This window comes from Panthera tigris, chromosome B2 (genome assembly GCF_018350195.1).
Source record: "Panthera tigris isolate Pti1 chromosome B2, P.tigris_Pti1_mat1.1, whole genome shotgun sequence".
Lineage (NCBI taxonomy): Eukaryota > Metazoa > Chordata > Mammalia > Carnivora > Felidae > Panthera > Panthera tigris.
This window is the reverse complement of record NC_056664.1, coordinates 31,008,585-31,296,942: the sequence shown is the minus strand read 5'-3', so window position 1 is coordinate 31,296,942 and position 288,358 is coordinate 31,008,585. Positions and strand designations below refer to the sequence as shown.

Here is a 288,358-nt window from a genome sequence, read left to right as displayed (position 1 = left end):
GGTAATTGTATTCTAATAGTTAAAATATTTGCAAGATATTATACTGTGGAAATCATATGCTTTGTTTTATCCTGTCCCTTTAACTCTTTATTTTGTGTATCTTTCACATTTTCCTATGGCCTCTCTATATTGCAATTATCATGCTAGGAATGATTTACCTGTTTACCTTGATTAACTCCTAAAAAATCCTGTGATTCAGCTTTATTTTATCCATAAGAAATTTATGAGGGAGCAACAGCTTGCCTAACATGGTAGTGATGATTATGATAAACCCCTCAAAGAATGCCTGTCTTTGGTTTTGCATTTTTATCTTTTTGAGATTCCCAGTCTTCTGTGTACATCTCCTTTCAGATCAAAGAAGAACCCAATTTAGGAATGGTAAGTAACTCAGAAGTTCTTTCATGGCAGTTCTTAAATTCCACAAACAGTAAGACTCCTAACTCCTCTAAACCTCATTCCCAGAAAGAATCAGACATACTCTACCATTGCCTGTGTTCATTGTGTAGGAGCATAAATGGAAGAGAGTCTGTAAAAGTTAATTCACTTTTTCCCTAAGTTGTAATATCCTTTTTTTAATCTCCCTTTCTCAATTTTTATTCCTTCACTCTGTTTTTCCTAATTCCTTCTATTTCTTCTTCCTTTTCTTCTTCTTTTCTCTACTTTCCTTCCATTTTCCATCTTTCTTTCTTTCCTTTTTTTAATCTCAAACTATCCATCTTTCTGTCATCACTCCTTCATTTTCCGTTTCTATATTCCTTTCTTCTTTTTGTTTTTAGTTTGCCTTTTTTCTGACTTTTCACACATATACACAACTCAATCATTTTGTATTCAGGAAAGGAATGTCACATGTTTGTGAAGAAGGAAAGGGACAGAGAGATAAATATGTAACTGAATACTGAGAGAATGTCAGTGATGAGAAGAGAGAAAAAGAAGGACCATGAAAGGGTAAAAATATTTAATCATTTTGTTCACTCGCAGGCTGGCAGAAGGCATCATTGTACCCTGGTGAGTACATTGTCCTGACCATGATAATTTTCCCTGATTTTGAGGTAGATACTTAACCTCCTAAATTCTATAAGATATCATGCTACTAACTACCACTTGACATAGAAAAATGTATTGTATATAACTCTGTTCCATAGAAAACTTACCAAGAATGGTAACTTATAAATTACTTTTCTTTTTATCTTTTTCTTACCTGTGTTTCATGGGACACTTACAATTTAATTAAAGAAGATCTTAATTAATAAAAACAGTACCTTGTCAGTTTAAAAAATTTATTTTTTCCTTTTTCACAATTCTTTTTTTTTTTTTTTTTTTTTAATTTTTTATTTATTTTTGGGACAGAGAGAGACAGAGCATGAACGGGGGAGGGGCAGAGAGAGAGGGAGACACAGAATCGGAAACGGGCTCCAGGCTCCGAGCCATCAGCCCAGAGCCTGACGCGGGGCTCGAACTCACGGACCGCGAGATCGTGACCTGGCTGAAGTCCGACGCTTAACCGACTGCGCCACCCAGGCGCCCCCCTTTTTCACAATTCTAAGGAGGTTTTATATTAATGTGAATTACTTCTAGCTACTCTTTCAAATAAACATGAACACATCAAATAGTTTAGCAAGCTAGACTGTATTTCTAATGTATATACAAAGATTCCTGGTTAAGAAGCTCTACTTGGAAGATGTCCTCTAAGCAACGACTTTGATCTGGACTCTTTCCATTGTGTAACTTCTCAATGTTCTAGATGTCCTTCAATTCCTCAAAATTTTTTGAGAAAAAGAAATGTGAAGATGACCCAAGAATATAGTGTTTTGTAGCAGGGGTTGAAAAGCCATTCACCAGTTCTGCCTACATAGGCCAGTTCTCAGTCATGTGGTTTCACCTAGACACAATGGGAGCTAGGAAAGGTTGTTTAGCTGTTTACTCAGAAAACAGAAAAGCAATAAATATTGCTAGGGTTTTATCATCTCTACAAGCTATCTTTCAGGTAACCAAAGATCAATTTAGTGTTTCTTTCTCAGTATATAACTAACTTGTTCCTTTTTCAAAAAGAGAAGCCAAGGGTCCATGGGGTCACTGCAACTGATTTAAAGGCCGAGATCTCTGAGAGATGCTCTTCTTTCAGTTGATGTAACTCTTCTGGATCTTGTAATCTGTGTACTCAAAGACAGGAATCGTCTGCACCCTCCATTCCATGCTTAGACAAATGAGGATAAAACATGGAATAAAAATTTCTGTTTAGAATAAGGAGAAAGCACAGCAGGCATCATTTACCAATAGAGTACGGATTCCCACCAGGCCATATTTTGAAGGGCTCTATTCTAAAGGTGGAAGAATTTTCCTGATTATTTAGATCCTTATTTTGCTCTTGAGATGCAACTTGCTTTCTATTGTCCTTAGTGACCCTTGACTCTCCCTCACATCAAATGTATAGTGGCATAGCACACTTCTGGCTTGCAGAAATTTCCTATTACAAAATATGCTTTATACCTTTCACGCTTACAGAATTGTTTACTCTGAGCTCATTTTTTTGAAAGTGTTATTGGATATAATTTATATACCATACATTTAAGTGTTCACTCATTTTTTAAAAATCAATTCAATAATTTTTAAATTCATTTACAGAGTTGGGCAACCATCACCAAATCCAGTTTTATAAGGTTTCCATCATCTCCAAAGATCTTTTGTTTCCATTTTCTGCCAATCCTTTCCTAGGCTCAGGCAATCCCTACTCTTCTTACTCTCTACAGCTTTGCCTTTTGGACATGTATAATTGGAATCATGTAATATGTGGTCTTTTATTCTGTTCTTTTCATTTAGCATAAGGTTTTTGAGACTCTTGTTTTAGCATGTTTTAGTATTTTGTTCCTTTATATTGCCAGGTAGTATTCCATTGTATGCATATGCTACATTATGCTCACTCATTCTCCCAGATAATAGGCATTTAGAATACTTCCACTTTTTTTTGCAGTTATAAGTTTTTATTTAAATTCCAGTTAGTTAGCATATAGTGTAATATTAGTTTCAAGAGAAGAACTTAGAGATTCATCATTTATATAATACCTGGTACCCATCACAAGTAACCTCCTTAATTAATATCCATCACCCATTTAACCCATTCCCCCACCCACCTCCCCTCCAGCAACCCTCAGTTTGTTCTGTATAGTGAAAAGTCGGTTTTGTGGTTTGCCTCTTTTTTTCTCCCTATGTTCATCTGTTTCTTTCTTACATTTCACATATCAATGAAATCATATGGTATTTGTCTTTCTCTGACTGACTTACTTCACTTTGCATAATACATTCTATCTCCATCCATGTTGTTGCAAAATGGCAAGATTTCATTCTTTCTTTTGGCAGAGTAATATTGCTGTGTGTGTGTGTGTGTGTGTGTGTGTGTGTGTGTATACACATATATATACATATATATGCCACATCTTCTTTATCTTTCATTAGTCAATGGACATTTGGGCTCTTTCCATAGTTTAGCTGTTGTAGATAATGCTGCTATAGACATCAGGGTGCATGTATCCCTGTGAATCTGTATTTTTGTATCCTTTGGGTAAATACCTAGTAGTGCAATTGTTGGATTGTAAGGTAGTTTTTTTTTTAGTTTTCTGAGGAACCTCCATATATTCTCCAGAGTGGCTGCACCAGTTTCTTTGTAATTGTGAATGGAATAGTTTTAATTTCACTTCAGACTGTTCATTGTTAACATATGGTAACATGATTAATTTTTGTATTTTACTTTTTTTAATCCTGTGACCTTACTGAATTCATTAATTTGTTCTAGTTCTAGCAGACTTTTGTGGGCACTTGTATGATAATGCTACAGGAATGATGAGTCAACTGGGAATAAAAGGAGATTTGTTGGGGTGCCTAGGTGGCTCAGTCAGTTAAGCATCCAACTCTTGATCTCAGCTCAGGTCTTGATCTCAGGGTCATGAGTTCAATCCCCATGTTGGAGGTGGAGGCTACTTTAAAAAAAAAAAAAAGGAGATTTGCTTCTTTTTTAAAATTTTAATTTTTTTTTAACCTGACTGCATAGAATCTCCATTACAATGCTGAATAGAAATAGCAAAAACAGACGTGCTTGTCTTGATCCCTACTATGGTGTGAAAAATTCATTTATTTGCTATTAAGTATTTTGTTTGTTGTAAATTTTTCATAAATACACTTTATCAGGTTGAAAACTGCTCTTCTAATTTAATGATTTTTTGAAATCACAAATAGGTATTAGATTTTATCAAATGCTTTTTCTGTGCTTATTGAGATGATTATGCCATTTTACTGGTTGTTTTATTAGTATAACTTGCTACATTAATTGATTTTCACACATTAAGCTGATCTTGCATTCTGGGCACAAACCCCATTTGGCAGTGGTCTATAATCTTTTTTGTATGTGTTGTTACACTGTTAATTTTTATTGAGAGTTTTGCACTTCTATTCATGAAGGATATTTGTGTGTCTTTGTCTGGCTTTGGTATCAAGGTAATACTAACTTTTAGAATGAGTTGAGAAATATCTTACCCACTTTTATTTTCTACAAGATTGTGTTAAATATTGCTATTATTTACTTTTTAAATTTTTGATAAAATACACCAGTAAAGCCAACTGGGCCTGGGAATTTCTTTGTGGGAAGTTTATAATTAATAATTCAAATATCTTACTGTTAGAGATCTGTCTAGATTTTCTATTTCTTAAGTCATCTTCAGTAATTTGTATTTTAAAGAATTTGTGCATTTCATCTAAGGCTAATTTAGTGACACAGGGATTTTCACAGAAATCCCATTTTAGCCTTCTAATTTCTAAGAGCTCAATAATGATGTCCTCTCCTGCAAAACCCTCTTTTGTGTGTGTGTGTGTGTGTGTGTGTGTGTGTTGATTGTTGTGGCTTTATTTATTTACTTCTTTATTTTTGCCTTTTTCTTTAAAATTTTTTATTTAAATTCCAGTTTGTACACCTATGGTATAATGTTAGTTTTAGGTGTACAATTTAGTGATTCAACACTGATGTAAAATACTCAGTGCTCATCAAAACAAGTGCCTGGGGGCACCTGGGTGGCTCAGTTGGTTTGGTATCTGACTTCGGCTCAGGTCATGATCTTCTGGTTTGTGAGTTTGAGCCCCGCATTGGGCTCTGTGCTGACAGTGCAGACTCTGGAGCCTGCTTCAGATTCTGTGTCTCCCCTGTTCACGCTCTCTCTCAAAAATAATAAATAAACATTAAGAGATGGAAGCGCCTGTGTTTCTTATTGAGCAGTAAACTATGCTGACTTTTCTAAGAAGGAACATTTATTTAACTGAGAAGGTCAATATTAGACTTAGAGTTTTTTTCATTGATTTCTAATATAATTTTATTATTTTCTCACTTTCAATTGCTTCAAGCTCAGTTTACTCTTCACTTTTTAGTCTCTTCAAGAAGCTTAGTTTATTGGTTTAAGATAATTCTCCTTTTCTATATCAGACATTTAAAACTCTAAATTTCCCTCCAGGCACTGCTGTTAGCCACATCCAATAAGTTTTTGTATGTAGTGTTTTCATTTTCATTCAATTTAAAATATCTTCTAAACTCTCTTTTCATTTTTCTTTTTCTTCCATAGATTATTTATAAATATATTGTTTAATATCAAGGTTTTCTTTAGTTCTAAAATTTGCTCCTGTTTTGCTTATTTCCAACACAATTCCATTGTAATCAGAGAATATCCTTTTATGGACATTCTTTTATTAATCATTTTAAATACTTTTCCCTAAATGAGTGTTTCTCAATTTGCTATGTGCCTTTTTTGATTCCCTTTGCGAATTTCCAGAATTCAAAAATTCCAATTTGAGAACTTTTCCAGTCTTATTGCTACACTGGGGGAAAGGATTTATGAAGCCATTCATTCAGCCATTCCAGAGATCCTTTGTTTCATATTATTTTTGACATTTTCCTCCAAATATAGTAAGTTTCTTATACATTTCTCCCAATTAGTTTCATGTATCAATAACCATATCCAAAGTAACTATAGACATATCTGACCATCTAATTTATTTTCTTATATATCTCCCTTTATGTTGGCTCTCTTGAGGCTACTGAAACACCTGTGAAAAGTCCATCATCTTCATTTGTTCTTTTCCTTAATCACTTTGTTCAATAAAGAAATTGCACTATTCCTTTGTGCTAAAACTGTATTTAATTTCATCTCTTCTCTTGGGTGGTCTAGAAAAGTGATTGTCACATCTGTTCTGTGAAGGGCTATATTGTAAATATTTTAGGGTTCATGGGCTATATGGTCTTCTCACAATTACTCAATGGTGACTTGTAGCACAAAAAAGCCATAGACAATACATAATGAATTAGTATGGCTGTCTTCCAATAAAACTGTGTTTACAAAAAAGTTTGGTGGGCTGATTCTTGGCCTAGAAAATGTCACTTTTTAAAACTCTGATAATTGCCCATTTTGGGGAGTTTTTATTTATTTTGATTTATGCCAGAAAAAAAAAGGTGAACGATTATTTTGAAAATGAATAGTTTTTAATAGAATGTCAATAATAGATTCAATGAATGCTCTCTTCTCAAATCAATTCCTTAAGATCTACAGTCTGTTTAGGACATATGATATGCTTTGCAAATGATCATAAAGGCAACAGTTTTAGCAAATGTTTCTCTGCTTATTATCGATGTCCATATTTGTAGACAGTTTTATCTGTTTTGTCATGTCTATTACCTAATCTCTAAACCAAACCACACATTTTCTTGTTTACAGTACTTCATTTTCATTTTTAGGCAGTACTTTCTGCATTGAGAAGTGTAATTAACTTAGACTTTGATAAAAAGTGACTCCTACATCTCCATGGTTAGCAGAACTGCTTGGTATTCCTCACTCCTGCAAATGATAATATGAATATATCTGGTTCTGTGGCTCTCCTGGGCAACTCTCTTCAAAATAGTAACTCCGAGAGCCAGGACGTTCCTTCTCTTCTGTATTCTCCATTTTTAGGACTTCTACTCTTAGTTTTATAACCTGGGGAAGAAGTGTTATAGTGAAATTGAGAATGAAAAATAATATCATATGAGCTATTTTGTTGTCAAGCCCAGAAATGGTATGGTTCCTTCTGTGCACATTTTTATTGGCCATAACTCAGTCACATGAACTCACTTAAATGCAATGGAGTGGGGAGTAGAGACATGTAATTTCACTGCCTGTTCAAGAAGAGGATAACTATCTTGGGAACATCTCTAGTCTATACCACATAAAGTACAAGTTAGAGGAATTCATTCTTATGGGAATATTTAACAAGAAGAGCAGTAGAAATTTTGGGTCAAGCAAAAGTTACCAAATAAATTTGAAACATTAACAAAATAAGGATTAGAGGGAAGAAATTACCTCTTGTGCCAATAAATTCAAATATTAGTTCTGATAATGAATATTTATGTTTTTTTCAGACTGGAGGAAAGAATTTTTCCAGGCTGGTGAGTCATTCCCTGATGGTCTGGTCTAGGAGGGACTCTACTCATTATGCTCCAGCTCAGTCCCAGAAGTTGGAGGGCAAATGAAAAACTCCAATGAGAATATATACACCTTCCACAGCTACAAGATATCACAGGCTAACACAGCTATCTCTGCTTCCAGGATCATTCTACCCTTTCCAAGAATATTCTGTCTTTCAGAGAATATTATTGTCTTTGCAGTGAATGTTATTCTGGATCCAGCCACAGCCCATGCTGCCCTCGTCTTGTCTGAAGGCAACAAATGTGTAACCTGTGGAGAGGAATCTCAAGATCTACCTAAAGATCCACAGAGATTGAATTCCCTTCCCTGTGTTCTGGGTCACTCAGTATTCACCTCAGGGAGGTGGTACTGGGAAGTAGATGTCAGAGACAGTGGAGACTGGGACCTGGGAATATGCAGGTCTAATGCAATGAGGCAGGGGAAGATTTGTGTGAAACCTGAGAATGGTTTCTGGGCCATCAGGTCTTACAAGGATGAGTACTGGGTACTCACTTCTCCAGAAATGCAGCTTACTCTAAAAGAGCACCCTACCAGAGTGTGTATTTTCTTAGACTATGAAGGTGGATGTATCTCATTCTACAATATGACGGATAAATCCCACATTTACACCTTCTCTCAAGGTCCTTTTAATGTGTCTCTAAGGCCTTTTTTCAGGCTTTGGCTTGGTTATTCAAAAAGTTTGACCATCTGTCCAGTGCCCAATGCATAATCCTTACTGTGGTCCCTCTCCTGTATTAGGAGCATCCTACCTAGATTGAAGCATGAGGTCATGACATGAATTCTCCTATACCAAAAGCAAATTATTTTTTTTTTAATCTTCTTTCTGGTTCTCCCTAACATTTTATCTCCTTCATAAATGACTCCCCAAAGGCATGGGATGGCATGTTAAAGTATGTTACTTATGCTATGTTTAAAGAAAAAAAAATATTATATATATATATATATATATACATACATTCATATAATCATATTCATATAGGTATGTATATACAATATATATACACACTCATATAATCACATTATTAAACACATTATATACTCACATTATATAATCACATTATTACCATTATTACTATAAATATACACAAGGAACTAGTCTGTGTGATTGCCCATACAATGTTGCAATTTCTTTCATATCTGACAAAGGCAGGGATAGGAGAAGAGCCTTTTATTTTATACTCTTTTGTACCTGTTGGTTTTGTACTATGTTTATAAAGTGATATGCAAAAAAATAAAGTTAGTTTCAAATACATGAATAATTGAAGTGTTCTCATTTGTCTAGTCAGTAAGACATTCACAGGGAAGCAAATATTTTCTAGTTTATCCTTCAACTTATCCTTCTCTTTGCATGAACTTCATCCTTATACTTTTTATCCTCTTCATTCCCTTATGAGAGATTGATTTATTCTTGCCTTTCCTTACCACCATTTATATTTTTAGAGGACATTTTCTTAACTTATATGCAGTAAAACTGACTTTTTATAGACTCACGTGGCCACACTACATTCAGGAGATAAGACAATGACATAAGTTCCATTATCTCCATAAGTGCTTTTATGGTGTCTTTTTGTAGTCAAACCTTTCATAAATACCCAACCTGGAAAAAATTAATCAGGTTTCTGTCCCTATACTTTTGTATTTTCCAGGATGTCACAAAAATAAAATCATATAGTATGTTATCGTTTGAGATTGGCTTTTCATTCAGAATGAAGCTTTTGGTTATTCATCCGTATTAATAGGCATTAAGTACTTCATTCCTAATATTTGCTGAGGTAGTATTCTATTGAATAAACGCATCCCAATCTTTGTTCACCCACTGAATGCCACTTATGCTGTTTCCAGGTTAGGGTTGTTATAAACAAAGCTGCTATAAACACTCATGTATACTTTTTTGTGCAAACATTTTTCACTTTTTTATGGCAAATAGCTAAAAATGGAATTACTAGGTCATCTGGTAAGAGTAGTTTCAACCTTGTATAAAACTGCCAAACTCTTCCCAGAGGAGCTTTACCATTGTGAAGTCCCACTAGAAATGTATGAGAGCTCCAGCTGCTCCACATCATTACCAGCATCTGGTACTTTCATTTTATTACTTATTCTTATTTATGATAATAATTATATAGTGGTATTTCACTAAGTTTTAACTTCAATTTTTCTAATGGGTAATGACGTGCAACATCTTTTCATGCATTTATTTACCATTTAGGTATCTTCTAGATGAAGTGTCTTCAAATCTATAGTTCATTTTCTAAACATTTCAATAGATATTATTCGGAGAGCAGTTTTAGACTTACCAAAATACTGTGCAGAAAATACAAAAAGTTTACATGTACACAGTTTCACCTAGTAATATCTTGAAGTGGTGAATTTGTTACAATTGATGTTACAATTGATATTACAAATGAATGTGACCTTACTTGAAAGTAGTGCCTTCATGGACACTTGGGAAGAACATTAGATACATTATCATTATACAAAACTAATGACATTTTTATGTTCTACCAACAGGTAATTTAAAAATGAAATTAAATGCAAATTGATGAACCAATTTGATAGATTATTGTTAACTAAATCGCATCATTTACATTAGGCCCGCTCTTTGAGTTGTACCTTCTATGGGGGTTTTGACAAATGGGTAATGTCATGTATCCATCATTACAGTATCATACAGAATAGTTTTGCACTCCTAAATATGCCCGGTGCTCCACCCATCCACTCTTCCTCTCCTTCTTCTGACTTCTGACAGCTCCTGATCTTTTTACCATTCTTATAGCTTTGCCTTTTCCTGAATGTCACATAGTTGAAGTCGTACAGATCTGTCGCTTTTTTAGACTGGCTTCTTTCGTTGAGAAAAAAATGCATGTAAGGTTTCTCCATGTCTTTTTGTGGCCTGATAGCACATTTCTTCTTAGTGCTCAATAACATTTCATCATAAAAATCTACCACACTTAGTGTGTGTATCTATCCTCTTGGTGAAGGACATTCTGGATCCTGCCAACTTAAGGCAATTATGAACAAGGCTGATATAACTACTCAAGTGCAGGTCATTTTGTGGACATAAGTTTTCAACTCATTTGGGTAAATATGAGTAGGAGATCCCAGTGCGAGACTCTCAGCAAAGAATTAGAGCTCCCGTTGCTTCATATCCTTGACAGTATTCAGTTTTGGCTTCCAGCCATTCTGATAGGTGTACCATGGTATCTCACCTGTGTTTTAATTTGGAATTCCATAATGACATATGATGTTGGACCTTTTTTCATTCGCTTTATTAAAAATGTAACGTCTATATGTAGATTCATTTTTTTGTATATAGGTGTCCAGTTGTTCCAGCACCGTTTGTTGAGAAGACTCTCCTTTCTTCATTGAAATGCCTTTACACCTTTGTCAAAGTTCAGTTGACTATGTATGTGTGGATCTGTTTCTGGAAGTAGCCCATTTGAGAAGCATGTTCATTTCTCATTGTTGAGTTTTAAGACTTCTTTATACATTCTAGATACAAGTCCTTTGTTGCATACATAATTTGCAATTATTTTTTCATCAGCCTGAAGCTTGTCTTTTCATTCTCTTAACATTATATTTTGCAGAGAAAAGTTTTTAAGTTCAATTTTATGGATCATGCTTTTTGTGGTGGTTCAAAAACTTTTTTTTTAATCAAAGATTTTATCCTATAATTTTTTTAAAAGTTTAACCATTTAGGGGCGCCTGGATGGCTCAGTCGGTTAAGCGTCCAACTTCAGCTCAGGTCATGATCTCGCGGTCCGTGAGTTCGAGCCCCGCGTCGAGCTCTGGGCTGACGGCTCAGAGCCTGGAGCCTGTTTCAGATTCTGTGTCTCCCTCTCTCTGCCCCTCCCCCATTCATGCTCTGTCTCTCTCTGTCTCAAAAATAAATAAACGTTAAAAAAAATTTAAAAAAAAAGTTTAACCATTTAATATTTTATATTCAGATCTATAACCTATTTTGAATTAGATTTTTGTAAGGTGTAGAGTTTGAGTCAAGTTTAACTTTTTTGCATATGAATATCTGTTATGGATTGAGTTATGTCCCCAAAAAAGATATGTTAAAGTCCTAATCCTTGGTAATGATTGTGACCTTATTTGAAAGTAGTGTCTTCATGGACACTTGGAAAGAACATTAGACACATTATCATTATACAAAACTAATGAAATTTTTATGTTCTACCAACAGGTAATTTAAAAATGAAATTAAATGCAATATAAGTTAACATGATATGAAAAACATGCACTGCCAAAGAATACATAACAAAAGACATGTTATGCACACAAATGGTCAATAAACACATTTAAAAAGTGAGGGGTTTCTTTAGTTTTTATTTTAATCCCAGGTAGCTAACATACATGTTATATTAGTTTCAAGTGTACAATATAATGATTCAACACTTCCATACATCACCTGGTGCTCATCATGCCAAGTGCACTCCCTAATCCCCATCACCTGTTTCACACATCCCTCCACACCCTGCCCCTCCGGTAACCATCAGTTTGTTCTCTATAATTAAGAGTTTGTTTCTTGGTTTGTCTCTTTCTTTGATCATTTGTTTTGTTTCTTAAATTCCACATATGAGTGAAGTCACATGGTATTTGACCTTCTCTGTCATTTCACCTAACATTATACTCTCTAGCTCCATTCATGTCATTGTCAATGGCAAGATTTTATTCTTTTTTATGGCTGAGTAATAGTCTACTGTGGAATCTTCTTTATCCATTCATCAATTGATAGATGCTTGGGCTGCTTCCATTTCTTGGTAAATAATGTAAATAATGCTGTTATAAGTAACACTGCTATAAACATAAGAGTGTATGTATCCATTAAAAAAAAAAAGTGTTTAGTACGATGCAAATTAAAACCACACACTACCATAATGAGATGCCACTATCCACCCACCAGTACATGGAATTAAAAAGAGCGACAGCACCAAATGTTGAGAGACTATGAGGCAATGAGAACTTCCATACATTGATGATAGGAATGTATATAAATGATACAAGCACTTTGCACAATATCTGGTAGTTTCTTTAAAAATTGAATATATGCCTGGGAATGCAAGCTGGTGCAGCCACTCTGGAAAACAGTATGGAGGGTCCTCAAAAAACTAAAAATACAATTACCCTACGACCCAGCAATTGCACTACTAGGCATTTATCCAAGGGATACAGGTGTGCTGTTTCGAAGGGACACATGCACCCCCATGTTTATAGCAGCACTATCAACAATAGCCAAAGTATGGAAAGAGCCCAAATGTCCATCGATGGACGAATGGATAAAGAAGATGTGGTGTATATATACAATGGAGTCTTACTTGGCAATCAAAAAGAATGAAATCTTGCCATTTGCAACTATGTGGATGGAACTGGAGGGTATTATGCTAAGTGAAATTAGTCAGAGAAAGACAAAAATCATATGACTTCACTCATATGAGGACTTTAAGAGACAAAAACAGATGAACATAAGGGAAGGGAAACAAAAACAATATAAAAACAGGGAGGGGGAAAAAACAGAAGAGACATAAATATGGAGAACAAACCCATAAATATGGGTTACTGGAGGGGTTGTGGGAGGGGGGATAGGATAAACGGGTAAGGGGCACTAAAGAATCTACTCCTGAAATCATTGTTGTACTATATGCTAACTAATTTGGATGTAAATTTTAAAAAATTAAAAATAAAATTTAAAAAAATAATAAAATAAAAATAAATAAATTAAAAAATTGGATATATGCCTATCATCTGATCCATCAATATCACCATTAGGTATTTACTCCAAATATGAAAACATGTTCATGAAATGACTTGGCTAAATTATCCAGAATATGTTTACTTATCATTCAAGCTATAATAGAGAGACAAAACACAAAAACTAGGTTCAGAATTGCTCACCCATACCACTAATAAACAAAAACATTAGCTGTAGTTTAATAAATCTTTATACCTCCTCATCATTAGCCTGAGAGTATAAACTCAAAATAACTGTATTTAAAAGTTAATCAGATTAATTGTATTTCCTTTCAGCATGCTCATATCATTAATTAGAAATACAGTTAATTGTATTTGTTGCTGTCTGTATTTTAGGGTTATTTTCTCATCTTTGCTGATTTATTTTTAAGTCTATGAGGGAGTAATATGTTTCCAATCAGTTAGAACTGTACAAAATGGGGGCACCTGGGTGGCTCAGTCGGTTGAGCATTCAACTTTGGCTCAGGTCATGATCTCACAGTTTGTGAGTTCGAGCCCCACGTCAGGCTCTATGCTGACAGCTCGGAGCCTGGAGCCTGCTTCACATTGTGTCTCCCCATCTCTCGGCCCCTCCCCTGCTCATGCTCTGTCTCTGTCTCTCAATAATAAATAAACGTTAAAAAAAAATTTTAAAAAGAACTGTACAAATGTATATTATGAGGAGGTTCACACTCTTCCAATAATTCTATCTATATACAGCACTCTTCTTTCCACTCTGATCCCCATCCATCTCCACTAGGAATCCCCTTTGTTAGTTTCTAGTTTATCCTACTTTAAAAATAAAGCCACAAGCCCAAAATGGTGTCATTTAGGTTAAGGGTCCAAATCAGTAAATTAAGACTTAATACCTAACTTAACTGTGGTTTCAACACCCCAGAAATGCAACTTTCAACCAGTCAACATGCAGTTTTCTGGTCACCACTATCAAATTTACTGTTAGGCCCCTACTGTTCCCCTTAGGGGAATGATCTTATCTAAAACAATAGATTTTTTGCTAGTAATTTCCTTTTTTCACTCCCTATCTTTAAAAACTTTTCTTTTTTTTCATAGTCTTTTGAAGCTCTCCTCTACTTGCTAGATGTGATACTGCATGATTTAAAATTTACTTGATTGAATTTTTGTTATTTGACAGACTTGGGGTAGTGGTGGGATTTGAAGGGAACTTCCAGCAGCATTTGGAAGCAACAAAAAACACAGGCTTGCTACTTGCAAATCTGCTGAGTTCACTGTCTTTCTTGTGTTTCCGAGGGCTGTGGATAAATGCCCCTCAGTTCTGAGTTCTGCTCTTTTTTGCATTCACCACCCCAATCTAATTGGCTTTCCATTACAGGGCAGGTCCCCTTGAGCTGGCAGATGATTACACCTGGAGCCCAACTGTGCTGGCACACGGGTCTGCACAGAACCAAGTCCCTTCCTATTCAGGCCACAATTTCCCAGGTGGAAAACCTCAGGAAGTTTCCACAGGAATTGTCAATGTTACGCACAGGGCCTTCTTGTGGCCAGGACGCAGTCACCTCTCATGTACTACAGAATTGAGAGGCAGGAGGCAATAATTAAGGTACACATGTTTGTCTTGTGTTGTGTGGATAAAGACTATTGCCAGTAGGGACCTTGGAAACCAACAAGCCACAAAAATTTGTGAGCACAGGCTGAACATTTAAAGGCTGTTAGAATGCTTGCTGCCTTAAGAAGACTCTGTGATAGGATAAGTTGGTCACTGAATGGGTTAGATTGACACTAGGTCACCTGCCAACCACAAAAAATCTTTTGTGTAATGAGGTACAGTGTAAAACATGCATAATCCCAACCTTACAACATGTCCCTTTTTAGGTATTAGTGTGGCTCCTGTAAATCCAAAGGCTTTAGCTAACAGGATCCTTAAATTCTAAAGAGTCAAGTGTGTTACTTTCTAGCACATCTGCTTATTTTATGTCTAAGAACTGTAGTCCTAGAAGTTGCAAATATCTAACAAAATGACAAAATTTTACTAAGCTTATTTTGTGTCTTGAGGAATTTGGCTTGGTGTCTGTCAGGTTAAGGGTCCCAAAATACAGCTAGATAGAAATGTTAGTTGCATCCCATTTGCAGCTAGATATAGCTGATGAAGGAGCCAAAGGCAAGCTGAAGGCAAAGCCCACGCTAACATCCTTCGACCCATTCTCCCCTCAGGTGGGCTATGTGTGACATTCCTCTGCCCAAGAACAAAAGAAAGGGAAAAACAAATGGTTAACCAATAGAGATCACAGTCATGAAGGACATGAATCTCCATTACTTTGCAAAAGCCTTAGTGAATTATAAGGAAAAGGCAGTCTTATCAATAGCTTAATCTCTAGAAAACAATAGACTTAATTTCCTTGAGCCCTTAACATCACCCTCCCCTCCACAGTGATGTGGGGAACAAAGGCAAGAAGAAAATGTAGACGAAAATAAATTTCTTTAAAACCTGCAGCCCACTGACAAATACTTAAGATAGGCAGAGTAAAACATTCCTCCAAGAAACTCCCGACTGTCTTCTCTTAATGCCTTACTGGAGGGAAAAATAACTTCAGCTCAACAATAGCTAGACCTCTAGTATCTTATGCGTCTTCATCATAGGAAAATCCTACTGGAAACCTCCCTTTTCCTAACCCACCTCCCAATCCCGTAGTATATGATCTGTCACTCCTCACAACCCCAGTGTAGCTTTTTCTGTCCATGAGTCCTGTCCCCATGCTTTAATAAAATCTACTTTTTGCACCAAAGGTGTCTCAAGAATTCTTTCTTGGCTATTGACTCCAGACCCCACCATCACTACAAAACTACATCATAGCTACACAAAAATGTGGGTTAGTTCAGCTAGGTTCCTACAGGTGGGGTTTTGGAGTGGTGGTGGGGGCTGGAACTGACGGCCAAGAAAGAATTCTTAAGATGTCTTTGGTGATTTTATTAAAGCACAAGGACAGGATTCACGGGCAGGAAGAGCTGACCTGGGACCATGAGGAGAGACTGATTATATTCTTGGGAGGTGGGGGAGGTAAAGTCAAGGGGAAGTTTCCAAAGCGATTTTCATAGCTAAAGAAGACTCACAGGATACTGGAGGTCTAGCTATTGTCAAGCTAAGGTTGTTTTTCCCTCTAGAAAGCATTAACATTAAGACAGTAGAGTGTTCCTGGAGAAATGTTTTACTCTGCCTGCTTCAAGTATTTGTCAAGGGGCTGCAGGTTATAAGGAAACTTAATTTTATCTTCTATTTTTTTTTCTGCCTTTGTTTCCCACATCGTAGCAGGATTCTCACACAGAGAGTCTTGACACCGAGACTTTTCTTTCCAGGAAGGAACTTTATTCCTGCTGGCACCGCTAAGTTGGGTTCGTACCCAAAGAACTGAGCCCTGAATGCCACGTGGCGTAGTATTTTATATATTGTTTTCTTCTTTGTCTCCCATATATGGTAACACACAAACCTGCAGTCTGATGAAGTGTTCTCATGTTACAAGGTTATGAGGGATGTTGTCAAGTAAGTGAATAGCAAGGTTGCCTTGAGGTGTTTTTTTTCTCTTTCCTTAGAGAGGGTGAAAGAGCGGACATACGCCGGCCGACTCCATCTTGTTCTGTGTCCTCCACCTTGAGTGACTATGTCCCCAACGTAGCCCCTTTCCGGAAATGACTATGTCCCCAACGTAGCCCCTTTCCGGAAAAATCGCAGAAACCTCAGATCACGCCTCCTCCCCTTGAGTAACCTCCCGCTCACCCATTCAAACTTCCCGATCAAAACACGCCCAGCGACCTGCATAACAGGGCTCCGACCCTTCCCCAGCCAATCGGCCGAGGCCACGACCCTTCCCCAGCCAATCGGCTGAGGCCACAGCCATTACCTCACCAACTGCCCCTAGACCCCTATAAAACCTTTGTGCTTTTGAAACTCTCTCTCACGGCATCTCACTGCTGTGTCGGTGCAGGTAGGGGACTGAGCTCGAGCTAGCTCGAATAAAGGCTCTTTTGCTTTTGCATCAGACTCGGCTCCCTGGTGGTCTTTGGGGATCACGAATTCTGGGCATAACAAGGGGACCCTACCACAACATCACTACCAAACTGCTGCCAGCTCTCAGGGGAACTGCAACCCAGAAATACAATGGCCATTGCAGGGAATGGTCCAATTAGATAAGATGATTTAAGAAGTTCACTTGAAAGCAAGAGTTCCCAAATTAAACAAAATGTAATACATGTTTTAGTTGGCAAGCAGAAGCCTAAAAAGGACTCAAAATTTCAAAGCAGTTTCACTGAAAGATTCACTGCAAAAGGCAAATAAAAAATTAAAGATCTTAAGAGGTACCTAAAACAAAAGACTGCGAGACGGATGGAACTCCTATTGTTCTCCTCTTTTCTCCTCTGAGTGTTCATTCTGCCAATTCTCCTGAATTGTTTTCCACTCTGAAAAGACTACACAACTGTAACTAAAAACCCACCACATTAATGGTCTCTCAGACAACCTCATATCTACCTTCAAAGGGGGGCCCCTATCTAGGCCCCTCCCAGAGTTGAAGAAACAGAGATTTTCTGGTAAACTGCAATTTTATTCACTTAAACAGTCTGGTTTAACTCCCTTAAACAGACTGGTAAATGCCAGAGAAGACAGAAGATAGCCTGGAAAAACTGGCAGCCAGCAAAATGTGATAATTCTTAAAGTTTTTTCTGAATCTCTATCTGTAGTGCCCAGTAAAGATGAGGAGGGAGCATAAAGCAAGCTGAAGGCAAAGTACAAGCTAGCATACTCCCCCGACCCCCTACGTGGGTTATCCCTCAGGCACGCCTGGCTGCCCAAGAACAAAGGAAAGGAAAGAAAACAAATGGTTAACTGATAGAGATCACAGTCCTGCAGGACCTGAGTCTCCATCAGTTTACAAGTATCTTATTAAATTACAAGAAAAAAGCAATCTTATCAATAGCCTCATTACCAGAAGCTTGTAGACTCAGTTTCCTGGAACATCTAATACCACCCTCCTCTCCATAGTGGTGTGGGGAACAAAGGCAAGAAGGAAATGGCAGGTGAAATTAAATATCCTTATAACCTGCAGCCCATTGACAAATACTTGAGGCAAATACAGAGTTTAACACTTCTCCAGGAACTTCCTCCTGTCCTAATGTTAACGCCTTACTTGAAAAACAACCTTATCTTGACAATAGCAAGGCCTCAGGTATCTTAGGAGTCCTCTTTAGTATATCAAAGTTCTTCTGGAGGCCTCCCTTTTGCCTTTACCTGCCCAAATCCATAGTATATAATCAGTCACTCCTCACAACCCCCGTGCAGCTTTTTCTGTCCACAGGTCCTGTCCCTGTGCTTTAATAAAATCACCTTTCTGCACCAAAGATATCAAGAACCCCATGATCACTCCCAAAACACCATCAAAGAGAGGAACATAAAATTGACAATTGACACTTGACAATTCCTATTGTCTCTTCTTTTCCACATCAAGACCTATTGGTTATTTACCTTTTCTCTCCCCGAGATAGATATTGCCTTCTCACTTGTTTTCTCACTTGTCTTCTCACTTGTTTTGTGGAACTGAGCTTGGCTTTCTTCCTGCTCGGAACGTGCAGGTTGTTGGTTCCTTCTTTTGGCTGCCAATGGAAATGACTCTGGATTTGGGGATGGCAATGTCCTTCACGCCCTCTGGAGACTCTTCTTATACCCAACGGGGGTTACTCAATACTGCCAGAAATATTTAAAATTAAAACTATGACCCAGAGGGAAAGAAGCAGGTTGAGGATACTATAGTTGAATAGGTGGATCAGCCCATGATGCCATTTAAGTTACAACCATTGTTTGAAAAAATTGAAAGCAACTTTCCTTATCTTATGAATATTTACTAGAAAACTAGAAATACAACTCTGAAAGCGATTCTACTTATTTCTTTACCAATCCTAATAAGATTATATAATTATAAAATATTATAAAAGTTTCTTTACCCTTTAAATATTAAATTTCATAATAATCTGTGATCCTATTTAGACAAGTGGTTTCAAACCCATTTTGAGGGGCACCTGGGTGGCTCAGTCAGTTAAGCATCCTATTTTGGCTCAGATCTTGATCTCGCGGTTCATGAGTTCAAACCCCAAGTCTGGCTTTGTGGTGCCAGCTCAGAGCCTGGAGCCTGCATCTGATTCTGTGTCTCCCTCTCTCTCTGCCCCTCTCCACTGATGCTCTGTCTCCATCTCTCAAAGATAATTAAACGTAAAAAAATATATATATTAAAACCTGTTTTGATATTTTTGACAAACTTCCAAAAATCAAATTCTATATGAAGTTTTTTTGACCTGGGATATTCCAAAGGATTTGTTAAAGTAATTTGGTTTATTTGATATGTTAAATTACATTGCAAGCAAGTATTGTAAAATAAAAACAGAACCTTTTTTTAAAATGTATTTACAAGACTATGGCACATGTGGATAAAGTCCATTCTTCTTCTGCAAAACATGACTCCTCATTAACAGAGTTTAACCCTGATGTCCTTGTAGCATGACAATAGTTGACTCCTGAATCAGACACATTAAGGTGGATAAACAATGACTAGAAATTAAACTAATAGTCATGGCTATTAGAAAACCAAACACCTGTTTTATTCTTTCTGGCTCCCTGGCAAACCCAATTTTTTTGGTTTTTACATTCCTTCAACCACAACAGGGCATTCAAGATAACTCAAATTATAAGTAGGCAGTGGTGGAGAGACTTCTATAATATTGCAAAAGCAGTCTATCAGCAATATCTGAATTGTCAGGTCCATAATCCTTGAAAAACTGGTTTTGTTCCCAGAGGCTTTCCCCTGGATCCTCTGAATACCCGCAGCTGAATCTCATTCAATTGACACCTATTATGGACGATCAGTATGTTCTTCTTATTGTTTTTATGTCTTCTGGGTGCGTCGAAGCATTTCCCTGCTGCAAGCTTGATGCCCTCAAAGTAGCAAAGGAACTGTTAGAAAATAGATTTCCCACCTAGGGCATACCTTCTATAATCTCCAAGGATTGAGGCACCTTCTTCACTGGGCAAATCATACAAGCTTTAATGAAAGCTTTGCAAATTTCTTTTATCAGAAAAGATTGAAAGAACTAATGGGCTCCTCAAATTTATCTCTAAATGTGATGAAACTACTAGGCTCCCTTTGTCTAAGGTGTTGCCTCTGGCCTCGGTGACTATTCACAGTACTCCCTTTGTGAAACATTAACTCCACAAGAGACAGTCACTAGCAAATCAATGTGTACTGGTATACAACTTTCTGCTGATCCCGTATCTCATACTAATATATGACCAGCAAGTCCCTAAAGTCTTATGTTAAAGCCTATCATCATCAGGATAAAGAAGCCATCCTGATTCCAGTTCAAAGATCCTTTTGGTCAAGTCTAGAGTCTGGTGATTTGTCACAGACTCTGGGTCTGAAGTTGTCTCTTGTCCAGCAAGAGAGCAGATGCAGGATTAAAATGCGAGAGGGGCTAGTGTCCGGGAGGAGACAAGAGCCCCGACTAAGGGTCCTTGCTCCATTTTTATTAAGATCAGAAGTCTTACAAGCGTGATGGGCGTGCACAAAGAGACAATGAAACATGAACATTAACTCATGGGCGGGGGGAAAGGGGGGTTTTGGAGACATGCGGTGTTAGGGGTTTGGGTCGATACAAAACAAAATTCTGGTGCTGGGTGGAAGGTTATTTACTGCAAACATGAGGCATCACCTCTGTTTACCTAAACTAGTCTAGGGGACAAGAAAGAGCATGCTACCTCAGAGTCAACAAGGCTAATTGCCTTTCTTTTGCTAATTAGCTCTGCTCTGGGCAACTTCACCCTGCTGTGGTCTAAAGTCCTGTTTTCCTGTTTTTGTCCTTCCATACTGTGAAAGCAGCTTTCTGCTATTGTACTAAATTGGGGGGGGGGGGGAGCGTTTCTGCCCTGAATACCTAATCTTGTTTACCTCATTTTTGATGCTTTCATTCTGAGGTTTTTCTATTCCTATACCATTGTCCTATACTGAGGGCCTTTGCCCTGTTTATCTAATCTTGTTTACCCAAACTTGGGTGTGTTCATCCTGTGGATTTCTAATTCTTTAATGCCTTGTTAACCCATTAGTGCAAGCTCAGGGAATTCCTAAGCTTACTCCCCACAGTGATTGGGTATTCTGGAAATGTCATCAGAGAAAAATCTTTGAACCTTATTGAAAGGGACCATATCAAGTGTTCCTGATGACAGACACTGCTGCAAAAACAGAAGGTACTGAGCCTTGGGTACACATCACATACCCAAGAAGTCCCATACAGATGCTAGAGACTTCTAAATCAGATTGATGAGGAAGATAAAGTAGCTAACTTCATGGTAGACTGCTTCCATCCAAGACAATGAATCAAGACTTCATACTTTAAACATAAAACACTTTCTCCTTCTTTTCCTTTCCTTTACTCTGGCATTGGTCCAGAAAGATAATACCCTTATCTGTATCTCCCCGGTCACTGCTAAGGGAGAGTGGGTAACCTATGGAATCTGAAGCAACCTTTTGTTTCAGGCTATGAAAGAAATCTAACCATGCCTCTAAGTTTTTGCAAACAAAATTAAGATATCTCATTGATCAGCTCTACTAAATTTGCATCATGAGTTAGAAAGGACTTATCAGGAGGTTTTCATGATTCAGGATTCACCCCTTTTGGCAGGTTTCTGCTCCCCTGGTTAGGAATATGTAAATGAGTCTGTGATCAGGTACTTCTCCTTAATTCTTCAAGAATTTCAGAGTTTTTTGTGTGTCTCACGTCCATGAAATACAGCCAGACCAACACTAAACCATCCTACACACCTAGAAAACTGACTGCAGGATCAACACAATAATCTGCACTACCTGAACCACAGAATTCAGCAGGTATGCGGCGCGGAGAAGTGAACTTGGGGAGTGAGGAGGTGCAGGAAGGGAGGTGCTTTTGTGAGAGGAGACAGGACAGAGATGGGGGGTAGAATATGGGAAAAGCACCCCTCCCCAAAAGCAGCTGGAGAGAAAGTGGAAAATTGGAAACAGCTGCAGCGACTAAACTAAAAAGGGAGAAAGGAGAAAGGAGAGGGTTTAAATTCCATTAAGAGTGTAAACAAGGGGAGCACAAAGTCTGCAACTCTGCAGCTCAACACCTGGCGGTGCTCTGGTGGGAAGGGCGAATCCCCAGGAGCAGAGTGGGGTCTGGAAAAGCGGTTGCACTGCTGGAAGGACATTTGGTAGAGACTGTTGAAGCCACCTGGTCCCAGCAGACCCCAGAGAATGGCCACATTCGCTGGTGCTGGAACAAGGTCATTAAGGGTGAAGCCTGGTGCCAGATGTGTGTTGTGATTTTCCATAATCCCTGAAACGCTGCTGCTACACTATCTCACGAACTTTTTCTGGGGCCAGCTGACATCTGGCCATAGTCTCAGGGCACTGGCAGTAGCAGGGTCCAGCAAGCATTCCTGGGTGCAGCCAATATTCGGCCATTGCTCATTCAGCCAATGCTCGGTGAGATCCTCCCGCAGAAGGGCAGAACAGGGCAAAGCCGCAGTCCTTCAGAAGTAAGGGGCCAGGGAAAACAGCTGCAACTGAGAAAAAACTTGGGAGAGAGATACTGCCTGGGGCCTGGTCACGGAGGGTGAAAAAGCAGGGAGTGGATGAAAGCTGAAGACAGAAAACAGATGCGCGATTGCTGATTCAGGAGAACAGACTGTGCAGCTGGGGGGAGCCATTTTCATTGCTCCTGCACATGCGCATACACACCTACAAGTGCAGCAACAATCCACCCCAGTAGGCTAGCAGCGCCATCTAGCGGAGAACGCAAACGTTACACTGAGCCCTGCCCAACTGGGCCAACTTCGCTCTCAAGAACACAAGTCTCAAGGCCGGCTTGGTTAATGGACTATAAAGCGCTACATAGACTGACTTCTAGGGGAAAACGAAATAATTTCCGTGCTACTTCAATCTGTTAGCAGGTCCATCTATTCAATTTTCTTTTGTTCTTTTTTTTTTCTCTTTGACACTTCTTTTCTTTTTCTTGAATACAGAAAGAGAAAAAATTTATTTTTATTTTCAATTTTTATTAAAAATATTTTTCTTTCATTTTTATTACTATATTTTTTACTTTTGTGTAAACTTTTTCAAATTCTATTTTACTTCCATCATTCCATTTGAGTCTACTTCACTGTATTCACCTTTTCAAATTTTCAAATGATCCTTTTTTCTTCCTTTTTCTTTTTTTCTCTTTTTTGTTTCTTTTCTTTTTCTTGAATGCAGAAAGAGAAAAACTTCATTTTTACTTTCAATTTCTATTAAAATATTTTTCTTGAATTTTTTTACTATATTTTTTGCTTTTTTGTAAATTTTTTCAAATTCTATTTCCTTCCATCATTTTATTTTAGTCTACTACAGTGTATTCACTCTTTCAAATTTTCAAACGATTTCCTTTTTTCTCTCTTTTTAATCTTTTTTTCTCTATTTCATTTCTTTTTCTTGAATACAGAAAAAGTAAAGATTCATATTTACTTTTAATTTTTATTAATTTTCCTTAATTTTTTCTACTTTATTCTTTACTTTTGTGTAAAGTTTTTCAAATTCTATTTTACTACTCCTATCTTCTCATTTTAGTCTACTTCAGGGTGTTCATTTTTCAAATTCTCAATTTCCTTTTTTTAATTTTTTTAATTTTTTTCTTCCCGCCTTTTTTTTCTCTAATCTGTCAAACCACTTTCAACACCCAGACAAAACACACCTAGAATCTAGCATCATTTATTCAATTTGTGTGTGTGTGTTTAATTTTTTAATTTTAATATTTTTTTAATCTTAATTTTTTTACTTTAATTTTTCTACCTCATTAATTCCTTTTCTCCCTTCAAAATGACAAAACGAAGGAATTCACACCAAAAGAAAGAGCATGAAGAAACGACAGCCAGGGATTCAACCAACACAGATACAAGCAAGATGTCTAAACCAGAATTTAGAATCACGATAATAAGAATACTAACAGGAGTTGAAAATAGATTAGAATCCCTTTCTGCAGAGATAAAAGAAGTAAAAAATAGCCAGAATGAAATTAAAAATGCTATAAGTGAGCTGCAATCATGGATGGATGCCGCGGTAGCAAGGTTGGATGAGACAGAACAGAGAATCAGCGATATAGAGGACAAATGTATAGAGAATAATGAAGCAGAAAAAAAGATGGAGATGAAGGCAAAAGAGAACGATTTAAGAATTAGAGAAATCAGTGACTCATTAAAAAGGAACAACATCAGAATCATAGGGGTCCCAGAAGAGGAAGAGAGAGAAATAGGGGTAGACGGGTTACATGAGCAAATCATAGTGGAAAACTTTCCTAACCTGGGGAAAGACACAGACATCAAAATCCAGGGAGCACAGACGACCCCCATTAGATTCAACAAAAACCATCAACAAGGCATACCATAGTCAAATTCACAAAATACTCAGGCAAGGAGAGAATTATGAAAGCAGCAAGGGAAAAAAAGTCCCTAACCTACAAGGGAAGACAGATGAGGTTTGCAGCAGACCTATCCACAGAAACTTGGCAGGCTAGAAAGGAGTGGCAGGATATATTCAGTGTGCTGAATCAGAAAAATATGCAGCCAAGAATTCTTTATCCAGCAAGGCTGTCATTCAAAATACAAGGAGAGATAAAAAGTTTCCCAGACAAACAAAAATTAAAGGAGTTTGTGACCACTAAACCAGCCCTGCAAGAAATTTTAAGGGGGACTCTCTGAGGGAAGATGAAAATATATATGTATATATATAAATACCAAAAGCAACAAAGATTAGAAAGGACCAGAGAACACCAACAGAAATCCAACTCTACAAGCATCATAATAGCAATAAATTCATATCTTTCAGTACTCACTCTAAACGTCAATGGACTCAATGCTCTAATCAAAAGACATAGGGGAACAGAATGGATAAGAAAACAAGATCTGTAGATATGCTGTTTACAAGAGACCCACTTTAGACCTAAAGACACATTCAGATTGAAAATAAGAGGATGGAAAACCATCTATCATGCTAATGGTCAACAAAAGAAAGCCGGAGTAGCCATACTTGTATCAGACGATGTAGACTTTAAGATAAAGACTATATCAAGAGATGGAGAAGGGCATTATATCATAATCAAGGGGTCTATCCACCATGAAAACCTAACAATTGTAAACATTTATGTGTCAAATGTGGAAGCATGCAAATATATAAATCAATTAATCACAAACATAAAGAAACTCATTGATAATAATACCATAATAGTAGGAGACTTCAACACCCCACTCACAGCAATGGACAGATCATCTAATCAAAAAATCAACAAGGAAACAATGGCGTTGAATGACACACTGGACCAGATGGACTTAACAGATATGTTCACAACATTTCATCCTAAAGCAGCAGAATACACATTCTTCTTCAGTGCACATGTAATGTTCTCCAGAATAGACCATATACTGGGACACAAATCAGCCCTAAGTAAGTACAAAAATATCGAGATCATACCTTGCATATTTTCAGACCACAACGTTATGAAACTCAAAATCAATCACAAGAAAAAATTTGGAAAGGTAACAAATACTTGGAGACTGAAAAACATCCTACTGAAGAATGAATGGGCTAACCAAGAAGTTAAAGAGGAAATTAAAAAGTATATGGAAGTCAATGAAAATGATAGACCACAACCCAAAACCTCTGGGACGCAGCAAAGGCGGTCATAAGAGGAAAGTATATAGCAATCCAGGCTTTGCTAAGGAAGGAAGAAAAATCTCACATACACAACCTAACTTTACGCCTTAATGAGCTGGAAAAAGAACAGCAAATAAAACCCAAAACTAGCAGAAGATGGAAAATAACAAAGATTACAGCAGATATTAATGCTATCAAAACCAAAAAAAAAAAAAAAAAAAAAAAATAGGCCAGATCAATGAAACCAGAAGCTGGTTCTTTGAAAGAATTAACAAAATTGACAAACCACTAGTCAGTCTGATCAAAAAGAAAAAGGAAAGAACCCAAATAAATAAAATCAAGAGTGAAAGAGGAGAGATCACAACCAACACAGCAGAAATAAAAACAATAATAAGAGAATATTATGAGCAATTATATGCCAAAAAATGGGCAATCTGGAAGAAATGGACAAATTCCTAGAAACATATACACTACCAAAACTGAAACAGGAAGAAATAGAAAATTTGAACAAACCCATAACCAGTAAGGAAATCGAATTAGTAATCAAAAGTCTGTCAAAAAACAAGAGTCCAGGGCCAGATAGCTTTCCAGGGGAATTCTACCAAACATTTAAGGAAGAGTTAACACCTATTCTCTTAAAACTGTTCCAAAAAATAGAAATGGAAGGAAAACTTCCAAACTCTTTCTATGAAGCCAGTATTACCTTGATTCCAAAACCAGACAGAGACCCCACTAAAAAGGAGAGCTATAGACCAGTTTCCCTGATGAACACGGATGCAAAAATCTTCAACAAGATATTAGCCAACCGGATCCAACAATACATTAAAAAAATTATTCACCATGACCAAGTGGGATTTATACCTGGGATGCAGGGCTGGTTCAATATCTGCAAAACAATTAATGTGATTCATCACATCAATAAAAGAAAGGACAAGAACTATATTAGCCTCTCAATAGATGCAGAGAAAGCATTTGACAAAATACAGCATCCTTTCTTGATAAAAACCCTCAAGAAAGTAGGGATAGAAGGAGCATACCTCAAGATCATAAAATCCATATATGAACAACCCAATGCTAATATTATAACGGGGAAAAACTGAGAGCTTTTCCCCTAAGGTCATGAACAAGACAGGGATGTCCACTCTCACCACTGTTATTCAACATATTATTGGAAGTCTTAGCCTCTGCAATCAGACAACACAAAGAAATAAAAGGCATCCAAATCGGCCAGGAGGAGGTCAAACTTTCACTGTTCGCAGATGACCTGATACTCTATATGGAAAACCCTAAAGATTCCACAAAAAAACTGCTAGCACTGATTCATGAATTTAGCAAAGTTGCAGGATATAAAATCAACGCACAGAAAATAGTTGTATTCCTATACACCAACAACGAAGCGACAGAAAGAGAAATCAAGGAATTGATCCCATTTACAATTGCACTGCAAACCATAAAATACCTATGAATAAATCTAACAAAAGAGGTGAAAAATCTATACACTAAAAACTATAGAAAACCTATGAAAGAAATTGAAGAAGACACAAAGAAATGGAAAAAGATTCCATGCTCCTGGTAGGAAGAACAAATATTGTTAAAATGTCGATACTACCCAAAGTAATCTACATATTCAATGCAATCCCTATCAAAATAACACCAGCATCCTTCACAGAGCTAGAACAAATAATCCTAAAATTTGTATGGAACCAGAAAAGATCCCGAATAGCCAAAGCAATCTTGAAAAAGAAAGCCAAAGCAGGAGGCATCACAATCCCAGACTTCAAGCTATACTACAAAGCTGTAATCATCAAGACAGTATGGTACTGGCACAAGAACAGACACTCAGATCAATGGAACAGAATAGAGAAGCCAGAAATGGACCCACAAATGTATGGCCAACTCATCTTTGACAAAGCAGGAAAGAATATCCAATGGAATAAAGACAGTCTCTTCACCAAGTGGTGCTGGGAAACTGGATAGCACCATGCAGAAGAATGAACCTGGACCACTTTCTTACACCATACACAAAAATAAACTCAAAATGGATGAAAGACCTAAAGGTAAGACAGGAAACCATCAAAATCCTTGAGGAGAAAGCAGGCAAAAACCTCTTTGATCTTGGCCACAGCAACTTCTTATGCAACACGTCTCTGGAGGGAAGGGAAACAAAAGCAAAAATGAACACTGGGACCTCATCAAAATAAAAAGCTTCTGCACAGCAAAGGAAACCATCAGCAAAACTAAAAGGCAATCGACAGAATGGGAGAAGATATTTGCAAATGACATATCAGGTAAAGGGTTAGTATCCAAAATCTACAAAGAACTTATCAAACTCAATACCCAAAAAACAAATAATCCAGTGAAGAAATGGGCAAAAGACATGAATAGACACTTCTCCAAAGAAGACATCCAGACGGCCAACCGGCACATGAAAAAATGCTCAACATCACTCATCATGAGGGAAATACAAATCAAAACCACAATGAGATACTACCTCATACCTGTCAGAATGGCTCACATTAACAACTCAGGCAACAAAAGATGTTGGCGAGGATGCGGAGAAAGAAGATCTCTTCTGCATTGTTGGCAGGAATGCAAGCTGGTGCAGCCACTCTGGAAAACAGTATGGAGGTTCGTCAAAAAACTAAAAATAGAACTACACCCAGAAATTGCACTACTAGGCATTTATTCAAGGGATACAGGTGTGCTGTTTCAAAGGGACACATGCACCCCCATGTTTATAGCAGCACTATCAACAATAGCCAAAGTATGGAAAGAGCCCAAATGTCCATCGATGGATGAATGGATAAGGAAGATGTGGTATATATATACAATGGAGTCTTACTTGGCAATCAAAAAGAATGAAATCTTGCCATTTGCAATGACATGGATGGAATTGGAGAGTATCATGCTAAGTGAAATCAGTCAGTCAGAGAAAGACAAAAATCATGACTTCAGTCATGTGAGGACTTTAAGAAACAAAACAGATGGGACATAAGGGAAGTGTAACAAAAATAATATAAAAACAGGGAGGGGGACAAAACAGAAGAGACTCATAAATATGGAGAACAAACTGAGGGTTACAGGAGGGGTTGTGGGAGGGGGGATGGGATAAATGGGTAAGGGGCACTAAGGAATCTACTCCTGAAATCTTTGTGGCACTATATGCTAATTTGGATGTAAATTTAAAAAAGGAAAAAGAAAAAACAATTTCAGAGTGTTAGCCATTAGATGTGCTTAACGCCTTATATTTTCATCATTTCTCAGTTAAGATGAGAGTCTGATCAAGGTGGAGGGGGGTAGACAGCTGGGGAATGATGGCAGTAGAATAGGAGGACCCTAGGCTTGCCTGATCCCATGAATACATTTAGATAACTATCAAATCATTCTAAATAACACAGAAATCAACCTGAAGGCTGTCAGAATAAACTCCACAACTAAAGAGAGAAAAGGCCACATTAACGATGGTAGGAAAAGCAGAAATGTGGTTTAGGAGAGAAATGGATCATAGGTGCTTCAGAGAGGAGGGAGTCATGGTTGTGGAGAAGGGTGAGAGAGAGAGAAAGATGAGAGAAACAGAGAGAGAGAGAGAGACAGAAAGAGAGAGAGAGAGGAGCACACAGGAGAAGGCAGAAGAAGAACATTTCCCCAAAGCCATTGCCTGGAAAACAAGCCGAATTTCTTGAGTTCTTGTAGCCAGTGGGGCTTAAAGACTGAAGTTTTGGCTTCAACAGGTTTGGCTGGGATAGAGCCCTGAGGGTACAGGCCTGCTTCTGGAGAGAAAACAGGCAAACAACCCATGGGTTCTCAGTTAGTAAGTAATGGGTCTGAAGTCAGGTAACTAGTGAGGTAGTTAAGCCATGATTTGTGACTTCTAATTTCATTCTTCTTCTTCTTCTTCTTGCATAATAAAGTCCATCTTGTGGTAGATGCTGTGTGTGAAACGTGAAATCTGAACAGCAAAGAACAAACTGTAAACTCATGAATAATGGTTCTGCTTCTATTTCCATTTTCAAGGCCAATTGTTTTCAGAGATTATGCCTTGATTATAACAATAATAAATGCTTTATGTTTACATGAGTATTTTTTAATTCTATATCATCTATTTCACAACGTAGAAATGGGCCCGTCCGCACAATCGTGGGTTGACACCTATTTTGAAGGCATAATGTGGAAAGTTCCTGAGCACAAATGTAAATAGAGGAGTACTCAGTGAATTTGCTAACTAGCTATTCCTGCTGGAAGGATTTGCCTTAATGGCACCCTGTCCTGGACCTAATGGTTCCCAGGTCCATGCTCCCTTCTCCCCACCAAGAGGAACAGCAGCAGCAGCAATTGTTCTGCTTCTGTTGGGGTCCTGGAGAGGAGCTTATTGTTAGGGCTGGGTCATACTCAGTCCCCACAGCATCATAAGGAAGAATGGAACAAGTGGACACGAACCCATTGACTCAGATATATAGGAAGTCCTTGAGGTGATTGAAGTGGTTGCAGGAGGACTTCTCACATGTGGACTCCCTCCTTGTAGTCCCTACAAGCAGTCTTAAATTCTTTCTGAAATCAAGCAATGTTGTGTTGCTCCAGGAAGATTGCCTGCTGGTATATGTGACATTGAGGAGCTACTGCTCAGAGAACTTAATGTCATCCCTCCTGGAAAGCATCTGTGCTGATCTCTATGTGGTCTTGAGACAATTTACCTTTAGGGCCTGGACCCTTGAATCTTCAGCCAAGGGAGCTCTTGGGACATACTCACATCTCTTTCTTGTTTATTAAAAGCCCTTATGAGAGTACTACCTCTGGGAGAGTGTCAGAATGGTATTTTCCTCACCTGAATCAGAGGGAACCACACATCATAAACGATCCACCTAGAAAAGCACCACACTCTGGGAAACTGACAACCATCCCCCCAAAATCTCAGCTTTTGTGGAAGAGACAAAGCCAAACAGGTGAAGGGTCGGTGTGAATTCAGGACCAGATGGTAGTAAAGCCAGGAGTTTTAAAGGTCAGCATGATGTGGAGACCAAAGGCCAAAGTGGGGGTGATGATGCAGGGAGAAAAAAAAACTTCCTTACAACTTGCAGCCCAAGTACAGCCAAGTACTTACAAGTACTTGAGACAGGCAGAGTGATATTCCTCAAGATGCTTATTAGCCTTCACATTAACACTTTGCTAGAGGCAAAAGGCAACCTTAGCTTGATATTAGCCCCACCTCCAAGATCCTATAAAAATCCCTTTGGAAACTTCTTTTATCTCTACCCACCCCCACCCTCCAAGATATATGTTAGCAATCATCCTCCAATCATATGGCCGAATTGATATGCATGTGAAGCGTCTCATGACTAACCTTTTACTAGACAGTAGTAAGTGACCTTTTCCTAACAACAGCTAGCCCCTCAAGGTCCTGGAAACCTTGCTTCCTTAGAGACTTACACTATTCCTAATCCCCTTGCAACTTGAAAGTATATAATTAGTCACTCCTCACAACTCCAGTGCAGCTTTTTCTACCCACAGGTTTTGTACCCTTGCTTTAATAAAACCACACTTTTTGCAGCAAAGACATCTCAAGAATTCTTTCTTGACTGTTTGCTCCTGAACCCCAACATTTCACATCAAGCAGGCTTGGCTGAGATAGAGCCTGGAGGGCACTGTGCTGCTCTTAGAGAAGAGAAGGCAGGCAAACAATGTGGGGGGATAGACAGCATGGGAATAGCAAACTGAAAATCACCCGAGGCACACAGGGGAGAGATTATTTGGTTTTCTGGAAGCACTGCACTGAGAGCAAGTGTTCAGAGTCACCTCTCTGGGCATAAAGGATCTGACCGGCACCATTTCCTTCCCCCTCCCCCAACACAAACAAAAAGCCACTTGCAGGAAGCAGTGCAGCACTAACACTGGCTGCCTAACTTGATTACACAGAGTCCCCATGCCCCTGTGCTCTGGCAGGACCACACTACTCATTCAAGCTATCCTCAGTCCCAGTGCAGCAAGCCATTCCTTCAAAGGACCAGCACAAACCCCTGCCCCAATCACATCTGATCAGAGAGTCCTGCAGGGCCTCATTTCCTATGGAATTAGTATCAGGTGTCATTTGTCAAGCAGACCAGAGCGCACTTAATTAAAACTTAACACATTCAGGCCAGGAACCAAGCACTGCCCACCGCAGTTAAGGGAAGTCTCTGCAGACAACCGGCCTGAAGGATAGAGCAGACAAAACACAAGAGCAGAGCATGCACGGCATACAACAGAAATATTCCCTGAAGATCCAGGCCCTGGACCTCTTCTTCATAAAGCCGTTATTTTCAAGAGCAGGAAACATAACAGGCTTTTCTAACACAAAGAAGGCAGAGACATAGATAAAATGTCAAGGCAGAGGAATTTATCCCAAATGAAAGAACTAGGTAAGATCACTAGGTGAGAGGTGTAAGCGAAGCAGATATAAGTAACATGCCTGATGGAGAATTTAAAGCAATAATCATAAGGATACTCACTGGGCTTGAGAAAAGAATAGAAGACATCAAGGAGACTCTTACCACTGAGCTAAAAGAGAAGAAAAGAATCAATCTGAGATAAAGAATATAATAAATGACATTGAAAACAGGTTTGAGTCAATAAACAGCAGGTTGGAAGAAGCAGAGGAGCAAATTAGTGACATAGAAGACAAAATAATGGAGAGCTATGAAGCTGAACAAAAGAGAGAATAATAACCGAACATGAGAATGGACATAGGGAACTCAATAACTCCATCAAACATAACATATTGTAGGACCCAGAAGAAGAGAGATAAGGGAGCAGACAATTTATTTGAGGAAATAATAAGAGATTATTTCCCTAATCTGGTGAAGGAACAGAAATCCAGATCTCGGAGGCACAAAGAACTGAAAATCAACAAAAGCAGGCCAACACCAAGATATATTGTAACTAAATTTGCAAAATAGAGTGATAAAGAAAAAAAAAATCTTAATAGCAATAAGACAAAAGAAGTCCTTAACTTACAAAGAAGACCTTAAGGCTAGCTACAGGTTTCTGAACAGAAACATGGCAAGCCAGAAAGGAATGACATGCTATATTCAAAGTGCTGAATGGGAAAAAATGTGCTGCTAAAAATGCTCTATCCAGCAAAGCTATCCTTCAGAATAGAAGAGGTAAAGACTTTCCCATATAAACAGAAACATAAGGAGTTCATTACCACCAAACCAGTCCTACAAGAATTAAAGGGGAATCTTTGAGTGGAAAGGAAAGACCAAAAGTGACAAATACAAGAAAGAATCAGAGAAAATTTCCAGAAACAATGACAAAACAAGTAATAAAATGGCACTAACTACATATTTATCAATAATTACTCTGAATAGAAGTGGACTAAATGCTCCAAAGACATGGGGTGTCAAAATGGATTAAAAAAAAAAAGACCCATCTATAGACTCCCTATAAAAGACCCATTTTAGACCTAAAGACACCTGAAGATTGAAAGTGAAGGGATGGAGGGGCTCCTGGGTGGCTCAGTCAGCTGAGTGTCTGACTCTTGATTTTGGTTCAGGGCATGATCTCACAGTTCGTGGATTTGAGCCCCATGGTGGGCTCTGCACTGATGGTGCAGAGCCTGCCGGGGATTCTCTCTTCTCCTTCTCTCTCTACCCTGTTCTTTCTCTCTCTCTAAAAAATAAATAAACATGGGGCTCCTGGGTGGCTCAGTTGGTTAAGCGTTTGACTTTGGCTCAGGTCATGATCTCGTACTTCATGGGTTTGAGCCCCAGGTCAGGCTCTGTGCTGACAGCTTGGAGCCTGGAGCATTTTTCAGATTCTGTGTCTCCCCCTGTCTCTGCTCCTTCCCTACTCACTCTGTCTCTCTCTCAAAAATAAACATTACATTTTTTTAAATCAATAAACATTGAAAAAAAGAAAGTGAGGGGATGGAAAAACATTTATCATGCAAGGATGTCAAAAGAAAGTGGGAGTAGTGATATGTATATCAGAGAAACTAGACATTATTTTTTTAGACTTTGAAACAAAGATTGTAACAAGAGATAAAGAAGGATACTATATCATAATCACCCAGCATGGAAGCCCCCAAATATATAAAATAATTAAAAACAAACATAAAGAGGAGTGCCTGGGTGGCTCAGTCAGTTAAACATCTGACTCCTTAAATTTTTTTAAAGTTTATCTGTTTTTGAGAGACAGAGAGAGAGAGAAAACATGAGAGGGGGAGGGGCAGGAAGAGAGAGAGAGACACAGATTCTAAAGCAGGCTCCAGGTAAAGTAGGCTCCAGGCTGAGCTGAAAGCACAAAGCCTGATGCGGGGCTTAAACCCGCCAACCACGAGATCATGACCGGAGCACAAGTCAGAAGCTTAACTGACTGAGCCACCCAGGCATCCCTTCTTCCAACTCTTGATTTCAGCTTAGGTCATGATCTCATGGTTTGTGGGTCTGAGCCCCACATTGAACTCTGTGTTGACAGCATGGAGCCTGCTTGGGATTCCCTCTCTTCCCTCTCTCTCTGCTCCTACCCTGCTTGTGTGCTCTCTCTCTCAAAATAAATAAATAAACAAATTAACAAAAATAAAGAAACTTACTGATAATACAGTAAAGGTAGGGGACTTTAACACCCCACTTACATCAATGCACAGACAATATAAACCAAAAATAAACAAGGAAATAATGGCTTTGAATAACACACTAGACCAGATGTAATTAACAGATAAATTCAGAGCATTCCATCTCAAAACAGCAGAATACACATTATTTTCAATGGGCTATTCTTCAGAATAGATCACATAATTAGGTCACCAATCAGGCCTCAATAAATACAAGAAGACTGCAACCATACAATGCATTTTTTTCTGACCACAGCATTATGAAACTAGAAGTCAACCACAAGAAAAAATTCGGAAAGACCACAAATACATGGAGGTGAAACAACACACTACTAAATAATTAATTTGTCAACCAGGAAATGAAAGAAGAAATATAAAATTACAAGGAAACAAATGAAAATGAAAACACAACTGTCCAAAACCTTTGGGATTCAGCAAAAGCTGTTCTAAGAGGGAAGTATATAGCAATACAGGCTTATTTTAAGAAGCAAGGAAAGCCTCATATGAACAACCTAATTTTACACCTAAAAGAGCTAGTAGAAAAACAACAATTGAAGCCTAAAGCCAGTGGAAGGAAGGAAATAATAAATATTAGAGCAGAAAGAAATTATATAGAAACTTTTAAAAATGATAAAAATAAAATACATCAATGAAACCAGGAGCTGTTCTTTGAAAAAATTAGTAAAATTGATAAACCTCTAACCAGACTTATCAAAAAGAAAAAAGAAAGGATCCAGATAATTGAAATCACAAATGAGAGAGGAGAAATAAATACCAACACCACAGAAATACAAAACAGTTATAATACAATGTTACGGAAAACTATATGCCAACACAATGGACAACCTGGAAGAAATGGGCTAATTCCTAGAAACAGAACGTACCAAAACTGAAAAAGGAAAAAAATAAAAAAAAAAACTTGAACAGACCGATAACCAGCAAAGAAATTGAATCAGTAAGCAAAAATCTCCCAACAAACTAAGTCCAGGGCCAGATGGCTTCACAGGCATATTCTATCAAATATTTAAAGAAGAATTAATACCTATTCTTCTCAAACTAGTCCAAAATTATAGAAATGGAAGTAAAACTTTCAAATTCATTCCATGAGGCCAGCATTACCCTGATACCAAAACCAGATAAAGACTCCAGTAAAAAAGAGAACTATAGGCCAACATCACCAATGAACACGGATGCAAAAATTCTCAATAAAATGTAAGTACTGAATCCAACAATACATTAAAAAAATCATTTATTATGATCAAGTGGGATTTATTCCTTGGTTGTAAGGGAGGTTCAATGTTTGCAAATCAATCAACATGATGCATCACATTAATAAAAGAAAGGATAAGAACCATGTGATCATTTCAAGACATGCAGAAAAACCACTTGACAAAGTACAACATCCATTCATGAAAAAAAAATCTCAACAAAGTAGTTTTAGAGTGAACATACCTCAACATAATAAAGGCCATATATGAAAAACCCACAAGTAACATCATCCTCAATGGGGAAAAAGTAAGAGCTTTTCCTCTACATTCAGGAGAAAGACAGGGATGTTTACTCTCGCTGCTTTTATTCAATATAGTACTGGAAGTCCTACCCACAGCAGTCAGATGACAAAAAGAAATAAAAAGCATCCAATAGATAAGGGAGAAGTAAAACTTTCCCTATTTGCAGATGACATGGTACTCTATATAGAAAACCTGAAAAGCTCCATCAAAAATTTGTTCAACTGATACATGAATTCAGGAAAGTTGTAGGATACAAAATAAATGTAGAGGAATATGTTGCATTTCTATACATCAATAATGAAGCAGCAGAAAGAAATTAAGGAATTAATCCCATTTACAATTTCACCAAAACCAATAAGATACCTGAGAATAAACCAAACCTAAGAGGTGAAATACCTGTATTCCAAAAACTATATTCCAAAAACCTGTATTCCAAAAACCTTCTTTCTAGATATGTCTCTTGAGGCAAGGGAAACAAAAGCAAAAATGAACTTTTGGGACTTTGTCAAAATAAAAAGCTTCTGCACTGAAGGAACCATCAACAAAAGTAAAAGGCGACCTATGGAATGGGAGAAGGTATTTGCAATGACATATCTGATAAAGGGTTAGTATCCAAAATATATAGAGAACATATACAACTCAACAGTCCAAAACAAATAATCCCATGAAGAAATGGGCAGAAGACATGAATAGATAGATATTTTTCCAAGGAAGACATCCAAAGGGCCATCAGACAAATGAAAAGATGTTCGACATCAGTGACCATTAGGGAAATGTAAATCAAAACTACAATGAAATATCACCTCATACCTGCCAGAATGGCTGAAACCAAAAGCACAAGACAAAACAGATATTGGTGAGGAGGTGGAGAAGAGGAACCCTCTTATACTATTGGGGGGAATGGAAACTGGTGTAGTACTCTGGAAAACAGTATGGAGCTTCCTCAAAAAATTAAAAAGAGAACTACCCTGTGATCCAGCAATCACAGTACTGGGTATTTATCCAAAGAATAACAAGAACACTAATTCAAAGGCATAGCCAAATTATGGAAGCAATCCAAATGTCCATGGATGGATGAAAGGGTAAAGAAGGTATGGTATATATGCACAATGGAATATTATTCAGCCATAAAAAAGAATGAGATCTTGCCATTTGTAATGACATGAAATATAATGCTAGGTGAAATAGATCAGTCAGTGAAAGATAAGTATCATATGATTTCACTCATATGTGAAATCTAAGAAACAAACAAAATAAAACAAGCAATGGAAAAAAAAAATAAGGGAGAGAGGGAGACAAACCAAGAAACCAACTCTTAACTATAGAGAACAAACTGATGGTTACCAGTGGGGAAGTGGGTGGTGGGTGGGTTAACTGGTGATGGGGATTAAGGAGTGCACTTTGTGTCAGAAGCAGTGGGTGATATATGAATTGTTGAATCACTATATTGTATACCTGAAACTAATATAACACTGTATACTGGAATTAAAATCAAATTTAAAAATTAAAAAAAAGTTAAGAGGAAAAGAAAAACCTAAAAGAACATAAGCATGAATATTTACACCCTGCCTGGGAAATAGTGTACCTTTAAAACGTTGAAGAAATTATGCTTAAAGACAGAGATAGAGTTGTCCTTTTAAAAACTCAAGGTGACCTGGGCATTGTAAATCAAAACAAAAATGTTTTAAATGACAAACTGAGTGTTTATAAAAAGGGAGACAGGCTTTAGAAGGAAAACTGTAGGCCCAAAGTGGTGTCACTTAGTTTAAGGCTCTAAGTCAGTAAGCCATGACTTAATAGCTAACTTAACTGAGGATTCAGTCCCCCAGAAATGTAATCTTTAACCTGTTAGCATGAAATTTCCTGTTCAGCACTAGGAAGTTTACTGATAGACCCTTTCATTCCTACCAGGAGGGTAACCTAGCCTAAAACTGGATTCTTTGCTAATAATTTCCTTTTTTCCACTCCTTCTCTACCTTTAAAAATGTTTCTGGTAGCCCTTTGGACCTCCCCTCTTGTTTTTAGATGTGATGCTGCTTGATTCATGAATCAATTAATAAAACCAATTGTATCTTTTAAATTTACTTGTTTGAATTATTGTTATTTAACACTATTTTTCTTTTTTCAAAAACATATATATTTGCCTTCATTTTTTACACACAAAAAAATAGCATACTTTAGATAGACTAGCTTCTTTTCATGTAACCATATATCCTGGAAATCTCTCCATTATCAGTTCTGATACTTTCCTCATTTTTTTTTAAACTGCGGAGGGCTCTATTGTGTGGATGTTCCACAGTTCAGTGAACTATTCCAGTGTGTAGGCATTTAGGTTGATTGAATATTTTACCATTACAAAAGGCATTGCAGTAAATAACTGTACAAAATCATCTTTGTATTGCTGGAGATATAGTAAATTCATGGAAGGGGGATTGCTTGTTTGAAAGATAAATTTACATGCAATTTTGTTAGATATTGTAAAATTTCCTTCATTAGGGTTGTACCAATTAAATCCCCACTAGCATTGATGTTGTCACATATATTGTCACATATTTTAATTTTTTCAATGTGGAATGATAAGAAAATATATCTCACTATAGTTTGTTTACATACATGTTATGAGTCAGCTTGTATATGTTGTCAAATGTAGAGAAAATTTTATACATTATTGTGAATAGATCATTGATGTTCTGCTTATTTTTTTCTAGTGAGTCGTCATTTTAGTCTTTTTAAATTTTACTTTTTAAATCAGTTTTATAGAGGTTTAATTACAGCTCAAAAGAATGCTCTTTTAAGTGTATAATTCTAAGAATTTTGACAAATATGGTCTGTATATAAACACTGCCCAATCAACATACATACACCCATCATCTTAAAAGTTTTCCATGACCTTTGTTTGTGTCAATCCTCCATCCATGAACCCAGTCATCTACAAATCTGCTTTCTGTCACTAGAGATTCATTCTGTCAATTCCATAGTTTCATTGTGAATAGAATCACTCTCCTTTAGCCTGGCTTCCACCACCCCCACTTTTAATGCTTTTTTACACTGCTACCTATTATCAGTAAGTTATTCATTTTAATCGTGAGTAGTTTTTATAATGTCCAAAACCCATGCAATTTTACTGGAAGAAATTAATATAAATAATTATTAACTGGTAACAGGGAGTGAGCTACTAAGGGTTAAAGAAAGTTCCAAAGAAGATTCAAATAGTGTATCTGATGGTAGCCACTACCTCCAAGACTGAGCAGAATATCTAAAGAAAAAACAAATTTAGAAGAGTAGAGCTCCACCAAGTTCCCCAAACTTCACTGGAGATGGCATGACTGTGGCCCACTGGATAGAGAGAGGTTCACTGAGTTGCTGAAGGATCTGTCTGACAAGCAAGAAACTGTCGATAGGAGGGCTGAAATTCCCTGAAAAACCACTGCTGGATTGCCTTCAAGACTCCCTGTGAAGTCAGGGTGCCTGGGTGGCTCAGTTGGTTATGTGTCCAACTTCAGCTCAGGTCACAATCTCATGGTTTGTTAATTTGAGCCCCGCATGAGGCTCTGCATTGACAGCTCGGAGCCTGCTTGGGGTTCTCTCTCCCTCTCTGCCCCTCCCCAACTTGTGCCCGCGCGCCTCTCTCTCTCTCAAAAATAAATAAACAAAAAAAAAAAAAAAAGAAAGACTCTCTGTGAAGTCAACTGGAGTGATGGTGGAATTCACCAGGGTTCCACCTGTGGGGACGCCACTGAAACTCCCTGGCAAGTAAGCTCAACTAGCACTTCTGCATGCCACAGGAAAGCAAGGGGAAAAGCCTGGTGAGAAATAGGAAAAGACCTTCTTCTGTTATATGCATTACAGTGTCCCTCCACCACCTTCTACTAATAAAGCTTAACATTGTGTCTGCTGGAAAACAAGAAAGTTTATAAAATTACAAAGCAAGGCAAAGAAGGATGGATTTGGAAGTCAAAGGGAATAAACTGGTAGTGGATAGATGATAGATGATAGATAGATAGATAGATAGATAGATAGATTTACTTTGTATGAGACTGGGACTGCCAAACTATTTTCAAAAGTGCTCTATTTCCACTCCATCCAGCAATGTATGAGAGTTCTATTCTTTCCAATATTTGATGTTAAGTGTCTAGTTTTAGCCAATCTAGTGAATATATGGTATCTTAATGTGTTTTATTATGAACTTTATTTTATAGAAAAGTTTTAGATTTACAGAAAAATTGAGAAAAGAATATAGAGTTCCCATACATTCTGCACTGTTTCCCCTTTTATTAACATCTTTCAATAGTATTGTCGCAGACTTTGAGTCTGTAGTTCTCTCTTGTCAGCAAGAGAGCGGATGCAGAATTGATACAAGAGACGCTAATGTCCGGGAGAGGATAAGAGCCCCAAACACGGGTTTTGTCTCCCTATTTATTGAGCTCTCAAGGTTTTACATATGTGGTGAATGTACAGAAGAAAACAATAAGTTCTTGCCTAGAACACCTATTTGGAGTTCTAATTTAGTTTTGTGTGCTGACAGCATTTAACGCATGGGTATATCTTGGAGAAAACAAACTTGATGATTGTAAATATCTGAGGTAGCTTTTTGCATGGACAGGTTATAAACATTTATGGTGCTTGAGATGTAGAAGAAAAATCAACTACTCTCAACATCCAGGGTAGATTTTCCATAAACTGTAGGATTAATTATGTCAGACTGCAAAAAATTGTAGAGGTAGCAGATACACACAATCCTTATTCTAAAGAAGGTAAATATGTAACCTTGTGAAGCTGGTATGAGAATGTTTCATTTAAATCTCTACTATATGCTGTTATTTTGAAAATAACAATAAAAACAATAAAAGGAAGAAGAAAAGTAGTCTTTCTTCAGAGGGCTTTTAGGAGTGTGTGTGTGTGTGTGTGTGCCCTCATGCTCATATAAACATATAAATATCTGGATTAAATACTATCTTTACAGTCATGTGAGGTCTTTATTACTATCATATAAAAAGAGAAAAGCAACGTGCAGTCTAGAGTCCGCTCACTGCTGTCCCATGTCCTTATGTCACTCTCATATCCCTGTTGGTTGTAGTACAGGGAGGAAGACAACTGAATGGCCTGAATGAAGCTTCTAGGTAATAGGTTTAGGTATTTCAGAGGGGGCTCAAGAGGAGAAGAGAGATGTACAGAGTATCCTGAGAAACATATTTTTGGGTTGGTGATTAAGCCAGGTAAGTGAAAAGAAATTTTCATGGTAGGGAAGAAGGGCAGAGTCGGGGAAGGTCAATAGAGACAGCGAACAAATCCAGGGGAAATGGCCTCAATTTAATGTCTTTCACCCTCATGATTTGTTCATCTATGTTCTAATTAGTTCCTTCCTGTAGTTAGAACAATATTGAAGATTCTTCTACAAAGCTATAATCCTCTCCGATCTTAGGTACTAGGTGTTCATCTTTCTCTCGTCCTCAGAAATTATGCAGTTTTATCCTATTGGTTCTAAACCATTCCATGGTCCTTATATTATTCCTACATCCCTTAGTTTTCCTATCACTGCCTTTCCAACAGGAACATTTATTTTCTGTCAGATGAGAACACTCTGAGTCTCTTTTCTTACCTGTACTCCCTCCCCAATCTCAATCACTCACCCAAAACCTACTCAAGAATTCGTTCAGGAAAATTAGAATCTTCCCTATGTCTTCTAGCTTTTCATACTTCTTTCAGGAAGATGAGGGTGACAGAAGGCTTATAACTAGGCAGGGCTTCCTATACTCCCCTAAATTAGTGCTGCCAAATGATACTACCTTTCTCAAAGTGCACATCTGACAAAGAACAGAAGCTCCTTCCCACTCTAACTCTGTCCTCAATTTACCCAAAGAATACAAAAGCACTAATACTAAAGGATATATGCATTCCTATGTTTATAGCAGCATTATCTACAACAGCCAAATTATGGAAACAGCTCAAGTGTCCACTGACTGAAGAATGGACAAAGAAGATGTGGTGTGTGTGTGTGTGTGTGTGTGTGTGTAGCCCATTTTTAGTTGGATTATTCATTTTTTGGTTGTTGAGTTTTGTAAGTTCTTTATAGATTTTGGATATGACCTTAGCTGTGTGTGTGTGTGTGTGTGTGTGTGTGTGTGTGTGTGTGTGTTATTATATTGGAGTTGTATATATATATATATATGAATTATAATGGAATATTATATATTATTATATATGATATATGTATATATAATGGAATATTACTCAGTCATAAAAAAGAACGAAATTTTGCCACTTGCAATGACATGGATGAAGCTAGAGTATTATGCTAAGTGAAATAAGTGAGTCCAAAAAAGACAAATACTCATATGTGGAATTTAAGAAACAAATGAGCAAAGGTGGGGGGGGGGTGGGAGAGAGAGAGAGAGGCCAAGAAACAGACTATTAACTATCAAGAACAAATTGATGATTGTCAGAGGGGAGGTGAGTGGGGGGATGGATTTAATAGGTGACATTGATTAAGGATTGCACTTGTGATGAGCATCAAGTGTTGTATGGAAATGTGGAATCATTATGTTGTACACTTGAAACTAATATTACACTGTATTGAACTAACTGAAATTTAAATAAAAATTAAAATTAATATTTTATCCCAAACCCTATATTAGCTTTTTATTACCTTAACAATGTAATTTTTAAAAAATTTTTAATACTTATTTATTTGTGAGAGATAGAGAGAGAGAAGGAGTGCAAGTAGGGGGAGAGGCAGAGAGAGAGAGGAAGATACAGAATCCAAATCAGGCTCTGAGCTGTCAGTAGAGTCTGACGCGGGGCTCACATTTGTGAACCATGAGCTCATGACCTGAGCTGAAGTCCGACGCTTAACCGACCGAGCCACCCAGGCACCCCTACAATGTATTGTTGAGAGCAGGATTTCATTTAAAAAATTAATCCTGGAAAAATCTATTAAAAAACAGTTCTTCCATGTATTATCATTTTAGTTTCTTTTGCTTTGCTTTTATGTTAAGTTTATGTTTTCCTATAAATAAATGTACATGGTATGAAATGAGGACAAGGTTGATACTTAAAATATATATTCAGGGGAGCCCGAGTAGCTTACCAACTCTTGATATCGGCTCAGGTAATGATCTCACTGTTCGTGGGATCAAGCCCCTCATTAGGCTCTGCACTGACAGTGTGGAGCCTGCTTGGGATTCTCTCTCTCCCTTTCTCTCTGCCCCTTCCCCTTCATGCTCTCTCTCTCAAAATAAATAAACACTTAAATATATATATAAATATTTTTAATAAATGACACCTAAATAACTGAATATTCAGTTATTCATTTATTAAAAATGTCATTTATTAAAAATGTCAGTGTCATTTATTAAAAATCTTAATTACCTTGACATCTTTGTAAAAATATCAATTGACTTGGCAAAACCTAATGCTGGTGGTAATGTGGAGTAACAGGAATGAGCATGCATGTCTGGTAAGAATGCAAAATGATACAGTCACTTTGGAAGACAGTTTGGCAGTTTCTTATAAAGCTAAACATCGTCTTACATATACTCCAACAATTGTGCTCTTAGTTATTTACCCAAATGAGTTGATAAGTTATGTCTATACAAAACCTACATATGAATGCTTGTAGCAGTTTTAAACATAATTTCCAAACACTGGAAGCAACCAAGTGCTTCAACAGGTGAATGAATAAACAATAATATATTCATAAAATGAAACATTATAAAGCAATACAAAGAAATTAGCCTTTTGCATCAATGTTCATCAGAGATATAGACCTGCAGTTTTCTCCTCTCATGATGTCATTGTCTGGTTTTGGCATCAGGATAATGCTGACCTCATAAAATTAATTTGGAAGTGTTCCCGCTCCTATTGTTTGGAAGAATTTAAGAGTAATTGGTATTCATTCTTTTTTGAATGTTTGGTAGAATTCACCTTTGAAACCATCTGGTCCTAGACCTTTCTTGGGAGGTTTTTGACTACTGCTTCAATCTCCTTATTTATTGGTTTGTTTAAACATTCCATTTCTTCTTGACTCCATCTTGGGAGATTGATGTTTCAGGAATTTATTAATTTCTGCTGCTGTATTATCCAATTTGTTGGCATGCAATTGTTTATAATAATATCTTAGGAAACTTTTTTGTTTCTGAGGCATTTGTTTTAATGTTTTCACTTTCACTTCAGATTTTATTTATTTGAGTCTTCTCTGTTTTCTTCTTAACTAATCTAGTCTAGCTTTGTGTTTATAAATTTTGTTTATCTTTTCAAAAAGCCACTCATTCTTTTGTTCATGTTTTCTATTGTTTATGTATTATTAATTTATCTCTGCTCTGATCTTTACTCTTTCCTTCCTTCTGCTAAGTTAGGCATAGTTTGTTCTTCTACTTCCTTGAGATGTAACATTAAACTGTTTGAGATCTTTCTTCTTTTTTAGTGTAGGTATTTATTTCCATAAAATATCCCGCTTAATATTTCCTGAACAGAAATGTAAAAATCCTCAATAAAATATGGCAAACTGAATTCAATAGCACATCAAAAACATTATTCATCAGTATCAAGTGGGATTTATCCCTGGGATACAAGTTTTAAAATACACAAATCAGTCCATGCAACACAACATATTAATCAAGTGGGGTAGGCAAAGCACATGAAGAACATTAAGAGGTATAAACTTTCAATTATAAAATAAATAAGTCATGGGAATAAAATCTAAAGCACAGGGAATATAGTAAATAATATTGTAATAACTTTGGTGATAGATGGTTAACTACACTTATTGTAGTTATTGTTGTATACATGAAACTAATATTATATGCCAATTGTACTTCCATTAAAAATTTTTTAAAAGCCTCTGCCAAAAAAACTTATAGAACTAACAAACAAATTCATCAAATTTGCAAGATACAAAACCAACACAAAAATCAGTAGCATTTATTTACACCAACAATGAAATATCCAAAAAGGAAATCAAGAGAACAATCTCATTTATAAAATCATCAAAAAGAAGAAAATACTTAGCAATAAATTTAACCAGGGAGGTGAAAGATCTGTACCCTGAAAACTATAAAATATTGATGAATGAAATTTAGGAAGACATAAATAGAAAGATACCCCATGTTCATGGATTGGAAGAATTATCAGTGCTAAAATGGCCACATCACCCACAGTGATCAGCAATTATAATACAATCCCTATCAAAGTTTCAATGGCATTTTCACGGAAATAGAAAAAAAATGCTAAAATCTAATTAAACCAAAAATGACCACAAATAGCCAAAGCAATCTTAGAATAATAAAGTTGGAAGTATCACATTCTTTTATTTCAAATTATACTAATCTAAACAGTATGACACTGGACTACAAGTAGACATATAGATCAATAGAATGAAGTAGAAAGCCCAGAAATAAACCCAAGCATATAGGGTCAACTAATTTTCAGGAAGGATGCCAAGAATACACAATGAGGAAAGAAAAATCTCTTTGACAGTGTTGGGAAAACTATATATTCACATGAAAAACAATGAAATTGGACCTTTATCTTACACAATGTACAAAGATAAACTCAAATGTGCTAAAGAACTAAATGGAAGTCCTGAAACTATAAAACTCACAGAAAAAAAAGCATAAGGAGAAAGCTCCTTAATAATGCTCTTGTCAACAACTTTTTTGGATATGACACCAAAAGCACAGACAACAAAAGCAAACATAAACCAAGTAAAGATATATCCAACTAAAAAGCTTTTATACAGTAAAGAAAATAATCAACAGAGTGAAGAGATAACTGACAGAATGAGGAAAAATATTTGCAAACCATGTCAAGGGGTTAATATCCAAAATATATAAAAGACTCAAATAACTCACACATGTTAGAATAGCTACTATCAAAAAGACAAGGGGCACCTTGGTGGCTCAGTTGGTTGAGTGTCCAACTCTTGATTTCAGCTCAGCTCACGAACCCAGGGTCATGAGATTGAGTCCCACATTGGGTTCCATGCCAGGTATGGAGCCTGCTTTAAATTCTCTCTTTCTCTTCCCTGCCCCTCCCCTGCTCTCTCTCTCCCTTTCTAAAATAATTTTTTTTAATTTTATGTATTTTTTAATTTTTTTAATGTTTATCTTTGAGAGCAAGAGAGAGCTCACACACGCACACATGAGTGGGGGGATGGGCAGAGAGAGCGAGAGAGCGAGAGAGAGCAAAAGAGAGAGAGAGAGAGAGAGAATCCAAAGCAGACTCCAGGCTCTGAGCTGTCTGCACAGAGCCTGATGCAGGGCTCGAACTCATGAACTGTGAGATCATGACCTGAGCTGAAGTAGGACACTTAACTGACTGAGCCACCCAGGTGCCCCTAAAATAAAAAAAAAAAATTTAAACACAAAAGATAAGTGTTGGAGAGGGTATGCAGGAAAGGGAACCCTTGTAAACTGTTGGTAGGAATGTAATTAGTAGAGTCATTATAGAAAACAAATAGAGGTTTTTCTTAAAAAATGAAAAACAGAATCACTATATGATTAAGCAATCCCACTTCTGGGTATATATTCAAAGGAAGTAAAATCAGCATGTTGAAGAGGTACCTCCATTTCCACATTCATTGCAGCATTATCCACAATATCCGGATTATGGAATCAACCTGTGTCCATCAAATGATAAATGAATAAAGTAAATATTACATATATGCATATATTCACACACACACACACACACACACACACACACACACACAATGGAATAGTATGAAGCCTTAAAAAAAAAGAAAAGAAAGAAAAAAAGAAAAGAAAAGAAAAGAAAAGAGAAGAAAAGAAAAAAAAGAAAAAGAAAAGAAAAAATCCTGCCACTTGTACCATGTTTGAATGTGAAGGGCATTATGCTGGATGAAATAAGCAAGATAGAGAAAGACAAACACAGATGGCATCACTTACATGTTGAATCTGGAAAAAAAAAAAAGTAAATTTATAGAAACAACAGAATGATAGTTGCCAGGGATTGGGAAGTGAGGGAAATGGGGAGATGTGAATCAAAGGATACAAGTCCTCAGATATAAATAATTTCTGAAGCTCTAATGTACAGCATGGGGACTATGGTTAATAATATTGTATTGCATACTTGAAATTTCCTAACAGAGCAGCTCATAAGCATTCTCATCAATAAATAAATAAATACCAATAATTATATGAACTGACAGATGTATTAATTTAACTTGATCATGATAATTATTTCATAATGTTTACATATGTAAAATCAAAACATTTTACACTTTAAATACATACAATTTTATTCGTAAATTATACCTCAATAAGGCTGAAGAAAGGGAAAAAATAGAAATTAGGTATTATTACACACCTATTGGAACATTTAAAATAAAATTTTTAAAAGTTAGAAATACCAAATGCTGGTAAGGATGTGGAACAAGAATTCCCATTCATTGATCATGGAAAAGAAAAATAGTACAGTATCTTTGGAAATCAGAATTATCAATGAATGATTCAATTGTACAAAATGAAATGGGGAAGAAAGGAGCTGACCTAAATGTATTTACTGTCATAAATATCTTCATAATGTATACTTACATGACTTTAGTATGAATAGAATTTGTAGTGATGTCACATATTAAATAATGAATATCAAATCCTGGTATTTGTAATTTGTACTTTTTTTTCTGATCTTTTCAACTAGAGATCTATTGATATTATTGCTAGAATATTGATTTAGTAAAAAAACAAACTGTGGTTCCTGTTACTTTTTCTATGATATAGTTTTCTATTTCATTGATTTCTGCTCTGATCTTCGTTTACTTTCTTTTACGTTAACGCTTAATTTTTAGTTTTTTTAATGTGGAAGATAAGGTCCTTAACTTGAGAACTCTCTGCTTTTTTAATATAGGTATTTAATGTTATAATTTTTCCTCTGAATACTACATTAGCTACAAGCCACAAATTTTAATATTCTGTATTTTCATTTTCATTCATTAAAATTATGTTTGATGTCATTTTTGCTGTCTGTTTTGGGTCATGGGTTTTTTTTAATGTAGTATTTGGTTTTCACATATAGAGTGATTATTAAAAAAAATTGACCCCAAATTTAATTAGCCTGTGGTAAGAGAACACACTAATTCAGTTATTTAAAATTTATTTGAACTCTGTTGTGTGCATGGTTATGACTTACCTTAATTAATGTGCTAAGTGTACTCTTTGTTCTGGTACTTTTGTTATTGTTGTTGCTGGATATAGTGTTTTATAGATATCTCTTATTTCAATTTGGTTGATAATGTTAGGATCTTTTATATTCTTACTGCTTTTCTTTTTACTTGTCCCATCAATTACAGACAGAAAAGTGTTCAAGTATTCAGCTATAATTGGGGATTTGTCTAATTCTCCTATTAGTTTGGTCAGTTTCTTTTAGTATTTTGAAAGTGTGTGATTAGGTATAAACACATTTCTGTTACATCTTCTGCAGATATGGATCCTTTATCACCATGAAGTGTCCCTTTTTTCTCTTATAATATTTCTTGTTCTGAAGACAATTTGTCAATGTTAATATAGCAAAGTTAATATTCATGTAAAAAAGCCATATAAAAGGCCACCACATATACTATATCTACATAATATATTTTCACCTCATTTCTTTTTATTCAAATGTATTCCTTGTAGAAAGCATACAGTTGCTAGCTTCTATATAAAGTAGGATCCTGATTACACTTGTCACTGATGTGTTTAAACAATTTGTAGTGAATATAACTATTGATATAATTGGATTTCAATTTGTAATCTAATAGGCCTAGAGAGAGTAGAATGATATGTTTAAAATACTGCCAAATAAGACAAACTGCCAAACAAGACTATTATACCCAGAATTCCTGTACTTCCAAAATAAAGGAGAGATCGAAACACATTCCCAGACAAACAACAGGCGTCCTTCATCACTAGACATGACTGACAGGAAATGCTCAAGGGAGTTCTTTGAGTTGAAATGAAAGGAAACTAATTAGCAGCATGAAAGTATATGAAAGTATAAAACTTTCATAAAAGTAAAAATATATAACCACTTTTAACTCTACTATAAAATTTGAAAGACAAAAAGATTAAAATAGTTATAACTACAAAAAGTAATTATAACTACAATAATTTATTAATGGATACATAATATAAAAAGATTAAGCTGTGACATCAATAATATACAGTGTAGGGAGGAGGAAAAGTATGTTTTCTAATACAATCAAAGTTAAAAGTTGCTCTTAGTTTAAAATAGACTTATAATTATAAGACATTTTAAGTCAGCCTCATATTTACATATACACAAATGAAAAACTGGTGGTAGATACACAAACTATAAGAGAAAGGAATGAAAGCATATCAGCACAAAGAATCATATTACAAAGGAAGACAGCAAGAGAAGAAGAAAAAAGGAAATAGAAACATTCAGAAAACAAATAACAAGATGGCAAAAATAAGTCCTCACCTATATATAATTGCTTTAAATGTAAATAGATTAAATTTGGCATTAAAAGACTAAAATCTAATTGGCTAAATGGATTTTTTAAAAGACTCAATTATATGCTCCTTACAAGAGACTCACTTTATTTTTTTTAAGTTTATTTATTTTGAGAGAGAAAGAATGGGCAGGGGAGGGGACAGGAGAGAGGAAAAATCCCAAGCAGTTTCCATGCTGACAGCGTGAGGAGCCTAACACAGGGCTCAAACCCACGACTGAAAGATCATGACCTGAGCTGATATCAAGAGTCACATGCTCAACCGACTGAGCCACTCAGGCACCCCAGCAGACTCACTTTAGATTTGAGGATACACACAGGCTGAATGTGAAGGGATGGGAAGAGATACTCCATAAAAACAGTAAGCAAACAGAGCAGGGTGGCTACACTTCTATCATACAAAATATACTGTAAGTCAAACTGTCAAATGAGACAAAGAAGGTCATTTATTATGATAAAAGGGTTGAATGATTAAGAAAATGTAACACTTTAAAAAATATATGCCCCGGGGCGCCTGGGTGGCGCAGTCGGTTGAGCGTCCGACTTCAGCCAGGTCACGATCTCGCGGTCCGTGAGTTCGAGCCCCGCGTCAGGCTCTGGGCTGAGTTCGAGCCCCGCGTCAGGCTCTGGGCTGATGGCTTGGAGCCTGGAGCCTGTTTCCGATTCTGTGTCTCCCTCTCTCTCTGCCCCTCCCCCGTTCATGCTCTGTCTCTCTCTGTCCCAAAAATAAATAAAAAACGTTGAAAAAAAAAAAATTTAAAAAATATATGCCCCAACTTTAGAGCCCCTAAATATACAAAGCACATATTAATCAATCTAAAGGGAGAAATAGATGGCAATACAATAATGGTAGGGAAAATCAGTACGCCACTTTCTATAATGGAGTGATCATCCACTTAGAAAATCATAAGGAAACAGAAGATTTGACAACACCATAGAATAAATGAATCCACAAACATAGAATATTCGATCTGGCAGTAGTAGAATACACATTATTCTCAAGTCACAAGGAAAAGTCTCTAGGATAGATAATCTGTTAGGTTGAAATAGAAACTAGAGAAACAGCAGGGACTATCAATGAAACTACAAGCTATTTAAAGATAAAATTGACAAATCTTTAGCTAGACTAAGAAAATAGAGAGACAACACTTTTCTATGAATTCTTGATAAGGTGGCCCAGTCAGATCACATCTTAATCTGGGGGTTTTTATTATTCAGAAATTTAAAAATCTTACACAACTAAATTTATTCTATTTTGTGTATTATTTTTTATTTTTTTAATATATGAAATTTATTGTCAAATTGGTTTCCATACAACACCCAGTGCTCATCCCAAAAGATGCCCTTTTCAATACCCATCACCCACCCTCCCCTCCCTCCCACCCCCCATCAGCCCTCAGTTTGTTCTCATTTTTTAAGAGTCTCTTATGCTTTGGCTCTCTCCCACTCTAACCTCTCTTTTTTTTTTCCTTCCCCTCCCCCATGGGTTCCTGTTAAGTTTCTCAGGATCCACATAAGAGTGAAAACATACGGTATCTGTCTTTCTCTGTATGGCTTATTTCACTTAGCATCACACTCTCCAGTTCCACCCACGTTGCTACAAACGGCCATATTTCGTTCTTTCTCATTGCCACATAGTACTCCATTGTGTATATAAACCACAATTTCTTTATCCATTCATCAGTTGATGGACATTTAGGCTCTTTCCATAATTTGGCTATCATTGAGAGTGCACTGCAGCTTTCTTTTGATGTCCATTTGCATGATAAATGTTTTACCATCCCCTTACTTTTAATCTGCAGGTATCCTTAGGTCTAAAATGAGTCGCTTATAGGAAGCATAGGAGGGGTCTTGCTTTTTTTTTTTCTTTAAGCCATTCTGACATCTATATTTATTTATTTTTTTAGTTTATTTATTTGTTGAGAGAGAGAAAGAGAGAGAGCTTGAGAGGGGGTAGAGGGGCAGAGAGAGAAAGAAAGAATCACAAGCAAATTCCACACTGTCAGTGCAGAGCAGGGCGGGGGCTTAAACTCACAAGCGGTGAGATCATGACCTGAGCTGAAACCTAGAGTTGGACACCAACTGAACCACCCAGGTGCCCTGACCCTATGACTTTGGATTGCAGCATTTCATTCATTTACATTCACAGTAATTACTGATAGATATGTATTTTGTGCCGTTTTATTACTTGTTTTGTCATTGTTTTACTCTGATAATTTCTTTGCTTTGTCACCTTTGACCTTTCAACTCAAAGATTCCCCTTTAATATTTCTTGTAGAACTGGTTTAGTGGTCACCAATTCTTTTAGCTTTTGTTTATCAGGAAAACTTTTTATCACTCATTCTATTCTGAAAGATGGCCTTGCTGATAAGAGTATTCTTAGCTGCAGATTTTTCCCATTCAGCCCATTGAATACATCATGCTCTTCTGGCTTGCTAAGTTTCTGTGGAGAGATCTGCAGCTAGCCTATAGGTCTTCTCTAGTAAGTTAAGGATTTCTTTTGTCTTGCAGCTTTTAGGATTTTTTTCTTTATCACCATATTTTGCAAATTTAATTACATTATGTTTTGGTTTTAACCATGGAAAGAGCTCAAATGTCCATCAACTGATGAATGGACAAAGAAGATGTGGTATATATGTTGTGGAATATTACTCTGTCATCAAAAATAATGAAATATTTCCATTTGCAATGACATGGATGGAACTAGAGTGTATTATGCTAAGCAAAATGAGTCAGTCAGAGAAAGAAAAATACCATATGATTTCACTCATATGTGGAATTTGCGAAACAAAACAGATGAACATATGGGAAAGGAAAAAAGAGAGAGAGAAGGAAGCAAACCATTGAAGACTCTTAACAATAGAGAACAAACCGGGTGGGGGATGGACTAGATGGGTAATGGGTTTTAAGAAGGGCACTTGTTATGGTGAGCACTGGGTGCTGTTTAGAATAATGAATCACTAAATTCTACTCCTGAAACCAATATTGCACTGTATGTTAACTAAAATTTAAATAAATATTTGAAAAATAAACACAACAAAAAACAAACAAAAACACAGGGTATCTTGGTGTTTGCCTGCTTTTATTGATTTTCATGGAAGTTCTCTGTGCCTCCTGGATTTGAATGTCTGTTTCCTTCCCCAGATTAGGGAAGTTTTCAGCTATTATTTCTTCAAACACATTTTCTGCCCCCTTTCTCTCTTCCTGTGGGACTCCTATAATACCAGTGTTGTTATGTTTGATGGAGTCACTAAGTTCCCTAAGTCAATTCTCATGTTGCATAATTGCTCCTTCTTGTTTTTTGTTCAGCTTCATCATTTTCCATTATTTCATCTTCTATATCACTTATTCATTCCTCTACTTCTCCTATCCTTGTGTTCACTGCATCCAGGCTCATTCAATTTTCAGGTATTGTATTTTTCATTTCTGATTAGTTGTTTTTTTAACTCTGTGTGGTAAGGACCTCGCTGAAGTCTGCCATTCTTTTCTCAAGCCCAGCAAGTATCCTTAGGATTGTTGCTTTAATTTTTCCATCAGTCATATTATTTATATCTGTTTTGATCAGACCTCTAGCTGTGGCCTTATCTTGTTGTTACATTTGGGAAGAATTTCACTGTCTTGCTATTTTTTTTTTCTAAATCTCTGTCTTCCTCCCTGTGTTACAAAAGCCTGTTATGTTTCCTACTTTTGAGAGTAATGGTTTTATGAAGAGGTCATATAGTGTCCATATAGAGTGTGGAGCTTCAGGAAGTGTCTCTGGTGTATGCTGCAAGCACTCTGTGGCTGTGTTTTGGCTCTATCCTTCAGAACGGATATCTGAAAAGGGTCTCAAAACCTGCAGTGGGCAGTGTTTGGACCTTGGCCACAGCATGGTGAGTTTTCACTAGCTGTGCAGTGGCCTGCTTGTTTAATGAGATCTGATGCTAATTCCACTAGAACTGAAGCTTTGCAGAACTCTCAGGATAGGATACGTGGTGTGGGTGGGGTTTTTTCTGGTCTTCAGGGAAGGTGTTTGCTCTCTTGGGACCGAGGCACACTTTACTGAGAAGGGTACTACCAGCAGAGCATCGGAGGGCATGACTTGTCAGCCAGTTAGACAGCCATTGTTGGTGCTGTGTTGTTTACTAAAGGTGGTTTGTCTGAAGGGCAGGGTAGGGAAATGGCACCAGCCAGCTACTTTGTCCCTGGATAGGGATCTCCATGCTTGCTGCACTCAGGCAAGCACTCTCAAGAAGAGCAAATACCTTCCCCTTTGAATCCCAGGTATTTCTCAGATCATTTCCACAGTCTGTGTCCAGACTGTTTGCTTACCTTCTCTCCGGGAGCAGTTCAGCGCCCTCTGGTCTCTATTCCAGTCAAGCTGGCTGATTTTTAAAACTCCAACAAACTTTAGGAATGTGGTATGGGTGGCAGCCTATGCTGGTCTTCTGGGGGAGGGTCTTGCTGAGCTGGTACTCAGAGAGGTTTGATCAAGAGGGCATTCAGGCTACAGCACAGGAAAATGACACATGGAGCAAGCAAGTTTGGCAGGGGGCTCTGCACCTATGCTGAGAACAGGGAGAAGGAAATGGCACCCAGTGGCTCTTTTGTCCTTAGGACAGGTTTCTGTGAACACCACTGTTCACAGATCACTCCAAGAAGAGTGAACAATCGTCCCCCTGTGTGCCTTTGGCATTCTTCAAAAGCACTATTTGACTCAGGGTCATTTGCCTGCCTTTTTTCCAGGAACAGGGCAGCATCCTCAGGCTTCTATCCCAGTCAAGCCTGTCAAAATACAAAACTGTAGTCTTCAAACTCTGCTGGTTTCAAATATTCAAAATAATCAGCCCTAGCCAATGGCTTTGGGGAAGTGTTCTCCTTGTGTGTTCCCCTGTGTGTGCTCCTCTCTGTCTCTCCTTCTTTGAGATGAGGACTTCCTTTCTTAGCACCTGTGATACATTTCTCCCCCAAACCACATGTCTGCACCTTCTACCTTCCCTGATGTGGCATCTTGTCTCCTTCTAGTTGTGGTGTTTGTTCTGTCAGTCCTCAGGTCAATTCCTTGGGTATTCAAAATGATTTGATAGTTATCTAGTTGTGTTCAAGAGATGAGACCAGCCCGGGCTCCTGCTACTATGCTGCCATCTTCCATACTCTATTTTACAGTGGTTTCACCAATTTACATTCTCAACAATGCATGAGGATCCCTATTTTCCACATCCTTGCCAGAATTGTTGTTTTGTGTGTGTTTGTTTTTAACCATTCTAACAAGTATGAGGTGATATCTCATTGTAGTTTTGACTTGCGTTTCCCTGATAATAAGTGATGTGGAAGATCTTTTCACGTATCTTTTGGCTATCTGTAGGACGTCTTTGAAAAAAAAAGTCTATTCAGGTCCCCTGCCCATTTTTTGAATCAAATTGTTGGTGTTGAATTCATTTGTAAATATCTTTTCCCATTCATTAGGTTACCTTTTTATTTTGTTAATGGTTTCCTTCAATGTACATAAGCTTTTTATTTGGTGTAGTCCCAATAGCTTATTTTTAATTTTGTTTCCCTTAACTCAGTAGACATATCAGAAAAATGTTGCTAAGGCAGGCCAATGTCAAAAAGATTACTGCCTATATTTTCTTCAAGGAGTTTTATGGTTTCAGTCTCCACATTTAGGTTTTTCATCCATTTTTAATTTATTTTTGCATATTGTATAAGCAAGTGGTCCATGTGATATAGAGTTTTCTGACCACCGTTTATTAAAGAGACTATCTATTCACCATTGGATATGCTTGCCTCCTTTGTAATAGGTTAATTGGCCATATAAGCATGGATTTATATTTAGGCTTTCTAATTCTGTTTCATTGATCTATGGATTTATTTTTGTGTCAGTTATACTCTCTTAATTACTACAGCTTTGTAGTATATCATGAAATCTGGGATTGTGGTGCCACCTGCTTGGTGCTCCTTTCTCAAGATTGTTTTGGGTATTCAAGGTCTTTTGTTGTTCCATAAAAATTGATATTAGTTGTTCTAGTTCTATAAAACATGATATTGGTGGATAAGACCTGGGGAAGATGGCGGCGTAGGAGGATGCTGGGCTCACCGCGTCCTGCTGATCACTTAGATTCCACCTACACCTGCCTAAATAACCCAGAAAACCAGCAGAAGACTAGCAGAATGGAGTCTCTGGAGCCAAGCACAGACAACAGACCCACGGAAGAGGTTAGGAAGGGCAGAGAGGCCGTGCGTGCTGCACGGACTGGTGGGAGAGAGCCAGGGCGGAGGGGCGGCCTGCCGGCCAAGCAGAGTCTGGCTTGCAAAAGCGGAGGGGCCGGACAGAGTGTGTTCTGACAGCAAGCGGGACTTAACATCTGGAAGGTTATAAGCTAACAGCTCTGCTCGGAGAGCGGGAGGGCTGGAAGACAACGGGAGGGAGAGTTGTTGAGCCCCCGACAACAGAGCTCAGTTTGGTGGGGAACAAAGGCGCTCACCAGCGCCATCTCCCTCGCCCATCCCCCAGCCAAAATCCCAAAGGGAACCAGTTCCTGCCAGGGAACTTGCTTGCACCACACAAACACCCAACGATGTGCTTCTGTGGATCCATCTCTCCAGCTGGTCTGACTCCCTCCCGGTGCCACAGGGCCCCTCCCGAAGCGGATCTCCGAAGGAAAAGCGAGCTGAGCCTGCCCCTCCCGCCCCTGTGCACCTTGCCGATTCACCCCAGCTAATACGCCAGATCCCCAGCACCACAAGCCTGGCGGTGTGCAAGTAGCCGAGTCGGGCCATGCCACCCCACAGTGAATCCTGCCCCTAGGAGAGGGGAAGAGAAGGCACATACCAGTCTGACTGTGGCCACAGCTGTGGGCTGGGGACAGACATCAGGTCTGACTGCAGCCCTGCCCACCAACTCAAGTTATTCAAGATAGCACAGGGGAAGTGCCCCGCAGTCCCGCACCACTCCAGGGACTATCCAAAATGACGAAACGGAAGAATTCCCCTCAAAAAAAAAACTCCAGGAAATAATGACACCTAATGAACTGATCAAAAACGATTTAAACAATATAACAGAAAGTGAATTTAGTATAATAGTCATAAAATTATTCGCTGGGCTTGAAAACAGTATAAAGGACAGCAGAGAATCAATTGCTACAGAGATCAAGGGACTAAGGAACAGCCAGGAGGAGCTAAAAAATGCAATCAATGAGCTGCAAAATAAAATGGAGACAACCACGGCTTGGATTGAAGAGGCAGAGGAGAGAACAGGTGAACTAGAAGATAAAATTATGGAAAAAGAAGAAGCTGAGAAACTGAGAGAGAAAAAAATCCAGGAGTATGAGGGGAAAATTAGAGAACTAAGTGATGCACTAAAGAGAAATAATCTACGCATAATTGGTATTCCAGAGGAGGAAGAGAGAGGGAAAGGTGCTGAAGGTGTACTTGAAGAAATCATAGCTGAGAACTTCTCTGATCTGGGGAAGGAAAAAGGCATTGAAATCCAAGAGACACAGAGAACTCCCTTCAGACGTAACTTGAATCGATCTGCACACCATATCATAGTGAAACTGGCAAAATACAAGGATAAAGACAAAATTCTGAAAGCAGCTAGGGATAAACACACTCTAACATATAAAGGGAGACCTATAAGACTCATGACCAATCTCTCTACTGAAACTTGGCAGGCCAGAAAGGAATGGCAGGAGATCTTCAATGTGTTGAACAGAAAAAAAAATATGCAACTGAGACTCCTTTATCCAGCAAGTCTGTCATTCAGAACAGAAGGAGAGATAAAGATCTTCCCAAACACACAAAACCTGAAGGAATTCGTCACCACTAAACCAGCCCTACAACAGATCCTAAGGGGGATCCTGTGAGACAAAGTACCAGAGACATCGCTACAAGCATGAAACCTACGGACATCACAATGCTCTAAACCCATATCTTTCTATAATAACACTGAATGTAAATGGACTAAATGCGCCAACCAAAAGACATAGGGTATCAGAATGGATAAAAAAACAAGACCCATTTATTTGCTGTCTACAAGAGACTCATTTTAGATCTGAGGACACCTTCAGATTGAGAGTGAGGGGATAGAGAACTATTTATCATGCCACTGGAAGTCAAAAGAAAGCTGGAGTAGCCATACTTGTATCAGACAAACTAGACTTTAAATTAAAGGCTGTAACAAGAGATGAAGAAGGGCATTATATAATAATTACAGGATCTATCCATCAGGAAGAGCTAACAATTATAAATGTCTATGCGCCGAATATGGGAGCCCCCAAATATATACAATTACTCACAAACATAAGCAACCTTATTGATAAGAATATGGTAATTGCAGGGAACTTTAACACTCCACTTACAGAAATGGATAGATCATCTAGACACACGGTCAATAAAGAAACAAGGGCCCTGAATGATACATTGGATCAGATGGACTTGACAGATATATTTAGAACTCTGCATCCCAAAGCAACAGAATAGACTTTCTTCTCAAGTGCACATGGAACATTCTCCAAGATAGATCACATACTGGGTCACAAAACAGCCCTTCATAAGTATACAAGAATTGAAATCATACCATGCATACTTTCAGACCACAATGCTATGAAGCTTGAAATCAACCACAGGAAAAAGTCTGGAAAGCCTCCAAAAGCATGGAGGTTAAAGAACACCCTACTAAAGAATGAGTGGGTCAACCAGGCAATTAGAGAAGAAATTTAAAAATATATGGAAACAAACGAAAATGAAAATACAACAATCCAAACGCTTTGGGATGCAGCAAAGGCAGTCCTGAGAGGAAAATACATTGCAATCCAGGCCTATCTCAAGAAACAAGAAAAATCCCAAATACAAAATCTAACAGTGCACCTAAAGGAAATAGAAGCAGAACAGCAAAGACACCCTAAGCCCAGCAGAAGAAGAGGAATAATAAAGATCAAAGCAGAAATAAACAATATAGAATCTAAAAAAAATTGTAGAGCAGATCAACGAAACCAAGAGTTGGTTTTTTGAGAAAATAAACAAAATTGATAAACCTCTAGCCAGGCTTCTCAAAAAGAAAAGGGAGATGACCCAAATAGATAAAATCATGAATGAAAATGGAATGATTACAACCAATCCCTCAGAGATACAAGCAATTATCAGGGAATACTATGAAAAATTATATGCCCACAAACTGGACAACCTGGAAGCAGTGGACAAATTCCTAAACACCCACACGCTTCCAAAACTCAATCAGGAGGAAATAGAAAGCTTGAACAGACCCCTAACCAGCGAAGAAATGGAATCGGTTATCAAAAATCTCCCAACAAATAAGAGTCCAGGACCAGATGGCTTCCCAGGGGAGTTCTACCAGACGTTTAAAGCAGAGATAATACCTACCCTTCTCAAGCTATTCCAAAAAATAGAAAGGGAAGGAAAACTTCCAGACTCATTCTATGAAGCCAGTATTACTTTGATTCCTAAACCAGACAGAGACCCAGTAAAAAAAGAGAACTACAGGCGAATATCCCTGATGAATATGGATGCAAAAATTCTCAATAAGATACTAGCAAATATAATTCAACAGCATATAAAAAGAATTATTCACCATGATCAAGTGGGATTCATTCCTGCGATGCAGGGCTGGTTCAACATTCACAAATCAATCACATTAATAAAAGAAATTAATGTATTAATCACATTAATAAAAGAAATTAATTAATTAAAAAGAAATTAATTAAAAGAAATTAATTAATAAAATAAAAGATACATCACATTAATAAAAGACAGGATAAGAACCATATGATCCTGTCAATCAATACAGAAAAGGCCTTTGACAAAATTCAGCAACCTTTCTTAATAAAAACCCTCGAGAAAGTCGGGATAGAAGGAACATACTTAAAGATCATAAAAGCCATTTATGAAAAGCCCACAGCTAACATCATCCTCAATGGGGAAAAACTGAGAGCTTTTTCCCTGAGATCAGGAACATGACAGGATGTCCACTCTCACCGCTGTTGTTTAACATAGTGTTGGAAGTGATAGCATCAGCAATCAGACAACAAAAGGAAATCCAAGGCATCAAAATTGGCAAAGATGAAGTTAAGCTTTCACTTTTTGCAGATGACATGATATTATACATGGAAAATCCGATAGACTCCACCAAAGTCTGCTAGAACTGATACATGAATTCAGCAAAGTTGCAGGATACAAAACCAATGTACAGAAATCAGTTGCATTCTTATACACTAACAATGAAGCAACAGAAAGACAAATAAAGAAACTGATCCCATTCATAATTGCACCAAGAAGCATAAAATACCTAGGAATAAATCTAACCAAAGATGTACAAGAGCTGTATGCTGAAAACTATAGAAAGCTTATGAAGGTAATGGAAGAAGATATAAAGAAATGGAAAGACATTCCCTGCTCATGGATTGGAAGAATAAATATTGTCAAAATGTCAATACTACCCAAAGCTATCTACACATTCAATGCAATCCCAATCAAAATTGCACCAGCATTCTTCTCGAAACTAGAACAAGCAATCCTAAAATTCATATGGAACCACAAAAGGCCCCGAATAGCCAAAGTAATTTTGAAGAAGACCAAAGCAGGAGGCATCACAATCCCAGACTTTAGCCTCTACTACAAAGCTGTCATCATCAAGACAGCATGGTATTGGCACAAAAACAGACACATAAACCAATGGAATAGAATAGAAACCCCAGAACTAGACCCACAAACGTATGGCCAACTCATCTTTGACAAAGCAGGAAAGAACATCCAATGGAAAAAAGACAGTCTCTTTAACAAATGGTGCTGGGAGAACTGGACAGCAACATGCAGAAGGTTGAAACTAGACCACTTGCTCACACCATTCACAAAAATAAACTCAAAATGGATAAAGGACCTGAATGTGAGACAGGAAACCATCAAAACCCTAGAGGAGAAAGCAGGAAAAGACCTCTCTGACCTCAGCTGTAGCAATCTCTTACTTGACACATCTCCAAAGACAAGGGAATTAAAAGCAAAAATGAACTACTGGGACCTTACTTAGATAAAAAGCTTCCGCACAGCAAAGGAAACAACCAACAAAACTAAAAGGCAACCAACGGAATGGGAAAAGATATTTGCAAATGACATATCGGACAAAGGGCTAGTATCCAAAATCTATAAAGAGCTCACCAAACTCCACACCCGAAAAACAAATAACCCAGTGAAGAAATGGGCAGAAACCATGAATAGACACTTCTCTAAAGAAGACATCCGGATGGCCAACAGGAACATGAAAAGATGCTCAACGTCGCTCCTCATCAGGGAAATACAAATCAAAACCACACTCAGATATCACCTCACGCCAGTCAGAGTGGCCAAAATGAACAAATCAGGAGACTATACATTCTGGAGAGGATGTGGAGAAATAGGAACCCTCTTGCACTGTCGGTGGGAATGCAAATTGTTGCAGCCACTCTGGAAAACACTGTGGAGGTTCCTCAAAAAATTAAAAATAGACCTACCCTATGACCCAGCAATAGCACTGCTAGGAATTTATCCAAGGGATACAGGAGTACTGATGCATAGGGGCACCTGTACCCCAATGTTTATAGCAGCACTCTCAACAATAGCCAAATTATGGAAAGAGCCTAAATGTCCATCAACTGATGAATGGATAAAGAAATTGTGGTTTATATACACAATGGAGTACTACGTGGCAATGAGAAAGAATGAAATATGGCACTTTGTAGCAATGTGGATGGAACTGGAGAGTGTGATGCTAAGTGAAATAAGCCATACAGAGAAATTCAGATACCATATGGTTTCACTCTTATGTGGATCCTGAGAAACTTAACAGAAACCCATGGGGGAGGGGAAGGAAAAAAAAAGAGGTTAGAGTGGGAGAGAGCCAAAGCATAAGAGACTGTTAAAAACTGAGAACAAACTGAGGGTTGATGGGGGGGGGGGGGGGGTGATGGGTATTGAGGAGGGCACCTTTTGGGATGAGCACTGGCTGTTGTATGGAAACCAATTTGAATACAAATTTCATATATTGAAAAAAACATGATATTGGTATTAAATAGGAATTGCATTGAATCTGTGGCTTGCTTGGGTAGTATGGACATTTTGAGCATATTTGTTCTTGCAATTCATAAGCACGGAATATTGTTGCATTTGTTTTGTGCTGTCTTCAATTTTTTTTTCATTATTTTCCTACTGTATATTTATTTTAAATATCTATTTATTTAATTTAAAGTTATACAATATATAGTGTAGTAATGGTTTCAGCAGCAAAATTTAGTGATTCATCACTTACATATAACATCTGGTGTTCATCCGAACAAGTGGCCTCCTTAATACCTATCACCCATCTAGTCCATCCCCCCCGCCACTTCCCTCCATCAACCCTCAGTTTGTGGTATTTAAGAATCTCTTATGGTTTGTCTTTATCTCTATTTTATTTTTCCTTCCCTTCTCCTTTGTTCAACTATTTTGTTTCTTAAATTTCCCATGCGAGTGAAATCATATATTTCTCTTTCTCTGACTTATTTTACTTAGCATAATATACTCTAGTTCCATCCATGTTGTTGCAAATGGCAAGATTTCATTCTTTTTGATCACTGAGTAATATTCCATTGTGTGTGTGTGTGTGTGTGTGTATATATATATATATATATGTATGTATATATATCACATCTTATTCATTCATCATTTGATGGACATTTGGGCTTCACATAATTTGGCTAGTGTTGATAGTGTTGCTGTAAACATTGGGATACATATACACCCTTTGAATCAGCATTTTGTATGCTTTGGATAAATACCTAGTAGTGCAATAGCTGGGTCATAGGGCAGCTGTATTTTTATTTTTCTGAGGAAACTCCATACTGTCTTCTAGAGTGGCTGCTTTAGTTTGCATTCCCACCAATACTGCAAAAGTGTTCCCCTTTCTCCACATCTTTGCCAACATCTGTTGTTCCTAAATTGTTAATTTCAGCCAATCTGATAACAGGTGTGAAGTGATATCTCATTGTGGTTTTATTTTTCATTTGTATTTCCCTGATGAGTGATGCTGAGCATCTTTTCATGTGTCTGTTAACCATCTGCATGTTGTCTTCGGAAAAGTGTCTATTCATGTCTTCTGCCAATTTCTTCACTGGATTATGTTTTTGGGGTGTTGAGTTTGGTAAATTCCTTATAGATTTGGGATACTAACCCTTTATCCAATATGTCATTTGCAAATATCTTCTCCCATCTCGTCAGTTGCCTTTTAGTTTCATTGATTGTTTCCATTGCTGTGCAGAAGCTTTTTATCTCAATGAAGTCACAATAGTTCATTTTTGCTTTTGTTTCCCTTGCCTCGGGAGATATGTCTAGGAAAAAGTTGCTGTGGCCACCAAGGTCAAAGAGGTTGTTGCCTGTTTACTCCTCTGGGATTTTGATAGTTTCATGTCTCACACTTAAGTCTTTCATCCATTTTGAATTTCTTTTTGTGATGGTGTAAAAAAAAATGTCCTATTTCATTCCTCTGCATGTTGCTCTCCAGTTTTCCCCATGCCATTTGAAGAGACTGTCTTTTTTCCATTGGACATTCTTTCCTTCTTTGTCAAAGACTAGTTAGCCATACATTTGTGGGTCCATTTCTGGGTTCTATTATGCTCCATTGATCTGTGTGTCTGTTTTTGTGCCAGTACCATACTGTCTTGATGATTGCAACTTTGTAGTACAGCTTGAATCCCAGAATTGTGATGCCTCCAGCCTTGGTTTTCTCTTTCAACACTACTTTGGCTATTCAGAGTTTTTTTTTCTGGTTCCATACAAATTTTAGGATTGTCTGTTCTAGCTCTGTGAAGAATGCTGGTGTTATTTTAATAGGGATTGCACTGAATGTGTAGATTGTTTTGGGTAGTATTAACATTTTAGCAATGTTTGTTCTTTCAATCCAGGAGCATGGAATGTTTTTCCATTTCTTTGTGTCTTCTTCAATTTCTTTCATAAGCTTTCTATAGTTTTCAGTGTACAGATCTTTTACCTCTTGTTTAGGTTTATTCCCAGGTATCGTAGTTTTTGCCACAGCTGCACACACACCAAAGGGCAGGGATTGCTCCCTGCATGGCCAGCTAAGAGGCTTGGCCGCAGGAAATGTGGGTGTGCTCATGTGCAAGGTTATCTTTTCCCTTCCCCAAGGCAACAGTCATTTTGGAGTGATGCTGGTCCTGGCAAGGGCTGCCTGCTTGATGTGGTAGGGTAGTAGCTGCTTTGGAGAGATGACTGGTGAAGTGTGTGGTTGGATGGTTGGGTCAGGATGGGAATGCTAGGAGGAGACTTACAGTGCTAGCAAAATACATACAGAGTATTAGCAAGAGCTCCCACAAGTGTCTGACTATCTAGGTTGAGGAAGGGTAGAAAATAGTACCCACTAGATCTTTGTTCCCTAAGTAATCCTCTGCAGACCCTGCCCCACTAGAACACATTATAAGGATAGTCAATAAATCTCCTTCAGATTTATCCCAGTTATCCCTCAAACTGCTGTGTCTGTGCTATATCCCTTTCTGAGTTATTTAGTATGCTTGCACTCTGAGGGCAGGAACTTGGTTTCTTACTGGCCTCCAGCTCTCCTGAGTTAAGCCTGCTGATTTCTAAAGCTCCAGGAGTTACACTTTGCTGGTTTTCAAAGCCAGATATTGTAGGGACTCATTTTCCCAGTGTGGGTCCCCATGGCCATGGGGGCCCAGTGTGGGGTCTGATCTCAGTTTTCTGTGCTTGTAATGTTTCTTTCATTTGTGATTAGTCAGGCTGGGGTTGTGGTTCCCAACCAGACCTCCACATTTTTTTTTACCCTTCTGGATGTGGCCTTCTCTCTACAATTGGCTGTGAACGATCTGTTCTGCCAGGTCATTCTCAAAGTCTTATAGATGTAGATGTCACCTTGGTGTGTCATGGGATGAGGTGAGCTCAGGATTCTCCTACTATGCCATCCTCCTTGGTTCCTATTTTAATCTTTTTAAGGAGCTTCTATACTATTTTTTATATGGCTATACCAATTTATAATATCACCAAAATAAGATAACTGCTGCTGGGAATATGGGGAAGAGAAGTTATCTTTTTAGTCTGTTGATTGTTTTCTTTACTGTGAAAAATCTTTTTAGTTGATGCAATGCCACTTGCCTATTTTTGCTGTTTTGCTTGTGCTTCCTTTGACGGTCATACCGAAAAAATCATTGCTAACACCAACACAAGAAGCTTTTCCTCTATGTTCTATTCCAGCAGTTTTATACTTCAGGTCTTCTATTTAAGTCTTTGTTCCACTTCAAGTTGGTTTCTGCATGTGATGTGAGGTACAGGTCAATTTTCATTCTTCTTCACAAAGATACACAGTTTTTGGAACAAAATTTATTGAGGACACTATCCTTCCCATATTGTATGTTTTGACACCTTAAAGATCAATTTATTATAAATGTGTGGATTTCTTTTTGGGCTTTCTATTCTCTTCCATTGGTCTATATGTCTGTTTTATGCCAGTATTATGCTGTTTTCATTACTATAGCTTTGGAATATATTTTGAAGTCTTGTGGTGTGATTTCCCCCCGTGTTATTTTTGCTCAACATATCCTTCGCTTCAGTGTTTTTGTGGTTCCAAATGAATTTTAGGATTTTTTTTCTATTTGTTAAGAAATTCATTGGAATTTTGATAGGGATTGCATTGTATCTGTAGATTGCTTTGGGTAATATGTACCTTTTAATAATATTAATTTTTCCAATCCATGACATTTGATATTTACTCATTTGTGTCTACTTAAATCTTTTCACTGATGTCTTTTAGTTTTCAGTATAATATCTTTCACCTCTTTGGTTAAATGATCTCCTAGGTATTTTTTTAATACTATTGTAAAGGGATAGTTTTCTTAATTTCTTTTTTAGATAGTTCATTGTTAATGTATAGAAACACAACAGATTTTTGTATGCTATTTTATATCTTGCAACTTTATTGAATTTATTAGTTCTACAGCTTTTAGTTGATCTTTGGGTTATTCTGCATGTACTATCAAGCCATCTGCAAACTGAGTATTTTATTTATTCATTCAGATTCAGATGACTTTTTTTCTTGCCTAATTGCTCTAGTTGAGACTTGTAGTACTATATTCAATAAAATGGTGACTATGGGCATCTTGTCTTGTTCTTGATCTCACAGGAAAAGCTTTTAGCTTTTCACTTGTGAGTATGATGTTAGCTGTGGGTTTCTCATATAAGGCCTTTATAACGTTGGGGCACCTTTTTACATAAATAACTTGTTGAGAGTTTTACCCTGAAGAGGTGTTGGATCTTGTCATATGCTTTTTTGTGTCTTTTGAAGTGTTCATGTGATTTTTAACCTGATTTCTGTTAATGTGGTGTATTATATTTCTTGATTTGCATATGCTAAATCATCCTTTCATCTCAGGGATAAAACCCACTAGATTATGATTTCTGATACTTTTAATATTCTGTTGAATTCAGATTAATTGCAGTTTGTTGCAGAGTTTTGTATCTATGCTTATCAGTGTATTGACCTATAATTTTCTTGTAGTGCACTGTTCTGCCTTTGTATGAAGATAATGCTGGCTTTAAAAAATAAGTTTGAAAATGTTCCCTCCTCTTAAACTTTGCAGAATAGTTGACAAGGATTGGCATTAATTTTTATCTTAATATTTAATAAAATTCACCTATGAAATTATTATGCCCTGGGCCTTTCTTTATGAGAGGGTTTTGAATACTGATGCAATCTCTTTAGTCCTTACTGGGCAGTCCAGATTTTCTATTTCTTCATGATTCAGTCTTCATAGGTTGTAAGTTTGTAGGAATTTATCCATTTCTTCTAAATTATCTAACTTTTTGGTGTTATTTGTTCATAGTGGCCTCATGATCTTTTGTATTTCTGTTGTATCAGTTGCAAGATCTTCTCTTTCATATATTTTTTACACCTTCTCCCATGTTTCTAAGGTAGTGTAACTAAAGATTTGTCAATTTTGTTAATCTTTCCAAAAACCAAGTCTTAGTTTCATTGACCTTTTCTATTGTTTTTCTAGCTTTTCTTTCATTCATTTCTGCTATGATCGTTAGTATTTCCTTCCTTTACTAATATTGGGTTTAGTTCCTTCTTCTTGTATTTCCATAGAGTGTCCATTTAGGTTGTTTATTTGAGATTTTTCTTCTTTATTTTATTATTTTTAATACTTAATTTTTTTTTGAGGGAGAGAGAGGACATGAGTGGGGAGGGGCAGAGAGAGACCCAGAATCCGAAGCAGTCTCCAGGCTCCAAGCTGTCAGCACACAGCCCAAACCGGGGCTTGAACTCACGAGCTGTGAGATCATGACTGAGCCGAAGTCAGACACTTAACCAACTGAGCCACCCAGGCGCCCCTTTCTTCTTTCTTAATGTAGGAATTTATTACTAAGAAATTTCTCTCTCAGAACTGTTTTTGCTATTTCCCTTTGGTTTCTGTATGTTGTGTTTCCATTTTCATATATCATATTTTTGATTTACCTTTTGTTTTCTTTTTTGACCAACTGGCTTCTCAGAATCATGTTGTTTAATCTCATTTGTCAATTTTTCACCTTGCCTCCGGTTATTGACCTCTAGTTTCATATCATTGTCATTGATGAACATTCTTGAGGATAGCAATTTTCTAAATTTGTCAACTTGTCTTGTGATCTAACATATGATTTATCCTGGAAAGTGTTCCTTCTTGAGCTCTGAGAAGAATATGCATTTTAGTGTGTTGAATGGGATGATCTATATATATCTGTTAGGTCCATTTGATATAAAATGTATTTCAAGTCCAATGTTTCCTTATTGACTCCAGGTCTGGGTGATCTATCCATTGAAGAAAGTTGGGCATTGATGTCCCCTACCATGATTGTATTGTTTATTTCTCCCTGGATTTTTGTTTGTAAATCTCCATAATGTGGATGGTTTCTTGGGGATTGAAAACAGCAGAGCTTTTACAAATATTTCCATTCCTTCAATTAACTTATTCCTGTCTTTTTTCTCTCTTCAGTCTCATTCCTGTCCTCTCAATTTACTTTCTTATTTTCTCTTTCTCAGTAGTTTACTTCAGTATGATAATGATTACCATCATGATAGGTGAAAGCAAAACTTGGAGACACAGGAATAATTGAGGATAAGTAATTTGAAGAACAGCAGAAAGAGAAAAAAGGAAGGATGCACTGAGGAAAGAAGGAACAAAATTATGACAATATTATTTACTTTTGAAAACTTTTCCAGTTAAGTATTCAAAATTATATAGTGATTGTTTCAATTAAATAATTTGTGAAGAATTAACTGACAACTCAATTGGATAGTGCTGCAGTATCTACCAATGTAAAAAAGTGAAAGTGACCAAGGCTGAAAAACGATTTGTATGCATCCATTGCAATTATTCACTTCCTAAGTTCTTATGATGAATTCCAGAACCCTCGGGGTGCTTGGGTGGCTCAGTTGGTTGGAAGTCCGATCATGACTTTGTCTCAGGTCATGATCTCACTGCTTGTGGGTTCGAGCCTCCCGTAGACCTCTGTGCTGACAGCTCACAGCCTGCGACTGCTTCGGATTCAGTGTCGCCGTCTCTCTCTGCCTCCAGCCCACTTGTGCTCTGTCTCTCTTTCTCTCAAAAATAAACATTAAAAACATTTAATAAAATCCTATGCCAACAGTTGACAAATGAATAATACTTGTGTGTATATATATTACACATACAGATATAACATGTATGTTTAACATATGCTTATATGAATAAACATGTAATTGGTGACTATATATATCATAAATATATATATATATATATATACACACACATATATATTCCATATATCTCCATATATCCCACATGCACACACACGCAGATCTGTATGTGTGTGTGTGGGTGGGGGGGTATATGGAGATAGAAGGATAGATATAGAAAAAGTTAAAGAACTTATTAGGGGAAGAAAGAATGAAAATGTTATAAAAAGATAAAATGTTAATAAAATGTAACCACAAGAACTAATAACCCACATTTATTCTCTAAATTCAGTAAAATCATCACTCTTCTCCCTTCCCTTTTCATTTCCTGGAGAGCATTACGTAAATCAAAGTGAGCTCACCTGCTTCCGTGTGTGTGTGTGTGTGTGTGTGTGTGTGTGCATGTGCGTGCAGCATCCTGGTTACTTTTGACTTTACATTCTTATTTTTCAACAAAGTCTAATTTTCTTCTTGTATGTTTACTTTGATATTTACATTAATATCACATTAATCCTTTTGTTTTGTTTTTCAGAAGAACTTCAGAAAAGAAATGTGAGACCTGAAACCATAAAAATCCTTGAAAAGGGCACAAGCAGCAATGTCTCTAACATCAGCCCTAACAACATCTTTCTAGATATCTCTTCTGAGGCAAGGGAAACAAAAGCAAAAATAAACTATTGGGACTACATCAAAGTAAAAACTTTCCATTCCATCCTATGGGATGGAAGAAGATATTTGCAAAGGACCCTATCCAATAAAGGGTAGTATCCAAAATATATAAAGAACTGATACAATTAATATCCAAAACATAATCCAATTACAAAGTCGTAGAAGACATGAACAGACATTTCTCCAAAGAAGACATACAAATGGCTAACAGACATGTGAAAAGATGCTCAACCTTACTCATCATCAGGGAAATGCAAATCAGAACTACAATGAATTATCACCTCACACCTGTCAGAGTAGCTAAAATCAACAAGACAAGAACAACACGTGTTGACGAGGATGTGGAGAAAAATGAACTCTCATTAGCTGTTGGTGGGAATGCAAACTGTGGAAAACAGTATGGAGGCCCCTCAAAAAATTAAAAATAGAACTACCCTATGATCCAGCAGTTGTACTATTTGTTATTACCCCCAAAATATACAAAAACACTAATTCAAAGGAATACATGCACCCTTATGTTCATTGCAGAATTAGTTACAATAGCCAAACTATGGAAGCAGCCCAAATGTCCATCCATGGATGAGTGGATAAAGATGTGGTATATATATACAATGCAATATTATTCAGCCATAAAAAAAATGAAATCTTGCTATTTGCAACAACATGGATGGACCCAGAGATTCTGATGCTAAGTGAAATCAGACAGAGAGACAAGTACCATATGATTTCACTCATATGTGGAATTTAAGAAACAAAACAAAGGAGCAAAGGAGAAAAAAGAAAGCAAAAGACAAACCAAGAAACAGCCTCTTCACTGCAGAGAACAAAATGATTATTGCCAGAGGGGAGGTGGGGGGGGGGGGGTGTAAAAGATAAATCAAAGTAGTCCAGAGCTACCCCAAACCTGGAGGGTGCAGCATCCTCAAAATGGAGGCCATCACTGTGCTCTTCCAGTGGCTGACTGCTTGGCCTATGACATACTACCACAAATAGCAGGCCCCCAAGATTGAAATGAAATGTGGCTTTGTGAATACAATGTGGGCTCTGGAGTCAGAGACTCTGCCATTTGTTGGCTGGGTGACTTCAGATGTCTCAGCCTTGAAGAGTTTCATTGTAAATGTTATTAAGGATTAAATAAATTGTACGTGTAAAGTATGTGTCTAATATAAAGCCTTAGAGTTCATATAATTTTATTACTCCCCTTGTTGTCTACAGTGGCTTGAAATCCTATTCACTGGCTCTTTGTTCCTAGCACCACAGACCTCTTGACTTTCCCGTACTATCTAATTCCAATGGCTTCCCTTCACCGGTTCACCCTCCATTTGTTTCAAGGCCCTCCTTTTTATAGATATAGGAATTTTTCTCACTTCCAATTATTAAACATTTATTAAGTGCCTATTCTATAGGAAGTTCTCTGCTTCAAAATGCCTGGAAGTTACAAGGATGAAGGAAACAATCTCTGGCCTCAAAATGTCTGGAAAATAAGAACTTATTCAAGAGCCCAAATAGAGTAAATCCCCCTTCAAAATCATAAAATCCCCCTCCAAAATATTCTGAAGTCTTCCCAGCCTCTTGGTCCTCAATTTCCTTTCTTCTTGTCTCTCTGAAGTTCTAGTTCTTTGTTATGACACAGATTCTGGAACTTTCACAGGCCACACTCCTTTAGTCTGCTTAGGTCTGATTAACCTGAGCCACATAGTTCCTCTGTAACCCTCTGCATGTTTGTCTACAAGGACCTCTGCCACATCCAAGTTCATACTGCTCAGAAACAGTGAGCTTGGGGTGTTCCTTTTATCTTGATCTCCCTTTGACAAAGAAGTCCAGATGACACAGAACCCTCTGAAGACAACACCTGAAAAATGGCAGTCTTGGGTATGGACCGACTCCTCTAAGGTCACCCAGACCTTACTGGCTCAGAACTCTTCTCTTCAAAGACTTTAACACACTCCTTATCTGTCTGCTTTCTTTCAAATTCAACATCCTTTCTTTCACTCTCATTGCTTCCTCTGGGAGCCTGAGGAAAATCACTCAGAGTCAGCTCAGCTCTAGAGTGAGGACCCTGATTTCTTCTTTGGTTTCAAGAGTTTGGACAACTAAAACAAAACAACCATCCTCTGGAACAATAGGAAAATTTTTTAGTCTGTTGTCTTACTTCTGCTAGTGTTGCTCACTTTATAATGTTTTAACTCTTCCTCTTATTTTCCTCAAAAATGGAGTGGATCATCTTTTGTCTAACAGCCAGAACATTTCAGACACCACTCAAAGGGAGTACTGCCTTCCAGAAGCTTGGTCCAGGTACACCACCTGGTTATCCCTTCTTCCTCTAAGGATTACTTCACATCAGTTATGAAATTCTGACTTGCCATGAAAGAGGCCAAACTATTTACTATTCATTTTAGTGGTCCATTAGGAGCAAATCTCTGAAGGTTGTTTTGTTGGGAAATTGTTCTCACGTGACCTAACAGCTGAAAGATTGTGTAGACATATGACTGATTTTCCCCAACTGGAGGTGTTTCATTACATCTTGAGGTGAATTCATCTACTGCTTTCTTGCAGCAGCTTAATCTTGGTGTAATTAATTTTTTTAGCCCTTCATAGTTCAGTTGTCTCAGCATTTATCACTGTCACAGGCAGATTTATGATTGGTTTATTCACTCATTTATTCATTTCTTCCTTCCGCCACCTTCCCTTCCTACATCTTTTTCTTTCTCTTTCTCTTTTTTCTCTTTCTTCCTTCCCTCCCTCCCTCTCTTCCTTTCTTCTCCCCAGAGCTCCTCAGTCTCAGTTATTCATAACCGTAGCAAGGTACCTACTTAAGATTTGTCTCTCCAGTTATACATAAACAGATACAGGCTAGCAGTCCCAGCATGGGACTTTGGGAGAAATTCTATTAGCCAAAGTAACAACTGTCACAAATATGTCTTATCATGAGAGGCTTTGTGGGTGATGACTGAAAGGTCTTTCCCAATGATAAGAAATTTCTGTCTTCTGTTGTGGTTTTCGTTAATACGATCATGTTCAGTCAGGGGCCTCTAAAATTTTTGATCGCCTACCCATGTAAAAGTATTTGTACTCACACTGCATACACTGCATACACACACACACACACACACACACACACACACACACACGTTGTAAACATACTACTGTACTAATACATGCTTCAAAACAGAAAATCTAGAATTTTAGTTATAATATAAAATTAGATAAAAATAGAACTAATATTTTTTCTCACACCCCAGTGAATTACTTTACTTTGTATCAATGATTCCCTCTAACCTTCTGCCTACATAGAGTAAGGGATTCAACTAAGGAGGAAATGTGTCACATTTTCCACTCTCTAAACCAAGGGTACATAGCATCTGAGGTTCTTAGTATCTGACCAATAGGACCAATATAAATAATGAGTAGGGGAAGGAATGTGGAGACAATAAGATAAGGAACATTAAGGAAGAAAGCAGAAAAGGGGGCAGAGGGGAGATGCCTATTTGGTGAAAACAGTTAAGAGGTGACCAGAAGCTGTCTCTGATCATGGCACAGTCTAAATAAGAAAGAGTACAGTTGAATTTTTGTTGCAGAAATAACTTTGGCTGTCATCCTGACTCTACTGGGACTTGTTATTCTGGCTATTTTATTAACAAGATGGACACGACGCAAACAAAATGGTGAGTAACAAGTCAAAATGGAAATTCCCTGTGAAAGTCACAGTGGAAGGAATGCCAAGGTTCAGTCTCAGTTTCTACTTAGTTGATAGCTAGAGACTTTGCCAATATTCTGGGAGCCCATGTCAATACATGAAGCACAGAATCTTTGACCTACTAGTGATTCCCCCTGCACTTTTAAACTCCCAAAGCTCACATTACCAATAAGGCCAACCCCCCCAAAAAGCAGACTGAATTTAACAACAGTAACAACAAGAATACTCTAAAATTATATGAGGAATAAAAATGTAAAAAAGAAGACACTGTGCTAGTATTATATAAAAAGAATTCAAGAATTTTAGTGACTTCATACAGAAAAGATGATAAGAGACAAGTATATAGTATTTGTCAATGAACCCGAGATGGGACTCATGTAGGCAATAACGTATTTCCATGCCACAACATCTCTCTTTCCAGGATTTTCCTTAGTATCCTCCCACCTCCCTTCTAGTCAGCTGCATCCCCTCCTTATTTCTCATCCTAGCACCTATGTGGAGAATTAGTGTGGAGGGATAGGTAGAACAGGGCTGGCTGGAGGTGCTTAAAAGAGGTAGGAACCAGTAATGCATCATATCTAGGGGGCCACCTTGGGAGCAAGAAGCACAGTTTAGAGTGAGGAGAGTTGAGTTAGGGGGAAAAACACCTCTTGCAAGTAGATAATTGTAATATTTTTCCTTGATTCTTCCACAGAAATTGATGTCTCAAGATACAGTTCAGAACAAAGTAAGTACTTAGATCCATGAGAAAAGGAAAAGTTAGAAAGCATAATGGCATTTCTATAAGTCAGGGACCAAATCTGTCTTGTTTATCATTGTATTCCCAGCACCTTGCATAATGCATCATTCCATGAACTGAACTTCTAATTTACTGGGAGAAACCCACCACCAGAGATTTCCATGCAACACTGAGTGTCAAACTGAAACTGGGCAGAATGAACTAATAGGGGGTAGGTCTGCATGATTCTGAGGCTCTCTTCAGATGCCTCCTGTGGTCCAAGAGCAGCAACAGAAATACCAAGCCATGAAAACAGCAGACTCCTCAGGCAATGGAACAGAAGGTCTCAATCTGGTAGTGAAGAGGGCCTCAGCAAGGTGGGTAGGTAGGCGAATGGAATGTAGCTAGGAATAGCAAGAGTGAATACAACTAAGATAATTATGATTGAAAAGAGAACCAAGTTCAAGATGTGAAGAGGTGAAGCAGATTTTCTACGGCAATGTCTAGTAAGATGCCAAAGCTGCTGAAAGACAGCCCAGGATTAGTAAGAGAAGAAAAACAGGAGTTAAGTGCTGGAGTACCAAGAAGGAAAAGTATTCTGAGGCCCTTCTGATTACTATGTAGCCCGGTGAAACTGATGACCGGCACGGTCACTTACCATCTGCTCCTGCTATGCACAGTCCTAGTTCCTGCAAAAAAAATTAATTCCTAGTATTATTCACTATCAGGAGTTCATGTCTACATTAGCTCTCAGTCTTAAAGCTCCACTCATTTTCAAGAGGCAAAACCATGGAGCACTCTCTCCTTTTTTCTCCAGGTGCTGGTCTTCTGGACTATGAAGATGGTAGAGGTAAATAGATTAGGAACTACCTCAGAATTAATGGAAGAATGTGTTCCTTAGAGCATAAAATGAACTCATCTCCCTTTGAGTATGATTTAAGTCAGCACATCTTTTCCTGTCATACTATCTAACTGCCAATCCATCTGTGTGTGTGCATGTATGTGTATATATGTATATAAATAAGATTTCAGCACTTTTCTCAGAAAAGACAAATAGGTCTCCCTCCTAAGACCATTAAAAAAATCCCTTCCAACTCCTGTTTATCCCAAAATCATGGAAAGGCTAAGAAACCTCTCTGAAACAATTTCCTGGATGGGTAAAATAGGGATAAAGTACATAAAATTCATGAGTTGTCATAAAGTCTGAATACTCTGCATAAAAAGATGCTTTGTAAAGCTATAAAGTACAATAGGTGAGCACAACTTATATTATCTTCATTTTAGAAGAGGAAATTGATACTCAAAAGGTTATGAGACTTACCCAAATTCACCTAGCAAAAGGAGTTGGATAGAAAATCCAGGTTTGTGGCCCTGAGTCCAGCACTCATATTCTCAATTACACTATCCCCACTTGGTTAAGACAAAAGGCTCATTTTATACTGAATTTCAGTATTTATTATTAATATTACTAATATTAATCAATATTAACCAAATCAGGACCTGTGGTCTAATGTAACTGAAAAATAACATAAAGCTTATTTGAAATAAAACATCCAGAAACCTAATGGTTCTAAGTAGATTCCAAGGCACTCTACTTTTTTGTAGCGACACACACATGCACGCATGCATACACATGCGCGCACACACACACGCACACACACACACACTACAAGTATACGGATTGGTATTTCCAAAAGGAGAGAGGAAGTAGCTTGATCACGCTGCTTGCTGTCATGCCCCACACTTGGCCTCTTGGTCCATGCCTCCTCCTCTTACTTCTATGATTCATCTGTCATGAACAACAGAGTGAGGAGCAAAGCATATGGCATCCTTCCTTTCTTTTCTGAAATGGAATCCAAAGAAAATGGGAATATCTGGGAAGGGAGAAAAATCTTCCTGGCTGGATTTAGACATACGATGAAACATTTCTTGATGTGCTGTTAGTAAATTTAATCTGTTTCTTTTCTCCAAAAGATTTTCCCTCTCAGAGATCTAAAAGAGGAAGAGGTAAACAGATTTTTACCTAATAAGAAAACGATGCAGACATAGTTGTCAAGGTAGAATCTCATTATGTTTTCATGTTGTCTTTCAGGATTCCGACATTTATATTCAACAGAAAGTGGTAAATAAATTATATGCTGAGTTGCTAAGAAATTAATATAGAAATCCATTTATGAGAAATTAAGAATCTTATGTTTTTCCTTCAACCCTCTAGACACTTCATATGATGATCGAGGTAAGTATATTTAGAGATTATGGTAAAATTATAAAGGAAAATCAATGCTTTTTAAACTGTTATAACAGGAGGTGCTTTAAAACCTAGGTAAAATAACAGGAAACCAAAGTAACAAATAGAGGATTCTGAGAAGTATTCATAAATGTTTCCCTTCACACTGTGCATTATTTTTACCCCTAGTACTATCCAATTCCTCTTTTATCCACCTACTAATAGGCTAAAAGTAATCTGAGAACTCAAGAAAAATTCAAATGCTAGCCACTCAGTGTGCCTTTATTCACATAAATGTTAAGAAATGGAGGAATAAACCCCTGAAAATTCGTCACATTACAGTTTGACCTGTGCACTGAAATTCCAAGAGCACAAAGAAGGGCTGCTCTTGTCTACTGTTGTCATTTACATCTCCTGTTTCTTGGGAAACCCCCTCAGAATAGTTTATCTTCATGACACCACATTAAATCAGTGCAAGAAGCTAATGTAAGGGTACACAGATAAGTAAAATGCAATATACAGTATAGGAGAGGAAGAGAATTAAGATGCACTCGGTACTTCCTATGTGCTAGCCACTCTTGTGGATGTTTTTCGTTTTATTTTAATATCTACAAGTGACCCTGTGAACCACACAAGGGTGAACTACCCCAAAAGCCCCTGTGTCCGTTCAGGGCCTCTTCAGGTTAGCCTACAGGTTGCTTTGGTACAAATTAAAGAGTGCTCCTTTCTCTAGGCAGATGCAGCCCCACTTAAGAATACTGCTGGGATTTCAGTCCCCAAATCCCTCTGTGCTCTGAACAACCTATACAACCATAATACAGTGGTCCTGAATATATAGGAGAGGTATCTCACTCTTAACATGTCCAAAACCTAAGGCTTGATCCTGCTACTTACAGATATGGACACCTGCATTCCCCCAGGTGCTCAGGCCATCTACCTCTTTAACTTCTTAATTTCACTTTCCTCATCCAATCCACCAGGAAATCACATCCCCACTACTTTCAAATTATATTCCAAATTAGACTTTTCACCATGATGGCAATCTTGGCCCAAGCATCAACATCTCTTCCTTGAACTACTTTAACTGACCCCTAACTGGTTTCTCTCTACTCTTGCCCTCTTATAGTCTGTTTTCCTTATAATAAAGATAATCCTTAATAAACAGTTCTTAAATCAATTAACTTGCTATGTATTGTTATCCCAAATTCACAGAAGAGAAATATATGCATGAAAAATCTTAGTGACTTGCCTAAAGCTATAGTGACTTGCAAGCCACTCAACCTGATAGAAATTCGAATTGTCTGACTCTAGATTTCATGTAGTTTATTTTTACACAATTTAATAATATCTTATTAATTTCTTGCTATGGATCTTTAGTGTAGAGTCTGTAATCTTAGCTTCTTTCTATTCCAGGCAAACCTTGTATTCTTAGGGAAAACCTGGATCAGTAAGCATTTTATTGTCCATTTTATTTGTGATCTGAAAAAGCCACAATTTAAAATTCATAAAGCCAAATGGCAACTTATTTCTTCAATTTCCTAATCACCTCTAAGGTGGCCCTATAAATCCCAGTCATCTTGTTTCTAAGTTTCCAAGCTCTACCACTCTTTCCTCTATCATCTCTGGACACAGAAATATAAATGTGGTGGTCAACTAGAGACTACAAAAATCTTCTGACAGGAAAATATTGGACAAGGTCATTGTATCAGTTTAAGTGCATGGAATTTAGTAAATTGTAAATTTTAAATTTTGGTATTTAAATATATCACATGTTATATCTATTTTTCAGTTTTTAAACAATTTTTTACAGTTTATATATTTATTTTGAGAGAGAGAGAGAGAGAGCATGTGAGCAGGGGCAGGGCAGAGAGAGAATCCAAAGCAGGCTGTGCACTGTCAGTACAGAACCCTAAGCAGGGCTTGAACTCACAAATTGCAACATCATGACCTGAGCTGAAACTAAGAGTCGGATGCTCAACTGACTGAGCCACCGAGGTGCCCCACATCTTATATGTTAAAGTTGCCATGATAATTCAAAAGTTTTGAAAGGCACTGAATTTATTTTTAATGTTACTAATTTTTACAGCAAGTGTAAGTGCAGCACATCAAAGTGTTCAGCACCTTAGTATTTTCTGTTTTTAAAATACCAGCAGAGGCCCCTGAGTGGCTCAGGTGGTTAAGCATCTGACTCTTGATTTTGGCTCAGCCCATGATCTCACGGTTTGTGAGTTTGAGGGCCCACCCCTTAGTTGGGCCCTGCGCTACAAGCACAGGGCCTACTTGGGATTCTCTCTGCCCCTCCCCCACTCACACAGGCATGCTCTGTCTCTAAAAATAAATAGATCAATCAATCAATCAATCAATCAAATACAAAACCAGGAGAAACAAGTAACATTAATGTAAACCAGAAGATTTTGTGTTTCTTGGACTTAATCACACTCAAGTATGTAAGGAAAGCACTCATTTTATTTTTTTTTAATTTTTTTCCAATATATGAAATTTATTGTCAAATTGGTTTCCATACAACACCCAGTGCTCATCCCAAAAGGTGCCCTCCTCACTACCCATCACCCACCCTCCCCTCCCTCCCACCCCCCATCAACCCTCAGTTTGTTCTCAGTTTTTAACAGTCTCTTATGCTTTGGCTCTCTCCCACTCTAACCTCTTTTTTCTTTCCTTCCCCTCCCCCATGGGTTTCTGTTAAGTTTCTCAGGATCCACATAAGAGAGAAAACATATGGTATCTGTCTTTCTCTGTATGGCTTATTTCACTTAGCATCACACTCTCCAGTTCCATCCACGTTGCTACAAACGGCCATATTTCGTTCTTTCTCATTGCCACGTAGTACTCCATTGTGTATATAAACCACAATTTCTTTCTCCACTCATCAGTTGATGGACATTTAGGCTCTTTCCATAATTTGGCTATTGTTGACAGTGCTGCTATAAACACTGGGGTACAAGTGCCCCTATGCATCAGCACTCCTGTATCCCTTGGGTAAATTCCTAGCAGTGCTATTGCTGGGTCATAGGGTAGGTCTATTTTTAATTTTCTGAGGAACCTCCACACTGTTTTCCAGAGTGGCTGCACCAATTTGCATTCCCACCAACAGTGCAAGAGGGTTCCCGTTTCTCCACATCCTCTCCAGCATCTATAGTCTCCTGATTTCTTCATTTTGGCCACTCTGACTGGCGTGAGGTGATATCTGAGTGTGGTTTGGAAAGCACTCATTTTAAGAAAGGGGATGAGAAAAAAAATACATGCTGTCTTTACATTTCTGGGTAGATCTTTACTTATACATTAGGAAAATATCAAATTAGACCATCATGCAACATAATTTAAGTCACTTCCAGCTTGTTGGTATTATTTATTTTTACACTTTTCATTAAAACAATAGCAACAATAGCATGACAACTTTTTGTGTAATTTGCTTTGTCTGTCTCCAGGTCTTTTAGAAAATGTTTCCATGACATCACTAAGAAATAAGTTTTAAGCTATAGGATGCACATCCAATCACAATAGATACGTGTGTGTGCGTGTGTGTGTGTGTGTATTCATTATAATTTCCCATCTCTTCATTAAACTTGAATTCTCAGTCAGCTGAGTCAATATTTTGCCATTTTTCTCTTACTTGGCCTCAACTTACTTTATAACTAATATATTCGTCTGCTTCAGTGTTTCTTTCCATGTATAGTTTGTTATTTCTTCTCACTACATATTTACCTTCATTAACCTTTGCCTGCTTTGTCTTGTCATTTGACTCATAAATTAAGCCATGAAAAGATTTTGCCTCTAGTTTCTTGACTATTTGACTCTTTGACGGTGTTGATTGGATAATCCTCTCTGATGATATCAAAACTACAGAAATAGAATATCCAAACTGATTTTTCTTGGTTTTACTTGTGTTTTCAGAGGGATCCAAAGGAGATTACAGTTAAGTATTGTCTTGTTTTTCAACAAAATTCAACAAAAATTTGCTTCCCATCAGTAATACTTCTCTAGATTGTAAACACTTTGAGGAAAGAGAGAAACCATCAGTTCATACGAATATTAAGCAACAGATAAAGTCTCCGAACGCTGGTTTAGAATAGTCTGACAATAATAAACTGTCAGTTTCCAAACTTGGTCTGTTAGTTTCCATACTGACTGAGAGGAAAGGGAAAAAAAATAGAGGAAATGATGAGTGAGAAAAAAGGAAAGAAATAGAAATAAAATAGAAGAAAAGAAAAGGGGATGGAAAGGAGGGAGGGAGAGAGAAGGACAGAGAAAAATGTAAGCCACAGAGTTTCATAGAAATAACATCTGTCTACTAAAAGTAGAAAAACCCTTATTAGAAACTGAAAGGATGAAGTTGGGAGTGGCCTCCAGTTCTCACCACCAGGTCAGTGGGTCTCCCTGGGCCTGGGCCTGGGCCTGGGCTTCAACTCCTAAGAGGGCATGATGACTGACACTGATATGGAAAGGTCAGGAATCAAAATTCTGATGATTCACCTCACGCTTCTGTATGTTTTAGCACCATCATTCAATTCCCTAGGTAAGTTCCTTGTGGCTTTTCCACTGTCATCTGGTTTGCACACCTTGTAGTTTTTGTATTTGTCTTTTTGTCTCTTGAAGAAATTTTTAAATTAAAGTGCAAAAATAATTGACACTTGTAAATCCACACCCTAGGTTTCACAACTGATATTTTGTCATATTTCTCAAGTGACAGATAATCTAGAAATCCTTTTTGTCCCCATCCCTATACCCATTCCACTCTCCCCACTTCCCAAACTCTATAACGTACCATAATCTTAAATTTATTTTCATCTGTTTATATAATCTCTATGTATGACTGAACAATATATAGTATTGTATGTATTTCTTTAAAATTTTTACTAAAATGACATCATTTTGAAAGTATCATTACAGCTTGCTTTTTTCCTCCAAAATATTGTAATACTGAAAATATATAGAAATCCAAGGTATGCATTTTAAGTGCTAAATAAATATTCCAACTTACAAATACGTTTTTTTCTATTCTGTCTCCTACTGAGGCATTCTCAATGTTTGCAATTTCTGCTATCATAAATATTGCTTGCGAAATGTCCTTAAGTAATTTGGAAAACAGTTTATCCAGAGTAGACACGCTGTAATGGGATTAATGAATTGTCATGTATATAACATTTATGTAACTTAAGCACATTTTTACTATACTATCTGTTGTTTAATTGAATTCCATGGTAGTTACATAGCAGGCACACCAAAATGTGTAAAAGTTTCCCACTTCCCTGAATTAATAACCCCAATTCCATCATACTTCTACAATATTGCCACTTTGATAGGTATAAAATTTTTAATTTGCATTTTCCTGCTCATTCCTGAAACTGAGAATTTTCTTGTATGTATGCTACCCACTTAGGCTTCACCTTACACAAACTATTCATTCACTGATTTATCCATTAGGTTATTGATTGCAGAAATTCTTTATAATTTTGAAAACTAATCTTTTATATTTTGTTAAATATTTAGAAATGTTTCCTCAAATTCTCTTACTTTTAAAATTTTGTGGTGTCTCTTGACATTTAGAAGGTTCCATTCTCCCTCCTCTCCAACCACACACACAATTTGTTGTAATAATATTTGTCAATCTTTTGTTTTCTTTTATATTTTGTGCTTTTTTTGGTCTTTCTTTCCTAGATATCACAAAGATGTTATACTATGCTTTTTCTTAATAGTTACAAAGTTTCTCTTTCTACATATAGAACCTTAATCCAAATGGAGGTTTCTGCATTTGGGATTTTTTTGTTTGTTTATAAATATAAAGGTCTAATTTTTCTAAAGAAAAATTTTCTTCTGGAAACCAACTATTCCAACTGAATTTATTAACTCACACATTCTTTCTCCACTGATTTGTAACACCTCTTTTATCTCATGCTTAGTTTTTCCCTGATTTTCTCTTCTGTTTCAGTGAACTTTTGTCTTTTGCTTAATAGATCTTAAATTTCTTCCATTACTAAAGCTTCAAGACATGTATTATGAGGAACAGCACATTCTCTTTGTTGTTCTTTTCAGAAATGTTTTGGCTATTCTTGGACCTTTATTTTTAAACAAATTTTAGAATCCATTTCTCAGGGCGCCTGGGTGGCTCAGTCGGTTAAGCACTGACTTCGGCTTGTGAGTTCACACTCACAAGCCCTGAGTTGGGCTCTGTGCTGACACCTCAGAGTCTGGAGCCTGCTTCGGATCCTGTGTCTCCCTCTCTTTCTGCCCCTCCCCCACACTTGTTCTCTGTCTCAATCTCTCTCTCTCTCTCTCAAAAATAAAATAAACATTAAAAAATTCTATTAAAAAAAAGAATCCATTTCTGAAGTTCATATGAGTCACACTAGGACTTCATTGGAATTTCACTGAGTCTATACATTTATAAAATCAGTTCTTCCCATGCATTAATACGATGATGTATCTATTATTCAAATCTTCTTATATGACCTTCAATAATGTTCTATAATTTTCTCTAAAGGGTCTGGAGCATCTATTGTTATATTAATTCCTATGCACATATTTGTTTTTGTTGTCAATGACATTTTTTTCTACTGGATTTTACAAATAATTATTGCCACTATATAAATAATTGTATGTTGTACTTTTGGAAGAGATTTTGGATCTAGCCAGCCTGCTGAGCTCTAGGAGTTTTAATAATTTAGAGTCTCTTGGATTTTGTATATAAAATCCTATCTCCAAAACTAACAATTTTGAGTTTTCTTTCCAGTTCTTAAAACTGTTTCCTTATTTTATTGTTTTGCCCAAAATATCCAACACAATGTTAATACCAGCAATGATCATAGGCATCCCTCTTGGTATCTGACTTTAGCAGGAATGCCTCTGGTTTCACCATTAAATGTGATGCTTGCTTCCATTTGGCAGCTCCCTTTTATTGGGTTAAGACAATTCCTTTCAATTTCTAGTTTGCTAACAAAAATCTTATTAGTAAGTTTGAATGTATTTTAATTAATTTTTTTTTATTTAATGTCATAAAATTATTTCATTATTCTAAAAATTGTTCACTCTATCTATGGACATGTCCTATTTTTGTTCCTAGCATCACTGGGCTTGTGCCTTCTTTCTTTGATCATTCATGCCAAAGATAGTTGTTCCTACCTATTAATCTATTAAAAGCTCAATGGTGGGGGCCCTGGGGTGGCTCAGTCAGTCAAGCATGCAACTCTTGGTTTCAGCTCAGGGCACAATCTCACGGTTCATGGGTTTGAGCTGCACGTTGGACTCCACACTGACAGCACGGAGCCTGCTTGAGATTTTTTCTTCCTCTCTGCTCCTCTACCTCCTCAAAATAAATAAATAAATAAAAACTTAAAAAAGCAAAAATAAATTTTGGTTTTGTTAAACATCTACTAATTATTTTTCCCTATTTTATTAGTTTCTGTTTTTATTTTTAGTATTTCCTTCTTTCTACTTTTTCTTCCTTTTCCTAGTTGAATATGTGAAACTCTGCATAAATTTTAAGACTTTCTTATTTTCTTATAAGCATTTAGATCCATTCTGATGCTACTAAAAGCTGTGATATATAGCATTGTCTTTGACTTTCAGTTTAAACATTTCATAATTTCCATAATTTTAACAAATAAGTTACATAAAAAGTGTTTTAGTTTAATCCATTTTAGCTTTATTATTGATTTAAAATTGTATTGTATTATGATACAAAAGTGGGATGTGTATAATTTAGATTCTCTGAAGTGTGTTGAGACTTTTGAGTATCTGTAAGTAAACTTTCAAAGAATATTTTTTATTGGTTTGGGCTCAGGATTTTACCTCAGGATTTTACACAGATGTACTATCAGCCCAAACTTATTAATATTCAAATGTTCTCTATTGTTATTCTTTTTCATGATATACTAGTTTCAAGATGTTTAAGACAACTACAACTGTCTCCTTTTGATGTCATTTTTCTTTTTAATACTTCCCATTTTTCCTTTACATATTTTGATTTTTGTTAGATGTATACAAGTTCATAATTGTTCTTTTTTATGAAATTTTGCTTTGTTCAATGATACCATGTCCATTCATAGACTCAGTAACACTTCTGGCTAAGTTCCACATTATCTGATACCAGTATTGCTCCAACATCTTTGTTGTAATATGTATCTGCCTGTTATTTATTTTTCTATCCTTTTATTTTCAACTTCACAGTTTGTTTTTGTCTCACTTGTATCTTTTTTAAATAGCATATTGCATGACTATGCATATTAACCATTATAAAATTTTTTCTCAAATAAATTTAGTCCATTTTACATTTATTGTAAATTGCTGATATATTTCATCTACGTTATGCCAGTTTTATTGCATTTTCTATTTACCAGGTTTTGTTCTTTTATTTTTTAAATCTTCTTTCCTACTTTCTATTAGATTGCTAGATTTTGTTCCTTTTGCTTTATCTGTTTGGTAGCTTTTGTTTGCTTCATCCTTACATTTGTAACATGCATACTTCTTGATTTTTGCAAAAAAACACAAAAAAAAACAAAAAACAAAAAACTAATCAGTATCTTTTTCTTCCTCCAAGAGTAGACAATAGCCTCTTCAGACTGTCTTCCCTTTCAACATCTTCCATATAGTATGATTTAAAAAAATTTTTTTTAATGTTTATTTTTGAAAGAGAGACAGAGTGTGAAAGGGAAGGGGCAGAGAGAGAAGGAGACACAGAATCTGAAGCAGGCTCCAGGCTCTGCTGTCAGCAGAGAACCCAATGTGGGGCTTGAACCCACGGATTGTAAGATCATGACCTGAGCCAAAGTCGGATGCTTAACTGACTGAGCCACACAGGTGCCCCTATAGTATGATTTTCAAAAACAAAATTTTATACAAAATTGACTCTTTTATAAATAGACTTTAAAAAAATGTCAGCATTTTCTCTGTTTATAATTGTTTGTCATAGCCTGTGCCTTCTTCTCCTTAATTCTTGCCCAAGTATAATCCTTTAGTCATTCTTAAGGTCCTATATGTGTGTGAAAATTTCTTTAAGCCCTTTATGAGTTAAAATACCTTTACTTCACCCTCAATCGTGAGAGTTTATCTAAGTATATAATTAACATTTCTTTTCTCTCAAGATTTTGAAGATTTGTTCCATTTCCTTCTGGCATTTCTTATTGTTGATAACAATCTGCTACTAGTTTGATGGTTCCTAAGTAAATATGGCTTTAAGATTTTCTCTTTATCCTTGTATTCTTCATTTTAATTATGATGTATCTGGGTTTGAGATTAACTTCGTTTATCTTGCTCACGACTCAAGATTTTCCATTCTGTGGACTCATATCTTTCTTTAATTATAGAAAATTCTTGACATTAACTGCTATGAATATATCCCATTTTTATAACTACCTCTATACTTATCTAACAAACTATAGTCTCTCCTTTTTTTATTTTCTATTTAAATTTTAGTTAACATACTGTGCAATATTGGTTTCAGGAGCAGAATTCAGTAATTCATCACTTACATACAACACCCGGTGCTTCTCACAAGTGCCCTACAGTCTCTCCTAAGATTACTATCAAATATATGTAAAGATTCTCCTCTCATCTTTCTGGCCTGTTAACTTCTCTTTTGTCTATCTCATCTTTATTAATTTAGTCTGTGACCTTGTAACAGATGAATCTTAAAATCTCAGTGGTTCTATTCATAAAATTCTTTTATTATGTAAAATCAGGGATGCCTGATTGGTAGTTGGCTCTCCTCTCAGCAATGACTTAAGCAAGCAAGTTCATCTTTTTTTTTAAGTTTATTTATTTTGAGAGAGAGAGATTGAGAGAGAGAGAGAGAGAGAGAGAGAGAGAGAGAGGAAGAGAACCCATGCAGGGCAGACAGAGAGGGAGAGAGAGAAAATCCCAAACAGGCCTCACTGTCAGCACAGAGCCGGATGCAGGGCTCAAACTCAAGAACCATGAGATCATGACCTGAGCTGAAATCAAAAGGCAGACCCTTAAGTGACTAAGCCACTCAGGTGCCCCCAAGAAAGTTCATCTTATCCTATCTATTTCCACCATTTTCAACTAACGGCTTCTAGGTTTATCACATCTATCTATCTTAAGTGAGCACAGGAGAAGAAGAGTAGACAGCATGAGTGGGAGGGTTTTATGGGGAAGCCTGGATGTTATTGTACATATCACTTTGACAATTACATTGGCTACAACTCAAAAGTATAGCCCCACCTAACTGCAAGAGAATCTGGGGGAAATAGTTTAACCATGTTGTATTAGTTTGCTTTTGCTACTGAAACAAATTACCACAAACTTAATGGCCTAAAACAATGCAAATTTATTATCTTAGTTCTACATGTTAGAAATGTGACACATGTCTCACTGGGCTAGGGTGTCAGCAGGGCTGCATTGCTTCTGAAATTCTAGGAGCAAACCTGTTTCTTTGCTTTTTCAGTTTCTAGATATTCCTTGCTTCATGGTCCCCCATTCCCCATCTTCAGAACTAGCAAAAATTAACCAACCCACACCCACACAACACTCTAGCCTTCTTCCATTGTCATGTCTTTTTATCTGACACCTTTTAATCCTCTGCTTCCAATTTCAAAGAGTCTCATGATTCCATTGAGCCCACACAGATAATCCAGGATAATATATATCCCTATTTAAGGTCAACTGATTAGCAGCCTCAATTCCATCTGTAGCCTTAAATCCCTTTTGCCATGTAGCCTAACATATTCAGGTTCCATGGACAGGGATTAGGACAGGGACAACTCGGGGGGCGGTGGGGATCCTATCCACCACATATGTGCCTTGGAGAAAAAGGAAATTACTTTGGTGAACAGCAAAGCAATCTCTATCACACTATCTCCTTATTTCTTGATACTCGTTCCTGGATAATTTCCCTCATATTCACCATTCATTAATTCTTTCTTCAGTTAAGTCTCTTTTTTGTTTTCTCACCTAATGATTTTATAATTTAATGACTGTATTTTCTATATCTGCTATTTCCATTTTGCCCTTTATCAAATGTATTTGCTCCTGATTAATGCTTTCTTAAAGTTTTATGGACTCCATTCCTTCTTTCACATCTCCAAATATACTAAACACACTTGGTTAAAAATTCCTTTTGAATTCCCCTTTTTATATGTGTTACCCCAACTGTTGTGGCTATCAGTCATGTCATTAAGTCTCTTCAAATGTATTTTAACTTTAGTCTGTGAGCTCATTAGTTACCACTTGTTTGAATTCCTCATAAACTTCCCATTGTGTAATAATCCTATTAATGCATAGATTTCATAGGTTAGTTTTTATGACTGTTTCTGCATTCATAGTTTCTTCCCTACATGAATGTAGGGAAACTACACGAATGGTTCAAATGTAAGCCTTATACCTGAACTTGGCTTACCCTGAGAGTTCTATGATTGCTAGAGACTCAATTTCCAGCCATAGCCTGGTGCAAACAGATCACTTCCTGACAAACCCTGACAAACAGATCTAGATTAATGGTGCCTTTTTCACAGATAGTGCTTATGTGAGCTTTAGATATACAAGATGGCTAGTTCCAGGTTCTTCCAAGGCATGAGGTCTGTGGCCTTAATTTTCACTCCTGATTATGTGTTGAAAACCCAACCTCTCAAAAAGATATATGGGTGATGAAACCTCTTACTCGCTATTGAAATTATGGGTTCCCTCTTGATATAGGACTTTTGGAGACTTCTCTTACTAGTTTTCAAGTTAAGCTTCATATTTTAAAACTTTAAAAAATACTGTGCCCAACTTTTCCAAGTGATTAGAGGAGAGGGTGAAATATCCATCTTGATAGCAAGCAATGCCATTTTCCCTACCCTGACTCTTTATCTTCTAATATCTAAGGATGTCCTGATTTTGTTTTCTTGGTATTAAACATCCCACAGGAAACAAATGATTTTTGAAAAAAGTAGAGACCCCTTGTTGAAGCTATTAAGTAGCAATAGTTTGCTGCAAAAGATCTTTCAAACAAAGGGGAAAAAAGAGAAAAAACTGAGATAGAAGAGGAGGAGAAAGATAGGTAGAGAAGGAAAACAGAACAAAAACAGCAGGATCTGGAAAGAAGAAAAACAAAGAGGCAGAAAAGTTTCCATGGACTAAGAAACTAGCAATCTCCCTAAACATTGTTATTCTCTTACTAGGAGAACTTAAAAGATAGGTTGAGGAGGTCTTGCAATCCTACCCTACCATAAGAGTATTACTGAGGAAATACACAAAAGCCTAAAATTTATACCCCAAAACGAATCCTTAAATGGATATCCATCTGCCCACAACACTGCATTGCACCTGATCATAGAAAACGGGATGTGACCCATGGCAGTCTTCTTTCCCACAACCTCTTCCTTATATAGTAGCTGTGGAATCTGAAGTTCTCCCTGAAACACAAAGATCTCATTCTTACTTTGTTTTCTTTTAGCACTGTCTCAATCAAGTATTGGTAAGTTCCTTTACTTTTCTCCAATTCAATTCAAGGTGCCCCCAGGTTTAAATGGCAACAATGAAGATATCTAATCCCCTACCTCCTTGAGCCACCACTGACACTCAGGGGTTGGTGCTCCCAGGGGTTCCCTATTCTGATACTCCCCAAATCAAAAACAGCAACAAAAAATGCCAAACAGCCAGGAGAACAAAGGGGTAAGTTCCTTTTCTGTTTCTCAATTCTATTCTCTTTGGTGTATCACAGACCTGGGGATCATGTCCTAACTGTGGTTAGCCTTGTCCCTCATCTTCTTTTCCTTCTCCATCATTGAGCATTTTACCTGAAATTAATGAGAGCTTTAGAAAATAAAAAGTCCATTGATTAAGAATGAAGAGAGAATTCAAATGGTTTTAGCTGCCTACAATGATTTCAGGAAAACAAAATATCTTCTTTCACTCAGAAGCAACAGGAAGGAAGGAGGTTGTTAAAAGGGCAGAGAATGGGAGAAAAGAGGAGAGTTGTAATTCAAAAAGCCATGTTTGTTGAGTCTATATTTACCGGTATTAGAGATGAGAAAAGTGAAGTTCAAGGACATTATCTAACCAAAAGGCACATAGCTCATAGAAAGTAAAATTGAAGTTCTAAACACTGACTTTTCGACTCTAAATCCCATGCTTGTCCAACTACCCCCAGGACACGATTGAAAATATTTAATTTTTCAGGGGCACTTGGATGACTCAGTTCAGTTGAGCATCCTACTCTTGATTTCGGCTCAGGTCATGATCCCAGGGTCATGGGATCAAGTCCTGCCTCAGACTCCATGCTGAGCATAAAGCTTGCTTAAGATTCTCTCTCTCCCTCTGCACCCCCTCCCAGTCCATGCTCTCTCTTAAAGAAAATTAATTTTTCAATTTAAAGTTATCTTCCTGAAACTGATCCCATTCACAATTGCACCAAGAAGCATAAAATACCTAGGAATAAATCTAACCAAAGATGTAAAAGATCTGTATGCTGAAAACTATAGAAAGCTTATGCAGGTAATTGAAGAAGATATAAAGAAATGGAAAGACATTCCCTGCTCATGGATTGGAAGAATAAATATTGTCAAAATGTCAATACTACCCAAAGCTATCTACACATTCAATGCAATCCCAATCAAAATTGCACCAGCATTCTTCTCGAAACTAGAACAAGCAATCCTAAAATTCATATGGAACCACAAAAGGCCCCGAATAGCCAAAGTAATTTTGAAGAAGAAGACCAAAGCAGGAGGCATCACAATCCCAGACTTTAGCCTCTACTACAAAGCTGTCATCATCAAGACAGCATGGTATTGGCACAAAAACAGACACATAGACCAATGGAATAGAATAGAAACCCCAGAACTAGACCCACAAACGTATGGCCAACTCATCTTTGACAAAGCAGGAAAGAACATCCAATGGAAAAAAGACAGTCTCTTTAACAAATGGTGCTGGGAGAACTGGACAGCAACATGCAGAAGGTTGAAACTAGACCACTTTCTCACGCCATTCACAAAAATAAACTCAAAATGGATAAAGGACCTGAATGTGAGACAGGAAACCATCAAAACCTTAGAGGAGAAAGCAGGAAAAGACCTCTCTGACCTCAGCCGTAGCAATCTCTTACTCGGCACATCCCCAAAGGCAAGGGAATTAAAAGCAAAAGTGAATTACTGGGACCTTATGAAGATAAAAAGCTTCTGCACAGCAAAGGAAACAACCAACAAAACTAAAAGGCAACCAACGGAATGGGAAAAGATATTTGCAAATGACATATCGGACAAAGGGCTAGTATCCAAAATCTATAAAGAGCTCACCAAACTCCACACCCGAAAAACAAATAACCCAGTGAAGAAATGGGCAGAAAACATGAATAGACACTTCTCTAAAGAAGACATCCGGATGGCCAACAGGAACATGAAAAGATGTTCAACGTCGCTCCTTATCAGGGAAATACAAATCAAAACCACACTCAGATATCACCTCACGCCAGTCAGAGTGGCCAAAATGAAGAAATCAGGAGACTATAGATGCTGGAGAGGATGTGGAGAAACGGGAACCCTCTTGCACTGTTGGTGGGAATGCAAATTGGTGCAGCCGCTCTGGAAAGCAGTGTGGAGGTTCCTCAGAAAATTAAAAATAGACCTACCCTATGACCCAGCAATAGCACTGCTAGGAATTTATCCAAGGGATACAGGAGTACTGATGCATAGGGGCACTTGTACCCCAATGTTTATAACAGCACTCTCAACAATAGCCAAATTATGGAAAGAGCCTAAATGTCCATCAACTGATGAATGGATAAAGAAATTGTGGTTTATATACACAATGGAATACTACGTGGCAATGAGAAAAAATGAAATATGGCCTTTTGTAGCAACGTGGATGGAACTGGAGAGTGTGATGCTAAGTGAAATAAGCCATACAGAGAAAGACAGATACCATATGGTTTCACTCTTATGTGGATCCTGAGAAACGTAACAGAAACCCATGGGGGAAGGGAAGGAAAAAAAAAAAAAAGAGGTTAGAGTGGGAGAGAGCCAAAGCATAAGAGACTGTTAAAAACTGAGAACAAACTGAGGGTTGATGGGGGGTGGGAGGGAGGGGAGGGTGGGTGATGGGTATTGAGGAGGGCACCTTTTGGGATGAGCACTGGGTGTTGTATGGAAACCAATTTGACAGTAAATTTCATATATTAAAAAATAAAAAATAAAAAATAAATAAAAAAATAAAAAAAAATAAATATAAAAAAAAAAAGTTATCTTCCTGAAATAAAAAGTCTCAAGAAATTTAGGATATTATGCATATATGAAAAAATTTTCCTTCAATTTTTAAAACATAATTCAAAATGCAAAAAATGTGAATTAATCTGAATCTCAAAATTATTTTGCTAGTCTACTACTGTGGCATAACTGCATCCCATGAATGAGGCTGTTTTATTACATATATATGTAATATGTATATATTTATATATATTACATATATATGTCATATATATATATACACATATATATATAGTATGGGATCAAAAAATAGACATTGTTCAGAGGGCTGCAAGAGACTCAATATTTTATTTTATTTTTTATTACTTTTTAAAAGTTTATTTATTTTGAGAGACAGAGACAGAACGCTAGTGGGGGAGGGGAAGAAAGAGCAGGAGACACAGAATCCGAAGCAGGCTCCAAGCAGTGTGATGGGATTTTAGACAGTAAGGAAGAAAATCAAATCAGGAGTTATACTAATGATTATGACAATATGCTTCTTAAGATGAGAATTATCCTCTGATGGTAAATAAGGTAAATAAATATGTGATACATATTGGGTTTAATCTCAGAGGAAGGGAGTAATTAGTTATTATAAATAGTATTTAGCTGAAAGATGCATGGGGCCATTCATCCCTGAAGTTCAATATGCTGTGTGGTTCTACAGGATGAATGAGGCCCTCCTGAGATGTACCTATACAAGTATACATAGATAAGGACTGCAATTCAAAACAATAATATAAAAATATGTACAGAGTTTATGTGCCAAGCTGTATCCTAAGCATAACAATCCTATGAAGTAGATATTATTATACATCTTGTATTTAAAATGAATAATCTTAGGCACAAAAACGTCAAGTAACTTGTGCAAGGTCACACAGCTATAAGGTAGAGCAACTAGGATTCAAATCCAAGTATTTTAGCATCTGATCTCCCACTGGACTTCATGGAAACTAATCAGAACCCCCTTTCTGTTAAATCAATTAATCCAGACTCCTGTGGATTTTTGTTATTATTCTTCAGTGTTGACTCCAGAAATGGTATTTAAGTCTCTTTCTATTTCTCAGTTCAGAAAGGAGAAATGTGAGTAAGCAGGAGGTCAAAAGAAAGGAGTATATAAGGCAGCTAATGAAGGTTTAACCAAGACCTAGGTCTTCTGAGTTCCCTTAAGAGTTTCAATCTTCACACAGGCTGAAAAGAAAGAGTAAATGGCCTCCCTGTTCATCACCAGTCCTACAAGTCTTTCTGGGCCTCCATCACAGCACCAAAACACAGTACCCTTACACTGTCCATGACTAAATCACACCGCAGGTGGCATAGAGGATTTGGTAATTCCTGGAGATGCCAATGTGAGAGCTTCTCTCTGAAGCTTCTCTTCAAAGGGTATTAATTCTGACGACTTTAAGCAGAAGACCTCAGGAATTTATCTGTGTGTCCATTTAGCAGTTTACTAGGGAACCGAGCACGTCCTGATTGCTTCTCTGTCATGAAACCTTGGTATCTGGAGGCTTTTTCCCTGTCTTCTCTCTCCTAGGCAGGCCCTAAATTTAGAATGTGAGCCCCATGGAGCACCTGAGTGGCTCAGTCAGTTAAGCCTCTGACTTTGACTCCAGTCATGATCTCACGGTTTGTGAGTTCCATCCCCGTGTCAGGCTCTGTGCTGACAGCTAGGAGCTTGGAGCCTGCTTCGGATTCTGTCTCCCTCTCTCTCTACTCCTCCCCCACTTGTGCTCTGTCTCTCAAAAATATATAAATGTAAAAAAAAAATTTAGAATGTCAGCCCTTTTGCTTCCCCATTATCCTAGATTTTATCAGCTGAGGCTGAAAGACCCAGGAATAACAAGACTACAGTGTGTGGATTTAGACTAATTGAATCATTAAAAGTTGAGCTGAACAGAGCATTGTTAAACCCTGTTGTTTTAGAGATTAGTTAAATAAGGTCCCCAAAAGATGATGGAAATGATCAAAGATCATACTTTAAATTGGAGAAATTTAACCTCCAACGTAAGACAAATAAGGCAAATGCTTCCTTCTTTCATTCTTTTTTTTCATCCTTCCTTCAATGAATATAGTGGGGTTCATTCAATAATAGTCTATATTTCTGTACTGTCATAATTTTTATTAAAAGTTACACAAATCTTCCCTATTATTTAGATCATTTTATAAGAGGAACACTCTAGAGATTAATAAAAAGAACAGAAAAAAATTGGGAGAGTTAATATGTAGGAAAGAAGTTAATTTACTTCATAAAGGAATATTCCAAAAGGAACAGAAAGAGAAAACTGTGTGAGGTACAGAGGAAAGTGCACTGAACCAAAGTCAGAAAAATTGGAGACTAAAACTGCATATAATTTTTATTTAAAAAAAATTTTCTGATGTTTATTTTTGAGAGAGAGACACACAGAGTGTGGGGGGGGGGGGCAAGGGGGCGGGCAGAGAGAGAGGGAGACACAGAATCTAAAGCAGGCTCCAGGCTCTGAGCTGTCAGCCCAGAGCCTGACACGGGGCTCAATCCCACGAACCATGAGATCATGACCTGAGCCAAAGTCGGACACTTAACTGAATGAGCCACCCAGGCACCCCATAAATGACTGCATATAATTTTTAGCACACTCGGCCACAGACCTTCTCTTCTCTCAGCCTCAGTTTTCTTTTTTTATAAAATTAGAAATTTTTTTTTTTAGAGTGAGAGAGCACATGCAAGTCAGGGCAGGAGAGGGCAGGAAGGGTGTGGGGGGAGAGAGAGAGAGAGAGAGAGAGAGAGAGAATCACAAGTAGGCTCCATGCTCAGCACAGAGCCTGATGCGATCTCCAGGCTGGATCTCATGACCCTGAGATCATGACCTGAGCTGAAATCATGTGTCAGATGCTTAACTGGCTGAGCCACCCAGAAGCCCCAAATTGGAACCTTTCTAACATTGCCTTTCTTTGGTTCTTGAAGCTATTACATTATGGAGAGGAGATTTTCCAAACTGAGAAAAGAAAGAATGAGGGAGAAATGGAAAATAGGGGAAAGAAAAGATGCTGAATGAAATCAGAATATTGAAAATATAGTAAACCTGGATTCTCTCCTGACCACTTTTACTCCTGGAATAGTGTCCAAGGGGGAAGAAGGTTCAAGACCTGCAAGCGTGGTAATAATCCATGTGCCTGTGGGGGAATGAAGGGTCTAAGGTGTCCTGAGGGTACAATTTCCAGAAAGACTCCTGGGAAATGGGTGGATTATTTAAACCATTAACTCTACTGATCTGAATATTTATTGTTCTTTAGCTTTGGTGCAAGGATCCATGAGTAAGTTTTTCTTTTCCTTTCAAAATCTGGTATTGTAGGGCTCCCACAGTAGGCAGAGGATGTCTCCCTGTCTTACTTGTTCCCTGCTATGTCAGAGTGGCAGGGCTTGAAGCTCATCATTCTCTGCCTTCTCCTTCATTAGGTATCTTACCTACGTCAGGCGTACCTGTCTCCCCTTCTTGTCTTGAAGCAAATTCCTCCACTTATGTCCAGTTATAGGACCTCATCTCCCAGCCCAACCTTCTCTTCAGCAGTCACAGCTTCTCCCTTCTATATCTTTGTATTTTCCTCTTCCAGTAACTCCCTCTCCTTAAAGTATAGAGCAGGTTTGGTTTTCTTCCACCCCAAACAGATCCTCCCTTGATTCTGTGTCCCTCTCTAACTACAAGCCCCCCAGGCCCACAAAGAAGGAAATTATACTGTTTACTTTGGCTGTGGGCTTGAGAATAAGTTACTGTTTCACCTCTACTATTGAAAAAAATGCATTATTTCTCCATGAATTGACAGTGGTACAATAAGACTTTTAAAAAACCACTTTAAAAATAAGCCTGCTTACTTATTAATGTATTATAAATAAACAGAGAGACCGTTACATAACTCAGGTTCTGGAGCCAGGCCGCCTGGAATTGCATTCCAGCTCCCTATTTACTGGTTCTTCGAACACAGGCAAGTTATTTAATCTTTCATTAAGCTTTTAAATTCAACAACCAATTGAAAAACTAACAGAACAGAACACAGACGTGAGTAAAAATAGAAGACATGAATACAGAAGGAAGAAAACTCAAGATAATGCTTAAATCAGTCTCCTGGAACTGATTTCCACTTATTGCCAAACTGAGATGAACACATTTTCTAAACAAATGAAGAGTGAGAGAGGAATGAGGTACAGAAAAGTAAGGCAATCAGAGAAGATCACACACACACACACACACACAAATTCAGAAGCGAGAAACAATCCTGGTTGGACAGATTTTTTTCTTCTAAGTTTATGTGCTTCTGATAAAATTTTTCATATTGAATATTTACTTTTGGTCATACTTACAGCAAGTAAAACTGTTTCTTGTTCAAAGATAATAATTTCATGATTTTCTCCAAAAAGTATCACAACTTCCAGGTGCTTCACAACCTCAATAGATTTGTCAATCACAGGTTTGAATTAAATGTGACCCGACCAATACCTGTGATTAAATTAATGGAAAAAAAGGGATTCATTTGGTCTATCTCAGCTCAGCCACAGCCTGTGGTGACACTGATCTCACACCACACTGTTGTGGAAGAATGTAGGGTGCGCACTTAAATCCCTTCCTTTTTCAAAGTAAAGCTCCCAAACTGGCAATCCATTGGTCCAATGCCACCTGTATATTGGCTGACCAATAAAGCATTATTTTAAATCTTGCATTTGAATGCTTCTAGATAGGGTATGCACTTTTCAAATGACCAACTTCTTTACTACCCTGTATAGCTGACAGATTCACAATTCAGGAGACTTGCTGAGGCAACAGAGCATACGACCCCCCACAAAGACAACCAGTATTTCCATTTAGTATGGAAATTTTGGTACTCTCTACAAGAACTAATTCTGATATTTTCATTCAGAAGATTATCCACAGAAGTGAGGTCCTTAATCTAAAATTATATAATACTTAGTATTTTGTCAGGATACTCAAATCTTATAATTAAGTTTTTTTTATCTGCTTCTTCACTCTGAAAGTAAGTGAAACCTTTCACTGTTGTGCCTGTTTTCAACCAGGCAAGGCCACAAACTTTCAGTTCAAAACTTCTTGAAAATATATGATATACATTCTACCTCTGCTTATGCCTTTGCCTGTGGCAGGTATCAGTAGGTAAGCGTACTTCTCTTTCCTGCTCAGCCTACATACAATCTAAAATTCTCACCTCCAGAGTGTTGCTACGAATTGATCAGACTTAGTACATTAACTCAAATATATTTGCCATTTCTGATATGGATTAATATCCTTAAATATTAAATATATGGGAGCTGTCTTTTATAAATTATCTCTGTTTAGTAGTGGGAATGGCTATATGCTACCTTAGTCTACAATACATAGAAAAGGTTGTATCTCTTCCCAAGTGCTGAGATCTTATCATTTCTGTGAAAAGCTATTAGTTTCTTCCAAACATAATAACAAACAAAATTGAGTCATAAATATACAAGAACTATATTTAATTATTTCAAGAGAAATAAATTACATTTTTCAACTCACTAAACGCTTTCTAAGTGTAATTTTTTTTAAATAATACTTTAGCATTTAAAGAATGCTCAACAAAGAGAAATAAAAGTACATAAAGAAAAGATCTGAATAGGTAAAAGAAGAAAGTGTGGGAAGGAAAGCAATAGGAAGGTAGAATTTCAGTGAAAATCTCCAGAACAGGAAAATGGAAGACCAAAATAGGTTCTAAAAGTCCAAATCATAGTTTCACACATAGAGAAAACCTTTGAAATTCCACGGGAAAATTAGCTCATCTCATAAACAAACTTGTTTCAGTAAAGAGGCTTTCAGCATCTTCAAATAAGATTGGTTACTCTCAAGGCAGAAGCAATGGTTCTCAACTGATGTCAAATCTCACTGCAATGTCAGCTTGCGTAACTACGGTACTGAGGTAACTAAGGAATACCAAAGTATATTTTTTTAAGAGTTGAATCACACAGATTAACAAATAAACAAAGAACACAGAGAAATACTCATGAAAATGCCCTGTCACCAGCATTCAAAACTTTCCAAATGACGGTAAGGAAAAGAGGGAAAAATAGAGAAAGTAGAAAGTAAACTAAAGCTTAATGCCTTAAACACAGTGAAACTTTCTACTTTGCAGAAGAGTTTCATTCCTTTGTAGTCCCTGAATTATTTCTTTCATAACAATTTTGATAGAACTTTTCAGCTTTCCTATCCATTATTACTCTTGATTTTTCACTGCAGCCATTTGATGTAAGAAAGGAGATATAATTTTCATTTTAAAGATTAGAAAAGTAACGTTCCAAAGGTTTAGTGACTTACCTAGTCATAGAGCTACAGAATAGTAAAGCTGATGAGACTCTAGTCTTGGATCTTTAACCTCAAGACTATTTGTACCTCACATGTGGGGAGGAGGGGATAGGACTGCCTACATTTCATGCTCTCTGAAAGTCTAAATCTAGATAAGATTATATTTGTCTTTTTTTTTTTTTTTTGCTTAAACAACAAACATTTATGTCTCATAGTTCTTCGCAATTTTCATTACAGGTAATACAAAAGCCTTCAAAGCAACTTCAGAACCTTTATGTAAGTTTCTCCTATTTCTCAACTCAGTTCTTTTTGATCTTCTACAAAGTGCCTACCATTGGGGGAGTTGGGTGGGGGCTAAGGAGGCACAAAAAAAAGGAAGAGGAAAGGAGAACAACCTACTATTTAACTGTTCTCCTTTGCCTTTACCAGTATGAGGAACTTGAGGCTGATTTCAGGACCCCCTTAAGTAACTGATGATTTTCTTATTTAGCAAAGTGGAAACTCTGCTAATAAAATTAATTAATAAGTGAAAGGAAAAATCCTGTGATTAGATGAAGGTGTTTGTCAAAAACAAATAGTTCTAGAAATATCTGACAACAGAAAGATAGCAAAAATTGAAAACAAGAAAAATAACTGCAGGAAATATGATCTTATGGGTCTCCTGGGTGGGGGGGTGGGGGGTGGAGGGGGGTGGGGAGGGAAAATACTGACTGACCTTCTTACAGCTTTTCATGTAAATGTAATATGTAGTAAATGCTTGACCTGAATCTCCCTGAAATGTACATCCTTCATGCATGCACTCTCCAGACTTACCTTTTTGTGTTTGTGTTTTAGCAGGCAGTGCAGGACCCATAAGTAAGTTTCTTTTCTGTGCTTTAATTCCCATGCGCTTTGCTTTACTACACTGTTAGAATATGTAATATGTAAGACACTCCTATTCATGGATGTTTTTATTTCCTACTGCAAAAATTGCCAATTCTTTTGTCCTTCTTTATTTCCTATTCTTTTTTTAAAGTTTATTTATTTTGAGAGAGATAGAGAAGGAGAGACAGAATCCCAAGCAGGCTCTGCACTGTCAGCACAGAGCCCAATGAGGGGCTCAAACTCACAAAACACGAGATCATGACCTGAGCCTAAGTCAAACACTTAACTGACTGAGCCACTTAGGCGCCCCAATGCTTCCTATTCTTATTCTAATAAGCTGGGAGCTTCCGTGAGGAAGTATTATCACTTTTAGTTTTCTCAAAATCTTGAGATTCAATAGCAAAGAGAAAAAGTGTTAACAACAAAAGTGTTAGAAAGGTAGGAAGGTCCCTTGCTAAAAATCCCAGTCACACCAAGAGGAAGGGAGCAGTGAGTCCCAGCTCACTGAGGGTCCCTAGGCTGCTGTGGATGGTGGTGTGGAATGTATATGCCCTGCTATTAGGCCCTGATGTTAACAAAGAATCAGTCTGGAAGAAGTGTCCAGATTGCATCTTAAAGGACATTACATCAAACATCTCTGGCAGAAGCACTGGTAGAGGACAAAGAATGAGGGATGGGTGAGAAGCAGTTGATTTAGAAAAGAAAAAAAATGATAAATGGACACAGTGATATATAAATGCTCTGACCTTTTACCCATCTGTTAATGGCCTTGCCGCTTAAAGTGGGTCCAAGGATCTGTATCAGCATCACCTTGAAGTTTGTTAGAAATGCAGAATCTCCACCTAATGCCTACCAAATCAGAATCTGCATTTTAACAAGATCTCCAGATGGTTTAGAACCATTACTTGGCAGAGTTTCAATCCTCTGTATGTAGAAAACAAATGTAAAGTTGAGTGTTCTTGATCTAAGTTTAACCAGCTCCTCCATTCCTTCAGATTCTCCACAGGAAGAGTAGCCTTAATGCCAGTGACAAGAAAAATGAAACTCACCAAGGTTTCGTTCATTTCTTAACATATTTCTGTCCATCGCCTCTAAGGACATTCAGACCTTGAGCTCCTGGGTCAGAGCCAACACTAAAGGAAGAGGAAGAATGATTTGAGGGTTAGAGCTCAAGGCAAATCACACTCTGTGTCTACACCTCCTGGAGCATTTATACACATGAAACATGATTTAAAAAATCAAAAGTCAATCAAGAGTAAACACTGAGCAAGTGTCACTAAAGCACATGTAGCCCAAGAGATACAGAGAGGTGTCTGTGCAAATGTGTTTGTAAAAGAGAAGGCTGTTATTGCTAAGCATGTGGGTCTAGTTAGTGCCTCAATCCCTTTACCCACTAACTTCACCTACAAAAGTCTTGAACCTACCCAAGAGTTTCTATTCCCTCTTATGCTAAGATATTGCAGGCCAAGTTACTCTGATGACTAAGGCAGTCAAAGGTCACCCACAGGAGACTGAAATTCCCACTGTCTCCTTCAGAAGATGAGGCTATAGATTCTGGCTACCCGAGTTCAAATTAGACCAGTTGAAAGAAAGGCAATTATCTATGGAATCTACTGAGTTACAAACAGTGACCCATCAAGACAGGAACCTTGACCACTGCATCCCTCCAGCTCCACCCATCAGATCCCAGTAGTTATGAGGGTCCTCCAAGGTGGGGAATGAAGAATAAAGCTTATTTGCTCCTCTGGTGAAATAGAAATATTGTTCCTTGTGTCTGTTTTTTATAATGTTTTCCCCAAAATAATTTCAACTCAAACTAAACTTTCTATGCCAAAGAACCATACTAATTAGTCTGTCTTGCTTTTCCCATATTTTAGCTGGAGCCATTGGACCCATAAGTGAGTTCCTTTTCTGTTTCCTAATTCTGACACTCTTTGGTCTTCTGTGAGGTATGGGACCTCTCCTCACCCAAGCTCTTTCCATTTCTAGGCCTTCCCACCCATGCTTCTTGAGTACATCTGAATTACTGACACCCCTAATGCCCAAACCTTCAGGGGGTGAAAAAAACCCCAGCCTGAACTGACACTAAGTTTAAGACAAAGGAAAACTAAATCATTCATATTTAAAATAACGCCCCAGAAAAAACATTCTCTCAACTATGATAAAAATGATTAAAACAATTATTGTGGACTTTTGCTAAACTGAAGGTAATGCTACAAGAAGAGCAAGTGGTTCTAGAAGGTGAAAGAATAAGCACCATAAAGACCAAAGAGGAGGGTGATGAAAAATGGCCAAAAGACATCCTAACTACCCCTGGAGTGTCAATCCTTTGAGACAGCTGAGTGTTGGGCAGGGCAAAGAAGGAAAGAGAGGAGAGATGAAAGTGAAGGAGACTAACAACCTTCAGCCCAGGTTCTATACGTTTCCCTCTGCCATTTAAGATGAACACTGAATGACTTGATCTGGTGGGAGGGGTATGGGGCTCCTTTGCTAAAATTACCTACCTATCTGCAGTAGTAATTCTCCCTCTGAGTTGCTTCACTGGGTTCTTTAAAAAAGAATATTGGTGGCATGAGCATTCTAATAATGTCAAACCACACTGATTTTCCTCTTCTTTGTATTTTAGTGCAATTCACAGCACCAATTCGTAAGTATCGAATTTGTTTCTCCACTCTGGTTCCTTTCACTTCTTACCTTCAAAGTCTTAAGTATTGACCTACCCTGTTTTCTTGATACCATGTTTCTCAACTTCCCTAGCATTCCTATTACACAGATTTCAAAGAAGCTATGCATGAAATAGACAGACTGCAAAGCCCACCGGCTAACATAAGAAAAGAAAAAAGGACCCTCTTAATAGCAGCCATAATGCCCTGGCAGTAGGGAAGGTTCACTTTTCAATTAACAGTAAGCCCCTAATGAAATGAGAAAGAGAGAGAGAGAGAGAGAGAGAGAGAGAGGAAATTTTTTAAAGGAGACATTATAAATTAGTATGAATGAGTCTATCCCAATCCTCTAAAGGTTTCAAACATCACTGAAAACAAGGCTGGTGGAGGGGGTGGTCTATTCCTATAAGTCCCTTATATTGTACAACAGGGAACCTATTCAAAGATTGCCAGGCAAACAACCCCATGATGTTCCTAGGGTTTCTACTTATGACACTCCCTCTAGAGTAAGTTTTGGGGAATGGCTATTTCCTTCACAGTGATGAAGCATACTGATTTTCTCCCTCTCTGTTTCTCAGCTGGCGGTACAGGACCTATCAGTAAGTTTACTGTCTGATTCTTCACTGTAAATAATTTTAATTTCCTGCAGTATCTTAGGGACCTTTCCTTGAATCCCATGTTGGGATTTCAGGGGTTTGTGGGTCCACATTTTCTTGGCCTTTTTTGTTTTCTTCTACCTAGCATTTCCATTAAGTCATTAATAATCATGTGAATGTACATTCCACCACTAAACACAAACTGTAAAGTGGAGGATGAACCCTTAAAGGTTTCCAGTGGCTTATCAACATCAGCAAGGGATTTTTAAAAACAGAGTGAAATGAAAAGAAGTGAAATAATAGGAGAGAGGAAGAAAATTAAGTTTAAACAGAGAAGGATTTTTCCAACCATCTACAGGGGTTTAAATGGGCCAAAGTGGGGTCCCCTACTTAGTACCTTTGCTACTTACCCTCTCAGTGGATGATTAGGTAAAGAGGCCCTTATATATATTAGATTGTCTTAGCATCTTAGCAAAAAAACAAACAACAAAAAAAAAACACCTCAACTTCCCTACTACCCCACTGCAGCTGAGCCCAAATTTAGTGGTACAGATTCTTACCAGGAAAAGCATATAAATGAGAACTATGGCCTCCAGAGCCCAAGAGCACCTACTAATTTATTCTCTCTTTTCTTTTATTTATTTATTTTTTAGAGCTGTCTCAAAAAACCATTGGTAAGTCACCTAAACCTCAATTACAATGCTTTTTGGTCCTTTACAATGTTTAGAATGTCAGTCAATTTCTATTTCAATGACTTGTGCTCACAAACCCCAGGATCAAGTGTTTCCACTGTCTCATTATCCCACTCAGAATTCCCAGAGGTTAGATTCAACCAGGTTCTTCAATAAAAAGATATTAACTATGAAGCTGAAATACAATATCAAAAAACAACCCCCTAGGAATGGTCTTTTCTAAATTATATAATCTAGGTTTACTACCAACCTGTAATAAAGATTTAGAACACAGTACCTAAACTTCTTGCTTTTCCTGCAAATAATTTGTTACTAGATTATGTTCAAAATAACGCAAATCTTAAGTTCTTTTTATTTCTAATTGCTCTGAAAAGTTCTCTCCAGGACACATGGATTTATTGTCACCAATTTTTAGCAACTTACCCTATTGCATTTTTCCATAGAAACATTATAAGTAACAGGTTCCAAGATATAGTCGTTCATAATTACATATTTTTAAACTAAGAGCAAATAGTTGTATCTTCACACACTGGATTACAGTATTCCTAATAAAAATTAGGAATTTTTGAAATTAGAAAAGTAAAGAAATATGACTTGAGGTTCCCCACATTCACCTGACAGAATGAATATAAGTCCTGTATAGGTACCTGGTCATTCTTTGCATGATTCCTTCAGGAATTTGTGAGTCATCCTTGCATAGGGGCCATGCTAATCTTCTCTGTATCACTCCAATTTTTGTATATGTGCTGCTGAAGTGAGCACTCTGTGATTCCTGTAATGGCTTACAGTTTTTCTACCCCTCACATGCATTATTTTGTTGGGCCTACCAACATTTCAATGGTGGTAGGTAAAGCAGATATTATACCCATCTTTAGAGATGGAAAAATTGTTTCCCATAAAAATTTGTTTACTCCCAAATAAGGGGAGGAGGACAATTAATAATGAAGTTAGGACTGAAGTTGTGCTGACTCTTAGTTGGGTTGTTTCCACTACTATTTTGAGTGCTCTAATAGGTTATTAGCAAGAGAAACCATGAACTTCTAATATTAGAAACCAGGGACACAAAGACTTATGGGGAGAGGAAGTGAGAGAAAATGCAACAAAAGTAACACACAGACAAGAAGATGTTAAAAAGACAAAAATCAAAAGAAATTTAAAAGAACAAAAGTAGGAAGAATACTGGAAGAAGAAAGATTAAGTGAGCTGGAGGCAGGAGAAGAGTAAATATAAATAAAACTGAAAAAGAGAGGAAAAGGAAAGCTACAAGGACTCACAAACTAAAAAAAAAAAGTAAGAAAATATAGGAAAACTGAAGAAACAAATAAAATTTGAAATGATTTTCTCTCCAAAGATTTTAGTGGCTTATACCAAAGGCAGGTGTCCTAGGAGTTTTATTCCAGGATCAAGGGCAATTTTTTTATAGATACCAGTCAAAGCCAACAAATTATTTTTGCAAAATAACCTAAATTTCTAGCTTGTCTACAACTCATAGCCCAGGATATCCATAACTGGTAAGACACCTAGCTTTTTCACATAGAAAAAAAATATATCAAAATTAAAGGTTTAGGGGTTTATGGGTCAGAACTGAGATATTTCCCATCATGAGTGCCATGAAGCTGTGGAGGAGAAAGACAATGAAACACCCACTGGGAAGACGGGTGGTCTATTTAGAAAAAATATTTAATCCTGCAATAAACCATGCAGACTCACAAGATGATCCCAGTCCTCACCTGGCACCAGGCTACTCAGCAGAACTTAAGGCAGGAAGCACAGCTTGCCACCAAGGCAGCATCAGCCATCCCTCTTTCGTGGCAGTAGTCCTCGAAGCTGTCTATGCAGGGGTCTACAGAGCCACCCAGCAACTATTCTCTTCGGTTGTCCATAGCTATGTACAGGAGCTGCCCTGACTTAGAAGCCCCGGGAGCTAAGATATCCTGTAAAAACTCCACATATATAAACTGCAGGGATCCTATAAGGAACATGCCCAAATACATGGTCACTACACTCAGGGAAGCCCAAAGATATGGCCTTCTAACAGGTATTTATAGTTTTCCCAGTTCACAAGCAGTTTACCAACCAAGGATCATTCTTAAAGAAAAGGAATGTTACAAGTAAGACAGTAGGTGTAATCAGAGCTGGAAAATCAACCGAAGGCCAAATTCTCATTGAAAAGTGAAGGTGTTGTTGACCCTTTCTTTGCCCAGAGACACTCAAGCTAATCAAAGCGATAGTCAATAAGCTGAAAGCTATCCACCTTCACACCTACCCTAGAGCATATTAGTTGGTCAGAAATATTTTAGTACAAGTATGGTGCAGTCCACTTAAAAAGTAGTATCTTCTGTTACTGACAAGAATGAAAAGTGTAAAGTTTCAAACTTTAATGTCTTGAACCTCTCCTAGGTTGACAAGGATTCTAGAGAGACCCTCATCTCAGGCAATATAGGCTAAATATCTCTTTTGTTGTATAGTTATCATAACCAGTTTAGTTCTCCCTAATGTTCTAATTCTGTTATCACTTCCTCTCCCTTACCTCCCAAAGCCCCATCCCTAGAATAAAATTAAAAATTTATTCTTAAAACACCCATACTAATATTTCAATTTGGATCTCTTTTTAGTGCAAACTCCAGGACCTATTGGTAAGTTGCCTATTTATATATAACAATTCATATATATCACTCAAATTCATAATACATAGCATAACATTTTTCTAGTAATGATTATAGTAGCTTGTCTATAATCATCAGAAGAATATTCCAAAGCAAAGGTGCAATAGAGAGAATCTGGGGGAGGATATAAGAAATGAGAAAGAAGACAAAAGAAGGATAGCCAAGAGAGTGGAAAAAAAGTGACATGAGAGAAAAAAGATGGGGAAAAGCAGAAGGAAAGGAATACAATAAAGATTTTACTTCAAACACCTGTAGTAGTCAAGGGCAAGAATGAAGTGGTTCTCCTTCCAACTAAAACAGGGTTACAAGTCTCCTAGAATAAGATCTGATTTTTATGGAGAGGATATAGTCCAATAAAAATATTTAATCCTGAAGACTGGGATTTAGTAATTCTGGGACATTATTTAACTGTCCCCTTTGGAAAACATCAATAGTATGTGTGTTTATCATGTTCAACAACCACAGTAATTTATGTTTGTTTCTATTTTTAGTGCAATATACTGGGCCCAATGGTAAGTCCCTTATCTATCTTTTTCCTCTGGTGTACTCTGATCTTCTACAGTGTATAGATGGCCTATCTCCAGTCCCAAATGTAACCATTACCATAAGGATAGTGTGTTTTTAGGCATGTTTCCATGCATCCCAGTTTCCACTTGCTGAGAATTCTCCAGGGTTATTTTTTTAAAGAAAAAAGTAAGAACATTTCCCCAGTAATGGTCAGAATGGCTTCCATAGCAATACAGAATTTTCTAAAGTAAGAGAAAGAATAAGGGTAGCTTTCCATTTCTGAAGTGCTTTGTAGTTCATAAAGGGCCTACTCAAACACAATAGAGATAATATAAAGAAAATGAAAAACGGAAAGCAAATTTTAAAAACAAATGTAAAAGACGGAAAAAACAAATTTAAATAAACTGAGGTCTGATCAGGTTTCCTCCTCGTTTCCTAGGAAAGGTATACCAGGGAATACTACTAAGGATCCAACGTACCCTGAGTTCTCCAACCTTCTCTCTCAATGCCATTTTCCTCATGTCCTATCCTGTCCACCTGCCCCAAATACCCAACACACACACACACACACACACACACACACACACACACACACACAGCTTCAGGGAACAGGATATGACAGGAGGTGGGCTGCCAACTACAGGAACTGGCAGATGCGTCAGGTATTCACAAACCATAAGTGAAAGACAGTGGAAGGTAAACTCATATTGTGACTAGCCAGGGCAAAAACAGTGTCAAATTCTAGAATATCAAAACAAACTTTGGTTCATTGGGAATTCTGAGTCTGGAAATTAAGTGATAACATTCCAGAGTGTAAGCTAAACAAGAACATTATCAGAAGGCAAGTCAGATGTACTCAAACATTCCTTCAACTAGGTGAGCTCTTGTATCAGAAACTGAGCTGAGGCCTGGAGACAAAGTCATGAATAAAAAAGAGAAAGATTTGGCTGATCTCTTGCGACATGGAGTTTACAGTCCTATAAGACACCTTAAGGAAAGGAACTCAAAACATGGAGAGGGCAGGCAGTCTCCCACACAACCACACTATGACCACTAAAACTGGATGCTGCCTGCTCTAAACACTGGTTCTAAATACCTTCCTGTTATAAATGAACATAAGCCATCATTTCTCAACTATTCTCCTAAATCAGGGTTTCCTTTCTCAGTACTCTTAATTATCACCAAGACTTACAGCCTTAGAAGTTCTCAAAGGGGCGCCTGGGTGGCTCAGTCAGTTAAGCATCTGACTTGGGCTCAGGTCATGATTTCACAGTCTGTGAGTTCAAGCCCCGTGTCAGGCTCTATGCTGTCAGTTCGGAGCCTGGAGCCTGCTTTGGATTCTGTATCTCCCTTTCTCTCTGCCCTTCCCCATTCATGCTCTGTCTCTCTCTGTCTCGCAAAAAATGAATAAATGTTAAAAAAATTTTTTAAAAAGTTCTCATAATTCTTATAAGGGAGAAACCATAAGCCAGCTCACCTCAGAGGACCTCACTGAGGCTAAAGGAAGGGTTTCATTTGGCCCAAAGTCCCCAAATAACTACCATGTGCCTGAGAATCTATATGGGTACATGGATTCCCTTTCCCTTTTCTTTCCTGCATAATCCCCTCTCCCCTATGTGTAAACACTTAAAACAAAGAGTAATATATAAATGAAAATTATACTTCTACATTTATTCATTCCTAGCTTTCCCTTAAATTACAGGTCATTTGGAGAAAATGAAAAATGCACTGATTATTTTTTTTAATGAACAAAAATGAGTGCTTCAGATGGGAGTAGTAAAAAAAGAAAGGAGTGGGAAGAAAACTTTTCAGATCAACTAAACAGTTAGGTGGGAAAAAGAGATAAATGAAAATGAAAAAGACAAAAGTGCACAGAAGTACAAATTTAAGACATTATGAACCCCTAGAAAGTTCAAGCATTTACCACCCCAGAAAGGAGTGGAATGGAAGGAGCACAGCCACTCTCCTGCCCCAGACCAGCAGAAGGAAGCCTGAGGATGCAAAGCACAGAGGTGGGAGCTTAAGTCCAGACATCACAATGAGCTAACAGGCAGGTTTTACAGCTCCCTGCATCCTCTCTACAGTTACCCTTTTTAAGCCCATCATAGGAGAACTGAGTTCACTTAGTTCTACACACACTAATTTCTCTCTTTTCTTTCCCTTCCATTTTTCCACCAGTGGAAACTTCAGAAATGACCAGTAAGTTCCATACCTGCTCCTATATAATAGTTTCCTTTGGCTTCCTACAGGGTCTACAATCCTTTACTTCTGTCTCGTAGGTAAAGACTTTCAGGTTTCTCCATCATTTGCTTATTCCACTACCTAGCTGCACCCCCACCCAAGGAATGAATGAATTAAGGGGAATACAGGGGCGCCTGGGTGGCTCAGTCGGTTAAGCATCCGACTTCGGCTCAGGTCATGATCTCGCGTTTCATGAGTTCAAGCCCCGCGTCAGGCTCTGTGCTGATGGCTCAGAGCCTGGATCCTGTTTCAGATTCTGTGTCTTCCTCTCTCTCTGACCCTCCCCCGTTCATGCTCTGTCTCTCTCTGCCTCAAAAATAAATAAACGTTAAAAAAAAATTTTTTTTAAAAAGAAGGGGAATACAAACCCCACTTAATAACCCAAACTACTGTGAATAATATATATTGTATAAATAAAAAAATCGGATGAAAACATCTGAAGTTTATTATGACTTGTCAACAAAGGAGGGAGGACATTTGTACGAGTGTGTGGATATGTGAAAGTTTACACAGGATAGCAGAAATAGGGAGAAGAAAAGTAAAAACAGCAGTTTAAATTACCAGTCCCCTGTAGGATTTTAAGCAGTTACCAGTCACTGCAAAGGGGAAGAGAAAAATCATCTCCCTTTCCTGAAGCCTCTCAGACTAAGCAGGAGGCAGAATCCCACAAGGCATGATGGCAGCTGTGTTCCCCAGCACTGTGCACTGCAATACCTATAAGGGTTTGATGCTCCCTCCGTGAGCATTTCTGATATTCCCTCTCAGAAAACTAGCAGAAAACTAATTTCAGCAGCCTTTCCTCACTAACATCTCTCTTTGTTTTTCAGCTACAGAATCCTCTCGTAAGTCTCCTTTCATGATGGAACTCAATTACCTCCAGCAGTGTCTAACAGACCTACTTGAACAAAAATGTGTCCATCCACATTGGGATCGCAATAGTTCAAAGCTCCTATTTCCTTGACCCCTATTTTTCCATTACTCAGAATTCCACTAGGTTATTAATAAGTTTCTAAAATGTTCACTGAGTCACATAACAATTAAAGAACAGAGAAAAAAGTTTCTCCATGGCTCTAAAGACTGTCAGGGACCCTCTCTATATAGAAGGAGAAAAAAATGAACAGGGAAAACAAAGATACAGATAATTTCTGTTTACCAGCTGGGTCACCTATTCAAGCAGTTAGTAAGTTGTATATTTGTTTCTTTGCTGTGCACTTATCAAAGTCCAGTGATATATATTAAAACTTGAGTTCAAGTATAGGAACTTTAAACTCATTTTCTTAGCTTTTGCTTCTCCATTAACCAGAATTCCACCAGCTGATTTTAAGTTTTCTGGAAAGTTCAGATACGCCTGATCAGAAAACCTTTTCAAGCAGTTACATCACTAGAAAATTTACCAATTTCTACATCACTAGAAAAAAATGAATAGGACAGTAAATGAGGAGGGTGCAATAAGAAATCTTTCTGCTTATTTTTCAGTGGAATCAACTCCTCACACAAACAGTAAGTCTTGTGTTTTCATTTAATTCTGTCACAGGGTTCAATTGGTTTCTAGTGAGGTCCAAGACCTCTTTATCTGGACATGATGGTATGCGAAGGGCTTGAGGTAACTCTTGGCCCCTTGCTTCTCTCATTGTCAAAGTCCCTCTGAGTTATTAATGATGTACTAGAAAGTTCTAACACTACTGATTTATATAAACATAAAGAGGAAAGAAAAAAAGTTTTGCTTCGTTATAAAGACCATCAATGAGAGGCGATCTACAGAAAAGGAAAAAATGATGTAAGAAGAACAGTTTTTCATTTGGAAATGAAAATTTTATGATTTACATACAAAATAAAGATCAGAGGGGAACATTTCCCAGAAGTTAAAAATGACATGTTATAAGGGACTTGACAAATTGAAAAACTGAATGAGGAAAAAAAGAAAAGGAGATAACAATTTTCTCTGTTCTGTTTTCCAGAGGGAGCAGTTCCACCTACCCTCAGTAAGTCTTTCCATGTTTTCTCCACTGTGGGGTCCTATAACTTCTTTCTCTGACAATGTTGGCATTTCTGGACATGGGTACATACTTCCTAAACTACTTGCCTTCCCGTCGCCAAATCCCATGGTTATTAATGCTTTTTGGAAAGTTCAAATCCTGCTGATTTATATTAAAAGTAAATGAAGACCAAAGGGTACATTGTCCCTATTGTTATAATGACCTAGTGAACAAGAACTCTCTACACAGAGAGGAAAAAAATAGTGAGAGAGAAAAGGCTTGTAAAGATACTTCTCTGTCTTTCAGCTGGTCCACCACCTTCAGTGCACAGTGGTAAGTTCAGTCTGTTCTTTTACTGTTTTCTGTTGTTGTTGTTGTTCTTTATGAGGCCTATGAACCTGTAATTACCCTACTCATTTCTCATCCCTGTGCAGCCACCTGAGACTCATAGTTCTCATCTTCCTTTGCTTTCTGCTTATCCTGTGAAGTAAACTTACATTTACTTAATATCAAGCATATGTTTACTTTCCATCTCCTCAGTGATAAGAACTACATAGGTGCTTTAACTATTACATGATATCCCATTTAATCCTTGGGGTAAATCAATTGATCTCTTTGTAATGGGTAAGAAACTGAAGCCACATACTTACCTAAGAACACGCTCACTGAACAACAGTTTGAACCAAGAGCTGTGTGACTACCAAACTTCTTCAACACACAAATATGCTTCCCTAGAAAGATACTTGTTCCTTTCAAACAATTATTCACTGATATCTAATTTGTTGTTTAAGGTTTGCCCTTGGCACCAATAAGTAAGTATTATATTTGTTTCTCTACTATAGTTCTCTGTGCAGTCTTCTTCAAAGTCTAAGGAACTTTGTTCTGTTAAAGTGATTTGAGTTTCTCACTGCTCTTGCATTCTGGGTAATAAGCTATTACCCAGCTTCCCCCTATTTAAGAAATTTAAGAAACAATTTAAGAAAATACTGATTAAAAGAAAAGGAGTAAAGTAGCATTGGTTGACAACAACAAAAACCTGAAAAATACTAAAAACCCTGAAAAAAATAGCAGGGGTAGGCAAAAAGTTTGAGACAGGAAGTCCAAAAGGATGTTTAAATGGAGAGAGATTTTTGAGTGTTCCCTGAAAGTATGCTTTCTCGTATGTCTACCCAAGTCCTCCCCTCAGAGACACCAGTGGAATGTATTAGATAATACTATGTTTTCTCTATTTAAGAAAAATTAATGGATATTTTTTTGCTTTTTTTTAGTGATTTCACAAAGAACCTCAAGTAAGTTCTTTACTTCTCAGCCTGTCAAATATGAGACCTTTTCTGAGCACAGATATTATATTTTTAAAGTGCACCAAGGATTGAGATTCATGTCTCCATACTTTTTGCTTTCACATTACCCACAGGCCTCCCAATTAGAACTGCAAGACAATCTTTTCGATTCATAACTGTAGGAGTTCCCATTACTTCAGTTATTAACTCAACTTCCCAGGAAACCGATACCAACAGTGACTCAATATTTAAACCAGATCAAGTACTGACAACAAGGTGGTATTTAACATAGAAGTCGCCTTTAACACTATGTCCTACATTCTATAATTCAAATCTGGTCCTCATATCTATGTTACAAATGATTTTTATATAATACCAATATCCCTTGGGGTTCCTCAGACTGGAATTAAGTCACATTAATATTAAAACCCCAAGATTTAATTCAGACTAATATTCAGATGCCAACAGAGCCCAGGCAGATAATGAAAATGAACAGGTGAAGAACACCACCTGGGAATAGTGGAAAGATCATGTACAGTCTAAAGAGGGTGGCTGCCACTCAGCTCCAGCCAGTTTCTCCACACAAGAACACATATCTAGAGCATTTGAAATTTTTCAATAACGTCAGGACACATTTGGAACTGTTAACATAGACATTCTACACATTCCTTCTGAGTCCTGAGCAAGGAAGATGACCAGCTAAACAGTCTCACTGACAGATGAAAATACTGAGCCCATGGAGTCAATGACGCAGACCCAAGGATGAGGTTGGAAACCTCAGATGTCCATGTTTGAGAACAGACCCTACAACTGTGAACACTTGAGTTCAGCAGAAGGGATTATTGGTTTCGCAGCCAGAAATTATAATCCAGAAGCTAAACTGAAATAATTTAGTGTCTTTTTTCAGTGGAGGCACCAGAAAGGGTAGAAGGAAAGAATTTTAAAATCCAAAACCCAAGGGATTGGGAGAGGGAAAACAGGTAGAACAAAGGCACTAAAGGATAGTGCCTTCTTTCAGGCTGTTTTGGTCTTGGCTGCTATGTATTTGTATCATTAAAAGTACACAGCACAGCTTAAGCATAAAAAGAGGTCCTATGGGGTAGAATGATTTCCAAGGGGGCAGAAAATGAATAGGAAAACATTGTAAGGAAAAACGAACATTAAGTTCTTGGCATTTTGTTGAGAAAATTTAAACAGGAAAAAAAGGAAAAACACAAATGTAGGAATAAAAAAGGAACTTACCTACATACACAGTAAAATTTTTTTAATCATAAAAGAATACACTAAAAAACTCTATGGGAATACATTAAAAACAAAATTACCAATTAAAAAAATACATGAATTACCAAAACTGACTCAAAGAAATATAAAACCCCCAAATTATCCATAATTAGAAAATAAAATGAACAGTGAGTCAAATAAACTTTCACCTAAAAAGCCCCAGAAAAGATAGTTTTACAGGGAAGGACTTTCAAGGAACAAATTTTCAAGGAACAAATCATTCCTATATTTGGAACTGTTCCAAAGAATACAAAAGAAATGAAACTCACTTCAACTCATTTTATGATGTTGTTATTCCTTAATTTCAAAGCAAGGCAAAGATTGTAAGAAAAAAATGCATAGACATATTTTACTTAGAAACACAGATACAAATTTCCTAAATAAACAGTGCAATGTTACACCGATCATAAACACAGTGATACAGAATTTATTTTTAATGACTCATAACTATGATAGAAATTATAGAAAATTTATCAATAAATTCACTAAATTCATGGATAAAAAAGAAAAGGTATGATCATTTATAAAAATAAAGAAAAATTATTGTATAAAATTCAACACAGAATCCTAACCAGAATTCTTTTTGGAAGAAATAAAAACTTTCTTAAAAGGGAATAGATAAGAACTTCTTTAATCTAATTAAGGAGATCTATTCCTTTATCATTCTTAAGAATTCTAAAAAACAAGGGGTGCCTAGGTGGCTCAGTTGGTTAAGCATCTGACTCTTGATTTGGCTCAGGTCATGATCTCCCGGTTTGTTGGATCAAGCCCCATGTCAGGCTCTGTGCTGTCAGCTTGGGATTCTTTCTCTCCCTATCTCTCTGCCCCATTCCTGCTCTTTCTCTCTCAAAATAAATAAATATATAACAAAAAAAATTCTAAGAAATAAAATTTTAGAAGCATTGCCACTCAAGTCAAAATCAATAACAAGATGACTACTACCAATTTATACCAGCCTGTGCAATAAAATAAAGGCAAAAGATATAAAGACACAAAGAGAAGGGAGAAATTCATCATTATTTTCAGATTATGATTATCTGCATAAAAACTACAAAAAATGAACAAACTACTAATACTTAATATGAAGTCAGCAAAGTTGCTACATAACAAAACAGCAAACAAAACTTAAAACATTGTTTATGCCAGCAACAGCAATTCAGAAAACAGAATTTAAAAACAAAATTATACCATTCACTAAAGAAGCAAAATATAAATCTCCTAAGAATAAACTTCTAAAAAATGTGTTGTCTTATAGAGAGAGCATGACAAATATTGAGAAAGCAAACTGAACCCCTTGTTTTTTAACCTAGCCAGGTCAGTCATTTTGCCTGAGCACTTGACATTACACAAGATGAAAAAATCTTATATCCTGAGATAAACTGAGAGAGAAATATGGGGAGGTAAGAAAAGTAGGCGAACGGAAGGAAGAAGGAAGTAAGGAAGAAGGAAAAAAGGGAGGGACAGAAGAGAAGCCATCCATCCAACTGGTCTTGTCTACTCTTAAATAGCTCAGTTTAGCACAAGGACCTAAAATAAAACTTTAAGCCCATTTGCTCTATACTGCTGCCTCCCTAATGGAAATAATTTTAGTGCTGACTTTAACAATGTCAATACATATAGATGGGTAGTGACCTTTGTCAATATATAATTATAATGCAGAATTCATTTATTTGCTAATGATAACAATGAGAAAGCTGACTACAACTTTGTAGATTGTTCCCCTTATATTCCTGCTGTATCTTTTATTTATGTGAGCAGTTCTTCTGAATCAAGTCTCCCTCCAAGCATTGCAACTTGAAAGAAAGAAAGAAGAGAAAGATATTTCTAGGCGTTCACTTTGCCTCTAGCTTTTGACAATACCTTTAAAAAACATAATATAAGACCTGAAAATAGATAAACTATTTTTAAAGACAGGGAAATTCAACAACATATAAATGTTAATTCTCCCCCAACTAATTTGTAATTCAATAAATTCAAATAAAATCACCAACAGGATTTTTTGTGGATCTTGACAAATCCATTCTATAATTCATATAAAAGAGAAAAACAATCCAAGAATAAATCACATATTTATAAACATGAAGTTCCCAAGAGGGAAGGCTCACCCTAGGTATTTCATTTGATTATCAAGTCATTTAAAACACTATAGTGATTGAATGCATCTGGTCTTAGCATAAGAAAAACTAATCAATGGAGGTATACTAACCAGTGGGGGTAAAGGAGAGTGACGTCAGCAAAATGGCAGCAATGAAATTTCTAGCACTTGTCTCTCCAGAAACAGCAATGTGAACAATTATCCACATATGAGAATACCTTCAAGAAGCCAAGGATTCCAGATGAGGGACTACAGCACCTGGGTAAAGTACAGAAATTAGACCCACTGAGGAAGGAAGGAGAGACAGATTCACATTACTCACATCACCCCTCTTTCATGCACAGGTGGCCCAGCAGAGAGGGAGACACTTAGGGGAGGAGAGTCCTCAGGTCCTCAGCTCACTCTGGCACACACCAACGAACTCCTATGGCATCAAGCTCCTGATAAACTCCCATGAATCAGACTCCCCACACACCCCAGCACTGGTGAGCTCCTGTGGCCTGAGACTCCAGGACAGCCTTATCACTGAGCCATTTCCCTTCGACCTCAGCTGCCACACCCAGTCCCATGAAACCAGGCTCCAAGCCCATTCCTGTACTGGACCAACATCCACAGACTAAGACGCTAGACATAACTCAATGGTTACCAATGCCTGATTGGTAGCTATGGACACAGGATCTAGATCTGCCCATGCTGACCCAGGTCACAGTCCCTTCATCACATTCAAGGACCAGGCCCAGGCTTGCTCCCACAGACCCAGGTACCTGGCTGGTCTCCATGTACCCAAAAACAGGCTTACCTATCTGCTGACCCATGAACCAGATCTGCTTTCTTGAAAACTCTAGCAGCAAGTCTGCTCATGGCATCACAAGCAGGCCTACCCAGAATCTCTTAATGGCCTGAATGGTGGAGTTTTGCTGCCAAATCCATTCTGTAAAGACTGGAAGTGGTGCCTACTCCCTCAAATACATAGACACCAAAACAAGGCCACAACAATCATTAATCAAGAAAACATGACTCCATCAAAGGAAACTAATAAAAATCCAATAACTGACCCTAAAGAAATGACAATCTATGTACTATTTGACAAAACATTCAGAACAACCATCTTAAAGAAATTCAGTGGACTATAGAATAGACAACTACTGAAAATAAGAAAACAATGCATAAACAAAGTGAGAAATTTAACAAAGTAATAGAAACCATTTTTAAAAAAACAACTTGGAGCTGAAGAAAAAATTGAACTGAAGAATTCAATACAGAGGCTCCGTAAGAATTCAGCCAAGTAGAAGGTAGAATAGTGAACTAAAAGACAGGTCATTTGAAATCATCCAGTCAGAAGAGCAAAAAAAAAAAAAAAAAAAAAAGAATGAAAACTAGTGAAGAAAGCCCACCTGAATTACTGACAGGACACAAAAGAAACAATCTGCACATTCTTGGAGTCTCAGAAAAAGAGGGGGGAAAAGAGCAGAAAGCTTATTTAGAGAAATAATGACATAAAACTTCCCAATCTGGGAAGAAATTTGGAAATCCAAATTCATGAAGCTAGTTAGTCACCTCAAAATTTCAACCCAAAACATTCTTGTCCAAGGCACATTATTTACAGATATGTAAAATCAATACTAAGAATTTTATTTAATTTTAAACTATGATGGCTTTATTTTTTTAAGTTTATTTATTTATTTTTGAGAGAGAGAGAGAGAGAGAGAGAAAGAAAGAGCAAGGGAGGGTCAGAGAGAGAGTAGAGGGAGAATCCCAAGCAGGATATGCATCACCAGCACAGAGCCCACTGTGGGGCTCAAACCCATGAACCATGAGCCTGTGCCAGTTGGATGTTCAACTGGCTGAGCCACCTAGGCACCCCAATACTAAGAATTTTAAAAGCAGCGAGAGAAAAAAACGGAATCCTCCTAAGGCTTTCAATTAATTTCTCAGCAGAAATCTTTCAGGCCAGGAAAGTAGATTGATATATTCAAAGTGCTAAAAGGAAAACACTGCAAACCAGAATACTTTACACAGCAAAGTTGCCTTTTAGGAATGAAGAAGAGAGAAAGACTCTCAAACAAACAAAAATGAAGGAGTTCATCACTACTATATCTGACTTACAAGAAATTCTGAAAGGAATCCTTCAGGGTGAAATGAAATGCTACTTATTAGTAATACTAAAATATAAGACACTCTGATAAAGTTAAGCATGTAGCCAAATTCAGAATATTCTATTACTAATACATTGTGGTGTGTTAATCACTTAAATCTAGTATAAAGTTTTAAAGGATAAAAGTATTAAAGTAACTGTAGCTACAATAATTCGTTATGGGTATGCAATATGAAGAAGTTAATTATGATATCAAAAACATAAACTATATGAGAAAATAAAAAGATAGAGTTTTGTACAGGATTGAAAATATCAGCTTAAAATAGAATGCTATAAAATGTTTTATGTAAGCCTCATGATAACCATAACGCAAAACCCTACAGTATATTCATAAAAGATAAAGAGAAGGGGGATCAAATCATACCACTTGGGAAAATTTTCCATTCACAAAGAAAGACAGCAAAAGAGGAATACAGAAATAAGGGGCTTAAAAATAAAACAGCCAAAAAACCAGTAAGATGGCATTAGTAAATCCTTACCTATCGATATTTACCCTAAATATAATTAGATTAAATTCCTCAGTAAAGAAGCAGAAATGATTAAGAAAGTAAGACCCAAGTATATGCTACTTATAAGAAACTCACTTCACCTTTAAGGATACACTTAGGCTTACAATGAAGGATGACAAAAGACATTACATGCATGAGGAAATCAAAAGAGAACAGAGAGGTAGCTGTACCTCTACCAGACAAAATAGACTTTAAACAAAGACTATAACAAGAGACAAAGAAGTTCATTATATAATTATAAAGTGATCAATTCTTCAAAAGGATATAACAATTATAAATATATATGCACCGAACTTTGGAGTAGCTAAATATATTCAGCAACTATTAACAGATATTAAGCAAATACTAAGAGGGAGAAATTGACAATAATACTATAATAGTAGGGGACTTCAACACCTCACTTTCAAAGTGGAAAGATCATACACAGACTGAAAATCAATAAGGAAACACTGGATTTGAAATAATATCTTAGACTAATGAACCCAACAAACATATACAAAACATTCCACCCAACAGCTGAATAAACATTCTTCTCAAGTGCACACATATATTCTCCAGATATATAGGTCACATCTTAGGTCACAATTTAAGGCTTAGCAAACACAGAACACTGAATCATATCAAATACCTTTTCCAGCCAAAATGCTGTGAAAGTAGAAATCAACACTAAGGGGAAAACAAGAAAATTCACAAATGTGTGGACATTAAACAACAGGCTGCTGAATAATCAATGGGTCACAGAAGAAATTGACAGGCAAACCAAAAAATATCATAAGACAAAAAGGAGAAAAACAACATATCAAAATTTATGAGATGCAGCAAAAGCAGTTCTCAGGGGGAAGTTTCATAATGAAAAACACCTATGTTAAGAAAACAACCCACAAACAACCTAACTTTCCACCTCAAAGAATTACAGAAAGAACAAACTAAGCCAAACTTAGCAGAAGGGAAGAAATACTAAAGATAAGATCAGAAATAAATAGAGACCAGAAAAACAATAGAGAAGACCAAGGAAACTAAGAGCTGTTTTTCTGAGAAAATAAACAAAATTGACAAACTATTGGCTAGAATAGTGAAAAAGACTCAAAATCAGAAATGAAACAGGAGCCATTACAACTGAAACCACAGAAACACAAAGATCAGAAAAGACTACTATGAATATTTATATGTCAACAACTGGATAACCTAGCAGAGGTGGATGCTACTAGAACCATACAACCCACCAAGACTGAAACAGGAAGTAATAACATTTGAACAGACCAATAATGTGTAAGGAAACTGAAGCAGTAATCAAAACCTCCCAACAAAGAAATGCCCAACACCTGATTGTTTCATTGGCCAATTACATCAAACACTTAAAAAGAGGTGACACTAATCTCTCTCAAATTCTTTCCCAAAAGATGAAGTGGAGGAACACTCAAATTTTATGAGGCCAGCATTAACCTCACAACAAAGCCAAATGAAGCCACTATAATAAAAGAAAACTACAAACCAATATCCCTGATAAAAAAGATGCAAAAAATCTAAACAAAATACTAGGAAACTAAATTCACCATCACATTTATAAGATCATACACCATGATAAGGTAGGATTTACCCCTAGGATATAAGGATGGCTCAACACATACAAACCAATAAATGTGATACATCTCATTAATAGAATGAAAGATAAAAATCATATGATCATCTCAAGAAATGCAAAATAAAGAAAAGCATTGGATGAAATTCACCATCCTTTCATAATAAAAATTCTCAGCAAATTAGATGTAGAAGAAATATACCTCAACATAATAAAGGCCATATAGGAAAAACAGCAAATAACAACATACTCCGTAGTAAAAGGTTGAAAGCTTTTCCTCTAATATCAGGAATAGGGCAAGAGTGCCTACTGTCACCACTCCTATTCAGTGTAGTGCTGGAAGTCCTGGCCAGAGTGATTAGCTAAGGATAAGAAATTGAAGGCATTCAAATTGGAAAGGAAGAAGCAAAACTGCTTGCATGTATAGGATATGATTTTATATACAGAAAACCTTAAAGACTCCACTGAAAATCTGTTAAAACTAATAAACTCAGTAAAGTTGCTGGATACAAAATAAACACACAAAATCAGTTGCATTTCTATACACTAACAATGAAACATCTGGAAAAAATGAAACAATCCCATTTACAATAGCATCAAAAACAATAAAATACTCAGGGATAAGTTTAAGCAAGAATGTCAAAGATCTGTTCTAAAAATTACAGGATGCTGATGAAAGAACTTGAAGAGGACATAAATATATGGAAAAATATCATGTGTTCACACACTAGAAGAATTAATATTGTTAAAAGTCCATACTACCCAAAGCCATTTATAGAGTCAATGCAATTCCTATCAATTTTCCAATGGCAATTTTCCCAAAAATAGAAAATACAATTCTAAAATTTGTATGGTACCACAAAAGACTGTGAATAACCAAAGCAATCCTGAGTAAGAAGAACAAAGCTGAAAGGCATCACATTTCCTGATTTGAAATACTGTTACAAAGCTATAGTAATCAAAACAGTATGTTGTGGCATAAAACACTGACCAGTGGAATAGAATTGAGAGCCCAGAAATAAACCCGGTCATATACAGCTATCTAATATTTGACAAGAGAGCCAAGAATATTCAAAAGCAAAAGGATAGTCTCTTCAATAAATGGTGCTGGGAAAACAACATATCCACATGCAAACTAGACTGCTACCTTACCCCATTTGCAAAAATAAACTCAAAATTGATAAGAACAAACACTGTAAAATTATTAGGAGAAAATCAAGGGAAAAACTCCTTAACATAGACAAAATAAAAAGGTGGAAATACACCAAATTAAAAGGCTACTGCATAGCAAAAGAAACAATCTGCAAAATGAAAAGGCAACTTATAGAATTAGAAAAAAATACCTGCAAACCCCCTAGTTGATAACAGATTCATTTCATTCATATATCTCATGTATTATATAGAAATCAACTCAATAGCAAAAATTCTGATTTAAAAATTAGTAGCAGAATTGAATTGAGATTTTTTCAGAGAAAACATACAATGGCTAGCAGGTACATGAAAAGATGTTCAACATCACTGAGATGCAAATCAAAAGTACAATGAGATATCACCTCACATCTGTTATAATGGCTATTATGGTAAAGAAAAGAAACAAGTGTTAGTGAGGTTATGGAGAAAAGGGAACCTTGTCCACTGTTGGTAGTTCACACTATGAGGTTCCTAGAAAATTAAAAACAGAACTACAATATGATCCAGCAATCCTATATCCAAATATATATCTGAAGGAAATAAAATCATTATCTCAAAGAGATATCTGTACCCTTATGTTCACTGCATGTGGTACTGTAAGGGTCATTTACAATAGCTAAGACATGGAAACAATCTCAGTGTCCATCAACAGATGAATGGGTACATATATATTACCATTTATGATACCATTATAAATTTTAGAATTGTGGTCTATGCACACGCACACACACACACACACACACACTGAAAATTTATTCAGCCATTAAAAAAGAATATCCTGCCTTTTGTGACATGGATGGACCTTGAGGGCATTATGCTAAGTGAGATAAGCAGACAGAAAAAGACAAATACTATATGTTCTCATTTATATGTGGAATCCAAAAAAGCTGAATTCAGAAGTAGAGAGTAGAATAATGGTTGCCAGAGGCTGGAGTGTGGTTGGAGAAATAGGGAGATGGTGGTCAAAGGGTACAAACTTCCAGCTGTAAGATGAATAAGTTCTGGAGATCTAATGTACAGCATGGTCACCAAAGTTAACATTACTGTACTGTATACTTGAAAATTGTTGAGCTCTTAAATGTTATCACCACACACACACACACACACACACACACACACACACACACAAAGGGTAATTATGTGAGGGACTAGAAGTGTTAACCTTATTGTGGTAATCTCACCACAATGTGTATGTGTATTAAGCCACCACATTGTACACCTTAAACCTACATGTTCATATGTCAATAATATCTCAGTGAAGCTGGAAAAAAAATCAGTGAGACAAAATCAAAAACCCAGAGATAGATCCTTATTGTATGAGAAAGTTGAGCTCATAACAGATGAAGAATTCAATAATTAGTCTCAGGTCAAAAGATGTTCTACCTCATACTTTCCTAAAGTAAATCCAGCTGAATTAAATACCTAAATATCTATTACCATTTAAGAAAACACAATAGAATTGATATATGACTCAGATAGGAAGGAGGCTTCCTTCTAAAATACCCAGAAAAAAAGGTAAAATAAATGTTGACTAACAAAAACTCAAAACTTCTTATGGACCAAACACAGTACAAACAAAGTTAAAAGACAAGAGGGAGTTGGTTGAGAGAAAATTTTTGCAGTGTGCATAGTTATCAATGTTATACAGCATTAAGAATATAAATGAAATCCCACAATCGGTAAGAAAAATAAATTACATGACTTAAGGACAAGAATAAACAGTTCACAAAATAGGGAAATTGAATGCCTAATAAACATAAATTGCCAAATCTCATTAATGATCAAAAATACAACATGAAAATGAGATATTGCTTTTCTCAAAATATACTGGCCAAAATTTTAAAGCTTGACAAGATCAAATATTTATTGAGATATGTGGTTAAGTGTCAACTCTCTCTGAACAGCAATTTGTCAATATCTAAATTAAATCTAAAGCATACTCTGAATTCTACTTCTGGGTATAAACACTAAAGTCATACATATGTACATAAAATGTCACGTACAAAGATGTTTGTTGTGACTTTTTAATAATCAAAAGTCAAAAATAAATTAACATATGTATGCTGATAGGATAATACACAGCAGCTTAAAATAAACTAACTACGTATCTATGTGTATATAAGCAACATCTCAAATCATACTGTTGAATGAAACAAACCAGATGCAAAATGACATCTCTTGATACAAAATGATACTAAAAGATGACACGCAAATTAAAGCAAAAATATTCAAACCCACCATATTCCTTAAGTATCCATATATATATGAAAGTACCTTTAAAAATAATTGGATATACATTGAACTCATAATTGAGGGAAGAAAATGAACCTGGGGTTGGTGATTCAAAGGAATTTTATCCATCCCTGTATTATTTTCTTTCTTAGAAGAAAAGTTGGGAACAAATATGACAAATGTTACATGATAGGTAGTATGATTATTGATTCCTGAGGTATTATTATTTTTTACAATATCTCAAAGAGAAGGCAGGTCATCATGAAAAAGCCACTGATCTTCAGAGTGCCTCAGGGTGCTGGGTCCAAGAAAAATAAAATTTTCATACTCTGCACTGATACTTATAACCTGAGCTCCAAAACGGCACAGATTGAGTTCAGTCTCATAACACTACTTCAGTGAAATTGCTGCTTACTCAACTGTAAACAAGAATACACACACACACACACACACACACACACATTCTTACACACTCAAGGAACAGTTTTCACCATTAGCACAATCCAAGTTCATACATAGAAAACAATAATCTAGAAGCGCCTGGGTGGCTCAATCGGTTAAGCGTCCTACTTCAGCTTAGGTCATGATCTCATGGCTTGTGGATTCGAGCCCCGCATCAGGCTCTGTGCTGACAGCTCAGAGCCTGGAGCCTGCTACAGATTCTGTGTATCCCTCTCTCTCTGTCCCTCTCCTGCTCATGCTCTCTCTCAAAAATAAACAAACATTAAAAAAATTTAAAAAAAGAAAGAAAAAAAACAATAATCTTTGTGGGTTTTCCATTCTTACACGTAGTTTGATTACTTGGAGTCATAGTGTATCAGATATCTCCTTTTCAAATCTCACTTTGTCATGTGATCTCTGCTTTGTTTTTTTCATACGTGGCCCTTTTAATGATTTCCTAGAAAAAAAGAACAAGCTGCTCCAAATGTGTATTAATTATTTCAACTCTTGCTAGATTTAAAACAAAAAACAAAAAAACAAAAACATAACTTGGAACTTATTGTTCCTGGTCTGATTAAGTTTTCAAAATCTTACAGCGGAAAACCTTCCAGGGCTTAGGCACAAAACGTCATATGATCACCCCTCTCCCAGCAGTCTCTTCTGCTCACCCTCATACATCTTATAGCAGAGATCACTGTGTGCCTTCAAATACCCCATACCTGTTTCACCCGCAAGGCACAGAACCTTCTTAATGGGTGCTTGAAGAGAACAGAGGGAAAGGGGGAGCAACCTGATGCTGGCTACAGTAGGGAGAATTTCTTCCTTGATTCAGCAAAGATTTGTTAAGTGTCTGCTCTCTCAGAGACCATGCTGAGTGTGGGGTTTGATGAAGAGAAGATAGAACCTGCTCTCATAGAAGGGAGTGACAGTATGGGCAAACCAAGTAAGGAACAATGGCGAGGACTGCAGAGATGGAGAATGTGGGTAGAGATTAGAAACGAAAAATGACAGAGGAGAAAGAAAGTAACTCAATTAAAATAGGTTGGGATATGACACATTTCCTGATTTCACACAATCAGAGACCTAGAGGGGAAAGGGAAAAGTGAGCTCCGTCACTGGCTCTGTATCCTTCCTTCCAGAACATTCCCAACGCAAATGCCCCTTGTCACTACTGTTCAGTGTGTGATGCTTCTACTGGAATGACGTCAGTGAAAATGTGTTTCTGTTTCATCAGACAACCACACTAATTTGTTTGTTTGTCTTTTTTTTATTAAAGCAAGACCTGAGAAATCTAAGAGTAAGTCCCATGTTTCTCTCAATTACATTACTATCATTGGTGTTTTATGGTATGTAGAGGCCCTTTTGTGTCCTGTTTTTAGTGTGAATCTACCGAAATTTAAGATTTCTATTCCTGCCTCTGGTTTTATTAATATTTCCAGCATTCTTTGCCTTCTAGCTTCTTGTTTTCTTATTCCTATTTCCGGTAACTTGTTCCATTTTCAACTACCCATGTCCATTTGGAGGCTATAATTAAAATTGGTACTTAATATGGTGGTAGTATAATAATAAATAATACTTATTCAGTAATTACAGTGTGTCAGGGACTTTATTCAGGGCCTTATATGTGCGTATACATTATATCAGGTAAGTATTGTTATTCCTATTACAAAGAGAAGAAAATAGTGAAACTAAGTAACTTGCCCATGATCCCACAATTAATGAGCAGCAGAGGCTGGGAATCTAATCTGGACTCGAAAAGTCTGGCAGTGCCTCCATCCCAGTGAGAAATATGGTCACCCAGCCCTAAGATACTTATGCTTACAGGGAAAAGAGAAACCTTTCTAAAATGAACATAATGAACAGTAATTAGCCAACAAGAATCACAGTAATGATCATGATAAACCAATACAATCATCCCAAAGAAATGATGGGAAGAGAGCAATAATAATAAGAAAACAAAGCGTAAGTGAGAAAAATCTTACCCGTCAATGGGTTTTTCAAAATACTTATTTAGGGGCGCCTGGGTGGCTCAGTCAGTTAAGAGTCCGACTTCGGCTCAGGTCATGATCTCACGATCCGTAGGTTCGAGCCCTGCATCGGGCTCTGTGCTGACCGCTCAGAGCCTGGAGCCTGTTTCAAATTCTGTGTCTCCCTCTCTCTCTGACCGTCCCCCATTCATGCTCTGTCTCTCTCTGTCTCAAAAATAAATAAACGTTAAAAAAAATATTTATTTTTTGAGGAGGGGAGGTTCAGAGAGGGAAAGAGAGAGAGAATCACAAGCAGGTTCCACACTGTCAGTGCAGAGCCTGAGGCGGGGGCTTGAACTCACGAACCATGAGATCAAGACCTGAGGTGAAAATCAGAGTCAGATGCTAAGCCGACAGAGCCACACAGGCACCCGCCCCATCAGTCAATGTTTTTTTGAGAGTCTGAATTAGCAGACAGAAACCAGAAGGAAGAAATAGCATCTCCCAATGATTCCATTCTTAACCTTTCTTTCCAAAAAGGCACTCAAATTAAGAAAGACTGGGGCAGAGTGATCTGAAAGATATTTATTCTTGCATCATAGTGAATTGATTCTAAATACAGATTTGGTAGTTTCTCAAAGTCCTATTTCTAAAACTTCCAGCATAAAGTTTAAGAAGTAACTCCATTGTTCATCCAGAAACCTTTCACTCATTTATTTATTTGATTTTTTTTTTCCACAGTAAGACAAGAATACCCAAGTAAGTTCTATATCTATTCATCAATTCTGGGGTTGGTTCCCATACCTGTTATATCCTTTTCTGGACATGAAAGACCCTGACATTCAAAATTCTGAAGTTTGTCTCTCCTGTTTTTGTATTAAATAACTTCCTCTAAAGTAAATGATGAATACTTTAGAAAGAAAAAAACCCATAGATGGCAGATCAAATAATGAAATGGCTAACGCTGACCTGGAATTAGAAATAATACTTCTGAACATTTTTTGTAAATTGTCACCAATAGAAAAATATGCTAGTTGTTACTACTTTCACTACTAGAGTCTTTAAATGCTTTTGGTAGAAAATTTAACGACAGAAATAAAATTGAGTTGGCAAAGTTAAATTGAGATCTTACTCATTCAAATATATATATATTTATTGAGGGCCTACCCTGTGCCAGGCACTGGGAATACAGCAGGGAGAAGAGAAGAGAATAACTGCCCTCCTGGAGTTTGCATATGAATTTAAACATTCCTGACATGCTTCTTATTCAGTGAAGTTGAGGAGAATATAAAGAAAAAGTAGTTCATTTCTCTCCACTTCCGAAAATGGAGCTCTTGCATCTGACAAATAATGCTTTGGTAATAAAAGAGAGTATATTTCTGTCTTCACCCATTGAACAGTATCAATGACAGCCATGTTCTCTGTATCCACTTTAAGACACTGCAATTCTAAGAAACTCCCTTTCTATTTGATATTTCTGTTATGCACTCACTGTGGGTATTTTTCCTAAACGTAGCTGTTTCCATTTCAAAAGAAAGATTGACATTTCTATTTCTCACACCCTCTCCTCAGAATTCTACTGGAATATTTATCATTTTTCACAAAACACAAACCACAGATTGGTGGAAAAAGCAATCATGTTGATTTTTTTTCCTAGTAAGCTAAAATGTCCTACCTAAAGCAAGACTTTACATGCTTAACACTCATGATAAGGACATAACAGAGATCATAAACTATTGCCTGAGGAAGGAGGCAGGAAAAGTAGGATTTATCCTCATTTCTGACTGGCTGGAGCTGCTCCTGTGCACTGATCTTTGCTTACACCTCAACCAACGTTTTGTCTCTTGGATTACTGAATAATATCTGGAAAATGAAACTGATAAAAAGAAATAATTAAGAGTGAGATGAAAATCTCTTCGGATTGACTCTACTTTTCAACAAAATACATTTTCAACTAAATATAAGGTATAAATGACGGAGAAAAGTGGGAAAACTCAGAGTAAGCAAATGAAAGAAGGGAGTAGAATGAAAATGAAAGCAAAAATATACAGAAAATAAGGCTTTTCCAGCTCTGTGGTATTCAATTTCCAAAAGAAACTGGATGATAAAAGGAAAACCAGTCAGTTCCTTGCCACTCTTTCAAAATGACTATGTTACTGGAAAAGAGAGACTAAGATAACTCATGTGAAAGGCTAGAGTTTGCTTTCCCTTTTTCATTCTAGAAATTCCCGTCTGGAAACAGTATCAGTAAGATTAATGTCAATGTAAATTTTGTTATCAATATCAACCTATCCTAAATCTGGTACAAGATGAGTTCCCAAAATAAGGAGAAAATTTTTTCTAACTCTGACCATTTCCATTCAATTCTTGTGTTTATAAATATTTCCTCTCCCTCTTGGCAACCTACTAGGTTATTACTCAATAGAAAGAATAAACATTTAACTAAGAGACTATAAAAGAAATTTTGTTTTCTAAAACCAATTTCAAATAGCTTTTAATAACAAATAAAAGGAAAGATACATAAGATGGAATATCACAAATGTGGAAATACCAACAAGGGACAGAGGAAAAATCAGGAAGATATCTTAGGTGTAAAAAGGAAAAAGAGTAACGATAATTAGCATTCAAATTTACAATTTAACAGTTCTCTGTGGGATTTAAATCCTCCATACGAGGTGATAAAGAAAAAGAATGACCTAAGGACATGTATTCTAGCCTACTCTGCCTTTCTACTAAAATGAAATATAAGAAAGCCAGTTACATGAGAATGAAACTATTCCTGTACCACAAAAGAAATACTAATCCTTCTTATTTCATTACGGATGTTTTTACTGGGGGGTTTGGCCGTCTTCCAAACATCTATTTGCTAATATCTTGGGAAAAGAAAAAAAGGAAACTATATTCTTGATCCAAAAACTCTGTTAGTATATTTTTGTTTCATATTATTCTGCCAGTTACTCCAATACCTATTGGTAAGTGATCATTCACCTATTTCTTAATTCCAGTGTCCTTTAGAAAAATTTCCTTTAAGTAAAGGATTTCACATTCACATTCTCAACCCCCTTTATATCCCCATTATGTAGTACTTCTTTAAGTTACAGATGAATTTAGAAACTATAGTATGCCCAATGTTTAGATAGATAGATAGATAGATAGATGAATATCAAAACACTGAGGTAGTATTTCTCAGCTAATAAAAAGAAAAATTTAAATATGATAAGCAATGACAGCAATGCTTTGGGAAAAATTATACATTCATCATACACCACTGACCCCATTTAAATTTCTGTAACCTTTTAGAAAGCAAACTTTCAGTATGTTGCAAGGTACAATGAAATACAGTATCCCTTAAACTCATAATTCCATTTAAAGAGAGATGCTCTAAGGAATAATTCTAAATATGGAATAAAACCATTTGCATGATATTATTTGGGGGGTTTTGCATGATATTAATTTGTAAAAATTATTTTTAAAAAAAATTATTTGCATGATATTAATCTGTAAAAAAAAATGCTAAGGTAATATACTGCAATGGTTAATCAGGTAATCAGATGGACCTAGGTTCAAATCCCAGCTAAAACATTTAACCAGATATGTGCTTTGGGTGAATTATTTAATTTCTCTAAAGCTTTAATTTGTGTTATCTCTAGTATCTTCTCTCAGCCAAAAGAGAAAGGGCATGAAAGTCGAAAGCTAAGTTCAAATGTGGCAACACCTGATTCCTTCCTCCTACTAGTGCTTCAAAGTGTCTACTTTAGCATATTTTCAGTGGATGATTTTCAAGAGAAACACTTTTTCAAAACTCACCCGCGAATGTGGAATTTTTTTCCCAATCTCCTAAGAATTGTGTATATTTCCCTATCCTTATCTATATCACCTAAAATAGACTTAAAGTTTTTATGTTCTAGTTACTGAAGGATGATGACCTCACTCAATTAGGCAGAGAGACTATATTACTTTTTGAAAAAAATTGTTTAATGTTTATCCATTTTTGAGAGAGAAAGAGAGAGACAGAGTGCAGGCGTGGGAGGGGCAGAGAGAAAGGGAGACACAGAATCCCAAGCAGGCTCCAGGCTCTGAGCTGTTAGCACCAGAGTCCTACGAGGGGCTCAAACTCATGAGCCATGAGATCATGACCTGAGCTGAAGTCGGACGCTTAACCGACTGAGCCACCCAGGCGCCCCATGTTACTCTTCTAAAATAATCCTTCCAAAGAGGACCTATAAGGTTTTTTTCTAAATTATCAACTTTTTATTTATTATTATTTTCTTATTTTATCTATTATTTATTTATACTATTATTTAAGTATTATTTATTAAGGTTTTTTTCTTTACTAATCTTTCCAAAGAGGACCTATTTTTTTTTCTCTATTAAGGTACATTGACACACAATGTTACATTAGTTTCAAGTATACAACACGGTGATTGGAAAACTCTATACATTATGCTACCATCTGTGACAATTATCATTGACTATGTTCCCTATGCTGTATATTTTTATGTGTTTGATGGAGGATTGTCAAGTACCTCTAGTAGTTTTAGCCCTTTATTTGGGAGTCATAAAGAGCCTCAAAGTTGAAATAAGCTAGTGCAATCACTTTAAGTATTGTGAAAGAGCTGGGTATTTTTATCAGATTATATAACATTTGCCCATTCTTACTATTTTTAAGAGCACTAGAATTAAGACAAATTCTGTTCAAGACACTAGGTGGAGGTATGACTTTGACTTGGATAAAACTTTCTGTATAAACTCACCAGCTGCCTATCTCTCAGCAGCTTTCCATATTCCCTCCACCTCAAAAAAAGCCAGCCATTTTTATCTAATGACTGTATTTCAACTCTTTTCTAAATGACCTATAAGCAAAGAATAAATTTTTAATTTATTGTAACAGTCTTTACAGTCACTATTAGCTTAAAACTCATAAGTAATGCTTATCATTATACAAAATTAATATTTGATACTAACTGGAAACTAATATCTATTAATAACTCCTAATAGCATAACAATAATAGTTACTGCATGCTATCCCCCACCACTCTGCTGCAGTTTATACAAAGTTGGGGATATACTGACGCCTCCAGCTTTGCCCTTTGGCCTAAAGCTACCGAACAAAACAATGGAAGAGCGGATTTACTGTATTTCTTGGCAGCTTCCTTCTTAGGAAGGAGGACAGTTTCAGGAATTCTTTTCCACATCTGCTATAAAGAATATGATTAGTTACTGAATTTTGGTGAGCTTAAATTTTGTGTTAGGTTGATTAGTTTTTTCCCCAAACCCACCAATACTGCTGCTTGGCAAGTCTAGCATCCTTTGGACTCCCACAGGGTTCAGGTTTCATGCCGTCATGGGCTGAAATTGCTTCTGTTAATGCAAACTTAAGTGGCATACTTTTCCATCTTCTCTTTGCTGTCAGATTTTTCTGCATTTCCTAAAATTACTGATTTTAAGTGAAAAATCTACTGATCCAAAGGATAAGGAGGACAGATATTATATGGACTTATTTAAAAAATAGAACAAATTTCCTAAAATAGTAAGACTTTACTTCAGGTATTTTTTAAGTATGACAAGGAATCAGTAAATAAAAGATGGACCTAGAATAATAATATTATGGAAAGTGAAGAACAGAACAAAGACATTATGAGATAAGAGATCGAAACAGGAAAGAAATAAATGAGTGAAATCTAAATAATCATTGCTAGCTCTTGTAGAGTTTTAAATTCGCATAAAAACTGATAATGAAGAGCAGCTAAACTCGACTCCATTTTGCTGACACTAAAGATAATTACCTTGAAAGATTTAGGACTGTTAAAGAGGATCAGGAAATTGAAGCTTTGGGGATTTCTCACTTATGATAATAGTTATAATCCTTACTGTATCCTATTCTACACTTACTGTCTAACTCATTCTACTTTTTACTGTCTACTTCTTACTGTCTACTTCTTACTGTCTAACTCATTCTACTTCTGTTTTTTCTTAATTTAAATTTTAGTTAGTTAATGTAGACTGCAATATTGGTTTCAGGAGTAGAATTCAACACCCAGTGCTCATCACATGTGCCCTTCTTAGTACCCATCACCCATCTAAGCCCATGCCCCACCCGCCTCCTTCCATCCTCCAGCCCCCTTCCACCCTCAGTTTTTTCTCTATTGTTAAGTCTCTTGTGGTTTGTTTCCCTCACTTTTCTTCCCCACCCCCTACTTCCCACAACTGTTTTGTTTCTTAAATTCCACATATGAATGAAATCATATGGCATTTGTCTCTGATTGACTTAGTTTGCTTAGCATAATACATTCAAGTTCCATCCACGTTGTTACAAATGGCAAGAATTCATTCTTTTGGATGGCTGAGTAATACTCCATTGTACATACATGCCACATCTTCTTTATCCGTTCATCAGTTGATGGACATTTGGGCTCTCTCCAGAGTTTGGCTATTATTGATAATGCTGCTATAAATATTGGGGAGCATGTACCTCTTTTAATATGTATTTTTGTATCCTTTGGATAAATACCTAATATTGCAATTGCTGGATTGTACGGTAGCTGTATTTTTAGGTTTTTGAGGAACCTCCATACTATTCTCCAAAGTAGCTGCACTAGTTTGTATTCCCACCAGCAGTGCAAGAGGGTTCCCCTTTCTCTGCATCTTGCAAACACCTGTTGTTTCCTGTATTGTTAATTTTAACCAATCTGACAGGTGTGAGGTGGTATCTCATTGTGGTTTTGATTTGTATTTCCCTGATGATAAGTCATGTTGAGCATCTTTTCATGTGTCTTGATGGCCATTTGTATGTCTTCTTTAGAAAAGTGTCTATTCATTTCTTCTACCTATTTCTTAACTAGATTGTCTGGTTTTTGGGTGTTGAGTTTGAGAAGGTCTTTAGAGATTTTGGATACTAACCCTTTATCAGATATGTGGTTTGCAAATATCTTCTATTCTGTAGGCTGCTTTTTAGTTTTATTGTTTCCTTTGCTGTGCAGAAGCATTTTAACTTGATGAAGTCCCAATAGTTCCATGTTTGCTTTTGTTTCCCTTGCTTTCAGCAACATGTCCAGTAAAAAGTTGCTCTGCTTGAGTTCAGACAGGGTGCTGTTTTTGTTCTCCTCTAAGATTTTGATGGTTTCCTGTCTCACATTTAGGTCTTTCATCCATTTTGAATTTATTTTTGTGTATGGTATAAGAGAATGGTCCAATCTCATTCTTCTGCATGTTGCTGTCCAGTTTTCCCAATGCCATTTGTTGAAGAGCCTGTTTCTTTTTCCATTGGATAAACTTTCCTGCTTTGTCAAAGATGAGTTGGCCACATAATTGTGGGTCCATTTCTGGGTTATCTATTCTGTTCCATTGAACTATATAGGTCTGCTTTTGTGCCAGTATCATACTGTCTTGATGACTACAGCTTTATAATAAAGTTTGAAACCTGGAATTGCGATGCCTCCAGTTTTGTTTTCCTTTTTCAGGACTGCTTTGGCTATTCAGGGTCTTTTGTGGTTCCATAAATTTTTGGATTGTTTGTTCTAGCTCTGCAAAAACTGCTGATGGTTTTTGTTAGGGATTGCATTAAATGTGTAGGTTGCTTTGGGTGATATAGACATTTTAACAATGTTTGTTCTTCCAATCCATGAGCATGGAAAGTTTTTCCATTTCTTTGTCTTCAATTTCTTTCATAAGCGTTCTATAGTTTTCAGAGTACAGATCTGATTTTACCTCTTTTGTTAGGTTTATTTCTCGGTATCTTATTATTTTGTTGCAATTGCAAATGGGATTGATTCCTTGATTTCTTTTTCTGCTGCCTCATTACTGGTGAATAGAAATGCAACAGATTTTTACATATTGATTTTTATATCCTATAACATTGCTGAATTTATGACTCATGCCACCTCTTAAAATGGATTTAGAATCTGGATTTAACCCTAGAGATTATCAGAAAGGAAAAAAAAACAGAGATGAATGATCATGAGAAAAGTTTTTAAATTGATAGTTAAAATAATCTTTCTATACTGCAAAACGGAATACAACGAAAGCTGACATGGTGATAGAGGTTTGCAAGGGAGATAAAATGTTGAAATACAGTGAAGAAGATGAAGAAGGAACTTTAGTAACCTTTAACTGGTAACCAGTCTCCTTCAAGGCTGTGACCCTTGGCATGGTTAAGGGTGTTTAAAAATATATTTCATTAAAAAAACTAAGTTTTACTCATATAATCCACCAAACAGGTCTTCCAAAAAATTCTACCTATTTACATTATTAAAGTGTAGCTAATATTGAATTAATAAGGGATAGCATATTTATATAAGATTTAATGTTTCCCAATAGTCCTTTTCCAATATTCCAAGTAGATTTTCAATAGGAACTGAGTACATAATTTTAAAAACTAATAATGTATTTTATTTTCTTTTTTAGTAATTGGTCCAGTATCAGCTGGTAAGTTCTAATTGTCTTTCTCAGTTTCCTCTGGTCCTCTGTAACATCTGGGTTGCTTTATTCACACTGATACTTTTGACACCTGGCCACTCTGAACCTGGAGAGTTAGATTATATTCCATCTCTTCTCCTCCATACTTTCTAATATTCCTTTAATTTACAAATAATTTGGGGGTAATTGGTGGTATAACAAAGTCCCAGAGAAGGGCAAGAACAAAGAAAAAAAGTTGTTAACCTGGTTACACTATTAAGTTACAGAAGAGGAACAAAGGGAAACAATGTTCATAAAATATGTTGGGGTCAGATCACAGGAAAGACCATGGAAATAGCACACTAAGAAATTTATATTTCAATCTGAAACTTTATGGTCACAAAACAAAATTCAAAAGATAAAAAGTGGAAAATATATAATGAGAAGATAATGAATGTAAGTGAGAGTTTTAGGAAGGACAGACTGCACATGGAAACAAAGAAAACACTAACTAGAATAGAGTTGAACACAAAAAGAAAGGCTTTTTCTTTGTCTTCTCCTTCATAAAGTACCTAAATCTGAACCACCACTGCTGTTCAGAGAAAAAGGGTAAAGAGCAGTACTTCGAAAGCCTTTTCTGACTTCTCCTTGAAAGAATCTTTTGGGACTTGCCATTCATACCAGTCAGGCAAACTACAAAAATTTGTGTTTCCATCAAAAAAAACCACAAATCTATTGGTCTAAATGTACCAATTAAAAAACAAAGACTAACAAAACTCTTATAAATAGAACCAAAGAAAAACCAAATAAATAGCTATTCCATGTTCATGAATAGGAAGACTCAATATTGTCACGATATCAATTCTTCACAACTTAATCTATAGATTCAGTGTAATGCCATCAAAATCCCAGCAAGATATTTTTTGGATATTGGCAAACTGATTGTAAAATTTATGTGAAAAATCCAAAGACCCAGAACAGCCAATACAATGTTGAAGGAGAACAAAGTTGGAGGACTGATACTACTCTCCCTCAAGATTTACCTGATAAAGCTACAGTAATCCAGATAGCGTGGTACTGTTGAACACATAGACAAAAAAACCAGTGGAACAGAACAGGCATCTCAGAAACAGTCCCACATAAATATAGTTAACTTAACTTTGACAAAGAAGCAAAGGCAATACTATGGAGCAAAGATATTATTTTCAACAAATGATGTTAGGACAACTGGACATTCACTTAAAGAAAACAAATATCTTCTCCCATACCTTACACGCTTCAAAAAAATTACCTCAAAATGGATCACAGACCTAAATGTAAAACTTAAAACTATAACACTCCTAGAAAATAACATCAGAGAAAAGCCAGATAACTTTGGGTATGGGTAATGGCTTTTCAGATATAATACCAAAAGCATGACTCACGAAAGAAATAATTGATAAGCTGTTACTCAATAAAATTAAGAACTTCTGGAGACAGACAATCTAATTTAAAAATGGGCAGAGAATTAACTAAATATTTTTCTAAGGAAGAGATACAGATGGCCAACAGATACATGAAAAGATGTTCAATGCCACTAATTATCAGGGAAACAAATCAAAACCACAATGAGATATCACCTTACACTTGTCAGAATGGCTAAAATCAAAACCACAAGAAATAACAAGTGTTGAGGATGTGGAAAAAAAGAAATCCTGCTGCACTATTGTAAATTGTTTTGAACCGTGAAAAACAGTATGGAGGTTCCTCAAAAAATTAAAAGAAATATCATGTGATCCAATAATCTACCCAAAGGAAACAAAACATTAACTTGAAAAGGTATATGCACCCCTGTTTATCGCAGAATCATTTACAATAGTCAAGATACAGAAGCAACCTAAGTGACGATCAATAGACAAATGAACAAGAAAAAGGTGATATACAGAGAGAATATTATACAGCCACAAAAAGGATGTGATCATGCCATGTGCAACACCACGGGTAAACCTAGAAGATACTATGTTGAGTACATAATTTTAAAAAATAACAATGTCAAGTAAGTCAAAGAAGACAAATACCATATTATTTCACTTATATGGAGATTCTAAAAAAACAGAACAAATGAATAAACAAACAAAAGCAGAATCAGGCCTATAAATACAGAGAACAAACTGATGGTTGCTAGAGAGAAGTGGGGCTGGGGGGTGAAAAAAATGAGTGAAAGGGGTATGGGAGATATAGTCTTCCAGTTATGAAATGAATAAGTCACAGAGATAAAAGGTACAGCACAGGGAATACAATCAATGTTTCTGTAATAGCATTGTATGCTGATACAATTTTAAAAATACAATTTAAAAAAAATACAATTTAAAAAAAAATTACAAACTTCTGTTACCAAACAATCCAGCAACCATGCTTCTTGGTATTTACCCAAAGAAGCTGAAAACCTATAACCACATGAAACCTACACACAGATGTTGACATCAACTTTATTCATAGTTGGTAAAAACTTGGAAGCACCAAAAGGTCCTTCAGTAGCTACATGGATAAATAAACTGTGGTACATCTGGAAAATGGAATGTTATTCAGTGCTAAAAAGAAAAGAGCTATCAAGTAATGAAAAGACACAGCAAAAACTTAAATGCATATTACCAGGTAAAAGAAGCCAATCTGAAAAAGCTACATACTATATGATTCCAATTACATGACATTCTGAAAAGGCAAAACTACTAGGACAATAAAAAGATCAGTGGTTGCCAGGTGGAGTAGAGGAATAAGGATGGATAAAGAGGCAGAGCACAGATTATTTTCAGGGCGGTAACAATACTCTGTATGATATTATAATGAGGTATACATGTTACTATATATTTATGCAAACACACAGAATGTACAACACCAAGAGTAAACCATAATGCAAACTATAGAGTTTGAATGATCACTATGTGTCAATATAGGTTGATTAATTGTGACAAATGTACCACTCTAGTGGGAGACAATAATGGGCAGGCTGTGCAATTGCATGTGGGCAGGGGGCATATGGGAAATCTCTATACCATCCTCTTAATATTGCTGTTAACCTAAAAGTGTTCTTAAAAAGTAATCGCTTTTAAAAAATTATCAGAGCAGATTTAAAACACTGACCCAACTCAACCCCCAAAAAAATGAATAATCCAATTAAAAAATGGACAGAAGACATAGACATTTTTCCAAAGACATACAGATGGCCAACAGACACATGAAAAGATGGTCAACATCACTCATCATCAGGGGAATGCAAATCAAAATCACAATGAGGTATCACCTCACACCTGTCAGAATGGCTATAATCAACAACACAAGAAACAATAGACGTTGGCAAAGATGTGGAGAAAGGGGAACCCTCTTGCACTGTTGGTGGGAATGCAAACTGGTGCAGCCACTCTGGAAAACTGTATGTTAAAGTTAAAAATTAACTTTAAATTAAAAACAGTTAAAAACAGAACTACCCTACAATCCAGCAATCACACTACTGGGTATTTATTCAAAGGATACAGAGACACTAATTCAAGTGGATATATGCACCTCTATGTTTATAGCAACACTATAATTATGGAAACAGCCCAAGTAACCATCAATTGATGAATGAATGGATAAAGAAGATATGTATGTTTACACACACACACACACACACACACACACACACACACACACACACTGGAATATTACTCAACCATAAAAAAGAATGAAATCTTGCTATTTGTAAGGACATGGATGCAGCTAGTGTATTATGCTAAACGAAATAAGTCACAGAAAGACAAATACCATATGATTTCACTGATATGCAGAATTTAAGAAACAAAACAAATGAGCAAAGGGACAAAAAAAAGAGACAGAGGCAAACCAAAAAACAGATTATTTTTAAAAAATATTTACTTATGTTTAAGAGAGCGCATGCAGGGCAGGGGCAGAGAGAGAGAGAGAGGGACAGAAGATCCAAAGGAAGCTCTGCACTGACAGGCTAACAGCTAATGAGCCCAACGTGGGGCTGGAACTCACAAACCGTGAGATCATGACCTGAGCTGAAGTCAGATGCTCAACCGACTGAGGTACCCAGGTGCCCCCAAAATACATTCTTAACTATAGAGAACAAACCGATGGTTACCAGAGGAGAAGTGGGTGGGGGCACTGGTTATATAGGTAATGGAGATTAAGGAGGGCACTTGGGGATTAAGGCACTTACATTACATTAAAACTTCTAAAAATAAGTAAAATAAATAAAATTTTAAAATTTAATAAAATAAATCAAAATTTAAAAATGACCCAGCTATATGCTATCTGTAAGAAACTCCAAATTTTACAAGAAAGAGAAAATGACAGAAAATGTATACAATGGAAGCATTAATTTTTTTAAAAGCAGGAGTAGCTAGGGGCACCTGGGTGGCGCAGTCGGTTAAGCGTCCGACTTCAGCCAGGTCACAATCTCACGGTCCGTGAGTTCGAGCCCCGCGTCAGGCTCTGGACTGATGGCTTGGAGCCTGGAGCCTGTTTCCGATTCTGTGTCTCCCTCTCTCTCTGCCCCTCCCCCGTTCATGCTCTGTCTCTCTCTGTCCCAAAAATAAATAAAAAAACGTTGAAAAAAAAAAAGCAGGAGTAGCTATATTAATATCACATAAAGTAGACCTCAGAGTAAAAATTTACCAGAAACAAGAAGGGATATTACATAATGATTTTAAAAAATCCAACAAGAAGACCTAGAAATCCCAAATGTGTATGCACAAAACAAGACAGCTTCAAAATATATGGAAGAAAAAACTGATAGAACTGAAAAGAGAAAGAGAAAAAACTCAGTTATAGCTGGGAAATTCAATACCCCATTCTCAGCAATTGATAAAACTACTATATAGAACATGAAAGAAGTGAGAGGATCAGCCATGTGGATATCTGAGTGGAGAATAATTTAGGCAGAGAGGACAAGGAGTAAACCAGTCTGGAGTAGGAATGTTTTTAGACTATTTGAGGGATAGCAAGAAAGCAAGGGTGGCTGGTACAGAATAAAATAATACAATGAAGATAAGCTATTAGTGAGTTATAGGGAACAGATCTTCCAGTATTTTCTTCTGAGAGGTGCTGTAATGGCTTTGACTGTAAATCAAGAAAGATGAAAAGTTATAAGTGAATCATAATCAGAGGGGTGACATGAATCTTAAAAGGATCCCTGTGGCTGCTATATTGGGACTCACTGGAAGGCAAGGGTGAAATCAAAGCAATCAGAGAGATGAAAGTAACTTGGATCACAATGAGAGTCATAAAGGTAGTGAGTAGTAGCAGGTTCTTACATCATACTGAGGGATCTGCTGTCCTACTAAAGCACTATATCCTGCTAGGAGTCTTGAATGGTACTTAGAACAAAGAATTAGGGAAATGGGAATACAGAACTGTGTTTCTAATCCAAAAACACTACCATTAATATACCTTCTTGTTTCGACTTTCAGAAATGCCTTAAGTACCTCGTAGTAAGTTCCTAATCTATTTCTAATACTTTAGTTTCTTTTAGGGCAGAGATGGGCAAACTTTTCTGTAGAGGGACAGATAATAAATATTTTAAGCCTTGCAAGCCATAAAGTTTCTGTCATAACTACTCAACTCTGCTGCCGTAGCACATAAGTAGTCATAGACAATATGTAAAAGAAAAAACATGGATGTGTCACAATAGAACATTATTTGTAGACAATGAAACTTGGATTTCATATAATTTTCTCATGTCACAAAATACCATTCTCATTTTTGCAACCATTTAAAAATGTAGATCCATCCTTAACCCATAAGACATACAAAAACAGGTAGCGAGCTGGATTTGTTCCATGGGTTATACCTTGGCAACCCCAGATCCTTGAGTTTAATACATACTTTTATCCCTGATAAACATAATCTTGGGGTTTCTGTTTCTCACAATGTTATGCTTTTTTTTAAATTACTTTGTGCTTTCTAATATTAGATGTAACCAAGTAACATGAACATAAGAGATACACACACATATCAGTACCTGGCAAAAAAGTACCTTAACGATTTCATAAATAGTGTCACCATTCATCATCTAAGTAAGACCATTAGTGCATCCCCTATTTTATAAATTTTAATTGTGCAACTCTAGACAAAATTGCTAATGATTAATTAAAAGTAAAGGCAATTTGGGGCACCTGGGTGGCTCAGTAGGTTAAGTGTCTGACTCTTGATTTTGGCTCAAGGCATGATATCATGGTTTGTGAGTACAAGCCCCGTGTAGGGTTCTGCACCATCAGTGTGAAGCTTGCTTGGGATTCTCTTTCCCTCTCTCTCTGCCCCTCCCCTGTTCATTCTTGCTCTCTCCCTCTCTCAAAAGAAATAAACTTAAAAAAAAAAGTAAAGGCAATTAAAGTAGCTAATCACAGTGACATCTGCATCAGGTCAGTTATTCCTTTTTCCCTTCCCCTTAGATTTACAACTAATTAGACATCCACAATGAACCTGAACTTCCTCTGGACAGTGTAACAATATCCAGGAGTTTCTACCCATCTGTACCTCCAAAAGTGGGCAGATAGGACCTCAGTGGGGACAGCGGATCCAAAAGAGTACATGAGCCTGCCCCACCGTAACTCCCCACACTCAACAATAAGGGAACCAGGAGAATACAAAACTGGGCAGATACCCACAGCCAATAGAGAATTTTTTGAGGTCAATTTTACCTCACCAGGGAATCTAGCACACCATCATAGTGGGATAGAGACAAGGCATGGGAAATGGAGGAAATCACCAAACTGGCCCCACTCCCTAGGGTGTCTGCAAGGCACTGGGCTTTCAATAGTATCAGAAGCAACTTCTGCACAGGAGATGGAAAGCAAAAGTAGTGATTGACCATCTGGCTACTCCAGTTGTGTGGGCTGCACCTAGAGGAAGGACCTCTATGACTGGGGAAATATCACAGGGCACTTGAAAGAATGCATTTCCTGCTCTCTGCTTTTAGATTTAAGCAGGAGGTCTGCCCATGGACTGCTGGTAGTGTCTTGCCTCACTAAGGATCCCCCTACTGGGCTAGCAGCAGGCACCCTCCAAAGTATCTATCCCTGTCCATTCCCACCCACCCACCTTCCCCATGAGGCCCCAGGTGCTAATCACAGCTCCTCCCACTCTGTTGACAGTTCTTTGTATGTGCTGCCAAGTGCAGCCCTGAGGAGAAACACCACCTTCTGGAATACAAAAGAAAGATTTTCTAATTGCCTGACCCCTGAATTGCAAGAAACAAAGTTACCATAAATTCTTAACTAAAGAAGGTGTCTGCTACTTCAAATGTGAACACAAAAACACATATTGTCAAATACTATGAAAAATCAAGGAAATAGGTATCATTTTAAAAAATGATAATTCTCTAGCAAACAAACTGTAAGGCATGGAATATTGTGTTTTAGCTGATAAAAGAATTCAAAATAGCTGTTATGATGAAATTCAATGAGTTACAAGAAAACTCAGAAAGGCAATTCACTAATTCATAAATAAAATTATTGAAGAGAATGAATTCTTTACCTAAGGAATTGAAATTATTTTTAAAAAACAAATTCTGAAGCTGAAGAATTCATAAGTGAAATGAAGATGCAACAGAGCTTAAGTAACAGGGCAGACCAGATGGAAGAAGGAATAGATGACTTGGAGAACAGGAATAGCGAAATATTTTAGTTACAGGAAAATAAAGGAGAAGAGAAGGAGAAGGAAATACAGAGTTTATTTAAAGAAATATTAACTGAGAACTTCCAAACCTTGAGAAGGAACTGGACATACAAGTCCACAAAGCTAACAGAACACCTATTACCTCAAAGCAAAAAGACCTCCAAGACACATGACAGTGGAACTGTCAAAATCAATGATAAAAAAAAGAATCTTAAAGTCAGGCAGAGAGTGGAAAAAAAGTAACCCCCATTAGGCTATCAGCAGATTTCTTGGCAGAAACTCTATAGGCCAGGATAGAATGAAATGATCTATTCAAAATATTGAAAGTTAAAAATTGCCAGCCAAGAATATTTTACCTGGCAAAGTTATTTTTCAGACATGATGGCGAAATAAAGGCTCTTCCAGAAAAACAAAAGCTGAAGGACTTCCCAGCACTAGATCTGCCTTGCAAGAAATACTGAAAGGAGTCCTTCATCTGAAGTGAAAAGACACTAAATAGCAACATAAAAACATATGAAAGTACACAACACCCTGGGAAAGGTGAGAAATAAACAGAATTAAAAGATGGTAATGCTATATTAGAATGGTGTGTTAAGCACTTAACTATAATGTAAAGGCTAAAGGAAAAATGTATTAAAAATAACTAAGCTACTTCAATTTGTTAATGAATTTGTTAGTAGAAAGACCTAAATTATGACATCAAAAATATAACAGAACAGAATAAAGCCTTTATAGGCAAATGAAAATAAGTTGTCATTAGTATAAAGTGGATTATTGTATCTATGAGATGCTTTATGTAAGCCTCATGGTAACCACAAAGCAAAAGTCTAGAGATTTACAAAAAATAAAAAAGAAGAGATTGAGCATGTCACCACTGTAAATCAGCAATTTACAAAAGTAAGCAGAAACAGGTGGAAAAAAACAATGGAGATACAAAAACAAAAACAAAAAAACAAACAAAAAACAATAAGATGGCAGTAAGTCCTTACATGTCAACAATCGCTCTAAATGTAAATGGATCAAATTCACCAATCAAAAGGCATAGAGTGGCTAAATAGATACAAAAACTAAACCCAACCATATGTTGTCCACAGGAGACTCGTTTCTGCTCTAAAGACACACATAGGCTCAAATTGAAGAGTTGGGAAGAGATATTCCATGCAAATGGTAACCAAAAGAAAATGGAAATAGCTATGTGTATATCACACAAAAGAGACTTTAAGCCCAAAACAGTAACAAAGACAAATAAAGTCATTATATAATGACAAAGGGGTCAATACATCAAGAAAATATAACAATCTTAAATATATACACTGCCAACACTGAAGTGCCTAAATATATTAAGCAAATACTAGCAGATCTGAAGGGAAAAATAGACAACAATACCACAAAAGTAGGGTATTTCAATACCCCACTGTCAGCAATGGATAGATCATGCAAAAAGAAATCAACAAGAAAACACTGAAATTGAACCCTACTTTAGATTAAACAGATTTAGAAAAAATATATAGAATATTCTATCCAACAAAAGCAGAATACACAGTCTTCACAACTGCTCATGGAACATTCTCACAAAATAAATCTTGGCAAATTTTGGAAGACTGAAATAATAACCAACAATGTTTTTTGATATAAATGGTATGAAACCAGAAATCAACAATAAAAGGAAAGCTGTAAAATCTACAACTCTGGAAACTAAATTCACTTCTGAACTACCAACAGGTTGAAGAAGAAGTCAAAGGGGAAATTTAAAAAATTATCTGAAAACATGTCAAAACTTATGGGATATGGCAAAAGCAGTTCTGAGAAAAAAATTATAGAATAAATGCATATATTAAGAAATTAGAAAGACCTCAAATAAACAAACTAACTTTATACCACAAAAAAACTAGAAAAAGAACTAATTAAGCCCAAACTTAGCAGAAGGAAGAAAATAATAAAGATCAGAGTGGAAATAAATGAAATAGAGAACAGAAAAACATACCACCAACAAAACTAAGAGATGGTTTTTTGAAAAGGTTAAAAAAATTGACAAACCAGGGGCACCTAAGTGGCTCATTCAGTTAAGCATCTGACTTTAGCTCAGGTCATGATCTCACCATGCATGAGTTCAAGCCCTGCATCAGGCTCTGTGCTGATAGCTCAGAGCCTGGAGCCCACTTCAGATTCTGTGTCTCCCTCCCTCTCTGCCCCTTCCCCACTCACACTGTCTTTCTCTCTGAAAAATAAATAAACATTAAAAAAAATTGACAAACCTTTAGCTAGATTAAGAAAAAAGAAAACTCAAAAAAATAAAACTAAAAATTAAACAGGAGACATTACAATGAATACTATTGAAATATATAGGATCATAAGAGACTACAATGAACAATTATATGCCAACAAATTATATAATCTGAAAAAAAATGAAAAAAAATCCTAGAAGCATGGAAAGAAATACAAAGAAAAAAAAATCTGAACAGACTAATGACAAGTACAGAGACTGAATCAGGCATCAAAAACCTCACAACACAGAAAACCACGACCAGATGGTTTGTTTCACCAGTAAATTCTACCAAATATTTAAAGAATCAATGCCAATCCCTCACAAACTCTTCCCAAAATTTGAAGAGGAAGGAACACTTTGGACCATTCTATGAGACCAGCATTACCCTCATAACAAAGCCAGGTAACACTACTACAAGAAAAGATCATCAATATCCCTAATAAATATACATGCAAAAATTCTAAACAAAATATTAGCAAATTGAATTTAAGAACACACTAAAATGATTATATACCATGACGAAGTGAGATTTTACGTGGAATGCATGTCTGATTCCATACACATAAATCAATAAATTTAATACATCACTTTCATAGAAAGATAAAAATCACATGATCATCTCAATACATGCAGAAAAAGCACTTGACAAAACACAACTTCTTTTCATGATAAAAACACTGCACAAATTGGATATACAAAGAATATACCTCAACATAATGAAGGCTACATATGACAAATCCACAGCTAAGATTATACTGAACAGTGAAAAACTTGAAGCTTTTCCTCTAAGATCAGAAACAAGACAATGATGCCTACTCTCACCATTCTCATTCAATAATAGTACTAGAAGCTGTGGCTAGATCAATTAGGCCAAAGAAATAAAGGCATCCAAACTGCAAAGGAACAAGAAATACTGTCACCATTTGCAGACGATATGATTTAATATATAGAAAATCCCAAAGACTAAAGCCAAAAACTGTTGGAACTAATCAACCATTTCAGTAAAGCTGCAGGATATGAAATCAGCATGCATTATTTCTACACACAAATAATGAAATATCTAAAAGTAATAAAAAAAAAAACTATCCCATTCACAACACATCAAAAACAATAAAATACCTAGGAATAAATTTAACCAAGGAAGTGAAAACTACAGGATTTAGCTGAAAGAAATCCAAACAGATACAAATGAAAAAATATCCTATGTTCATGGACTGGAAGAATTAATACTGCTAAAATGCTCATACTACCCAAAGCCATATATCGATTCAATGTAAGACCCACTTAAATACAAACAGCATTTAAGAAATAGACAAAACAGTCCTAAAATTTGTTTGGAACCACAGAAAAACCTGAATAGCCAAAGCAATCTGGGGGGAAGGTAGAGGGGGAGTGGAGGTATCACACTTCCTTAATTTAAACTATACTATAAATAGTAATAGTAATAAAAACTGTACATGAATGTAGACACATAACCAACAGAACAGAGAGTCCAGAATTAAACCCCCACATATAAAGTCAACTAATACTCAAGGAGCCAAAAACAATAGAAAAAGAATAGTCTCTTTAACAATGGTGCTGGGAAAACAAGATAAATACATGCAGAACAACAATAATAGTAGGAGATTTTAACACCCCACTTACATCCAAGGACAGATTATCTAACCAGAAAATCAACAAGGAAACAATGGCTTTGAATGACACACTGGACCAGATAGATTTAACAAATACATTCATGGCATGCCTGAGTGGCTCAGTCGGTTAAGTGTCCGACTGAGGCTCAGGTCATGATCTCACGGTTCGTGAGTTCGAGCCCCATGTCAGGCTCTGGGCTGACAGCTCAGAGCCTGGAGCCAACTTCAGATTCCATGTCAACCACAAGAAAAATCTGGAAAGACCACATATAGCTGGAGGCCAAATAATATGCTACTACACAATGAATGGGTCCACCAGAAAATAAAAGAAAATTTTAGAAGTACATGGAAACAAATGAAAGTGAAAACACAATGGTCCAAAACCTGTGGGATCTGGCAAAAGTGGTTACAAGAAGGAAGTTACTTCAAGAAACAAGAAAAATCTCAAATAAACAAAGTAAACTTACATCTAAAGGAGCAAGATAAAAACAACAACGAACAAAACCCCAAAGCAGCAGAAGGAAGGAAATTATAAAGATTACAACAGAAATAAATGACATAGAAACTAAAAAAAAAAAAAAATAGATCAATGAAACCAGGAGCTGGTTCTTTGAAAATAAAATCAGTAAGATTGATAAACCTCTGGCCATACTTATCAACAAAAAAAGAGAAAGGACTCAAATAAATAAAATCACAAAGAAGAGAGGAGAAAGAACCAACACCACAGAAATATAATCACAAGAGAATATTAAGAAAAACTATATGCCAAACTATATGCCAACAATTGGACAAACTAGAAGAAATGGATATAAATACCTAGAAACATATAACCTACCAAAACTGAAAGAAGAAATAGAATATCTGAGCAGACTAATATCCAGCAACAAAAATGAATCAGCAATTAAAAAAAAAAAAATAACAACAAACGAAAGCCCAGGGTCAGATGGCTTCACAGGCAAATGCTACTAAACATTTAAAGAAGATATATATTCTTCTCAAAATATTCCAAAAAAACAGAAAAGGAAGGAAATTCCAAATTCATTCAAATTCAAATTCATTCCAAATTCATTCAATGAGGCCAGCATTACCAAAACCAGTTAAGGACACCATGAAAAAAAGAGAACTACAGACCAATATTTCTGATAAGCATAGATGCAAAATTCCTCAACAAAATACTAGCAAACCAAATCCAAATCCATTAATAAAATCACTCACCATGACCAAGTGGGATTTATTCCTGGGCTGCAAGGGTGGTCCAATATTTGCAAATAAATCAGTGTGATACATCACATCAATAAGAGAAAGCATAAGAACCATATGACCATTTCAATAGACACAGAAAAAGCATTTGACAAAGTAAATGCTTTTCACGATAAATCAAACCTCAACAAAGTAAGTTTAGAGGAAATATACCTCAACATAATAAAGGGCATATATGAAAAACCCACAGCTAACATCATCCTCAATGGGGAAAAACTGAGAGCTTTTCCCCTAAGGTCAGGAACAAAATAAGGATGTCCACTCTCACTACTTTCATTCAACACACTACTGGAAGTCCTAGCCACAGCAATCAGACAATACAAAGAAATAAAAGACATCCAAATTGATAAGGAAGAAGTAACACTTTCACTATTTTCAGATGACATGATATGATATATAGAAAACCCTAAATATTCCACTAAAAAAAAACTACTAGAACTGAAAAATGAATTTAGTAACATCACAGGATACAAGATCAATGCACAGAAATGTGTTGCATTTCTCTAGACTGGGATAATGAAGAAGCAGAAAGAGAAATTAAGAGGGCAATCCCATTTACAATTGCACCCAAAATAATAAGATACCTAGGCATACATCTAACCAAAGAGGTGAAAGACCTCTATTCTGAAAACAATAAAACACTGATGAAAGAAATTGAAGATAAAACAAATGGAAAGACATTCCATGCTCATGAATTAGAAGAGTAAACATTGTTAAACTATCTATACTTCTCAAAGCAATCTACACATTTAATGCAATCTCCATCAAAATACCAACAGCATTTTTCACAGGGCTAGAATAAACAGTGCTAAAAACTGTACAGAACCACAAAAGACACTGAATAGCCAAAGAAATCTTGAAGAACCAAAGCTGGAGGCTTCGTTTCACAAATTCTGGACTTCAAGTTATATTACAAAGTTGTAGTCATCAAAATAGTATGGTACTGGCACAAAAACAGAAACATAGATCAACAGAACAGAACAGAAAACCCAGAAATAAACCCACAATTATCATCTTCGACAAAAGCAGAAAAGACCATCCAATGGAAAAAAAGACCGTCTCTTCAACAGAAAGTGTTGGGAAAAACTGGACAGCTACATGCAAAAGAATGAACCTGGACCACATTCTTACACCATACACAAAATAAATTCAAACTGGATCGAATTCCTAAATGTGAAACCCGAAACCATACAAATCCTAGAAGAGAACACAGGCAGTAACTTCTTTGACATCAGCTGTAGCAACATTTTTCTAGATACGTCTTCTGAGTCAAGGGAACCAAAGTAAATATAAACTATTGTAACGAAATCAAAATAAAAAGCTGCTACACAGCAAAGGAAACAAGCAACAAAACTAAAAGGCAACCTACAGAATGGGAGACAATATTTACAAATGATATATCTAATAAAGGGTTAGTGTCAAAAACATACAAAGAACTTATAAAATTCAAGGATCAAAAAACAAATACTCCAATTAAAAATGGGCAGAAGACATGAATAGACATTTTTTCCAAAGAAGACATCCAGATGGTCAACATATACGTGAAGAGATTTTCATCATCACTCATCATCAGGGAAATGCAAATCAAAACTACAATGAGATATCACCTCTCACCTGTCAGAATGGCTAAAATCAACAACACAAGAAACAAAAGATGTTAGTGAGGATGTGGAGAAAAAGGAGCACTCATGCACTGTTAGTGGAAAGGCAAACTGGTACAGCCACTGTGGAAAACAATATGGAGGTTACTCAGAAAGTTAAAAATAGAACTACTCTATGATCCAGCAATCTTGCTACTGGGTATTTATCTAAAGAATACAAAAATACTAATTCAACTGGATATATGCACCCCTATGTGTACAGCAGCATTATTTACAATAGCCCAATTATGGAAGTAACCCAAGTGTCCATCAATTGATGAATGGGTAAAAGAAGAAGTGAGACTAGAAAGATAGATGATAGACAGAGATAGAGATACCTAGATAAAGACAAAGTGATAACATTCCAATATATATATATATATAGGAATGTTATTCAAATATATATATATATATATATATATATATATATATATATAGGAATGTTATTCAACCATAAAAAGAATGAAATATTGCCATTTGCAACAATACGGATGGAGCTGGAGAGTACAATCTTAAGCAGAATAAGTCAGTCAGAGAAAGCTAAATACCATATGATTTCACTTATATGTGGAATTTAAGAAACAAAAGTGCAAAAGGGAAAAAAGAAAAGAGAGACAAACCAAGAAACAGACTTCATTACAGAGAACAAACTGATGCTTACCAGAGGGGAGGTTGGTGGGAAGATAGATTAACAGGCGATGGGGATTAAGGAATGCATTTGTCAGGATGAGTATCTGGTAATGTATGGAATTGCTGAATCACTATATTGTACACCTGGAATTAACATAACACTGTATATTAAGTAACTTGATTAAAAGTAAAAACTAAAAAAAAACATAAAGAACAATTAAATTAAGCCCCTGTCTTACACCACTGACAAAAATTAACTTGAAATGGACCACTGATTTTAACACAGACCCTGATACCATATAGCTCCTAGAAAAAACTGGAGGGAAGAAGCTCCTCAGTGCTGGTCTTGGCATTGATTTTTCTAGACATGACACCAGAAGCACAAACAACAAAAACAAAAACCAACAAGTTGCACTACATCAAACCTAAAGGTTTCCACACATCAACCGAAAAAATTTTAAAAAGGAAAAGACCACCCATGGAATGGGAAAAACTTTTTGCAAACCATATATTAGATAATGCGTTAATATCTAAAATATATAAAGAACTCTTACAACTCCATAACAAAGAAGAATCTGATTGCAAAATTGGCAGAGGAACTAAATAGAAATTTTTCCAAAGACATCCAAGTGGCCAACAGACACATGAAAGAATGGTCAGCAACACTAATCATCAAGAGAAATGCAATCAAAACCATAATGAGATATCAAGTCACACCTGCCAGAATGGCTCTCATCAAGAACACAAGAGGTTAAGTTTTGGCAAGGATACAGAGAAAAGGGAACCGTTGTATACTGTTAGCAGAAATTGGCTCAACCACTATGGAAAACAACATGAAGGTTCATCAAAAAGTTGGCACATATTCTAGGTATATATCCAAAGGAAATGATAACAAGATATCAATAAATACATATACTCTCATATTTACTGCATCATTATTCACAGTAGCCAAGATATGGAAACAATCTAACTGCCCACACCAATGGATGAATGGATAAAGAACATGTGAGATACACACACACACATACACACACACACACACACACACACACACACACACACACTGCAATAGTATTTGACCATGAGAAAGGACATCTTTCCATTTGCAACATCATAGACGGACCTTGAGCATATTATGCTGAATGAATAAGTCTGACAGAAGACAAGCACTGTATGGTATCATTTATATGTGGAATCTAACATAGCCAACCTTAGAAAGTAAAATGGCAGTTACCAGGGAATTGCAGGGGAGGGGGGGAAGGACGGGGTTGGACAGGTGTTGTTCAAAGGTACAAACTTGCAACACATAGTAAATAAGCCCTAGAAATCTAATGTATATTATAGTGAACATAGACAATAATATTGTATGATAATCATCAAGCTTGCTAAGAGACCACATCTTAATGATTCTAACCACAAGAAAGGATCATTATGTAATGTGATACAGGTTCTAATTATTGCTATAATGGCAGTTATCTTACTATATACAAATCCATCAAATTTACATGTTATACACTTTAAATTTGTACAATGTTATATGCCAAACATATTTTAATAAAAAATTTTTAAATAAAATAGCTAATCACAAGATCTTTCTAAAACTACAATAGGCTAAAAGAAGGGGGAGGGAAGATGGAGTTTCCCTATTAATTAAAAGGAACTTCATTGTTTACGACACAGATTCCATCCAGTGCAGAAGCTTGGGGGTTGGTGAAGAAGGAAAAGCCCAATATCTACTGATATTTTTTTCTTTGTCTCTTTCAGTGGACAGTTCTGGAAAAATCAGTAAGTTTGGGTCATTTCTTTGCTTTACCTATTTCTGTGTCCAGAACCTTTGAGTTTTTGTTACTCAATTGTTTTGTATTTCAAGTTCTTTTACCTTAGAAGAGTCAATATTTTAAATAAGTGATTTTCTCATACTTTGATTTCCCCTTTTCTATCTCCCTTTTGGAACAAAATACAATGGTCTTGTATTATATCTTGGTTATTTACTACCAAAGATTATTAGGAGCATATATTCCCAGCTAGTTTACTACAAGGCATCTGTTTTCTTTGTGGTATCATCTGGCAATGGATAATTTTTACTAAAAAAAGAAATTCACCAAAATTGACATATAAAGAATAAATGTCAGGACAAGATGGTGATTTTGATAAATAACCAACAATACACATTTATTTTCAAACTGATCTAAAAGAGAGTGGGTTAAAAAATGATTTGTGACAGAACAATGAAAGTAGGAAGTGCAATCATTTGAATTTTGATAAAATAGATATTCCCTACCTAAGTATTCAATGAATACTCTGTGAAGTAGGATGTGGAGCCTTTGCACTCCTGAGGGTGAAACAGAGGGATATTTTACAATGCCTGGAGGTCCTGCTTCTGCATTCACCTATATAGGGTATTCTTGGAAGTAGGGTTTTCCTTGAGTTAGAAAATTCACACTGATTAATTAATCTTTTGTGTTTTATTTTTTAGCACTAACTCCTATGGGTAAGTTCTTTATTCTCAACTGTGAAATTTTACATTGTTTATAGGTATTTTCTGGACTTGCTGTTTCTACTCCCAAAATAGAGACTTGTGTTTCTAAGGTTATTTTAAATGTTCCCATCCTCGAGAATCTTCCAATATTTTAAATTACTACTTTTAGAGATACTGCTGCAGAGGAGATGAAGTTCATAGAAAAGGATGCCATAATCTCTGGCCATCTTCTAGGCTCTGAAAAACAATCTCCTTTCTGACTCCCAGCAAAATATAATGAAAGAAAGATTGGTTCCTAAATTCTGTTGAGTTCTTTGCTGGTAACTGAGAACTCTTTTTTAGTTATAAGTGAAGGCTCACTGAATCATACTAATAGAAAAAGTAGTTAAGAACAAAACTTTATTTTTTCTTGGCTTCTAAGTAACTTTACTTTTGAGGAATAGTAGGCATTGAGCACCTACTATATACTGTATACTCTGCTAGGCATTTTCAAAAACAGTATCTCACTTTTACCATAGCCTGCCTGGTAGCTATTGTTATTCCCCACTTTACAGATCAGTAAATTGGCTCAGACACTTGACCAAGATTAAGGAGTTGGTAAGAAGCAGTGTCAGGATCTAAATCTAGGACTTCCCATCTCCAAAGTACATACTCTTCCCACACCAACACATTGCCTTCTTTACTGAACCACAAATGCCTTTTTGGTGATTAGTCCTGAAACCATATCTATAAATAAAATGTTTGTTAATATAAAGGTACTTCCACTAGTGAAGCTATATAATTAAATGTACACAGAAGAACCATTTTAAAAATAAAAGACATCCCATTTAAATCAATGTTGGGCTTTTAACTGTCTTCTAAATTCAGATTTCTTATTAGGATTGTGTAATGCCTCAGCTCTTCAAGACAATCATATGAAACAGAATAATAATTCTTAAAACTCTGTAAATATACAATCATAAGAAGCAAGTAAAACTTAAATTTAGTAAGATACAGTTCAAGAATCTCAAACACTGTAAATACCGACAAACACAAAATATGCCTTTATATTCAGTCTTTCTTCTTTTTCAGTTCACACTAGAAGGAGAGTGGGTTTGTGAGTGGCAGTGGGGAGTTGGAGGAGGTGAAGTTAAAAGGGACAATTGTTTTCTTTGGATTTATAGTACAAGAAACAATATGCATTCAAGCAATCATGACATATCTACATTCTTCATATGCCCTCCCCACATGGGGAAGGTGATAAGTGTATGTTTTCCTTATAAAACGAAAGAGGGCTTTTGAGAAGGGATCATAGGCCAAGTCCCTCCCTGGAGGTGAATTCATTTTTAATGAATATGCTTTTTTTTAATTGCCAGAACAAAAATCAGTTCAATCTTTTAAAATGCTTTCTTGTAAAAGATATATTCTTGTTGACAATATTTCAAACATATTCTTCTCAATTGATATTTTTAGCAAAAAGCGATTAAGGTTTAATTCATTGTTCAAAAAAGATTTAAGACAGAACAGTGCATCAAATTCACCACCCTCTCAAGTTAAGTCTCTTTATTTCTCACCTCCACAATCAGCTAATTAAGTATATGATTTTTTTTTTAATGCTAATTCATGGCCTGAGATCTATAATGAGTCATCTCCTTAATGCTGAACAGATCTTTATGGTCTAGACAGCTCCCTGATAGCCAGTGGATTAAGAACCTAATAGGATTAGTTTTGTTGTTTCCTTTGTGATACAGAAGCTTTTGATCTTGAGTTTAAATAAAAATAATAATAAATAAACATTAAGAAAATAAAAATTAAAAAATTTAATGTTTATTTATTTTTGAGAGAGAGAAAGACAGAGTGTGAGTGGGGGAGGGGCAGAGACAGAGGGAGACACACAATCTGATGCAGGCTCCAGGCTCTGAGCTGTCAGCACGGAGCCCGACACGGGGCTTGAACCCACAAACCGTGAGATCATGACCTGAGCTGAAGTTGGATGCTTAACCGACTGAGCCACCCAGGCGCCCCTAAAATAAAAGTTTTTTAAAAGAACCCAATAGGATTAGTTTCCTAATAAAGGCCATAGTCTAGTTGCTGCATTATTTTAAGTATTGCATAATTAGAATTATTACTATGATCGCTAATTCATCTTTCAGCTTTAACAAAAATTAATCCAGTTTAAAATCTTTAAGCAGCCTGAATACAATACAATGACCGCCAAGGTCTTGATTAAATCTTTCCCTTAAAATTAGAATTTTGCTGTACAGGTTACTATCTGCAGTAAATGGACTTTGAGCCAGGACTTACAAATATTTATACTATGGAGATTATGAGATCCAAAGGGAAAAAAAGATGTATGCACTATCTAAAAATTTAAAAGAAGGGAGAGAAGAACTTAGAATTTGGTGGACTAATGATTTGTGGCTTACTTCTGCAATGCTATTAAGTTCAAGATGGAAAATATACAGCAAAAACACTAAACCAAGGATATGAAGATACTATTAGAAATGACTAGAAGTACTTTTCAGTTTAGTGGGAAAAAGAATAAAATTCTTTAAAATTCTGTAAAATTAGGAAAAGTGTAGCTAGAATAGACATTGATTGTTTCATCAAACCCTAGAATATTTACCTTTGATTAACAAAATCCATACAATTTAGGAGATAAAGTTTGCTTAAAATGAGTCCTGCAGTAATATACACAGTACGAAACGTGAAACAAATACTCCCAAGAGATGGTATAAAATTAAAAATATTCCCATATTTGAAAAAACCCAGCTTGTTTAGGAGTACATTCCACAGAATTTGTCAGGTTGGAAGCATCAGTGGAAACACATACTCTTCTCCACACCACACACCACACACCACACCCCCCGCTTCAAAAATAAGTAGCCACTGGTGGTACTGTCAGGTATCAGAATATTGTGAACTCTTTCTCAGTACAAAAATGCTTAGGATATATTACCACTGATTTTCATTAGTAAATTGGAAATGAGTTTGTCTAGAATAAAATGTCGGTACTCATAGCTTATTAAATAAGCACTAGGGAGGAAAAAATACACAGAAGGTTCAGAAAGCATTGTTGCAAGATTCTTACTGTTTTTATTTTGGTGCCAGTTGAAAATATCAAACAGAAAGCACTAAACTGCAGCATCCCGTCGGATTTATAGTTACCTTATTACCTAACGTAGGAATGTCTCACTTTTTACAACTTGTTATTCAGTTGTGTGTGGATCAGTATTTCAGACGTCAAACCCTAAACATACCAAAAGGCTTTCTCTGTAACAAAAAAAAAAAAAAAAGAGTCAACTTTTAAGTAAGAAATCTTCCGGTGATGCAATTTACCATTCCCCTAAAGTATTTGGTTGGAACTAAGAATGCCTTATCTTGATAGATCAGAGAGAGTTTTTGCCTGTATTATCTCATTTGGTAGTAGTAATAGCCAATACTTACTGCACTACTCACCATGTTCCATGCACTGTACTGAGTGCTTTACTTAGATAATATTATTTAATCCTCATAACACTTCGGTGAAGTAGCTACTACTATTGCTCCCATTTTGCAGATACGAAAGTAAAGTTTGCCCAAGTTAGTTAGGTATGAAGCCAGGATTTGAAGCAGTCTGTCTGTAAAAGCCATGCTCCTTAAACATTTGTCTAGAATCTTTAAATTACTCTACAAAGTGGGCAGAGCAGTAAGTCTTTAGGGAGTAACTGATTACATTAGGGAGTAGCCCAAATAAACCCAGCTGGCAAGAATACTAAACCCAAGTGTTCTGATTCAGCTTTTAAATTCAGTATCCTTTCTACTGCATTAAATATTTAAATAGGTTTTCTTAAGGCAAGGCATCCCATTGCTTCACAGCAAGAACCCACAGAATTCTTCTTAGTAGCATAGATAATTTTTTTTCTTAATCCGGGGAACCAAATCACTAAAAAAAAGAAGAAAAAAAAAAAGCAGAAGCTAACAAATTCAAGTTTATTAGATCTCACAGAAATTGGAAACAGCAGAGCTAACTGACCTATACTTGGAAAAAGGGACCAGAAACTCGTGAGTTTGCAGGTATCATAAGAAGCAGTCTAAAGTATCGGTTAAGACTGAACTCTGGAGTCTGACTCTTCAGGCTCAAATCCCAGCTCCACCACTTACTAACTCTATGACCATATTCACATTCATTTAAGCTTTTTGTACCTCAAGTTTCTTCATCTGTAAAATGGGGATAATAAAATGCCCTATATGGTTGTTGTGAGGATTAAATGAGTTAATAGTTCATATAAAATGCTCAGAACACTGAGTGCCTGATGTACGGTGAGCACCCAATAATTATCAGCTAGTACTATTATTACTTTTGAATAATGAGATATCCTTATAGTCAATATGCAATGCATATTTAGAGTTTTTTTTTCTATTTTAAGAAACAATTATTGCTTATTTCCAAACTTTTTTCTACAAATAAATTCCATTTCTTTTCAGAATACATTCTCCTCTAGCTATTAAGCATTAATCATTAGCCATAATATACTGAACAAATGCCAGCCAGTTCATTTATAGTACATTTTAGCTCTTCTTTGATTAATATTCCAGTTTATTGAAGAGAGTCTGGAATATTACCAATACTTACACAATTTTAAGTGCAGAGTTCCACCATTTTCTACTTTCAGGAAATCTCAAGTTATCTCCGGTTTGTCATCTTTAAGACAAAAAATAAAGAAACGAATATCAGGGGGAAAGTAGGAATAAAGAGAAAGTACCTGATATCTGAAATGTGCACTTTTGTTGTGTGCTCAGTTATATTTCCAGGTTACACGGATGCACAAGTTGCAAAAAAATCAGATTTCAAGGCCCAGATTCTAAAAAATGAAGGCACTACAAAGACTGAGAACAGCCAAGAAGAAAACAAGAAAACATTAAAGAAGAAAATCTTATTTACAGATTCTGATGAATCCTTGACCTTAAGGCACAAAACAGAGTCAAAAAGCAAAGCAAAAGGCATTGAGTTGGAGGACGGTGAGATAGGTATGGAGGTTGAGAAAAAGGAAAGTGACACCACGATGCTGGGAGAAGAAGACCAAATAAAGGGGCGTGACATAGGAATAGCAATAGGAGAGGAAGCCCAAGTAAAGAGAAGTGAATCCAGAATACCACAAGAACAGGAAGCCCAAGTAAAGATGAATGACACTGGGACACCACAGGGACAGGGGTTTCAAATAAAGCAGAGTGAGTTAAGAACACAAGAAGGACAGGGGTCTCAAGTAGAGAAGAGTGAGTCCAAAATACCACAAGAGCAGGAGTCTCAAGTAGAGAAGAGTGAGTCTGAAATACCACAAACACAGGGCTCCCAAATAGAGAAGAGTGACACCAGAATACCACAAAGACAGGAGTCCCAAGTAAAGAAGAGTGAGTCTAGAATGCCACAAGCACAAGGGTCCCAAGTAAGAAAAGAGAGTTCTGAGAACAAAGGAAAGCAGGACAAAGACAAGGGAGATGCAAGGAAGAAGAAAGATACAGGAGAAAATGATACTATGAAGAAAAGTGATGAAGGAAAGCCCAAAGTTAAAGGAAAGAAAGAATTAGAAGTCAAGGGTAAAAAAACAGAAGGTTCAGTAAGGGGCAAAATCAACTGATTATTATGATTCCCATCCTCCAAATACAAGTCATAACCCAGTTATTGCCTAAATGGATCATAATTACAGAATCCCTTTAATTTATACATCCACAGAGTGTCTACTATAGTTCTTTCACCATTTTTAGTCCTCTCAGCCACAAATCTCAGCTTCCAATTGTTTGTTTTCTAAGTTGATAATTATGACTTAATCAAGAAAGACTGGATACTTTCTGAAATAAACATTTTGACTAAAGAAATGTATAATTTTCTTTGACAACTATTACATTAATTCAGCCTAACCAATCAACCAACCAGGGCTTCTCATAAAACACTTTTTTTTATTTTTTTAAAAAAATTTTTTATTAACATTTATTTATTTTTGAGACAGAGAGACAGAGCATGAACAGGGGAGGGGCAGAGAGAGAGAGAGAGACACAGAATGTGAAACGGGCTCCAGGCTCTGAGCTGTCAGCACAGAGCCTGACGCGGGGCTCGAACTCACGGACTGTGAGATCATGACCTGAGCCGAAGTCGAACGCCCAACCGACTGAGCCACCCAGGCGCCCCAAAACATTTTGATTAAAGAAATGTATAATCTCCTTTGACAACTACTACATTAACTTAGTGATAGACTAACCAATCAATGCTCCTGTTGGTAGGCTGAATGTTCACGAGCACTCTTCCAGCAGTAATGGGTACATAAAAATATAAGTCAAGCTCCTTTGCAATCAAGTAGGGTTTAACACATACAGTGATACAATATATGTATACATGCCAATTTTTTAAAAGTAAAATCTGAGTGTCGAAATGTAGTTTAGATGGATAGTATAATACAAGTTAGCAACCTGTTGGAATGAGAAGATTAAGGGGATAACAGCTTCATGGAGAAAGGAATGGTGGTAGATAGGTCTCAAAAGATGGATAAGATGTTGCTACACTGAGTGAGGTAGGAAGAGTACAAAAAAAGGCAAAGGGATTCAAAACTGCCACACCACACTCTAGGAGAAGTAGGCAATTATGTGACATAGGCTCATGAGAAGCATTCTAGAGTACTATTTTGAAAAGGAGGGTTAGAGAAGATACTGAAGAATATGAAAAACAAGCCAGGAATTTATATTTTACTCATCAGGCAACTGGAAGCCTTCTGGGGTATTTGGGAAGTACAGTTAGGTGAATAAGGTTGCATTACCAATGTGTTAATCTCGTGATTGCACAAAATACACTGAAGAGGAGCAATGCCATAGGTAGCAAATCTAGTAAAGAGGTGTTTGGAGTAATAAGTGATGGAAACAGAATAAATAGAAGGGGTAGATATGAACTGTTTTTCAAAGAAGAAATCATTACCTCATGATGACTAACCAAATATGAGCAAGGAAAAGAAATAAAAACAATCGATGACTCCCTAACTCTTGAAACTGGACGAGAGAAAATCAATAACTAGGACCTAGTGTGTGGCACAGGGAGGGAAAAACAAATTGCTGAGTTTAAGGGAACAAACTAACACTTGTCGTTTGATAGGGGATCTGAAGTCAATCCAGTAGAGATAATGTGAAGCCACAGAGTAAATGAGTTCCCCAAAAAAGAAAGTACAAAGCTAGCAAAAGCACAGGTCCAAGAACTGGGCCTGTTAGATATAATAGGTTGAAGAAAAAAATTAAGGTATGGGAAGATGTAAGGAATACCTGTAGAACAAATGTTCTGATAATTAAAGAAGATGAGAATTTAGAGAAAGGGTGTTTAAAGGATAGCCAAGATTTCAAGGAGAGAAAGGACAGAAAAAGACCACTGTGGCTGCTATCTGGAGGTGACTGATGAACTTCCAAAGAGAGGCAACCAGGGGAAGGAATGGAAGAAGGCAGAAAATAGAAACACAAGCAAGTAGCTGCAGGATATGCCTTTCAATAAAACCAATTTTAGTCTGCTTTTTAAGTATTGTTTTTAGGAATTTCATCTTTATAGTACTCTATTCTGTGCTAGTTGGCCCATAGTCTGAATATTACATTGAGTTCTGTCAGAGGATGTGGATCAAGTACAGGGCCTTCAGAAGAGAAGGGCTATGATGCAAAGGGATTCAAATCCTTTCAAGTGAGCAGTTTTACCTAGTGCAGAAAACACAGAAGAACACAATGAGAATTATCTTCATATACTAGATTATGATTATAGATTAGATTAGAATTTTTGTATGGCTCCCAAGAAAATAAGGAAATAAGAATAGAAGAAATAAGAAATTAAGGAAATAAGAAAATAAGGAAAATAAGAGTAGAAGGATCCAAGTAACAAATCTGTATCTCAGTATAAGGGCAAGTGGGATGCCTAAAAGTGCTGGAGGGAGAGCTTAAGATTGCAATAATCACTGGGTGGAAATGCTGCAGAGGAGATTTTTAGGAATCAGCTGGGTAGTTGGAGCAGGTAATCTTTATGGTTCCTTTAAAATATAAGCCCATAATTCAAAGTATAAAATTCTTTTGGACTAACTAGATGTCTTCCAATGAACCTTTCACACTAATCTAATATGCTAGGATTCTTTAAAGAGGTTTCCTCCTCTATCTCTCTCTCTCTCTCTCTCTCTCTCTCTCTCTCTCTCTCACACACACACACACACACACACACACACACACACAAAGAGAAATCAGACTTTAGTCCCTGCTGCCCAAAGTATAAAACATTTCATAAATATACCTAACCACAAGCTAAAGAAAGCAGTTCCATAACTTCTAGCACAATCCAAACCACTACACGGATCTCTACTGTGTGCCCAGAGTCCTGCCACAGGTCTAGAAGCCTAAGTCAATTTTAGAAGTCACAAAACCCTGAGGCCTTTGATGAACCACATAGATTTAGCAAAACTGAACTGAAAAAAAAAGGAGGGGAGAGACGGGAGGACAAATATGAACATGAGATTTTTATATTGTAAATTACTTCTATGTCTCTGGAATATACACATTACAGATTTTATCAGTATTAGTTGACATATCTCTTACATATATTATGCTGTTACCAGGGGAAAATGTGACCAGAAGGCTTTTCATATAGTTAAAAATATTTAGGTTTTCATGATCCTATATAATTTTCTACAGCTCTCTCTGGTCCATCTGGCAGCAAGCTATTAGGTTTTAGAGCTATAACAAAAGCAGCTTTTCTCAGATTTCTGCTAAAAAGCACAGATCCTATCAAGGCAACTACTGAAAAGCAGTAAGACTTTAGCGAACATGCTTATTAGCTGGCTACATATCTGAATGTATACCCCACTGAACAAAGGATTCAGAAGAGACGGATCCATTGAATCTTCCCTGTATCTTCTCCATAACATCTAACTTGCAGTCAAAACATTTTCATTCCCAGCAAGTCTTGAAGGCAAATAAGTCACATAATAGGAAACACCAACTATCATAACCATATATGCTATTCTCTAAAGGCCATCAAAAAGCAGGCCAGTTAAAAACAATTGCTAAATTTCCCTTAAAGAAACAGGCATGGAAATCTTAAAGGATCCCAGAAAAAGGAAGGGGAGCTATCAGAACAATACCATGTTTACCAAAATAATGCAAATACTAGGAAAATGAATAAAGATATGCAATTTTCAGAAATTTGGATATAAAGATAGTCAAGTGGGACTTAAAAAAATCAACGGTAAATTTTGTTTCACACATAAGCTAATATAAACATCACCTCCCCTGTTCACAGATGCCCTGTTTAGATCTTAAAAGTTCTCATCACAAGGAAAAAATCTTGAACTATCTAAGATGACAGATGTTAACTAAACTTATTCTTGTGATCATTTCACAATATGTACATATATCATTAGGTTGTACACCTTAAACGTACATAATGTTGTATGACAGTTACATCTCCACAAAACTGGGGGGAGGGCAAAGGAATCAAGTCTTACACCTCAAATATGTGCAGTTTTTATTGTCAGTTTTACCTGAATAAAGACAGAAAGAAAAAAGAATGAATGGAAGTCTTACCATAAGTCATTTTACGTGTGGGAAAAAGCATATGAAAAGCAGGAAAATGACTTTAGAGATAACAAAGCTGAAGAAATGCCAAGACAGGGGTGCCTGGGTGGCTGAGTCCATTGGGTGTCCAACTCTTGATTTCGGCTCATGTTCGTGGGAGCAAGCCCTTGGTTAGGCTCTGCACTAACAACATGAAGCCTGCCTAGGATTCTCTCTCCCTCTCTCTCTCCCCCACTCCTCTGCTCACACATGCTCTCTCTCAAAATAAAACAAACATTTAAAAACACCATAAAATTAGTCATAATTATATTTAATTACACTTAAATACATTTAATTATATTTATTTTGACTTATTCATATATTTACTCATCTATTTGCTCACTATTTCTCCTTGTATCTTAATCCTTGCTTTGTGGATTGATTTCCTTCTTCTAGACATGCATCCTTTATGTTTTTTATCCAGGTCTATGAATAATAAACTCCTTTGACTTTTTATGAAAAATTTTTCAACTTCACTTTCATTATCAAATAATATCTTTGCTGACTAAGGAATTCTGGGTTGGCAATTTATTTTCTCTAAGCTAATTGAAGTTACTATCCATTGTCTTTTGGCCTTTGTTTTTGCTCTTTACAAATCCTCTAAATACCCAGTTTGGAAGTTACTTTGGCATTTTCTGACTGCTGACATTTAGAATTTTCTCTTTGTTTCGGTGTTCCAGTTTCACTACTATGTATGCAGTACATTCTCATTATTCCTGCTTTGAAAGTACTCATCTGAAACCTTCAGAGTCATGTCTTTTATCAATTTTGAAAAATTCTTGGACATCGTCTCTTTGAACTTTTGTTTTCCTCCATGCTTTCTACATTCTCCTTCTGGAACCCATATTAAATGGATTTTGGACCTTCTCATTCAAATCTCTTTCTGTTAACCTTGCTCTCATATTTTAAAACTCTCTCCGTAATGAAATATAGGTCCTTTCCTCAGGTCTGCCTTGCAGTTCATTATTTGTCTCTTCAGTATCTATGTTCTGAGCAGCTCATTGAGTTTTTAGTCACTTAGTAACATTTATCATTTCTAGAAGTCCCATTTAATCCTCCTAATGGTTTATCCGTGTGTGTGTCTTGGACTTTTTTATGGTTTTTATTCTCTTAATTCTCTTCATGATTGTGCTATAGTAAATATTGGTAAACTTTTTCTGTAAATGGTTAGATAATAAATAATTTTCAGCTTTGCAAGCCGTACACTCTCTATCTCAACTACTAAACTTTATAGTTATAATGCAAACGTAGCTATAGGCAACATATAAACCACTGGGCATGGCTGGATTTTGCCTGTGGTGGGCTGCATTTGACCCATGGGCCAGAGTTTGCCAACTCTTACTCTATTATCTCAAATTCATAAAGTACTGATCATCCTTTCCAATCCTAGTTTGCTGTCAGCAACTTTGTCAAATGCTATTTCTACATCCTATTGAGTACCATAAAAATTTCCTTTTATTTTGTTGATATTAAGAATTACATTAGTTGATATGATTTTTAAATGTCACACCAACTTTGTATGACTGGCTCATAGTGTAGTAAACTCTTCATGTATTGCTGGATTCAAAAATATTTTATTAAGGAATTTTCCATCTACGTTCATAAAGGGATATTGGTCTAATTTACTTCTCTTATAATTAGTCTTTCTTTGGTGTTGGTAATGTTGACCTAGTAAAATTAGTAGGAAGATGTTCAGTCTTCTATTTTCTGATAAAGTTTTTATAGAATTGGTATTATTTCTTCTTCAAATATTTAACAGAATTCATAGTGAATCTATGTGGATCCAAAGTTTTCTTTGTTGGAAGGGAACGTTTTCAGTTGGGAATGCAATTTGAATCAGGACTACAGAAATACTCAAATTTGTGTCTTTCAAGGGACACGTCCATTTCATTTTAGTTGTCAGGTTTATTGGCCTAAAGTTATTCACAATACCTCCCTATCTAAAGGATCTGTAGTGACTGCCCCTTTTCATTCCTGATATTGGTAACTGTGTCATGTCTTTTCTCAATAATCTAACTCTAGAGGCTTATCAATTGAATTAATATTTTTAAATAGCTTTTGATTACATTAGTTTTGTTTCATTAATTTCTGCTCTTTTGTTAGTCCTTCTTTCTGCCTATTTTGGGTTTATTTACTAGTTTCATAAATTTGCTAGTTTCATAAATTTAAATCATTGGTTTTGACTTTATTCTTTGCTAAAGTAAAAAGTTAAGGTTATAAATGTCCCTCAACACTGCTTTAGCTGCATACCAAATATTTTGATATGTTGTATTTTCATTTCTATTTAAAATATTTTTTAATTTTTCTTTATTAATTTATTTTTAATTTCTTCTTTAACTTATGGGTTCCCAGTATTTGGGGGTTTTTTTTTTCCCAGATATATTTCTGTTATTGATTAGTAACTTAAAACTGTTGTTACATTTACAACATACACACAATTTCAGTCTTCTTAAATTTACTGAGACTTGTTTTATGGCCAATCTTATATAGTCGATCTTAGTGAATGCACTTAGTGAATCTTAGTGTTAAGTGGATTTTCTATAAATGTCAATTAGGACTCAGTTGACTGATAACATTGTTCTTCTATATCCTTACTAATTTTCTGCCTATTTATCAATTAATGTAAGAGGAGTGATGAAATACCCCATCTAAAATTTTAATTTGTTTATTTCTCCCTTTGATTTGTTAGTTTTGGATATACACACATCTGGTATTGGTATCTCTTCTTGATTTTTACCACTTTATCACTAGAAATTGTCCCTGTTTAACTCTGGTAATATTCCTTGTTGTGATTTCTACTTAGTTTGATATTAATGTAGCTACTCCAACTTTCTTATGATTAGTTTTTTCATGGTGTATCTTTTTCTGTCATTTTAATCTGTCTGTATCTTTATAATAAAGGATTATTTTCCTTAATGAGCATATAGTTGGTCTTACTTTTTTTTAACATACAGTCTCTGTCTTTCAAATGGAGTGTTTATGCCATTCGTATATAATGTGATTATTGATATGCTGGGATCATGTCTACCATTTCAGTATTTGCTTTCTATTTACCCATCTGCTCTTTGGGCCTTTGTCCTCTTTTCCTGCTTCATTCCAGATTAATTGGATACTACTTAATGTTTCCAGTGTGTCTCAACTATTTACCTACTATTAATCTTTTTCTTGGTGTATGCTACAGGATTTAATATATATGTGTGTGTATGTTTGTGTATTCATGTGTGTAAGTGTGTGTCTTTAATTTACTATGGTCTACCCTCAATGATATATCACTTTATATATAATGTAAGAACCTTAACTATATTTCCATTTCCCATTCCTATCTTTTGTGACATTTTTATTATATATTTCACTTCCACATGTATTTTAAACCGCATGATACATTATTACTATTTTGTTAGTCAATTATTTTATTTAAAAAATTTTTAAGAGAAAACAAGATATAGATATATAGAGAGATATGTATACACACACACACATATTAACCAATTCTGGAATTCCTCTTTCTGCTGTGTGGTTCTTTTTTCTTAGTTTTTTAAAATATTTATTCATTTTTGGGAGGGAGAAAGACACAGCACGAGGAGGGGAAAGGTAGAGAGAGAGGGAGACACAGAATCCCAAGCAGGCACCAGGCTCTGAGCTGTCAGCACAGAGCCCGACACAAGGCTCAAATTCATATAAGCCAAGAGATCATGACCTGAGCCGAAGTCAGACACAGCTGACTGAGCCACCCAGGTGCCCCATCTGCTGTGTGATTCTTAATTTAAATCTAGTATAAATTTTTGTTTTCACTTTGGAACTTCTTTATTATGTTCTACATGAAAGTTTGCTGTACACAAATTCACCTTTTACCAATTACAAAAAAATCCATTTCACCTTCAGATTTTGGTTTTTTTTTTAATTTTTAATGTTTATTTTTGAGAGAGAGAGACACAGCATGAGCAGGGGAGGGGAAATAGAGAGGGAGACACAGAATCTGAAGCAGGCTCCAGGCTCTGTGCTGACAGCTCAGACATGGGGCTTGAACTCACAAACTGTGAGATCATCACCTGAGTTGAAGTCGGACACTTAACCGACTGAGCCACCCAGGTGCCCCACACCTTCCGTTTTGAAAGATATTGTTTCTGAGTATAGAATTCTAAGTTGACTTCTTTCCCAGTACTTTAAAGATGCTATTCCACTGACTTTGGCTTTAGAAGATTCTGACAAGATATCTATGACAGTATTTATGTTTGTTCTTCTGTGTGCAATGTGACTTTTTTCCTCAGACTGCTTTAAAGATTTTGTCTTTATTGCTGAATTTATTACGTACCTTGGTGTAGCTTTCTTCATATCCTTCTCCTTGAGATTTATTGAGCATCATGGACCTATGAGTTTAGTTTTCTACAAATCTGAAAAATCTCTTGACCATTATTTCTTTAAGTATTTTTTTTCTGTCTCCACCTCCATTCCCTATCATTTCTGGAATTGTGGAATTACAAATCTAGAATAACACATAAATTAGACTGTTGAATACTGTCCCAAAGATCACTAAGACTGTTCAATTTTTTTCCTCTTTGTGCTTGTATTGCATATTATCTATTGTAATGTCTTCAAGTTCACTGACCTTTTCTGTTGTTCTGCCTAATTGCTATTAATCCTACCCATTACTTTTTACCTTATATATATACTTTTTTATCACTAAAAGTTGCATCGGGTTTTTTTTAACTTTTAATTTCTCTCCTCACAATGTTCACATTTTTCTTTAAATAATATATAATAGATGTTTTAATGTCTTCTTTGCTTACTTTCTTTGTTTCATTAAACTCCATGTTGCCTGTTGTCCAATGACTGATAACACTGATTTATTTTGTCCAGTTGACTAGTTGTTTACTGTGGAAAAGAAAATCCAATCTGTTACTCCATCATGGCTCAAAGCAGAAATCTTTCATTATCATTTTTATATGCATTTCTGTGACTGCTACATTTTCATGTTTATTAGCTATTTGGATAGGCTCTTTTAAAAATGGTTCAAGCATCTTGGCCATTATTAGTGGGCTGTCTCTTTTACTTACTGACGGTGAATATTGTTCATATAGCTAATTAAGTATCTTATTTCATTTATATGTGATGTATGTGTTTTCTCCAACTCTCTGGCTTACTTTTTCAATCATTTAATGATTTCCTTTGATAAATACAAATTCTTCATTTTAACATGATCCCTATCTTTTCTTATTATTAATGTTTTTTGTGTAATATTCAAGAAAGATATTCCTACCCTTAGTCCATGAAGATCTGCTCATACACTATTTTCAAGAAGCTATATTGTCTTATCTTCAATACATTTAGATCTATAATCCAACTAGAATTTTTTTTCTCCCAGATATCCAGTTAACCCAACATCATTTGAAAAGACTTTTCTAACCCATAGTTCTGTATTGCACCATTTGTTACAAATCAATTGTGGGTCTACTGCAGGGCTTTTCTGTTCCATTGATCAATAAATTTTTACCTTTGCACCAACATCACACTTTTTTTACAGCCGTTTTGAAATGTGCCCAGCCATTATGTGAAAGAGACTAATTTCTTAATTTTAAAGCATTGACCTAAAGTGCATGTGCCTGTTGGATATTCTCTGGGGATGGACACTGGTGACTACCATCTTCCTATTCTCCTCCCATCTTGCTAAAGTCAGTGGGTACCATCTTCTTCCCATTTTTTCCTTTTCTTTTTTTCTATTTCTTTCCTTTTTTTTTGTTTATTTGTTTTTGAGAGAGAGAGAGAGAGGCAGAGTGTGAGCAGGGGAGGAGCAGAGAGAGACGGAGACACAGAATCCAAAGCAGGCTCTAAGCTCTGAGCTGTCAGCACAAAGCCCAACGTGGGGCTCGGGGCTCGAACCCACAAACCGTGAGATCGTGACCTGAGCTGAAGTCGGACACTTAAATGACTGAGCCATCCAGGCGCCCCTCTTACTTCTTTTTTTAAAAATGTTTACTTGTTTATTTTGAGACAGAGAGCACTTGCACGGGAAAGGGAGGGGCAGAGAGAGACAGAGAGAGAGAGAGAGAGAGAGAGAGAGAGAGAGAGAGAAAGAGAATACCCAGCAGGCTCCAGGCTAACCGCTTGGAGCCCCACGTGAGGCTTGATATCAGGAATCATGAGATCATGACCTGAGACGAAATCAAGAGTCTGATGCTTACCAACTAAGCCACCCAGGAGCCCCTTTCTTCTTCTTTTTTTAATCTCTTTTTTCTTTTTTCTTTTTATGACCCTCCCTTGGTCCCTTTTAGCCAATGGACACCATCTTTGCACTCTCCCTCTGGCACACTACAGTGCCAGTATCTACCAGAGGGGAGTTTCTACACACATCTCGTGCTTCAGTTTGTTTTTTACCTAGTGACCCAGGTTTTGCAACTGCTGCCCAGAGGATGCCACCTGCTTGCCTGGCTCTGGAGACCATGGAGGCTTGCTTTCCTGGGTTCCATGAGACTTTAACAATTGGAGAAACAGCTTGAGGCAGACTACGAGGCCAAGGCACTGCAGAGACAGCAGACTGAAATAATACCCCCAGTCCTTCCGAGAAAGAGCCTTATTTGCTTGTTCAGGAGCTTTGGCCTCAGGGACGTGCTCTAGTTTGATATACTTTAGGAGCCTACAGAGGTGCTCTCAGGGAATGGAGGCCAGTGGATATAATCTTTGTGCTTTCCCTCTGCCTTGCTCCAGCTCACTGGTATCTTACAGAAAGGAGCCTATACCCTTCTCTGGTACCCGGATATTTGCGGCTACAAGGGAACACTTCTACATCACCTGGCTTTGGGGACCAGCAGGGCCCATTCACACAAGTCCCACAGGGTTGTAACCAATGAAGAAAGGGCTCTTAAACAGCTACTACCTCCAAGGCAGAGCAACAAACTCAGGAGCTTCATCTTTCTGTGACAGATTGAGAGGGACAGGATGCTAGTTAAACATGTATCTAAGAGCTGACTGTAAACCTTTCCTGAGACTTCAGCAGGTAAGCACTATCTTCAGAGTAGTAGCATCTCTCAGTGGGGAGCTCTTATATATGCCTAGTGTCCCTCTTTTTATATCTGGTGCCCTGGTTTTTGCATCCAGTGCCCAGGGGACACCTGTTTGTCACCTGGCTCTGAGGGCCAAGAGAGCTTGCCTTCCTAGGTCCCATTAGACTGTAACATTCAGAGATAGCTCTTGGTAGGCTATAACCCCAGTGTATTGCACGGACAGCACTGAAACACAACCCCAGCCTTTGTGGGAAAGAGGCCTATTTGCATGTCCTAGAGATTCAGACTTAGGGGTGGACATCACCTCTGGCACACATCTAGAGGCTACAGAGGCACTCTCAGGAAACTTAAGCCAGACAATACCATCTCTGCAGTCTCCTTCTACCTCACTACACCTAACCATTATCTCCTACAAGGGAGCTTATACACTCCTCTAGACCAGTGATTTTCACAACTGCTGTCCAGGGGACACCTCCAGATCACCTGGCTTTGGAAGTCTTGTAGTCCCACAAGACTGTACATAATTGCATTCATTAAAAGCTGCTCTGTGAGGGTCTGGCTTCCAATCAGCCTGACTCTAGGTGCTGACTGAGATCCTCCCCTTTGGGACACTGACTACTCTTGGCACACCCTCAATTACTGGGAGTTATTAAAAGTAAAATAGTCTGCTTGGACAATCATAAAGGCTTGAGAGACAACCAAGAGCCAAAGCAGGATGGAGTGATAAGGTTCATCTCCTGCACAAGAGGCAAACCTTTCAAGATTCTGAGAAGTAGCTAATGCCTAGAAACCAACACAGAGAGTCAAAGCAAAATGAAGAAAAAAAGAGGAATATGTTTCAAATGAAAGAAGAAAAAACCTCAGGGGGGAAAAAAGATAAAACCTCAGGAGAAAAAACAATGAAACAGAGACAGATAATTTACTTGATAAAGAGTTCAAAGTAATTCATAAAGATAGTCTCCAACCTTGAGAGAATGAATGAATAAAGTGAAAACTTCAGAGAGAAGGACAGAACTGAAGAACACAATAACTGAACTGAAAAATACACTAGAGGAGTTCAAAAGCAGGTCAGATGAAGCAGAAGAAAGGAGCAGTCAACTCAGAGACAGGGCAGTGGAATTCAACCAATCAGAATAGCAAAAAGAAAAATAAGAATGAAAAAATATATATATTTGGATTTTATTTCTTAATCTAGTCTGAAAATACTTCCATTTAATGGAAATAATCAGACCATTTGCATGCAGTTAAATAGTTAGACCATTTGTTCATATATTTGTACTTTTTAAATCATGTTGCTAACAGTTTACTAATGCTCTGTCTTGTTTCTTTTCTTTTTTGCCTTCTTTTGAAATGATTTGTTTTTATAATTCTATTTTCCTCATCTCATAGCATGTTAGCTACACACTATCTTATAATTCTTTTAGGGATTACCATAGAGATGACAACATTCATCCTTGTCTTATAAAACTTTAATATAAATTACTACATTTAACACTGCAATTTAACAAGATGATTTAAAAGCTATAAGAACCTTTGAGGGGGCGTCTGGGTGGCTCAGTCATTTAAACGTCCAACTTCGGCTCAGGTCACAATCTCGGGGTTCATGGGTTCAAGCCTTGTGCTGGGCTCTGTGCTGGCAGCTCAGAGGCTGGAGCCTGCTTTGGATTCTGTGTCTCCCTCTCTCTCTCTGTCCTTCCCACACTCGTGCTCTCTCTCTCTCTCTCTCTCTCTCTCTGTCTCTTCTCTCTCAAAAATAAGTAAACATTAAAAAGAAGAACATTTGAACATTCTTTTCTCTTACGTATCTACGTTCTCGTCATGCTCATTAAAACTGCATTTACTTTAACCCCTCGATATATCACCATCACCATCATCATCATTTTAGTCAGTCACTATCTGCTTAAGTTCAGCCACATATTACTTTTCTGTTACCTTCATTCCATTCTGTATTTCCATCCTTCCATCAGACATTTTTACTTTTATTACCTCAACATTTCCTTTAGTGTTTTCCCCAATATCACTCTCATCCTTCTATGACTAAAATTTCCTATTTGTTACATGACTTTGCCACACCCCATGTGTCTCCTATACTCTTTTCTGAGGTCTCTTGTGTCTTACACTTGTCACTTGCAGACACTCAGATCCCAGTGATACTTAGGTTCCCTGCCCCATAGCCCTCCCACATGTGATTCACAACCAGGCAGCTTCTCCAAAGCCAGAATCTATCATTCCAGTCAGTCAACAGTGAGTCTTAACAATGTAACATTATCAAGTGACTACACTGTTGCACTGTCCATGTTCTTTTGCCAGAAGCAAGTTCCAGGTTCTTCCCTCACTCAAGGGGAGGGCACTTAACAATGAATGGGTGACTGCTTAGGGGTCATCACAGAATTCTGCCTATCACAGGAAGGAAAAGGAGGTGAAGTATTAAGTGGAAGAATAGGAAGGCCTCATCTTTCAGAGTTTAAAGTTAGTAGATACGATATAAAACTACAGTCGGGGTGCCTGGATGACTCAGTCGATTGGGCATCTGACTTCAGCTCAGGTCATGATCTCACGTTCATGGGTTCAAGCCCTGCATCAGGCTCTGTGCTGACAGCTAGGAGCCTGGAGCCTGCTTCAGATTCTGTGTATCCCTCACTCTCTGCCCCTCCCCTGCTTGTACTCTGTCTCTCTCACTCTCAAAAATAAACATTTTAAAAAATAAAAAATCAAAAACCTAAAGTCAAGAAATCACATTTTAAAAAAGCTATTTACTGCAGAAAGAGCCTACATTTAAATATGAAATAGATATACTTCAGGAGAACAAATCTGATTGCAAATGGCTGAGGTGAGGAACAGATGTTTTTTGTTATAAGCATGCCACATTAGTGTTTTAAAATGTAGGTTTTATTATTATTCATGAATGGTAATGCCAATAGTAAAGACGAGAGATGACTGCATTGAAAACAGTTTGTTTCTCACAGCTTCTCAGTGCCCATGAAGAGAGGGCATGCCATGCCAGGCAGGGCCACATGGGGAAGCACCAGGGTCATTCAGGGGGCATAAGGAGTGACGGGGGAAGGTGGACAAGAGTCTTTACTATGGTTTTCAGGGGAGGAAATGAGCAAGATGTGGAAAGCAAGCTAAGCAGGTTTAGGAAAAATATAAAAGGCACAAACCTATAAAAAGTTGTGTAGGTTTGTTTGAATAATTTCAGCAGGCTGCAGGGTATAGTAGTTGACACTAATTGTCTAAGTCCTGGCCTCCGGGAGATTAGGGCACACAAATAGTGGGCCAGGGTGTAAGAGCCCAAAAAGGGAACAGGCTCTGGATTTGTCAGTTTGCAGATGAAAGTGTGCTGGCAGGAGAATTAATTTTAAGATCCTTAGGAATTGGCTAGACACAGAAGGGGCAGTTTTTCCACAGTCACCAAGTCCCCAGATGTCTAAGCATCAGAAATACAGAAAATAGAGAGGCATGATTAATACAATTAACCAGTTTTAAATTTTGAAAATATAGCACTTTGATTACAACAATTATTTAATGTATTAAATTAATTAATTAATTAATAATTAAATAAATGTATTAAATGTATTAATTAATAATACATCTGATTAAGTCAATGCTGCACTGTACTCACTATGAAAAGTCTATTGGAGAAACTAGTCTTTTTTTGCAGGATCAGATAACAATTTTGTGTTTGTTTTGTGTTTCAGTTAAGACTCCAGAATCCAGTGGTAAGCCAATTTTCAAACTTTCACATAGGCTTCAGTCTCCCAGATAGAAAGAAGCCTTCCCCCTTTGCAGGTTGTCAAACTAAATTTACAGTTTTTTCGTTCCTCTAGACTAGATTAGAGAATGAAAATGTTAATCTCCTCTCAGGCAAATTACACTTAGGTTATTATTTATATTCTAGGAAAGACCCTGGACCTATCAGGGTCTTTCTGTTTCTAATCTGTAGGCTCCCTTCTAGAGTTTGGTTAAATGGCTAAGAAAATTATAAGCAGCACAAACCTGTAAAACCGTCTAGGAAAACAAGAAATACTGCAAAAACTAACTGCAGAGAAAAGAAAAATTTACACAGAAAAGCTGGCATATAACACAGCTCTAAAGATTACTTACATGGGCATGATATTAATAACATATTAATATATTTTTTAAATGTGACATGTTCTATTTGTTGGAGAAATAGGAAAAGGAGAAAGAAGGGGGAAAAGGGTAGAAAAAGAAGTGAAACCTTGGTTCCCACAAGAGGAAACTAGTGTACCTTGTCCAAATTGGAGAAATCATAAAATATTAGGTAGGGATTCTAGAACTAAATATTTGTCAACAGCTTCCTCCCCTTAACACACAAATCATGAAAAGGAAACTGAGGATAAGATTTGATGGGCCAGAAGCCTAGTGTTTTAATTTATGTGAATTTAATTTACATAAAACAATTTGACTTTAAATATAAGTACATATATTGATACATTAAAAATTAAACTTAAATACAACTCATATAAATTTCACATTCTAGTGCATACCTTTATAAAGATATAAAGCAAAATTAATCTGCTTCTAATGAGCAAACACCACCTAACACTTATTTGCCATCCTGTTTCAGTTATGTCTTCCAAATGTGTCAATAAGTTGATTTTCAAATACTATGTGCATTTATTACCAACTTACATGGGGGTCTTGCATTCTCTGGCTGTCGTCATGTCTACCATTGTAAATTCTTATTTTAGAGAAACAAAGAAAATGGCAATCTCATCTCTAATTTAGCTAAATGTTTGTTGTGTTTGTTTTCCCGGAAACAGCTCAGAACAAAGCAGTAAGCTCCTTTTCTGTCCCTTATCTCTAGTACGCTTGGTTTCTTAGAAAGAGGTATTTTTTCTCCAGAAATTGAGTGTAACAGTCTTATCAAGACATTCATTAAAAAAATATAATTGTGAGATTGAAGTTACACATGAAAATTTGAAAAACTTAATTTTCCTTCCTGAATTCTGAAATCACTCTACATTGAGAGAAAGTATAGTTTTGAAAGGCAAAACTTAAAAGTCTAAAAAAGTGACATAAACCATAGGTAGATGAAAATTTAAAACAAATGTTAAAGCATTGGGATGCCTGGGTGGCTCAGTCGGTTGAGCGGCCAACTTCGGCTCAGGTCATGATCTCGCGGTTTATGAGTTCAAGCCCCGCATAGGGCTCTGTGCTGACAACTGGGAGCCTGGAGCCTGTTTCGGATTCTGTGTCTCCCCCATCTCTCTGCCCCTCCCCTGCTCATGCTCTGTCTCTCTGTCTCTCAATAATAAAAACGTTAAAAAAAATGTTAAAGCGTAAACAGCTAGATTAGTTATTACTTATATATGATACACAAAAAACTTATAGATGATATACAAAACACCAATCCTTAGTAAATTCAAGAGGCCTAATCATAAACAGCACAAACCAGACTGACCCAGGATTATCAGGTACCAGGTAAGATTTAAGCCAGAGATGTAAAGATGTGGCTAAGGAAAGGATAATTTTGAAAAAATTGTTTAAGTAGATCTATATAAATCATCTCCTCCACCAGGCTTCCACTCTGGTACCTATAACATACCAGAGTAGAAGAAAAGGGGTTAATCCTAAGGACAGGTTGAATCAAAGGAACTCTGGCTACAAGGCCTCTATGTACAGGTAAAAACAGAGAAACATCCTGATAACAGAAAACAAAATGTACTGAAAGAACTTTGACAGTTTTATTGTCCATACCTAAGGAGGATACATGACTCTTCAAAGGAGAAAGTGAACTACCCTAGAAGAAAGACCTACAGATTCTGATATTGGGGGTTACCCAGAGAAAGCCAACTGATTTGGGTGACAATCATTATCCATGCGCACATGATCAGCTATTTAGAATTAAATTCTTCAATATGAATGGACTTCCAATGATCACTAGATACTGCAGAACAGACTCTACCTTAAAAATGAAGAATGAATTATACAGAATATAGGTAATTAGAGGAAACCAAGAAAATTCAGCAAAACAGTGAAAAGATTTTTTAAAGCATTTTAGACACCTAAGCAGATACTGATCTTGGAAAAAGGGCAGGATGATATAAAAAAGTGACACTCAGAGAACAAAAATGAGCTACAGAATATTAAAAATAGAAGCAGGTGACTTAATAATATTCTGTAAAATGGTTGGAATATAATGTCAAAGAAACTTCCAGAAAACAAAATGAAGCAAAAAAATATTTTTTTAAAGCAGAAAATAGAAATAAAAAGAAAATTAAAAAAAAAATCAGTTCAAGAGGATGTACTGCACAATAATAGAAGTGCCAGACAAGAGATTTTTTTTTAATGGTGGGAAGAAAAAAGGAAAAACAGGTATGAGAAAATCACCTTGATTTTAATACCACAAGAATCAAAATTGAAAAAGCCCACTAAGGTCCCTGAACAATGAACAGTGAAAAAAAGGCACACATCAAATTACAGCATGTGTTCTCAAAATATGCTAGGAATGAAGAAAAATTGACACATATAAAAGAGCAATCACAATGGCATCATATTTCTCAAGAGTAACCACGAAATCTAGAAAACAATGGAGCAAATGCTTCTCAATTCTAAAAGACTCTCAACGGGTTAATCTGAACCCCCAAGAAATCTATCGAGCAAATGTAAACATTGAATGATTTACGGTCTCAAAATTTTCATCTTCCATGCATTCCTTCTCCAGGAAAAACTGGAGAATATACTCCATCAAAACAAACAATGTAAACCACGGAAGAAGAAATCAAGAAATCTAAAAACATGCAATTTAGTACAGAAGGTCAAAATGTGGATTCCCAATTGTTATGGTCTTTTGATGTCAAATAGGCTAGGGATAATCCCAGTTCTTCAAACACTACTCTAGGTGTTGCTGTAAAGATACTTTGCAGATATGATTAAAGTCTGTAATCGGGTTGGCTTTAAATAAGAGAGACTATTCTAGATAATCTGGGTGGCCCTGATTCAATCAGTTGGATGGCCTTTAAGAGCACAGCTGAATGACAGCCAAAGCAGGAATCAGAACAGTCTGACTCTCACAGATCTAAGACCTTGGCTAGTTGATAATGGTGTCCCTAGAAAAGAAATGGACAGTTTTCTGGATTCTTACTTTATCTATATTAACGTAAGAGTTCTAGGTCTAGCGAATAGAAGTCCAACTTGAATCACTAAAGTGCAAAGCTCCTCAATGAGTTCTCAGACAGGAGCCAGTTTGCAGATCTAGAATTCAGAGAATGAAGTGGAGACCAGATCCCCTTGAGGACAGACCTTGCTATATTGCCAAGTGTTTAATATTAATCTTTCCTCAAGCCTTTCACAAAGGGACCTAGGGCCAATTTCCAGAAATACTCTATATTAGGGAAAGGGAAATAATCACTTTTCAGGGATTACTGTCCACTAGCTCTGAACTGACGCTAATTCTTAAAGACCCAAAACATCACTATGGTCCATCAGTCAGAGTAGGGGCTTATGAAGGTAAGGGATTAATGGATTTTAGCTCAGGTCTATCTCACAGTGGGACCAATGGGTCCCCAAATCCATCCTATGGTTATTTATCCAATTTCAGAATGCACAATGAGAATAGATATATTTAAAAACTTGTCAGAATTACAATATTGGTTCCTGTGGAGTAAGGACTATTATGCTAGCAATGGCCAAGTGGAACCTACTAAAACTGGTCGCTGTACCTAGGAAAATGGTAAACCAAAGGCAGTACCACATTCCCAGAGGATAGCAGTCATTGTTGCCACTGCCAAAAACTTGATCCTCATTTAACTCACCTATTTGGCCTATGCAGAAAATTAACAGGTCTTGAAAAATGGAAGTAGATTATCATAAATTTAATCAAATAATGACTCAAACTGCAATGCTGTTCCAGTTATGGTTTCATTGCTTGAACAAACCAACACATCCCTGTTACCATGCGGCTACCAAACTGCCAGGTAATTCTTTTTCTCTGTACTTCTTAGTAAGGACCACCTGAGGCAGTTTGCTTTCAGTTGACAAGATAATCAGTATGCTTACACTGTCCTACTTCAGTTCATGTCAACTCTACAGCCCTGTATTATAATTTAGTCTGCAGGAACTGTCATCACTTTTCCCTTCTCTAATGGAGTTCGTTATATTGGTGACACCATGCTGACTAGACCTGGCAAATAAGGGGAAGGAACTACTGTAGATAAAACATAAGTAGGTCAGAAGTAGAAAATAAATCCAACAGTAATTCAGGGGCCTTCCATCTCAGTAAAATTTGATGGGGTGCAGCATTGTGGGCATGTCAAGATAGATCTTCCGTGGCAAGGGCTAAGTTGTTGCCTCTGGACCCTCCTACCAATGGGAAAAAAACAAACAAACAGAACACAATGCCTAGTGGCCCTCTTTGTATTTCAAAGGCAACCTGATATCCATTTGAGTGGGCTACTTCAGCTCACTTACAGAGTGATCTGAAAAGCTGCTAGTTTTGAGTGGGCCCCAGAACAAGTAAAGGCGAAGCGACAGATTCAGGCAACTTGCACAGGGAACATGCCATGCAAGTTGCTCAGCCACCTAGGCTGTATGATCCAGCAGATATGATGTGCTTGAAGTGGTAGTGGTAGTTAGTGGTAGAAAATGCTGTTTGGAGCCTTTGGCAAGCCCTTAGGATTTTAAAGTAAATATCTGCCATCCTCTGCAAGTACTATTCTCATTTTGAGAAAAAGCTTTTGGATTGCCACTAAATCTTGGTAGAGACCGAATATTTAACCAAGGGCTACCAAGGTGCCATGAGACCTGAGCTGCCAATCATGAACTGGCTGTTTGTTGTCTGAACCACCAAGCCATAAAGTTGGACATGCACAATGGCCCTATATCCCCTTTCTGAGACGTATTTGAAGGCACATGAAGGGAAGTCCTTCCAGTGGACAGAACTTCGAGCAGTACACCTGATTGTTTAATGTGTCTGAAAAGGGAAATAGCCAGATATAAGAGTCTATGTAAATTCGTAGGCTGTGGCCAATGGTTTGGCTGGATGATCAGGGATTTGGAAGGAACACTGGGAAACGGATAACAAAGAAGTGTGAGAAAGAAGTATGTGGATAGATGTCTCTGAATGGGAAAATAATATAAAAAGATTTATGGCCCATGTGAATGATCACAAGAGTAACCTCATCAGACAAGGATCTTAATAAAATGGATAGAGTGAACCATTCTGTGGATACCAGTTATCCTTTTTTGCCCAGTAGGATCATGAACAAAGGGATCATGATGGCAGGTTATGCATGGACTCAGCAACATGGATGTTTCCTCACCAAGGCCAACCTAGCTATAGCCACTGCCAGCTGCACAATTTGCCAGTAGGAGAAAATAGCACTGAGTCTATAATATGACAACATGCTATGGGGGGGTTAGCCAGCTACCTGGTGGCATGTTAAATGCACTGGACTGCTTACATCATGGAAGGAGTAGCACTTTGTTCTTACTGGAATAGATAACCACTCTGGATATGGTTTGTCCTTCTCTGCATGCAAAACACCAACAGTGGATTTTCAAAATGTCTTATCCACCACCATGGTTACCACACAGCATTGCTTCTGATCAAGAAACTCACTTTACAGCAAATGACGTCTAACAATGGGCCCCTTCTGAGGGAAGTCACATATCCTTTCATGTTTCCCATCATCTTAATGCAGCTGGCTTGACAGAGGAGTTTAAGGTATTTGAGGATTCAGTTACAGTGCCAACTAGATGACAATACCTGGTCTGGCTGAGGTACTGTCCTGTAGGATGTTATACATACTCTAAATCACTGTCCAATATACAGCGAGGAATTAAATGGAATTGGCTTCACTGACTATTAGTCCTAGTGATCCACGAGCAAAAAGTTTGCCTTCCATCACCATGAACTTGGGCTTTGTTAGTCTAGAGGTCATAGATCCAAAGGAAAAAAATGCTTCCACAAGGATACAACAATTCCACCGAACTGGAACTAGAGAATACTGGAACTAGAGAATACTGGAACTAGAGAGCTACTTTGGGTTCCTCATGCCTTTGAATCAAAAAGCAAACAAACGGATTATTTACTTTGGCTGGAGTGACCAATCCCAATTACCAAGGGGGAACCAGGCTGCTACAATGCAATGGTGGTAAAAAGATCTCTTAGGTATCTCTTAGTATTACTATACCCTCTGATTTAAGTCAGTGGAAAACTAAAACAACTCCATGGAAGCAGGACTGATAATGGCCCAGAACTCTCAAAATGAAAATTTGGGTCACCCGGCCAGGAAAAGAACAAAGACCATTTGAACTGTTTGCTGAAGGCAAAGAAAATATGGAATCAGTGGTGGAATAAGGTAGTTATCAATACCCACAATAACTACAACCACGTAACCAGTTGCAGAAACAAGGATTATGAGTATTTTTTCCTTATTTTTTATGTTTATTTATATACACATTAACCAAGTATTTTTATTTTTTATCTTATCCACTTAACATCTAATACAAGATAGATTAACAAAGTTAAGTTAATTTCACAGAATTTAATATCAAAGAAGAGTGAACTACACCCAAGGACCTTGCACACTCTTCTGGGAAAAACTGAGCATGTTTTTGGTTGTATGCAAGTTGTATCATGTGAACTGGAAATATATAACCTTGTTATTATCTTTAGTAGGAGATTAAGTATAGTTTAAGGTAATGTGTATTGGTGCTAAAATGACAAGGAATGGACTGCAATTGTCTTTTGAGGCTTCAGTCCCAAATTATTCAAACATGAAGCGAAGTATTGCTGGGAAAGTATTTTGTAGATGTGGTTCAAGTTCATAATCTAATTCCAAGTAAATCTGAGTGGGCCTGATTCAATCAGCTGAAAAGCCCTAAGAGAGCATCTGAGGCTTCCCTAATGAAAAAGAAATTCCCCAGTGGACAACAATCTCAGGCTGAGCTTAAGTATTTCAGCCACCCCCAGCAGATGGCCTAGCTTTAAATTTTCAGAATTGTCAAGCCAGCCCACACAATCACATAAACCAATGGCTTACAATAAGGCTCTAACACACACACACATATAAATACACACACAGGCACACACACTGCGGAATATTACTCAGCCATGAAAAAGAATGAAATCTTGCCATTTGCAACAAAATGGATGGATCTAGAGGGTAAAATGCTAAGCAAAGTAAGTCAGAGAAAGAAAGGCAAATACCATATGGTTTCACTCATATGGAATTTAAGAAGAAAAACAAACTAACAAACAAAAACAGAGAGACAAACCAAAACCAAAACCAAAACCAAAAACAAAAACAAAAACTCTTACATACAGAGAATGAACTGATGGTTGCCAGAAGGGAGGTGGGTGGGTGGGTGGAAGGCTGAAACAGACAAAGAGGATTAAACTACACTTAATAGCACTGAGAAATATACAGAATTGTTGAATCACTGTATTGTACACTTGAAACTAATGTAACACTGCATGTTAAGTGTATGTCACTAAAAGAAGAAAGAAAGAAAGTGGGCATTTTATTCTCTTTCCTTCAGAAATCCACTAAAATGACTGGCAAAGAATAATAAAAGGCATAAACATGAAAAAATGCTCAACAAAGTCTCCCAAAATGTCAAAAATCAACTGGAGAGAAAAGAAAACTTCGAGTAGGAAAGCTCTTATAATACATTACTCAATAATGAACATTATTTACATGGTCAACATTATGTACATAGTTATATTGCTAACACAATATACTGATTTACCATAAAAACTGAGCCAGGCTTATTGGATAAATAGGGAGAGGGGAAGTGAATTGAGAAAGGGTATAAAAGGAGGTAAATACTTACTGCCCATAGTTGAAATCCAACATCCATTATCCAAATTTGAGGAATCATGAAGTATCATACAGACATTGATTGTATCACTAAATATTAGTTCTAGAGCACCTCCCCCAGTTAAGTGTAAGTTAAAAGGAAACAGGAAGTAAGAAGGGATGGGTCAGAGAACTGTTGGTTTTATTTACATTAAGTAATTTGACTTTTAAAATAATTACATGTACTTTGATATAAAAGAAATTAAAAAATTCATGTAAATTTTGCATTCTACAGATTGATTTTAGAAAGATATTAAGGAAAGCTAATCTTCTAATAGACAATCAATGTATATTTTCATTTTCTATTTCAGTTGTGACTTCAAAACTTGTCAGTTAGTTCTTTCAAATCTCAGATATTCTATGCTGTCATAACATCCTACAAGAGATTCTTGTATACTTTGGCTATCATCCTTAATAGCTTTGTAAATTTGCTGTTTAGAGAATTAGAGAAAAACAGTAATAACATCTTTAAGTTAGCCCATATGTTTTTGTTTGTTTCTGTAGAGACGATCTCAGGACAAACAGGTAAGTTCCTTTTCTATCTCTTATTGCTAGTATACTTTGGTATCTAAGGAATGGAAAAAATATTTGTTCTGATAGCAACTGTCATAACAGTTTAAATCCCATCATTGTAAGTATTACTGGGGTACTGAAAAACTTCATTTTCCTCCATGCACTCTTGGAAACATATTCAATTGAAAGAAAATATTTTTTAAGGCAAAACTATGATATCTAAGAAATAGCAACAGAAACAAGCAGATGGAAATTTGAAACAAAACTATTACACCTGAAGAGCAGACAGATGAGTAATAATTAAACTATCCACAAAACATGAATCCTAAGCAAATTCAAGAGGGCTAATGGTAGACAGTAGAATGAGAAGGCTCAGGATTTCCTGGGACCAGGTAACATTTCAGTCAAGCATGTTAAGGTGGATATTAAGACTATCCACCTATTAAGAAGGTGGATGATCAGCTGGTAATATGTTAAAATAACTCTATAAAATCATCTCTTCCATTCCTCTCAATCAAGCTTCTACTTTGGTCCCACACTGCAGAGGAGAAGAAAAATGGTGTATGCTCAAGAGAGGTTAGATCAAAGGAACCCTGGATACAGGGAGTTTCCATACATTTAAAATCAGGATGATATCTGACAACAGAGGGACAAAGTAAGAGCCAGGTCCTACACCTGTTCCCAATGTACTCAGAAAACTCAGAAAGTATAGATAACCCATGTTTGGAGAAAATGAACTACCACAGGGAAAAGACTGATTCTTTTTTTTTAATGTTTGTTTATTTTTGAGAGAGATATAGCGTGAACGGGGGAGGGGCAGACAGAGAGGGGGACAGAGGATCTGAAGCTGTCAGCACAGAGCCAGATGCGGGTCTCAAACTCATAAACCATGAAATCGTGACCTGAGCCAAAGTCAGATGCTTAACCGACTGAGCCACCCAGGTGCCCCAAAACTGACTGATTCTTATATGAAGGGTTGTTCAGAGAAATCTAACTAGCCCAGGTGGTGATCTGCAGCCATGCGCACATTTAATATAAATGGACTCCCAAGGATCATAAGACTCTGTAAGACAGACTTTAAACCAAAAGACCAAAATTAAGCCATCATAAAATAAATAGGAAATCAGGGAAATCAAGAAAGTTTGGAGAAAAATGTTGACCTAAAAATATATTTAAGATACATGAGATAATTCGCTCATAAATCAAGAGTAAGGTGATATAAAGTACATTCAAGGAAAGAGAGAGGTAGGATATTAAAGGTAAAAGTGACACAATAATCTATAAAATGGCTGTAACATGATACACATATTTTTAAAAGAGCTTCTGGTGGGTTGGTGAACACAAGGAAGAAGCGCAGGAAGGGCAGTGGGCCCCTTCCCACATACCTTGCCCTGCATGTCTCTTTCATCCAGACATCATCTCCATTCAATGGGGACATGCACCAGCAGATACAATTTCATTACAGAGGATACTACAAGACTGGTAACTCCTTGAGGGGATAGATTTTTCTTCAATTCCAAGTGGCTACTAGTAAGGAGGAGAGTAGTGTGGATAAGATTTCTTAACATGTACCTGAAAAATCCTTTTAGCCAGCATTGTTATTAAGAGAAAAAAATCCGAAATTAACATTGCCTCTGCAAATCTGTGACATAACAAAGGAGCAGTCTTTGGTAACAAAACAAAACAAAACAACACAACACAAAACGTCCAGAGAGGCAAATGAAATAAAACACAGAAGATGGGAATAAAACAAAGTAATGGCTCCAAAAGATCTGTTCTTCTTTAACAGGAGAGCAGGACATTTGTGAATCAACAACAGAGTGGTATGAAAAGCATATTAGAAGAAAACAAGAGGTGTAGGATATTAAAAATATGAAAGAACTAAATAGTAATATTCCGTACAATGCTTGGAAAATGATGTCAGTAAAATTCTACAAAGTCAACTGAATAAAAAAAAAAAAACAGACAGAAAATAGGAATTAAGAGAAAAGAAAAGAACAATTTAGGAAGATTTACTCCACATTAACAAAAGTACCAGTCATAGAGCAAACATTTTTTTGATCAAAACAAACCATTTTTGTTGGGGGTTGGGGAGAGAACAGTCACCCAGATTTTCATACCATGAAAGTTAAAATTGAAAGAGTCCACCAGGGCTCTTCACAGTAAGTGGGGAAAGGCACACACCAAGACATCGCATCATGTATTCTTGGAACACTGAAAATAAAGAAAAGTTCACAAATACCAGGGATCAGGATTCAGAATGGCATCAGATTGCTCAATAGCAACAGTCAAAATTAGAAAACAAGGGACCACTGTTTTCAAATTCCAATGTAAATAATTCCAATGGAGAATTCTGTATCCCCCATAATCTTATCAAACAAATGTGGTCAAATGGTGTTATTTTCATAAATGCAAGGTCATAAAATTTTCATCTCCCATGGCCTCCTTATTCAGAAGAAACAGGTGAATGTACTCCATGAAAACAAAGATATAATCCAAGGAAGAGAAACTCAAGAGATCCAAAACACATGCAATTCAATACAAAGGTTAAATTGTGTCTTCCCAGCTCATTAGTGACAAAAATCCCAAAATGACTATTATTCTGCAAAAGATTGAACAGTCCTGTTGAAATACTGAGAAATTTATGGAAGATGTCTTTGAAAGACAAGAAACTGGACAGATGCTCAGATGTGTTTCAACAAATTAAAAGACTATACACTTCAGGCATTAATTTTGGAGCTACATTAGTGATTACTGCAAAGAAAATTAAATGAAAAAATAAAAGAATATAAATTCTCGGTAATGCTAAAACTTTTTGAAGAGCTGAAGTTCTTTACTGATAAGTTGGTGGCACTTTAATACTATTTATCTGGTTACAGTAAGCAAACACAGAACAATGATTTTTAGCAGAAGTTGTGATATGAAAATTAGAAAAGTGAAGCATATGGTGTGGTAGGTTCAAAAAACAGAGCTACACGGCATCATGTAGAACCTACTGAGATGTCTCATTTTTCACTCCTAATACTGGTAAATTTGTGTTCTCTTTTTAGCATTCTTGCCAGTGGGTTAATACCTTCTTTAGTCATCTTTCAAAGAACCAATTTTGGGCCAAAAGAAAATATTGAGAATAAATTAAAGCATATCAGAGTAATACCAGTTACAGAGAAAAGATCAAACATCTGCATAATTGATATGCCAGAGGAGAAAAGAGAAAGAACAGGGACCGGGGAATACTGTAAGAAGGAATTTCCCAATACCAGAAAGATACGCTACCGCATCTGGTAAAAATCACTATAAACTCCAAACTAGATAAATTTAAAAACAAAATAAGATCTAGGATACCAGAATAATACTGCTAAGAAAGTTAAAAAGCCGGTCTTAAAACCTTCAGAGTATACCTTCAGATTGATAAACCGTAAGATTGAGAGCTCTCTCCTCAACAGTAACCAGAATAAAAGAAAATGAAACCTTCAACACACTGAAAGAAAAAAACTGCCAACATTTAATTACATACAAAACCTAAATATTGTTAATATGAAGCTGAAATAAAAGCAATTCCAGGCCAAAAAAAAAACTAAAATTAATTACAAAATTCCTTCTAAATCTCCTAGATTAAAGTTCCAAAACTGCTGTAAGGCATATCAAACCTGAAAAGGTAAATACACAATCTGAATAACTACTGACTGCAAAACAATAACATCCTGAGGGTTTTTAACATAGATGCTAATGTTTATATTTGTGTGTAATTAAAATAAATGAGTAATAACATATAAGCAGAGACAAGGATAAATAAAGTGTGCTTGTTTTCTACAGAGATAAAAATACTAATTTTATCAGACTTTGATAAACCAAGGTTGCAGTTTGTACTCTCTATAGTAACAACTAGAAAAATACTACAGTAATATAAAATATAAAGCTAAAGAGGCAGAAAATGAAAAAATTAGACAGTCCACCAGTAAAAGAAGAGAAGACAGGAAAGAGGAGGAATTAACCAGTAAGGGAGGGAGGGAACAAAGCTGGGGAAGGAGAGAGAAATATTACAGGTATTATGGATGGAAAGCATGTAGTAAGATGGTTTTAAAGTCAATTATACCAATAATTCCTTGAATTACAAATGGATCAACTGATTCCATTTAAAACACAAGGATAATCAGACTGGATTAAAACACATATTTACAAGAGACAAATCTAAAATATGAGGATGGCAAAAGGTTAAATTTAAAAGATGGAAAATACCACAGAAACTCTAATCTAAAGAGAGTAGTTATTGATATATTAATTTCAGGAATCTAAGGCAAAAAGCATTAGCGATTAAGATAAACATTACACGATAATAGGTTCAACTGGCCAGAAAAATACAGCAATTCTAAACTTGTATACCAGGGGACCCTTGAACACCTGCAGACCCTGCGCGGCAGAAAATCTGGTTCTAACTTTTGACTCCCTAAAAACTCAATAACCTGTTGAGCTGCAGCCTCATCGATAACATAAATAATCAAACACATATTTTGTATACTCCATATTATATACTATATTCTTACAACAAAAGTAAGCTAGAGCAAAGAAAATGTTATTAAGTAAACCAGAAGGAAAAGAAAAACGTGTACAATACTGTACCCTAAAAAATCCGGAATAGAGCCACGGCAGGCGAGGAGCAGTGCCGCTGCCAAACCACGAGGCCAGAAACAGCCAACTCCGGGGCCTCCCTGGGAACCTCGCTCGGAGCCCCACCTACCAGGCGAGGGCAGAGCAGTGGCTCAGCGGGCGGTGTGGCAGCAGTAAACCAGCGGCGATGAAGGAACTCATGCCCCCCACCCCCCCCCCCCCCCCCCCCCCGCGCCCAGAAGGCCCGGCCTGCAGCCGGCGCCGAGCTGGCCCCGCCCCTCGCTGCGCCTCTCCCGCCACGGCAGCCCCAGCGACCCGGGTGACCCTGGTAGCCACGCTCCCAGGGAGAGGGCCGGGATAGGCGCCGCAAGCGGCCGAGGCTCAGCTTGGAGGGCGCCGCCACGCCGTCGCTGGACGTCTTGCATTACCGAGACTGGTGAAGCGCACAGGAGGCTACCACTACGGAGCCGTCCTCTGAAATTTTGGCCTCAGCGCACCTGCACACCTTCACTGCAACTGCAGGATTTGCGAGAAGCAGGATACACACTTCATTGTCCCAGCTCCTGAAGGGGAGCCCGGATAGTAACTACATACACAGTCGGCACTCTCAAAGCGCAGCACACCTTCTGTGTAACAGATGTGACGTTCAGAGCTTTTGCACTCACCACTCAGACCCTGGAGGTTTCCCAGTCGCCCCACAACGGCAGATGGGGGCACCACCCAGAGTGTGGTCATTGAGAAATTCAATAGTAGAAACTGGGAGAATACAGAAAGGGCCACAAGACCATGAAGCTCATGTCTAAACAATGAGCTCCTGCTTCTCCTTTACTGAAAAGGAGGAATAATTGGGACCAACAGCTTTGATGTCCACACGGCACCTCGGTGGTGCTCATCCATGTGGCTGACCCAGACTTCTGGTGCCATTGGCCCATTGCCGTCTCAATTTCTACACTTTGCTCCAGCTATCAGTTTCTTTAGGCAGCTCTTTGTCCTTCCTCGGCCCAAATTTTGACGGTAGGCTAGTTGACATACTTCTTTCTCTTCCCAACTTTTGTGTGATCTTTTAGAAAAATAAATATTTTTAACAATAGCAAAAAAAAAAAAATCCATGTGTAAGTGGACCCATTGTAGTTCAAACATGTGTTGTTCAAGACTCAACTGTATATATAATAGCTTAGTCTCATATATAAAGCAAATCATGAAAGCATAAAAAGAGAGCAATCCACAATCATTTGGGAGATTTATATGTTTTTCTTTCACTGACTGATAAAATGTGTACACCCAGGCACAAACAGAATAGGAAAGATTTTAACATGATTAACAGATTTGATACTGTAAGTGTATATAAAATCTTACATCCTACAACAGCAGAAGGTATATGATTTTCAAATAGAAACAGAACATTAAAAAAATGACCATACGCTACACCATAGATGAAGTCTCAACAATTTTCAGAGGAAAAATTACAAAGTATTTTTTCTCTTACATATGTCACCAACTTAGATTTATTCTAATAATCCAAGATTGCTTTATCATCCAATATCAATCAATGTGATTCACCACATATGTTAAATAGAATAATACTCCCCCTTACCCCAAACACATCCATGTCCTGATCTCTGGAACCCCTATGATACCTTGTATGGCAAAAAGGACTTTACAGATGTGATTCATTTGGGATCTTGAGATGGGAAGATTAGCCTGAGTTATCCAGCTGGGCCCAATGTAATCACAAGAATCCTTATAAGAGGGAGGCAGGAGGATCAGAGTCAGAGAAGAGGCACAGAATGATGCACTTTGAACATAGAAGGGGCCATGAGACAAGGAAAGCAAGTAGTCTCTAGAAGCTAGAGAAAGCAAGGAAACAGATTCTCCCCTAGAGTCCCCAGAAGAACACAGCCCTGTCAATGACATGATTGTGGCCCACTAAGCCTGACTTTGGAGTCAGAACCTCAGGGTTGTTAAGTCACTAAATTTGTGGCAATTTGTTACAGAAGCAGTAAGAAACCAATATAGCACAGATTGGTGTATTGGGGGAAAAAAAAACTTGTTTAGCAAACCAGAAATAGAAGAGGACTTCCTTAATCTGAAAAGGCTTTTTTAAAAACTTCAGGCAATCTCATATTTAATTTCAAAAACTTTTAAGTTCTTCTCAGAAATAAAAAACAAGGATGCCCAGTATTAGCTCTTCTAACCAAGTAGACCTGGAGGTCTGAACCATTCAATGAGATTTTTTTAATGAAATATAAAGCATTGACATTTGAAAGAAAAAAAAATCAACCTCATTTTTTCAGACAATATGATTATGCATATAAGAAATCCAAAAGACTCCACAGATAAATTTTTAGAATGAATAAGACAGTTTAACAATGTTGCTAAATACAAAGTCATTATCAACAAACTACTATTTTTATACACATGCAAAGAAAAATTAGAAAATGAAATTTTAAGAAATAATACCATGTATAGTAGCATCAAAGTAATAAATACCTAGATGTGAATCTAATAAAAGGTGTGCATAGCCTCTACATAGAAAACTACAACACTTCACTAAGAGAAATTAAAGAAGACTTAAATAAATAGTAGTCCTATTCATCAATTGGAAAACTCCGTATTATAAAAATGATAATATTTCAAAGCATAAACTCTAGATTCAAGGTAATGAAAAACCAAAGAAGTTTGGTTTTGTCAAAAATTACGGATTCTAAAACATACTTATCAAAAAGTATCAGTTAAGGGGAAGCAAAGAATCATGGAGTACAAGACTTAAAGAAAAGCAAGCAGGAAAACTTAGATTCTATCAGGTATTGTCTTATTATAAAGCAACTGTAATTAAAACAGACTAATATTGGGGTGAAGACAGACAAATGGATCAGGGGAACAGAAATGTGGATTCAGAAACAATTCCATGAATAACTGAAAACAATTTTATGAATAAGGTGTTGCCTCATAGTATTGAGACAAGGAAAGTCTTTTTTCAATAAATAGTACTGGATCAATTTAATATCAATAGGGAAAATAAACCTTGACTCCTCATTAATGTAACTAACTTGTCTCATTTGCTCTGAACTTTTCTGGTTTGGCACTGAAAGTTTTGCATCCTAGGAATTCCATTCAGTTCCTGGCTAACTGGGATGGTCACTCAATCTGTAAGTCACATCATACACAAAATCCATTCTAGCCAGATTAGCTCTAAATGTGAAAAGTGAAACAAAAATGCTTACAGAAGGATTACATAGAATAGCTTGATGACCTTAGGTTAGGTAAGAGCAGAAGACAAAAAGCAGTAACCCTAAAAAAGTGATGTTGATATATATTAAAAATAAGAACTATTCATCAAAAAGCACTTCCACAGTTAAAGGGGAAGACACAGAGTTGGAGAAAATATGTATAACCCATACACCTGAAAATGCACCAATATCCACAAAACAAAGGAGTCTATAAATCAGTATGAAAAGGATAAATAGCTCAATAGAAAAATCACCAAGAAGTTTGAAAATGTACTTTACTAAAAGGAATATGCAAATGGTCCCAAGAAAATGAATGAAAGAAAGCATATAAAAAGGAGAGGTGCTTAGTAGCTTAGCCATCAGGAAAATACAAATATTGATCACAATGAGATACCTTACACACTTACGAGGATGGCTACAATTAAAAAGATGAACAATTCCATGTGTTGCTGAGAATAGGAAGCAGTAGAAACTACTGCTAATGGGAGTATAACTGATATATTTATTTTGGGGGGAAAAAAGGTATGATACTATACACTAAAGTTAAACCACTTTATGACCAAGAAACTCTACTTCTAGATTTATCCAAAGCTTATTAGCTATATACATTGCACACCAAGATAAATGGGCAGAAATGATCAAAGTAGCATTGTTCTTAATAGTCAAGTACTAAAAATAACCCAGGATTGCCTGGGTGGCTGAGTGGGTTAAATCACCAACTCTTGATTTCGGCTCAGGTCATGATTTGCGGTTGGTGGGATCTAGCCCCACGTGGGGCTCCAGGCTGACAGCACTGAAACTGCTTGGGATTCTCTCTCTCCCTTTCTCTCTGCCCTTCCCCCGCTTGTTCACGTATGCTCTCTCTCTCTCCGAATAAATAAATAAACATTATATTTTATTATATATATATGACCCAAATGTCTACCAACAGTAGAAAGGATAAATAAATTGTGGTATATTCGTACAATGGAATATTATATCACAATGAAAATAAACTATACTAAAAAGCAATAGCAGGAGAATCTCATGAACCTAATGTCAAATGAAAGACACTAGATCAAAGGGGGAAAATGGGTACTCCATGATTGCAGTCATATAACGTTCAAAACCTATGGTTTTAGAAGTCAAACTATTATTACCTTTGGAGGAAGGAGAGTGGAGTCAGTGATTTGAAGATGCCTGAAAGATGAACTACCATTAATTGTTCTATTTCTAAGTATGGGTGGCGGTTACATAGGTATGCTCACACTGGGATACTTCATTGATAGAATAGGCACAGATATAGAAAGAATAGATATTTCTGATGTGGGCACTATTCTCTCTGTATTTATACTTAAATACAGAAGTTTTTAAATTTTTGTTTAACGTTTATTTATTTTTTTGAGACAGAGAGAGACAGAGCATGAACCAGGGAGGGTCAGAGAGAGAGGGAGACACAGAACCCGAAACAGGCTCCAGGCTCCGAGCTATCGGCACAGAGCCCGATGCAGGGCCCGAACTCACAGACCGTGAGATCATGACCTGACCTGAAGTCGGACGCTCAACTGACTAAGCCACCCAGGCGCCCCTATACAGAAGTTTTTTAAAAGATGGAATTACACGAGATGTTTACTACAAAACACATTTTAAAAACTTTTACACTTGTTACTATTACAGAAATAAAAGCTAAATAATTTAGAAATCCACGTAAAGTTTATAATGTACTTCATAATTTTTACCATAAATTATCATCAGAGAAAACTATATTCCATCCTTGGGAAACTTAAAATATTCTATTTATTTGTGTTTATGTTTTAGTTCAGAACATAGCCACATGTTCCTTATCTCTGATATTCTATAGATTTGTGTACATGAATTTTGAACTCTGATCATTACCAACTTCAGTCATAAAACTGGAAAAGTATTAAAGTGTTATTCAAGTTTACTTTAGCACTCTAAACATATATGTTTTCCTCTCCTCCATCCTGAAGCCTTGCTAAAATTATTATAGTAGAAGGATATAATGGGCCATAAATTCATACAGATAAACCAAGTAAAGAAAAAGAGAGAGAGTGAGAGAGAGAGAGAGAGAGAGAGACGCAGAGATAAACTTCACAAAAATTTTTAAAATTAGTAAAAGAAATAAGGAAATGTGACCAAGTATACTTTTTTTGGTTCAAGAGTGAAGGGTATTTACATAGACAAAAGAGCACTAACACTGACTATTGACTTAACCAAAAATTATGACTAGGTGACACCAGAAGAAAAAGAGAGAGGAGCACATGAGTGGCAGGTAGAGTAAGATTAAAGACACATCAATGCATAATAGTAAATCAATAAGTAATCTGTAAATTTGAAGAATCAAGAAATAGCAATTTAAGAATTTTAAAAAAGATGAAAGTGATATCAAAAAAACAAAACAACATCTAAAAGATTTGGAAGTGTTCTCCTCCAAGGGGAGGGAATTGGGGATATGAAATCATGGCCACGGGAAATGGGCCTAGGAAATAATGGGCCAAGGAAACTTTTAATTTTTAAAGCCTATATACATTTAGTATGAAAAATTCGATTTAAAATTTTTTTCATGTGGGGCACCTGAATGGGTAGGTCGGTTAAGCGTCCAACTTCGGCTCAGGTCATGATCTCACAGTTTGTGAGTTCAAGCCCCACAATGGGGTCTGTGCCGACAGCTCAGAACCTGGAGCCTGCTTCAGATTCTGTGTCTCCTTTTCTCTCTGCTCCTCCCCTGCTCACACTATCTGTCTCTCTCAAAAAATAAATAAACAGCAAAACACTTAAAAAAATTTTTTTCACGTGAATTTTATATTTTGCTGTAAAAAAGACTAGCAAGATACCTGTATTGTCCTCTTCATAGAATAACATTTATTTACCTTATTTGTATTTGTATTTCAGTTAAAACTAAAGAACCACTCATAAGTAAGTTCCTTTTCTGTTTCTCATATTATATTGGTCTCCTAGTTGTTTGAAAATCATTTTGCTCTCTCTGATCATTATTTCTGGTTTTAAAAATTACCCTGAAAATAATTCTTCAGAAGAAAAGAAAGTCTTCTTTCAATCAGACTATGTTTAGTCTTTTATTTTTGTCTGCACTTTAGTTAAGTCCCCACAATCCATTACTCAGTTCCTTTTTCAACTTTTATCTCTAATGTGCTTTAGTCTACTGATGATGGGAAAGGCTTTTTTTGCACCCTCAGGCTTTTACCATCTCCAACTGCAAAACCACAGAAGAGTAGAGTATTAAAGTGGGCTTCAGGAGGAAACAATTCAAGCACATTCATTTCATCCACTCCTAGGAGCACAGAAAGTGACAGCTAAGGCAATAAAATGGCATAAAACCCAAAGGACCAATTAAGCAGTCTGTTATAAAAAAAAAAAAAAAAAAAAGAAAAGATTAAGTATTGGCAATACAAAGAGTTGTACATTAAGCACAATATAACCACAATGCAGTATATTCCTTAGCTGTGGAGATATGCTGGTGATACATTATGACAATGTATCACTGGATATATTAATTTATCAAAAATCATGACAAACCATATTGGGAGGATTGGAGGAGGGAATGTGCATGGTAGGGGAAAGAGGAGACAGTAAGATTTAAAAAGTTGGTAAGAAAAGAATACAAACACTAACTCAAAAAGAGACATGCACCCTTATGTTTATTGTAGCATTATTTACAATAGCTTAATTATGGAATACATATATGCACACACACATACAATGAAATACTACTCAGCCATCAAAAGCAATGAAATATTGCCATTTACAACAACATGGGTGGACCTAGAGGCTATAATGCTAAGTGAAGAAAGTCAGAGAAAGACAAAATACCATATGATTTCATTCATATGTGGAATTTAGATATAAAACAAAAGAACGAAGAAAAAAGAGACAAACCAAGAGGCAAACACCAAACTATAGAGGACAAATTGATAATAACCAGAAGGGAGGTGGGTAGAGGGATGGGTGAAATAGGAGAAGGGGAATACAAGTACATTTATTGTGATGAGCACTGAGCAATGTATAGAATTGTTGACTCACTAGGTGGTACACCTGAAACTAATATACTACTGTATGTTAACTATACTGGAATTAAAATTTATTTTTATTTTTTAAATTTATTTATTTTGAGAAAAAGAGAGAGAGAGAGAGAGCAGGGGAGAGGCAGAGAGAGAGAAAGAGAGAGAGAGAGAGAGAGAGAGAGAGAGAGAGAGAGAATCCCAGGTAGGCTCTGCACTGTCATCACAGAATCCAACACAGGGCTCAGCCTCACCAACCATGAGATCATGACCTGAGCAGGTATCAAGAGTCTGAAGCTGAACCGATTGAGCCACCAAGACACCCCTGGAACTAAAATTATTTTAAAAATTTCAAGCCTGGTAAGAAGTCAAAAATTAAGACAGAATTTTATAAAGCAATGCAAAGCTCTATAAATATGTTATTTAGAAAAGCAGATGTAAAAACTCAAGAAAATAATAATAGAATGTTAAAAGTGGTTCCTTTCAAAGGTGAAAAATTGGAAAAAAAGGGGTGGGTCAGGATATTGCAGTATTTCTTATGTTTATAAAATGAAATGAAGTTTTAAAATATATATTACTTTCATAAAATTAAATTTTAGAATCAGGTGAAGTTTTAATCTATTGCATTTTTAAAGGATTTAGGAAAAAGTCTAATCTCCTCTTAGAACAAAAACACCTATATCTCTAAGTATTGTATTTCAGCAAATACAAAGGAACCCAGAGAAAGTTCCTTTCCAAGTATACTTTGATCTTCTACAGTGTCTGAGGGTTTTCATTTCTTGTTTTTTTTAATTAAAAAAATTTTTTTAATGTTTATTATTTTGAGGGAGAAACACACACAGAGCATGAATGGGGGAGGGGCAGAGAGAGAGGGAGACACAGATTCCCAAGCAGACTCCAGTCTCTAAGCTGTCAGCACAGAGCTGATGCGGGGCTCAAACCCACGAACTGTGAGATCATGACCTGAGCCGAAGTCAGATGCTCAACCAACTGAGCCACCCAGGTGCCCCAAGAGGCTTTCATTTCTAACCTTCCACATGTTTAATATTCACTCCTATCTCCTCATTCCTCAGAATTCTGCTGTATTGTTAATATTTTTAAATGTAATTATTTCTTACTTATAAAAACAGTGTGGAATAACATTGGTCTGTAAAAGGGATTCTTAAGAAAGTCAGTATAAACCAACACTTGCCATTTGGGAAACAAATGTGTGTAAATAGAAAAAAATCATAAAGGGGAAAAATTTTAGGGATATGAAAGAGACTACTAGGCAGATGGAGAAAAGTGAAGGCTTTTCTCCCCATGAAATGAACTCTAACCATTTATTCTTCCTGACTGTAGTTTTTCCAGGCTAAGGACCATGGAATCCCATAATGGGTTGGTTCAGAATTACATGGGGTACCAATCTCTTACGATGTCATGGTCACTCATGGAGAAGAAATTGACCTTCTGTAAATGTCCCTTTTTTTATGTTTCTACCAGAGGAATATTACAAAAAGTAGTTACTAACCCACAAAATACAGCACTAATCTTTCCGGGCTAATTCCTGTGTATTTGTTTTCTCTTTCAGAAACTTGTTCAACATACAGCAGTAAGTTGCTCAATTCTTACTCTTTTGAAACATATGAGAACCAATGTACATCCTAACCATTTTCTAGTCTGGCTCTGAATAATCTGACACATGGTTCTCTATTTCCTTTGGTTTCATATTATATAAAGTCATCTGTACTCATTTTGAATTTGAAAGACAAAATCACAATGACTGAACAAAAGAATAGATGCAAGAGAAATCTCTCCAGGAGTGCCTGGGTGGCTCAGTCAGTTAAGCATCCGACTTCAGTCCAGGTCCTGATCTCACAGTTTGTGGGTTCAAGCCCCATATCGGGTTCTGTGCTGACAGCTCAGAGCCTGGAGTCTGCTTAGGATTCTGTGTCCCCTCTCCTTCTCTGCCCCACCCCAGCTCACACTGTGTGTGTGTCTCTTTCTCTGAAAAAATTTAAAAAAAAAAATTAAGAAAAGAAACCTCTCCAAAGGTTGATTGAAATGGGTTATTAATTGACTGAAAAATAAAATAATGAGGAAGAAAAAAAGAAGATAGGACTTAAAAATAAGAGAAGAAAAAGAGAGACATAAAAAACAAGGGGAGAAGATTTTTAAGTGAGACAGATTTTAACAGTCAATAAACAGTCTTCAAAACCTGAAAGAAAAAAAGAGAAGGATGATTCTCTTTCCTGGTAGAGACTATAACACCACAGACTCTGTAGTGAAGGATTTGATGGTCCTATGAAAAGAATATTGTCAACACATACTATTTTCACCATGTTTTAGATGGAAGAGATTTTTTTTAAGTGTTTTATTTTTAAAATATCTGTAGTAACTCCCAATAACTTCCCTTTCTCTATTGATGTACATAGTAGAATACTCTGAACATTGTATGAAAAACCAACATTGTCACACAAAGGATTTAGATTGCAAGTCTCCTCTTTCTGCTGACATGTAATTGATACATTTAGAAAGTAAAAACATCTCTGACATGAAAGGGTACATTCCCTGATAAAGCTGAAAATAGTTCCTAAACAATAAAAATAAGCACTACATACATTCCTGTATTTAGAGAGACAGAAGACAAAGAAATTGATGATGATAGAAAAAACAGTGAGAAGCAGAGATACACTAAATGTTTTCAGTTCGTTGTAAAGTTTTTTAACTCTGGGCTAAAAAAAACCAAGGTGAAAAACTAGAAAAAACTGCCCCCACTGATCTCACTTCTGGGTCTACCAAACTCAGTGCTCATAGGAAGTCAAGAATTAGAGCAATTCTTACATTATAGTCAGAGACGCTGCCCTCAGCATGCTGTTACCACCAAGTAATTCTGAAGATGAGGCACTCCCTGAAGGTGGACATGTTTCCCAGGCAAAGACTAGATAAGATGTGGGTAACTGATCCAGAAAACAAAACCTTATTGATTTCTTTGCCTTACTTTTAGGCATATCTTCAGCATCTGTTAGTAAGTTTTGTTGTTTTTTGTTGTTGTTTTGTTTTGTTTTGTTTTTCATTCTCAAACATGGTTTTCTCAAAACTTTTTGGGAAATTGTTTGAATTTTCTATTTTCACTTCTGGATAGATTCAAATTTTTATTTACCCTATTTTACTTTACCCTGTTTTGGTTACACATAACCAGAATTTCATTTGACTATTTCTAAATGTTTAGCAAATGAAAATCCCATTCATAAAAAAATGAAGAGTAAATCAGGAAGGATTGAAGCAAAATTCAGGACGATGGTTAATACAAGCAAGAGCTATGGAGGTATAATGGGGGGATAAAATGCAATCAGCGAAGGAACACGGCTAGAGGCACCTGGATGTTGGGTGGACGAACATCATTCTTTTATTTTTAATTATTTTTAATTCAAGTTAGTTAACATCCAGTATAGTCTTGGCTTCAGGAGTAGAAACCAATGATTCACCTCTTATACATGACACCCAGTGCTCAACCCAAAAAGTGCCCTCATTAACGCCCATCACCTGTTTAACCCGTCCCCCAACACACCTCCACTCCAGCAACCTTCAGTTTGTTCTCTGTATTTAAGAGTTTCTTATGGTTTACCTCCCTCTCTGTTTTTATCTTATTTTTCCTTCCCTTCCCCTATGTTCATCTGCTATGATTCTCCAATTCCACATATCAGAGGAATCATATGATATCTGTCTTTCTCTGGCTTTCTTATTTTGCTTAGCATAATACCCTCTAGTTTCATCCACGTTGTTACAAATGGCAAGATTTCATTCTTTTTTATTGCTGACTGGTATTCCATTGTGTGTGTGTGTGTGTGTGTGTGTGTGTGTGTGTGTGTGTGTGTATCCCACATCTTCTTTATCCATTCATTAATCAGTGGACATTTGGGGTCTTTACATAATTTGGCTATTGTGGATAGTGCTGCTATAAACATTGGGGTGCATGTGCCCCTTCAACTCAGCATTTTTGCATCCTTTGGATGAATACCTAGTAGTACATTTACAGGGTTGTAGTGTAGCCCTATTTTTAAATTTTTGAGGAACCTCTATATTGTTTTCCAGAGTGGCTGCACCAGTTTACATTCCCATCAGCAGTGCAAAAGTGTTCTCTTTTCTCTGCATCCTCACCAACATCTGTTGTTTCCTGAGTTGTTAATTTTAGCCATCTGACAGGTGTGAGGTGGTATCTCATTGTGGTTTTGATTTGTATTTCACTGATGATAAGTGATGTTCAGTATCTTTTCATGTGTCCATTAGCCATCTGGATGTCTTCTTTGGAAAGGTGTCTATTCATGTCTTCTGCCCATTTCTTCACTGGATTATTTGTTTCTCGGGTGTGGAGTTTGATAAGTTCTTTATAGATTTTGGATACTCTTTATCTGATATGTCATTTGCAAATATCTTCTCCCATTCTGTTAGTTGCCTTTTAGTTTTGTTGATTGTTTCCTTTGCAGTGCAGAAGCTTTTCATCTTGATGAGATCCCAATAGTTTTGCTTTTATTTGCCTTGCCCCTGGAGACATGTCAAGTAAGAAGTTGCTGTGGCTGAGGTCAAAGACATTGCTGCCTGTTTTCTCCTCTAGGATTTTGATGGTTTTCTGTCTCACATTTTGGTCTTTCATCCATTTTGAATTTATTTTTGTGTATGATGTAAGAAACTGATCCAGTTTCATTCTTCTGCATGTCCATGTCCAGATTTCCCAGCACCATATGGTGAAGAGACTGTCTTTATTCCATTGGATATTCTTTCCTGCTTTGTTGAAGATTAGTTGGCTATATATTTGTGGATCCTTTTCTGGGTTCTCTATTCTGTTCCATTGATCTATGTGTCTGTTTTTGTGTCATTACCATACTGGCTTTATGACTAAAGCTTTGTAACACAGCTTAAAGTCTGGAATTTTGATGCCTCCAGCTTTGTGTTTCTTTTTCAACATTACTTTGGTTATTCAGTCTTTTCTGGTTCCAATACATTTTAGAATTGTTTGTTCTGGCTCAGTGAAAAATGCTGGTGTTAGTTTGATAGGGGTTGCATGGAATGCATTGAATTGCTTCGGGTAGTATCAACATTTTAACGATATTTTTTCTTCAGACCCATGAGTGTGGAATGCTTTTCCATTGCTTTGTGTGTTCTTCAATTCCTTCATAAGATTTCTATAGTTTTCAGCATACAGATCTTTTGCCTGTTTGGTTAGGTTTATTCCTAGGTATCTTATGGTTTTGGGTACAATTGTAAATGAGATCAATTCTTTGATATCTTTTTCTGCTGATTCATTATTGGTGTATAAAATTCAGCTGATTTCTGTACATTGATTTTATATGCTGCAACTCTGCTGAATTCATGTATCAGCTCTAGCAGTTTTTGGGTGGAGTCTTTTGGGTTTTCCACATGGAGTAACATGTCACCTGTGAAGAGTGAAAAGTTTGACTTCTTCGTTGCTGATTTGATGCCTTTCATTTCTTTTTGTTGCCTGATTGCTGAGGCTAGGATTTCCAACACTATGTTGAACAACAGTGGTGAGAGTAGAATTCCCTGTCATGTTCCTGATCTTAGGGGAAGAGCTCTCAGTTTTTCCCCATTGAGGATGATATTAGCTGTGGGCCTGTCATATATGGCTTTTATGATGTTGAGGTATGTTCCTTCTATCCCTACTTTCCTGAGGGTTTCTATCAAGAATGGATGCTGTATTTTTTCAAAAGCTCTTTCTGCATCTATTGAAAGGATCATATGGTTCTTATCCTTTCCTCTATTAATGTGGTGTACCATGTTGATTGATTTGCAAATATTGAACCAGGCTTGCAGCCCAGGAATAAATCCCACTTGATCATGGAGAATAATTCTTTTTTTTTTTTAATTTTTTTTAACGTTTATTTATTTTTGAGACAGAGAGAGACAGAGCATGAATGGGGGAGGGGCAGAGAGAGAGTGAGACACAGAATCGGAAGCAGGCTCCAGGCTCTGAGCCATCAGCCCAGAGCCCGATGCGGGGCTCGAACTCACGGACCGTGAGATCGTGACCTGAGCTGAAGTCGGAGGCTTAACCGACTGAGCCACCCAGGCTCCCCGGATAATAATTCTTTTAATGAACATTTGCTAGAATATTTTTGAGAATTTTTGCATCCATGTTCATCACGGATATTGGTCTGTAGTTCTCCTCATTAGTTGGTCTTTGTCTGGTTTTGGAATCAAGATAATGCTGGCTTCATAGAATGAGTACGGATGCTTTCCTTCCATTTCTATTTTTTGGAACTGTTTGGGATGAATAGGTATTAACTCTTATTTAAATGCCTGTTAGAATTCCCCTGGGAAGCCATCTGGTCCAGGACTCTTATTTGTTGGGAAATTTTTGATAACCGATTTGATTTCTTTATGGTTTATCGAACTGTTCAAATTTTCTATTTCTTCCTGTTTGAGTTTTAGTAGTGTGAGAGTGTCTAGCAATTTTTCCATTTCCTCCAGATTGTCCGATTGTTGGCATATAATTTTTCATAGTGTTCTCTTATAATTATTTGTATTTCTGTGTTATTGATTGTGATCTCTCCTCTTTCATACCTGATTTTATCTTTTTGGGTCCTCTCTCTTTTCTTTTTGAGAAGTCTGGCTAGGTGTTCATCATTTTTGTTTCTTCTTTCAAAAAACCAGCTCTTAGTTTTATTAGATTCTGTATCATTTATTTCTGCTCTAATCTTTATTACTTCCCTTCCTTTGCTGGCTTTGGGCTTGATTTGCTGCTCCTTTTCCAGCTTCTTAGGAGTAAGGTTGGGTTGTGTATTTGGGACCTTTCTTGCAATGTATTTTCCTCTTAGGACTCCTGTTGTTGCATCCCAAAGGGTTTGGACTGTTGTGTTTTCATTTTCATTGGCTTCCATGTATTTTTTAATTTCTTCTTTAATTTCCTGGTTAACCTGTTCATTCATAACTTGATATAATCATATATGTCAGTTTTTCACATTATGGTTTTTTACCCAACCTAAACCTCATGAAGATATTCTTGTACAATTTCCTCCATTACTTTTACCTTTCATTGTGACTTTAATGCATCTACCAATACCATTCCCATTGTACCATGCTGTATCCCCTCCCTATCCCTTGTTAACGAAATATCCTTTCATTATAACCAAGCTGTCTTCCATAAGAGAAGAGCTCAAAAATTTCCAAAATGTATCAACACATTAAGAGAGATTGAGAAGAAGGTGTAAGAGTACCACTTCTTCCTCTATGTTCCTAAAGCACCCTGTCCACAATTGTATTAGAGTATTTAGTACACTGATGTAATAATTTATTGAGATGGCTGATTCCTTTTGTAGAAATCTCCTCTTGAAAAAAATTGGAAATAGATTGAATTACATGAAGACTCTAGAGTATAACAAACCTAGATACCAGTTCCAGGTTTACCCTTAAAAATAACAATAAAGGAAATGGGAGTATAACATTACAAAAAAAAAAAAAGTCTAAGAGACTCAGACCAATACTGACATAATGATGCCAAATTGACCAAAAAGTAATTTTCAAAGCAAGACTAGATCCTGGATTCTTGGGGGCAGCTTCTGGCTCCACTAATTATTAGCTGTGTGACCTTGGGTAACCTCTATGTGCAGAATCTTCATCATAGGGATGCTGAAGATTAAATAATTTCAATCACATAAATCTCTTATACAAGTGCTTGGCACATGGGAATTTAATCAATATAAGTGACCTGATATTAGTGCCCCAAGATAATTTAAGCCTAAATGAAGTTCTTATCAAGCATGCTAGCAAACCACACCACACTTACTCTCTTATGTTTTATTTTAGGAAAATATTCAGCAACAACAGGTAAGTTTTGCATTCATTAACTAATGCCCTTTACCATTTAGAATTATGAGAAACTTTTGCAGACTCTACCTGACATAATTTCAGCTTTTCACATATAAGAGTGCTTATTTGTTTTAACTTCTCTCTTCCTTTCTCAGAAACTTATTTAGCATAAAATTTTAATCATACTCATAAAATGAAAAAGAATAAATACAATCTAACTGTAAAGATAAAGACTTCTTGCCATTGGCTCATAGTACCAAGTATTGGAAGGTTTGGAGTGTTATTCTTGACAGAGATAAGAATGTTAAGAAGATCCTTAATCTTCTATCAGTCAAACCACCCTAATTTATTTATTTGTGTTTGTATTTTAGGAAATATTGAGAGCATCCTCAGTAAGTTCCATTCCTATTTCTCAGTTTGAATGGTTTCTGAGCACCAAAATGTATGAAGACCTTTAGCAAAATCTGATCATTAGCATATCAAGCTCTGCAAATCTTAGTATTACTTCTCATTCCACACTATTTCCCATTAGTCAGCATTTTGTAGATTACTGATAGTATCCAGGAAAATTTAATTGCATTGATTAACTAAGAGAACAACAGAAAACTTAATAGCCATTTTAAAAAATATACATTCTAGGGGTGCCTGGGTGGCTCAGTCGGTTAAGCTTCCAACTTCGTCTCAGGTTATGATCTCACCTTTCATGAGTGTAAGCCCCACGTCAGGCTCCATGCTGACAGCTCAGAGCTTGGAGCCTGCTTCAGATTCTGTGTCTCCATCTCTCTTCCCTCTCCCGCTCATTCTTTCTCTCTCTCTCTCTCAAAAATAAACATTAAAAAATTTATAACTCAGTCAGTTAAGCATCTGACTCTTGGTTTCCACTCAGGTCATGATCTCACGGTTCATGAGTTCCAGCCCCACATCAGGCTCTGTGCTGATGGTGCAGAGTCTGCTTGGAATTCTCTCTCTTTCCCTCTCTCTCTGCCCCTCCACTGCTCACTCCCTCTCAAAATAAATAAACTTAAGTTTTTTTTAAATAAATAAAAATATATATTCTATATACTATAAATGAAGAGAGTCCAGTTTGGAGAAAAAAGAAAGGGGTGATGGAAAAGAGCATAATGTTCTACCTACCACTTTCCCTAATTTCAACCTTATCTTTGCACTGGATAGAATGCAAAAGTGTGCTAAAGCTTATATCTTCAAAAGCAGAAAGAGAAAGCACAGTGAAAGCCACCAAATGGGTCAACTTTTTAAATGATAGGAAGCTTTCAACTCTTTTAATTATCTTTTAAAAAACATAATTTTCTCCCATTAAAAAAATTATTTGCATATCTCTTTTGTGAGGTGCCCACTGAAGTCCATGACTGACAACTTTGTTCTAATCCTGAAGCCTATATTAATTCCTTTATTTTATACCTTCCCATGTCCTAAACATATTCTTTTTTTTTTTTTCCTTTTTGGTTTTAGTTTTTTTTTTCTTTTTGGTTTTAGTTCTTACCAGAAACTCGATCATCCATTAGTAAATTACCTTCCAAAGTCCATTAGATTTGAATTTCTTTTTTTTCCCTTATTTCTGTTTCTGGTTCCTATTGGGAAAAAAATTATTTATTCCTTAGCAATCTCTGCATTCAATAAATAGAACAAAATCTTAAGGGAAAATTAAAGTGTACTAATTAATAGATGGTACTAATAAGAGAAGTGTTGTCCTAGGTAGTTAATTCATATAACAGAAAATGCTAACAGAAATAGAACTATTAAGTCTCTACTTTTGCTAAGGAAATATGACTTAAATATGCAATGACTTAATATCTATCATTTTTAGATTAACAAAACTCAGTGTTGGTGGGGTTATAAGGAAATAGATATATTCATGTTTTTAAGAGAAAATACTGTATACTACAACAAAATCTAGCAAAGATCTTAAACACATAGCTCTAGAGGAATAGCTAAGCAGAATGTAGTTAAATAATCCAACTTACTATTATATTATAATTAGGAATGACAATTGTGAAGATGGTTAAGTCTAGACTCTACAATGTAATAAAAGGTAGAAAAGAACTTAAATGTATGTGTACACTGTAATCAAAATAGGAAAACATGCACCCAGTGTTTATAGCAACATTATCAACAATAGCCAAAATTATGGAATAGCCAAATACCCATTGACTGATGAATGGACAAAGAAGACATGGAATAAATTGTGTCTTTATAAACTTTGGAAATCTTATCGTGTTTTATTACATTGTGAATTCATACAAAAGATTTTTAAAATTACTGATATTTGGGGCTTTCCTCTAATATTTTTATTGTTCAACCAATTACATACATAATTTAAAAATGTTATGGAATTATAGTAAGGTACATCAATTTCCTACAGCAGCTATTTGACTCATTAGAATTACTTCTTAATATTCCATGTTCTACTATATTCTTTTTGTTTGTTTTTTTTACTGATTTTATTATTTATCTGTAATGGTATTTGTTTTTTCTATTTTAAATTTTTAGACATCCCAAAAGCTGTACATAATTTATGTACCCAACTTATGAATTTGGAGATAAGTATACATCCATGAAACCATCACCACAATATATGCCATTAACCATCAAAAGTTTCATCTCTCTTCTTTATCTCTCTCTCTCTCAATCTCTTTTTTTTTTCTTTTTGGTAATAAGAACACTTAATGTAAGATCTACCCTTGAAACACATTTTGAAGCATACAATACAATATTGTTGACCATAGGCACTATGCTGCACAGAACTCTAGGACTTATTCATTTTATATAACCAAAAGTTGTACCCTTTGACTAATTAATATCTCCCTATTTCTCCCTCCTTAGCCCCTGGCAATCACCATTCCACTATTGCTATTATGAGCTTGGCTATTTTAGATTTTACATGTAATTAAGATCATGCGGTATTTGCACTTCTATGTCTAACTTACTTCACTTAGCATAATGTCCTCTGATTTTATTCATGTCACAAACAGCAGGATTGTCTTCTAATGGCAGAATAATACTCAGTTGTGTATATATTCCACATATTCTTTATCCATTCATTTATCATTATATTGCTTCCATGAATTGGCTACTGTGAATAATGCTGCAGTAAACATGGGGGTGCAGGGTTCTCTTTGAGATACTGATTTCAATTTTCTGGATAATACTAGAATTAGGATTGATGGATCATTTGGTGGTTTCATTTTTTGCTTCTTGAGAAAACTCCATTGTGTTTTCTATAGTAGCTGTAGAATTTACATTCCCACCAACAGTGTATGAAGGGTCCCTTCATATATATATATGTATACATATATATATATATATATATATATGCCATTAAAACAGATGTAAAGTGCTATCTCATTATGGTTTTTATTTGCATTTTCCTGATTATTAGTGACATTGAGAACATTTTCATACATGTTGGCCATTTGTATGTCTTCTTTTGAGAAATATCTGTCCAGGGCCTTTGTTTATTTTTTAATCTGCTTATTTTGGGTTGTTATTGTTGTTGAGTTGTATGAGTTCCTTTAATATTTTGGACATTAACCCTTTATCAGATACATAATTGGCAAAATTTTCTCCTAATTTGTTGGTGAAAACTACTTCATTATTTAATATGTGGATATCCACTTTTCCCAACATCACTGATTGAGGAAACTATTCTTTCCCCACTGTGTGTTCTTGGTACTCTTGTCAAAGATCAGTTAACCATATATGCGTGAGATTATTTCTGGACTTTCTTCTGTTCCATTGGTCTGTATATCCATTTTTATACCAGTATCACACTATAGTTTTGTATTATATTTGGAAATTAGAAAGTGTATTCCTCCAGCTTTGTTATTGCCCAAAATTTCTTTGGCTATTCAAGGTCTTCTGTAGTTCCATATCAAGTTTAGCATTATTTTCTGGGGGAAAAAAAGTGTCATTGGGATTTTGATGGGGATTAAATTGAACCTGTAGATCAGATTGCTTTGGGTAATACAGACATTTTAACAATATTAATTCTTCCAATTCATGAAAATAAATATCCTTCCTTTTATATGGGTCTTCTTTAATTTCTTTCATCAGTGTTTTAAAGTTTTCACTATATAAGTATTTTTACCTTCTTGATTAAGTTTATTCCTAAGTATTTTTATCTTTTTGATACAATTGTAAATGATATAGTTTCTTAATTTCCTTTTCAGGTAAATCATTATTTGATATAGTTTCTTAATTTCCTTTTCAGGTAAATCATTATTAGTGTATACAAATGCAACTGATTTTTGCATGTTGATATTCTATCCTGTAACTTTGCTGACTTCATTTATCAATACTAATAGTTTTGTGAAGGGTTTTGTGAAGTCTTTAGGGTTTTCGACATATTAGCTCATATCATCTGCAAGCAGAGACCATTTTACTTCTTCCTTTCAGATTTGGACATTTTCCATTTCTTTTTATTTTCTATTGCTCTGGCTAGGACTTCTAGTACTATGTTAAATAGAAGTGGTGAGAAAGAGGGGAGCTTGGGTTGGTTAAGCATCCAACTTCAGCTCATCACTATTTGTGAGTTTGAGCCTCTCATTGGGCTCTCTGCTATCAAAATGGAAACCACTTTGGAGCCTCTGTCACCCCCCACCTCTCTCTCTCTCTCTGCACCTTCCTCCACACTCTCTCTCTTTAAAAAATAAATAAACATTTTAAAAGAAGAAGTGGTGAGAAAGAGAGAGAAAAATCAAGAGGTGTCCATCAAAGGATGCAAAGTTTCAGTTATGCAAAATAATTCAGTTCTAGAAATTTACTGTATAACCTAAGGTCTATTATTGACAATAGCTATTGTATACTTAAACTTTTGCTAAGAGGGTAAATCTTATGTTAAGTGCTTTAACCATGAAAATAGAAAATAAATTTTATATATATAATTTTTTTGATCAAGCATTTTTATTCTATTCTTTCTCCACCTTCTTTCTTCTTCTTCTTTATTTTCCTCCCTCTTTATCTTGATTTAGCCTTATATCTTTTTGATTCTCTATTTGGATTTCTTTTCTCCCCTTTTATTTTTCTCTTTTTATGGGATCAGGCCCACTCCCCTCTCCTTTTTTCCCCAGGGTTACTTCAACAAACAAATTAAAGCACATCTGTGAAGGTCCAAACATTCCACCACTACAAGCAAGAAGGAGCTCTGCAGAGGACCGAGCTCTGCAGATCTCTGCAGTGGGATAGAGTAGCCAAAACACAACAACAAAGTGCATACCACATACACCAAAACCACTTCTATGAGTGCCAGGCCCTGGCAGTATATGACCCATTTTTAATATAAAGGTACTCTAAGGTGCAGGACACATAACACACTTTTAAAACACACAAAAGAGAGAAATGTAGCCAAAATTACAAAATGGAGAAATTCTCCCCAAAAGAAAGTTCAAAAAGAAATCATAGCCAGAGATTGTTGCTCTGTACCATCGTGTTATCTGTAATTTCATGTTCCTGGTGATGTACTCTGGTCCTTTGTAGTCTTTGCTGATTTCCACTGATTTATTGCTCAAAACAGATAAAATTAATATATCTGCACAACAATATATGATAACAGTCATCAGACTACTAGCTGGTCTTGAAAAGAGCATAAAAGACACCAGAGAAACTCTTACTGCAGAGATCAAAGACTAAGAACTAGTTAGGATGAATTTCAAAATGCTATAATTGAGATGCAAAGTAAACTAGGTACAGTGACAGCAGGATTGAAGAAGTAGAGGAGAGAATAGGTGAAAGAGAAGATAAAATTATGGAAAATAATGAAGCTGAAAAAAAGAGGGAAAGGGAATTACTAGATCATGAGGGGAGACTTAGAGAACTAAGTGATTCCATGAAACAAAACAATTATCTGTATCATAAGACTTCCAGAAGAAGAGTGAGAGAAAGGGGCAAAAGGTTTATTGGAACAAATGATAGCTGAGAACTTCCCTAATCTGGGGAAGGAAACAGGCATCCAAGTCCTAGAGGCACAGAGAACTTCCTTTAAATCAACAAAAACAGGTCAACACATGACATATCATATCATAGTGAAAGTGGCAATATACAAAAGTAAAGAAAGAATTCTGAAAGCAGCTAGGGACAAATAGACCTTAACCCACAAAGGTAGCACATAAGGTTAGTAGCATTCCTGTCCTCTGAAACTTGGGAGGCCAGAAAGGAGTGGCAGGAAATATTCAATGTGCTGATAGGAAAAAATATGCAGCCAAGAATCCTTTATCCAGAGAGGCTGTCATTCTGAATAGAGTAGAGGTAAAGACTTTCCCAGACAAAGAAAAAATGAAGTTTGTGACCACTAAACCAGCCCTGCAAGAGATCCTAAGTGGGATTCTCTGAGTGGAAATCAGCAAAGACTACAAAGGACCAGAGAATATCACCAGAAACATGAAATTACAGATAACACAATGGTACTGAGTTCATATCTTTCAATAATCACTCTGAATGTAAGTGGACTAAATGCCCCAATAAAAAGACATAGGCTAGCAGAATCAATAAGCAAAAATAAGATCCATGCATATGCTGCTGCCTACAAGAGACTCACTTTAGACATGAGGACATCTGCAGATTGAAAGTGAGGGGGGTGGAGAACCATCTACCATGTTACTGGATGTCAAAAGAAAGTCAGAATAGTCATACTTAGACAAACTATATTTTGAAACAAAGACTATAACAAGAGATAAAGAAGGGCATATCATAATTAAGGAGTCTATCCATCAAGAAAAACTAACAATTATATATTTGTGACCCAATGTGGAAGCCCCCAAATATATAAATTAATTAATCACAAATATAAGCAAAATTATTGATAATAGCACCATAATTGTAGAAGACTTTAATACTCCATTTAACAGCAATGGAAAGATCATCTAGGCAAAAAATCAATAAGGAAACAACAGTTCTCAATGACACATTGGACCAGATGGACTTAACAGATATATTCAGAATATTTAATCCTAATGCAGTAGAATACACATTCTTTTTGACTACATATGGAACATTCTTCAAAATAAATCACAGATGGGGCCAAAAATCAGCCCTCAACAGGTACAAAAAGATTGAGATCATACCATGTATATTTTCAGATCACAACACTATGAAACTTGAAATCAACCAAAGAAAAAGTTTGGAAAGCCCCTAAATACATGGAGGTTAAAGAACATCCTACTGAAGAATGAATGGGTTGACCAGGAAATTAAAGAAGAAATTTAAAAATACATGGAAGACAATGAAAATGAAAACACAACAGCCCAAACCCTTTAGGATGCAGCAAAGGCAGTCCTAAGAGGAAAATACATTGCAATCCAGGCCTATCTCAGGAAGCAAGAAAGGTCCCAAATACACAACCTAACCTTACATCTAAAGGAGCTAGAAAAGCAGCAGCAAATAAAGCCCAAAGCCAGCAGAAGATGAATAATAAAGATTGTAGCAGAAATAAATGTTATAGAATCAAAAAAACAAAAACAAAAAACCTTGTAGAACATATCAATAAAACTAAGAGCTGGCTTTTTGAATGAATACACAAAATTGATAAACTCCTAATCAGACTTCTCAAAAAGAAAAGACAGAGGATCCCCCAAAATAAAATTACATATGAAAGAGGAAAGATCACAACCAATAATACAGAAATACAAAGAATTACAAGAATACTAAGAAAAATCATATGCGAACAAAGTGGACAATATGGAAGAAATGGAAAATTCTTATACACTCATACACTTCCAAAACTCAAATGGGAAGAAGTAGAAAATTTGAACAGAGCCATAACCATAAAGAAATTGAATTGATTATCAAAAATCTCCCAACAAATAAGAGTCCTGAGTCAGATGGTTTCCAGGGGAATTTTACCAGACATTTAAAGGAAAGTTAGTATCTATTCTTCTCAAACCACTCCAAAAAATCGAAATGGAGGAAAAGCTTCCAAACTCATTCTATAAATCCAGCATTACTTTGATCCCCAAACCAAAGACCCCACTAACAAGGAGAATTATAGGCCAAGGTCCTTGAGGAAGATGGGTGCAAAAATTCCCAACAAGATACCAGCAAATTGAATTTGACAGTACATTAAAATAATTATTCACCATGATCAAGGGAAATTTATTCCTGGGCTGCAGGGCTGGTTCAACATTTGCAAATCAATCAATGTGATACATCACGTTAATAGAAGAAAGGATAAGAACCATATGATCCTTTCAATAGATGTAGAAAAAGCTTTCAATAAAACATAGCATCCTTTCTTGATAAAAACCTTCAAGAAAGTCAAGATAGAAAGAACATATCTTAACATCATAAAAGCCATACATGACAGGCCCACAGCTAATATCATCCTCAATGGGGAAAAACTGAGAGCTCTTCCCCTAAGATCAGGAACATGACAGGGAATTCTACTCTCACCACTGTTGTTCAACATAGTGTTGGAAATCCTAGCCTCAGCAATCAGGCAACAAAAAGAAATGAAAGGCATCAAATCAGCAACGAAGAAGTCAAACTTTTCACTCTTCACAGGTGACATGTTACTCCATGTGGAAAACCCAAAAGACTCCACCCAAAAACTGCTAGAGCTAATACATGAATTCAGCAGAGTTGCAGCATGTAAAATCAATGTACAGAAATCAGTTGCATTTTATACACCAATAATGAATCAGCAGAAAAAGATATCAAAGAATTGATCTCATTTACAATTGTACCCAAAACCATAAGATACCTAGGAATAAACCTAACCAAACAGGCAAAAGATCTGTATGCTGAAAACTATAGAAATCTTATGAAGGAATTGAAGAACATACAAAGCAATGGAAAAGCATTCCACACTCATGGGTCTGAAGAACAAATATTGTTAAAATGTTGATACTACCCGGAGCAATTCAATGCATTCAATGCAACCCCTATCAAAATAACACCAGCATTCTTCACAGAGCTAGAATGAACAGTCTTAAAATTTTTATGGGACCAGAAAAGACCAAAATAGCCAAAATAATGTTGGAAAAGAAAACCAAAACTGGGAGCATCAAAATCCTGGACTTTAACCTATATTACCAAGCTTTAGTCATCAAGACGGTATGGTATTGGCATGAATACAGGCACATAGATTGATGGAATAGAATACAGAACCCTGTATAAGACCCACAAATATACTGCAAACTAATCTTCAACAAAGCAAGAAAGAGTATCCGATTGAAAAAAGAGTTTATAGAGACTCTAGTAAATGGTGCTGATAGAACTATACAGCAACAGGCAGAAGAATGAAATTGAACAGCTTTATTACCCTATACACAAAAATAAATTCATAATGTATGAAAGACCTAAATGTGAGACAGGAAACCATCAAAATCCTAGAGGAGAAAACAGGCAACAACCTCTTTGACCTAAGCTGCAGCAACTTCCTACTTGACATGTCTCTGGAGGCAAGGGAAACAAAAGCAAAAATGAACTATTGGGACCTCATCAAGATGAAAACCTTCTGCACAGCAAAGGGAACAATCAATTAAACTAGAAGGCAACCGACAGATGGGAGAAGATATTTGCAAATGACATATCAGACAAAGGGTTAGTATCCAAAATCTATAAAGTACTTACCAAACTCAACATTCCCCTAAAAACAAGTAATCCAGTGGAAAAATAGGCAGAAGACATGAACAGACACTTTTCCAAAGAAGACATCCAGATGGCTAATGGACACATGAAAAGATGCTCAGCAGCATTCATCCTCAGGGAAATTCAAATTAAAACCACAGTGAGATACCACCTCACACCTGTCAGATGGCTAAAATTAACAACTCGGGAAACAACAGATATTGGCGAGGATATAGAGAAAGGGGAACACTTTTGCACTGATGGTGGGAATGCAAACTGGTGCAGGCATTCTGGAAAACCATATGGAGATTCCTCAAAAATTTTCAAGAGAACTACCCTATGACCTAGCAACTACATTACTAGGAATTTATCCAAAGGGTACAAAAATGCTGATTTGAAGGGGCACATGCACCCCAATGTTTATAGCAGCACTATCAACAATAGCAAAAGTATGGAAAGAGCACAAATGTCCACCACTGATGAATGGAAAAAGAATATATACATATATATACATATATATATATGTGTGTGTGTGTGTGTGTGTGTGTGTGTATGTGTGTGTGTGTGTGTGTGTATGTGTATATATATATACACAGCAATGAAAAAGAATGAAATCTTGCCATCTGCAACAACATGGATGGGACTGGAAGGTATTATGCTAAGCAAAATAAGTCAGTCAGAGAAAGACAGATATCATATGATTCTTCTGATATGTGGAATTGGAGAATCATAGCGGATGAACATAAGCAGATGAAAAATAAAATAAAAATGGAGAGGGAGGCAAAATATAAGAGACTCTTAAATACAGAGAACAAACTGAGGGTTGTTGGAAAAGGGGGTTAGTGGGGGGGGGGGTTAAGTGGGTGATTGGGCATTAAGGAGGGCACTTTTTGGGATGAGTACTGAGTGTCATATGTAAGAGATGAATCACTGGATTCTGCTCCTGAAACTAAGACTACAGTGAATGTTAACTAACTCGAATATAAAAAAAATAAAATAAAATAGAAAATAAATAGCACAAGAAAACAAAAGAGAGAAGGGAAAGATGATGGCAGATTAGGAGGACCCTAGGCTCACCTATTCCCATGAATACAACAAAATAACTGTCAAATCATCCTAAATACCCCAGAAATCAACCTGAAGACTGGCAGAACAAACTGTACAACTAAAGGTAGAGACGAAGCCACATCAAAGAAGGTAGGAAGTGCAGAGACATACCTTAAGCGAGAAACAGATCATGGCTACTGTGGTGGAGATGGAGTTGCGGTCACAGAGAAGGGTGAAAGACCGGCTAGCACACAGGGGAGCCAACACTGGAAGAAGAATCCCCATAGCAATAAGCTTGCAAAAATTAGAGGGATCAAATTTTATGAATTTTTGCACCAGTGTGCTTTAGAACCAGAGTTCTAAAGGTCAGTGTGCTGGCTGTGTGAGAGCTCAGAGGGCATTTGGGCTGCTCTTGGAAAAAGGCAGTGCAAACAATCCACGGATGTATAGCATGGAAACAGTAATCTGAAGAGCACCTGGGGCACACAGTGGGGAGGTTAGTTGCCTGACTTGGAGCATGTCCCAGAAGGCAACATTCACAGAGAAACAACTCCAGAAACAAAGGAACTGGCAGGCACCATTTTCCTCCCCTTATCCTCAGCATAAATACATAAATACAGCATAAATACACCTAGAGTAACCAGCACAGCACCAACACTTACAACCTAACCAGGTTATACAAAGCCCTGCCACCCCTCCCATGCACTGGTAGAACTGCCCTTCCCACTCATGCTTGCCTCAGTCCAAGCAATGGGGGCTGCCTGCCCCAGAAGACCCTACCCAACATGCATCTCCTGACTTGGGAGTTTTGTTGAGCCTCCATTTTGGTGGCAATAGTGACAAGTCTAATTTCATAAGCAGACCAGAGCACACCTAGTTAAAAACACACCACATTCAGACCAGGGACCAAACACTGCTCACAACAGGTAAAAAAAAGCCTCTGCAGATGACTGGCCTGAAGGATAAAGTGGCTAGGACATAACAGAGCACACACATCATATATTGGAGACACTCCCAGAAGTTCCAGGCCCTGTGGAATAGGGTATACTGCACCTCAGGGCACTACGGACCTCTTCTTCAGAGTCTTTGTGCTTGAGAATAGGAGACAAAGCTGACTTCCCTAACACAGAGACTACAGGGCATAGACACTTAGACAAAATGAGAAGACAGAGGAATTTGTACCAAGTGAAAGAACAGGACAAGGTCATGGTCACAGAACTAAGTAAAACAGATATATGTAATATGCCTGATAGATAATTTAAAGCAATAATAAGGATATTCGCTGAACTTACAAAAAGCATGGAGAACATCAGTGAGACCATTAACATAGACATAAGAAATAACATAGCAGAGATGACAGGCTCAATAAACAAAATGAGAAACATGCTTGATGAAATGGACAACAGGTTTGAAGACGCAGAGAAACAAAACAGTGACCTAGAAGACATAGTAAGGGAAGCTATAAAGCTGAACAAAAGAGACAGAAAAGAATTATGCAAAATGAGAATAGACTTAGGGAATGCAGTGACTCCATCAAATATAATAACATTTGTACAATAGGAATCCCAGAAGAAGAGAGAGAAAAGGGGGCAGAAAATGTTTTGAAGAAATAGTAGCTGAGAACATCCCTAAATCTGGGGGAAGAAAACAGGTATCCAGATCCAGAAGGCACAGACAGTCCCCATTGAAATCAGTGGAAGCAGATCCAAATCACGACATTGTAATTAAAATGGAAAGTAGTAGTGATAAAGAAAAAATATTAAAACCAGCAAGCAAAAGAAGACAGTTACATACAAAGGATACCCCACAGACCATCAGGGATTTTCAGCAAAAAACTTCCAAGCCAAAAAGGAGTGGCATAATATATTCAAAGTGCTAAATGGGAAAAACCTGCTGCCAACAATACTCTATGTAGCAAGATTATCATGGAATGAGAGATTAAAGAGTTTCCCAGGCAAACAGAAATTAGAGTTCATGACCACTAAACCACCCCTTCAAGAAATATTAAATGGGACTCCCTAAGTGGAAATGAGAGACCGGAAATGACAGTAGGGATGTAAGAAACACAAAAGCAGTAAAAATGAATATTTCCATTAAAAATATCAGTCAAGGAACTCAAAAAATTAAAGGATGTAAAATATGACACATATACCTAAAATGTGGAGAGTAGAGGAGAAAAGAATGGAGTCAAACTTAAATGAGCATCAACTTAATACAGACTATTATATGCAAAAGAGGTTATATACAAACCTAATGGTAACCCTGTATCAAAAACCACTAATAAATATGCAAAGAATAAAGAGAAAGAAATCCAAACACACTATTAAAGAAAAACAGAAAACCATGAGAACAAGAAAGATAAGAAAGGATCAGGGAAAATCTTCAGAAACAACCACAAAATAAGTAATAAAATAGCAATTAATACATATCAATAATTACTTTGAATTTAAATGAACTAAATGCTTCAATCAAAAGAGAGAGTGGCAGAATGGATTTAAAAATAAGACCCATCTGTATTTTGTCTACAGGAGACTTGTTTCAGACCTAAAGACACCTGCAGATTGAAAGTGAGAGGATGGAGAAACACTTATGCAAATGGGTATCAAAAGAAAGCCAGAGTACCAATACTTATTTCAAACAAACAAGACCTTGAAACAAAGACTGAAACAAGAGACAAAGAAGGACACTAAGTGATAATAAAAGGAAAAATCTAACAAAAAGATATAACAATTGTAAAGTTGTATGCAACCAATGCGGAAACACCCAAATACACAAAACAATGAATAACAAACATAAAGGAACTAATCTACAATAACACAATAATAGTAGGGACAGCTGGGTGACTCAGTCAGTTAAGTATCTGACTCTTGATTTCAGCTTAGTTAATGATCTCATGGTTCATGAGTTTGAGACCTGTATCAAGGCTCTACACTGACAGTGTGGGACCTGCTTGGGATTCTCTCTCTCCCTCTCTTTTTCTCTGCCCCTCCCTTGCTCACTCTCCCTCTCTCTCTCTCTCTCTTTTTGAAAGAAAGAAAGAAAGAAAGAAAGAAAGAAAGAAAGAAAGAAAGAAAGAAAGAAAGAAAGAAAAAGAGAAAGAAAGAAAAAAATATACAATAATAGTGCAGACTTTAACACTCCCCTTACAGCAATGGACAGATCATCTAAACAGAAAATCAACAAAGAAATAATAGCTTTGAATGACACACTGGAATACTTGAATTTAACAGATACATTGAGAACCTTTCATCTTTAAATAGCAGAATACACATTCTTTTCAAATATAGGTGGAACATTCTCCAGAATAGATAACATATTAGGCCACAAAAGAAGCTGCAACATATTTCAGAAGATTGAAGTCATACCATGCATCTTTTCTGACCTCAACACTATGAAACTAGAGGTCAACCACAAGAAAAAGGCTGGAAAACCAAAAATACATGGAGGTTAAATGACATGGAGGTTGTATGACATGCCACTTAAACCTAATGGTAAACCTATATCAAAAACCACAATAAATATGCAAGGAATAAAGAGAAAGAAATCCAAATACATCACTAAAGAAAAACATAAAACCATGAGAGCAAGAAAGATGAGAAAGGATCAGAGAATCTTCAGAAACAACCAGAAAATAAGTGACAAAATGGGTCAACCAGTAGATCAAAGAAGAAATAAAAAACTAATGGAACCAAATGAAAATGAAAAAAATGATTCAAAACCACTTGGATTCAGCAAAAGTAATTCTAAGAGAAAAGTTTATAGTAATACAGATTCACCTCAAGAATCAAGAAAATTACAAAAATCTAACCTCACACATAAAGGAGCTAGAAAAAGAAAAACAAAAGAAGCCTAAAGCCAGGAGAAAGAAAGAAGGAAGGAAATAATAATGATTATAGCAGGCATAAATTATATAGAAACTAAAAAAAAACAAAAAAAAACAAAAAACAAAAACAAAAACACAACAATAGAAAAGATCAATGAAACCAAAAGCTGGTTCTTTGAAAAAATCAATAGAATTGATAAAGTTGTAGAGAAAAAGAACCCAAATACATAAAATCACAAATGAGAGGGAAGAAATAACAACTAATACCACAGAATTATAAGATATTATAAAAAAGTACACGCCAAAAAATTACACAATTTCCAAGAAATGGATAAATTCCTAGAAATATACAAACTACAAAAACTGAAGCAGAAAGAAATAGAAAATTTTAACAGACCAATTACCAGCAAAGAAATTAAATCAACAATCGAAAAACTTCCAACAGGAGTGCTTGGATGGCTCAATCAGTTATAAATCCAATACTTGACTTCAGTTAAAGTTATGATTTCATGGTTCATGAGATTGGGCCCCATGTCTCTTCATCAGGCTCTGCACTGACAGTACAGAGCTTTCTTGAGATTCTCTCTCCCTCTCTCTTTGTCCCTTTCCTGCTCTTTCTCACTCCTTCTCTCTCTCAAGATAAATAAATAAACATTAAAAAAAAAAAACCTCCTAACAAACCAATGTCCAGGACCAGGTGGATTCACAGTCGAATTCCACTAAAGATTTAAAGAATTAGTACATATTCTTCAAAAATTATCCCCCCCAAAAAAAGAAAAAAAAACCTTCTAAATTTATGTTATGAAAAAAAAACCTTCTAAAACCAGCATGACTCTGTTACCAAAATCAGATAAAGACTTGATAAACAAACAAACAAACAAACAAACAAACTACAGACTAATATCTCTGATGAACAGTGATGCAAAAATCCTCAACAAAATACTAGCAAACAGAATCCAACAATACATTAAAGAAATCTTCACCCATTCACCACAATCATTTGGAATTTAATCCTGGGTTGCAAGTGTGGTCCGACATTCTCAAATCAATCAACGTGATACATCACATCAATAAGAGAAAGGATAAGAACCATATGGTTCTTTCAATAGATGTAAAATCATCTGACAAAGTAAAATATCCATGTATCATAAAAGCCTCAACAATATAGGTTTAGAGGGTATCTACCTCAACATAATTAGGGCCATATATGAAAAACCCACAGCTAACATCATCTTTGATAGGGAAAAACTGAGAACTTTCCCCCTAAGGTCAGGAACAAGACAAGGATGTCTATTCTCCCCACTTTTATTCATTTATGCTGTGGAAGTCTTAGCCACAGCAGTCAGACAACACAAAGACATAAAAGATATGCAAATTGGTGAGAAAGAATGAAAACTTACCTTATTTGAAGATGACATGATACTCTATATAGAATACCTGAATGATTCCACCAAAAAATTTGCTAGAACTGATACATGAAGTCAGTAAAGTCACAATGTACAAAATCAATGTACAGACAACTATTTCATTTCTATACAATAATAATGAGGCATCAGAAAGAGAAATTAAGAAAATAATCCCATTTATAATTGGACCCCAAATAATAAGATGCCTAGGAATAAAGCTGATCAAAAAAGTAAAAAACCTATACTCTGAAAAATATAAAACATTGATGAACAAAGTTGAAGAGGACACAAAGAAATAGAAAGACATTCCACACTTATGGATTAGGAGAACAAATATTTTTAAAATATCCACACTATTCAAAGCATTGTACACATTTAATGCAATCCCTACCAAAATACCAACATTTTTCCAACATTTTTCACAGAAATAGAACAATCTTAAAATTTGTATGGAACCACAAAAGACCCCAAATACCCAAAGTAGTCTGGAAAAAAAGGGGTAAGGCTGGAGCCCTCACAATTCCCAACTTCAAGTTATATTACAAACCTGTGGTAATCAAGTCAGTATGGCACTAGCACAAAAATAGACACATAAATCAATAGAACAGAACAGAAAGCTCAGAAATAAACCCGCAATTATATAGTCACTTAATCTTGACAATGAAGGAAAGAATATCCAATGGGAAAAAGACAGTCTTTTCAACAAATAGTGTTGGTAAAACTGGAAGACATTTTTCCAAAGAAGACATACAGATGGCCAACAGACACATGAACAGATGCTCATTATCACTTATAATCAGAGAAATGCAAAACAAACTACAATGAAATATCACCTCACACTGGTCAGAATGGCTAAAATCAACAACACAAGAAACAACAAGTGTTGGCAAGGATGTGGAGAAAAAGGAGCTCTGTTGCACTGTTGGTGGGAATGCAAAATCATGCAACCACTGTGGAAAACAGTATGGAGTTTCCTCAAAAAGTAAAAAATACAACTACCCTATAATCCAGCAATTGCACTATTGGGTATTTACGCAAAGAATGCAAAAACACTAATTCAGGATGACTGGGTGGCTCAGTCAGTTAAGTGTCCAACTTAGGCTCAGGTCATGATCTCATTGCTCATGAGTTCAAGCCCTGCATTGCGCTCTGTGCTGACTGTTCAGAGCCTGGAGCCTGCTTTGGATTCTGTGTCTCCCTCTGTCTCTGCCCCTCCCCCCCCCAATCTCTCTCTGTCTCTCAAATATAAATAAAAACAGTAAAAAATAAATTTAAAAAACAGTAATTCAAAAGGATGTGTGCACCGTATGTTTTTTATAGCAGCATTATTTGCAATACCCAAAATAAAGAAGTAGCCCAAGCATCCATTGATTGGTGAATGGATAAAGAAGATATGGCATATATATACAATCAAATATTATTCAGCCATAGAATGAAATCTTGCCATTTGCAACATGGATGGAGCTAGATGGTATAATGCTAAGAGAAATAAGTCAGAGAAAGACAAATCTTATATGATTTCACTCATATGTGAAATTTATGAAATGAAACAAGTGAGGAAAAGGAAATAAAGAGAATGAGAGCGAGGTAAACCAAGAAACAAATTCATATCTATAGAGAACAAACTGATAGTTACCAGAGGGGAGGTGGGTGGGAAGATGGATAAAATAGGTGATGGAGATTAGGGAGTCACTTGTCATGAGGAGCACCAGGTGATTAAAATTTAAAAATTTTAAATTTTAAAAAGAATGCAAAAAAAGAAAAGAAAATAGCAAAAGGTATAGGAGGAAACTTTTGCAGGTGATCGATAATTTCATGGCATTGATTGTGATGATCCTTCATTGGTGTATACTTATCTCCAAACACTTAATGTCTACATGAAATGTCTATGATATTTTATATCAATTATACACATAGCATGAAAAGTACAGCATAGGGAATATAGTCAATAGTGTTATAATAACATTATATAATGGTAAAAGGTAACTACACTTATGGTGAGCATATTGTGATGTATATATCATTGATGAATCACTATGTTGTACACTTGAAACTAATACAATATTGTATGTCAACTATATTTCTATTTAGAAAAGAAAACACTGGTCAACAAAAATGATTAGGAGCTGGAAAAAAATATTCTATCCACTAAAAAAAAATAAATTTCCAAACCAATAATGTGTAGCCAGAATAGAAGAGGAAGATGGGGGTACCTGGGTGGCTCAGTTGGTTGAGTGGCCAATTTCAGCTCAGGTCATGATCTCACAGTTTGTGGGTTTGAGCCCTGCATCAGGCTCTGTACTTGTAGCTCAGAGTCTGGAGACTGCTTCAGATTCTGTGTTTTCCTCTCTCTCTGCCCTTCTTCCATTCTCTCTCTCTGTCTCTAAAATAAATAAACATTAAAAAAAAAGAATAGAAGAAGAAGTAAAGTGACTGAATAGGAAAAGAGAAAAGTAAGAACTAAAAATAAAAACAGTCAAGCATGAAAGAGTTTTTGCCAGAGCAAAACATAAATATAAATAAAATGTATGCATAAACTGAAATGGAAGAATTTTAAATGCATATATATTAATTTTATATCTCTCAGCTCTATTTAAGGATAGAAAGGCATGGCTAAGGGGAATTATATGCCTTCATTTAGATCTCATGCATAGACTTATCACTTGGTACAGATACTACACAGGGGACAAAATAACATTTGGGTTCCTCAAGGTCATTTCCACTCTTTGTATGTCTATTAATACATGAAGGACTCTTATCTGGTCAACAGCTTCAAGTCAAATGATGCAAATATTTTGGCACCTTGTTAGTGTCATTTTCAAAGTGCATCTTAGAAAAAATTATTGATAGACATTATGATGTATATATAAAGATTAACTAAAAACATATTTTTGTGTTGTGTTTCAGAAAAAAATGCACCACCTACTGGTAAGTTATTTTACTATTTAATAACTATAAAGTACAAATGTGTGGTAAAGGATTTTAGTCACACTGGCTATTTTCATTCATAACTGTGCAAAAACTAAGCATTTCAATGAGTTATTAAAAACACCTTTGATATTTAACTCCACTGATTTCCAGAAAGAATACATTGATAATTAAGTCAACTGACTTGTCAATAATAAATTAGAATTTTTTACTAAGAAGAAACATATACAAAAGTATTTAAGGAAATAAGATGGGCTCAGAATCCAGGCAGAGATAAAGGAAAATAAAGTTTAAATAAAACTTTGAAAAGAACAAATACATCTTATGCACAGTAACTATAGGGTTGTTGAAAGGCTGGGCAACATTATGAGGAAGGAAAAAGAAGGTTGGATATGCTTATGATCCTTCAGATTAACAGATAATAATTTAAAAACAGAATAGAGAAAAGAAATTAAGAAAAGTAATAACATGGTGGTGGTGGTGGTGGTGGTGATAAACAGTAAAAGAAGTGGTAGGGAAGAAAACTGAAAAAGTAGAGTCTGCAAAAAATAAACTGAGGATAGTTTTCCAGTAGGAGAAGTTTAAAAACTGCTTCTCTGGACGTGTTCCAACTGAGACAAATTGTATGAATCAGTGAAAATGATGAGTACCTAGGGAAAATGATCACATGAGCTTACATATTTTTTAAATAAGAAGAAAGAAAGAAAACCAAATATCAAACATATCTACCTGGGTAGATATGTTTTAAAGGGCAGATTTTAAGAATTTCAGAAAATAAATGTAACATACTTTGTCACAAATCCCATAAACCAATTCCTTTATTACTATAGTCCCTGAAATCCTAGAAGAGTAACTTATGAAAATGAATAAAGAAAAAAATTAAAAATATGAATTGATATGGAATCAGTAATAAAAAAATCTTTCTCCATAACCAGATGTCTTCTCTGATGAGTTCTACCAAATATTCAAAGAAAAAATACTTCAAATCCTGCATGGAGTTTTCTTGAAAATAGAAAAAGAGGGTACAGACCCAAGTCATTCTGTAAGGCTATGTTAACAAATACCGAGATGAACAGAATGATAAAGAAATTTGAGAAACTCAGAAATGCATTACACAAATGTTCACATCATGTTCACATAATCGTAAATGTTCACAAATGTTGACATATGACAAAACTTCCCTGCAGAACAGTGGATAAAGTCTTTTTCATAAATGACTTTGTGACAAGTAGATAACCATACAGAAAAGAAAGGAAGAAAGCATATCCCTACCTCACATCAAACTTCAGTTCCAGTGAATTACATATAAATATGAAAGACAAAAAATAGTTTTTAGAAAATAATATAGAAATAATCATCATGAACTTGGAGTACAAAAAGACTTCTTTAAAAACACTCAAAACCTACTTACTATAAGAAAATAACATGATACATGTGGGAGGGATTCATAATCAAGAACATTTGTTCATCAAATGCCACAAAGTGAAAAGGCAACATTAAGTAGAAAAGCATATTTACAACACATAAAAAAATAAAAAACATTTTAAGACTGGTATCAGAATATGAAGAATTCCCACAGAAAGAAAACAATTTGGAAGGGCCAAGACGGTGGAGCAGCATGAAGTTCTTGGCTTCTCTCATCCCTGAATGCAGCTAGATCAGCACCAAACCATTTTGTACACCTAGGACATTGTACTGAGGATTAACACCACAATCTGCATAACTTAAGCCACAGAACTCAGCAGGTACACAGTGTGGAGAGGTGAACTGGGGGAGAGAGAAGCCGCAGAGGGTGGGGAGCTGTTTTTGTGGAGACAGGACAGAGAAAGGTGGGGAGAGTGTGGCACACCAGGAGAGTACAAAAAAAGTACTCCCCAAAAGTAGCTGGAGAGAAAAAGAGTGGAAACGCTCACAAAGGACTGAACAAGAAATCTGTTCCCTAAAAACACTGATGGGGAGAAATGAGAGGATTTCAATACCACTACGACTCTATAAATAGGAGACTGCAGAGTCAGAAATTCTGGAGATCAATACCTGGCAGTGCTCAAGTGGAGAGGAAGGGTGAATCCCCAGGAGGAGGCAATGAGGTCTGAGGGGTCAGTGGGCCACCTGGGGAGAAGGATTTCCCCCGCTTGGAGGACATTTGGAAGAGGCCGTTTGGCCTCCACATTGGCAAAGGTCCCAGCTGACCCCAGAAAACAGCCACATTTGCTGGTATTGGAACAAAGATGGCAGGGTGTGATGAAACTTGGCGCCAGTTATTTGTTGTGATTTGCCATAATCTCTGAACTGCTGCCACTGTGCAATCACATGAATTTTTGCTGGGGCAAGCTGGCACCCGGCCACAATCTCTGAACCTCTGCTACAGTGCAATCTCATGAACGCCATCACAGTAATGTTCTCTGGGGCAAGCCAGTACCCAGCCACTGCTCATTGAGGCCCTCCCCAACGGGTCAGAGCAGGTCCAAGCCACAAGGTTCTCAGAAGTTACGGGTTTGGAAACATAGCCCTATGTGAGATAAAATTCAGGAGAGAGGTGACGCCTAGCAGGCTGATGGCTTGGACACAGTGTAGAAACAGGGAGTGGATGGAAGCTGGAGACAAAGAGAGGTGCTTGATTACCAGTAAGTGAGAGCTGAGTTCCTGTGCCAGAGACTGGGAAGCTGAGTGAAGCCATTTTCACCTCTCTTGTGCATGCACAAACATGCGCAAGTGCACATGTGCCACACTGATCCACCTCAGTAAGCTAAGCAGCTTACTAGTGGAAAACGAAGCCATCACACCAAGTCCTGCCCAACTGTACTCACCAAGCACATGCCCTAGAGGACCACCACACACCTCTCTGCCTGCTTAGTGTACAAACTATAAAGTGCTTCATAGTTTGACTTCTAGGGGAAACTGGATGTAATTTCTTTTGGATTTCATTCTGTTTGCTGGTCCATCTATTCATTTCTTTCTTTCTTTCTTTCTTTTTTTGCTTTCGTTTAAATTTTTTTCCCTCCTTCCTTTTTCTTGGATACAGAAAGAGAAAATTTTATTTGTATTTTTATTTTCCATTTTTTAAATTTCTTTTTACTATTTTTTTATTTTTGTAAATGTTTTTATTCTATTTCACTTTCTTCATTTCATTTTATTCTATTTTATTGTATAATTTTTTTTAATTTTAAACTTTTTCTTACTTTTTTTCTTATTCTTTCCTTTTTTCTCTATTCTACCAAGTTTCATTCAACAATCAGACCAAAACACACCTAGGATCTAGCTTTCTTTATTTGATTTTTTGTGTGTTGTTTTTAATTTTTTTAATTTTAATTTTTATTTTATTAGTTCTTTTTCTTCCTGCAAAATGACAAAATTAAGGAATTTGCCCCAAAAGAAAGAACACGAAGAAATGACAGCCAGCAGGTTAATCAACACAGATATAAGCAAGAAGTCTGAACTACACCTTAGAATCACAATAATAATACTAGCTGGGGTTGAAAAAAGCACAAAACCCTTTTCAGAGGATATGAAAGAGGTAAAATCTAGTCAGGATGAAATTAAAAATGCTATAACCAAGATGCAATTTTGAATGGTGCCACAGCAGCAAGGATGGATGAAGGAGAGCAGCAAATCAGTGATAAAGAAGACAAAATTATGAAGAACAATGAAACAGGAATAACAGAGGGAAACTAAGGCAAAAGAGCACAATACAAGAATTAGAGAACTCAGTGACTTATTAAAAAGGAATAATATCTGAATCATAGGAGTCCCAGAAGATGAAGAGAAAGACAACATGGTAGAAGGTTTACGTGAGCAAATTATAGCAGAAAACTTTCCTAATCTGGGGAAAGACACAGATATCAAAATCCAAGAAGCACAGAGAACTCCCATTAGATTCAATGAAGACTGACCATCAACAAGGCATATCATAGTCAAATTCACAAAATACACAGACGAGGAGAGATATATGAAAAAAACAAGGGAAAAAAGTCCTCAACATATAAGGGATGATAGATCAGGTTCATAGCATACCTATTCACAGAAACTTGGCAGGCCAGAAAACTGGCAGGATATATTCAGTGTGCTGAATTGGAAAAATATGCAGCCAAGAATTCTTAATCCAGGAAGGCTGTCATTCAAAATAGGACAGATAAAAAGTTTCCCAGACAAACAAAAACTAAAGGAGTCCATGATCACTAAACCAGCTCTGCAAGAAATTTTAAGGGGGATTCTCTGAGGGGAGAAAAGATGAAACAAAACAAAAAAGCCAAAAGCAACAAAGACTAGAAAGGACCAGAGAACACCACCAGAAACTCCAACTCTACAGGCAACACAATCGCAATAAATTCATATCTTTCAGTACACACTAGAAATGTCAATTAACTAAATGCTTCAATCAAAAGACATAGAGTATCAGAATGGATAATAAAACATGATTTTAGAAACCCATTTCACAAGAGACCCATTTTAGACTAAAGACAACTTCAGACTGAAAGTAAGGGGATAGAGAACCATCTGTCATTGTAATGGTCGCCAAAAGAAAGCCGGAGTAGCCATACTTATATCAGACAAATTAGATTTTAAAATAAAGACTAACAAGAGATGATAGGGCATTTTGTCAAAATTAAGGGGTCTATCCACCAAGAAGATCTAACAATTCTGAACATTTATACCTCTAATGTGAAGCACTGAAATATATAAAGCAATTAATCACAAATATATAGAAACCGATTGATAATAATACCATAATAATAGGGAACTTAAACACCCCACCTACACCAATGGACAGATCAGCTAAACAGAAAATCAACAAGGAACTTGTTGAAAATCAACAATGACTTTGAATGACACACTGGACTGGATGGACTTAACAAATATATTCAGAACATTTCATCCTAAAGCAGCAGAATACACATTCTTCTCAAGTGCACATGTAACATTTTCCAGATTAGATCACATACTGGAACACAAATCAGCCCTCAACAAATACAAAAAATCAAGATCATACCATGCATATTTTCAGACCACAATTCTACAAAACTCGAAATCAACCACAAAAAACTTTGAAAAGACCATGAATACCTGGACATTAAAGAACATCCTACTAAGGAATGAATGGGTTAACCAAGAAATTAAAGAGAAAGTTAAAAAGTACACGGAAGTCAATGAAAATGATAACACGACAGCCCCAAATCTCTGGAATACAGCAAAAGCAGTCATAAGAGGGAAGTATATAGCAATCCAGGCATTCCTAAAGAAGGAAGAAAGTCTCAAACACACAACCTAACCTTATACCTTAAAGAGCTGGAAAAGGAATAGCAAAGAAAGCCCCAAACCAGCAGAAGATGGAAAATAATAAAGATTAGAGCAGAAATCAATGATCTCAAAATCAAAAAAATAGTAGAATATATCAATGAAACCAGGAGCTGATTCTTTGAAAGAATTAACAGAATTGATAAAACCCTAGCCAGTTTGATCAAAAAGAAAAGGGAAAGGACCCAAATAAAATCAAGAATTAAAGAAGAGAGCACAACCAACACTGCAGAAATACGAACAATAATAAGAGAATATTATGAGCAATTACATGACAATAAATTGGGAAATCTGGAAGAAATGGACAAATTCCTAGAAACAGATAAACTGCCCAAACTGAAATAGGAAGAAATAGAAAATTTCAACAGACCCATAACCAGTAAAGAAATTGAATTAGTAATCAAGTCTCATAACAAACAAGAGTCCAGAGCTGGGTGGCTTTCCAGGGGAATTCTACCAAACATTTAAAGAGTTAACACCTATTCTTTCTAATATGTTCCCAAAAAATAGAAATGGAAGGAAAACTTCCAAACTCATTCTACGAGGGCAGCATTATCTTGATTCCAAAAACAAAGACCCCACTAAAAAGGATAACTAAAGACCAAGTTCCTTGATGAACATGGATGCAAAAATTCTCAACAAGATACTAGCCAGTCAGATCCAACAATACATTAAAATAATTATTCACCACAATCAAGTAGGATTTATACCTGGGATGCAGGGCTCATTCAATATCCACAAATCAATCAATGTGATACCTTACATTAATAAAAGAAAGGACAAGAACCACATGTTCCTCTCAAAAGATGCAGAAAAAGCATGTGAAAAAATACAGCATCTTTCTCGATAAAAACCCTCAAGAAAGTAGGAATAGAAGGAGCATACCTCAAGATCATAACAGCCATGCATGAAAGACCCACTACTAATATCACCCTCAATGGGGAAAAACTGAGAGTTTTCCCCCTAAGGTCAGGAACACAACAAGGATGTCCATTCTCACCACTGTTACTCAACATAGTGTTGGAAATCCCAGGCTTAGCACTCAGACAACACACACAAAAAAATAAAAGGCACCCAAATCAGCAAGGAAGAAGTCAAACTTTCACTCTTCACAGATGACATGATACTCTATGTGAAAAACCCAAAAAGTTACACACGCACACACACACACAAAAACTGCTAGAACTGATCCATGCATTCAATAAAGTTACAGGATATAACAATGCACAGAAGTCAGTTGCATTTCTATACACCAATAATGAAGCCTCAGAAAGAGAAATCAAGAAATCAATCCGATTTACAATTGCACCAAAACCCATAAAATACCTAGGAATAAACCCAACCAAGGAAATGAAAAATCTATACACTTAAAACTATAGAAATCTCATGAAAGAAACTGAAGAAGACACAAAAAAAAATGTAAAATATTCCATGTTCATGGATTGGAAGAACAAATATTGTTAAAATGTCAATTCTACCCAAAGCAATCTACATATTCAAAGCAGTCCCTATCAAAATAACACCAGCATTCTTCACAGAGCTAGAACAAACAATCTTAAAATTTGTATGGAACCAGAAAAGACCCCAAATAGCCAAAGCAACACTGAAAGAGAAAGCCAAAGCTGGAGGCCTCATATTTCCGGAATTGTGTATTACAAAGCTGTTATCATCAAGACAGTATGGTACTGACACAAAAACAGACACTTAGATCAATGGAACAGAATAGAGAACCCAGAAATGTACCCACAAACATATGGCCAACTAATATTTGACAAAGCAGGAAAGAATGTCCGATGGAATAAAGACAGTCTCTTCAGCAAGTGGTGCCGGGAAAACTGGACAGCGACATGCAGAATGACCCTGGACCACTTTCTTACACCACACACAAAAATAAACTCAAAATGGATGAAAGACCTCAATGTAAGACAGGAAGCCATCAAAATCCTTGAGGAGAAAGCAGGCAAAAACCTCTTTGATCTTGGCCATAGCAACTTCTTACCCAACACGTCTCTGGATGCAAGGGAAACAAAAGCAAAAATGAACTACTGGGACCTCATCAAAATAAAAAGCTTCTGCACAGAGAAGGAAACAATCAGCAAAACTAAAAGGCAACCGACAGAATGGGAGAAGATATTTGCAAATGACATATCAGATAAAAGGTTACTATCCAAAATCTATAAAAAACTTATCAGACTCAATGCCCAAAGTTTTTTGGCATAATCCAGTGAAGAAATGGGAAAAAGACAGGAATAGACACTTCTCCAAAGAAGACATCCAGATGCCTAACAGACTCATGAAGAAATGCTCAACATCACTCATCATCAGGGAAATACAAATCAAAACCACAATGAGATACCACCTCACACTGGCTAAAATTAACAACTCAGGAAATAATAGATATCGGTCAGGATATAGAGAAAAGGGAACCCTTTTGCACTGTTGGAATGCAAACTGGTGCAGCCACTCTGAAAAACCATATGGAGGTTCCTCAAGATATTAAAGCTAGAACTACCCTACATCCCAGCAATTGCACTACTAGGTATTTATCCAAAGTATATAGATGTGCTGTTTTGAAGGGCACACGCACCCCAATGTTTATAGCAGAGGTATTGACAGAAATATGGAAAGAGTCCAAATGTCCGTCAAATGATGAATGGATAAAGAAGTGATATATATATACAATGGAAGATTACTTGGCAATCAAAAAGAATGATATCTTGCCATTTGCAACACCATGGTTGGAACTAGAGTGTATTATGCAAAGTGAAATTAGTCAGTCAGAGAAAGACAAATATCATATGACTCATTCATATGTGTAATTTAAGATACAAAACAGATGAACGTAAGGGAAAGGAAACAAAAATAATATAAAAACTGGGAGGGGGAGAAAACCTAAGACAAATACAGAGAATAAACTGAAGTTTGCTGGAGGGGTTTGGGGTGGGGACTGGTCTAAATGGGGGATGGACATTAAGGAGGGACTAGCTGGGATGAGCACTGGGTGTTATATGTAGGGGATGAATCACTGGATTCTATTCCTGAAATCATTATTGCACTATATGCTAACTAACTTGGATATAAATTTTTAAAAATAAATTAAAAAAAATAAAAAATTAAAAAATAAAGAATTCCTACAAATCAATTACCAGAAGATGGATAGCCCAATAGAAAAAATATTCTTGAACAGGTATTTCAAAAAGAAGACCAATTTATGGTCTAGAAGAACAAAAAGATGTTAGCATTAAGGGAAGCTGGGTAAAATCCACTGTCTGTAATATCTTTATAACTCTTATGTAAAACAAAAGCTACTTAAAAATAATAACTTAAGAAAAATTCACCCAAAGAGGGGGAAAAAATTAAGATATCATTTAAAGATAGTGACTAGTCAAGAATTAGAAAGCTGGATAATGTCAAGTTTTGGCAGGGATATGGAAAAGTAAAATATTTATGCATTTCTGATATGAGTCTTAATTGCTTTAGGTCAATGCATGCTAGCAAATTGGTAACAGCTGGCTCTGTGTGCATGTTCATATGTGTGTGTGTGTGTGCGTGTGTGTATGTTTAACAAATTATATTGATAGGATATATAGCACACACTGCAAAATAATAAAATATACAATAATTTTATTGATAAAACAGCCAATAAATATATTAAAATGTGTCTAATTTCATAAATAATCAAGGAAATGTCAATTTAAAATTATAATAAAATGTAAGTATCTACTCACCAGATTGGCAAAAATGTTAAAGTATGATCAACCTGCTAGCAAGGAGATGGAGTAATGGGAACTCACAGTTTTAACAGTAAATGTAAATTGGTATGACCATTTTGGAGGATGGTTTGTTATTATCTAGTTGAAGATACATATATTTTACAACCTAGTAATTCCATTCAGAAAAATGCTACAGAGAAATTCATGCATGTGTGGAAAACGTATAAAAATATGCACAGCAGCACTAGTCATAATAGTCAAAAACCAAAAACAATCCCAATGCCAACTAATTATAAAATAAATAAATATTGTGGCATAAGCATACAATAAACTCTCTAGAGCAATAAAACAATACAAATGAATCATAAGGGCATAATGTGGCTCATAGGAAGCATAACACAAAAGAATATATCCAGTATGATTCAATTTATGTAACTTCCTAAATAAGCCAAACTTAAGCTATATTGCTTAGAGGTTGCAACTAGGTGATAACATTAAAAAGCGAGAATATCATTTAAAAAAAAAAAAAAACAAGAAAACAGTTACCTCAGAGTAGAGGAAAGGAGTTACGATACATAGTGGTGGGAAGAGAGGATGCGGGCAAAATAATATTTCTTAACCTAGATGATATTAATATATATGTTTATTTTGTACTTGTTAATGTATACATTTACAGTTCATGCACTTTTCAGGATATGTGTTTTATTTTCCAATTCAAAACATTAAATGGAAAAATACTTTATTCTTAATTGCACTCATAGAAAAAGAAAAGTTGCTCACCTTGCCATAGCAGCTGAGAGGAAAATGAAACAAGGGAGATTGTGTCCTTTGATCATTCTTCAAAATCTGCATGAAACAAAGGAAAAACCACTGTACTTCTGAAAGGATTCTATTTCTAATACCCTTGCCCTGGATCTATAATCTCTATGAACATAGGCAGTGTTGATTTTGTTTCTTGCAGCACCCTCAGTGCCTTGCAAAGTGCCCGGAACATCCTGAATGAATATTCACTGAAAGATAAATGAATATTCATTGCAGGATAAATGAATGCCTGAATGAAGGGGAAGGCTGTCAATACAAACTAATATGTTATACACGAATTGCACTGAAATATTTGTGTTTCTATTTTAGAAGGAATAACATTATAATTCATTGGTTCCTTGGCTATCTCGTCTCTATAACATTCCTCAATCTTCCTAATACCTGAGGGTTATCATTTCCAGTCTTTGAAAATCTTGATACTTCTTTTTTTTTCTGTTTCCCATCATTACTTAGAATTTTCCTATACCAATGACAATTTTTAACAGGAAGAATAGTATGAAGTAACATTGTCCTGGGGAAACAATTAAAAATTTTTATATCAGTGACAAAGAAGACTTTCCATTCTGGAAAATGTATTTGAGGTTGGACATTAGCATGGAAAGACGACATCTTAGAGACATAAATGATGTAGAAGGGATGAAAAAGAATTCAAGAAAACAAATGGAATGAAGACAAAGGAAGGCAATTTTATACACTGAGAATCGTACCTGTTCCAGAAAGATTTTCTCTAGAAACAGGTGGGGAAGAAATTGAAGGACAGAATAATCTCCCTCTACCAACCCCTCCTATCTTTGTCAGCTAGGGTTGCACAGCAAAATACCCTAGACTCAGTAATTTAAACAACATAAATTTATTTTCTCATAGTTCTAGAGGCAGGAAGTCTAAAATCAGGGTCCCAGCATAGTGGAGTTCCAAAAAGGGCCCTCTTCCTTGCTTGCAGATGATTGCCTTCTCACTATGTCATCACAAGGCAGAGAAAGAGAGAGCATAGTCTGGTGTGTCTTCTTATAAAGGCACTTAATATGTTCCTCCTAGGACAATATTAGAAGAAGCGGTTGTTAATCCAGTGAACCCAATGCAAATACATTGCATGCACACTTACTTGCATATCTGTGTTTTCTTCACAAAGAAAGAATTTCAGAATTTAAAAGTAAGATTTTTTTCCCCTATTTATTTCTGATATATTTCAGTCTCTCATAAAGTCTGAGGCTATGGCTCTACATGACCAGAGGCTCAGATTTCATAATATGTGAAATCCTCTCATTTTGTTACTGATTTCCCAGAAAGTAAAATTTCCATTGCTTTAACAGACCAATGTTAAATTGTTAAATTCACATTTTATACCAAAATTATTCGGTGACAGAAAGAAAAATGAAGATATAGCTGGAAAATGACAAAGATAAATAGCAAGAAGAAGGGATATATTAGATATTTGTAAGTAATTTTCTTAAAGGGAGCTTAGAGCTCAGAGATAAGTAAAAAACTGTAATGGAATGTCCCATCCCAATCCCCTGGGAGGGGGGGGTTGTAATTGAATGTTGACAGAAATCAAAGAATTAGAGCTATTCTCACAGGAAAGCAGAGAATGCTAAAACTCCGGTGCATTTGCCCCAAATCTGTGACTTGGGAGTTTGTGCTCTACCTTAAGAAAGTAAAAACATTTGTAATGTTTCTGTAGAAAAAAATAACTAGGAATTGTGTTATTAAACTGGATTATTATTGTGTAAATTTTTTCACTGTGCTATTTTTAGGCATGACTTCTCCTTCCCCTGGTAAGTAATTTTTTAAAATTTATTTATTTTTGAGGCGGGTAGAGGGGAGGAGAGAGAGAATCCCAAGCAGGCTCCATTCTGTCAGTGCAGAGCCCATCATGGGCTCCATCTCAAGAAGCATGAGATTACGACCTGAGCTGAAATCAAGGGTCAATCGCTTAACAGGCTGAGCCATCCAGGCACCCCTCCCCTGGTAAGTATTTTTAATCTCATTTATAGTGTTCTCAAATACTCTAAGACCCTTTCCTGCACTTTCTCTTTTTATTTGTATTTATAAAACTTTGAGACTTCTGTTTTGACCTGAATTTTTAGAGAGTGAAAAGTCCAGTGGGGAAGGGCACAGGGTATAGGGAAGGAGTAATATGTTTATTTCAGCAGTGTCCTGGGATTGGTTATTTGGCCTAGCAACCAAAATCAGTACATTTTGTGATTATGATTTGAAAGTAAAGGTGGAAAGAAATAACAAAAGAAATAAGCCTAAGTGAAAATCCATGTTAACAGTGTGGAAATAACATAAGAACTGAACAACAGAGGTGATGTGGGTCACTACCAATTATCAACTGTGCAAAATTGTGTCATAAATTAGACTATTTAATCTTTCCGTGATCAGTTTCTTGCTGTAGAAAATTGGGGTAGTAATAGTTCCATATCTATAGGATTAAATCAGTTAAATGACAAGAAATAGTTGGAACAATGTCTGCCATATAATTAGACATTATGATAATGGTAATTATGATTACCATTAGAGCTCAGGAAAAAACAAATATATTAGAGTACAGATAGTACTTTAGAACTTAGGAAAAACCAATACTAAGATCTTTAGTGTCCTCAGAGGTAAACCCAACCACATTCATCTCCTTGTCTTTTATTTTAGGAAAAGTTGTAAAATCTACAGGTGAGTTCATTTTTCTATTATTTAATTCAAGAAAGAAATCTAGGCCAAAGAGAAAAATTTGGAATTTGTCAGCATACAAATGGTACTTAAACCCTTATGACCAAGATGAGAATATCTAGGATGTTAATGTAGGTAGAGAAGAGAGAGAACTAAGTCCTAAAGCCTTCTAACACAAAAATTGAGAACTAAAAGAACAGACAGCAAAGGAGACCAGAAGAAGCAGCCAGTGAGCGAGAACATATGGTCTCTGTAGAGAGTGGTGTCCCAGAAGCCAAAGGAGAAAATGCTAAGGTAGGAGTGATTAACTCTTCACTCACACTTTCTCTCTTCCATAGTCACAATCCTATTAATTTGTAGGAAATTTTAAAACTCACCGATAAAAATAAATAAATACAGCCAAACACTGCTTTGGCTTTTCTCTGCTCATCTACAGTATTAGGTATGAAAATTAAAGGATCTTCAAATATTAGGCATTGAAACAACTCATAGAATAATAATATGAGTCTTAATCTCCTATCAAATCACACTATTTATTTATCTTAGAGACTGATATAGACTTTATCAGTAATTTCAATTTCTTCTCCTCCAATTTGAGTGGTTTATGATACCTAAGTACATGAAGATATCCAGCTCTGAAAACCTCAAAATTATTTTTTTTCAAAATTCTTAAAATTCTTATCTTGCATTCTTAGTTACTCTCCCATTAATCAGAATTTTGGAAGCTATTGAAAGGAAAGTTGTAGGCACTGATTAACTAAAAGAATAAATACATACAACAAATACAATCCTTTATTTTAAAATATGATTGGAGTTAATTTATCTTGACTTGGCATGAAGAGGCTATATTTGACCTGAGACCTAAACAAAGTCATGAAAACACCTAGCGATAAAGTATTTCAGGGAAAGGTAACAAGCTCAAAGGCCATAGAAGGAAATGAGATTAATAGAAGACAGCCAATATTAACCTTTCATCCAAATCCTCAACACTTAGTATTTTCCAAGTGCTACCACACTGTTCAGTATCAAAGAGATACTTTATACTTTCAACATTATTTCCATTATTACTGGAGATGTCAAATATCTCTGCATATATCTGTTTTCCTTTTGTGAATTTTTTTAATTCATGTTATTTCTTTTTCTATTGAGTTTCCTGACTCTCGTGGATTTTCAGGGATTCATTGTATAATCTAGTTAATAATCCTTTGTGCTTTTTAGACACTACAAATACCTTTTCGTGGTCTATCATATGTCTTTGAAATTTATCTATGATCCTTTCATAAAATAAATAATTAATTTATATTTATTCAGTTGTTCACATGCAGTTTTTTGCTTTGAGAATATTAAAAAGTCCTTCCCTACCTTCAAGGTCGTGAAATATTTCACACAATTTCTTCCATTATTATTATAGCTTTGTCTTTGAAACTTAGGACTTGAATCTATTCATCCATATTTTTCCCACTGCACCATGCTGATTTCAATAAAGACATATTAAGCCATTACCAGGTTTCTTTCATACATGAAGATCCCAATGATTCTGTAGAGAGACCTAAGATCAAGGAGAATGAGGAGTATCGCTTCCTCCTCAGTAATCCTGTAAAACTTCTGACACAAATATAACTGTTTGTTAGTGTGACAAGTCAACTGCTGAGTCCTTAAGAGAAGCAAAGCCTTGCTCTACTCACTGCACATCTGCAGCATCTGAGTATCTGAATCATGGCAGACATGCAAAGGACACTTGTTTTTTTCTTATTACTTTTGTACAACTTAGAATGAGATAGGATGTTGTGGAGTCAAACAAACCTAGACTCCAGTACCAGATCTGTCACTTATTTGGTCTGTTACTGAGCTAGGATAATAGTCCTCTTCTGCCTTAAAGAATGGCAAAGCCAGTGTAAGAGAAAATGAAGAAAATTGGAGTAATAAAGTGAATGAAAAAAGTCAAGGAAGTAAAGTTTAAAGAAAGATATTTAGAGCTCTAGTAATACATTGCCAGCATGGAACTCTGAGGAGGAGACAACATAATGCAGAGAGGGGTTTGCTCTGGAACTAGGTTGCTTGATTTTCAAATTCTGGTGGGATTTTGGCTGTGTGATTTTGGTGATAAAAATGAGGTGAGGGGCACCTGGGTGGCTCAGTCGGTTAAGTGTCTGACTTCAGCTCAGGTCATGGTCTCATAGTTTATGGGTTCTAGCCCTGCATGGGACTCTGTGAGGATAGCTCAGAGCCTGGAGCCTGCTTCAGGTTCTGTGTCTCCCTCTCTCTCTGCCCCTCCCTACTGGTGTTCTGTCTCTGTCAAAAACAAAAAACAAAAAAAAAAAAGAGATAATATTAGTAAGATAGGAGTACTCTTTGAATTAAAAAACTCTAAGAATAATGCCAGGGGACTAGAAAGTGGTCAATATAAATTAACTACTATTATCGTTCATTCTATAAAGGAACTAAAGGCCCAGACAAATGTACTATAAAGAATTTAGATTTCTTCCAATCAACCAAAGACATTCACTTGTTTCTGGCTTATGTTGACTAATATAGGAGAAGCAAGAGTAAGCTGGCTTTTTATTTATCTCTGTATTCTATAATATTTTATAGTAAGGATTTTTTTTTCTCTCCCTGAATGCTACCAATATCCACCACTGGCAATATAAACTTCTTTCTTCTTTCTTCCCTCCTAAGAATATTTTAAGAAACCCAAAACAAAACAAAAAAATTAACTACAAAGTTGGGGTTTTTTTAATGACAAATGTGATCAAACCACACACCTACATATATTTTCTTGTTATACCATTGTAGCAAGGGTGGAAGACTCTATATTATAATGAACTGAGATATTGAAACTCAACCTGAAGATGTATTTTAGAGAGATATTTAGATGGATGTGTGGGTATTTTATAAACTACCAAAGGAACCTCCAAAACCTCTTACATTTCTTAATTAAAGCAATTTTGGGGCAATCAAGTGCATGAAGGATTTTTGCTTAATCAGCCTGTTACAAAACCCAGCTTTGCATATCCCAATATTTTTTAAAAATCTGTATTCTCCTTCCATTAATCACCATTTTTGGAGGGTATTGTCAGTTTGTGGGGAAACTTAAATGCAGTAATTAAGTAAACAAATAACCAAAATAAAAATAATCTTTCCCCCAAAAGACAAACTGATATAGGAGAGTTTAGATAGAAATAATGGACAAGAACCCAATAAACCACATCAATTAATGGATTGCATATTTTAAAAGAAATACTGTTCGAAATTTAGTTTAAATTCCTTGCCAAAAACGGGGCGCCTAGGTGGCTCAATTTGTTGGGCGATTGACTTCGGCTCAGGTCATGATCTCATGGTTTGTGAGTTCAAGCCCCGCATTGGGCTGTGTGCTGGCAGCTCAGAGCCTGGAGTTTGCTTCAGATTCTGTGTCTCCCTCTCTCTCTCTGCCCCTCCCCCACTCATGTTCGATCTCTCTCTGTCTTAGAAATAAATAAACATTAAAAAAATTCCTTGTCAAAAGCAAACAAAAACAAAATACTAACAGGTGGAATTCACAAGTATTAAGCAAAGAATATTAAACAAATAATGAAACAATTTCATTAAATTAATGAAAATATAGTATAACGGAAAGTAGGGAATTTAAATGGCATGACTTCTTCCAAGACTTCCAAATATAACTCACTGCAACATATAGGCAATGTTTCAACCCACTGCAATGTTTGAAGAGAAGAGGCTTAAATCAATTCCTCTTTTAGGGTTCCTGGACCCAATTCCAATGTGGGGTGTTCCCCCACACTTAATTCTGACATTACCTACCCAAGAATCGCATCAGATTCTATAGGTTAAGGGTTCAGTCCTAGAAGAGTGCTCCCTATCCCCACAGTCGTAAGCCTAGGCTGTTACCTGCGCTCCTGACCCACCAGCTACAGACAGCTACAGACTCACCAGCTACAGTGACCTCCTCCTCATGTTTGATTAATTTGCTACCTCAGCATATAGAATTCAGAGACACACTTACTGACATTTACCAGTTAACTAAAGGATAAGATAAAAGAAAAAAGTCAACAGCCAGATGAAAAGATACATAGAGCAGGGTCCTAAACAAAGGAACACAAAGTCCTTGTGTTTGTGGAGCTTGGGGCCCAGCTTAGAAACACAAAGAAGTACACAAATCAGATGATTAAAGATAAAACTCAGTGTTGGTGATGCCAAACCGGCCAAGGCCCCAAGAGGGAGCGCTTCAGAGGGTTCTTGGCTTTGCCCAAGAAAGAATTCAAGAATAAGCCTTTTAGAGAAATGGATGCAGATTTATTAACTATAGAAGTGAAAAAAGGAGACACTTTATAAACAAAGTAGTAGTTTCTCCTCCCAGGTAAGGAAGAGGACCCCTTTTTGCTTCTAACAAAGGGTTTTATATGTTTTTTTAAATTAGCTAATCATACAGAGAAGAGGCTTACTTTTTAACTTTGGGTATATCACTCCCATTGGGCAGTTAGTTTTTCCATGGTCTTAGGGTTATAGAATTACCCATAGGGAGTGATTTCAAGAATGTCCAATCTATGTGGCTTTTACTACCAGAAGGAGTGGGGTCTTGTAGTTTTCTACGAGTCATATCTTGTGACTCTTTTTATGACCTGCTGACTTTTAGGTTAAAGGTCAGCCTAAAATCCAAAATGGCTTTACTTTGGTCAGCTTATCTCCTGAACCTCCCTTCCCTCCTGCCTCAATAGCAAGGTTATAAAAGCAAATAGATAAATTTCTAAGGATAACAGGAAGTCCACAAAATGACTAGATATCTTGACCAAGTAACCACACATTATGTAGGAGTCAAGAAAATAACACAAGGGGAAACAAAAATAAAAATAAAAATAAAAATAAGCTATAAATATAGCCTAAGGTATAGGAAAGAAGCCAAATGTTCACCCGTGGAGAAATAATTGGGCTGTTAACATAATAAGGCAATAAATTACAATTAGTAATGTCAATTTTTTTCCTTTCTAAATTAGAAGTTGTGGGACTAGACAATAAGTTATTTAGCTGTTTCTCACTTTGTTAGGTCAGTTAGCTCCAGATGAATGTGAGATTCATTTTTTCAATGTTTTTTTTTTAAATTTCTGTATGCAAAAACTGATTTTCTTTTTAATTGCTTTTCGTTCCAAATAACAAAAATCAACCTGAAGATAAGAAAAGACTACCAGTTTAAAAAGTAAATAAAAAGATTAGGAAAGACAAAGATTGACATTACTTATACTTTAGTATTTGAATTATTGGAAGATTGTGGAATAAAAGTAACTAGAGAAACAAAGTAGGGGAGCAGGAAACAAGAACAGTGAAGAGAATGAAAAAGTAAAGCTGTCAGGTTTAAATGACTAGTGTTTTTCCAAGTTATGAAAGGTTTTCTAGTCCCAGAGAGAACAGAAAGAAACTCCAACATTTATTTATGAACTTTGTGCTAACCAGTCTAGGCCCAAGAAAAAATGGTGACCATTGAGTGGAATGAGCCTCCCTTTGATAGAGACACAAGCATAAGCTTCTCACTTGGTGGGGACTCTCCAGAGGGATGCAACGGAGTTTAGTAGCTAGATCATGAACACCTAGCATGCCTTCCAGTTCCAGACAGAATATATTTTTTTATAAAAGAATCCCTTTCCTTGGGTTAAAGCATCAAAGTAATTGATGCAGGGGCTCCTGGGTGGCTCAGTCGGTTGAGGGTCTGACTTCGGCTCAGGTCATGATCTTAAGGTTCATGAGTTGGAGCCCCACATCAGGCTCTGTGCTGACAGCTCAGAGCCTGGAGCCTGCTTCAGGTTCTGTGTTTCCTTCTCTCTCTGCTCCTCTCCCACTCATGCTCGTCTCTCTCTGTCTCTCAAAAATAAATAAACATTAAACAAATTTTTTTTAAAAAGCAAAGTAATTGATGCAGCAGTTTTGATGGTTATTGGGTATTATTTTAAAAGACCCCTAGGGAGGGTCACCTGGATGGCCCAGTCAGTTAAACGTAGGACTTCCATTCATGTCATGATCTCACTAGTTCATGAGTTCCAGCCCCGTGTCTGTTGAACCTAACATCAGGGTCTGAGCTGACAGCATAGAGCCTACCTCAGATCCTCTGTCTCCCTCTCTCTGTGCCCCTCCTGTGCTCTCATGTGCTCTTTCTCTCAAAAACAAATGAATATTTAAAATGTATTTAAAAGACCCCTGGAGAAAGATTAACAATGGGTAAATGTATTGTACACACAAAAGACTGACAATGTTTTTGCTTGTATTTGTATTTCAGCAAAATCAGCTCCACTCTTAAGTAAGTTTATTATCTTTTTTGTAATTTTCATATATACTGCAGTATTACAGACTTTTATTAAACTGAGTTTTCCTTTTCAGTAGCATAAAAGATAACATTGTACCAAATTTTAATGATGTGCTTAAAATTTAATCTTACTGAATAAATTGAGGACTTTGTTAAATCAACTCTCTTTCCAGTGTCAAAAAAGGTTCACCCCGGGAAAAGATACAAACCATGAAATTTTGGGTGAGATGAATTGGAAGCAGGAAAAGGAAGCTAGCCAGGGAAATAAAGAGGCAAAAAACAAGAAATAAGTCATGAAAAGTAAACTGTGGAAGCAACCAATAAACTCTAAATGTAGCACCCTAATGTATTACTATTAAAAAGCTAGACAGCAGGGGGAGTGAATTTTTGAATTGACCATTAACAGTATCTCCACCAGGAATTCCAAATTACTTGGTTCTCATTATAGAGGAATAAGAATTCAGGGAGAGTAAAATATAGGAGGTGAAGGTAGTAGCAAGGTTGAAACCAAGTGAGCTTTGATAAGTTTCTAAAGTACTTCTTCTGTTAGAATCTCAGAGAAAAGGAGAGAGGATGGCTCTTTCATCTCAGCTAATAGAAGGTTTAGTGTGCAGCAGACGGATACAATCTCCTTCCCCAGAGGGCTATCAGTGATAACGTTCTACAACTCACAAGGGGAAAAAAGTAATGTGCTTCTTTGTCTTTGAATTATACAAGATGTTCCAGCATACAGTAAACTGTTTTCAACTTCCAATTTCTGGTTTATTTTACATTTTCCAGTTGCCAGAATGTTCCCTCTCCCTGGCATTTTCAATTCTAGATAAATTCATATTATTCAATCCCACTCTTTTTGTTACAGAATCTATTATTAAAGATTATGGGGAAATATAAACTATACTGAAAGTAAGGAGGAACAATAATAGGTCAGTAACATATATAAAGTTCACATCAAATAAAGAACAATACTCATGGTGTACAAAAAATTAAAAGGTTAGGTAAGTAAATTAGCAAGGAGAAAAAAGAAATAGAAATTAAGATTACAAATATTTAATGTTGATAATATCATTAGGATGCCTGAACTTTGCAGTGTATATGGAAGGAATTAAAAGAATAGAGATTTTGCCTACCAAAATACTTTGTCCTCGTCCTTTCCCTTCAATGATAGACTCCAAAGGTGGCACCAAATCCCTGAAGTCCCAGACAACACAGAGGTCAACCATCTAGCCCTTGTCATTTCATGTGTCCAGGAGGGATTTCTCTAGAATTTATACCAATAGACAGTCTTTTTATTTCCAGTTGTTTGCAGAATGCAACAATTTACACATACTCCAACTGTAAGAGAAAGTGTCCCTCACCCCACATCTTTTACACATCTTACTGTTTTGTTGGATAGAAAGCCACCATAAGTAATCTCATATTTTTTTCCTTGGGGTTTTCATTTTCTTAAAAAATCATCAATGATCTTTAGGAATGCCACAGATGTAAAACAGTTTGAAGTACAGAACTCTGGTGGTCAGAGTGAAAATAGCAGGTGCAGGAACATTAATTTCTGCTTTTCTGATGGGTATTTCCTCCTTCCTGGTTGTTTTAATTTACATTTCCTTGACCACTTCCGAGGTGAAGCACTTCTCTACACGTACTTATTGGCCACTCAGGCTTTTACCTTTTAAAAGTAATCCAGTCGCATCCTTTGCCCATTTTCCTATTACATTTCTGGAACCTTTCTTATTGATTTTCTGGCATTTTATGCATTCCAGGGATTCATTCTGTGTGATTCTTAACACATTGAAAATATTTTCTCCCAATGAATCATGTGTCCCTGAACTTTATCTAAAGTGAACGGTCTTGAACAAAAATCCTGAGGTCAAATACATCAACTTTTCATAATACTGTTTGTGATTGAAAGTTTTAAGAAAGTTTCAAGACCAATAAGAGCGTCCACCTTTTCTTTTTTGCCGCAGTTTCACCTTTCACATTCGTGTCTTTATGCCATATATTCATACTCTTTCCACTGCACTAAGCCCCAAGGCATCTTTACATTGAACCGGGTTCTCCTACCTAAGAAGTGGTCTTAAAAGATATCCTAACTGGGGTCCTCTTTAGTGTTCCACTAGTACCTTGCTCCACACTTTAATAAAGTAATTACACATTTCTGTAATCATTTAACATAACTGCTGACTTCAACTTTATGACACTATCAAGTCCTTCAAGGGTAGGTTCACTCTGCTCTACTCTTTTCAGTACCAAGGATGGTGCCTGGACCTTGGCAGATACTTAATAAACATTTGTGAAATGGCAGAGGCTTACCATTCTCACTTTTCCCACTACTAGAAAGCTTGAAGAGGGATAGAAACATGGGGGAAACCTAAGAATAGAACAAACCCAATTTCAATCCCAGATCTGGCATTAATTAGGTTTGACAGGCTCCTAGTTTACAATTCTGTGGCCTCTCAGAAAGGCCAAAAGAGGCCAAAAGGCCATTTTATTTTAAAAATAAAAATGAGGGAGAAAGCGTGACTTTTCTTTTTTATTTTATTATTTTTTTTTATTTTAGAGAGAGTGTGTGTGTGTAAGTGGGGGAGAGGAGGGCAGATGGACAGAGAGAGAATCTTTTTTTATTTTTTTAATGTTTATTTATTTTTGAGAGAGAGAGACAAAGCGTGAACAGTAGAGGAAGGGGAAAGAGAGGGAGACACAAAATTTGAAGCAGGCTCCAGGCTCTGAGCTGTCAGCACAGAACCCAGTGTGGGGCTCAAAACCATGAACCATGAGATCATGACTCGAATCGAAGTTGGACGCTCAACCCACTGAGCCACCCAGGGGCCCCAGACAGAGAGAGAGTCTTAAGCAGGCTCCACACTCAGTATGGAGTCTGGCATGGGGCTGGATCCCCTGGCCCCAGGATCATGACCTGAGCTGAAATCAAGAGTCAGACACTCAACGAACAGAGCCACCCAGATGCCCCAAAAGTGTGACTTTTAAACATCTACAAAATAAAGTGTTTCAAAAAAGAAAGACAAAGCTGCAATATTATAGCACCGACACAGCTAACTGGGATGCAGGGAAGCAGTTCCGCATGCTGGAAGGCAGGCTCACAGAGGCTTGGATGCTTTAGCTCAAATTAAAAACCGTGTGACTTCAGGCAACTTACTTTACCTTACTGGACCCAGTTTTCTTATCAGTAAAATGGGAAGAATAATAGGATTGTTGTGAAGAGTAGAACAACACCTAGCAAGTGATTTATAAAATTAACTATTATGATTTTATGCTGTACTTTTGCTAAAGGCCAGTGTAATCAAAACCTGAAGTCTCCTCCCAGGCATGTGTTTCTGCCTTAACTTAGGAAGAGCTGAGAAAAGTTGGAATTAATTCTTAGTTATATGATTTGCTTTTGTTAATGCTAGCTCCTAAGATGTCCAGCTTTATATATATCCATGTTTTATTTCTCCTTCTGCCTTTCCTTCATACTAAGATCTTTTGTTTTTGTAATTAGCAAGAAATTTTAACGACTAACATAAACATAATGCATACACCTAAGTGTAAAGCAATATTTCTGTCCCTACTTGGCCATGACAGCAGGACTCCAAGCTGTGGGGCACTAAGGAATTAGATATTAAAGCTCACCTTGAAAAACACAATAGGGAGACCATTAGTCAATCCACCACACTCTTCTATTTGTTTTTGTATTTTAAGAATCTCTAAGAAGCCTACAGTAAGTCATTTTCATTTATCTCAATCTGAATATTTCAAAAACAAGTATATGAAGACCTGTATAATATCACTTTGCAAATCATAATATTACTTTCCATTTTAGGTTACACATCTATTAATCAGAACTTTTTAGATTGTGAGGCTTTACAAGAGAGTTTAAATACCAGGTTAACTAACAGAAACACACATCCATGCAAAATAAAAATAAAACCTTGCCTCATTGTTATAGACTGGAATCTATAGAGAGAGTCCAATTTGAGACATAAGAAGTTTGTTTTTGTTTTTAAAATTGAAATGTTTAAACAACTTACTACTTTTCTAATAGCTTTTCTACCTTCCTCCTGCAGTAGATGGGGACATAAGGGCACCCAAAGGAATTTGCCCACCTCTACAGAGGTTTCAGCAGATGTCCTCCAACAAAGAACACAAAGGTCAGCAAAATGGGTCAAGTAGTAAAAAGAGCTTTCACTCTACTCTCGTTTTCTGTATTCTAAGACATCTTCTGGGAAGTGAAAAAATAGTAACTTTGATTTTAATCCAGGAAACCTACCATGCCTCTAAGAAGACATTCATGTCCTAGACAAGTAACATTTTTTGTTATGTTTTCTTTGTATCTGAGAAGATCCTGAAACACCCATCCATGAGTCTGTTCATTTTCTGAATTAAGCATACTGATTATTGGATGATACGAGTTATGAGAAATTCTAATCAACTAAATTTCTTATCAACATCAAACATAATTTAATCCTGAATTCAAAGTGAATAAAAGTGGAATGAGCAGGGAATCTAAATAAGAATTTTTACTAGGCTCCTAAGTGGTTTTTAGCCACAGCAAAAGGTGAAGAATATAAATTAAATGGTCCCCAGAAAGAAAATTCACTTTTTTTCCCCCACAAAAGTGAGACCATGAAATAATCATATTCAGAAGAAAAAAGCATGTTATCTGTGAGAAGCCAGATTCAGTCCATTTGGAATCTCAAATGTTGTCATTGTATGTCAACAAGGAACATATGGAGATTCATGTAGTTAATGAACATGAGCCCTGAAATCAGTCAAGAGAAAAATTTCAAGAATAAACATTAAGCATTAAATAAATGCAATTTATAACTTCATTAATTTATGATTTAGTGCTTATTAAATGAGTGAGACTAGGGGCACCTGGGTAGCTCAGTTGGTTGAACATCTGACTTCAGCTCAGGTCATGATCTCAAGGTTCCCTGGTTTGAGCCCCACATCAGGCTTACTGCTGTCAGCACAGAACCCACTTGGGATCCTCTGACTCCTCTCTCTACCCTTTCCCCACTCATGCTCTCTCAAAAATAAATAAATAAATAAATAAATAAATAAATAAATAAATAAGTAAATAAATAAACATTAAAAAAATAAGTGAGGGGCCTCTGGGTGACTCAGTCGGTTGAGCATCCGACTTCAGCTCAGGTCATGATCTTGCTGTCCGTGAGTTCAAGCCCTGCGTCAGGCTCTGTGCTGACAGCTCAGAGCCTGTTTCAGATACTGTGTCTCTCTCTCTCTCTACCCCTCCCCCACTCATGCTCTGTCTCTCTCTCTCTGTCAAAAATAAATAAACATTAAAAAAATAAAAAAAAATAAGTGAGCAAGGCTAAAAATGTTGTAGGAGTAGGAAAGACACTATGTTTTTCTTCAAGGTAACTAACAAGACTTCAAAATGATTAACCTCTAGCTACTCACTGAACATGAACCAAGAAAATAGTACAAAAGAAAAAAATTGTAGCAAGCTATTTGCAACTGCATGAGATGTTTTAAGCATAATTTAGGAAAAGTCCCAAGTAGCAAACTATAGCTAGCCTGCTAAGGTAATAAAATATTATATTTTAATAATAAATGGCAATTGTTTTTCTATAAATTAAGATTTTCTGAATCAGCCAACAAGTCGTCATTTGTTTGGCTTTTTTTTTTAATTATTGAGTGCTTCAAGCTGAAAGAAGAGTCAAAACTGATTACTTTGGCATTATATTCCATGATTATGTTATGCAGAAACAGATCTAATTTTCATTGACTTCCATTCCAACTTCCAAGCATCCCCCATTGAATTTTTCCTGACAAGGAAAAAAAGTCTACTAGTTCTTAAAGGGAGAAATGAAACACAGACTAAAAGCATTTTGGTATTAGTCCACTTTTTAAATTCAAAATAATAGAGGACACCTGGAAAAAAAGGAAAATAAAAAAGGAAATGAAAAAATAAATGCACTAAAATAGCAAACAACCAAGGTTAGATAAGCAGTGGTTTTCCAGTCTCTGAAAGTTCTCAGAGGCTGGGAAGAAAAACTTAATCAGTCACTGTGATGTGTGTGTGGAGGGGGTGGGGGGGGAGAGTTAAATATATTTTGAGCACACAGACTTCATTCCTCTAATATTCTTTCCTATCCCAGGACTGTGTATTTTACACCCCTAATAGACAGCTTCCTTCTCTGGATTTACAAGGACAAGATGACAGTAGTTTTGGTATTTCTGGCACATCATTTCAAAAGATACCCAAGTGTTTAAGTCCAATAATAAGCTAATGAAAAGGGCTAATGTTTACTTGTTTTGTATTTCAGGTAGAGCTGTACCACTTCCCAGTAAGTTTTTGTCTTATTTGTAACACCCGTATGTACTAGACTCCTGCAACGTGCATAACATTTTATTCATAGATTTTTCACTTTCAGAAGATCAAAAGTTAATTTAGAGTCATCAGTGATTAACTTGTAGTTGAAGCCAACTGGTTTGTAGAAAGAATAAACTGAGAAATACACTGTTCTTTTTATATCAAGAGAACTGGTTTGTATATTTAAAAAAATTAAATGTCCATACTAGGACAGAAAAAAATACCAACATTTTAGGTGAAATGCAATGGACACAGGGAAGGAAATTAGTCTTTGAATTAAAGGAGAGGGAAGGAAGAAGGAATTAAAGAGATAAATAAACTTTACATACAGTACAGTAAACGTCAGTAAAGACATTGAGGAGGAGGTGAATACAAGAATAGTCCACAGACCTATGTTTCTGCAAGAAATTCCAAAATGAAAGATCATCGTAGATGGCTTAGAAGCTAGATGTTAAAACAACACAAAGGAGTATTTTGGGGAGGCCTATGATAGTAGGTCAAACCAATCTCCCTTATTTGTTTTTGTTTTTCAGGAACCACTGAGAACATTTCCAGTAAGTTACTTTTATGTGGATACTATCTGGAAAAATATGTGCCTAAAGATCTTTTGATAAATAAGTCTGGCATAGCCATAATCCACTTTGCAAATCTTAATGTTATTGTTTTACTTCCCGTATTCCTCTCACATTAGTGAGCCTTTTTTAGAGATTACTGATAATTTGCAGGAAAGCTTAAAAGCATTTATTATATGACTAAAGATCACAAAGCAAATAAAAATCCTTTTCAAAACAAAATGTATAAGGAATCGGTAAAGAAAACAAGAGTCCAGTTTTGAAAGAAAAAGATAGAGTGATAGATACTACTGTAACATCATCCCACCTTCCTAAAAGATTTGAATATTTCTTTGCCCTGGATAAGAAAGATGAAATACACAAAGAAGAGTCTGTCTCAACAGAGGTCCTTCAAACAGAACATTCAAATGTCCAGGATTAATCATGTATTAAAATAATCTTTCATTAAACACAAGTAGTTTCAACTGTTTTGAAATCCCTTTGCATTTCTTTTTGGAGGCACCCTCTGAAAATTGCATAAGTAACAATTTTGTTCTGACTCAAAACGTAGAGAAATTCCTTTATTGGATATATTTTCATATACTACACCTTATTTATGTCTTTATTTTTCTCTGTTTTTTTCCCTTCTGTTTTAAAGAACCTGCATCATCCATTAGTAAGTTCCTTTTGAAATCCTAAAATTCATAGAATGTAAACTAGTTTTACTCCCTATTGCTATTACCATATCAATGGTCTAAAACTCAATTCTAATATTTCTCTACTCTTCCTCTCTGTGTGATAGTGATAAATAATAAATGATATTGTAAAAAATTAAGAATAAAAATTAGTAGATCATACATATTAAAAGAAATGCCATTATCAAACTGGTCTTTGATACCAAATCCAATGTGATATTCATAAACATAAGCAAACAGATGGGGAAAGTTAACAAAAAATATAATAAGAATAGAGACTAAGAGGTATAACTTCTTGACTTGCTCAAAAATGATATAAACCTGTTGTAATAGGCAATAATGTAAGAGCTTAATAGGCTCCAGAAAGACCATTTGCTTTGTTCTTCTACCAGAGTAAGGAGACCCTAACCCTAACCATCCAGATCTTCCCTTAGAACACAGCAGGGACACCAACAACACCAACTATGTAGAAATAATACTGTAGATGCTAGTGCAAGTTTGACCTACCAAAAATGTTTGTGTCATTTTTATAGGTTACCAACATTCCTATTGAGAAACAGTAGAACATGTACAGTTAATTCACCCAACAGAAAAGTCAAACTAAATATCTGGAGAATGTCCAAGCCTCAAAGGTCACTAAATGAATTCCAATTGTAACTACTCTGATATGTTTCTTAATTTGTATTTCATGAGCATAAACAGATCAGAGAGGTTATCGGACAAAAAAATGTATGTTTTTGTATGTATGTTTCTAGATTTAGTTACCTCTAGATTTACAAGTAAAAACTTGGGGCACCTGAGTGACCCAGTCGTTAAGCATCCGACTTCAGCTCATGTCATTATCTCACCATTTGTGGGTTTGAGTCCTACATTGGGCTCTGTGCTGACAGCTCAAAGCCTGGAGCCTGCTTCGGGTTCTTTGTCTCCCTCTCTCTCTCTCTCTCTACCCCTCCCCCTCTCGCACTCTGTCTCTATCAAAAAAAACATTAAAAAAATTTTTTTAAGGAACAAGTCTTTAAAATAATTAATTATGCATATATTTTAGCCCAAAATTCCAATTTGGGCATTATTAATAATATAAAACAAAGGAAAATAATTTCTGAAAATATATTTGCAATGAATATGGCTAAAATCTAAAAAAGAGTCCAGACACTTAGCCACAGGAGAATTGTTTGTTAATATGATAATATATGACATTATAATTAGAACTGACAGTAGTTTTTTCTCTGAATCAGGATTTGCTGAACCAATTGGTAAGGTTTTTTTTCCTTTTCCTCTATTATTATATTTTCAGTTTAAATAATAGTCTAGAATTTATGCCAATAGTTTTTTATTTAGAAATAATTAGTATTTAACATGATATTAGTTATACGTATACCATATAATGATTGGATATTTCTACATATTTCAAAATGATCACAATAGGTCTAGTTAACATTGATCACTATACATAGTTACAAATCTTTTTTCTGGTCATGAAAACTTGTAAGACCTACTTTCTTAGCATTTTCAAATATACCTAAGTATTATTAACTGTAGTCATCATTCTGTACATTACATACCCATGACTCCTTTTTTTTTTTTTTTTTAGGTTCATTTATTTTGAAAGAGAGAGAGAGGAGGAAGGGTAGGGACAGAAGAGAGAAAGAGAAAGAATCCCAAGCAGGCTCCATATCGTCAGTGCAGAACTTGACCTGGGGCTCCTTCTCACGAACTGTGAGATCATGACCTGAGTTGAAATCAAGGGTCTGTTGCTTAACTGACTGAAGCCACCCAGGCACACCCCCCTGACTTCTTTATTTAATAATAGCTAGATGTTTGTGTTTTTAACCACCTTCACCCATATTACCCACTCTCTATACTATCGCTGGCAACTACAGGATGTTTTCTGTATCCAAGAGTTCAGGTTTTTGTTTGTCTAGATTCCTCATATAAGTGAGATCATGCATTATTTGTCATTCTCTGAGTTATTTCATTGAGCATAAAGCCCTGAAAGTCCATTCATGTTGTTGCAAATGCAAGATTTCCTTCTTTTTTGTGGCTGAATAATATTCCTCTGTGTGTGTGTGCACGTGTGTGTGTACCACATTTTCTTTTTTTTAGCTGGGGCACCCCTTGCAAACTTATTTCTTGAAGTATTGGTGAAAGATAGGTCTTCTGGACCCTCGCAGGATGGGTTTGTATTTAAATTGCAGTTAGGTAACATATGGTGTAATATTAATTTCAGGTGTACAATATTCTGATTCAACACTTGCATGTGATACTTGGTGCTCATCACATCAAGGACATTGCTTAATCCTCATCACCTATTTCACCCATCACCCCACCCTCCTGCCTTCTGGTAACCATCACTTTGTTCTTTATACTTAAGAATCTGTTTCTTGGTTTGCCTCTCTCTCTTTTTTCCTTTACTTGTTTGTTTTGTTTCTTAAATGCCACATATGAGAGAAAGCATATGGTATTTATCTTTCTCTGACATTTTATTTAGCATAATACTCTCTAGCTCCATCCATGTCATTTGAAATGGCAGGATTCCATTCTTTTCAAAGGCTGAGTGTTATTCCATTGTGTATGTATACTACATCTTCTTTATCCATTCATCAGTTTGAACTGTTTCCATAATTTGCCTATTGTAGACAATGCTGCTATAAACAGGGTACATGTATCCCGTTGAATTAGTATTTTTCTATTCTTTGGGTAAATACCTAGTAGTGCAATTGCTGGATCATAATGTAGTTTCATTTTTAACTTTTTGAGGAACCTGCATACTGCTGTCCAGTTTTCATAACACCATTTGTTGAAGAGACTCTCTTTTTCCCATTGTATATTTTTTACTGCTTTGTTGAACATTAATTGACTATATAGTTGTGGATTCATTTCTGGGTTTTCTATTCTGTTCCATCGACCTGTATGCCTATTTTTCTGCCAGCATTGTACTATTTTGATCACTATAGCTTTGGAATATAACTTGAAGTCTGGAATTGTGATGCGTCCAGAGTTGCTTTTCTTTTTCAAGGTTGCTTGGGCTATTTGGGGTCTTTTGAAGTTCTATACAAATTTTTCTAAAATGTGCATAGAAATTTTTCTAAAATTTGTATAGAAAATGCTGTTGGTATTTTGATAGGGACTGAATTAAACATGCAGATTACGAGGAGATACAACATGACAGAGAAGTAGGGGGACCCAAAGTTCCCTGGTCCCTCAAACACAGCAGTGTTGAGGCCAAAGAACTTTGAATTTCAAGAGTCCAGGCTGCAGAGTGACAAAGATGTCTCCAGGAGCCCAAGGGGACAATCTGGCAGGCCATAGGTACATGACTGCAAACTGGGTAGAGATAAAATGGGCTGCAGGAGCACAGACGGGAGGGATCCCCTTCTGTGGAGAGACAAAGGGAAGAGAAAGAGAAGCTGGGGGGAGTATAGGACTGTATCTGGACAAAAGAAAAACCACTGACCGGAATGGACAAAGATCCATTATCTAACTGAGGGGCTTGCTCTGGACTGGGGCTGGCTGCCCTGTTCCCACCTTTGAGGAGGAGGGGAGCCAGTCTGGGCTAACTAGTTCAGAGGCACAGTCCACAGTGGGAAAAAGCAATCCCTTCTCTGGAGTACTGTGGGAAGAGGGTATATAACGGTTCAAAGGGCAAGACTGCCTGTGCCCGCCAGCCAGAAGCCATATATCAGCGGCATGGAGCAGCACTTCTCCGGAACCAGGGTGCACAGTGTGAGACCCTTTAAGACATCCGGGATTTACATCCCAGCTGAGCACCAGGGAGGCACTGGAGTGGTCGGAATGAGACAAACCGCCTCATTCGTGCCCAGGGCACTGTGAGGATGGCCTGTACAGAATAGTTTGGGACAACTGGTTCATGGAGGAGAGTGGGGTGTTGCCATTTTTCTCCCCATCACCAGTAAGGCGGGGCTTCAGGGAAGGGACAGTGAGCCCACAATAGAGGTGGGACCCGCTTACCCCAAACCACACCCCTCCTTGCCTGGTAACTTCATGTCTAGTGGAATGGAATGGACACTGATAAACCAGACAGCCCCTCCTCCAGACCAGCACTGCCACGAGTTGCAAGGCACCCAGCGGTTTTGCATTTTCTGATTTAATTCTCAGGCAATTCTTATTATACATATATATTTTTTTCTCCCTTTTATCCTTCTTATTTCTTCCCTCTCCTAGTCTGGTTATTCTGGTTATTGATTTGTTTAAGCAGACATATTTAATCTATTATCTTTATACCTGTTCTGTTCTATAACTCCTTCTTTATTTCTCTTTCTCTCTCTCTCTCTCTTTCTGGATTAAACCATATAGTTTCTCTGCCTGGTCAATGATCTTGTCTTTTTCTGAGCCCCTGTCATTTCTCTCTTTGTATGGGATAAGGCCTCTTCCATCAACAATGCCCCCACCCCGTTGTTTTTCTGTAGTTGGTGTTTTTGGTTTTTTCTGTTTTGCTTTGTTTTGTTTTGTTTTTGTATGTTTATTTTCTTTTCCAGGGCTACTTCAATCATCAAATCAAAGCACACCAGGTGGAGGGTTCAAAACATCACTACCGGTACAGAGATAAAGCAACCAGAGTCACACCAACAGAGAACAAGTAACACACTCCAAAAAACACCTCCTGGAGGGCCAGGCCCTGTACAGTGTATGATCCCTCTTTAATATAGTAGTGCTTGCAGGTGCAGGATACATCACAAGCTTTTAAAATGCATGAGGGACAGAAAACTAGCCAAAATAATGAAACAGAAGAATTCTCCTCAAAAGAAATTCCAGGAAGAAATGACAACTAAAGAATTGATCAAAACAGATATAAACAGTATAACTGAACAAGAATTTAAAATAATAGTCATAAAATTAATTGATGGGCTTGGAAAAAGCATAGAAGACAGCAGAGAATCTATTGCTGCAGAGGTCAAGGAACTAAAAAATAGTCATGATGAATTAAAAAATGCTTGTAGGGGTGCCTGGGTGGCGCAGTCGGTTAAGCGTCCGACTTCAGCCAGGTCACGATCTCATGGTCCGTGAGTTCGATCCCTGCGTCAGGCTCTGGGCTGATGGCTCACAGCCTGGAGCCTGTTTCCGATTCTGTGTCTCCCTCTCTCTCTGCCCCTCCCCCGTTCATGCTCTGTCTCTCTCTGTCCCAAAAATAAATAAACGTTGAAAAAATAAAAATAAAAATAAAAATTAAAAATGCTTGTAAGTGAGGTGCAAAATAAACTAGAGATGGTGAAAGTGAGGATTGAAGAGGCAAAGGGGAGTAAGTGAAATGGAAGATAAAATTATGGAAAAAGATGAAGTTGAGGAAAAAGATAAAAAAAATTCTGGACCATGAGGGGAGAATTAGAGAACTAAGTGATTCAATGACATAATAATACCCATATCATAGGAGTTACAGAAGAAGACAAAGAGGCCAAAGTTGTGCTTGAACAAATCATAGCTGAGAACTGCCCCAAACAGGAAGGAAACAGACATTGAAATCCAAGAGGCACAGAGAACACCCTACAGACATAACTTGAATTGATCTTCTGCATGACATATCACAGTGAAACTGAAAAATACAAAGATAAAGAGAGAATTCTGAAAGCACCTAGGGACAAACGGACCTTAACCTACAAGGGTAGGCACATAAGGGTAGTAGGAGACCTAACTACTGAAACTTGGCAGGCCAGAAAGGAGTGGCAGGAAATTTCAATGTGCTGAATAGGAAAAATATGCAACCAAGAATCCTTTATTCAGCAAGCCTGTCATTCAGAATAAAAGGAGAGATAATAGAAGGTTTTCCCAGACAAACAAAAACTGAAGGACCTCATCACCACTAAACCAGTCTTACAAGAGATCCTAAGGGGGACTCTGTGAGTGGAATGTTGCAAAGACCACAAGAGACCAGAGACATCACTACAAACATGAAATCTACAGATAACACAATGACTCTAAACCCATATCTTTCAATAATAACACTGAATGTAATTGGACTAACTGCTCCAATCAAAAGACATAGGGTACCCAAATAGATTTTAAAAAAAAAAAGATCCATCTATTTGCTGTCTACAAGAGACACATTTCAGACTTAAGGACACCTTCAGATTCAAAGTGAGGGGGTGAGAACCATCTATTATACTCCCGGAAGTCAAAAGAAAGCTGGAGTAGCCATATTTATATCAGACAAACTAGATTTTAAACTAAAGGCTATAACAAGAGATGAATAAGGGCATTATATAATAATTATAGGGTCTACCCATCAAGAAAAGCTAACAATTACAAATGTCTATGCATCCAATTCAGGGACACCTAAATATATAAAACAATTAATCACACACATAAGCAATCTTATTAGTAAGAATGTGGTTAATACTCCACTTACAACAATGGACAGATCATCTAGACAGAAAATTGATAAAGAAAGAATGGCCCTGAATGATACACTGGACCAGATGGACTTGACAGATATATTCAGAAATTTTCATTCTAAAGCAGCAGAATGCACATTCTTCTTGAGAGCACATGGATCATTCTCCATATAGATTGCATACTGGGTCACAAAACAGCCTTCAATAAATATAAAAGAATTGAGATCATACCATACATACTTTCAGATCACAATGCTATGAAACCTGAAATCAACCACAAGAAAAGGTCTGGAAAACCTCCAAATGTATGGAGGTTAAAGAACATCCTACTAAAGAATGAATGGATCAACCAGGCAATTAAAGAAGAAATTCAAAAACATATGGAAACAAATGAACATGAATAGTCCAACACTTTGGACTATTATCAAAAATCTCCCAACAAACAAAAAACCTGGGCCACATGGCTTCCCAGGGGCATTCTACCAGACATTTAAAGCAGAGTTAGTATTTATCCTTCTCAAGCTGTTCCAAAAACTATAAATGGAAGGAAAACTTCCAGACTCATTCTATGTAGCCAGCATTACTTTGATTCCCAAGCCAGACCAAGACCCCACAAAAAAGGAGAACTACAGGCCAATATCCCTGATGAGCATGGATGCAAAAATTCTCAACAAGATACTAGCAAATTGAATTCAACAGCATATAAAAAGAGTTATTCACCATGATCAAGTGGGATTCATTCCCGGGCTGCAGAGCTGGTTCAATATTCACAAAGCAATCAATGTGATACATCACATTAATAAAAGAAAGGATAAGAACCATATGATCCTGTCAATCGATGCAGAAAAAGCATTTGACAAAATATAGCATCCTTTCTTAATAAAAACCCTCAAGAAAGTCAGGATCGAAGGAACATATTTAAAAATCATAAACACCATATATGAAAAGCCCACAGTTAATATCATCCTCAATGGAGAAAAACTGAGAGCTTTCTCCGTGAGATCAGGAACGTGACAGGGATGCCCACTCTCATCACTGTTGTTTAACATAGTGTTGGATGTCCTAGCATCAGCAATCAGACAACAAAATTAAATCAAAAGCATCAAAATTGGCAAAGAAGTCATCAAACTTTCACTTTTCACAGACGCCATGATACTCTACATGGAAAACCTGAAAGACTCACCAAAAGGCTGCTAGAACTGATACATCAATTCAGCTAAGTTGCAGGGTACAAAATCAATGTACAGAAGTTGGTTGCATTTCTATACACCAATACTGACACAACAGTAAGAGAAATAAAGAAACTGATCCCATTCACAATTGCACCAAGAATCATAAAATACCTAGGACTAAACCTAACCAAAGAGGCAAAGATCTGTATGCTGACAACCATAGAAAACTTATGAAGGAAATTAAAGAAGACACAAAAAAATGGATAAACATTCCGTGCTCATGGATTGGAAGAATAAATATTGTTAAAATGTCAATACTACCCAAAGCAACCTACACATTCAATGCAATCCCTATCAAAATTGCACCAGCATTCTTCTCAAAGCTAGAACAAACAGTCCTAAAATTTGTATGGAACCACAAAAGAGCCCAAATAGCCAAAATAATATTGAAGAAGAAAACCAAAGTGGGAGGCATCACAATCCCAGACTTTTGCCTCTACCCCAAAACTGTAATCATCAAGACAGCATGGTATTGGCACAAAAAACAGACACATAGACCAATGGACTAGAATAGAGAACCGAGAATTGGACCCACAAATGTATGGCCAACTAATCTTTGACAAAGCAGGAAAGAGTATCCAATGTAAAAAAAGACAGTCTCTTTAGCAAATGGTGCTAGGAGAACTGTACAGCAACATGCAGAAGAATGAAACTAGACCACTTTCTTACAGCATTCACAAAAATAAACTCAAAATGGATGAAAGACCTAAATGGGAGACAGGAAACCATCAAAACCCTAGAGGAGAAAGTAGGCAACAACCTTTTAGACCTCAGCCACAGCAATTTCTTACTCAACACATCCCCAAAGGCGAGGGAATTAAAAGCAAAAATGAACTATTGGGACCTCACCAAGATAAAATCTTCTGCATTGCAAAAGAAACAACCAACAAAACTAAAAGGCAACCGACAGAATGGGAAAAGATACTTGCAAATGACATATCAGATAAAGGGTTAGTATCCAAAATATATTTAAAAAAACTTACCAAACTCCACACCTGAAAAACAAATAATCCAGTGAAGAAATGGGCAGAAGACATGAATAGACACTTTTCCAAAGAAGACATCCAGATGACCAACAGACACATGAAACGATGCTCAACGTCACTCATCCTCAGGGAAATACAAATCAAAGCCACACTGAGATACCAACTCACACTGGTCAGAATGGCTAAAATGAACTCAGGAAACTACAGATGCTGACGAGGATGTGGAGAAATGGGAACCCTCTTGCACTGTGGGTGGGAATGTTTTCCACTCTGGAAAACAGTGTGGAGGTTCCTCAAAAAATTAAAATAGAACTACCCTACAACCCAGCAATAGCACCACTAGGAATTTATCCAGAGGACACAGGAGTGCTGATTCATAGGGGCACATGTACCCAATGTTTATAGCCACACTTTCAACAATAGCCAAATTATTGAAAGAGCTTAAATGTCCATCAACTGATTAATGGATAAAGAAGATGTGGTTTACATATACAGTGAAATACTACTTGGCAATGAGAAAGAATGAAATCATGCCATTTGCAGCAACATGGATTTAACTCGAAGGTATTGTGCTGAGTGAAATTAGTCAGTCAGAAAAAGACAGATATCTTATGTTTGCACTCATATATGGATCTTGAGAAACTTAACAGAAGACCATGGGGCAAGGGAAGGGAAAAAAATAGTTACAGAGAGAGAGGGAGGCGAATAATAAGAAACTCTTAAATACAGAGAACAAACTGAGGGTGGATGGGGGAGGTGGGAGAGAAGGGAAAATGGGTGATGGGCATTGAGGAGGGCACTTGTTGGACAGGAATCTACCCCAAAAACCAGAAGCACACTTTACACACTGTATGTTAGCCAATTTGACAATAAATCATGTATTTTAAAAAATAAAATTAAATAATAAACTTAAAATTAAAAAATAATTTTTTTTTAAATTTTTTTTTAACATTTATTTATTTTTGAGACAGAGAGAGAGCATGAACGGGGGAGGGTCAGAGAGAGAGGGAGACACAGAATCTGAAACAGGCTCCAGGCTCTGAGCAGTCAGCACAGAGCCCGACACGGGGCTTGAACTCACGGACCGTGAGATCATGACCTGAGCCAAAGTCAGCCACCTAACCGACTGAGCCACCCAGGCGCCCCAAAAATAATTTTAAACATAAAAAAAAATGCAGGTTGCTTTGGGTAGTATAGACACTTTAACAATATTTGTCTTTTCAATCCATGAGTGTGGAATGTCTTTCCATTTCTTTGTGTCATCTTCAATTTTTCATTAATGTTTTGTAGTTTTCGGAGTACAAGTCTTTCAATTCTTTGGTTAGGTTTATTCTTAGGCCTCTTATTACTTTGGGTAGAACTATAAATGGGATTCATTCCTTAATTTCTCCTCTTACTGTTTCATTATTGGTGTACAGAAATGCAGCAGATTTCTGTATGTTGATTTTGTATCCTGGAACTTTACTGTTTGTTAAATAATTTCTAGCAGTTTTTTTTGGTGGAGTCTTTTGGGTTTTCTTTATGGAATATCGTGTCATCTCTGCAAATAGCAACAATTTGACTTCTTTCTTGCTGATTTGGATGTCTTTTATTTCTTTTTGTTGTCTGATTGCTGAGGCTAGGATTTCCAGTACTATGTTAAATAAAAGTGCTGAGAGCAGACATCCCTGTCTTGTTCCTGACCTAAGAGGAAAAGTTCTCAGTTTTTTCCCATTGAGAGTGATGTTAACTGTAGGTTTTTCATAGATGGCCTTTATTGTGTTGAGGTATGTTTCCTCTAAACCTATTTTGTTGAGGGTTTTATCATGAGTGGGTGTTGTACTTTGTCAGATGCTTTTTCTGCATCTCTTGAAAGGATCACATGATTCTCTCCCTTTCTTTCATTAATGTGGTTATCATGTTGATTGATTTGCAAATATTGAACCATACCTGCAACCCTGGAAGAAATCCCAGTTGATTATGTTGAATGATTTTTTTTAAACATATTGTTTGCTAGTATTTTAAATTTATTTATTTAAATTCAAGTTAGTTAACATACAGTGTAGTATTGGTTTCAGGAGTAGCACTCAGTGATTTATCCCTTACATGTAACACCCAGCGCTCATCCCAACAAGTGCCCTCCTTAATGCCCATCACTCATTTAGCCCATCCCCCTACCTTCAGCAACCCTCAGTTTATTCTCTGTATTTAAGAGTCTGTATGGTTTGCCTCCCCCTCTTTTTTTTTTTTTTATCTTATTTTTCCTTCCCTTCCCCTACGTGCATCTGTTGTGTGATACAGGGGCAAGTCCAGAATTGTGATGCCTCCAGCTTGGGTTTTGTTTTTGAACATTACTTTGAGTATTTGGGGTCTTTCCTGGTTCCATACAAATTTTAGAGTTGTTTGTTCTAGCTCTGTGAAGAATGCTGGTGTTATTTTGATAAGGATTGCATTAAATGTGTAGGTTGCTTTGGGTGGTATAGATATTTTAACAATATTTGTTCTTCTAATCCATGTGCATGGAATTTTTATCCATTTCTTTGTATCTTCTTCACTTTCTTTCATGAGCTTTCTATAGTTTTCAGCATATAGGTCTTTTACCTCTAAGTTTATTCCTATGTATTTTATGGTTTTCAGTGAAATTGTAAATGGGATCAATTCCTTGATTTCCCTTTCTGCTACTTCATTACTGGTAATAGAAACGCCACTGATTTCTGTACATAGATTTTCTATCCTGCGACTTAGCTGAATTCACATATCAGCTCTAGCAGTTTTTTGGTGAAGTCTTTGGATTTTCCATGTAGGCAATCATGTCATCTGTGAAGAGTGAAAGTTTGACTTCTTCCTTGATCATTGGAATGTCTTTTATTTCTTTTTGTTGTCTGATTGCTGAGGCTAGAACTTTCAATGCTACGTTGAACAACAGTGGTGAGAGTGGACATCCCTGTCATATCCCTGAAGTTAGGGGGGAAATTTTCAGTTTTTCCTTATTAAGTATACTAGTTGTGCATCTTTCACATATGGCCTTTATGATCTTGAGGTTTGTTTCTTCTATCCCTACTTTCTTGAGCGTTTTTATCAAGAAACGATGCTGTATTTTGTCAAATGCTTTTTCTGCGTCTATTGAGAATATCATATGGTTCTTATCCTTTTTTTTAAATTAATATGGTGTATCACGTTGATTGATTTGCAGATATTGAACTAGCCCGGCATCCCAGGAATAAATTCCATTTGATCATAGTGAATAATTATTTTAATGTACTGTTGAATTCAATTTGCTAGAATCTTGAGAATTTTTCCAACCAGCTTCATCAGGGATATTGGCCTTTAATTCTTTTTAGTGGGGTCTTTGTCTGGTTTTGGAATCAAGGTAATGCTGGCTTCATAGAATGAGTTTGGAAGCTTTCCTTCCATTTCTTTTTTTTTTTTAGTTTAGTTTTATTTATTTTGAGAAAAAGATAAAGAGCAAGCAGAGGAGGGGCAGAGAGAGAAGGAGACAGAATCCAAAGCAGGCTCCACGCTGCCACCACAGAGCATGATTTCACGAACTGTGAGATCATGACCTGGGCTAAAGTTAAAGTCAGACACTTAACCAACTGAGCCACCCAGGCACCCCTTCTTTCCTTCCATTTCTATTTTTTGGAAAAGTTTGAGAATAGGTATTAACTCTTCTTTAAATATCTGGTGAAAGCCATCTGGCCCAGGACTCTTGTTTGTTGGGAGATTTTTGATAACCGATTCAATTACTTTGCTTGTTATGGATCTGTCCAAATTTTCTATTTCTTCCTGTTTCAATTTGGTAGTTTGTGAGTTTCTAGGAATTTGACCATTTTTCCAGATCGCCCAGTTTTTTGGCATATAATTTTTCATAGTATGCTCTTATAATTCCTTGTATTTGTATGGTGTTGTTGGTGATCTCTCCTCTTTCATTAGTAATTTTATCTATTTGCATTCTTTATCTTTTATTTTTGATAAATCTGGCTTGGGGGTTATCAATTTTGTTTATTCTTTCAAAAGATCAGCTCTTAGTTTCATTTTCTGTCTACCAGAGTTTTTTAGGTTTGTTCCTATATTATTTATTTCTTCTCTGATCTTTATTACTTCCTTTCTTCTGCTAGCTTTAGGTTTTTTTGCTACTCCTTTTCTAGCTCCTTCAGGTGTAAGATTAGATTGTGTTTTGGTGACCTTTCTTGCTTCTTGAGATAGGACTGAATTGCAACATAATTTCCTCCTAGAACTGTCTTTGCTGCATCCCAAAGGGTTTGGACTGTCGTTTTTTTCATTTTCATTGGCTCCCATGTATTTTTTTTTAATTTCTTCTTTAATTTCCAAGTTGTCCCATTCATTCTTTAGTAGGATGTTCTTTAACCTCCATGTATTTGATGGTTTTCAATTTTTTTTCTTGTGGTTGATTTTAAGTTCATAGCATGTTGTGATCTGAAAATATGCATGGTGTGATCTCGATCTTTTTGTACCCATGGAGGGCTGATTTGTGATCCAGTATGTGATTTATCCTGAAGAATATTCCATATACAACTGAGAAGAATGTGTAATTCTGCTGCTTTTTAATGAAATGTTCTGAATATATGTTAAGTCCATCTGGTCCAGTGTGTCATTCAAAGCCATCGTTTCCTTATTGATTTTTTGCTTAGGTGATCTGTCCTTTTCTGTAAGTGGGGTACTATTATGGTATTATTATCAGTGAGTTTCTTTGTATTTGTTATTAATTGATTTATATATTCGGGTGTTTTCAATTTGGGGACATAAATATTTACAAATGTTGGATCTTCCTTTTTTTAATTTTTTAAAGTTTGTTTGTCTATGTGGAGAGAGAGGGAGAGAGAGAGAAACAAAAAACCCAGAGAATTGAAAAACTATATGCTGATTCTGAAAGAAAAAAAGAAAGAAAGAAAGGAAATAAAAGAAAGAAAGAAAAGAAGGAAAAGAAAAGAAAAGAAAAAGTAAAGACAAAGAAGCCTGAACGGGGGCAGTGTTGGTGGGGGGGAGGAATGAAATGAAAAAAACAAACAAGAAACTATAAGCCTAATTGCAAAGGAAAAAAAAAAGAAGAAAGAAAAAAAAAGAAAGAAGAAAAGAATGAAAACCTGGTCCTATTTCCACAAAAACTGCAGGTGTCATTTTGAAGCACTGGATTTTCAGTACCCTTGGTGCATGTGGTGTCCTGGCTGTTCTGGAGGAGAGGCCTGCTGCATTGGCTCAGAGTCAGTCTTGCCCCAGCAAATAATTAGTTGCAGGCATAGAGATTTGGGATTTTGTGTAAGCGCATCTTGCCCCCACTGGGGGCTGCTGTGTTGCTTTTTGACATCCCTCCATGTTGGTGTTGGGAGAAAATGGTGCTACCTCAACCTCCATCTCTGGACAGGGGATCTCACACCCTCCACTGTTCAGGCAGCCTTCACAGAATAGTCATCTCACCCTGTGCCTCAATTCTCTGGTGTTTTTCTGTGGCATGTAGCTGGCACTCAAAACTTGAAGCCTTAAAGTGCCCAGAACCTAATGGATCCACCCCCCTCTTTCTTTGGAGTAGAGCCTCTCCATTAATTGTCTCAAGTCCTTTGTCCCTGAAAAACCGTCTCAAGCCAGCGTAGTACATGGAATTGATGATGTAATACCACTAAAAGCAGCAAAGGTTATATTCCTTCTGAGTGTGCCTCTGTCCCCTGCTGATGAAAGGCCTTTGGCTGGCACCTGCGGGGCCTTTTGTCCTTGGGAAGGGAATATATCCTCTTCCAAAAGTACCGCAGAAAGGGGAAAGTTCTCTCCCAATGCACCCCTGAGATAGCTACACTGTGCTATGCACTCAGGGGCCAGCTCCCTCCTCCGCAGGAGCACTCCCCACAGCTCCACTCCAGAGAAAGTCATGCATTTCCAAAACCTCATAGTTTGAGCTCCAAAATCTGTTTGCAAAAAAGAACTGGGACATTCAATACTTCTGACTCCCAGTCTGTGATCCAGAGAGGTTTTCCTCTTGTGCTAATTCAATGTTGCACTACATCAAAGCCTCTCTCTTTCTCTCCCTTTTGTCTTTCCATGGAAAGCGTTCCTCCTCTCCATGGCACTACTGTTTGTCTCTCCCCCATTGGACTTTCTTGTACCTTGCACCTGATACTCTTCCCCTCCAACTATAGAGATTCTTTTTCCAGATCAATTTCCTGTGTGTTTCAAGTGATCTGACCTCAATACATCTGTGTTTGAGGGACTAGGAAAGCCCAGGGTCCCCCTATTTCTTCACAATCTTAACTCTGCCCTACAACTATCACTTTAAAATAGGTAGTTTTGTTTGGGGATCAAAGGTGGTTTTGATCATTTAAAAAAAAAGTATGTTGATTGAGAACTAGTCTAATTCCCTACTTTTTTCACTTATCACTTTATTTTTGAGATCTATTTATATCACTTTATAATTACTTTGTTAGTTGCTTTGAACTATATTTTCAAAAATCTATCCTTGGACTCACTAGTTGTTTCTAAGTACTGCATACTATTTACTGCCCCATATACATCAACCACAGTGTATTTATTCACTCCTTTTTCCACAGATGGCATGGTCTCTACAACTCTCAGCTCACATCAGTGATCTGGAGTGTGTCCTCTTTATATCTTGTGAGTTATTTCTCTAGAAGTTATACTTGGGAGTAGTTCCACTGATAAGATGTACAGATACTTAATTTCATCATTAGATTGCTTTCCAGAACTAATGTAACAATCCATACTCTCACTAGTTGTTGGAGGAATGTTCCCTTCATCTCACATCTTGTACAGCACTTCATTTTATCTATCTCCCTAGTTGGCCATCTGGTTGGTACAAGAAAGCTCCTTGTTGTTATTTTAATTTGCTTTCTGGTGTCTACTGGTGAGTTCGTATATCTAGCCATTCAGGCTTTCCTTTTCTAAGTTGCCTATTCATATCCTCTGCCCATTTTTCCATTCATGTTTCCAGTTCTTTCTTTTTACATGGCAGGCACCTCTTGCATATTGTGGATATAATCTTTTACTATTTTTTATACTTTGAAAATATCTTCTCTTAATTTGTTACATGTCTGTGAACTTAATGGTGTTCTTGGTTAAACAGGAACAATTCTGTTGGAGTTAAATATACTTGTTTTTTCACATTATGTGTTTTGGGGATTCAAAGAAAGACTTTGCTCCACACAACACCATTAGAGGTGTTTTCCACAATTTTATTTTATTATATTTAAAGTTTTATCTCCACATTTAGGATTTTAATATACCTCTTAATGCTCTTATGCCAAAGACTGGCCACTAAAGACAGATATCCCAGCACACTAGCTGTCTTCCATAAAGGATCTTAGTAATTCCTTAAGGGTTTTGATACCTTATAGATTGAGTGTTCCTTTAGTTTGAATTTCACTTTGGTGAAACTATTTTTTAATGTTGCTTATTCCTTTACTTAACTGTTATATCTGCAAGTACAGGAACAGTGTTCTTCTGTTCATTTCTCCATCCTCAGTATATATTATACTACCACATACAATATGGTAGACACTTAAGCATTTGTTTTAGAGAAAGAAGAAAATTACGTTCTTTTCATTTGCCTATAAATCTCAGAAAGAGGTAGAATGATGTGTAGTCAAACCTGGATTCCCAGAACAGATTTATCACCTCTTTGTTTTTTACTAAAGAGAGGTTAACAATCCTCTCTGGATTGAAAGAATGCCAGACAGCAGAACAGAACAGAAAGAAGAAGAGAGAGAAATTAAAAATCATGTACAGAAAAAGTGTCAGAGAAGTAAAATTCAAAGAAAGAGATTTGGAAGTCAGGGATTAAAGTGTCAAAGGAGTCAACATGGAGTTGGGGAGAAGATGGGGATAAAACAGCAGTGTTAGAGGCAAGCATTTTGGAGCCAAGCTTCTAGGGTTCAAATCCAATTAAGAGTTAGGGAACTTTAGGCAATTTGCTACATGAGTGAAATGCAGATAATGTTAGTCATCACATAAACTTACTCTGAAAGCAGACTTCAAATATCTGATCCTAAGTATGGATAGTTTTGTTAGAAATCTGAGAATCCCTGTGTCCCGGGGGTAATAAAACAACTTAAAATGATACAGGAGGCAGTAAAGATCATTTGGAGAGAAGCATCTAGGATGTTACTGAGAAAAGACATTATATACTTCATGAAAGTCAGGCAATGTCTTGCTCTAAGTCTATCTCAGTGAGAGAAACACTCACTAAAATTTTATAAACTGAATGTACTCAAGTTCTCAATATCCTCTCCCTTGATTCTGTGTTGGGTTCAGAGACTGGTAAAGGGAGGGAGGTGTGGGTGTCAGAAAGAAAGAAGTCTGGAGTAGTGTATAGGGAGTAATTATGAAGGATTTCATAAGTCATACTAGGAGTTTGGGTCTTGGAAGAAGTTTTCAAAGAATAAATGATCAGAATTGCATTTAAAAAAAATGACTCTGAAATGTGTCATTAGACTCAGAGGACAGCCACTTACATGATCAGATGACCTCTCTCATGGAAAATAAAGTGGATTTTGACATGGAACCATGTTTCATTGCTTGTGATGGGAAAGGGGCGGAATTAAAGTGGGATATCCTAGGAAGCATAAGCCAAAGATCGTGAAGAGGTCAGCAGAAGGATGTAAAATCTACCTTAGGACGACTTTCATAAGAAACCATTCTCTCGGTGCCAGGGGCGAGGGGGAAGGGGAGGGGAGACCTGATTAATAGAATGAATATAGAATTAAAAATGTAACTCTCCTATGGCTACCTATAATAGACTGATAATAATAAAAAGAGCAGATGTTCCATTTAAATGTAGTTTATGAAAAGAATAAAGAAAAAGATGAAGGAAGCGAGAAAGCAAATGGAAGAAGAAAACTGTAACTGATGCTTCAATTTAGGAGAGCCTGAATTTCAATTCACTATTGAGGAGTGCTGAGCAAACTCATCTTTGCTTCATGAAATAACCTAGGGTCTTATTTCAGAATGGAAACACAGCTGACTGTGTATAGCCATTTCTAAAATAAAAGACCAGGATGTTATCATTTTCATCCCTTTGAAATACTGCTAGTTTTCCTATTTGTTTTTCCATTCAACTGAATACTAAATTAAAGGTACAAAAATATACATTTATGGATTCAATGAAACTATTTTCACTTTGAATTTTAATTTTACCCTAAATAGAAGTGAAAAATCTCTGCAAATGTCCTGAAGCTTAAGCCTGACACCTCTGTTTAAAAGCTCCTGAAAGACAGAAAATTTGTAATTCTCACTCACAGCTGGGTCCCTTGTGCTGGGCACAGTACCTGGAACACAAGGGATGGTTAACAAATATTTCTTGAATTAACATTGAAAGAATGGAGGAAAGAAGGAACAGAAGATAACCAGTATCAATTATATTCAATATATGCCAAAGTGACCTCAAATAGTTCTGTTTTTCTTTTGAGAGAATTAGTGTTACTCGTTGGCTCCCTTGCTGTTGTCTCCTTATGATATATTTTGGTATTCCATACTATCTAAGGAGTGCCATTTCTAGCCCTTGGAACACTCTTCTAATTGTTTTGAAATACATAGATTGCTGATAAATTCCAGAAAGCATGTACGTACTCCTTATTAATAGAAAAATACATGTATTCACTGTGGTGTGTAATAACATCACCAGGAAAATGTGTTAAGCCTATTTGTAAGCAACATCTTAATTTTCCACTCTGTGACCCATGTATGATAAATAAATAAATAAATAAACAAAGAAACAAACAAGTAAACAAAAGTCAAATGAATCCCCAGGCTAAGAAAGGGGACAGGAACAGATTACATGAGGAAAACTGAGAGAATTAAGTGATGGTAAGAAAATTCAAATGTTGAAAAATTCTACTTCATAAATAGTTCAATTAAAAGTGAAATAGTTAAGGGGAGCCTGGGTGGCGCAGTCGGTTAAGCGTCCGACTTCAGCCAGGTCACGATCTCGCGGTCCGTGAGTTCGAGCCCCGTGTCAGGCTCTGGGCTGACGGCTCGGAGCCTGGAGCCTGTTTCCGATTCTGTGTCTCCCTCTCTCTCTGCCCCTCCCCCGTTCATGCTCTGTCTCTCTCTGTCCCAAAAATAAATAAAAAATGTTAAAAAAAAAAAAAAAAAGTGAAATAGTTAAGAGGTGCCTGGGTGGCTCAGTCAGTTGAGCGTCCGACTTCGGCTCAGGTCATGATCTCAGTTTGTGGGTTTGAGCCCTACATCAGGCTCTGTACTGACAGCGCACAGCCTGGAGCCTGCTTCAGATTCTGTCTCCCTCTCTCTCTGCCCCTCCCCTGCTCATTCTCTCTCTCTCTCTCTCAAAAATAAACATTAAAAAAATTTTTTTAATGAAATAGCTAAATGGTAAAAAATATATGAAGAAAGTGTAGAATAAGTGCTATATACTGTCTTTCCCCTAAACCCATCAAAATAGCCAGATTATTTTAAAAATACAAATAGGGTTGATCTGGTGCTCTGTAAGTGTCCTGCTTAAAAAAAAATTCTTTCTGAAAAATATAGTAGAAAACAGTGTATTATACCAAAAAAAAGGTATATTTTTATTTTGACTATATTATTCTTGGTTTTGTTTTTTAGGATCGACTCCAGTACCCACAAGTAATTTCCTTTGCATCTCTCAATTGTAGTATATGTCAATCGCCTATAGAATCCAGGGAACTTTTCACAAAATGCCTATTACAACTCAGGCTTACATATCTCGGTCTCCTTTCCTTTCTTTTTATCCAGAAGTCCCATAGTTCATTGAGAAATTTTTAGAAAGTGAAATGTTAAAATCACTAACTGGAAAAACAAGAAATACCAGAAGCATTTCCTAATATTTAACACAGTGTATTTACACGTTTAAAAAAGAATAGAAGTAAAAGGTGAACTTGAAAATAAGATAATTGAAAGAAATTAATTGATGCATTTAGGGAAATTGGTTAAAGTAAGACAACAGTTACAATATTCCAGAGTATCAATTTCCAATAAGGTGGTGAGGTGAAAAAAGGTGATTGTTGGGGAATAGCGATAGCCTCCTGCCCAGCCCTCTTAAGTTCTATCTATGACAGGACTAAAACCCCCATGGGATCAAGACTACTGATGTTCTTAACAAAAGAAGATTATCAACATTAAATAATCACCATGTGCAAGAATAAAACATTAAAATTAAAATTTTTACTTAATTTTTTTTCTTTTTTTTATATATTTTAACTTTATTTTTTATTTTTTAAAATTTACATCCAAATTAGTTAGTATATAGTGAAGCAATGATTTCAGGAGTAGATTCTTAATGCCCCTTACCCATTTAACCCAGCCCCCCTCCCACAACCCCTCCAGCAACCCTCAGTTTCTTCTCCATATTTATGAGTCTCTTCTGTTTTGTCCCCCTCCCTGTTTTTATATTATTTTTGTTTCCCTTCTCTTATGTTCATCTGTTTTGTCTCTTAAAGTCCTCATATGAGTGAAGTCATATGATTTTTGTCTTTCTCTGACTAATTTCACTTAGCACAATACCCTCCAGTTCCATCCACGTTGTTGCAAATGGCGAGAATTCATTCTTTTTGATTGCCAAGTAATACTAACATTGTATATATATACCACATCTTCTTTACCCATTCATCCATCGATGGACATTTGGGCTCTTTCCGTACTTTGGCTATTGTTGATAGTGCTGCTATAAACATAGGAGTGCATGTGTCCCTTCGAAACAGCACACCTGTATCCCGTGGATAAATGCCTAGTAGTGTAATTGCTGGGTTGTAGGGTACTCCTATTTTTAGTTTTTTGAGGAACCTCCATACTGTTTTCCAGAGTGGCTGCACCAGCTTGCATTGCCACCAACAATGCAAAAGAGATCCTCTTTCTCTGCATCCTTGCCAACATCTGTTGTTGCCTGAGTTGTTAAAGTGAGCCATTCTGACAGGTGTCAGGTGGTATCTCATGGTGGTTTTGATTTGTATTTCTCTGATGATGAGTGATGTTGAGCATTTTTTCATGTGACTGTTTGCCATCTGGATGTCTTCTTTGGAGAAGTGTCTATTCATGTCTTTTGCCCATTTCTTCATTGGAATATTTGATTTTGGGTGTTGAGTTTGATAAGTTCTTTATAGATTTTGGATACTAACCCTTTATCTGATATGTCATTTGCAAATATCATCTCCCATTCTGTCGGTGGCCTTTTAGTTTTATTGATTGTTTCCTTCCCTGTGCAGAAGATTTTTATTTTGATGAGGTCCCAGTAGTTCATTTTTGCTTTTGTTTCCCTTGCCTCCAGAAACGTGTTGAGTAAGAAGTTGCTGTGGCCAAGATCAAAGAGTTTTTTGCCTGCTTTCTCCTTGAGGATTTTGATGGCTTCCTGTCTTACATTGAGGTCTTTCATCCATTTTGAGTTTGTGTATGATGTAAGAAAGTGGTCCAGGTTCATTCTTCTGCATGGCGCTGTCCAGTTTCCCTAGCACCACTTGCTGAAGAGACTGTCTTTATTCCATTGGATATTCTTTTCTGCTTTGTCAAAGATTAGTTGGCCATATGTTTGTGGGTCCATTTATGGGTTCTCTATTCTGTTCCATTGATCTGAGTGTCTGTTCTTGTGCCAGTACCATATTGTCTTGATGATTACAGCTTTGTAGTATAGCTTGAAGTCTGTGATTGTGATGCCTCCTGCTTTGGTTTTCTTTTTCTTTTTTTTTTTTTCTTTTTTTTTTCTTTTATTTTTGAGACAGAGAGAGACAGAGCATGAACAGGGGAGGGGCAGAGAAAGAGGGAGACACAGAATCGGAAGCAAGCTCCAGGCTCCGAGCCATCAGCCCAGAGCCCGACGCGGGGCTCGAACTCACGGACCGCGAGATCGTGACCTGAGCTGAAGTCAGACGCTTAACCGACTGAGCCACCCAGGCGCCCCTTCTTTTTCAAGATCGCTTTGGCTATTTGGGTTCTTTTCTGGTTCCATACAAATTTTAGGATTATTTGTTCTAGCTCTGTGAAAAATGCTAGTGTTACTTTGATAGGGATTGTGTTGAATATATAGATTGCTTTGGGTAGTATTGACATTTTAACAATATTTGTTCTTCTTATCCAGGAGCATGGAATCTTTTTCCATTTCTTTTTTTTTTTATTTTTTTTTAACATTTATTCATTTTTGAAAGGCAGAGAGAGAGCGCGAATGGGGGAGGGGCAGAGAGAGAGGGAGACACAGAAACAGAAGCAGGCTCCAGGCTCTGAGCTGCCAGCACAGAGCCCAATGCAGGGCTTGAACTCACAGACCATGAGATCATGACCTGAGCCGAAGTCAGCCACTTAACCGACTGAGCCACCCAGGCACCCCAATCTTTTTCCATTTCTTTGTGTCTTCTTCAATTTCTTTCATAAGCTTTCTATAGTTGTCAGTGTATAGATTTTTCACCTCTTTGGTTAGATTTATTCCTAGGTATTTTATGGTTTTTGTGCAACTGTAAATGGGATCAATGCCTTGATTTCTCTTTCTGTTGCTTCATTGTTGGTGTGTAAGAATGCAACCGATTTCTGTGCATTGATTTTATATCCTGCAACTTTGCTGAATTCATGAATCAGTTCTAGCAGTTTTTTCAAACTCTTTTGGGTTTTCCATATAGATTATCATGCCATCTGCGAAGAGTGAAAGTTTGATCTCCTCCTGGCCGATTTGGATGCCTGAAAATTTTCACTTTAGAGAAGTCTGTAGTAATGCCAAATCATTTCTTCTTCCATGTCTTAGTGTAAAAGTACCTTGGTCCAAAGCAGTGTTAAGAGACTAGTATTATTATCACTTATGCAGGGAAAATGAGAACTTATAATTCTCTTTTCCTGAAGTAGTGCCATTTTTAAAAAAATTCACTCGTGATTAGAAAGAAAATTAATATTGGGGCACCTAGGTGCCTCAGTCAGTTGAGCATCTGACTTCAGCCTAGGTCATGATCTCCCAGTTCATGAGTTCAAGCCCCACATTGGGCTCTGTGCTGACAGCTCAGAGCCTGGATCCTGCTTCAGATTCTGTGTCTCCCTCTCTCTCTGCCCTTCCCCACTCACATTCTCTCTCTCAAAAATAAACATTTAAAAAAATTTTTAAAATAAACATATAAAAAATTACGTTACTCAGTTCTCATTGTGATAAGTGTACTCACCATCTGTCACCATACAATGTTCTTACAATATTCTTGACTATATTCCTTATGCTGTACTTTTCACTTCCATGACTTATTTATTTTATAACTAGAAGTTTGTACCTCTTAATCCTCTTCACCTATTTCACACCTTTGCCCACACAATTCTCCTTTGGCAAGCCACCAATTTGTTCTCTGTATTTAAAAGCCTGGGGTTGTTTGTTTGTTCATGAGTTTTGTTTTCTGAATTATTTTCTAGATTCCACAAATAAGTGAAATCATATGGTATTTGTCTTTCTCTGTCTGACTTATTTTACTCACCATAATACCTCTAGGTCCATCCATGTTGTTGCAAATAGAAGACTTCATTCTTTTTTATGGATGAATAATACTCCATTTTATATGTATATGTATACATTGTATACATCTATGTATGTATATACACATGTATACATACAATATTTATATATATGCAATGTTCATATATACATATACAATATGCATATATACAATGTGTGTATATATATATATACATACATATATATACATATATATATATACATACATATATATACATATATATGTATATATATATATATATATATATATACATACATATCACCTTCTTTATCTGTTCACCTATTGATTATACTTAGGTTACTTCCACATTTTGGCTATTATAAATAATGTTGCAGTAAAAATGAGGGTGCATATATCGTTTCAAATTAATATTTTTATTTTCTTTGGGTAAATACTCAGCAGTAGAATTACTGAATCATATGGTATTTCTATTTTTAATTTTTCAAAAATGATTATTAGATCATTGACGCACATTATAAAATAATTTTTACTTTGTAAACTAACATTTTACAGTGCTCTCTTGACAAAGTTATTTTCTAAGAATGATATAAAATATAGAAACTATAATTTAAAATATGATTGAGGAGGAATTTTAAGATGGTGGAGAGGAGGAGTTAAGATGGTGAAGGAGTAGGGGAACCCTAAGCTTGCCTCCTCCCTCAAACACAGCTAAATAATTATCATATCATTCTGAACATGCAAGAAATCAATCTGAGGACTGAGAGAACAAAACTGTAAGTCTACAAGTAGAAAAGCGACCACCTTCTGAAAGGTAGGAAGTGGGGAGAGTTGATTTGGGGGACATAAGAACTGCAGTTGAAGAGGAGGGGAGGGAGCCCTGCTTACAGAAGCTACCACAAGGTATTATAAGCAGCAGAGCACAAAATCTGATTTTAGAAGTTCACCACTACAGGGGCCATGCCTGGCTTAAAGGTGCTCTGGTAGAGAGAGGGTGGATACCCAGGAGCAGACAGCACGTTCTAAGGATTCTCTGGGTTGCAAGAAGAATGGGTGCCAACATGCTGCACTGTTTACAGGCATAGGAGCAGAGAATGCCTGGAGAGTACAGAGAGCCTAGGTGCCAGATTTTGGATACCCCTTTATCTCAAACTCTGAACTCCTGTGCAGTTGTGTATCTGCTTTCCTGGAACAGGCTGGCAAATAGCAAAAGTATAGGTAAACCCTCGCCCAAATGATCTACACAGGTTTGCACCATGGGAAGCTATAAAAGTTGGAGTTCAGAAATGCAGTCATGTGCCTGGGATAAAATAGGAATAAGATGCCACCTGGAAGTGGATGGCTTGGACCCAGAAAGAGCAAAGGCAAAGATCAGAGGAAAGCCAGGGACACAAGAGGCATGATTGCTTGCTCTTTTGTGAGAGCTTCCCAAAGAGTATCAGGCTCAAACTCTCCGCTCCTGGGAAAAGAATGCACAGCCAAACTATTTAGCACCCCTCCCATCATCAAGCACTGATCTCACTGAGCTAAATAACACCACCAATTGGAGACCCGAGCTGCTTACACAAAACCCCATGTCCCTGGACCCCATGGGTGCATCTGCACGAGGGCAAATTCTCCTGAAAATCAATGTAAAAAACCCTCCCCCAGAAGACCAGCACAAACCCTTTTCATGCACTGTCTACTGATCATATAGTGCTGCAAAGTTTCAGCTCTAGGGGAAATAGGGTCTAGCATCCTTTTTATCTTTTTTAAAGTTTTTTAATTGTTTAAAATTTTCTTTTATTCCTTCTTATTTATATATATAAAGGTTATTCATTTATTTTGAGAGGCAGGGAGAGCAAGCAAGGAGGGGAAGAGAGAGAGGGAGAGAGAATCCTAAGCAGGCTCTATTCTTTTAGTGCAGAGCCTGACACAGAACTCAATCCCACCACCCATGAGTTCATGACCTGAGACAAAACCTAGCTTATTTTAATAATCAGACCAAAACACACCTAGGATCTAGCTTTTTTTTTGCGGGGGGGGGGGGGGTCTGGACAAAATGGCAAGATGGAGGAATTCATCCCAAAAGAAAGAACAGAAAGTAGAAATAATGGCCAGGGATATATATATATATATATATATATATATATATATATGCTATCTGAACTTGAATTTAAAATAATAATTGTAACGATACTATCTGGGCTTGAAAAAATAACATAGAAGACACTAAATAATCCATTACTGTAGAGATAAAAGAAATCTGACTAAAATCTAGTCAGGCTGAAATTAAAAATGCTGTAATTGAGATGCAAACTTAAATGGATGCCATAACAACAAAGATGGATGAAGCAGTCGACCGAATTAGTGATGTAGAAGATAAAATTATGGAAAATAATGAAGCTGAAAAAAGGAGGAAACAAAGATAATGGATCATGTAGGCAGACTTAAGAAACTCAGCAACTTATTAAAATGGAATAATATTTGTACCATAGGAGTTCCAGAAGATGAAGAGAGAGGAAAAGGGGGAAGAAAGTTTATTTGAGCAAATTATAACTGAAAACGTCCCTAATATGGGGAAGAACACACATCAAATCCAAGAAGCACAGAGAACTCACATTAACTTCAACAAAAGCGAGCCATCGTCAAGGCATATAATATTAATGAAATACACAACCAAGGAAAGAATCCTGAAAGCAACAAGGAAAAAGAAGTCTTTAACCTACAAAGGAAGACAGATCGTGTTAGCAGCAGATATTTCCACAGAAACTTGGTAGGTCAAAAGGGCACTTCTGTGCTGAATGGGAAAAATATGCAACCAAGAATATTTTATCCAAGGCTGCCATTCAGAACAGAAGGAGAGATTTCCAGACAAACAAAAACTAAACCACTAAAAACTAACTACTAAACCAGTCCCACAAAAAATATTACAGGGAACTCTTAGAGTGAGGGACAAAAAAACCCAAAAGCAACAAAGACTATAAAGGAACAGAGAACATCCCAGAAACACCAAATTTACAGGTAACACAATGGCACTAAAGTCATATCTTTCAATAATCACCCTGAATGTAAATGGGCTAAATGATCCAATTAGAAGACATAGGGTATCAGAATGGATTTTAAAAAGCAAGATCCATGTATATACTGCCTGCAAGGAACACATTTTATGCTAAAGACATCTACAAATTGAAAGTGAGAGAATGGAGAACCATCTCTCATACTAAGGGACACCAAAAGGAAACTGGAGAAGTCATATTTACATCATACAAACTGGATTTTAAAACAAAGACTGTAATAAAAGATGAAGAAGGGCATTATATCATAATGAATGGTTCTATCCATCAAGAAGATCTAACAGTTGTAAATATTTATGCCTCCAACATGAGAGCACCTAAATATATAAATCAATAACAAACTTAAAGAAACTCATTGATAATAATACAATAATAGGAGGGGACTTTAATACCCCACTTACAACAAAGGACAGGTCATCTAAGCAGAAAATCAGCAATGAAACAATGGCTTTGAATGGCACACTGGACTGGATGGACTTAACAGATATATTCAGAACATTATATCCTAAAGCAACAGAAAACACATTTTTTTAGTGCATACAGAACATTCTCCAGAACAGATCACATACTGGGTCACAAATCAGCCCTCAACAAGTGTGAAAAGATTGAGATAATACCATGCATATTTTCAGATCACAGTGCTATGAAACCTGAGGTCAACCACAAGAAAAATTTTGGAAAGACAACAAATACTTGAAGGTTAAAGAACATCCTACAAAAGTCACCTGAGTGGTGCAGTCAGCTAAGTGTCTGACTCATGCTTTTGGCTCAGGTCATGAGATCAAACCCCAAGTTGGACTCAGCATGGGCATGGAGCCTGCTGATGATTCTCTCTCTTTTTCTATCTGGCCCTCCCTCTGCTCATATTCTCTCTACTCTCTCTCTAAAAAGAAAAGAAAAAAAAGAACATCCTACTAAAAATGAATTTGTTAACCAGAAACTAAAGAAGAAATAGAAAAAAATACATGGAAGCAAATGAAACTGAAAACACGATAGTCCAAAACCTTTGGAATACAGCAAACACAGTTATTATAGGGAAATATATTGGAACACAGGCCTACCTCAAGAAGAAAGAAAGCTCTCAAATATACAACCTAAACTTATACCTAAAGGAGCTAGAAAAGGAAGAGAAAATAAAGCCTAAAGCCAGCAGAAAGTAAATAAAAACTAGAGCAGAAATAAATGATATAGAAACAAACAAACAAACAAAAAACCCAGTAGACTAGATCAAAGAAACTAAGAGCTGGTTCTTTGAAAGAATTCATAACATTGATAACTCCCTAGCCAAACTTATCAAAAAGAAAAGGGAAAGGACCCAAATAAAATCATGATGAAATAAGAGATATTATAACCAACACTAAAGTAATAAAATTATAAGAGAATACTATGAGAAATTATATGCCAACAAACTGGGAAACCTGGAAAAAATGGATAAATTCCTAGAAACTTACACACTACCAAAACTGAAACAGAAAAATATGGAAAATTTGAACAGACCATAACCAGCAAAAAACTGAATTAGTAATCAAAAATCTCCCAATAAACAAAAGTCCAGGGTCAGATGACTTCCCTGGGGAATTCTACCAAACATTTAAAGAGGGGTTAATACATATTCTTCTCAAACTGTTTCAAAAAATAGAAATGGAAGGAAAACTTCCAAACTCATTCTACAAGGCCAGGATTACCTTGATTCCAAATCAGACAAAGACCCCACCAAAATGGAGAATTACAGGCCAATATCCCTGATTAACCTGGATGCAAAAATTCTCAAAAAGATACTAGCAAATCAAATTCAACAATTCATTAAAAGAATTATCCACCATGATCAAGTAGGATTTATTCCTGGGCTTCAGGTCTGGTTCAATATTTGCAAATCAATGAATGGAATAAAGCACACCAATAAAAGAAAGGATTAAGAACCACACAATCCTCTTAACAGATACAGAAAAATCTTTTGACAAATTATAACATCAAATTTTGGTAAAAATCCTCAAGAAAGTAGGGATAGAAGGAACAAACCTCAACATCATAAAGGCCATATGCAAAAGACCCACAGCTAATATCAACTTCACTGGGAAAAACTGAGAGCCTTTCCCCTAGGGTCAGGAATAAGGCAAGAATGCCCATTCTCACCATACTACTTCATATATTACTGGACGTCTTAGCCTCAGCAATCAGACAATAAAAAGAAATAAGAGGCATCCAACTGACAAAGAAGAAGTCAAGCTTCCACTATTTGCAGATGACATTATATTTTATGTAGAAAACCCAAAAAACTCCAATAAAAAACTGTTACAGCTAATACATAAATTCAGCAAAGTTGCAGGATATGACATAAAAGTACAGAAATCTGTTGCAGTTCTATATACCAATAACCAATTAGCAAAAGAAGAAATCAAGGAATTGATTCCATTTGCAATTACACCAAAAACAACTAGATACCTGAGAATGAACCTAACCAAAGAGGTAAAAGATCCATACTCTGAGGAGCACCTGAGTGGCTCAGTCAGTTGAGTGCCTGGCTTTGGCTCAGGTCATGATCTCACAGCTTGTGAGTTCGAGCCCCACGTCAGGCTCTGTGCTGACAGCTCGGAGCCTGGAGTCTGCTTCCGATTCTGTGTCTCCTTCTCTCTCTGCCCCTCCCCCGACTTGTGCTCTGTCTCTCTGTCTAAATAAATAAAATGTAAAATAAATAAATGTAAAAAAAAAATTTTTTAAAACAACAGATCCATACTCTGAAAACTATACAAAAAATTTGAAGAGAACATAAAGAAAAGGAAAAGCATTCCATGCTCAGGGATTGAAAGAACAAATACTGTTAAAATGTCTATACTACCTATAGGAATCTACACATTTAATGCAATCCCCATCAAAATATCACCAGCATTTTTCACAGAGCTAGAACAAACAATCCTAAAATTTGTATGGAAACACAAAAGACCCTGAATAGCCAAAGCAATCCAGAAAAATAAAAACAAAACTGGAAGCATCATAATTCTGGATTTCAATCTATAGTATAAAGCTATAATCATTAAGACAGTATAGTACTCACACAAAAACAGACACATAGATCAATGAAACAGAATAAAGGACCCAGAAATGGGCCCACAGCTATATGGTTAACTAATCTTTGACAAAACATGAAAGAATATCCAATGGAAAAAATAGTCTATTCAACAAATGGTTTTGGGAAATCTGGTCAACAACATAGAGAAGAATTAAACTGTACCACTTTCTTACACAATATATAAAAATAAATTCAAAATGGATGGAAGACCTAAATGTGAGATAGGAAACTATCAAAATCTTAGAGGATAACACAGGCAGCAACCACTTTGACCTCAGCTGTAGCAACTTCTTACCAGACACGTAGTCAGAGGCAAGGGAATAAAGCAAAAACCAACTATTGGGACTTCACCAAAATAAAAAGATTCTCACAGAGAAGAAAACAATCACCAAAACTAAAAGGCAGCCTACAGAATGGGAGAATATATTTGTAAATTACATATCTACTAAAGGGTTAGTATCCAAACTCTATAAAAAACTTAGCAAACTCAACACCCAAAAAGTGAATAATCCACTTAAGGAATTGTTAGAAACCAGGGAGGAGCCAAGATGGCAGAATAGCAATGAATTTTTTTTTTGCATCTCACATCCATGAAATACAGCCAGATCAACACTAAACCATCCTGCACACCTAGAAAACTGATTTGAGGATTAACACAACTATCTGCACAACCTGAACCACAGAACTCAGCAGGTATGCAGTGCAAAGAGGTGAACTGGGGGAGAGACAAGCTGCGGAGAGCAGGGAATTGTTTTTGCTTGCGGAGAGAGGAAGGAGATAGGGGGAGAATTTGGGGAAAGCACCACCCGAAAAGCAGCTGGAAAGAAAAGTGGAAATGTGGAAACAGCCACAGGGACTGAACTAAAAAGGGAGAAAGGGGAGGGTTTAAATTCCATCAAGACTCTATAAACAGGGGGAGAACAGCATCTGAAACTCTGCAACTCAATACCTGGCAGTGTTCTGGTGGGAAGGGCGAATCCCCAGGAGCAGAGTAGGGTCCAGAAAGTTCTCAGGCCATATGGGGAGAAGAAGTTCCAGTGCTGGAAAGACATTTGGTAGAGGTTGTGAGGCCACCCAGTCCCAGGTGACCCCAGAGAACAACCATGTTTGCTGGTGCTGGAACAAGTTCATTAAAGGTGAAGCTTGGTGCCAGATGTGTGTTGTGATTTTCCATTTGTAATTTTTTCAAATTCTATTTTACTTCCATCATTTCATTTTATTCCACTTCATTGTATTCATTTTCTCAAATTTTCAAATGTTTTCCTATTTCCTTTTCCCTTTTTTCCCTAATCTATCAAGCTCCTTTCAGTAACCACCAAAACACACCTAGAATCTACCATCATTTATTTGATTTGTATGTGTGTGTGTTGTTTTTAATTTTTTAATTTTAATTTTTTTCTCATCAATTCCTTTTCTCCCTTCAAAATGATGAAATGAAGAAATTCACCCCAAAAGAAAGAGCAGAAAGAAACAGCCATGGACTTAATAAACACAGATACAAGTGAGATGTCCAAACCAGAATTTTAGAATCACCATAATAAGAATACCAGTGGGAGTCGAAAATAGATTAGAATCCCTCTATGCAGAGATAGAAGTGAAAACTAGTCAGGATGAAATAAAAAAATGCTATAACTGAGCTGCAAGCTCGAATGGATGTCACGGCAGCAAGGATGGATGAGGCAGAACAGTGAATCAGCAATATAGAGGGCAAACTTATGGAGAATAATGAAGCAGAAAAAAAAGGGAGACTAAGGCAAAAGAGCACAATTTAAGAATTCGAGAACTCAGTGGCTCATTAAAAAGGAACATTAGACTTAAAGGGGTCCCAGAAAATGAAAACAGAGAAAAAGTGGTAGAAGAGTTATGTGAGACAAATCATAGTGGAAAACTTTCCTAACCTGGGAAAATCCAGGAAGCACAGTGACTCCCATAAGATTCAACAAAACCGACCATCAACAAGGCATATTATAGTCAAATTCACAAAATACTCAGGCAAGGAAAGAATCATGAAAGCAGCAAGGGAAAAAAAGCCCTTAACCTATAAGGGAAGAGAGATCAGGTTAGCAGCAGACCTATCTACTGAAACTTGGCAGGTCAGAAAGGAGTGGCAGGATATATTCAATGTGCTGCATCAGAAAACTATGTAGACAAGAATTCTTTAGCCAGCAAGGTTGTCATTCAAAATAGGAGGGATAAAAAAAGTTTCTCAGACAAACAAAAATTAAAGGAATTCGTGACTACTAAACCCTCCTTGCAAGATATTTTAAGGGGTACTCTCTGAGGGGAGAAAAGATGAAGAAAAAAAAAAGACCAAGAGCAACAAAGACTAGAAAGGACCAGAGAACACCACCAGAAACTCCAACTGTACAACAAACATAATGGCAATAAACTCATGGCTTTCAGTACTCAGTCTAAATGCCAATGGACTCAATGCTCCAATCAAAAGACATAGGGTAACTGAAAGGATAAGAAAACAAGATCCATCTATATGCTGCTTACAAGAGACACACTAGACCTAAGACCTAAAGACACCTTCAGATTGAAAGTAAGGGGATGGAGAACCATCTATCATGCTAATGGTCAACAAAAGAAAGCCAGAGTAGCCATACTTATATCAGACAATCTAGACTTCAAAATAAAGACTGTAGCAAGAGATGAAGAAGGGCATTACATCATAATTAATGGGTCTAACCACCAACAAGACTTAACAATTGTAAACATTTATGCTCCAAATAAGAAAGCACCCAAATACATAAGTCAATTAATCACAAACATAAACTCATTGATAATAATACCATAATAGTAGGGGACTTCAACACCCACTTACAGCAATGGACAGGTCATCTAAACAAAAAATCAACAAAGGAAACAATGGCTTTGAAGGACACACTGGACCAGATGGACTTCACAGATATATTCAGAACATTTCATCCTAAAGTTGTGGAATATACATTCTTCTCCAGTGCACAGGGAACATTCTCCAGAATAGATCACATACTGGAACACAAAGCAGACTTCAACAAGTACAAAAAGATCAAGATCATACCATGCATATTCTCAGACCACAACACTATGAAACTCAAAATCAACCACAAGAAAATTTGGAAACATAGCAAATACTTGGAGACTAAAGAACATCCTACTAAAGAAGGAATGGGCTAACCAAGAAGTTAAAAAGGAAATTAAAACGTATATGGAAGCCAATGAAAATGATAACATCACAGCCAAAAACCTCTGGGACTCAGCAAAGGTGGTCATAGGAGGGAAGTATATAGCAATCCAGGCCTTCGTAAAAAAGAAAGAAAGGTCTCAGATACACAACCTAACCATACACCTTGAAGAGCTGGAAAAAGAACAGCAAATAAAAGCCAAAACAAGCAGAAGGCAGGAAATAATATAGATTATAGCAGAAATAAGCTATCAAAACAAAAAAAACAAGAAACAGTAGAACAGATCAGTGAAACCAGAAGGTGGTTCTTTGAAAGAATTAACAAAATTGGTAAACCACTAGCCAGTTTGATCAAAAAGAAAAAGGAAAGAACCCAAATAAATAAAATCAAGAATGATAGAGGAGAGATCACAACCAACACAGCAGAAATAAAAACAATAATAAAAGAATATTATGAACAACTATATGCCAATAAAATGGGCAATATGGAAGAAATGGACAAATTCCTAGAAACATTTACACTACCAAAACTGAAACAGGAAGAAATAGAAAATTTGAACAGACCCATAACCAGGAAAGAAATTGAATTAGTAATCAAAATTGTTTCCAAAAAAAAGTCCAGGGCCAGATGGCACTCCAGGGGAATTCTACCAAACATTTAAAGAAGAGTTGGGGCTCCTGGGTGGCTCAGTTGGTTGAGCGTCTGACTTCAGCTTAGGTCATGATCTCATGGTCTGTGAGTTTGAGTCCCGCGTTGGGCTCTGTGCTGACAGCTCAGAGCCTGGAGCCTGCTTTGGATTCTGTCTCCCTCTCTCTTTGCCCCTCCCCTGCTCATGCTCTGTCTCTCTCTGTCAAAAATAAACATTAAAAAATATTTTAAAAAAAGAAGAGCTAACACTTGTTCTCTTGAAACTGTTCCAAAAAAATAGAAATGGAAGGAAAACTTCCAAACTCTTTCTATGAAGCCACCATTACCTTGATTCCAAAACCAGAGACCCCACTAAAAAGGAGAACTAACGACCAATTTCCCTGATGAACATGGATGCAAAAATCCTCAACAAGATATTAACCAACTGGATCCAACAATACATTAAAAAAATTATTCACCATGACCAAGTGGGATTTACACCTAGGATGCAGCACTGGTTCAATATCTGCAAAACAATTACTGTGATTCATCACATCAATAAAAGAAAGGAAAAGAGCCACATGATCCTCTCAATGGATGCAGAGAAAGCATATGAAAAAATACTTTCTTGATAAAACCCCTCAAGAAAGTAGGGATAGAAGGATCATACCTCGAGATCATAAAAGCCATATATGAAAGATTCAACACTAATATCATCCTCAGTGGGGAAAAACTGAGAGCTTTTCCCCTAAGGTCAGGAACAAGACAGGGATGTCCACTCTCGCCACTGTTATTCAACATAGTATTGGAAGCCTTAGCCTCTGCAATGAGACAACACAAAGAAATAAAAGGCATTCAAATTGGCCAGGGGGAGGTCAAACTTTCACTCTTCTCAGATGACATGATACTCTATATGGAAAACCCAAAAGATTCCATCAAAAAACTGCTAGAATTGATTCATAAATTCAGCAAAGTTGCAGGATATAAAATCAATGCACAGAAATTGGTTGCATTCCTATACACCATCAATGAAGTGACAGAAAGAGAAATCAAGGAATCCATCCCATTTACAGTTGCACAAAAAACATGAACTACCTAGGAATAAATCTAACCAAAGAGGTGAAAAATCTATACACTGAAAACTATAGAAATCTTATGAAAGAAATTGAAGAAGACACAAAAAATTGGAAAAAGATTCCATGCTCCTGGATAAGAAGGACAAATATTGTTACAATGTCAATAGTACCCAAAGCAATCTACATATTCAATGCAATCCCTATCAAAATAACACCAGCATTCTTCACAGAGCTAGAACAAATAATCCTAAAATGTGTATGGAAGCAGAAAAGACCCCGAATAGCCAAAGCGATCTTGAAAAAGAAAACCAAAGCTGGAGGCATCACAATCCCAGACTTCAAGCTGTTACAAAGCTGTAAGCATCAAGACAGTATGGTACTGGCACAGGAATAGACACTCAGATCAATGGAACAGAATAGAGAGCCCATAAATGGACCCACAAACGTATGACCAACTAATCTTTGACAAAGCAGAAAAGAATATCCAATGGAATAAAGACAGTCTCTTCAGTATGTTTTCCTGGGAAAACTGGACAGTGACATGCAGAAAAATGAACCTGGACCACTTTCCTGGACCATATACAAAAATAAACTCAAAATGGATGAAAGACCTGAACGTGACAGGAAACCATCAAAATCCTCAAGGAGAAAGCAGGCAAAAACCTCTTTGACCTTGGCCACAGCAATTTCTTACTCAACACGTTTCTGGAGGCAGGGAAACAAAAACAAAAATGAGCTACTGGGACCTCATCAAGATAAAAAGCTTCTGAACAGCAAGGGAAACAATCAGCAAAACTAAAAGGCGACTGACAGAATGGGAGAAGATATTTGCAAATGACATATCAGATAAAGGATTAGTATCCAAAATCTATAAAGAACTTATAAAACTCAACACCCAAAAACCAAACAATCCAGTGAAGAAATGGGCAAAAGACATGAATAGATGTCTTCTTCTCCAAAGAAGACATCCAGATGACCAACCGACACGTGAAAAAACACACAACATCACTCAACATCAGGGAAATACAAATCAAACCACCATGAGATACCACCTCACACCTGTCGGAATGGCTAACATTAACTTAGGCAACAATATGTTGGCAAGGATGCAGAGAAAGAGGATATCCTTTGCACTGCTGGTGGGAATGCAAACTGGTGCAGCCACTCTGGAAAACAGTATGAAAGTTCCTCCAAAAATTAAAAAAAGAACTACCCTATGACCCTTCAATTGCACTACTTGGTATTTATCCAAGGGGTACAGGTGTGCTGTTTCAAAGGGGCACATGCACCCCAACTGCTGTTTATAGCAGCACTATCAAAAATAGCCAAATTATAGAAAGACCCCAAATGCCCATCAACAGATGAATGGATAAAGAAGATGTGGTATATATAAACAATGGAGTATTACTCAGCAATCAGAAAGAATGAAATCTTGCCATTTGCAACTACATGGATTGAACTAGAGGGTATTATGCTAAGTGAAATTAACCAGTCAGAGAAAGACAAGTATCATATGACTTCACTCTTATGAGGACTTTAAGATACAAAACATATGAACATAAGATAAGGGAAGCAAAAATAATATAAAAACAGGGAGGGGAACAAAAACATATGAGACTCTTAAATATAGAGAACAAACAGAGGTTGCTGGAGGGGTTGTGGGAGGGGGGATGGGCTAAATGGGTAGGAGGCATTAAGGAATCTACTCCTGAAATCATTGTTGCACTATATGCTAATTAACTTTGATGTAAATTTAAAAAATAAATTAAATTAAATTTTTAAAGAAGAAAAAAAGAAATGGTTAGAAATCATCAATAGACAAAATAAATAAATAAATACTAAAAATTATAAATAGTGTAAACATAATAATGTTATATAACTTAATATAATATTACAAATATAATATAAATATAATTGTATAAAAATTTATTCATTATTAATATTTAATATAATTTACTTGATAAATATAATATATAAATATTATAGCCTCAGTATATAATGATCTCTGGGGAATAAAAGAAATAAAGCAAAAGGTACAGGAAATATATCAAACAACGAATGCTAAAAATCCAAAAATAGGGGCGCCTGGGTGGCTCAGTCGGTTAAGCATCCGACTTTGGCTCAGGGCATGATGTTACGGTTTGTGAGTTCAAGACCCACATCGGGCTCTGGGCTGACAGCTCGGAGCCTGGAGCCTGCTTCGGATTCTGTATCTCTTCTCTCTGCCCCTTCCATGCTCATGCTCTGTCTCTCTCTGTCTCTCAACAATAAATAAACATTAAAAATTTTTTTTAAATCCAAAAATACTAATCAAAGAAATACAAATAAATAAGAGCTTTTTAAAGAAGCTATTTGTGAAAGATTGGAAAGATTTACAAAGCATAATGTTTTGGGGGGGGTTGGTTGTATTTATATTTCTGACAATATGTTTCAAAATACAAAATGTGCATGTACTTTGACTAACATATTTATAGATTTTTTTTCTCAAAAAAAAGAACAATTTTTCAAAGGTATATGTATTCAATGGCTTATCGCATCATTTTTACAATGAAGTTTGCAAATAATATTCATCAATAGGACATTGGCTTAAAATTATGAGTTTATATAAATGAAATATTACTCCAACTTTTAAATGATTATGCCAATCAATATTGTGGACACAGAACCCTGAAATGTTTTTAAGTTAAAAGACCACTGTATTATGTTTGACAGAATTTCTTCTTGTGTTGTGAGTTGTTAACCTCAAATATATTTGTTGTGTATTATTTTAGCAATTTTAAAAACTCATTGATGTGCTTTTTCTCACATTGTCCTTGCATAACTCTATGAGGTAAACAAGGCCAGTATTATTAACTCCATTGTACATATGAAAAAGTTGAAATACAAAAAGATTAAAAGTGTCTGGCAAAGGCCACATAATAAGTAATAGAACTCAAATATTTTTAAACTCGTCCAATGATTGTTCTGTTATCCTGAATCCAGTCTAACAAGCCTTCTCAAAACAACAGGCCTATTCCGCAATTCCCACATTCCATCCAGGTTGGAAGCCCTGTTGAAAATGTCTTTCATAATATCCTCCCTCATCTCTTTACCCTCAACATCACCTGTCCAGTTTCATAAATTACATCATTGATTCCCAAAACTTTTAAGCTGCTGTGTGTTCCAGCTCCCCAAGTGTTAATTTTCCTTTACTAATAGAATACAGAGTGGGGGAAATGTGGATGGGGGTTGCCCAATACAGATAATGCAACACCCAAACTCAAAACATCCACCTAGACTACAGCCAAAGAGAAGAGCCAATTAAAGAGTACATACACAGGTGGGCAGAAACAACTGAATAAATCTGTGTGTCCAGTGACAAATATCTGGTACTCTTACCAAGGGCTACCACTATGATGCATAACATATGGGCTCTCATTAAACTCTTGACCCATTCCCAATTTGGGTAGACTCCTAACTCTCATTACTTGCTTAAATTATATTATCTATCATATTTTGGTAACTACTTGTCCTATTTGCTCTAGATTAAATATGGAAAGATGCATTGAAACTTAATATAGACAAACACTCAAAATCAATTAAAAGATAAGTTCATAATGAAATGACTAACCAAAGGAATCTGGACTTCAATAAAACAAGTTATCATGCTCTATTTTTCCTTTCTATAAAAATATTAATTTTAGCTTGCTATGGCTCACACAGCAATAAATATTCCTTTTATTGACACAGGTACTATAAGAACCAGCTGTTTTGCCACCTTAAGTAATGCTAGTATCTCTAAATCACTTTTAAAGCAGAGTTCCTGAAAACATATGAGATAGCTAAGGAAAGTTCCAGCCTCATTGTCTCTCAAATTGCTGGCTTAGTAATTCTCTTTATCACTCAAAGGGAGGTGGAGCTTCCTTAATGAATCATATAAATATTATATAATAATATAAATTTTCTCAGAAACAGTTTTTCTTTTCAGCATACATCTCTAATCATACACTCTAGTCATGTTCTATTGAGGAATTTCCAATTCCTTTGTGTTGTATTTTTCCTTTTCTTGGTTTAATTCCTGAAAAGTCTATATTCCAAGAACCTCTTTCCTGATCCTTTGTATGTGTATCCTTCACAAATTTTATATTATTGGGAGAACAAATTTATTGTCTCAACCTTAAAACAAAGTAAAAGTGTTTGATAGCAAAAAATGTCAATAGAGAAAAACTAAGATATGAATGAATTATGCACTTTTATTATATTATCTGTTATATTTTCAGGTAATTGGAAAGAAGATTCAAAATCAGAAGTAAAAAGTGGCACTAGAGAAGCAAGAAATATGACCCCAAAACAGGATATTTATTTGATAATTCAGGGAGTCCCTTTACAAAATAGCCAGAGTGGTCCTAAATGGCAGCAGAAGCCAGGAGTAAGTAGCCTTGAGAAGACCTATGAAAAGAGACAAAAACAGAAAACAGGAGTGAAAGTTGAAGAGCTTCCTAAGAAAACTCAGAGTAAAGAAGAGAGAAGAGAAACAAAGGACAAAAGAAAAGATACTAAGAAGGACATGAATAAGGAAAAAGAAATAGATAAGGCCCAATCAATGGAAGGAGGTGATGAAAAATATAAAGATGAAGAAGAAGAAAGGATGAACATGGAAAAGAAGGGAGATGAGGACAAGGAGGATGAAGACAAGAAGGGAGATGAAGACAAGAAGAAAGACAAAGACTTAAAGGAGAAAAAATACAAGGAAGAGGAAAAGAACAAAAAGAACTATAAGAAAGGATATGAGGACAAGATAGAGGACAAGGATAAGGAGGGAGTGGAAGACAAGACAGAGGACAGGGACAAGAAGGGAGATGAGGACATAGAGCAAGGTGAGAATGAGGACAAGGAGAGAGATGGAGACAAGATAGGGGACATGGGCAATAATGGATATGAAGACAAGATAGAGTATAGGGACAAGAGAGATGAAGACCAGACAGAGGACAAGTACAAGGAGGGAAATGAGGACAAGACAGAGGACATGGGCAATATTGGAGATAAAGACATGACAGAGGATAGGGACAAGAAGGGAAATGGGGACATAAGGGAAGGTGAGAATGAGGACAAGGAAGAAGAGGAAAACAAGACAGAGGACAAGGACGAGGGAGATGAAGACAAGACAGAGGATATAAAGGGAGATTCTATGAAAAAAAAGGATAAAAAAAAAGTGGGTAAAGAGGACAAGAAGAACATAGACCCAAAAGAAGGTTATGGAAAGAAAATGGGCAGTAAAAAAAAAAGATCACACTAAAGAAAAAGTAACACTAGATTTCATAAACTAAAAAAAGAGAATTGAATAATTTTGCTCTAACACATAAACTTCAAAACTAGCTCCCAGTCTTCTATGATGTAGGTTAAAATGATACACTCCTTACATTCTCTTTAGTCACAAATTTTCTGCTCCTTTGCTTGTAATCTGGAAGAAGATCTTTCAGAGATTGCTTCTATTTAGATCTCTGTCTCAAACTTCAGTTTCCAAACACAAGTTTTCAAAATGTATGTTCATTATGAACCATTGCTGGGAAAATACAATTAAGTAAAAATTAATTAAAACTCTGATTAAAGCAATGTAGAGTTATTTTTCTCAAAGAAGTGTGGTATTTCCCTGTCTAACCAAATACCTATTTACTTGGTCCCTACTAAGTTCAATATCCATAAAGGCATGCAAAAATATCTTTATCAAGTAGATAAATAAGAACATTAAGCATTTAAAATATATAAATATTTTAAAAATGATTCAGAGCAGTAAATACAACAAGAAAGAATTCAGAAGAGGAAAATCCTTTTGGATAAGGATAATACATGAAAGATTTTCACAGGCAGTAGAATTTGAGCTGGGCATCAAAAGAAGATGGATAGGTTTGTATGTCGTTTGAGGCCCCTGGATTAGTAACTCCATTACTAGAGTATAAACTCCTTGAAGGAAGATCTATATCTTACCATGCTCTCCACCCTCAGTGCTTACCACAGTGTTTACTAAATTGAATTGACTGGGAAAGGAAGTGAGAGAAAAAAAGTAAAATTTTAGAATATGGAAAGTCTATTTTAAAGGCAGAGAGTAGAGCAGAGAATCTGTGTGCAACAAATTTCCCCAAGGAAAAAGACACAAAGGGAGATGAGGACCCTGCTGATGTAGATGATTTCAGCTGGCCCCGAGTAATCATTTTAATATTAATATTTAATATTTACTTTTATGTGAATTAACAAATGTATATCCAACCCATCAAACCCATGATTTTTGGAATTACAAATTAAGATGAGATTAAGTTAAAAGGTGAGTCAATTAAAAAAATTTTAAGTAAAAATATTAGCATAGTAAAAACTATGACAAATGGGGGGGTGGTATAAAACTGAGGGTATTAAAAGAAAACAGGGTGGGAATAAGAAACTAGAGTTCTAGGGGGACTTTTATTCCATTATTTGATAGGCAAAGGTATAAGCTGAGCTGTCTTTCAGAAAGAGTAATTTGGTGGGTTAGACAACAGAAAGGAGACTGAGAGATCAGCTAGAAGACTATTGTAGTAATACAGCCAGAAAAAGGCAACAACCTAACTCATTTGGAGGCAATAAGAATAAAATGAAAGGAACAGATGTGAGAACATTTCAAAAGAGAAATGAACTGACTTGGACAACAAACTGAATATATGTGACATGGAGAAACTCAAGATGACTCCAATTTGGTATTTGATAACTGATAACATGAAAACACCAATCATAGAAGGGAAATCCACAGGGAGAAAGATAATAAATTGTTCAGTTTGAAGAGAGATGTCATTATAGATACAAACTAGATCTCAGAAGGGAAGAGAGAACCACTTAAGAGTACAGATTAAAGGGTCATTTCCAAGGAAGAGATATTCAAATAATGAGGATTAAATCAAATCTCCAGAAGGGAGACTATAATCCTAGATACTTGTGCTTTGTTGAAACTTAGGAAAAAAAGCGCTCTCTCTCTCTCTCTCTCTCTCTCAAAAATTAACATTAAAAAAAATTTTTTAATGTAGTACCTGTGAAGTGCTACAAAGTGAAGTGAAGTAAAATGAGGTCTACTTATACTAACATTGAACTATTTCTTAGGCAGTTACTGCCATCTCATTTGCTGTCAATTTGCTCCTATTTGTTATCCATCATGCTCCTAAAATATCTCCAAGGGCTTACTTGCAATTGTTTTAGACCTCCTTCAAGTTTTTATTCTTTTTGTTCTTACCCGCTATGTATTTCTCAGAATCTTTGTTTGTTCTATTTTTGAGAAAGAGAGAGACAGAGCATGAGTGGGGGAGGAGCAGAGAGAGAGGAGACACAGAATCCAAAGCAGGCTCCAGCCTCTGAGCTGTCAGCACAAAGCCTGATGTGGGGCTCAAAACCATGAACCATGAGATCATGACCTGAGCCAAAGTCAGACGCTTAACCGACTGAGACACCCAGGTGCCCCAAGAAAGTGATTTCTTGAGATAGAATCTATTCCTGGTGAAGATGCTATTGTTGCACTGACAAAGGCTTGACAATATTACATAAATTTAGTCGATAAAGCAGCAGCAGGGTTTGAGAGGATTGACTCCAATTCTGAAAGAAAATCTTTTATGAGTAAAATGCTATCGAACAGCATCACATGCTACAGACAAATTACTCATGAAAGAGTGAATTGATACAGCCAAACTTATTGTTGTCTTATTTTAAGAAATTGCTAAACCCATTCCAAACTTTAACAACCACCGCCTTGAACAATCAGTGGCCATCAATATTGAGGTAACCTTCTCCACCAGCAAAAAGATTGTGACTCGCTGAAAGCTTAGATGATGGTTAAAAAGTATTTTTAAAGTACTACATTGGTTTTTTAGGTATGATACTTCTGTATATTTAATAAACTATGGAATAGTATAAACAGCTTTTATGTGCACTTGGAAACCAAAAAATTCTTTTGACTAGCTTTATTGTAATATTTGTTTTATTGTGGTGGCATTGAACCAAAGCCACAAGATCTCTTAGAGATGCCTGTACCTCCCAAGTTGAGAGCCACTGATAAAGAACAACAACAACAAAAATGATTTCTATTAAATGTTAACGGTTATCTTCTTTACAATGAGATAACTGGCAGTTTTTAACTATTTTTCTTTTTTTTTTTTTTTTTGCACTTACCATATTTTTCAAAATAAAATCACTTAACCTAAATAAGTATGTTTTAGTCTTGAAATAGTGCTTCTTTTACATGTTCATTAAAAGATACTGTTAGTATGTAATAAATATCTTCACACTATCACAATAATTATGATACTATATTATCGCTTCTCAACCTTTTGGCTAAGATCCAGTGTATGATACTATATTTATTTGAGAGACTTTTACAGTAGCCATGACAATATAATGCCAATGGAGAGTTCTTTTTTTTATTTAATTCTGTGAGATCCAAGACTATATTTTGAACTGCACATTTTACCCCTCTAATTGGATTGATTCATTGACCAAACACTATTACATGCCAGGCACTGCCCTTGGGTGCAATGGTGGGCATTAAACACAGCCCGCATGGAACTAATTCTAGTGAGAAAGTCATTAATTCAATAATAAACACATAAAATTGCAATCATAACAGGTATTTTTTTTTAAGGATAAGGAAGTTAGGGGTAAGATAGTGGTAAGGGATGAGGGATGGAAGGGAAGGTGAGGACAAATCAGGGACAGGAGATGGTGTTACTGAACCAGAGTAGACCTGCTTCTTAGTGAGTTATAGATGAAGACAACACAAGGTCATTTTGCCTCTCAAGGTCATTTTTAATTTTATGAATAAGAGATCACTGGGAATAATTTCCAAAGCCTTGTCTCTGGGAACAGGGGAAAGCAGGTTCCTTTTATGAGGGCTTGAGATGAATAGACAGAGGAGGGTTTTAACACTATAATGAGGCTGAGGTAACTGGCATTTCTAGCACTTTTTGATTCAGATCTATGCAGGTGTCATCCTCAAATGTTTCTTTTTCTGTTCCAACAGTTCATTAGTTAGTTTCTAAAATGTAAGATTGCCTGGCAGAAGCTTCTAGGAGTTCAGTTTCTAAAAGGTAGGATTGACAGGGAGAATCTTCTAGAAGTTTAGCTTCTAAAAGGTAAGATCGACAGGCAGAAGCTTCTACTAGAAGTTTCCTGAGTTCAGGGGGTCAGACCAGAGACATTGTGGGGGGGGGGGGAGGGGAGAATAGCAGAGGAAGGGGAGGGGGAAGTGAGGCTGGTGAAAGACTGGGCCAGGGACTGGGATCACACTAGAGGGCAATGGGAAAGCCAAGGTAGGGTGGGGGTGGGAGGCCTTGCCAAGCCCAGCACCATCCCCCTACCCTTCTTGGTTCACCTAAAGTGTTGAGTCATCCTGCCTTACGTAAGTATCTTATTTGGGGCTGGGTTCTCAGGACAGTGAAAATGCTTAAAATAACTAAAATAATTTTAGCAACTGAAAATAACAAGCACCATTCTTAAAATGACCTATTATAGGAAGATTTTTACCTAGTGAGCCAGGTTAGGGAATGTTTAATCTTAAGTTCTGCTTTAATTGAGAGCTAAAAGATTAGTTATCTTTAGAAAAAGTGGAAGGAGAAGAGTATTCCACATTGGGAGGATAGCAGTACAAAGGCACCTTGACATGAGCAAATAGGCTCATAACAGAGACTAAGAGAAGCCTTGCACACCGAGAGCATACAAAGTTAAAAACAAAGCTGAAGAAGCAGACCAGAAGCCACACTAGTGTCTTTTAGGGCATGTTAAATTTTTTCTCTCATCTTTGATTAACTAAGAAACCACAGCAAGGTTTTTAATGAGACATGGCTAGATCTGCATTTTGAACAAAAAACAAAAATTATTCTTGCTTGCAAGAGGATGACAGTTTGAAGAAGGGTCAAGGTGGTGTAAGAAGGCTTAAATCAGATATTACTGCAATCATGTGTGTAAGAGATGAAGGTATCCTTGTAGTGGTAGTGAAGATAGGAATGACTAGATTTGAGAGATACTACCATTCTGTACATATTGAGTTTGATGTGCCTTTGCAGTATGCAAGAGGAAATATCAAGTTGACAAAGCTGATAAAGAGGTAAGACTCTCAGAGAAGTCTGAGCTGAAGATATTAATTTAAGTCATCTGTAGACCTGGCAATTGAAGCCATCTGTGAAGATCATCCAGGGAAAGGAATGGAATGAGGAGGTGTCCTAAGTCAAACTTGATATGCAGCCACTGAATGAACAGTCAATAAAGAATAAAGATGCTTTTGGTGCAAAAAAAGTGCTTTTATTATAGCACGGGGACAAGACCTGGGGCAGAAAGAGCTGCAACCGTGATTGTGAAGTGTGATAGATTTTTTTTTTACACTGCAGGGGTAGGGATAAGGGAAGTCTGTAAAGGGATTTCTGTATGTTAAAGAAAACTTACAGGACCTTAGGGGTCTGGCTATTGTCAAGCTAAAGTTGCTTTTAGCTCTAGCAAACATCAACATTAAGGAAGCCATGAGCTCCTTGAAGAATGTCACATTCTGCCTGTGTCAGGTATTTATAAATGGGCTGCAAGTTATAAGAAAATTTAATTTTATCTATATTTCTCTTGCTTTTGTTCTCCATATCATTTTCCCCCCTGAATAGTTTAGACCCTTAAATTTTTAAGGTTGTTGAAGGTGAAAGGTCTTATCTTCTATAACTTCTTCCTGCTGAATACGGGCATAGAGATGTCCCTACCTATGGGTCAACATGGGTCAGTTGGAGAATTTAGGAGTTATGGAAGT

At 36.6% G+C, this 288,358-nt stretch overlaps 1 protein-coding gene, 1 long non-coding RNA gene and 1 other non-coding gene across 40 annotated transcripts; 1 reads left to right on the top strand and 2 right to left on the bottom strand.

The window, feature by feature from the left end:
* Positions 1-70,511: 70,511 nt before the first annotated feature.
* On the top strand, positions 70,512-283,179 carry TSBP1 (testis expressed basic protein 1). 38 transcript variants are annotated; one of them, XM_042986092.1, is made up of 46 exons: positions 70,512-70,755; positions 72,462-72,548; positions 73,275-73,307; positions 74,116-74,148; positions 75,273-75,305; positions 75,391-75,420; positions 75,514-75,534; positions 79,438-79,458; positions 87,935-87,955; positions 93,993-94,013; positions 97,256-97,294; positions 97,853-97,873; positions 99,760-99,780; positions 100,509-100,529; positions 101,124-101,144; positions 101,795-101,815; positions 104,449-104,469; positions 104,991-105,011; positions 107,185-107,205; positions 108,075-108,089; positions 108,724-108,747; positions 109,206-109,229; positions 109,530-109,556; positions 110,015-110,035; positions 110,492-110,512; positions 123,263-123,283; positions 132,357-132,377; positions 149,198-149,218; positions 149,910-149,924; positions 170,185-170,205; positions 178,792-178,839; positions 189,555-189,578; positions 192,249-192,269; positions 198,482-198,502; positions 198,856-198,876; positions 217,247-217,267; positions 228,846-228,866; positions 229,741-229,761; positions 236,018-236,038; positions 240,103-240,186; positions 242,332-242,352; positions 242,912-242,932; positions 243,588-243,605; positions 244,860-244,877; positions 262,753-262,773; positions 263,226-263,296. In XM_042986092.1, the coding sequence occupies exons 1-46, from the start codon at positions 70,743-70,745 to the stop codon at positions 263,255-263,257; spliced, it is 1,185 nt and encodes a 394-aa protein (XP_042842026.1). In that variant the 5' UTR covers positions 70,512-70,742; the 3' UTR covers positions 263,258-263,296. The 38 variants fall into 38 exon arrangements, with proteins under 38 accessions (XP_042842026.1, XP_042841998.1, XP_042841990.1 ...); XM_042986056.1 differs by lacking the exon at positions 263,226-263,296 and adding an exon at positions 281,847-283,179 and having other exon boundaries at positions 70,513-70,755; positions 97,856-97,873; XM_042986068.1 differs by lacking the exon at positions 263,226-263,296 and adding an exon at positions 281,847-283,179 and having other exon boundaries at positions 70,513-70,755; positions 178,819-178,839.
* On the bottom strand, positions 95,062-183,592 carry LOC122238594. Its single transcript, XR_006217580.1, has 5 exons — positions 183,445-183,592; positions 154,507-154,575; positions 153,060-153,164; positions 98,932-99,015; positions 95,062-95,191 (listed from the first exon to the last, which is right to left on the bottom strand). It is a non-coding gene; the product is annotated as an uncharacterized LOC122238594 (long non-coding RNA).
* Positions 102,487-102,595, bottom strand: LOC122238901. The gene has a single exon (XR_006218050.1). It is a non-coding gene; the product is annotated as a U6 spliceosomal RNA (small nuclear RNA).
* Positions 283,180-288,358: the final 5,179 nt, after the last annotated feature.

Bases quoted from the DNA above. Each gene is read 5' to 3' on its own strand.
- TSBP1 (XM_042986055.1), top strand. The intron at 94,014-97,255 runs GTAAGTTTTTCT...TTTTCATTACAG, and splicing joins TTTGGTGCAAGGATCCATGA to GTAATACAAAAGCCTTCAAA. The intron at 228,867-229,740 runs GTAAGTAATTTT...CTTTTATTTTAG, and splicing joins CATGACTTCTCCTTCCCCTG to GAAAAGTTGTAAAATCTACA.